General features: G+C 38.7%; 1 protein-coding gene across 1 annotated transcript; it reads right to left on the bottom strand.

Moving 5' to 3' along the window:
- Nucleotides 1-61,308: 61,308 nt before the first annotated feature.
- Nucleotides 61,309-259,451, bottom strand: CDH8 (cadherin 8; the record flags this gene model as incomplete). Its single annotated transcript, XM_081336154.1, has 11 exons — nt 259,185-259,451; nt 199,648-199,942; nt 175,074-175,193; nt 150,464-150,631; nt 140,406-140,593; nt 135,959-136,212; nt 123,751-123,887; nt 100,714-100,835; nt 87,089-87,206; nt 67,972-68,223; nt 61,309-61,802 (listed from the first exon to the last, which is right to left on the bottom strand). The coding sequence occupies exons 1-11, from the start codon at nt 259,434-259,436 to the stop codon at nt 61,309-61,311; spliced, it is 2,400 nt and encodes a 799-aa protein (XP_081192280.1). The 5' UTR covers nt 259,437-259,451.
- Nucleotides 259,452-288,358: the final 28,907 nt, after the last annotated feature.

Below are 288,358 nucleotides of genomic sequence, written 5' to 3'. Positions count from 1 at the left end.
CTTTCCATGACTCTTAGTTAATGTTCCAATCCAAAGGTAATCACTTTATTTATTTATTTATTTTGCTTTCTTTCAGCTAAAGTGTTTATTTTTTCCCAAATTGCCCTTTTGAATTTTTTTTTTTTGTGTGTGGGGTAGAGAATATACATTTGCGCTGATTTAAAGAAATAGTATTAAAAACCCTACTAGACAGTTGGCAGACAACTCTAAAAAACTGAATTTATACATGCACGCACACACACACACACACACACACACACACACACACACATATATATATATATATATATATATATATATATATATATATATATATATATATATATATATATACACATGAACAAATATGTACACCTTTCAGAAGCCTATAGCAATCACACTCAAAAGCCAAGGAGAACAGTGTTGAATTGAGGAATATTCACAAAATTCTCCTTAACCAATAAAAAAATGCTACTTTTTCTTAGCACCAGCCTGATAAAAAGGGTTTTCTGTTGGAAATTAGATAAGCTTATTTTGGGTCAAGCTTTGTAATACTATAGAATGTTTAAATCTGTGTACCTATTAAACTGCCAAGAGTTCTCTGAGGTCATATGGAAATCAATGAATACATAACTTTTCAAACTGCGGTTGATAGTCAAAACTTCATTCAAAGATTTTAAAAACCATTATGCACTTTTTAATATAGTTTATCCAATAAACTATATTACAGATAATGAATGCTTGGATTTACCCAGTACCCTACACACACACACACACACACACACACACACAGAGAGAGAGAGAGAGAGAGAGAGAGAGAGAGAGAGAGAGAGAGAGAGAGAGAGAGAGAGAGAGAGAGAGAGAGAGAGAGAGAGAGAGAGAGAGATAGGGAGAGAGAGAGAGAGACCCAAGAAATTAGCTTTTAGCCTTGCATTGGTATCATACATTCTGAATTGTGCTGTGAACCTTACTTTCTAGAATCAGAGCTGTTTAAGACATCAAGGGTGCTCGTTTCCTTTTGACTTTGTCTTGTATTGAAAATACAAATTGGCAGAGTAAGTTGCCAGCAAACAGAATAAATAACAGAGATAATTTTAGACTGTGCAGAATCACCTCCTGGAATTCATTTCTGCAACAAGCTATTGAATCAAGGAGTGCAGACAGATTTTAGAAACAGCTGGATAATTTCCAGCTCATTAACAATATTTGTGCCTCTGCAAAATGTAGGTTTAGCACAAATCTCGTGATTCAGTATGTTAAATATTTGTCTCCTGTTCTATCATATTGATTCCTTCACTGAGCTCATAACACATTTTACAAATGCCTGGGAACTTTTGACAACTTATGTGTGTATGTGGTAAAAAAACTTTTGTTATTATTTTGTACTTGTTTGGGTTCACTTCACACCCCAAGGTATATTTCAGAAATATATTATAATCAGGAGAAGAGACAGATTTCTTAATAGTTTTGCTGCAAGGGCATGCATCTCTCTGTGTATGCTTGTATGTATGAAGATGAAGCACAGACACCAAATTCTTGAGCAGTTGTGTTCTCATTTGTGCAAATTAAATCCTTTTCTTCCGTATTCCATATTTCCTGTTGGATCCATGTGTGACTGTTCATCAGAAAAAGACTACAAAATGGGCTCCAGCACCCACCAAGATGAGAAATAAAAAGGCTCCCTGGCATACACCATGAGGCAATTGGACAACAGAGTTTTACAACCAATGTACTGATTACTAAGATTTTAACGAGAGCGAGTTGTTGTAATGGTTGGCCAGAAACCAAAAGAATGTGAGTTCTAGTCCTGACTTAGACACAAAGTCAGTTGGATAACCTTGGGACAGTCCCTTTTTCTCAGCCCTAGGAAGGAGGAAATAGCAAAGTACTTCCATTAACTTAGCAAAAAAACTGGGGGGGGGGAGAAGTCCAGGAAGCAACAAAGATGATCAGGGGACTGGAGGCTAAAACATATAAAGAATGATTGGGTATGTCTAGTTTAATGAAAAGAAGGACTAGGGGTGACATGATAGCATTATTCCAATATCTCAGGGGTTGCCAGAAAAAAGAGGGAGTCAAGCTATTCTCCAAAGCACCTGAAAGCAGGAGAAGCAGCAATGGATGGAAACTAATCAAGGACACAATCAACCTAGACCTAGGAAGAAATTTCCTGACACTTAGAACAATTAATCAGTGGAACAACTTGCCTCAAGAAGTTGTGAATGCTCCAACACTGGAAGTTTTTAAGAAGAGATTAGATAACCATTTGTATGAAAAGGTATAGGGCAGAGATACCCAATCTTTTGGGCACCAGGGACCGGTTCTGTGGAGAGAGGTTTTTCCACAGACTGGAGAGTGTGTGGTTTTGTGTGCTGCCTGCATCTTGTGGATGGGTCTTTGCTTGTTTGTGCGACCTGGTTGCTGGCATGCCGCAACCTGGTACTGGTCCACAGACCAACGGTTGGGGACTCCTGGTATAGGGTTTCCTGCCTGAGCGGGGAGTTGGACTAGAAGACCTCCAAGGGCCCTTCCAACTCTGTAATTCTACTCTACTCTACTCTACTCTACTCTACTCTACTCTACTCTATTCTAAAGTCACTAGGCATTAACACTGATTCAAAGGCACACACAGCACATCATAGCACATTAGAATTATTCAGTCATAAGATTATGCAATCATAGCATTTCGGAAGAAAAATAGATGAGAGTCAAAGTACAAGTTCATTTTATTTAAAAGTAAAGACTTCAAGTCAAGCTCCAGTCCTCTCAACTCAGTTGACATGTCCCTTGTGGGCTTTTTAGCAGCCATAGAAAAGTGTTATCATTGGCACTGAAAGTGATGTGTAATGTGCAACTGCCTTCTTCCAGCATTATTTTATTTTATTTTGGGATTTTTTAAAATATAATGCAAGTTGACAGGTAGGCTCAGCTTGATAGCCTTTCACTAGTCCACCCTTAACTTTAAACTGGAGATTGGCTTAATTGAACATGACACTGCATAGATGTTTTTTCAACAAAATGATAGTTCCAATGTTTTATACATGTGACTTATTTGAAGTATTTTGCTTTTCCAGGTTGACTCACAATCTACTTAAAATGCAATAAGGTAGATAAAGAATCATTAAAGGATCCCTTTAGGCATTCCTCTAACTAGTTCTCCAAGCTATCATTATGTTTCTTTAAGTCACACAAGATTCCACAGGAAAACCTTAAAGTTCTAAATAGCTATTGGAGCAACTGCCTAAAGTCTTAGTGAAGTACACCTTCTAATAGCTATGGATTCTAGTTCTTCTTCTGTTCCCATGCTACTAGTCCCTGGGCAGCAAAGATGTTTCCATGAATTTTGCTGACTTGCACTTGCTGGGGACTAGGATGAGTGTCCAGTCATAAATCTATTGGTGCATAAATCTCCCCTCCCTCTTTCTAAAGACACAGAATGCTTTAAAAGAGAAACAAGGCTACCATGTTCTGTTTTTGGAAAGATGCTTCCATTAGTAATTTTATTGCAGGGATGTTTCACTGCTCAGCCATCCATTCTGAGAGTGAGGGCTTCAGTCCTCCGAAAGGCCTTAATAATATATGTAAGAGCATTTTACTTGTAATAGTCATATTATTGATTTAACACCATTAAGGTTTTACAGGATATATTTCTTTAAAATACATACACATTGCAAAGCTACTAATACTAATGTATAAACAGAGGCATAGAATCAAGATCATGTGAAGTATTAGTACTGCTTTATGAAACCCTAGTAAGACCACACCTGGAATACCTCAGCCAATTTTAGTCACCATATCAAAAAAAAAAGATGTTGAGAGTTTGGGAAAAATTCAGAGAAGAGCAAGTAAGATGATCAAAGACCTGGAGACTGAAATATATGAAGAACGGCTATGGGTTTGTCTAGTCTAAAGAAAAGAAGAAATAGGGGAGACATGATAGCAGTGTTCCAGTATCTGAGGGGCTGCCACAAAGAAGATGGGGTCATGTTGTTCTCCAAAGCACCAGAGGGCAGGACAAGAAACAATGGTTGGAAGCTGACCAAAGAGAGAAACAACCTGAAATTAAGGAGAAACTTCCTGAGAGTGAGGACAATTAACCAGTGGAACAGTTTACCCTCAGAAATCGTGGGTGCTCCATCACTGGAGATTTTTAAAAAGAGGGTCACTTGTCTGAGATGGTATAGGTCAGGGGTAGGCAACCTCGGCTCTTTTATGACTCATGGACTTCAACTCCCAGAATTCCTGAGTCAGCTATGCTGACTCAGGAATTCTGGGAGTTGAAGTCCATGAGTCATAAAAGAGCCAAGATTGCCTACCTCTGGTATAGGTTCTCCTGCTTGAGCAGGGGGTTGACTAGATGAACTCCAAGCTGCCTTCCAGCTCTGTTCTATTCTAATTGTTTCTCATTAACCATATATATAAAAGAAAAAAGTGTGCCAAGGAAGATGCTTAATATATTTTCAGTTGGTTTGGGTATTAACAGGTACCTAGGCAGGTGGTCCTGTACAAACGGAATTGAACCTAAAATTTATGTTGCAGAGACATTGGCCAAGTGAGTTTTGTGTCATTTTGTTATCTTTCTTCTCGTGGTTGTTAAGTGAATCACTGCAGTTGTTAAGTTAGTAACACGGTTGTTAAGTGAATCTGGCTTCCCCCTTGACTTTGCCTGTCAGAAGGATGTGAAAAAGTGACCGCATGACCCTGGGATACTGCAACCGCCACAGATGTGAGTCAGTTGCCAAGCATCTGAATTTGGATCACATGACCACACTGCAACAGTCGTTAAGTGTGAAAAACGATCATACATCACTGAATGAACTGCTGTAAGTCGAGGACCGACCTGTACATGGGACTGTATGTGCCTGAAACTTTGATGATAACGATCGTTGAATTTAATGCCTTGGGCAAAAAAAAAGTCTGTTATTAATTGAGACATTATGTAATAAATAGGAAATTCCCCAAAATGAAATCCCTCCGATGATATTTTAGTACTTAGGGGAAAAAAATAGGTGAGCAGGCTGGGTGTTTACTTATTAATACACTTTAACCAAGAAGATGTTGGGTTTTTTGGTTTTTGTTTTGTTTTGTGTTTGAAAAATTGTGGCAGGTGCTGGGTTTCTGCAAAGTAGCATGAAAAATCAGTAAAACCATAGATCTAAAAATAAGCCTCAGGGCAAGGTCTGGAAGAGGAAAATAAACTTTGCTAAAAGCGCATTTAGATCCATTTATGAAATGCTAGAGAGATGTCCCCTTATCTTTTTCTCTTTCACCTTTCATCTTTTATTCACCAATAGACAAATCTGCAGTTGGCTTTGGAATTTCACTCCCAGACAGTCTGATTTAAAACATAACTTGATTTTGTTCTGAAAGAAAAGTTACATAATTTTCTAAGGCATTTTTAATCTGCTCTAAGAGTATCATACTCCAATAAAATATTTTAGTATTATTTTACTTATTATTATTTAATATTATGTATTGGTATACATAGGGTTAATTTGTACATAAAAATCTGCATAAAAATAATTTAAATACAAAAGTATAGAATACTCTCATTATTTATAAGTTAACGTGGGAAGTTTCTAATGGGTTGTTCCTCTAGAACAGGGATCTTCAAACTTGGCCCTTTTATGACTTGTGGACGTCAACTCCCAGAATTCCTCAGCCAGGCACGCTGGCTGAGGAATTCTGGGAGTTGACGTCCACAAGTCATAAAAGGGCCAGGTTTGAAGACCCCAGCTCTAGAACAACTTTACATTTTAAAAAAAAACACCATTTTTCTCTCAATTATTTACAAATATATTTATGGACTGAGATGGAAAGAAGCTCTTCCTATTCAAAATTTCAAACCTAGCTAAAGACTAGGAATATTGAATTTGCCAATAAACCAGGCAGATGGTTGGCAAACAAGTTGCAAAGTGAAAAAGAAGAGAAAAGAAAGTAATATTAAAATTACAAGAAGGAAATGCTGTAAGAAGAGATAATGTAAATAGTGAAAAGTGTTTTATCAGTATTATGCATCAGTATTATATTACTTTATATAAAGGTCATTTTTTTTTGAAAAAGCGATGAATATATATAGATATCATATATAGTGGTGGGATTAAAATACCTGAACTTCTGGTTCTCTGCATGGATGCCAGCCTGGGCCTCCAAGGCCTAGAATGGACTTCCGGAAGTGACATCCATGCTCTCCCTGTGGGCAGTCCTAAGCCTGGGAGGCCTCCTCCAGGCCTTTGAGGCCTGGAACGGACTTCCAGAAGTGACATTAATGTACTTTTGGCGGGCCGTTCTAGAACGGACTTTCAGAAGCAAAATGGGTTCAGCCGGTTCTCCAAACTCAACAAAATTTAGCGACTGGTTCTACTGAACCAGTGCGAACAGGCTGAATCCCACCACTGATCATATATATGTAATTTATTGAAGATCACACAGAATTAGAGACATTTTTTTTCAATGGATTTATAGCAATAAGTCAAGTTCATGAAATTAAGGGCCTTTTCTGATGATTTGCTCTTAGTTTTAAAAGATCCAATAGACAGAATAGAACTTGGCATGTTCTCATGTTTCAAGACTAATACTAAGAAGACAATATTAACAAAAATATGAAATTATAAGATCAAATGGAACTGACAGAGAAAGCTGGTTTGAAGATGGAGGAAAAAAATATAATGCTTGGGTGTTGTTGTGACAAATATAAATTGTAAGCTACTTCAAAATAATCATTAATGAAAGCTTCTCCACCCCTCACTCTGCCCATCTTACAAATCCAAAACAATTACAGCTGAAATTGCAAACTTTCAAAGAGAAGGATAAATCCTTTCTCCTGCCTTGCTACTTTTATATAACATGACTAGACTGTGTAACCCAGAAGCACAGAGCATCCTCCCCCATAAGTACCAATCTACAAATTGGAGCTTCCCCATAATGCACATTCTAGCCCATTAAAGATGAAATGGTGCACTATATTGTCTGAATGATAGAATATGCCATCTAGCATCCATTAGCACATTAATACTACATGAAGCCATTATGCTGTTTCCACCTCACTCTTAACATAATGGGTGATAATATGGGGGAAAGAAATTCAATAGTTTGGATCTCCAAAGGTGGGGAGAAGATTTTGCATATCTCTGAATGTTTTCTACTGTGATAGAACTGGATCATTCCTAGTGTTGTAGCATGTAGAATACAGTAAGAGGAAAGAATGATTCTTTCTATGGACATTAAGAGTCCATGTGGAAGCCTTGATTCAAGCATGATGTCAAGGTTCTGACTAACAATCCAAACAAGTAAGCACCGACAAACAATCCAATGCCTTTATGCAAAACTTTACTGAGTATATCATTTTGGCATGATTGAAAGCAAAACCAGATCTGGTTATTTCCTGTGCAAGCCACTATAATTAAAACACACAATTCTCCCTCCCCCTATTAGTGCATGTCACATTGTCCAATCAAGTGTCAAAGGTTTGTTATGAGAAAGCGTCTTTGTGGGTTGGTAAACACCTGCTGAAATGTCCTTGGTTCACACAATCAGATTTCTTGTTGTCTGGAGCCTGCGTTCCATTTCCCCCCTCATCTTCCCCCTAGTGCCTTGGCAAGCTAAGTAGTAGTAAGGATGGCACAAAGCACTTCAAGCTTGACACATGGCTTATTCTGTGTGCTTTGTACTTCTGAAATTCACTGAGTAGCTATTATATTCCTAAACCTTATAAATCAGAAGTTTCCAACAACAGTAATGTACAATAGATCCAATCTTTTAAACCTGTGGGCATATCTTGACCACAGCCTTCTAATTCAAGGGGGTGAATTACCAATTCCTCCAGAGAAAATGAAGAGTTTGCATTATTATGTTTGGTTGCACAGTTAGTCAGATGTCTAGACTGGATTTCACTTTTTTGTCCACCTATTGAGTCCTTCCCAGGGACCTGAGATAGGCAGATTTTTTAAAAATAGTATTAAAGCTATTATTGCAGGATGTAAGCTGTTCCAAATGAAGCTGCTTCTTACAATTGACTGGCAGTGATTTGCCACTGCTGATGATATTCAAGTTGTGCTCCAGATGTTTTGGGACTACATCCAATACATCTATTAATATCAATACTCACTTTGCTTTCTTTTACCTCCATTAATAACAGATCATTATTTCTAGGTTTTCAGTCTTTGTATATTTTCATTGGGTATTTTCTGGTAGTCCTGCAAGTGCTGTCCCTAGTTGCTCAGCCACCAGGAATCATCTGATTGCTTTAACTCATTTGTCCAGGATGAGGTCCATATTGACCCAGGTGATGGCCAATAATGCATTGGGGTTCTGTAAATTAAATCTCACCATATTATTTATGGGAGAGATCTTCATTTCACTGCTCAGGTGAGACATGTCCAGGATGGTTAAATGTTTGAGCATAGCTTTCATCTTCCTCAGAGTACACAGCCCTCACAACCACATCAAGGTAGTGCCACAATTAGATTCACAGTCTAAAACTAGTGGAAACTTAATTTACCTCTTAACCAAGGACCTAAGAAAGATTAAGGAAGCATACGTATTCAAGATGGACAGCGATTATTATTTATATGTTACTTTTATGTAAGGGTGTAGGTCTATACATATGTTGTACATAGTATGTTTAAATGTGTGTTATGTATGTGTACCCTTTGAGAACAAGCAAATAAATTTCATTTTTAATGTGTGCCGTTGTGCCCACGGTAAAAAAATGACAATAAAGGTTACCTATCTATCTATCTATCTATCTATCTATCTATCTATCTATCTATCTATCTATCTATCTATCTATCAAAAATAGTATCCTTTCTTAATTTAGAAGCTCTAGATCTTATCTAAAATATGTTTAGCATGACCAAGAGAAGTTGGGGGTGATGAGAAGACTTTTCTAGAATCTCTGGAAAGCCTCTTGTCCATCAGCACAGACTGTTCTGGCATCTGCTGGGGCTGGAGAAAAGCAGGTAACTTAAAAAAAGAAATTAATGGAAGCCCTGGATTGTTCATGACTATTTTTGAATTTGACCAATTGTTTCGAAAAGCTCCAGCTTGTTTCATCAATGACAGTTTCATTGAGAGTAAAGACTTAAAACAATCAGTTTCTCGGCACTGGCTTTGAGTGCTTAGTCGGATGAGCAAAGCTCAAGCAAGCAATAAATCAGCCTAACCCCCCCAGCTCCTAATGACCTAATTTGGCATGCCAGACAGAAGAAGAATTTATAAGGTCTGGGAACTCGTGTCTTCCCCCACCAATTTCTCCTACTTGGGTATTGCAAGCAGGAGAGTCTGGCCTGCCGGAGTAATTTTGCCTCTTCCCACCTGACTTTTTGCAGCAACATTTATTCCTAGTGGTGATATCTTTTTCATTTCTTTTTTTCCCCCATATTTATTTATTTATTTATTTTTGGGACTTATATGCCGCCCTATCTCAGGGGGGCTAACAACAATAAAAGACAATAATACAAATGTTAAAAAAAATTAAACTAAAGCCCCAGTGATAAAATATTAAAAACATTTTTAAAAATCCCTATTGTCAGTCCAGGTCAGCCTGATGGAAAAGAAATGCTTTAAGGCTGCGACAAAAGGACCAGAGATCCGGGGCCATCCAGAGCTCAAGGGGAAGTTGATTCCACAGGGCAGGCGCTCCCACAGAGAAGGCCCTCCCCCTGGGGGTCGCCGGCCGACATTGTCTGGCCGACGGCACCCTGAGGAGGCCCTCTCTGTGTGAGTGCACTGGGCGATGGGAAGTCGTCCCCGGTAGCAGACGGTCCTGCAAATATCCCGGGCCTAAGCCATGTAGGGCTTTAAAGGTAAGAACCAGCACCTTAAATCTCATCCAGAGGGCAACCAGTAACCAATGCAGCTCACGCAGGAGGGATGTAATATGGGAGTATTGGGATGCTCCCATCACTACTCGCGCAGCCGCATTCTGCACCAGCTGGAGCCTCTGGGTGGTCTTCAAGGGCAGCCCCATGTAGAGAGCATTGCAGTAATCTATACGGGAGGTAACGAGTGCGTGAGTGACTGTACATAGAGCATCTCGGTCCAGATAGGGGCGCAACTGGTGCACCAGGCGAACCTGGGCAAATGCCCCCCTGGCCACAACTCCTATATGCTCTTCAAAACTGAGTCGTGTATCCAGGAGGACGCCTAAGTTGCACGCCCTATCAATGGGAGGTAACACCTCTCCTCCCATATAATGTCCCTCACAGAGATAACTGATTATCATACCTTCCTGCTCCCAGGGGCAATCTTGTCCTTATTTTAACATTCAAAATTATAAATAAAAGCATTATTTATGTAGATTATAAATAATTTAAACAAATGTTTTTGTGTTTTTCCCCCCTACCAATTGCACATTTCAGCTCGTTCAAAGGGGACTTCATTGCTAGAGATAATGCCCGAGAGGTTGGAAGCCATTTCTTTAAATGATAATTTGGAAATCAGCTTACAGGTGGTCCTCAAGTCATGACGTCAATTGAGCCCATTACTTTTGTCGCTGAGCGAGGCAGTTAAGTAGGCTTTGGCCCATTTTATGATCTTTCTTGCCACCTTTGTTAAGTGAATCACTGCACATGTTAAATTAGTAGCATGGTTGTTAAATGAACCTGGCTTCCCCCTTGATTTAGCTCGTCAGAAGATCTCAAAAGGGGATCACGTGACCCCAGGGATACTGCAACTGTATGAGCCAGTTGGCAAACATCTGAATTTTGATCACGTGCTGCAATGGTCATGAGTGTGAAAAACTGACAAAGTGCCATTGTAACTTTGAATGGTAAGAAAAAAGAACTTTTTTTTCTTTTTTTTGGGGGGGGGAGAAAAGGATGGCAGAAAGATGGTCATGGCAATTAAGAATCTCACAGTTATGCCCATAGGATTTTATAAATTGCTACCTGTAACTTAAAAAATATAGGTGTAACATGCATGCAAGAAGAGCAAAGATTTCCCCAACCCCTAAATTTTATTGATTCAAATGATTGCCCAAAATAAAACCACTCAAACTGACTTGTCAATTTATTGACATATGAGCCGTGGTGGTGCAGTGGTTAAAATGCAGTATTGCAGGTTAATTCTGCTGACTGACAGCAGTTCAATCCTGTCTGGCTCGAAGTTGACTCAGCCTTCCATCCTTCCGAGGTTAGTAAAATGAGGAGCCAGATTTTTTTTTTGGGGGGGGGGCAATATGTTGACTCTGTAAATTGCTTAGAGAGGTCTGTAAGGCACTGTGAAGTGGTATATAAGTCTAAGTGCTATTGCTATTCTCTCTCTAAGATATTCAGTATGTGGGAAAGTTCCTATTTATATTATTTTGGTATTTTAAATATCAAGGAGAACATGGTTCTATATTTTTGCACATTGTTTATTGCAATAGTTATGAAATCATGGCAAAAACCTTTATGTTCCATGTGAGATATATATTTATGGAATAAATATATGTGTAACAAAATTGTTAGATTTATATCTTGTCTTTCATCCAAGAGTGGAAAACACTTTTTATGGGAACTCCTTCTAAGTGAGTCATGTCTATGAGTGGGTCAAAAGTCCATTGTTAAAGGTAGATTTGAACCTTTAATCTGTCTGGTCCTATTTTAAGAATTTACCTTTAAAATAGAATATTATGCCTCTCCCCCTCTCTCCCTCTCTCTATGTACAAGGTCATCCAATTCTATAATGAACTTCAAAAGTCTTGACATTATTCATTATCTTCTTTAATTTTTCATTTCAATTTTTTTCTGGGATGCATTGGAAATTCCAAACAGATTTGTTTTGTTTTATTGTTGTTGTTGTCTTCTTTTCCTCTAGAAGGGAGTGATGATCCTGAAGACTTTTTAAAAAACATCACAGGGTGAGTTCTAGGACAGTTCTCATCAACATCTGGTGTGAAAAGGCATGATCTTCTAAATGAGAATCTAGGTGCTGCAATAATTTGTAGCTGAGAAGCATTTGAAGGTGTACACTGATCACCACCGCTGTTCTGTTAGCAATGAATTTTCCAAATGCAGATTTTCCTCCAGTCCCAGGACTGTGAATCAGAGCCTACAACGATGTTGTATGGCTAGAAGCGATTTTGTTAATTGCAGAAAATATGTACGGAACATTTGCTGCAAGTGTTCTATCCACATATTTGTATGTACAGTTTTCAACAGCTGGAGTGCTAATTAAATCAGCAAGCATTTCTGTTCATGTCTGCAAGTCGTCACATTCTGTTCTGAATTGCTTAACCCGTGGAAAAATTCATTAGTAGGAAAAGGAATCTCTGTTACTGCATTTTTTTTTCATTATTTTTTTTTTTGAAAAGGCCAAATGAGGCCATCTGGAGAACCATGGAGGTCAAAGATATTTTGCCAGCCCTCTCAATTTGTCCCAATCTTCACATCATGTACAAACTAAAAATGTGCCATAAACAGCAGGTTCCACTTTTCCTTTGGTTTTTAAAAGTACAAATTGCTAAAATGACAGCTCTCAGCTGTTCTATGTGACATTTTTCCCAAGATTTTAAAGAGCTAATCTTTCCTTATTAAAAAAAAAAAAAAGCATTTTCCCCAAAGTGTGAAAATGAGAAAATAATTAACCTTAATAAGGTGTATAAGTTGTAATTAAGGATCAGAGAAAATTAACCTGGTTCACATTTTAATGCAAATTTTTCCTGCAGATCAAATGTTTAGTCAAATATATTAAGCAAACCATAAGACGATGTTAAAATACATATTTTTCCCTAAATTTCATAGCACAGTTTAGCAGTTTAATTAAAACATTTGAGAATGTGTAAAATAAGGAAATGTGTAGAAGAGACTGGACAGCCATTTGTCTGAAATGGTATAGACTCTCCTGCTTGAGCAGGGAGTTGGACTAGATGACCTCCAAGGTCCCTTGCAACTCTGCTATTCTATGCTTATGTTCTATAGTTATGTAAGGACATTCCATATGTCTCAAATAATTCTCAGATATTGATAACTTCTATTTTTAAAGCTATGTAAATTTGTTGCTGGCATCCCTTCTGTTGGTAATTATTTCCATAAATTAACTATTGAAATTATTAAATAACTTTAGGCCCAATATCCTAGCAAGATATTTCTTTCCAGGAAATATATAGAAGTATCTTAAAAAGCAAAGCTTGAATGACTTGCTCCACAGTGAAACTGAATGCCAAAGTTCAAAAACAAGTTTGTAAAATTCCCATTTTCCACTGGGGTTCAAAATAGTCTTAGAAATGCAGTTAGGACTGGAGGTAGAACTTCACAACATGTTGCATTCACTAACTTTCTTTTAAAATTGATTTTTAAAAAGTCTGGATAGGCAGGAAGCAGGCACCAAGACAACTGGGTGTCAATTCTAAGGCTTATGCTATGACAATGTTTATGTAACACCAACCATAAAGTCCAAGGACAAGCTCTTTTTTTCAATCACTTGAACAGTTTTCTTCCCCCCCCCAAGGAATCTTGGAAACGCATCATTTATGACTTTGTCAATGAAGAGGAAGGTACTGCTCTATTAGTTCACATGTTACTTCCTTACTCTTCAACATTATGAAATCCTCAGAGCACAGCAACTGTTTGGGGTTTAATGCATGCTCTGAAATTTGTGTACTTAGAAAATCCATAATCAGGAAGACCACAGGCACTTTATTCTTGATGATGAATATGTCCAGCTACAGATGGACTATCAAGGTGGGCTTTTTTTCCCCCTTCTGTTTTAAATGGCGCTTTTAATGCCCCAAGAAATATGTACTTTACCACCCCTGCAAAGAACAACTTGGTAAATAATTAATTAGAAACGTGCCAGGGAATGTTTGCCTGTTCAGACGGACATAAGTCATTGTTGTAATCAATTGCAAAGTTGCCTTCCATCCCCTTTCCACTTTCCTGTCCCCCTCCCCTACCTCACTCAAACTCAGCAGCCTATCCAGAAGATAAGCAGTTTTCTTAGACCAGAAGTGGACAACTAACAGGAACATGATAACAGGTTTTTAATTCCTTCAATCTCCCTAAACGTTATTCATATTGCATTAGGATTTTCCCCAGGAAAAAAAAGGAAGTGCTGAAAAGCAATTGCTTTCAAAAGTATGTACATAAGAGATTGTATGATGTGTTTAACACTTATTTAGATTTTATATGATTGACATGCTGGCTTTGACACGGATGTAATAAAATCTGATCATTTATGAAAGGACAGGGCTCTATATTAAGTGATTAAATAATCAATGTATAGAAACTAGCTATTCATTAGAACAGTACATTTAGAAAATTTGATTTAAAAAGGAGATTCAATTGGCTATTAAAAATTGAACTGAATTGCCACATCACCTTGATGAGATGAATCAAAGATTTTGACATCAATTCAGTGATTCAATGTATCTGTCATGGTTCCGACGAATAAGACAAATCAAAAAAATTGCAGGCATATTATTTATCTAAAAAGTCTTAGTAATGAAATGAAACATCGGCACTCATGGAGGGATGCCAGAATCTGAAATCTCCTCCCCCCCAAACCCATCATAACACACACACAATCCCCACCCTTATCTACATGTCATAAATCACATTATCCAATTAGTTTTGAGGGACGCGGTGGCTCAGTGGGTTAGGACGCTGAGCTTGTCGATCAGAAGGTCGGCAGTTTGGCGGGTCGAATCCCGAGTGCCGCGTAGCAGAGTGAGCGCCTGTTACTCGTCCCAGCTTCTGCCAACCTAGCAGTTCGAAAGCACATAAAAATGCAAGTAGAAAAATAGGGTCCACTACGGTGGGAAGGTAACAGCGTTCCGTGCGCCTCTGGCGTCTAGTCATGCCGGCCACATGACCACGGAGACGTCCTCGGACAAGCGCTGGCTCTTCGGCTTTGAAACGGAGATGAGCACCGGCCCCTAGAGTCGGAAACGACTAGCACGCATGTGCCGGGGAACCTTTACCTTTTTTAATTAGTTTTACATTTGAGGTTTCACTTCCCATTCTGTAGGTGGCTTTTTGCAATTTTATCACAACTTCCGGGTGATTCCTCCATCCCAAATGAAGCAATTAAAATAACAGGCTGTCTCTTATATTGTCAGTGCAAAACATGTCAATGTTTGCAGCATTGACAGTATCTTTGGGTACTTTCAAACTGATGATCCAGCATGACTTGAATTGATAGTTCAATTCCAATTGGTTTGACTTGTCAAATTGAATTAGCAATTGAAATCAAACGCAAATCAAATTTGAAATTCAAAATGGACCTTTGGTGGTTTCTACTCTCCTACTATTTAGGGAGCTACTTGCATACAGGCTTGTGGAAATCAAACTAGACAAGAATGCTTCTAGTAATAATATAAAGAGAAATGATAGGATATCATGGTGCATCTGTAGATAGATAGAGTATCATAAGTAAAATGGTATTAAAGAAACTAAGAAGAAGCCCTGTCTCATTGTAATTTATTGAGGCTCTTATTTCATTTCTTTTCTGAAAAAAAAAAAAAAATACTCTAAATATATTCCTTTACAGAAAAAAATAAAATGTCTCACATAGGAAGGGAAGTCTGCCTGCATTTAAAGCCCCAAGACTTCAAGGAGCTCATCTGGCTGTATCTTACAGACACATTAAAGGAATTTGTCAAGAAACACAACATTGTGGTTTCCTTTGCATATCTGGCTCATTATATGTGTGTGTTAGGGAGGTTCTTCTATCAGTTGTATGTGGTTAAACAACATATTAATAAAGAATATGTCATCTATCTATCTATCTATCTATCTATCTATCTATCTATCTATCTATCTATCTATCTATCTATCTATCTATCTATCTATCTATCTATCTATCTATCTATTTATCTATCTATCTACCTACCTACCTACCTACCTACCTATCATCTAGCTATCATCATCTATCATTTCTCTATTACTCATCCATCTATTAATCTTCTCTCATATCTTTCTCTATATCTTTCTGTTTGTCTATCTCTACTTTAATTATTTCTTTTTAAGTGGAAATGTTTTTGCTGGTATCTTACCCTGAGCAACTAAAACCTGCTGTGGTCTTTGTTGAATCAGTGCTTCATAAAATAATATCTGGAGGGTTTGACAACATTGTTTTCAAACCTTGAGAGATCCTGTATAGCCAGATTTTATTTTGTTTTTCAGTGCTGGAGAATACGTTGCCTTCCAAAACTACAAACATCCATACAACTTGTAATTCAAGTTATAAGTAACGATGTGGTGTCAGACTCCCCGGACTCGGTGATAAATCTCTATCTGACAATTTTACAGAACTGAACTTGACCGCTAGGCTTGAACACTCTCAAACACACAATTTGGTGGCACTAGATAAGAATCTTTATTGTAAATTAGAACGAAGCCACAAGTTAGTTGTCCTGTGTCAGCATGAGGGTGCAGTTCTCTCTTATGTCTTTATGTCAGTTTAAACCTTTTGCTTCTTCTTCCCACCTTTCAACAGCTCTTTGCCCTCTGCTGCTTCATGGCTTTGAACCTGAATGGTTGTTAACATAACTGACATCTTTGTCTTAGAGAATCATTAGTTTCTGGGCTTACCTCTCAGAGTTGGCATGCAGGTGGGATACAAGGGATAATATGTATGATGGGGGAACATAACCAACTCATTTTAAACTAGCCACATTGACTTCAGCAAGTCTACTTTGTACTTGCCTTCCCACCATTTTTTGAGCTTGGCTACTAAATACACATATTTTGAGATTCCAACCTAAATAATGTAATCAGGTTCATATAAGATGCCCATCTCCAAAAAAAAAAAAAAGCCAAGGCTTAAGCTAACCAAACTCAGTTTATTAAATCTTGATACTAGATTATTTTTCTCGTACAACCCAACTTATAAGTGACTGGATCTAAATTCAGAGCAGAACAGCTGAACCCGAAATCTCTCAGGGCATTCAGAGATTCCTGATTAAGGCAGTATCTCAGGAATTTCAAAGAAAGAAAAGCAGCATTAAAACCTGTAATATTTTAAGGATCTAAACAGCCTTTTCATTATTATTGTCGGGAATTGGAACTCTTCTCAAACAAACACATTTGCGCTGAACTCCAGCTAGGCACAATGAGTATTGGATGTGTGGAGAAGCTGCTTATTATGTCACTAGTACACCAGCTTACTCTGTCTATTTAATGTTTTTATGGGGATTTGTATTTCTTCTGTCAGTTTTCCGCTAGTCTGACATTTTCAAGGAAATATCCTGCAACTAAACAGCTGTCTGCTTGAGCTTGTAAGTAATTGCGGAGGGAGGGGAAAAAAAGTCATTTATGGTTGTCTCTGTCATTTCTTGCTTTAATGAGAACTAAATTGATAGATTAAACAGATCAGCCCGGGAACTAGTTTGAAAGCTATCTCAGAATGCTGCAATGGCCACTACAGGTGGCTTTTGGGAGAGGATTAGCTAAAATCACTAAGTGATGGATCTATCTGTAGCTCTTGGCTATGGTGGTGAAGAACTGAGAATACACATTCAAAAGCACCATCATTTGTCTACTCAATGAAGGTGCAAGCAACTGATAATAGTCTTCTGCACTGTATGCTGCATTTAAACTTCCCAGGAGGTTCAATTAAATGTTGAAATTAAAAGTGCTGAGCTGGAAAGATTATTAGTTTGATCTAGGGAAGCATCCCCTCCAATCAGCATCTGATTTTCCTCCTTTATTCTCAGGGTGCTTAACAATGACACACTGGTAAGAGTATAGAGAAGAACAACAAGGAGGATTAGGGGGCTAGAGGCTAAAAGGTATGAAGAACAACTGTAAGAATTGGGTGTGTCTAGACTAGTGAAAAGAAGGATTAGGGATGACATGATCGTAGTATTCCAATATTCAAGGGGCTGCCACAAAGTAGAGGGGTCAACCTATTTGTCAAAGCACCAGAAGGCAAGACAAGAAACAGTGGATGGAAACTCATCAAGGAGAGGAGCAACCTATAGCTAAGGAGAAATTTTATAATGGTGAGAACAATTAACTAGTGGAACGAGTTGCCTTCAGAAGTTGTGGGTGCCCCATTGCTTGAGGCTTTTAAGAAGATTCTGGACAGCCACTTGTCTCAAATGGTATAGGGTCTCCTGTCCTTGCAGAGGTTTGGACTAGAAGACCTGCAAGGTCCCTTCCAACTCTGTTATTCTATGTTCTAATGTCTTTTGAAATACCTTGATGATACATTGAAGCATAGTATATTTTTAGATGTAGAAAACAATACTCATGCTAGACCTGTTTTCTCTCACCCACTGCCCTTGACTTTCTACACTTTCCAATCTGTAAAAGCCTTAATTGGAGGAGTTTCTTAATGATGTTTCCTTTTAATTGAAGTGTGAGAAATTATTGAGACTGGAGACTGTTGCAGACGTAATCATATATTGAAGTAAAAAGCATTCCTGCACACCAAGATGTTGGTGATCTCCTTACAAGTAAATCGTTGTAAAAACACCACCTAGGTTCAAGAAAGAAAAAAAAAATTCCTTTTAACTAATCATCAAAAGCCAATTATCTTTTATCGAATACAATGAAATCTGCTAGGAAAAATATAGAATTTTCCTGCAAAGCATGTGCATGGTGGATTTTTCCCCTCCTAAGTCAGCCAAATGGGAGCTTTTGTTTAAATAAGACAATGACCTGCCAAGTTAGAACAATGCATAAAACTGGGCATACCATCTGCATGTTCTATCCTTGATTAAATAACCAGCAATTCTCTCCAAACTTCACATGCAAAAGGCAACGGATGAGGTCACAAGTCAAAGGCCAAACAGAAATGGGAAGATACCCACCAGGGTGCCATAAAATCTTGTTAATAATAATAATAATAATAATAATAATAATAATAATAATAATAATAATAATAATAATAATAATAATAATAATAATGATGATGTTGGAAGGGACCTTGGAGGTCATCTAGTCCAACCCCCTGCTAAGGCAGGAAACCCTATACCATTTCAGACAAATGGCTGTCCAGTCTCTTCTTAAAAACTTCCAGTGTTGGAGCATTCACCACTTCTGGAGGCAGGTTGTTCTCACTGTCAGGAAGTTTCTCCTTAGTTCTAGGTTGCTTCTCTCCTTGACTAGTTTCCATCCATTGTTTCTTGTCCTGCCCTCAGATGCTTTGGAGAATAGCTTGACTCCCTCTTCTTTGTGGCAGCCCCTGAGATATTGGAACACTGCTATCATGTCACCCCTCACTCTTCTCTTCGTTAAACTACACATACCCAATTCCAGCAACCGTTCCCTATATGTTTTAGTCTCCAGTCCCCTAATCATCTTTGTTGCTCTTCTCTGTACCCTTTCTAGAGTCTCAACATCTTTTTTACATCGTGGTGACCAAAACTGCATGCAATATTCCAAGTGTGGCCTTACCAAGGTATTATCCCTGTTTCCTTTACATATTCAAACTTGAGTTGCATATATATTATATTGTAGCAGCTTTTCAGAAAGAAAGAAAGAAACTCTGATGATTGGTTATCTGGTGGTACGGTGATTAGAATGCAGTATTTCAGGCTAACTCTGCCCATAGCCTAGAGTTCGATTGTGACCAGGCTCAAGGTTAACTCAGCCTCATATCCTTCCAAGTTCAGTAAAATGAGGACCCAGATTGTTGGGGGCAGTATGCTGACTCTGTAAACTACTTAAAGAGGTCTGTATAGCACTATGAAGCGCTATATGTCTACACATTATCGTTATTTATCTATAAAAATGGAGCTCCCCCTTCAATCATTACTGATAGTTCAACAGCTCAGAAAGCCATGAATATTCCCCACTTTGTGCATTGCACTGTTTTAGGTTCATCATACTTTTAAAAACATAATAGGAATGATTCAATTCCTATTGAAGCATTATCTATACCTACATAGTATTTATGAGTATACACACGGTGTGACTATCTAAGAGATCACAGAAAGACTAAGTCTGTGAATTGAAAATAATGACACAAACACCAAGCACATCTGAAGTGGATCCTCCTCTTGGAAAGTGAAAGTATCATATGCTTGAGTATTAATTAACATGAGAAAATAAACAAATGGCTGTAAATTGCTTTTCTGAACAGCACCAAAGGCAATTTGTAATTTCTAAATACAAATTTAGAACCATCATTCTTTTTTTTTTTTTTTTGCTCTAGGTGCTTATTTAAAGTTTTGCTTAAGAAGAAGAAGCTTACAACCACATTTACATCTTGGCAGGACAGAATGAAATTTGCAAAGTTGTTCCCAGAAGAAGGCAATGAGGAACACTTCCGTACTATTGACAAGAAGAAGGGGGGAAAAATGCACGGTTGTGTTTGTGTAGTTACCAGGAGCTGAGCTTACCTTGAAGGTATTTTTACTCCTCTAATGAAGCTTAGTAAAAATGGTTTGTAGGTACAACAAACAAGGGAGGGTTTTTTTCTTTTTTCTTTTCTTTTTTTTTTAAAAAAAACCACTTTGCGAGACATCTTTTTTTAAAAAAAAATGGGATTTGAGTTTTCTGTGTATGATTCTGCAGAGAAGATAATTTTTTTTACGAAAATGGGATGCATCACAGGGATGCCTGTAAGAAAGAAATCTGTACTTTTTTGAGAAAGACAGATGCTCAGGGAACTATATATGTAGAGAGAAACTGTTCAAACCTGTCTTTGTTTGCTTTCTGCTCCTTAGACATCTAACTCAAAGGGCCAATCTTTGATGGCACGGATGAGTAGCACTTTCCTGGGGGGTGGGGGGGAAGGAGAGAGAAAAATATATAGTGTAGAGGCACGATATACCAAGTATAAAATGCTGCAGGGGAAATCTTTACACTCGGAGTTATTTAAATAATGAATACCCTTGTCATCATATTCCCTCTTGGGTTTCTGATTTTGTTTTCAACAGTGGGTGTCCAATATATACATGCTTGCAAAAGAACCACTGATTTTTTCCCCCTAAAGATTCCCCTAAATGAAGGACAGAGCAGGCAATTCATAACTACTCTTGTCACTTCCTCTCTCTACTTCCTAATATAGTCTTTTAAATGAGATTTTGGAGAGGAATAACACCTGTCTAGGGACCTCCTACCCCTTTGACTTTTGAAGTTGGTCAGAATCTGTGGGTGCAGTCGGTTTTACCTTTAGACTGTTTTGGGTCAAAGCACCACTTTGCACTGATGGAGCTGAAGTTCTCAGAAGATTCTCAGAATCCTTCGGATGCTGATGCTTTCCCTGATGTAAGGTTCTGTGAAATTTAATAAATGTAGATGAGAAATGCACAACTTTCACGTGTATGCTGTGTCTGACCCCCCCCCACTCCTCTATAGCTCTCAAACCCTTTGGAAACTGAGCGGAGGATTTTTAGTGACAAACTGTCGAGAAACCATAGTACATATCCCTGCCCACACTTGAATATCCATAAAACACCCTCAAAGTCTTGCCCACCCAAAAAAAAGAGAAAAAAATGCTTGCAGAAGTTTCCATTATCATCTTTCAGCAGATCTCAAGCATCATTTTTTTTGGCTTGGTTGTCAATTTTGGCCATCAGAAAATGAGTGAGACTGACTGGGCTGCCTTTAAAGGAAAAGCATCTGAAGAAGATGTCAGATGATTATTTATTTATGTATTTATTAAACATTTATATAGCCACCCTTCTCACCAAAAGTGACTCTGGGCTGCTCACAACGGTCAGATAATACACAACAATAAAAACGTCAAATATATATACAAATATATACAAATAAATTATTATTATTATTATTATTATTATTATTATTATTATTATTATTATTATTATTATTATTATTATTATTATTATTAATAATAATAATAATAATAATAATAAAAAATCCATATTAATAAATTTCATACGAGTGAAAGATACAATCCCGAAAGAGGGAAATAAAAACGGCTATCTCAGCAATGGAGCCTTTTAAGCAAGTCTCCTAGTTGCACAGTGCAAGTGTAACATGTGCTGTTCTAGGAGTGTGTATAACTGAACCCATTGCTGCATTCTGTACCAATTGTAGCTTCAGTGTATTCTTCAAGGATGGCCCTTTGTAGAGTGCACTGCATAGTCCAATCTGGAGGTGACCAGAGAATAAAAGCAGGGCTTGCTGATCCCAAAACCTCCAAAACTGCAGCACAAGACAAAGCTTTGCAAAGGTCCTCCTAGTCATGACTGCCACCTGCTCCTTGACAGGAGTTGTGAGTCTAGGAGGACCTCCAGATTGCAACGCCACATCTATTTGGGCTTGTGCAACTCTGTACTCCTCCAACCCAAAGCCACTCAGTATTGCCAGCATTCAGATGGATCCTGTTTTTTTTTCCCCATCCAGACCCTCACAGTTTCCAGACACCAGGATAAGATATCCATAGCATCACTTAAATTGCCAGGGGTGGAAATATATAATTGGGTATCATCATCAGCACACTAATGATACCTCATCCCATGGTGATGGGTGATTCAACCAGTGGCCTCATGTCCTACCAATGAGGACAATTAACCAGTGGAACAGCTTGCTGTGAGAAGTTGTAGGTGCTTCATCACTAGAGTTTTTTAAGAAGAGACTGGACAGTCACTTGTCTGAAATGGTATAAGGTCTCCTGCTTGAGCAAGATCCAAGGTCCCTCCCAGCTCTATTCTGATTGATTGAGTGAGTGATGTTAAAAAGGATTTTAATCAATAGTCCAGCATCCAATGTGGGGGATGGAGGTCATATCCACCAATGCATCCAGTATTTCTCTTTACAGCCATCTGACTTTATCAAAAAGCTTTCCTATAGAGAATACCCTGTCATGTACTATAATGTAAATAACAGAGAGATGGCACAGGTTTTCATTTTTCTGAATATACTGAGTTGTCAGGTATGCTGAATACACAGCAAACAACCTATCTGAAGTCAGAATTAAGTTGGTTGATATTCATTTATGACTGCATGATGCAATTACTGGGAATATCTACAGTGCAAGATGGCCTAGCAAAGACTGTTTGTCATCAGATTTGACTGAAAAACAGATCAGATAATGTATTTTCCCTTAGCTCTCTGAGGGATTCTCACAGCTCTGTCTTCAGCCTGAAAAGCCTGACACCATCAAGTTTTGTTTTTATAGAGAATGTCAATCATCCACATTTCAGCAATCTTTTTACTTCCCCCTTTTTTTTCCTCACTAAGAGTTGATGTTTCTTAAAGTTGACTTTGATATCAAGAGGGAAAACAGTAATTTAAACAATCCATTTCTTACAAAAGAGGAAATTTTTTTTATACACACGCATATGTGTTTTACAAGCTATTTTAATATACATTAGTCAAGTGATGTTTCAAAAGGGGAAATGGAAAAAGTTTGTGAAGTGTTACTGCATGCCTTTCATGATAAATTTCACAGTATTTAATATATCTAATCTACAGTATTGCTATGACACTCATCTGTGGGAAAAGAAGAGACAAAGTGTGGGGGTGGAGCCAAGACAGGAATTAGCCTGGAATCATTAAGTTCCCACAAGTCCAGCCTCTCCCCCTGAATTCTATTAATGCTGAACAGTGATTGACTAGTTTCTTGTGTATAGGCATAAGCAATAAATCAGCTTAATTGCAATTTAATGAACAGTTTTGATTCTTTGCACCTGACATGCCCTATAGAGCATTCTCCCCCTGCCAAAAAAAAAAAAGAGGTTAGCTCTGTCCCTACTATATTTCTGGATGTCACGAGTGGAATCACAGAGAACCAGAATTATACTTAGATAGATCCGTTATTCTCTTCATCTGGTTTTCCATTTTTTATTTATAATATTAATAATATTAATATTATTAATAATAATAATAATAATAATAATAATAATAATAATAATAATAATAATAATAATAATAATAATAATAATAATAATAATAATAATAATAATTTAATTTTTATACCGCCCTTCTCCCGAAGGACTCAGGGCGGTGTACAGGGCAATACAATAAAATACAATATATAAAAAATATTAAATACTACAGCCCAATTCAATAAGTTAATACAATAGCGTTAAAATACCCCTAAACCCATCAGACCAGGCCGGCTTGTTCAAATAAATATGTTTTTAGGTCACGTCGGAAGGAGCGAAGGTCGGGAGCCATCCGGAGCTCCACCGGTAAACGGTTCCAAAGGTCTGGCGCGCCCACAGAGAACGCCCATGTTTATTAGTAAAGTAATAATTGATTCCTATGTTAATGTATTTATATGTAGCTGTAGCTTTTTAATTGTATGTCACCCAGACTCATAGAATTAAAGATGGACAGCCGTATAATATGGTCAATAATGATATCATCATCTGCTAAAAGAAAACATGACCAGAAAGAGCCATTATCTTAGTGCTCTGTGAATGGCCAATCTAGGACTTATAGAGAGTCAACTAGGGGATGCCTAGCTGTCAGAAGTGAGCAGAATTGCTCAATAAGACTGGATCCTTCCTTCCTTCCTTCTTCCTTCCTTCCTCCCTCCCTCCCTCCCTTCCTTCCTTCCTTCCTTCCCAATCTCATCTTTCTTTCTTTCTTTCTTTCTTTCTTTCTTTCTTTCTTTCTTTCTTTCTTTCTTTCTTTCTTTCTTTCTTTCTTTCTTTCCCTTTCTCTCTCTCTCTCTCTCTCTCTCTCTCTCTCTCTCTCTCTCTCTCTCTCTCTCTCTCTCTCTCTCTTTCTTCACTCACTCACTTACTCACTCACTCAGTCACTCACTGACCTTCTGAGTTTTCCTTTTTATCATTTTTGTACATGTACTTAAAGCTATTTAGGGTCAGGTTTCAACAAGAATGGTTTAAGCTGCTTTGGAGCTAAGGAAAATAGACTTTAGGTCCATATGTAGTTCAGGGGCTAGGTATTGGGAGATAAAGCTCAGAGTGGGAAGCCAAAAGAACCTCAAAATAAGACAGTTATAAATCAGTTGCATATTATTGCCAAGAAAGCAAGAATCAACATGAACTCAGAGGAGTCTTTCCTCCACCACCACCCCTTACCTAATCTGGCATTACCGTGTTTTAAGAAACAGGGTTAGAGTATTAAAGACTGAGTCATTAGGAGCTCTTGATTATTGTACTTTGTACTTAAAGCCAGCTTAATAGAGCAGCGGTTGAATGATTAAATATAATGATTGATGTTTGTCATTGTTTGTCTTTTGTCACACTTAGATGTGCAGATGCATTATATCTTAATACCTGATAAATGACTAGCTGCCTTTAATTGTTTATGGAAATAATTAAGGTGTTTCAAGAACAAAAGTGGTATTTATGTTTAAGCTTCTTATTGCTTAAACTACCCCTTTCAGTTGAAAACTTCCTTGCAATTAAATGGCAGAGAAAGACAGGGGGAGGTGGGTTTGTTTGCTTATTTATTTATTTATTATTTATTTCAAACTGATATAGCAGCTTGAATCTTATTTCATTCTGTGCTGTTTCATTGTTTGAGCTTCTAAAGAACAAATTACCAACCAGGATCCTAAATCTGAATCGGATGTCAGGCTCATTCCATCTTTGCCAAAGAAAATTATCAACAGAAAGTAATCCCTCAAGAAGCATTGTGGAATAATGATTTTTTTGGCATAATGCTTAAATCCTATTTCCTTCCCTCCTCCAGGGATCTTAAAAATGATACAGAGAGTCCATCTTCTCAATTCTATAACAATTAAATAGGAAAAAGGAATGGAAATGTGACGAAAAATCATACATTGGGCTTCGTGACTAAATTGGAATAAGAAGCTGAGTCTCCTGTATCCTCCATGGGCACTAAAGCTCTTACATTTTGTGACTAGTCGCATAAAGTTGGAAAATAAATTCTATGAAGGATTCCAAAACTTCTCTTGAAAGGATTGAGGTTTACGAGACTGAAAGCCTAATAGTAGGATGGGATCCCAAAGGTGCATTTTTCAATGCAACTGGACTTTCTTGTGTTTCTTTTGAAGATATTTCACTTCTCATCCAAGAAGCTTCTTCAGCTCTGACTGGATGGTGGGGAGTGGAAGTTCATCTAGTCAGAGCTGAAGAAGCTTCTTGGATGAGAAGTGAAACGTCTTCAAAAGAAACACAAGAAAGTCCAGTTGCCTCTTGAAAAAAGCACCTTTGGGAGAACCATACCTGGACAACTGAGAATCTCCATAGACAGTAGGATGGGATGTTTTCTAGAGCCGAGATGTTCATATTTGCAGGACCGTCTGCTGCCAGGAATGACTGCCCATCGCCCTGTGTGCTCACACAGGGAGGGCCTCCTCAGGGTGCCGTCGGCCAGACAATGTCAACTGGTGACCCCCAGGGGGAGGGCCTTCTCTGTGGGGGCACCTGCCCTTTGGAATCAACTCCCCTTGGAGCTCCAGATGGCCCCGGATCTCTGTTCCTTTCGTCGCGAGCTTAAAACATGGCTTTTTCAACGGACCGACCTGGACTGATGGAAGGGAGGTTTTCTTAATTTTGTTTTATTGTGTTTTTAATTGGACTATTTATGGGATAATTTGATTTAATACCTTTTAATGTTTGTATGTTTAATTAATGTTTAATGTTCTGCCAACCTAGCACATCTGCCAACCTAGCAGTTCGAAAGCACGCAAAAATGCAAGTAGAAAAATAGGGACCACTACGGTGGGAAGGTAACAGCGTTCTGTGAGCCTTTGGCGTCTAGTCATGCTGGCCACATGAACACAGAGACGTCCTCGGACAAGCGCCGGCTCTTCGGCTTTGAAACGGAGATGAGCACCGGCCCCTAGAGTCGGAAATGACTAGCACGCAAGGGCGGGGGAATCTTTACCTTTACCTAATGTTTGTATTTTGTGTTTTTATCGTTGTTAACCGCCCTGAGTCCTTTGGGAGATAGGGCGGCATACAAATCCCATAAAAATAAAAAAAATAAAAATAAATATCAGAGGAACATATAACTCGAATACAAGTTGTCCATCATTCCACCAGTCAGCCTCCTCCCTGATCTTTTAGACTTCAGATCAATCCCAAGGGAAAATATTATGGGATATCTCATAATCAGGAAAGAAGAGAAGCCAGGAAAGCTGGAGTAGGATGGGGAAAATATGTGAAATTGTACTATCCATAGTACATGACAGACATAAAATCAGCTCAAAAACGCACCATAACAAACTCTTAAGGAATGAGGTAGAGACACTGAAAGCCACTGGGAAATTGGAGCACAGATTTTGCCACAGTTTTATTTTCTGCATACGGCATCAGGGTGTCGTATAACAAATAATGAATGGAGGTGGGAGAATTCTCCAAGTGACTGAGCCAGCTGCAGAAACTCTGATAAGGACAGTCAGGCTCTCACAGGGAAAGTCTGCAGGGACAGCCAAATGTGTGATTAGTCCTTCAGTTCCCACTGCAAAGAAGCCACCACTTCCATTCCAGGAGAACCTAATGAAGTTTTATGATTATTACTTTTTTGCTTGACCTATCCTGGACAACTTGTGCTAACTCAGTCAGACCACCATAAATCACTGCAAGACTGCAGTTCTATCTATGTTGGTTCAGAAATAGGTTTCAAAGTGAAGGTGGCTTGCTTACAGGATTTCAGGAATGGGGAACATCTGACCCCCTTTGAAGGACATCAGAAGCAACCAGAAATGAGAAATTCACTTGTAAATGGCTGAACCATGGAGGCACAATTTCTCACTGATATTCAACAAGATACGAAACAAAATTGTACAATAGTAATTGAATAAATGGAGAACATATTAAACAAATAAAGCAAAACAATCTGACTGGAGACATATAATTTTCCTCCAGTTTCATGTTCAGTACACTACAAATATTGAATCCAGAAGATGTCAAATGCCAGGGTAATCAGGAGATCCAGGCAGTTCAGATGGGTATAAAGATTTATTGCAAGCTTGTATGAGAATATGAACTACTAACAGCCTAAGGAAATTGGAAGTAGATAAGAATACAAGGAATTCAAGGTTGTTTGGACTTAGTTCTCTTGTGGGTGCAAAGGGACTCATGTCTGTTGATGTGTTTGACCCTTTCCTTGGGCTCATCATGGTCATCTCTTATGGATGGATTATACACTCCCAGATCTCCCTCCATAGGTTTTCAATGTCAGCTTCTATCATCTCTCTCTCTCTCTCTCTCTCTCTCTCTCTCTCACCATCTCTCTATATCATCATCTCTTTCTTTTAGAGAACTCCTATTATCTATCTATCTATCTATCTATCTATCTATCTATCTATCTATCTATCTATCTATCTATCTATCATTTAACCATTTTTATATATCATCATCTCTTTTTTTAGAGAACTTTTATCTATCTATCTATCATCTATCTATCTATCTATCTACCTATCATCTAGCCATCTCTATATATCATCATCTTTCTTTTAGAGAACTCCTATTATCTATCTGTCTGTCTGTCTATCTGTCATCTAACCATCTCTATATATCATCCTTTCTTTTAGAGAACTCCTATTATCCATCTAAAAATGCCTAAAACTGGATTACAAATATTGACAGTTAAATAGATTAGATTTATATTGACCCACATGTTCTTAATAGTGACATGCAAAAAAATAATGTAGTTAATACACAGCCAATTTGATTCTGCTAAGAAGTTGAAAAGTTAACATGAATTGGGCTTGCTTCATCCATCCATTCAATGATTACTTCCAAAACTAATGTTTCTTTTTTTTATAAGACCAATAATCTTGTGCTGCTTTGATATCACATTTTATCACAGAAGTTAGCTCTCATTTTAAATAATTTCTCATAGGCTGCTGTATTGGCTTCTGAGTCTAACAATGTTGATTAGCATCATAATTCCATCCATTGCTTCATCCACACCTCCTCCTTAATATATGTTTTTCCACTAGTGATCAATGATGAGTGTAAGCAGTAATTTTAGCAAACAAGATAGGGGTTTTTTATTGTAAGGATCTGACTTTGGCTCACTGTAATTAAGTTTATATCTGTTTGCTATATCTAAATAACTGATTGATCACATATCATGAACTCTCAACAAATATGTTTATAGATTTTCTCCATGACAATCTCTCTTTGTATTGGTTCTTCAGATCTTCCAGTGGTGCACCCATTACCATTATTACTGAATTTATCCACCTTGCTGCTGGTCAACCTCCTCTCTTTCCTTACACACACACACACACACACACACACACACACACACACACACACACACACAAACATTCTCTTCTAAGAGATACATTTTAGGAAGAAATAATAAAAGAGCCATGGTGGCACAGTGTTTAGAATGCAGTATTGCAGGCTAACTTTGCATTTCCATGCCAGGAGTTCAATCCTGACAAGCTCATGGTTGACTCAGCCTTCCATCCTTCTGAGGTTAGTAAAATGAAGACCCAGATTGTTGGGACAATGTGCTGGGGTTTCTAAACCACTCAGATCAATCTAAAGCACTATGGAGTGGTATATAAGTGCTATTGCTATAGTAAATACTTTACTGTCTTTAAATGTTGCTAAAAGTTACTAAAGCACATTTAAAAAAATGCCTACTTTAGCCTGAACTGCAGAACAGGTTATAGGATAATGCAATTTTATGCAAGTCGAACGGAGGAAGCCAAGGCATTCATAATTCACTTGTGGATAAAATAGCAGTCTCTTATGGGGAACCGTTATTGCATCTAGAATGGATACTCCTTTTTGTATTCAAAAACAAAAGCAAAAATAGACAAATGGCAGTGCCGGTGAGTCAAGTGTAAAGTAATGATCCATAAGGATCAACTTGTCAAAAGAAAAGCTAATAGTAAGATCCAGTGTATAATGTTTGAGCTGCCTTACTGTCCCGCTGGGGATAATTAGTTCAGCAAGAGCAATAAACTACCACAAGACAACAGTGTCCTTCCTATCTTACCCTAATGGCAGTTTCTTGAGATCAGGATTTTTTTTCCTGTACCATCTGAAGAATAGGACAATTTAATGCTAGTAATAAATTAATCTAAAGACAGAAACAAATGCATCATGCTGGGGTATTTGATACCAGAAGCTTATTGATATCGATGCGCATAGGGATTCCCAAGTTTAAGCTGTCGGATCTCCCCTGGAATTCTATTTTTCTAATTTAAACCAATAAAAGGAAAACTGAAATACTGATTTTTTTTTCTTTATTTCCAAGTCATGAGCCTTGGTGGAGCAGTGGGCTAATGCCGCCTTAAGTAACACCAGCTGCCTGCAATTAGTGCAGGTTCGAGTCCCACCAGGCTCAAGGTTGACTCAGCCTTCCATCCTTCCGAGGTAGGTAAAATGAGGACCCAGATTGTTGGGGGTAGTAAGCTGACTTTGTAATAATGCCGCTTGGCAGGGGCCGAAAGCTCTAATAAGCAGGCATATACATAGAATGAAGGCTAATTGCTAAGCACATTGATTTGTGCTTTAAATTGTAAGCCGCCCTGAGTCTTCGGAGAAGGGCGGGATATAAATGGGATTAAAATAAAATTAAAAAAAAATAAATCTGTTTGCTACATTCAGAAGGTTCCACAGGCAGGCTTAGAAATAAATTTAGAATCAACTCCCTGAGTTGAAAGTGGCCGTTTAAGCCCTCAGATGCTCAGCATAAGTAGCCAAATGAAAACATTTCATACAGTTGGCTGACCAGCCTCAGTATGAATACATTTAAAGAAGGAAGCTCACTATACTTCTGAGTAATCCACCACTAAATTGCTGTTACTGTTAGGAAGTAATACCTGCATATAATAGGAGCCTACCTTCCTATAACTTAAATATATCCGTTGATTCTGAACACTCTGGAATTCAATAAACAGACAAACAAGCAAAAAAAAAAAACAGATCTTGCTCTCTTCTATGTGTCACACTTTGGGATATATGGAGAATGGCCAGTGGTTGCTAGGAGTCGGAAATGACTGGTGAGCAACTAATCAATGCTGTATCTCAAAGTTAGGAGCAGAGAGGTGTTTGAGACAGACAAATAATAATAAAAATAACCCTGCTCTGCTTTTACAGTTTGCATCTCACGTTAATGAAAAACAAAATCCCAATATTCAGTGAAAAGCAAAACTTTCCTTGTTCTGCCTTCTCACCTTCTGATGTGAACTCTGGTAAACAAACATGCTTCTCTTTGCAGCTCAACGCCTCGGCCACCTCTTTGAGCAGTCTATCAGCTGCTCCAAGCCTGATCATAAAGTGATATTCTTCCACCCACAGTCTGAGGAAAGGAGCGGGTTAGCCAGGAAAGTGAGAGAGAAACTGCCAATTTAAATGGTGGCTCTAGTTTTATTTTTTTTGTTTTTTGTTTTGTTTTTTTAAAGAGATTTTGACAAAAAGGAATAGAGCAGTGGGAGGAAGAGGTGATGAGAAAGTGAACCAGTGCAAAAATCTGGGCCAAAGAGAGAATTACATTTGGAATCATAATACATGTATAGAGAGCCATGAAATAAATTTACAGAAATAAGATGGTATCCGTTTGACTGTGAGTCAGTCTGGTGTGGTGGTTAAGGCATCAGGCAGGAAACCAGCAGACCGTGAGTTTTAATCCTATCTTAGGCATGAGGCCAACAGGGTGACCTTGGGCCAGTCACTCTCTGCTAGCCCTGGAAGATGGCAGTTCAAACTATTTCTGATAAAGCTACCAAGGGTCTAGCAAGAATAACAGAGTGGAAAGGGACCTTGGAGGTCTTATAGTTCAAACTCCTGCCCAAGCAGGAAACCCTATGCCATTTCAGACAAATGGCTGTCCAATCTCTTCTTAAAAATTTCCAGTGTTGGAGCATGCATAACTTCTGAAGGCAAGCCATTCCATTGATTAATTGTTCTGTCAGGAAATGTCTCCTTAGTTCTAGGTTGCTTCTCTCCTTGATTAGTTTCTTGTCCTGCCTTGGAGAATAGGTTGACCCCTTCTTCTTTGTGGCAGCCTCTTAGATATTGGAACACTGCTATCACATTATGTCCTAGTCCTTCTTTTCATTAAACTAGACATACCCAATTCCTTCAATCATTCTTTGTATGTTTTAGTCCAGGCAGTTGCTAAGAGTTAACACTCTGTTTGCATTTCTGAGCATCCATCTAGGTGAAATCTCAAAGGAAGCAATTCATAGCTTCTATCTGCTGGTCTATAAAAAGCTGTTCCTAAAAGACTTTGCTTTTCAGTACAATTTAACTATGACTTAACACAGCCATTTTATCTTTTCCTTGTGTGGAAAACTAACAGAAACCACCTTGAAAATCTGCAGTATTCCCCTGAATTTTAGCTATGAAAACTTGGGGCTCCTCTGGGGTTTGCATAAATAGGGTTGTCTATCTGTGAAATAATTAGTGTTTTGTGACCCATGTTTAAGTTCTCTTGTAACTCCAGGATTCAATTGATTAGATGGAGGAAGGTTTGAAGGCATATGCATTTGATAATTGTTTCCCCTATGTGTATACATACAAGAAGGGCAGTTTGGGCTAGTGGTTAAGGTGCCATCCTAGAAACTGGGAGAGCATGGGATCTACCCTCATATTGGGGGACCTTGGAGACTTTGGGGCCAGTTCCTCTTTCTCAAGTCTAGGAAGAAGGCAATGAAAACCACTTCAGAAATTGTGTCACGAAAACCGCAGGGAGTAATTCAGGCAGTTTAATAGGAGTTAAAAATGAGAACCTAGATTATTGGGGGCAATATGCTGACATTGTAAACTACTCAGAGAGTGCTGTAAAGCCCTGTGGGGCAGTATATAAGTCTAAGTGGCATTTCTATTGCTATTATGAATCAGTGAATTGTGACGGAAACCAGGAGACCATGAGTTGTAGTCTTGCCTAGAAAGCTAGGCAACGGGGTGATCTTGGCTCAATCTCTCTCTCTCTCTCAGCCCTAGAAATGAGGAAGTGGCAAACCACTTCTGAAATCTTGCTAAGGAAGCTGAAAGGACTTGTTCAAGCAATCACAAGGAGTCAAAAATTCAAGCTGAGTTTGATTATACTGCAAAGGAGAGGTAGACATTTTAGTTGAGCAAAGAAGATGCTTTTCTTGAGGGCCCATTGGGTAGAAGGTCAGGATATGAATCCGCAATCAGATTTATAATCTGATGAAATATAGTTTACATAACATTTACCTGACCTTGCTGGATAAAGTTGTCTCAGATTGCAATTGGATTTCGATAAGGACTGGAAAACACATCTTGCAGGCCAATCAGAACTTCAAATGAGAAGTTTGTAAGGTATTGATAGCAAAGAAGCTCAGCCTGAAGAAAATTAAGACACATACCACAACCAAGAAAAAATAATAAAAAAGAGAAAAAATTTGGAAACTTGGGGATGTACCACTAACTCTAAATTACATCACCCCAGTTTGGTAGTCACTTGGCAGCAACTAATAATTGACGTGGTTTCAGTGGATCACAGAACAGCATCTTGGAGTTTCTTTGATTGTATACATTGCCCTCCCCGGAACATTACAGAGCTTCAAAATGAAACTGCAAAGAACCCCTTTAAAAAAAATGTATCAGAGTATAATATCAAAGCCAGGTGAAGAGGAACCTGAGATTTAAGATAAAGGCAAAGACAGCATTTTCCTTGTGATTCTACGTGGGCATTTCCCTCTGCATGATTAGAGAAAATGTGTTAGAGATAAGCAAGCAATGCATGCTTGCCAACAGTCCTTGAAACTCAACATCATTTCAAATGCTCACTTACTTGTGCAAAGGAACTGTGTTTTCAAATCAGAAGCCTATTTTATATTATGAAAGGATATAACTCTGTGAGACTATTAAAGGGCAGGGTCAGCCAATATTATCCTTATGGAAATGAAAGCTAAATCAACATGTCTATCAAACTGTTGGATGAGTTTACATTTTTGTTTTAATTGTGTTCACAGAATGCACTGAGCTACAAACTAATCAACTCATTAGTGTTAATGTAATAAATCATGGCTAAAATGAAAAAGCATTTCATGCAAGCACAGATTTTGCCTGTGAAAGGTGTTCCAAAAAGACATCTGAAGCGCTGGAGTAAGGCTTTATGATTTCCATCTGTTGAATGCAAAAAGTCCCAAGTATCTGTAAAGGTAAAGGTAAAGGTTCCCCCGCACATGCGTGCTAGTTGTTTCCAATTCTAAGGGCCGGTGCTCATCTCTGTTTCAAAGCCGAAGAGCCAGCGCTTCTCCGAGGACGTCTCTGTGGTCATGTGGCCGGCATGACTAGACGCCAAAGGCACACGGAACGCTATTACCTTCCCACCGTAGTGGTCCCTATTTTTCTACTTGCATTTTTATGTGCTTTCGAACTGCTAGGTTGGCAGAAGCTGGGACGAGTAACAGGCGCTCACTCTGTTACACGGCACTCAGGATTCGACCCGCCAAACTGCTGACCATCTGAACGACAAGCTCAGTGTCCTAACCCACTGAGCCACCGTGTCCCTTCAAGTATCTGTAGTATGGCTTAAAAAAAACCTTATGGTTAGCAATCTCACAAAGTTGCTGCATATCATTATAAACAAATGTGAAGCATTGCATAAGGCAGCTTCCTATATTCTTCTGTAGACCTAAATGGTTATAAAGACTGTCTTCACCATGAAGTTCATTCAGCATACTCAGCAGCTCTAATGAACTTACTGCAGCCAAAATTCAAAAGCCCCCTCCCATCCTTTCCAGCTTCCACTACTCCTACAACCAAGAACAGGATTACAATGAGGGAGTCTTGGCAAAGAATATGGATCATGATTATGGAAGTGATATCTCTCTCTTGAGTGGTAAATTCAAAACTTCATTAACTTTCAATGGTCCCTCAAAGTTCTCTTAAAACTATAAAGCTTAGCAGCAAATTATGATAGTGCTAATCAAATCAAGGCAATAATAAGGAGAACAACAATAATGTTGTCACTTTGGTCTAATCCAGCACCCCGTCCAACCTTTTGGACACCAAGGATGATTCCGTGGAGAGAGATTTTCCCATGGCCCGGAAGGGGCATGGTTTCATGTGCTGCCTGCATCCCATGGACGGGGCTTTGCTTCTTTGCATGGCCCAGTTTCTGGCATGCCATGGACTGGTGCCAGTCCACAGATCAGGGATTGGGGATCTCTGGTCTAATTGGTAATCTAATTTATTTATTAATCTAATTTATTTAACTATCAAAATATGGACATCCATCTCAGGAAAAGTGATTTGGAACAGTGTACAAGAATCAGATTAAAAACAAGACACCTGTAAAACACACCTGTAAAACACACATAAAAATACAAACATCGTATTACAAATTAAATACCATTAAAAGCAAACTACACAAATCCCAGGCAAAGAGGCAGTGATTTTTTCCATCTCTGTATTGCAGCTGTCTAAATATGTCCCTGATTCTCTGGGACCCCTCCAGGCCAGGTGACATAACTAGGTCTTAAGGGACTTCCAGATGCTACTGGATTATTTCTTATTAAAGAAAAAAAAAGATACTTTTGATTACTAGCTAAGAGAGTGGAAGAAAGCCAACACAACATAAGGACATATTTGAAATGCCACACTGGAATTTGCAAGCTATTGATTTGCTTTTTTTTTCTTTTTGCTCTGACCTCTCTCGATCTATGATTTTATCAGTTTGACCTGCTTTAAATTAATCTGGCAGGCTAGCAGAGGGGGAAAAAAGTGATGGAAAGTGGTAAGACTTTGCCCTCATAAATTTGAAATGAAGACCAGAGGCCACTTTGCTGAGTTGAGCCAATTGTGGAAATACTTGCGGGCAAGAATTGAAAGCTGGTATTCTTTATCCAAGGCAATGTCACAAAGCTTTTGAGTCTGATAAGGCTTCCCTAGACAACCAAACAGCTGGAGTAAAAGAAATATAGAGGGATGTAGAAAATAGGTGGACTGTAGTAAGGTAGGACTCAACCATGCTGTTTTTGTCAAGGAAACTGATGGGACGAAGTTTGAAATAAATCAGAAAAAAACTTATCTGTTCCTCAAGCATATCCGGAGGACAGATTTTGACAGATTTGAAGAATAACTAAGAATTTAAAATTGGCATGTCCAACCATGGTCCTCAGGCATATGTGACTCTGGACAGCTAGTAATGAGGCTCTATAAGATAATAAAAATATATTTAAAAATAAAGAAAGCTTGTCATTTATAAACAACTATATTAAATATTTTATATGAGGCCCAAGACAATTCCTCTTCACTAAATGTGGCCCAGGGCCAGACAACCATGACCTAGAAGTACCCTTGAGTTCAGGTAGATGTTGTTGCCTAAGTAAGGCCCAGATGAAACAAGAAACAATACTTACTATACTCTTTCTGTCCAGGAGAATCAACTATCTCCTTTGATTATTCCAGCTGTTCATTCCCTTTTTCTCCAAAGACGATTTTTCAGAACAAGGTATTGTGGGGCCAATAGGGTTGATCAAAGGTATTCAAGGCCTCTGGAGGAGATATTTTCAATTCAACAGAAAGAAATCTGAGATCTCAACAAATTCTGGGTTTTGTGAAGTTCAGAGGTTTTGTGCACAGTCATTTAGTAAGTCTGTCAAGAGACTTCTTGTTTGCAGAAACATATTCACACAAGAGTAACATTGTCCATATGACTAGAAACTCTGCAAAATATTTTCTTACAAATTTTTGATCTTGAGCCCTGGTCTCCTAATTGGTGAATTGATGTCTCTTACTTTTTAGATGTTGGCTATGTCCATTCAGCTGCTTCTGAAAGAGAACATTGGTCTATCTGTCTCATTTTTAGCTACATTTGCTTTCTGTAGCTTCCCATGTGAGATGGTATCATAGCTACACTTGTAGACCAGATGTTTACTTATTGTATAAAAGATCAACATTAAATTCCTCCTGCAGTAGACTACCTGTTGTTCCAAATCCTTATATTTGTTGTTCATGCTAATATTAATTTTAATATACAGAGAAATTATTGATGATACAAGTTCCTAAATAAATATATCAAGAGGTTAATTGGCAGGTTAACAATGTAAAAATGCTCTGATGATTTGCAGTTGGGAGAATTTAGGATACCCATCAAATCAGCAGTTCATTTCCATAAAAAGCAATTCATGAATTTTAGCGACTTTTTGTTAAATACTTTTTTTTTGTTCGTTGGAACAACAAGGACAACAACAAAGAACTAGATTGAACTGGGGGAAAAAACCAATATGAAATATGGGTTAGTTATATAAGGACATCTTTCAAAACTGTGCAATATAAGAACAGCATCTGTATACAATGATTTTAATCACAAGCAAAGCTGGGAAAGATTGAGGGCAAGAGAAGAAGGGGACGACAGAGAATGAGGAGGCTGGATGGAGTCACTGAAGCAGTAGGCGTGAGCCTAAATGGACTCCAGAAGATGCTAGAGGACAGGAAAGCCTGGAGGAACGTTGTCCATGGGGTCGCGATGGGTTGGACACAACTTCACAACTAACAACAACAAAATACGTCAGGACTTGAGTCACAAAAATGCAAATAATCTCTAGAGGTCAGCAAAGAAATACACAAAACTCTTCTTTGTTGGCATCTTAGTGGCCATGAAAATCACTTTCCTGTAATGATTAACATGCTGTACTAGAAGCCGCTGAGTTCTAGTCCTGCCCAGCTGAGTGACCTTGGAACAATCCCTCTCAGCCCTAGGAAGAAGCATGCCAGGACAAACCACTCTGAACATCTTGCGAAGAAAAAAAAATACCAACTCATATGAGGCAAGTTAAATGAATCTTACTTCTTTTCTTTTTCTTTGCTGTGTTCCAACTTTTTCTTTCTTTTCTATTTTTCTCTTTGTATTAGTTTCCATTTTTTCCCTCCCCCCACTGCAATTTCTGTTTATAAAACAGAAATCTAAGTCCAGGGCAGAAACATAATTTGAGAAGATGTCTCAGACTTGGCTCTCCCTGGTTTTCTTGCGGATAAAAGTAGGGAGAGGGAAGACTTGCAAGTTTCTGTTTCTGTAACTCTATAATAAAAGTAATTTTACTATTCGTAACTTTGTTTTCTTAGTCTAGTCTCCTTTGAAGAGCTGACAGATACCAAACAGGTGTAACAGTCTGTGAGAAAGGGGAGAGGAGGAGAAGGAGGAGGAGTCTAGACCAGGGGTAGGTAACCTGGTCTTTTATGACCCGTGGACTTCAACTCCCAGAATTCCTGAGCCAGCATGGCTCAGGCTGGCTCAGGAATTCTGGGAGTTGAAGTCCACGAGTCATAAAAGAGCCAAGGTTACCTACCCCTGGTCTAGACAATAATCAGATAAGAGGCAGCACTTGCAGGAGAAATTGGAAGTGACATTTTTTTCAGAAGAAATTCTACCTAGTTCCTTGGATTGTAAAGATGAAGAGGAGAATCAACAACTATGAATATCAAGTTTAAGTTTAAGTTTAAGTTTATTATATTTGTATACCGCCCTTCTCCCGAAGGACTCAGGGCGGTGAACAGGGCACATATAAAATACACGGTACAAAAGTTAAAAGAGAATTAAATAGAAGCCCAAGTTAAAACAATAAATAATAGTATAAAAAACCCGCAATAAAAACCCCAACACATCCCCCATCAGGCCAGGCCGGCTTGTTCAAATAAATAGGTCTTCAGATCGCGTCGGAAGGAGCGAAGGTCAGGCGCCGTCCGGAGCTCAACCGGCAGCTGATTCCATAAGTCCGGGGCGCCCACAGAGAAGGCTACCTCTGGTGTAAGTTTACAGTAACACTAACTCTGGTGTAAGTTTACAGTAACAGGGCCTTGTGAGTCTGAAAGTATTTATCTACCCCAAAGTCTCCTAATGAATGAACCAGGGTTTCCTGAATCTTTGTCCAATGACTATTATTACACCATAATGGCTCTTGTGTATTCATATAGTGTTCCTATCAGTATAGGTTATTAGTGTTGGGGGTTAACAGTTTCCTGTAAGGCCACTTCTCTGGATAAATTCAACATTGCTCCCTCTTATGGCTGTTATTAAGTCTACAAGACAATGCTATTGGGCCCTGGGTGTTTGCATTCACATCTCTTGATCTTCACAATTATTTCTTAATTGTCTTTGGCACCCTATGCAAGGTCTTAACATCCATCTTACATATTTCCATGGAACAAGTAGTCGTAATTATAGCTAGCGTGATTTATAATTCAGTGTGGAGTAGAAATATATACAAAATAACGATCATTTTCTGAGAGACCCTGAATTGTTTTTTATGTAATAAAAGAAGTTTTATAATGGAGAAACTGAGTGAACTATAGAGCCCCCTTCCATTTGCGATCTTTTAAAATCCAAATGAAACAATTAGCGGAGATAAAGATAATGTATTTGAACATTCATTAGAAGTGAAGCTAGCACAATGTGACTGCTTGGATTTTTGCTTTTTGTCTGGAGCTGCATAACCAATGAATCTTCTTTATAATAAGATTTTTTTTCCCCGTATAAGAATGTAACAAGAAAAAAAAATACAAGAGAATATAATAAATCCCCTGGAGATTTGCCAGATTATAGGTTATTATGGTCCTTTAATAGACTATTATAGGAGATAGGACTTCATTGCTTTTCTCAACACAAAGCAAGAAGTTATCCAGTTTCTATCCATCAGATAGCAAGACACATTCTCAACTGCTATCAAAGTTTCCTGTGATCTCATCCAGAATCACATCCACCTCAGCCCGACCCTCAGCCATGCTGCCACATAGGGGCACTAGAACAATGGCAAACCCCTACTGGCTAACCACCACAGCTGGGAATTAATGGGAATCCTCCCTTATAGCCAACAATCTGAAAGGAATTCAAAACATGCACTTCAGATGATCCAGCCTGTGGTCCAGTCCTGAGCAACCCACTCCTCTACCAAATGAAACAACACACAACATACAAAATTATCCCCAAACCACTGAACCAATGCTCCATGGTTCCCCAAATTTCATGACAAATGAAAGGATTGTATTTTAAGATTTGGCAGGTAGAATATGTATTGATTAATGGGAGACACAGAGGGAGAGAGATTCTTAGTGATGCCTCACCCAAGACCAGAGATGGGACAGTGAGATTCAATGAGTTCAATCTTTTATTTGCTTTCATCTAATGGACAGAATCTTGCCAGGCTAAAGTTATAATCTTCTAAATTAGTGGTACAATCTGAGAGATTTTAGAGTGTGGTTACCCGCAACCCCGACCCCCACCCCCACCCCAATCCAGCTCAGGACTGCACAATTGTTGGTCCAGGTCTTTTTCTGTGTTGTCAGAAACCTGTGCCACTGCTCCTGCAGGTGAACATTCCTTCATAGTGTACTGAGCATATTAAAATTGATATTGTCTGCTGGTTCTTCCCATATCTTTCTTTTTGCATCTTTATCCATCTAAACAGGCGGTGTCAGATTCATAGAATAGTATCTTTTGTTTTTCCACTCAATCAGACTCCTCTCTTTCAAAAATTGAGGAGAATCTGCTGGTTGGCGTAAGACTTTGGGCTACAGTACGTAGCATTCACTGTTCATCTTCTCTCTCTCTCTCTCTCTCTCTCTCTCTCTCTCTCTCTCTCTCTCTCTCTCTCTCTCTCTCTCTCTCTCTCTCTCTCTCTCTCTCTCTCTCTCTCTCTCTCTCTCTCTCTCTCTCTCTCTCTCTCTCTCTTTTCATCCTAAAAGCAGCCAGGTAGGCAAAAATAGCGTCCTATGAATGTTGATATTCCAAAAAATATGTCTGCATATTTTCAGCAAAGAGGAAAATAAAGCAGATTGGATTTTCACCAATCTGCATATTGCTAAACATGAGTAGGAAAACATCAATGTAGATATGCATAAATAGGAATAACAACCTCTGTATATAAATGCAGGAGGAAAAACAAGTTTATAAAGGAAAAAATGTATTTCTTATTCATTTCTGAGAAGTAAGACAGTAGTAATTGAGCAGCACATTTAAGTAGGAATGCTTTCAAGATAGCAATATGTATTATTTTGCTTAAGTTCAACATGTGGCAGCTCTATTTTTGAGAAGAATAGAGATTGCTTAGGTTAAAGAACAGAAGAGAATAACAGAGTTGGAAGGGACTGTGGAGGTCTTCTAGTCCATCTTCTTGTTCAAGCAAGAGACATTATACTGTTTATTTTATTTATTTATTTTTTAATTCCATTTATATCCCGCCCTTCTCCGAAGACTCAGGGCGGCTTACAGTCTAAGCACAAACCAATGTGCTTAGCAATAGCCTTCATTCTATGTATATGCCTGCTTATTAGGACTTTTGCCCCCCCCCAAGCGGCATTATTACAAAGTCAGCTTATTGCCCCCAACAATCTGGGTCCTCATTTTACCTACCTCGGAAGGATGGAAGGCTGAGTCAACCTTGAGCCTGGTGGGATGCGAACCTGCACTAATTGCAGGCAGCTGGTGTTACTTAAGGAGGCATTAACCCACTGCTCCACCAAGGCTTTCAGACAAATGGACTTCCAATCTCTTCTTATCAACCTCCCATGACGGAGCAGCTACACCTTCTGGAGGACAGCGATTCCACTGATTAATTGTTCTTGCAATCAGGAAATTTCTTGTTAGTTCTACATTGGATCTCTCTTTGATGAGTTTCAAAAGGTTACTTCTTGTCCTGCCTTCAGGAGCTTTGGAGAATAGGTTGACCCCCTCTTCTTTGTGGCAGTTCCCTCACATATTTTGCAAACTGGGTTACTAGATCTCTTCCCTCAAATCACTTCTCAATTTTCCATTGCTTCTGCCTTCCCTATGTAATTCTGGATGATCTTTAAACGTGAAGCAGACCTGGATGGGGAATACCAAGAAATTTCAGACCTGCAGGCCAGACTGATTTTAAAAAAAAGTTCCAAAAGACAGCATTAACAACGGCTATAGCTATGAAGTCATGAAGGTCCAGTCAAGGTCAGCCTTAGCTATTAAGCAGAAGTAGATTTTGCCTGCCAATTTTCCTGGACAAAAAGTTGAAAGAACAGCCACTTTTCACATATTCAGAGTACTTTTTCTTCATGATTTTCCATCAACATACGTAATAAGCAGCCCCCTAGGGACTCATTTTCATCTGCTCGTGACCAGTTGGGAAAATAATGTTTACTCCATTAAAACCAATACGCTTTACATTTATGCACCCGCTCACACCTGTGGTCCACGTTTGGTTGCAGACTAGAGCAAATACATTATTGGAGCAATTGTTCATCAAGAATATTCAGACTGGGGTAGTTTAAGAAATGATGGAAGGAGGGGATGGTGAAGCATACAGAATTATGCGTGACATGGAAAATGTGGACATGGACGATTGTTCTTTCTTTCTCCAAATAGCAGATTCCAGTAAAGGTAACTGGTCATAAAGAAGGAGATAAAAGGGAGGATTATGACAGAATACAAAATTTAATCTGTCTAGTTGATTAGGGCAATTCATGTTGGTTAAAACTATGTTGATAGAGACATGGAGATGATGGAGGTACACACACAAATACACACTCAGGATGAAGGAGAATATGGTTGTCAATAGCTGGATAACATGAGCAGGAGATGGCCATTATACCAATAGTATGCTTGAGAATGTCTCATAGGAAACTTGTTGACCTTGGGAGAATAGTACTCTGAATTCATTGTATCTTCAGTCTGATCTAACCTGGCTTATTGGTTTTATCAACTGAAGAGCTTTGGTCAGGCAGGGTGGTGGGTTAGATTTGCTTCCAGTGGAAGACAGTTGAGCTCTGTTCTAGTTCTTGATGACAAAAGCAAAGAGACTCTGCCCCATAACTTTATATACATAATTTTATCCTGCATAAAAACACCTCAGGATCACAAAGTGGATCCTGAAAACCTGAAGCCTTCCATTGCAGGCAATAAAAATGGCTCTCTCTCCTTTGTGTTTTTAAGAGCAACATTAAGTATAGGAAGGTGAGGTAGGGAAGGATATCTGAAACATGTAAAATACACATTGTGGTAACTTAATGATAATCAGCTCATGCTAAACATAGGAGGAAATGCTTGCAACTTAACATAAATCTGTTGCTGGAACAATTATAGAATGTGGGTGGATGCCTCAATAATAACTGCACAATCCTAATCAGATGGATATTCTTTGATTGGTGAAAATAGCTGTTCCCTTTAAGCTGTAATGGGGGAAAAAATGAAGAGGGAAGAGAGGAATGCAAAGTATACATTTCTATTTACATTTTACATGCGCAAAATCTTCAAGGAGAAGTTTATGCTATTCATTCTTTCAGATTGACAGCCAGATAATCTTCACACCATTTTTTGACATGTGATAATCTACAGAAATATTCTGATTTGTATTCTGTTGGCCATAACTCTATAAGCTTATACATCTCCGCTTGTATTATGGGGCATGAGATCAAGTTCTGAGCAACCAGGGCCAAGTATACCTATTAGCCAAGAGTTTGTTTGTTTTTAATGGTTAATAAAATCAGTCTTTCAACATAGAATTATATTGTGTATGTGGTATGCTAAAGTTTAGCAACAAGCATACAAGTACCCAATAGGCAACTTAACATAAATCTGTTGCTGGAACAATTATAGAATGTGGGTGGATGCCTCAATAATAACTGCACAATCCTAATCAGATGGATATTCTTTGATTGGTGAAAATAGCTGTTCCCTTTAAGCTGTAATGGGGGAAAAAATGAAGAGGGAAGAGAGGAATGCAAAGTATACATTTCTATTTACATTTTACATGCGCAAAATCTTCAAGGAGAAGTTTATGCTATTCATTCTTTCAGATTGACAGCCAGATAATCTTCACACCGTTTTTTGACATGTGATAATCTTCAGAAATATTCTGTTTTGTATTCTGTTAGCCATAACTCTATAAGCTTATACATCTCCGCTTGTATTATGGGGCATGAGATCAAGTTCTGAGCAACCAGGGCCAAGAGTTTGTTTGTTTTTAATGGTTAATAAAATCAGTCTTACAACATAGAATTATATTGTGTATGTGGTATGCTAAAGTTTAGCAACAAGCATACAAGTACCCAATAGGCATAGGGCGCACCAGAGGATAAATATTGTGTAAGTAGAGACATAGAGGTAGCAGCATTAAACCATTACCACCACTGTCAACAGATATGTTTATCCAAAATAAAATGTTGTATGCAAAATGAAAGGAAATTGCATTTTGCTTATATATATAATGTGCTGATGTATCACATCTTATGCACAGTTGGAAGATTTGTGCTGTGAATCCAAATGAATGTAACCAGTTGCTGGGTCAGGTATTTCTGTCCTTTAAATAGGAGCATTAATTATATCTTTTTACAGCTCATTGTTCTGTAAGTTGGCTTCATATATGCATGCACATGAAGCAATGATGTCAGATTAAAGAAGCATTTCTAGTAGCAGTTCCAGTAATAGTTAAAAGTGATAGAGACAGCCTGTTTGAAGAACACAAGCTGGAACACTATTTGTACTACTATTACTTCTGTTACTACTATTGCTGCTTTTCCATGTTGGCCTCCTATAGTACTAAAGAGGGGGAATCATAGTCTCTCTCTCTTTCAATCAATTTTATTTTAAGTGTTTCAGTAAAATTTGGCTACTTTTGCTATGAAATTCATATCCTTCATATTAAAAAGGTAAAGGTTCCCCCACACATGTGTGCTAGTCGTTTTCGACTCTAGGGGCCAGTGCTCATCTCTGTTGCAAAGCTGAAGAGCCAGCGCTTGTCCGAGGACGTCTCCGTGGTCATGTGGCTGGCATGACTGGACGCCAAAGGCGCACGGAACGCTGTTACCTTCCCACCGGAGTGGTCCCTATGTTTCTACTTGCATTTTTATGTGCTTTCGAACTGCTAGGTTGGCAGAAGCTGGAACGAGTAACAGGCGCTCGCTCTGTTACACGGCACTTGGGATTCGACCCACCAAACTGCTGACCATCTGATCGACAAGCTCAGCATCCTAACCCACTGAGCCACCACGTCCTTGCTTTAGTTAGGTTTAATTCTATTTTAGGGTGCATTATTTCTGCCTATTATTTTTTTTAGAGTATGACTAGAACATTACAGAAGACAAATACATGTACAACTTGATTTGGGGTAGAGTTGGGACAACTGGATAGAGCTGGGCATTTACTGGCTGGATGCCCTTCCTTGACAAAACGTGGAGTTCACAGCAGATATTTTTTCTCTGTGTCCTAAGCCACCATACCCCTCAAGTAAACATATACACACAATCCACATATTTATAAATATACAATAAATATACAATACTTCTATGGGGGAAGGCAGTGGCCTTATACCTGAAGGATGAAGACCATACAGGACAGCAAGAGTCACCCGCGTCTGTAGCATTCCTTAAGCTGGGCAGTGCTAAATGGGTGATGAGGACTTACTGTCCTCTTGGGCCTCATGTCATGACAAACAGAAATGTATAAAATCTTTGTCTAGTAACTGTCTTTTAATACTTTTTTATGTAGGGAGTTGAGGGAAAAGTTACCTGGGAGATTTTTTTTTGTACATCTCTTTGGCAATTTTGATGAGAGCAGGAGACTTGAAAGATAGCCAGCAGGGGCTGATAAACAGAGGAGGGAAATCTGTTCAGCTTATCCTCACTTTCTCACAATTTTACCAAAATTACACAAGGGCACAAAGACCCAAAGTCAAGTGGCACAGCTGATCACTTTGCTTCACAGATCAGTTTCCAAAGGGTAATTCAATGAATTCCTTTCAATCAAATCACTCCATGCTGTCACTGAGCAAGGATCTCAGTTTGATGATCTTGGACACCCCTTCCAACTTTGATTCTATTCCATATAGGCCAATTAGCCTCATGAATTTGATACAGTTAATGGGAAAATCTGCCTACATTCAATAATGTCCCTATTCGGTTATACTCTGAATTACAAGTTAGTGGCAAATTCTGTAAACATTCTGGGGGCTACAGTTAAAACTTTGGGAGGTTGAAAGGGCCCTAGGGACAAAGACAGGGCACCTATATCTTAAAGAATCTTGATTATAATCTGCCATCCTTTCCCCCTGCCTCTTCAATCAGGACAATAGCAATTCTAGGAAGAATAGATCTGGGATTTGTCACTTGCCTCCATACAGATGGAGATGACCCATCTATCATTCCTTTAGCTCTGTCAAAAGTGTAATTTCACTTAGTTCCTCCATTTCTTCCTAGGCTGACCCCCCTCTCTGTGAGGTTTCCAATTTCCACTTGTGGCTCTCCTTTTGTGACATCCCTGAAAATCTTTACCGAGATGCCTTGGCTGATGGCAAACCAATTACATTAAAAGCAATTTCCAGGTCATCTTTGCTATTTTCTTCTTAGCATGCCAGTGAAATGCATAGTTTAGGTCAGCCAAGAGCTCTTTGCTATTAAAGAAGTGTGTTCTTCCCATTACCAAGCTTCATGGTTTACACTAATGCTATTCTGAAAATTCTCAAATGTTCATCTCTCTCTCTCTCTCTCTCTCTCTCTCTCTCTCTCTCTCTCTCTCTCTCTCTCTCTCTCTCTCTCTCTCTCTCTCTCTCTCTCTCTCCCTTTCTCTCTCCCCCATTAATCTATCAAAAGACTCACAACCATGCAAATTTTGCTCAGGAAACAAACATCCTAATTGTCTGTTTTGTCCATAGCAGATCATTGCAGAAAGACTCTAAATATTGTTAATTCTGAAGAGAGAATGAGCTTTTGACCAGTTGTATTTTAGTACAGCTCTGGCAACACAGTGTAACATGCTGTCTGAAAGCATTGTGCTGAAAGTGTTTATTGGGCCCATCTTGATCTCTGGTGAGCTAACTTAATTACAAATCTGCCATGGAAACATCAGCATGGTTCCAAGTGATAGATAGCCATTGTTATCTCCTAAAACACCTCAAAGGAGGCAGATGGAGTATTTAGGTAAATGAACAGAGCAGATGCTGGCAGAAGATGGGTGGGCAGGAACAATGGCCATAAAGTGAGGTTTAAAGAACATTAGGCTTATTGTAAACTATATTTTTTTCATTCTGGGATCTGTTTATTTTATCTAATGGAACTCAGGAATATACCCCAATAGAAAATAAACTAACTCACTTTTTAATGGAGAACTAAAGGAATATTTTCTTAGGATAAATGCAATTCTTGGAAAATCATTGATCTCAGTGATTCATATTTCAAGATAATCCTGTTACGTGCAGGTGAGGGAGGAAGGAAGGAAGGAATTTTTATATATATACAAGGGAGTTTCTGGGTGCTGAAAATGAGATGCTAGAGGAAGCAGTGGCTACCAAGCGCTGATTTATGAAACAAAAACTAAGAATAGTTTCACATATTTTCACATTCAGTCTTGCATTTTGTGTCTTCCAGCCTACAAAACACAAACATAAAACCTACTTTACTTATTTTCCACATCAACAGAATTTTATCTGCAAGGAAGACTTACTTCTTAAAATGCAGTAGTTTCCTCTTTCATTTCTTTTAAATATGTGGGAGGTTATGATGCCATAAAGGCAACAATGCTTCACACATTCTATTATTGATGAAATAGGAGCCAGATATTAATTGACCTGAATGTTCTGTTTTAATTTAAAACACAATTGTCTTTGGTTGAATAGATAAAGATTCACATGCATATGGCACCAATCCTTAAAAAAGGCTATAATCTAGGCAGATAAAGTTCCTTGTAGAAAAGAATTAGTTTTCTTTTTAGCAATCACCTCTCTCTCTTTATTCCAAGGTCACACTAATGTTGAAAACAAGTTAAAACAAGGTCTGATGTAGTGCATTAAATAATCTAAAGAAATGACATTTCTTTTCAAATTACGGTATTACATTCGTACAGCTTCAGATTTTGCATCTCTCTAAATCTCTTGCCTCTTTTAAATGTTTGGTATCTTTGATACAAGGTCAGTTAAGAGGATGCTAGAATTATGTTTCAATGACCTCTCAAAACCAAGAAATGTTTATATATCCTAGGTAATTTATAATCAGATTGTCTAAAGATGATGAAGCGTGTGTGTAATCAGTTGGGTTTCCTTGTATGGAAATATTGTGTCTTGTCGAGAAATTCCTATTATCCATCTATCCGTCTGTCCATCTGTCTGTTTGTCTGTCTTTCTATCTTTCTATCTACTATATCTATCATTTCTCTCATCTCTCTATTTCTCTCATCTCTCTCTATTTATCTAATCTTCATGTATAATCTGCATACACACAAACACACAAACACAATCTGATGTAGATTATACATAAACTATCCTCTTCATAACTTTTTTCTTCCAATAAATGAAAGAAATTTATTTTTTTAAAAATATATATATAGCTTTTAAGAAGGATAAATCACATTGCCTACCAAATCTTCCTCTACACAAACTGATAGGAAATAGTAAAGTGAAACAAAGTTTTCTTCCCCTCCTATTTCTCTTTCTCTCCTGTTACTAGTAAGCATTTTTTAAAGGTTATTGTTGAATGATCCTTGAAGTGCCTGCTTGAAAGAGTAAGGGGTGCTTTGCTCTCTCTTTTTTTTAAAAGCGTTGATTTATCCTGTTGTTTAAGCCAGGGGTCCCCAACCCCCAGTTCATGGACTGGTACCGGGCCACGGCATGCCAGCAACTGGTCCGCACAAACAAGCAAAGCCCCATCCGCGAGATGCAGGCAGCACACAAAACACACACTCTCCAGTCTGTGGAAAAACCTCCCTCCACGGAACAGGTCGTGGTGCCCAACTTCTGGTTTAAACTATTATTAAGCTCATGTGATTCCACATTTTATTATACAAAGAAGGTTTGGAATCTCTTTGGTACTATTTATCAAACATAGTATACGTGGGGTTATCAATCGATTCATATACAGTATTGCCTGTTGGAATCAAGAAGCTTTTCTTGGCAAATTGGTTTGGCTTCGAGGTAGCTGTACAGAACGCTTTGAAACTACTTTAGGTGGGTGGCACAACCGGCAAACAAACAAATAAATCTCAAGTTGTCTGAAACCATGAACGGCTTCTACATGACTGATCAGGCTAATGCAACCCTAGAAGAATAATGACTGCTAATCTTACATTCACATGAGGCGTATAGAAAGATTTGTATTAAAATAATGCCACTCTTTTTTGTTAAAAAAACAAAAACAAAAAAAAAACCAAGCAAACATAGTTAGTCGTTTTTATTCTATTTCTGCATTGATTTATTTCCAGGTATTTTATTATCTAGACCCGTACCAATCGGGTTTCAGGCCCGGGTACAGCACGGAGACGGCATTGGTCGCGCTGGTGAATGATCTCTGGAGGGCTCGGGACAGGGGGCATTCCTCTGTCCTAGTCCTATTAGACCTCTCGGCGGCTTTCGATACCATCGACCATGGTATCTTGCTGCGGCGTCTCAGGGGATTGGGAGTGGGAGGCACAGTTTTACAGTGGTTCTCCTCCTATCTCTTGGGACGTTCGCAGTCGGTGTTGGCAGGGGGGCAGAGGTCGACCGCGAGGTCTCTCATTTGTGGAGTTCCTCAGGGGTCGGTCCTCTCGCCTCTCCTGTTCAACATCTACATGAAGCCGCTGGGTGAGATCATTCGTGGCTTTGGAGTTGGGTATCATCAGTACGCTGATGATACCCAACTTTTCTTTTCGACCCCAAACCACCCCAGTGATGCCCTCAACGTGATGTCCCGTTGCCTGGAGGCGGTTCGGGTCTGGATGGGGAGGAACAGACTCCAACTCAACCCCGACAAGACTGAGTGGCTTTGCATACCTTCGTCCCGGGTTTATTCGGACATTCCACCTCTAGTTATGGGGGGTGAACTATTACCCCCCGTAGATAGGGCTCGCAACTTGGGGGTCCTCCTAGATTCACGGCTCACTTTGGAAGACCATATAGGAGCCGTGACTAGGGGGGCCTTCGCACAGGTTCGCCTGGTGCGTCAGTTGCGGCCCTATCTTAGCCGGGACGATTTATGCACGGTCACTCATGCGCTCGTGTCCTCTCGTCTGGACTACTGCAACGCTCTCTACATGGGGCTGCCCTTGAGGACTACTCGGAAGCTCCAACTGGTACAGAATGCAGCCGCGAGAGTGGTGTTGGGAGCCTCCCGATACTCCCACGTTACGCCTCTGCTCCGTGAGCTGCATTGGTTGCCAGTTGTCTTCCGGGTGAGATTCAAGGTACTGGTAACGGTATTTATAGCACTCCATGGCATGGGGCCGGAGTACCTCAGGGAACATCTGCTGCCGGCATCAAGCTCCCTGCGCCCTGTGCGTTCCCACAGAGAGGGCCTCCTCAGGGTGCCACCGATCAGAGAATGCCGATTGGTGGCCCCCAGGGGGAGATCCTTCTCTGTGGGCGCTCCGGAGCTGTGGAATCAGCTACCGGTTGAGCTCCGGATGGCGCCCGATCTTCGCTCCTTTCGTCGCGATCTCAAGACATTTCTGTTTGTACAAGCCGGCCTAGCCTGAGGGGGAGTGTTGGGGTTATTTTATTTTTCGTTTTTTAACTTTTCTGGGGGTTTTTAGTGTTGTATTTATATTGTTTTTAACTAGGGCAATTTGTTTAATCTTATTTTAATGTTTGTATTCGCTATTTTATTCTGCCCTGTGAACCGCCCTGAGTCCTCAGGGAGAAGGGCGGTATATAAATGTTATTAAATTAAATTAAAATTAAATTTTCAGCCCACCCCTCAAACAGTTATCATTCTAGTGGCTGAAATAAAGTGACAGGTACAAGGAAAAATCTTAACATTAACATTTATGCTGAGCTTGTCGATCAGAAAGTCGGCAATTTGGCGGGTCAAATCCCGAGTGCTGCGTAACAGAGTGAGCGCCTTTACCTTTAATGCAATACAGAAAACATATTCTATATATCTTGTACCTGTTTTTTTTCCTTCCTTCCTTCCTTCCTTCCTTCCTTCCTTCCTTCCTTCCTTCCTTCCTTCCTTCCTTCCTTCCTTCCCTGCAATTCTCCTGAATGAAGTACAAATTCTTCTGCTTTCTGTCCCCCCCCTTTCCAGATTAGGAAGTTTGTTTTCCTTACTTTCAAAGAAAAATAAATGGAGATATTAAATTGGGGGAGGGGGAACAGGTATTGCTCAGCTATAAACTCTGGCTTGTGAAGCTAGATAAACACGACTAAGCCCAACCGAAAGAAATGTCTAATTGTGGTCCTTCCTTGTGGATGCAGCCTGAAATCTTCTGCGGAACTGATTTTATGAATTGATTTTTAAGGTGAACAATAGCTTTTAACCTTCAGTTAGCCATCATTCTGGGGGTGGAAATTAAAAAGTTTGTAATTGAATCGCATTCCTAGTTGGATTTGTTGGTCACTCCCCAAAGGCATTTCCTACAAATGGAACAAAACAATATCTTGAGGACCCCAAAGTCTTCAGGCATTTAGTGTGATGCTCTGCAATATTAATGAGCACGTTACCCAGCTATTGCCACACATCACATTTATTAAGGCAGTGAACATGCCTAATACTCCTTCCTCCTCCTATTTCTCTGCAACAACAACCCTGTGGGCTGGAGTGGACTGAAAGAAAAGGATTGATACAAAGTCACCCAGCCAGCTTTCATGCTTTAGGTGGGACTAAAACCCACCATCTCCTGATGATTAACTGACTTTCATGCCTAAGGCATGACTAGAACTCACAGTCTCCTTGTTTCTAGCTGGTGCATTAAACACTAGACCCAACTAGACCACAATGACTTAAGTTTGCCTTTATGAAGACATTCAGAAAATATCTTTGTTGCAGGGTGACAAAAAGAACAGCCAAAGTTTTTTTTTATAAATTTTCATAGTTAAACGTGTGATGGGTTTTGGAGTAGCATTAAACACAACACACACACACATACACACACACACATACACACATGGCATTGCAACCTCTTTCAGCATCCTATAATAGAACAGCTTCTCTCATTTTACAATGTGATTACAAACTCCATCATAGTGAATTATATGGTGGACTAAATTGGCTTCCACTTTCCACAAAGCCAGAATATTATCATTCACAAAAAGTGTACACATGTAGAAATAATGTACAGCACATCCAACTTATCAGTCATAACTATGGAAATCCATTCTGTAGTCTCTGGTGTTTCATCACTAGCAGGCTGGCTGCTCGTGACATCTGCTCTCATATGGAAATAAGCTCTTAATGTGGTGAATGGCTTCCTTTTCTTTTTCCAACCTTTGAAGGCATTCTCAACATTATGGACTGCTCTTCAAAAGAATGATGAATATTTCTTGGAAGACATTCATCTTTTTCAGGCTGCCGGAGTTCCTGGAAATGCTTCTTGGCAGGCTGTCTAAGCACCATATATAACTCTTGTGAAATTTATGCTAATCATTCTTATTTGTACCAAGAAATCCTGGCTATAATCCAACACAGTTATGGTTAATCCCCATTACCCATTAGTGGTTTCAATCCACTGCCTATCTGAGTTGTTACTCAGGAGAATATTGGAAATGCTGTAACTGCTACCCTCTTCCTAAAGATATCTCTCTTTTTCCTTCTCCTTTTACAGAGAAAGGAAGCGAGGGTGATATCTGGCAGGCAACAGATTCCTACAATGCTTTCCTATTCAATATAAAAATAAGTATAAAAATAACTTGTATTTTATGGCAATTTTAATGTGATTTTACACATTTATTTGTATGTTTATGATTTCACTTTAATTTTGTAAGTTGCCCAGAGTCACCTTGTGGCAAGCTGGGTGGCAGATTTTGTGAACGAACGAAGGAATGAATGATGAATCAATCAATCCAATCAATCAATCAATAATCAATCAATCAATTTGTTATTAATGTCAAACTGTTGGATCAGGATTCTGAAAACTTTGGTCACATGGTCAAAATGATGGAAATGAAGGGAAGGAAGACCAGTGCTTAAAAGGAAATGGAAACGCCGATAAGAAATTACCAGCAAGGCTAAAAAATAAAAATAAAAAAATAAAAAAAATGGGAGTGTGTGAAAATATTTTTATAACTGCAGAACTGGAGAACTGTAACTGTATCTTAAATAGTATGTCCATATTCCTGTTTACGTAACTGCAAAAACGTATATGGACTTGATTGAAATTGCATTCAGGGTTCTTCCAGCTTCCTGGGAGAGGCCCCCTTTGTCCAGTGCTGAATAAATGAGTTATCTAGAGAGAGAATATTGAGTCCGTCTCTTTCTTCGCACTGAGCCACGACGAGTTACCTGCTTGACAAAAACTTGCCTTTGCCCTTTTCTCCAACCGTCTCACAGCATCTTACAAACTTCATCCATTGTCAGTTTTGAAAGCGTTGGCATACAAAGGAAAAAGACTGTGGAGAAAAGGAGGGATAAAGATCACAATGAAGAAAAGTGGCCAAAAAAAGGTGGAAAATGGATACAAATTATGGGTCTTCCATCTTTTTCATTTTCTTGGTGCCACTTCTGCTCAGTAGATGACAGTCCCTGGACAATCTGAGCAAAATAGTTAATGATAGGTGAGAACTTGGACCAGTGATTTATTGTTAATAGCGTACTAGAAGTCAGGAGGGAAACAAAAAAACAACAACACATCCAGACAGACTGTCAAAGGCCACACCGTTGCTTAAGAAACTACCGTGTTTTCCCAAAAGTAAGACCCAACCCCCAAATAAGCCCTAATTTGATTTTTTTTTGGTGGGATGGGCCTAATAAGAGCCTTGGTGGAGCAGTGGGCTAATGCCTCCTTAAGTAACACCAGCTGCCTGCAATTAGTGCAGGTTCGAGTCCCACCAGGCTCAAGGTTGACTCAGCCTTCCATCCTTCCGAGGTAGGTAAAATGAGGACCCAGATTGTTGGGGGCAATTAAGCTGACTTTGTAATAATGCCGCTTGGGTGTGTGTGTGTGAAAGCCCTAATAAGCAGGCATATACATAGAATGAAGGCTACTGCTAAGCTTGTAAGCCGCCCTGAGTCTTCGGAGAAGGGCGGGATATAAATGGAATTAAAAATAAAATAAAAAAATAAAATAAATATAAGCCCTACCCCCAAAATAACCCCTCATTTTGGGGTGAGGCACACACCTAAAAATCAAGCTAGGAAGGGGGTGGGGGTGCGGTGCTGCCCCCATGCCTCGCACCCACTTATTCAGTGAGGCCTGTTTCTTGCCGGTCCACTTCTTCTGCAGCGTCCCAGGTCTGCATTTTCCAACCAGAGGCCTTTCTGGAAGGCCTCTGCAGCTGAGAATCGAGCTGGAGAATGAAGCTGCTCCTTTGGCCGCAGAAAAAGTAGGCCAGCTGTCGGGGCTGTCGGTGCCGGTGAGTGGAAAAGACACCTCCCTCCTCTAAAAGAAGACCTGGTCTTATTTTCGGGAAAACATGGGTGCATGGATGTAAATAGGTACTGAGCTTGAATTGACTGCATCTTCCGAGCTGTGTAAAGAACACTTTTCAGTCTCTGAATTGGAAAAAGAAAAATCTTTGTGGTTGGCTGTGAGTAGTTTTTTTAAAAAAAAATTTTAAATCCCATTTATATCCCACCCTTCTCCGAAGACTCAGGGTGGCTTACAATCTAAGAAGCACAAATCAATGTGCTTAGCAATAGCCTTCATTCTATGTATATGCCTGCTTATTAGGGCTTTCACCCCCCCCCCCAAGCGGCATTATTACAAAGTCAGCTTATTGCCCCCAACAATCTGGGTCCTCATTTTACCTACCTCGGAAGGATGGAAGGCTGAGTCAACCTTGAGCCTGGTGGGACTCGAACCTGCACTAATTGCAATAATAGACAATAATAATAATAATAATAATAATAATAATAATAATAATAATAATAATAATAATAATAATAATAATAGACAATAAAAATAACTCAATAAAGAAGCCACGCCGTTCCAACAACCTGGAGCCTGCAATGTGAAATTCCAAAGCTTTACAGTTTCTTTCTCCCCTCCCCTCCCATTCCTCTCCACCTCTCCTCTCCTCATTAGGAAAATACTAAGTGTTTAAGGGATAGATGAGGTCTAGAGGGGGAAAAAAGGGAAATAGTTGAGCATTTTCAAGGAATTTGAAATAGCATTCTCCATTAAACAATTCTGTAAATATTGATATATGGGCATCAGGGTTTTTTTGTTGTTGTTGTTGCTAAGGAGAAAGGAGAGGTGAGGGAGGAAAGGGGAGAAGAGGACCAAGAAATTTGGAATTTCACATGGCGTGCCTGGCTGAGGAATTCTGGGAGTTGAAGTCCACAAGTCACAAAAAGGCCAAGTTTGAAGACCCCTAATCTAAGTTGTAGGAATGATGTGGCTCCTTTATATAAAAAGAACGAGAACAACAAAAATGGCCCAGCTTAAATTATGATGGTATCTCTTTGTGAATCCTGAGGATTCCTGAGATTTTAACAATACTGAGATTTGAGAATGTCAAATGTTTCTTAGATCTCTCTCAAATATCCCAGAATGTCCAGACTTTCAAAAAAAAAATGCAGAGGTTTTGTGACCACTTATGAATTCTCTGGAGCATTTGGTGCTTCTGCATGGAAGATTAGCAAAGGTAATTTGGAGGATATTGTGCAAAGGTATCTAGCTCTGAAATGGTTACTGATCCTTGAAATGTGGAATAGCTAAATAATAAAAAAAAAGTATTCACTTTGAACCCTTTCCATTCCACAGCAGAATTTCTGTTGATTTCATCCACTAAACGCTGTTAGGTGAGACCGTTTTCACAGGCACCTTAACAATGTCCAAAGATAGAACTGTGATAAGTTCCCATCTTTCTTCAGATTCATTTTGTGCTTTAAAACTGCACAGACACATAATTTAAAGTAACACCCCATGATATAGCTTATGGGTCCCTTTTTGACTGATGCCAATGAGTTTTGTGACATGCTTTGATTCTCCTACAGAGGAGACAATAGCATTTTAGGAAAGTAAGGAAGGAGGGAATCTTATTACTGCTATGGTCTCTGTTGCAGTTTCAATCAAAAAAGGCAATTGTAAGGTCATATATTTGAGAGTTTCTCTGCAAAGAAACCCGATAGGCATTACATGAAGGAATGTAATCACATGGAGGTACTACTTGACTTAAATTTCTGGGCGACTTAGAAAGGTAATTTGATCCACATATTGGAGTACTTGTATTTTGGATTGGAACATTGACATAACCCCCAAATTTCATCTATAAAAGCACAGCATAACTAAGAGCGTGAGTGTGCGCGTGTGTGCATAAAAATTAAAATGCAAATCATAGTTCCATTAGTCAGCTGAAGCTCAAATTATCTCTGCATCACCCAGATTTTCCATTGGGCACAACTGTTTTATTCACTCATTAAAATATTTTATTCTTATTTACTATTAAATCCATCCTGTGTCTTTTAGCTTATTGAAGTACCCAACATGGCTTGCAATATTAAACCATTTATAGCCTGCCACCTGCCCTAAGAATCTCAGAGCCAATTACAAGCCATAAAATCCACAGGATAACATCCTGAAATGAAATAAAAAGAAACCATATTTCGGGACCCATGGTAGTAAAGAAGTAAAGTTTTTTTTAGAAAGGTAAAATAACAGGTGGCCAGGTTTATATTTGTTATGTCCAAATGCAAGAGAGGACAGTCTGAACATCCAGAGGATGAGATTCCAAAGAAATGAAAGGAAGTTTGACTATACATAGTAGGAGAGGACTTCTTCAATAACCAAGTCCTAAATATACAAGGATACAATGCAGTTCCTCTTGCTTTATGATCCTAAACATTATTCCACCCTACAGTCTTACTTCTACTACGTTCTGCCTTACTTTTAATTTTTCTTTGTTATCCATAGAAAGACCATTGCAATAGTCTACCTGGGAGATTACAAGAATAGTACTGTGTCCCAGCTTCCCCATACAGACAATCTCCTAGGTCAGCGGTTCCCAACATTTGTGGCTTGGTGGCCTGGCGTTGGGAGGAGATGGGAACTGGGCGATGTGAGTGGTGGGCTGGTGGCACGCCAGTTCAACTTGCTTGAGCAGTGAGTTGGTGTGTAGGTGCATGCAGCTCAACTTCTGCAAGTTGAGCTGTGCCCATGTGTGCATGGGCAACGGCCCACCGCTCACACAGGTTCAGCTGCATGCATGCAGCTTCAGCCCACCACTTGATGGTCCTGTGTGAATAAGCACAGCCTGGCAGTGGAATGCAGCTTGTCCTAGGTGATGGATAGTTGGACATTGAGCAATGGAGGCATTCAGGAATCATATTTGCTCTTTCAAGGATGTGAAACTCATCCATAGTTAAAACAAACCTATACTTTCTCTAAGCCAATTTACTAGCCATGCTTTGGAGGTAGCTTTATATTCATTTTGCATTTTTCAACTGTTCTTACTCATTTTCACAAAGTACAAAGATGTCACTTCCATTCTCTGTTGTTTTCCTGAGATAGGAGGTGACCAAGGTGGCTTCTGTATCTTTCATGGCAAAATTATTTCTCCAGTGGCCTGCCACCTCACAGGCCTATATTCAGTCTGTAGGGAAGAAACCAAGAAAATAGAACTCCTATCAGGCTTTCTTTACTTAGATAGGAAGTTACAGAGTCAAGGAAAGTTGAGTAACTGAAAAAAAACAAGCCAGTCAAAATGAATCTCTCCAGGATTCCTTGACAATTGATTAATTATCTTATTATTATAATTAACAATTAATGTTATTACTTGACATTGACAATAGTAAGGAATAAGTTCCAAATTATCACAACGCCCAAATACAGAAACAGAAGGAGATTTAAAAAAAAAAAACTTTCTCACAGAAAGGAAATTTCTATGAATTTTTCCAGATTAAATATTTGCATATAGTTTATGGAGAACTATATTAAAAACATGTGCCGTTGTTTATTTACTTTTTTGTGGCAGAGGGGAAATGGGATTAACAATCACTTGTGTGGCTTCATATGTTTTTGAGATCCCGATCTGCTGAGAGAAAAACATGAGTGAAGATCACTTGCAAGAGCTTCCAATATCCATACTCATATGACAATTATCGATATTAACACTAGATTCATTCTCCAGGTGCTATTTTTTTATGAAGTACAAATAATAATAATAATAATAATAATAATAATAATAATAATAATAATAATAATAATAATAATAATAATAATAATAATAATAATATCATCAAAGGAAGGATAGCAATAGCACTTAGACTTATATAACAATTCACAGTGGTGCTTTACAATACTCTCTGAGTGGTTCATAGAGTCACCACATTGCCACCAACAATTTGAGTCCTCGTTTTACCAACCTTGGAAGGATGGAACACTGAGTCAACCTTGAGCTGGTCAGGATTGAACTTGTGGCTGTGGGCAGAGTTAGTCTGAAGTACTGCATTCTAACCACTGGGCTCTTGAAGGATGGAAAGAAGGAAAGAAGGAAAAGAAAATTCTCTGAAGAAATGGGGTCTTTCAGAAAAAAGTAAATATTGGAATGAATTTGTTCATTGAGCATTGAATGCTAACTTTAAGGAGCAGTAGGAGAGAATGGGACTTGTGGAAAAAAAAAATATAAGGTCCAAGAAGAGGGCATAGCTGTGTGGTGGAATTTTCAAGATGAACACTTTATATTCCAACATTTTTGTTAGTTATCTAGGTGAGAGATTTTAACATAATGCCACCATATGAAACTCTCCACTCCATGAAATGATGACTGCTTGTTAAATAGCAAAACATTCTTCCTTGTTGAGATGGTTAATTTGACTAAACAGTTAAAAATGATCCTTATAGTCCACTTTTCAGTTTATTTATGTTCTTAGGAATGTGGGAGGGGAGTGTCATTTTTAAATAAATTTTAACATCACTGTTATTGTTCGTATCACATAGACATTTGCTCACTCACACTGATACTCTATAGCAATGTATTCTCATTTTAATACATAGAACAGAATGTTTTGAGAGGAATAATTCAACTTTATTTAGTGGCCTTCAAAGATATCAGAGAAATGAACCTTAAGGAAAACCTCCTTCCCACATTTACTTTGTGAGTAGTAATGCTTAGCAAATTACAGATCAGATTATTAGACACAGAAGGAATTTGTCTCTGGTGCAAAAGCTCTTGGTTTGGCATGATCTGTCTTTGTATTTTATGCATGTGTGTATGCTTGTGAACTGGACTTAGAAAAGGTAAGATAGAAAGAGTATTAATGCTTTTGAACTTTGGTGTTGAAGATGATTCCTGAGGTTAACATGGACACTGAAGAAAACAAACCAGTGAATCATTAAACAAGTCAACCCAGAGTTCTCACTCAAGGCACAGATGACCAGTCTCAAATTATCCTACTTCGGACACATTATGTGAAGTCCCAACTCTCTGAAGAAGGCTGTAATGCTGGGGAAAGTAGAAGGAAAGAGAATAAGAGGATGACCAGCTGGAGGTTGCATGGAGTCAGTTACAGTAGCGATGGGTTCACTGTTGGAAGACGAGAAAGACTAGGTTAGGGATAAATCGTCATGAAGAAAAACTATCTATGTGGTTGTTAAAAGTTGAAAATGACTTGATGGCACATAATCAAACAAAAAAACCAAGTGTGTGTGTGTGTGTGTGTGTGTGTGTGTGTGTGTGTAAATTGGGCCATTGTGTCAAATCATATTACCGTTTAATTGTTTTGGCATTGCATCAACATAGCAATTCTAGACATGGTGAATTTGGAACATGTACCAGTCTTCATAAAATCTAATTCATCTCTGCATCTTTTATTATTATGGTTGATCACACAGTCAATCAGCGGTTTAGACTGGGTTTGCCATTTGTCCACCTATTGAATCCTTCTCAAGGACTTGGGATAAGCAGATGCTGTTGTGTAATAATCTTAAAGGTATTGACACAAGATGTAAGGTATTCCAAGTAAAGCTGCCTTTTGCAATTGACTGCGATTTTGTCAATGCGGATGGTATTCAAATTCTCCCTTTGGTTTCTTTTGTCACAGTCATTCTACTTCTATTTGCAGGTCAGGATATTCATATATTGGCTGACATCCACATAATGTAACTGATGCCTTAAAAGACTTCAAAAGAAATTACAACTCTCTGCAAGATGCAGGTAACACCAAAAGAAACCGTGATCACAAAGAAGATATTTATAAAAATATATATATATTTCCACAAAGTAGGAAACAATACAGGTATTTTGCTTTGTTTTTCCCCTTTCTTTTTTTCTGAATACAATACATTGAGAATTTTTTTAAAAGAAAGCTTCCAAACAGAAATAGGGGAAAAAAGTAAAATGATTTTTATATACCATTTAATTTTATTATACAGACGCTACTTCTAAATGATAAGTTTCCATTACAAATTGAGGATGCTGTATATATATGTACACACTGGAACCTTTTCTAGCACAGCAGAAAAACCTTATGGTATTTTGTGTGGAATTTTTAAAATGTAGAAACTTTTGTTGTTGTTGTTGTTGTTCTTTTAATATTCACATGAACTGGTTTACTTCCAGCAGTTTGTGCTTGTACTGAACATAGTTAGTAGGTTAATGGCATAAATAGAAAAACATCCAAAGTTAATTTCCTCTAGGGACATTTTTTTCACTCGCTAGCACTCATTTTTTACTCCTCTACAGCTAACAATCCTTGTGGTTTGTTTGTTTTTTTTGAAAAAACATGTTTCAATTAACATTCACTATATATAGAAGAAACCATTCTAAAACTTTTATCAGTGGACTGAATACAATACTTTAGATGGTTCTTTTTTGTTTCCTTATACACTTCCAAAACCCAACCTTAATAAATAAAAGCAGTAATGGACATCAATAAAATATTTATTTCAAGGATTAAACAAATAAATGCATTCTTTAGCAATAAAACCAGCTTCAATTTCATATATGTGAGTCCATCCTCCTTCATTGATTCTTCTCCTTTTTTTTCCTTATGAAAGTCAAAGAAGAATCAATCCTTCTAGAAAATAATCCATATTGTCAGATTTGCTCCCCACAACTGTGGATTTTGAATCCTGTCCCTGGAATGGATTAAGAACATGTGAATATTTTAAGGCTTGACACAAATATTTAAAGATGTTATTGTTCGGTCTGTGGTGGGTTTTTTTTTGCAGCCAACAATTATCCTATGTACAACTTTGAGTCACTGCACAGTTGAGGCCAAGAGGGGTTTTTAATCAATCCTGTCTTTTAAGAAAAGAAAAGAAAAATCAGCATTGGAAAGACGACAGATATTGCTTTAAATTTTTATGTTTTGTTTTTCTTTGTCCCTTGTGGAATCTTGGTGGGCAGTGGGGAGATAAATCCTTTGTTCTTAATGGACTCTCAGAAGATAATCTTCTTTACCAAAAAAAAAGTCCTACAGAAGTCCATTAGGAAGGCAAAGACCTTCTCCATTGCATTACTGGTTCCCGTTGCCAAAGACGATCAAGCTCTAAACCCCATCTTCAGAGTGGTCATGTGAATATAGAATATCCAAAGACTTCTAGACACTCTACATACTTAACGCCACACTCCACGAGACTCAGACCTCCTAACATATATATTTTTTTGATTTATGTACTTTTTTTTTTGGTTCAACATTACGATGTAGTTGATTTTAAAAGATGACTGGTGCTAAAGTTGCCCCTAAACAAAAAGCCACATTAGTCATAATGAACTGTGGTGGCCCTAGAATATTACACGAGAGTTTTAAGTCAAGACTGGGGAAAAAAAGTGAGCATTTGTAATCCACTGTCAAGTTTCTTTGTCACTTTCCCCCACTGAATATAATTCCCCAAGTCTTTTAAAACGGGGTCCCCATTCACTGAGGTAGTCAAAATTCTGATCTGAGTCTGAAGTTGACGACTCTAAAGAACTTAAGGAACCAGCCACTGATCCTCTTCCCTCATAACCATATATCTGAATTGAGTCATACGGAGGAGCTGTGGGGTCATTATCAGCCTCGTGGAGTCTAACATTGATAAATTCATCAACATCAACCCCATTAGGGACTGGTGCCAGGCCCTGCCTGGGCATAAATTGAAGATCAGGTTTAATATCCTTACGGGGTAAAAATCCATTTATTCCGTCTGGGTTCTGCAGCGTCGCGATGTCGAACGCTTCGGTGTCTTCTTCACCACCACCTTCGTCATCGTATCGGATGATGTTTTCTCTCACGTCTTCATCATCTTTGATAATCAGAGGCTCATTCTTATGTCTCCGTAACGTTACAAAAAGCACCACAATGACTGCAAAGGAAATATCACAAAAAGGTGAGCCCGGATGACAGCTCCTAAATACAAGGTCTGGAATCATTAATAACAGAAGCGAGAAGAAATTAACACATCCCAAGCATAGAACTATCGACCCTCCATTTGAATCCATCAAGTGAAAATGAGCTTTTTCCGCTCTAAATAATTGTTTCCTCTGTAAATACCTCTTACTCCTTCCTCCTAACCTTTGGCTTCCTCTGGATCAGCCTACATTCTATATTCTGGAAAGGGCTGAAAGTTCTTCAGGATTCCTCTTTAACTTCTCTTCATTGGTTTATACGTGATCCTCTGGAATCTGATTACTCTACATCCTATATTCTGGAGAGGATGATAATTCTTCAGGTTTTCACTTCCCTTCATAGGATTTAGGTTTCTACTTGCACTTCTTTAAAACTTATTATAGCCCTTCAACCACAAATGCTGAAATCAGTGGCCCAATCTGAAGCTATTTTCTCTATTACACATAGAATTTGTGATACAATACTTACTAGAAATGTTAATATAGGTACAAGAACACCCAGAGGAATAAATCCCATACTCTTTACAAACTCCAAGAAATTGTAGCCCAACTCATAAGCTTTAACACGGGAAGGCAGCTATATCCATTTTATGTCATGATTCTATTCCACTGTTTCAAGAGTGGCCTTTGGCCATCACGAAGTTCTGATTTAATTATTATTAGTTCTAATTATTTTAATTATAGGTTCTAATTATTTCTATGCCACTTGGAGCTTTTGAGAGTTGGTGCTTAAAATACCTGGAGGACACTAACACTTTTTACCTGTGTTCTGTTAGAGTAGATTTATTTCCATCAGGATTTAATTCCAAGTTGAATTATTTGGAGCCAAGTGAGGATATTTCTTTTCCCTCAGAAAAAGTAAGAATTTTAGAATACCAAATGATTTTCTTTAAAATACATCTGCACACTCGAAGGGTGTTTATGTGTACTATGGAACCAACAGTTTCCCTTTTAAAAAAAAAATGATTGGAGAAAGATTTATGCTTGGATGAAATTTCTCAAAAACTTTATTCCCTCAAAAAGATAGTACTTGGCAACTGTGTTATCGATCTTTTGTTATCATCCCTTTTCTGATACCAATAAACTTAAAACAAAGAAGCAAAAAAGCACAACGAAACCCTCAAGGCAGTTTCTTTCTGTGGCCCGTGGCTTGACTATTAAGTATGAAAAGTCTGAAGAAGCTTCTTGGATGAGAAGTGAAATGTCTTCAAAGAAAAATAAGAAAGTCCAGTTGCCTCGTAAAAAAAGCATCTTTGGGATAATTATGACCTGGATGACTGAGAATCTCCATAGGCATTCTATTTATGAAAATTTTACTGAAATTCTCTTGTCCTTTGGAAAACAAAAACAAATTTCTTTCCTAAAATGCATGAGAACGACTGGATTAAAATACAGAGTATTTTCTTTTAGTTTGATATAATCTCATATATCATTATACCAGGGCAGTTTGGAAAAGAAAATTGAAAACTAGCGAAGATGTCTGCAGATGTTGACAAAATAAATTTCAGGTGTTTCTGCTTCATTTCATTTATTACTAAGAATGCTTTTTCAATATATTTCATTCATATTTTTATCCAAATTTATTTCTGAGCTTCTGTTGGTTCCTACAAGTCCTGCTCTGCAGAAGTCTACTTGAAATCTGAGAGCCAGGGAACTTATAAACTACAAGATGTGTGTTTTTATTTTTTAAAAAATCATATATGGAGGGTAAAGACCAAAGTTCACCTATCTGCTAAATGAATGAAAAAGACCAAAGTTCACCTATCTGCTAAATCATCTTTCCCCAACTTGGATTCTTTCCAGATGTATGAACACAGAGTTCTTAGCAATGGCCTCCTGCTGACTGGGGCATTCTAGGATTTTAACTTTATGGTATCGTTACTTTAGTTCTGTTTTTAAGCTTTATACCTACAGACTCAGATCTTCTTCTTCTTTACTTCATTTATACTGAAGATGTTTTGAAACTAGACAGAGACGAATATTTAAGCCCAGGAGTTTGTCTGATAAATATATTTTAATGGAATGTTGACTCATTTTCAAGAATCTTTCACTTGCTTTTTATGTGACTGTTTTATATCTTTGCATCTCTTGCATTGGGTTAAATTTGTATTAATGCTGTTAGGCATCTGGGTTGCCACTGATGGAAAAGTGGACATAATTGGAAGAAATTAAATGAATGAATGACTTGAATTGGCATATAAAAAACAGCAGGGGTTAGGTTGAATCAATCTATACTCAGATTTCTTTCCTAGATGTTCTTCCTGAGAAGTGCATTTTTTTATTCATGAGATTTGTATCTCTTTGATCCAGATAATCAAGGCAGCATACATTCCTTTTTTCTTCTTCTATCGTAATTAGCCTTTGGTATGGTAGGAATCTGAATATGATTTTGAGGAAATACTTTGAATCTCACATAAGTCTAACCACAGCATCCCTCTGCTTTCATTGAAAGAGATACATATTTCCTTCAGCTTGAGAGCTTGAAGGAAAGATGTGGGTGCTTTAAGAGTCTCACTTCAAGGATTCAGTTAATGAGTTCGGACACATTTTTTAAAGCTCACACAGAAACCTGAAAAAGATGTGCATGGTTTAGGGAACATAATAGAGATGTCTTTCTTCTAAATCATTTTTGAAGTGGGAACACCCAAAGAGAGGCCAGACCCAAGTCACCATATGAACTTTGTTTTTTGTCAAAATTTTTTCGGGGGTTAGGGAGGAGGGAGGGTACTTCTTTTGGTTGTTTGGACGAGGGGGGCAGTCCAACAACCTCTGTTCAGGCCAGTGCTGAGGCGGATCGCGGGGGGGAGGAGCGGGGGTCGGTTGCTTCTGGGGCTCCAGGGCCAGTCGTGGGATTACCTATTCCCACGACGTTAGGGAATGGCAGCAGGTGTAGGAACAGAGGGCCGTATCGATCTCTGGGAAGGTCTCTCCGCTGCTTACAAGCGGTGAGGCACTCCGACCCTCTGGCTCCGCCCCGAGGTCCTGGGAGTGAGGATGTGCAGCCTCCTGAGCTCCGGCTGGTGTACTTGAATGCCAGGTCTGTCGTTAATAAAGCTCCTCTCGTCCGTGACTTGGTCGAGGGTGAGCAGGCGGACCTGGCTTGCATTACGGAAACTTGGTTGGGCCCAGAGGGCGGTATTCCTCTGGTTGATCTTTGCCCACCAGGTTTCCGGGTGCTACACCGGCCTCGGGCTCAGGGTAGGGGTGGGGGAGTGGCTGTTGTTATGAGGGAGACCTTGTGTCCACGGGAGGCCACCGTTCCCCAGATAGTCGGGTGTGAGTCTCTCTTCTTGAGATGCGGCCCTGGTGCGCAGTTGGGCTTGCTGCTGGTGTACCTTTCGCCTAGTCACGCAGCAGCAGCCCTGCCTGAGCTTCTCGATGTCCTCTCTGGGCTGGTGATTGAGTTCCCGAAACTTATAGTTTTGGGGGACTTCAATCTACCATCTCTGGGAGGATCATCTGAGTTGGCTCGGGAGTTCATGGCTTCCATGACGGCCATGGACCTGACGCAAGTAATTTCGGGACCGACTCATGAGGGAGGCCACACCCTTGACCTAGTTTTCTTATCTGGACGGTGGTTAGATGATCTTGGTGGGGGCTCCCCAATTGTTATGCCCCTGTCATGGACCGATCATCATCTCCTGCGGCTGGTCTTCCGTTTTGCCACCCCCCGCCGTGGGTGTGTGGAACCTATCAAATGGTACCGCCCCAGGTGCTTAATGGATCCCCAGAGGTTCCAGGCGGCGCTGGGGTCCCCACCTGCCTCCCTTGCTCACAGCTCGGCAGACGCCTTAGTGGAAGCCTGGGAAAGGGCGGCCACTGAGGCTCTTGACCGAGTTGTACCCCTGCGGCCCCTGACCCGGTGCAGATCCCGTCGAGCCCCATGGTTCTCCATGGAGCTCCGGGAGATGAAGCGTCGGAGACGGGGCCTAGAGAGCGGTTGGAGATCCAGCCGATCCGAATCTGATCGATTGCGACTAAGAACCTACACTAGGTCTTATCTCGCTGCGATAAGGGAGGCGAGGTCTAACCACTTCGCCACCCTTATCGCGTCCACAGATAATCGCCCGGCCGCCCTGTTTAGGGTGACTCGCTCCCTCCTGAATCAGGAGGTGAGGGAGGATCCCTTGCAGGGTCGTGCCGAGGAGTTTAACCAGCATCTGTCGGACAAAATCGCTCGGATTCGGACCGGTCTGGACTCTGACTGGGCAGAGTCTGTCGAGCAGGACACGGGTGGTCTTGTCGATATCACCTGGGAGGAGTTTGATTCTGTGACTCCAGAGGAAGTGGACAGGATCATGGGGAGGCTGAGCACCACCACATGTTTATTGGACCCGTGCCCTTCCTGGCTGGTCTATGCAGCCCGGGAGAGGACACGCAGCTGGTTCCAGGCAGTTATATCGGCTTCTTTGAGTGAGGGTAGCTTCCCCGCCGTCTTGAAAGAGGCGGTGGTGAGGCCTCTCCTCAAGAAGCCTGCCTTGGACCCAGCTGTATTGAACAACTTTCGTCCTGTCTCCAACCTTCGCTTTCTTGCGAAGGTTGTTGAGAGTGTGGTGGCACATCAGCTCCCTCTGGTCCTGGATGAAGCGGATTATCTAGACCCGTACCAATCGGGTTTCAGGCCCGGGTACAGCACGGAGACGGCATTGGTCGCGCTGGTGAATGATCTCTGGAGGGCCCGGGACAGGGGGCATTCCTCTGTTCTGGTCCTATTAGACCTCTCAGCGGCTTTCGATACCATCGACCATGGTATCTTGCTGCGGCGTCTCGGGGGATTGGGAGTGGGAGGCACGGTTTTACAGTGGTTCTCCTCCTATCTCCAGGGACGCTCGCAGTCGGTGTTGGCAGGAGGGCAGAGGTCGACCGCGAGGTCTCTCATTTGTGGAGTTCCTCAGGGGTCGGTCCTCTCGCCTCTCCTGTTCAACATCTATATGAAACCGCTGGGTGAGATCATTCGTGGTTTTGGAGTTGGGTATCATCAGTATGCTGATGATACCCAGCTTTTCTTTTCGACCCCAAACCACCCCAGTGATGCCCTCACCGTGATGTCCCGTTGCCTGGAGGCGGTTCGGGTCTGGATGGGGAGGAACAGACTTCAACTCAACCCCGACAAGACCGAGTGGCTTTGCATACCTTCATCCCGGGTTTATTCGGACATTCCACCTCTTACTATGGGGGGCGAATTGTTACCCCCCGTAGATAGGGCTCGCAACTTGGGAGTCCTCCTAGATTCACGGCTCACCCTGGAAGACCACATAGGAGCTGTGACTAGGGGGGCTTTCGCCCAGGTTCGCCTGGTGCGCCAGTTGCGGCCCTATCTAAGCCGGGATGATCTATGCACAGTCACTCACGCGCTCGTGACCTCTCGACTAGACTACTGCAACGCTCTCTACATGGGGCTGCCCTTGAGGACCACCCGGAGGCTCCAACTGGCACAGAATGCAGCCGCGAGAGTTGTGTTGGGAGTTTCCCGATACTCCCATGTCACACCTCTGCTCCGTGAGCTGCATTGGTTGCCAGTTGTCTTCCGGGTGAGATTCAAGGTACTAGTCATGGTGTTTAAAGCCCTACATGGCAGGGGTCCGGAGTACCTCAGGGAACACCTGCTGCCGGCGTCAACTTCCCTCCGCCCTGTGCGTTCCCACAGAGAGGGCCTCCTCAGGGTGCCACCGGTCAGAGAATGTAGATTGGTGGCCCCCAGGGGGAGGTCTTTCTCTGTGGGCGCCCCGGAGCTATGGAACCAGTTACCGGTTGAGCTCCGGACGGCGCCCGATCTTCGCTCCTTTCGCCGCGATCTGAAAACATACCTGTTCGAACAAGCCGGCCTGGCCTGAGGGGGGATTGGTGGGGTTTTTACTATTATTTTATTGGGGTTTTATTAATGTATTTATTGTTTTTTATGGGCATGTATTTAATTACTTTTTAATTTTTGTAGCTTTGTGTTTTATTCTTGCCCTGTACACCGCCCTGAGTCCTTCGGGAGAAGGGCGGTATAGAAATATTAATAAAAAAAAAAAAAATAAATAAAAACTTCTATGGCCAAAAATGGATTTCAATGCAGATCCCCGTCATCCCAGTTGAACAACCTAATCACTGTGTCTTTCCCAGCAATATATTCATACGTACCTAAAAGCAAAATGATGCAGGCCAGAATTGCTATTAAAGCACCCATGCTGAGACCAATAGGAAGAACATAAGCTTCAGCATTGCAGGACTGGGCAATGCCATCATTGCTGCAGCCACAGACCTTAATGGTAAGAGTACTAGTGCTACTCATTGGAGGATTCCCACTGTCACTGATGATGATGGGTAAAAAATAGACTTCTTGTTTCTGCCGGCTGAATCCGTTGCGTTTGGTCAAAATGTTGAATGTGTTATCTGGAAGGCAGAAGTCAGAGAGAGAGAATAGAGTTTTCAGTTTTCCGAAAAGTATTAGTTTTGTGGTACCTTCCTGGTTTTGTTTCTCTGAACCATTCTGAATATTTATTATTAACAAAACGGCCAAAATGGTAGTGCTATAATACATGTTGCCTATTTCTTTTTTATGTTCATTTATCCAATATATGGTTTTACTTACCTTGCTTGATCTCCCTTCTCCTGGGAGACATTTGCATGTGTAAGAGTTAGTTCCCCCTTTAAAATCAAGTTCTTTATTCTTCGGGTAATGTAATGTAAGTTTTGGATGCTCTTTATTTATGCCATGATTTGATCATGGGTTACATTACTTGGGTAATGTAATGTAATCCTGAACCTCTAGCTTCAATTTATAGCTTCACAGTAGCAGCATGAAAATTCATTCATTCAAACTGCAGTCCGCTTTTCAACAAACTTTCAATAGGAGACATCTCTTAATTAATTGAAAAGTGAAATAATTAAACACCAGTATTCATGTTTATTATTTCTTTAAGTTCAGCGGTCCCCAACCTTTGTAGTTCGGCATCCTGATGGAGGGGGAGAGAGGTGGGCTGTATGAGTGGCAGGCCATCGTGCACGCTTGTAGCTCGACTTGCATGAGCAGCAGGCTGGCACGCATGCGTGCACAGCTCGACTTGCACAAATTCAGCTGCACACATGCGTGCACACATGCCGGCCCACCGCTCATGCAAGTCAAGTGTGTGCGTGCACACAGGCTCACTGCTTGTGGGGCCCGGTTGCGAATTGCCATGGCCCGGGAGTGGGTTGTAGCCCAGGGATTGGGGATCCCTGTTTTAGTCTATGGACAATATGTCTCATATAGGTCCTGGTGATGAGATAAACAGAGAAAAGGCACACAAGGAAGAAAGGCAAAAATTGACCATGGACCCAGAATATTCACTGCATTCCGATAGAGGAGAATATTTGTTGCTCAGAGCTGAAATGAGTGTTTCTTGGTGCTGTTTAAGCTTGGCTGTTTTCTTGCAGAAAACATTACCCAAACCAAGTAGCATCATCAATGATAGTGCCTAGATGGGTAATAAAACATCTACAAAAAAACCCAACCAAACTCAGAGAGCACCAAGGACCCCTTACCCATTGTATTCATTTGGATAAATGAGACAAGGCATCACCTTAGTACAACTCATTCTGTTTTCCCAAATGATATTACTTTTATTTTTCACAGCTGTGGCTTACTTGTCATCAATAAAGCAATGGTCATTTAACTCAGGGCTTTTCAACCTTTTCACCCACTGTACCACTTCTAGGATATGGCAACATTCGAGTACCACCAGCCGCTTAGCAAGGTGTCAAAAACTTAATGACCTCCCTCCCCCAAAAAAAGGGAAAAAAGTGATGAGGTACAGGTAGTCCTTGACTTACAACAGTTAGTGACTGTTCAAAGTTACAATGGCACTGAAAAAGTGCCCCCCCCAAGCCACAGCTGAGCAAGACACCTGCCTGCCCACCCGACGGTGTTCTTCCTCCTGTCTGAGATTTTCATTGTTGTGAGCATTTCTGTTGAGGATTGGCAGTGGGGAGTGGGGGGGAGTTTTGTTTTTATTCCCCCCCCATCTGCTGGGTAGTTGCAGCACATTTTGGTCACTTCACATGACCCTGGGACACTGTGACCATCATAAATGACACTGTGACATGGCCTGGGTCCGGGTTATTTGAGGGAACACCTGCTGCCGGCATCAAATGCCCTTCGCCCAGTGCGCTCCCACAGGGAGGGTCTGCTCAGGGTCCCACCGGTAAGAGATTGCCGGCGGGTGACACCCAGGGATAGGGCCTTCTCAGTGGGAGCGCCTGCCCTCTGGAACCAGCTGCCGGTGGAGCTGAGGACTGCCCCCGACCTCCGATCATTCCGCCGGGGCCTGAAGACCTGGCTCTTCGAGCTCTCGGGCCCAGGCTGAGGAGAAAATTATTTTAATTGGGTTTTTTTTAACTGTACAGGGTTGGTTTAATCTTTTTTAATTGTTTTTTTAACTTTTGTGTGGTTGATTTTTAACTCCCTGTAAACCGCCCTGAGTCCTCAGGGAAAGGGTGGTATATAAATGCAATAAAAATAAATAAATAAATAAATAAAATAAATATGAATCAGTTGCCAAGCATCTGAATGTAAATCACAAGACCCTGGAGATGCTGCAACATTCCAGCTGACCGGTGCCTCTTCTGGGCTCAGCAGAAGCACCAGGATCAGCGCTGAGGTCCAGCTGGAGCCTGGCGCTGATCCTGGAGCTTCCGCTGAGCCCTGACAGCCCTGAAGAAGCACTGATCCTGGTGCTTTTGCTGAGCCTTGACAGCCCTGGAGCTCCAGCCATCTCTCGCTCAGGCTTGTGCGGTGCTGCCACCAGTTCAGCTCATTCCCCTCCCCTGCTACCACTTCTCTGGGAAGTTGCGTACCACCTGCCAGTTGCCAAAGTACCACAAGTGGTACCCGTACCACTGGTTGAAAAGCCCTGATTTAACTTGTATATTTGTTGAATTTAGTCCTCTCATTTAACATGTAAAATATAGTCCATGCTCAGGTGAAGTAATTGGTGGCTTTATTTAGCAGCAGGTATTATGAGTATATTAAATCAAATAGCTAAGGATCCCTTAAGTAATTATTGAATTCATTTTACTCCTGAAAGCATGAGATTTTTCTATTACATTAGGGAATCCTACATTATTGGCAGGCAACAGCTTGCCCACTATTTCCCACCTATTAGCATCTCTGGGAGAGGCAGAAAACATTTCAAAAATGTAACATTATTTGATGTATTTCACATTAGCTCTTTATTGCTTTCGGTTGCAGAATCATAAATAGCACAATAATAAATGTTGGAATATTCCTATTCAGAGGTCCACAGGCTTCATTTTGGTTCCCTCCCCCCACTCAACACAATTTTTCATTTATTTTTTTTCCCCAGAATTTGCACGGACTGTCCAACTAAGTTTGTTTAGTAACTTTTTTCCCCCTCAATAGGCACTACAGGTTTTGTCTAGATTTTCTTTAATTTCAGGAAATCCCAAGCTATCCCCAAGTTTCTCCATTAAGCCATACACGTGGATAAAGCCATGTGGGTGATATTCTATTCTCTTTATTATCCAGCATCAATGGTTCTTAGGTTGTGGGTCAGTGGTCACCAAGTCTACCAGAGGTACAAGTAGTCCTCTATTTACAACCAGTTGTTTAGTGACTGCTTAAAGTTACAATGGCACTGAAAAGCTGACTTATGACTGGTTTTCACACTTATGACCATTGCAAGATCCAAGTGCCCACGTAATCAAAAGTTGAATGCTTGACAACTGGTTCATATTTATGATAGTTGCAGTGTCCTGGGCTCCAATGATCCATCTTTGGCAAATTTCTAACAAGTAAGTCAGTGGGGAAATCAGATTCATTTAACAACCTAACAACTGCACTGATTCACTTAACAACTGTGGCAAGAAAAATCATAAAATGAAGCAAAGCTCACACAAATGTCTCACTTAGCAACAGAAATGTTGGGCTCAATTGTGGCCATAAGTCAGGGACTAAAACCATTTGTTTAGTGACAGTTCAAAGTTACAACAGCATGGGAAAAGTAGGTTACATATCTGATCCTCATACTTTACAACCATCACAGCAACTTCACAGTCATGGGATCAAAGTTTGAGCACTTGGTAACTGGCAGATATTTATGATGGTTGCAGCATCCTGGAGTTATTACTTGATCAACATTTGTGATATTCTCAACCACCTTCTGGCAAGCGAAGTCAACCAGGGAAACCTTAGTTCGAAGTGCTTAATGAATTCTGATTCACTTAACAATTGTGGGAAAAGAGGTAGTAACATTGGATGTGACTCACTAACAACCATCTTGCTTAACAACAGAAATTCTGATCAAAGTTGTAGTCGAAAGTTGAGGACTGCCTGCATAAAAAGTCTTTGGGGTGGATTTCTCTCTTGCTGTCTCTCATCAGGCTTGTCAGATGTTATATATATATATTCCTATCCTGCTCCATGGAGTAGAGAGTTGGTCTCTGACAGAAGGCCACCTGAAGAGATTAGAAACATTTGAAAAGTGGATATACAGGCGGCTGTTACGTAGAAGCTGGGTTGACAAGATCAGAAATGAGGTGGTGATAAGCCGCCTGGGAAAGCCAAGGGAAATCATCAAAACAATTAAAAAATGAAAGTTAGAATATTTCGGACACGTGATGTGACATCCAGAAAAATACGGCATACTCCATTTAATCCTCCAGGGAAAGATTGAAGGCAAATGACGTCCAGGCAGAAGAAGAACATCATGACTTCAAAATCTAAGGGACTGGTTTGGACAAAACTCAACAGGACTTTTTCGTGTGGCTGCTGATAAAAACAGGATCACTAACGTCTGATAATGGATATGGCACAAGAAGAAGAAGAAGTCTCTCATCCAATCTCATAAGATTTAATATTCTTGCATGATACTAATAGATTCTGGTTGTTGTTTTTTTAAAAAAATAAGGACAACTATTTATTGGACACCATCTGGGTGGTTGTCACTTGTTTATTAGTCCCAACTGGCAATTTTCAGACTGGCAACTTTTGACCTTCTTAGTGACTTTCAAATCTTTTTAGAATTAATATAACAGTCTGTGTAAAGAAAAAAAATGTAACTACAATAATAGATCTGTCCCTCTTGCTTGCTTGCTTGCATGCCTTCTGCAGATTCAAATTCCTTTTGATTTTTTTTAGTAAAAAGAAAAACAGAAGAAAACAAATAATTGGCCAGATCTATAGCAGCTCATAGATTTCTGAAGATTAAAAAATAAAATAAAAATCTGGTGGATACCGAAACGGTTTGACATAAAGCAGACCCATTGCAATCTTAAACCCATTGAGACTTCTATGGAATCTTCTATTTGATGGTAATTTTTTTTTCAGGTTGAGTCCTTCAATTTTTTTTTATTATAGTCATACACCAGATCCACTCTCTCACTAATCTTGAATTCCATGAGATCTCAAGGCAAGCTAAACCATTAATTAAGCACAGAGAGTGGGTTGATATAACATTCTAAAATATGTTAAGTTGTAGTTCAAAGTATCATATAAAAATTGCCTGTGGTTGGGTTTTTAAATCCTTCTCTACCATATCTTTTGTGCAATATTCTCATGTTAATAAGCATATTAATAGAAGAGACTATTTATAGCTTAGGATTGAACTGTAGAGTCATTGGGACTCTTGGAGTTTGGTTATTTTCGTGAAAATATTTTATTACCTAACTATGTAATATCTTCAGCAAATAGTGAAGGTGCTTCTTCAGACTAAGCTGAGAGAGCACCAATTATTGATCTACACATGTTTTACTTGGTTATTTAAAATATAGATTTAGAAACAAATTTAAATTTCATTCATGAATGGAATATAAATAATGACAGAATTGGCAAAAAGTATTGAAGGGAGTAGACACTGACAGATTGATCCAGAAAGGCAACTGTTTCCAGTATTCAGTTCCTATGTTCTAGTTCTGAATCTACCTCTATGTTCAACAGAGATTGGAAATCCTTGGTGATTACAACAATGATTATTTTCGTCGGGGATAGTTTTATTTATTAAAACTGGACCAGTGCAAGTAGGTAAGAATTCAGAGGAGTTTAATGGTCAAAATTAAAAAAAAAATGTTTTCATAAAATAGATTTAAAACATCATCATGAAGAAAGACCAAATAAAAGGAGAAAGCAGAATTGACAGATTCATCTATCCTTTGCTTGACATGTTGCCTTGAGGGTGCTACCAAGGGATTTAGACACTTTTATTGAGTTTCTCCAACTTGAAATTTACAGGCCACCTGTCTTCCTGACTAGTAATAAAATCACTTTATCTGACTGACTTTCCCTTCCTGGCAAACACTTTAAAAATAGCACTTGAAAGCCGAGAAAACAGCAGGTGGCTTTTTGAATTGTAGACACCAAGGCTACTGCATGAATTAGCCTGGAAACAGGTGTTCAAGAGGATAGTGGGTGTCTTGATCTCCACTCATCTTCCCAATTAACCTCCTCATCCTTCATTATCTTGCTTTTCAGGTATTTTATTTACCCATGCCTTCCTTAACAAAGTGAAGTACTTTCCATGTGGAAATAAGTCAGCGATTATTACTGGTTCTATGTATTGCTATGTTCTTCAATAATAGTGGAGCCGACATTACTGGGAGGAGAGAAATACTTGTATCCTTACTTTTTTTCTTTTCTTTCTCTAGCATTCTGAAAAGGGGTTTTCTTTTCCCCTAGACCAAGAGCTACATCTGCCTTTAAGGGATATGGCAAAAGCCACACTGTAAAATAAAAATAAAAATAGATCGAGTCAGGACAAAAATGAAATTGGATTTAATCCCAATTGAATCAAACAATCAGATGCAAGTTAATACTATTTATTTCCCATGCACCCAATAATTTCTTCTCCAGGTACATTAAAAACTTATAATTTGGAAAGATAATTTGAAGGCCTTCGTAGCTTGGTATTGTATATATGAGTCTCCATTTGCAACACTTCATTTAGGGGCCATGCAAAGTTACAATGGCACTGGAAAAAGTGTCTCATGGCCATTTTTTACACTTATGACCATTGCAGAATCCCTGTGGTTATGTGGTCAAAATTCAGACGCTTGGCAAGTGGCTCGTATTTATGGTCGCAGTGCCCCGGGGTCATGTGATCCCTTTTTGTGACCTTCTGACAAGCAAAGTCAATGAGGGAGCCAGATTCACTTAACAACCATGTTACTAAATTAACAATGTCAGTGATTGTGGTAAGAACAGTTGTTAAATGAGACAAAACTCATTTAACAAATGCCTCACTTGGCAACAGAAATTTTGGGCTCAATTGTGATCGTAAGTCAAGGACTACCTGTATTTAGACTTGGATTTTGTAGTTTCAGGGAAATGTTTAAAGAAAGATAATGTGTTCACTGATGAAGGACTTCCAATATTCTCCTTTCTTCTGAGTTGGTTATACCATCCTTAGATATATGTAAAAAATATCTTTTCTTAGTTAAGTCTTCTAGAAAAGAAGCTGGAAGGGACGTTGGAGGTCTTCTAGTCCAGCCCCCGCTCAAGCCGTAGAACCTATACCATCTCAGACAAGTGACTTTCCAGTCTCTTCTTAAAAACCTCCAGTGATGGAGCACCCACTTCTGGTGGCAAGCTGTTCCACTGGTTAATTGTCCTCACTATTAGGAAGTTTCTCCTTAATTCCAGGTTGCTTCTGTTTAATGTAATGTAATGGACGAAGCAAAGTGGACAGAGCTAAATCATATTTTTGTGGAAATCAGGTCTTTTGGAGACAGATCATTATTCCTTCTTCAAAACTTGTTTATTTCAGAACTCCCATGGAAGGTCTGATTCTCCTGCCTCAACAAAAAACAACAACAAAAAAAACCCCACAAAAACCTTCTTACTTCTAATTTTCAGCAGTGTGAGAACTTGTCCAAAAGCTTATGAACCATCCATGATTGAGACTGGTGATTTTTTTCTTCTTCTTCAAAAACGATATTCACAAATCATGGAAATGATCTTTCATCTCTTTGTTAGGTGACCAGCCGTGAGATCTCTTGGTTATTGAGTAGCGTATAATTTTGAAAACAAACAAGTTGGTTTGTGTGGCATATGAAGGGAAGGAAGATTTTATATAGACTTGAGCCTCTATTAAAAAAAGAAAAGTACAAAAAAGTACCTTAACGTCAGGCTACATTTCTAGCTTGATTTAAAAAATGAGGAAGAGGACAAACAGCTACGTCTTAAATGTCTCTAAGCCAGGCTTTTATGAAAGCAGCTGATGTTCCTCTACTTCAGGAAACTTTCTTTAGTAAGTAGACATCTGTAAGTTTTCCTGCTATGCAACTTTCCAGCTAGCCAGCTCCTTCTCTCTTTTTCTTCTCTCCATTTTTTTTTAAAAAAATAACTGTTTAGAAATATCAAATCATTAACAGCATGAAAGACTGTATTATAAGTTATCTGTGCTGTGGATATGTTGCCTTTGAAGGGAAAGAAAAGAATTTTTAATTGGGAACTTTTACAGCTGGAGACTTGAGAAGCTTTGGTAAAAGCACATTTCTTTATGTTCAGATAAAAGTTAGCCAGCCTGAAATGAAAATTGTGATGTTCAGAGTCCTTCTGTGTACTTGGTGAGGAATTACAATATGCTATTACTAAAAGGGGCATTAAATGGGATTTGAAGCAGGAGGGGTTTTTTTTGGAATGCCATAGTAATAGACAGCAGATGAAATATCTTAGATCTTCAGATTAATTGGGGGCACATTTAACTATGCCGTACTGTTTCTCAATTTTATCATTCCATACATTTTTTTTCCTTGCCCCCCATCATTAAAGCTAAAGGATCCTGAGAGTTACAGCCTAGCATTTTCTCTAGGTTTTTCATAGGTTGTATTCCACCTTCTTAGATCATTGCCAGTTTTTTTCCAACAAAATTTGGAATTATTGGCAAGGCTTCAGCCTATACTATCCAGATTTAGCCACAAAGATAATGTAAGGCTTCTAAATCAAGATACGTTGACTGGCTGAAGCATTTCCTAAATAATGTGTAACTAGAGAATTGGTCAGGTAATAGAGGCAGCCAAATAGTTAACCAAGCCAAAAAGATTTCACCAGAAAGTATGAGAAAACACTAAGACAAAGTACAAACCAATTCAGATTCCAATAATAATAATAATAATAATAATAATAATAATAATAATAATAATAATAATAATAATAATAATAATAATAATAATAATAATACCAGGACTGTAGGGTAGAATTCAAGATATCTTGCTATTCTAACAACAGCATATGAATTTCATTTTCAGCACTTGCTTCCAGATAACATGCATATAACCCACAAAGTACACAATGACTCAAAAGTAAATTATAGCTCCAGGGGACTCTTTCTTGCAATCTCATAGTTAAACACCTTTGAGCCTTTTTACTGGATGTCTACCTGCCCTCACGTTTCTTTTTAGGAGTTTGGATATAGTTTCAAGGAATTTGAAGCAACTAACAGCAGAAGCAGAGAGGGGGGAAAAAACTTAGTTTGACCAAATAGCTTAGAAAGAATTACATGTTTTAAAGAATACAATGCAGCAGGTCACAGAAACCATGCACAATGCACTCTTTTTATGAGAAAGACTCTTTATATGAGCTTGACAATAAAGACAGAATTGTCCTATTTAGCCAGAAGGCTGATTAAAATAAATTATACTGCTTGTTGTTATCACTTTTATAGGCTGTTTTAAAGGGTAATGATATGGTAACCAAGCTCTATACAGGTAGACATATTCATTAATATAAAATGATATATTTTCAGTAAACATCAAAAAATTTACAATGTACATTCTGGGAAAATTAAATTGATGGCAGCCATAACAGTTTATATTAGAAATCTTATAGAACTACAACACAGGTGTAGAAACTGTTTTATAATTCCAGTTTAGTCATTTCGTTTTGCATCTTATAACATCATCTGCCACGTAGGAAACAAATATTACTACAAAGTATCCTGAACTCAGTCAAAGAATCACCTTGACCTGGTTCATTGGAACCATTTGATCTGAAATGATGATGACACTGATGATTTAATAGTAGAAACATTTAAGAATCTACAATTTCCACACAGAATTTTCTGTTGAGAAGCTGGATTCTGGAATTTGATCCTGACAGTCTCAAGGTTGACTCAGCCTTCTGTCCTTTTGGGGTTGGTAAAATTATGACCCAGATTGTTGGAGGCTGACATTGTTAACTGCCCAGAGAATGCTGTAAAATATCAGTCTAAGTCAGGGGTCTTCAAACTTGGCCCTTTTATGACTTGTGGACTTCAACTCCCAGAATTCCTCAGCCAGGCATGCCTGGCTGAGGAATTCTGGGCTTTGAAGTCCACAAGTCATAAAAAGGCCAAGTTTGAAGACCCCTGGTCTAAGTGCTATTGCTATTCTGATGGAGAATGTAATAGTTATGACCCAGATTGTTGGAGGCTGACATTGTTAACTGCCCAGAGAATGCTGTAAAATATCAGTCTAAGTCAGGGGTCTTCAAACTTGGCCCTTTTATGACTTGTGGACTTCAACTCCCAGAATTCCTCAGCCAGGCATGCCTGGCTGAGGAATTCTGGGCTTTGAAGTCCACAAGTCATAAAAAGGCCAAGTTTGAAGACCCCTGGTCTAAGTGCTATTGCTATTCTGATGGAGAATGTAATAGTTTCCTTTTTAACTTTATTTTTTGATGTTGGCATAGTTTGTGATCCATTCTGGGTTGGAGTTCATAATTTCAGCAGCTGTGTAAGTCTAAAATAATGTTGAAAGAAAAAAAAATCTTCATCAGGGTTCAGTCCAAGCCGGGAATAAACAAAATGGAGATGGCTTTAGAAAGAAGGTTGCAATTTATTGAAGAGGACAGCCAGACAGAAAGATGGCTTTGGGAAAAACTGACTACATGTAGTAGGGAGTGGGTTTTTATACGTTCTTGGGCTTTTGTTTGGAGTTGTTCCTGTGGCATGAACTTTGACCTGAGTCTGAGTGTGCCCTTCTGGTATTCTGATGGTGGTGGGTTAATTCTATTATGTTCCAAAGGTCGTATCCTGCTTCCCTGGGGTTGTGGCTGATGAGTGTTGGATTTTTTTGATGTGAGGGATTGTTGATTCTAGGGTTCTTTGTCTTTCTGATACTAGCTTCCTGGCTCCAATCTTTCTGACAAGATGATGATATCTGCATTTCTGCAGAGCTGGTTTCTGCTTGGGGGAGGGAGACTTGGGGCTATTAAGAAAAACTGGGCATGCTTTTTTGCCTTTTTAAGATCCTTTGGGGAAATATAATATTCAGCCTTTTAATATTTCCAAAAATATTTCTTTCTCTGGGGGGGGAGGGTGACTTCCCACAATAAGATAAAGTAAAATTAGCTTTCAGGGACAATTAGTCAATGTCTTAGCCACCTTGAATGCCAAACCTCAACATTCCTCCCTTAGAAATATTATTTTTAAAAAAGTGTTCTTCTTGTCTTGTAATAATTCAAAGTCCATACAATACTACAGTATTCAACAATATTGGAGTTATTTGTGTATGAAACAGCAGAAAGCCTACTATATACATATTACATTTATTGTTAAGTGGTAGCGTAAAGGAAAAAATAAGCTTGCCCCTTCAAATCTTAGACATCAAAACTTTTTTAAGAACTCATGGCTCATATTTTGGTATAGATAAATATATAATAGGCTAATGGACTTAGAATCATGTTCAAAGAACAAATAATAATATTCACATAAAAGGTGAAAACAGGTAGAGAAGAACAACAATGAGCTTTTGGCCTATCAAATGACACTGCTATTCTCCATAATGAAAAATGACATGGAGATAGTCAAATATTTTAAATCTTTGACACTGGATATCTGTTCCTAAACAGATAGAAAAGAATGACATGCTGTTTTTTCCCCCGTCCTTCCCTCTTTAATCATCACCTTTAGAAAATAATGAACTTTAAATAATTATGTGTTTAATTTCTAATTCTGTTCCTTTCAAAATGACTGAACTTTAGATTCATGTAGATAATTGTCTCTAAAGCAGGGGTGTCAAACTCAATTTCATTGAGGGCCGCAACAGCATTGCGGTTGCCCTCAAGGGGCCGGGTGGGCGTGGCCTACTGGGTGGGCATGGCTAGAGTGCGTATGGCCTACTGGCTGGGCGTAGCCAGCTCTACATCGTTCACATCAAGGGTGCCTATGGGGGCCTGGGCAAGAGTGGGACAGATCTGAGGGTCTCTGGCAGGAGGAGGGTCTCTGGGCCAGGGCCAAGGCAGTGGGGGCCGTTCCCTCACTGTTTCCAGGATGGCTTCACGGGCCACATGAAACCACTTCGCGGGCTGGATCTGGCCCCCGGGCCTTGTGTTTGACATGTGTGCTCTAAAGCATGCCAAAACTTTTCTCTGACATTTACTGCAAGAGAATAATATCCTTACAGGATCAGTTCTAGGCTGTATTCCTAGTACTTTTGATTTTTTTCTTTCTTCTGGCTTTGACTTTTTTCTAGGAAATTTCTCAAAAGTTAGGAACCGTAACCCCAACCTGTTCCTTCATTATTCTTTTTTCTTTCTTTCTAAATTTCTCGTTTCTTTTTAAAATATTTTATCTTATGCATAAATTTAATAAAGTACGTATATTTAGAAAAATCACAAAAACGTGTCTCACTTATTCTGGCCACGTCATTCAATGGGATACACTAGAGAAAGCAATTATGTTTGGAAGAGTTAGCGGTAAAAGGAAACCAGGCCATCAAAGAATATGGTAGCTGGACATGCAGGTTTCTTTCATGCTCCAAGTCCAGCAGGTATACAACTTGGGGCTCTAAGGCCAATCATGGTCTTCCCAAGCCTTAACCATGAACCCCTTCAAATGATTAAAGGTAAAGGTGAAGGTTCCCCCGCACATGAGTGCTAGTCGTTTCCGACTCTAGGGGCCGGTGCTCATCTCCGTTTCAAAGCTGAAGAGCCAGCGCTTGTCCAAGGACGTCTCTGTGGTCATGTGGCCGGCATGACTGGATGCCAAAGGTGCACAGAACGCTGTTACCTTCCCACCGTAGTGGTCCCTATTTCTCTATTTGAATTTTTACGTGCTTTCAAACTGCTAGGTTGGCAGAAGCTGGGACGAGTAACAGGCGCCCACTCTGTTACGCGGCACTCGGGATTCGACCCGCCAAACTGCCGACCTTCTGATTGACAAGCTCAGCGTCCTAACCCACTGAGCCACCGCGTCCCTCAAATGATTATGAAGTCATAATTTTTATTATGAACTTCATGGAAAGCAGTTAATATTTGCCCTGGTTTTCTAACACATGCTGTAATGTAGTCCATTTCACACAACCCAGAAGCCATCATCCAATGGCCATAAAATCGAAAAAAGGCTGTACGCTCCTATAAATGCTATTTTAATGGAACTCGATATAGTGTTCTCTAGAGGTTTTATATTTCAAAGCATGTTAACTTTTAGCAGCATAGCTGATGACAAAAGATCGCCCTCTTTAATAAAATACATGAAAGGGAGAAAGTTGCCTAGGCTATCCTTTGTCCCTTTCCTACATCAGAACCAAAATATTCCCTTTCTTTTTATTTACATTTCTCTAAGGAACTCAAGGAAAAACATAGATATTTCCCTTTATTTTATACTAAGAACACTGAAACTTTCAAATTGAAGGACCCAAGAGATAATAACAGATTCAAAGTCAATTACTAAGTTCCCTGATCAATTGGAAGTCTGAAGTAAGTTTTCCTAGACCAAGACTGATAATTGGAGCAGAAAAGAACCAACCATTTAAATTTGACACATTGCCAGGTATTGTCCACGGTAAATGCTGTTCAGTTGTTTCCAACCCTTTGTGATCCTAATCCACCCCCATAAATAAAAACAAAACAGTTTTATGACATGGTCTGCTGCTTTGATTTCTTGTAACTCATCAGAAGACACTAAAGCTTTGCAAAATTTCGTTTTGGCAGTTTGATTCAAAGAACATTCAACCGAATCTTCAAATGAAATTGACCTCCTGAACTGGATCAATAATTCAGATAAAATTATCAAATGAAGTAAAATTGAAAGCCTTTGAAATAGTTCAATCTATAGCAACAATTTTTATGAAAAGGTGATTAATTAAAGGAAATGACTATTACTCATGTTTTTTTTATAGAATCACATAATAGAGGTAGTATGTTAATAAATAATAAGTGTTTCTGATGATATAACAAATAGATATTCTGGATTTTTAGATGAAGTGATAGAAAGAGATAAGCATCCACATTATGGTTTTGGACACTGAGTTAAAACTACCTTATACTGAGAGGAAGAAAAACCTGATGTGTTTTGTTCATATGATGTAAATAGAAAATGGGCTAGAAATGATTAAGCTTTGTGAACTGAGGCAAGTAGAAGGAGAAAACAATGAATAAAATGGATGTATAGGATTAAAGAGATTACTGGAATGTCCTTATAAAAAGTACGAGTAACAATTAAATGTAGGTTAATCCTCAGTCCATAGGACCACTAGGAACTGGATTCGAAGGCATCAGAATAACTGGATCTTCTCATTTACTTGTACTTTTCATGCTGTAAGGTGAGAGCTATACTTAATGATTATGGAAAGGAGAAGGAAAATATCTAGAACCATAGAAATGAATTTTCCCTTCCCTGAAGAAAAGTTATTTCTGAGTTCAATACCGGAAAAGTGTGCTTGAAACAGAAAATTATTTCCAACTAAAGTCCTTAGTAAAGCTTGAATTTAGTATTCTTGAGACATTTGCATTTATTTAATTTGCCATTCAGATATTGAATAAAATCTGTCAAAGTCCACTCCACATAATGACCAGCTTCCTCGACAATTCTATCTTCAGGGCTGCAAGCATCCATCTCTTCATAAAAGCCAGGAGAAACGGATTAAATAATTCACCAAAGAACTTCACTGTGGAGGGGGATTTTTAATGGCTCATAGGTGACAAGGCAGGTGACCAATTTAAATGTCTTTAGATCACACGTTCCTCCTCTCAGGTTGGATAATAGTTATATCAAAAAAATGTTTGCCAGCTTTCCATGGCTTCAAATGAAGGCTTATCTACAGGAATATCCATTGATTTATCATCTACCGGACCCCAATGGTTAATAATAAAAAAGAAGAAGTACAGCAGATAGGTTGAGGAGAAATTAATTCATCTTCTCACCAGCAACCCACAGTTGGAGAATATTAAATACAGCAATACTCCAGAGGAAGAACAAATGATTGGCACATAGATACGAATGATATAAAACTGGCACATTTAATAGTTTTTTTTTCTTTCCCCCTCTCTCTTTCTCTGTGTAGCACATGCTTTTTCCAAGCAAAAGGTTCGTTTTCTTAGTAAAATCCTTCTTTTTTTAAAAAAAAAAAACAAATTCAAATGCATCTCATGTGTGTTGTCTTGTGAGTAAATATTTGCCTATGTTTTGCAACCACTATTACCTAATGCAATTTTTATTCCTAAAATGTATTCTTCTGTGTAATTGTGGTTTTTTTTTTTTAAAAAAAAATACATTCTTGACTAAATTTAGGGAATTATGTTGTGGAATATCAATGTGGTTGATGATGAAGGTAATATTTTTTTTTCCTATTGAAATTTAACATGAATTTATGCAGTTTACACCACTATTGCTAAAGTATATCCAGAGTGAGGCTTAAGATGTTTTTCAAGCCAAAATCCAAACATGCCCAAATGTTTCTGTACCAATAAAATATGAATGCTGAGAAAAATGAACATAAAATCCTGGAAAGCATAAGCTCCATTAAAATGTTCATGCTTAATACAACAAAAAATGAAATGAATAAACCATGCAAATATGGGCCACAATAATCTTGTGGTTACCAAAACAAAAAATAAAATAAAAATGAAGACAATCATGCAGAACACAGTGGGAGAATTGGGTGAACTCCAAGAACAAATAGTTTTCCAACAGGATGGGCACATCGTGAAGTGGGTCTTATTCCAATGAAAAACATGTTTTCCCCTATTTTACTTAGAGAAAAAAAATAAAGATATGGCCCAAATTCACCCAGCCAGCTTTCATGTCTAAGGCAAGACTAGATCTCACAGTCTCCTGGTTTCTAGGCTGGTGCCTTAATTACTTGACCAAAATGACTCTCAGGTAGACCAAACTGGTCATACAAATAACAGACAACAAAATAGATTAGTAAACAGTTTTCTACAAAGTGTTAGAAAGAATATATCAGAAATGTAGTTGTGGTTATGTGACAACCCCCCCACCCCCACCCCCAACAGTGCACTATGCCCTAAGATTAACTTGCTGGATTAAGTTCAGAACAGTTAAATTTTGAGCCTTTCTGGTGTTGGCATATTGATTATGAAACTTCTTTAGGCAAATCTACTTTCTAGAGAGCCTTTTTTGAAACAACCAGACACAAAGATAGCAAGGGGTATGGGGGGGAGGCAGTCAAATTATGAAAGCAGTACCACAGTAATATGATGCTGGTACTTTTTTTTTTAACTATGTGGATCACTTAAGCATGGGTAAAGGAGTGGATTTGTGTTGCAACAGCACAGTATTGCTTTTGTCAGTTTGATCCTGCCCTGTTTTCCAGATGAATGTTCTACAGCAAATAACTTTTATTTTTCAGACTGCCTTTTCAAATGAACTTAAGTTTGGCACTTTCAGAATGTTGTTCTGATTTGTTTTTACTTCATGGGTGATTGCTTTATTACCGTTTTATTTTTTGCAGCAGGCTTTTTTAAACTGTTCATTCAGGGTTTCTTTGAGCAGAACAGCAAAATCGCCATCATCATCAATCTTTTTAGGGTATTAAGAGCAGGAAAAGAAATGTTAATGGCTGTGCCTTTCACAATTGGAACAATATTACAAAGCAATGTAAGGAAGGCCTTTGTATGATCACTACACTTTAGCTCTGTAATTAACTGGACCCTTTATAAGATCTCGTATCACTAAACTTGAACAAATGGTTAGCTTGCTGTTGACTGTGCTCACCAATAACTTATTATTTACTTGAAGTGAAAAGATTCTATAATAAGTCAGCTATCAGGGTGCTGATTTAAGGAATAAGTCTGAATGTATGCATTTCAAAATCTATTAGATAGGAGATAATGATTACTTAAAAAATTGCAAACAAGTCTTGGCATTGCTTCCCCAGAAAAAAAGTTTACTTACTTAATGCAACGTCATCATGTCATACAAAAATAGCATCATATCTATTTGAGGATAAAGTGTTCCTATGCCATTCAGCAAGTGAATTTAAAGGGGCAGAAAGAAACTGATTGGAGTAGAGAGGTGAGGATTATTTAGCATGCCTAAGCTTTGAAAATGCAAAGCCATGTTGCTTTCACAGTTATGAGTTATTATTGCCATTTTAATGGCACTTTAAATAATTAAAGGGAGGAGGAGTCTGATCCATGTTTGATTCAAGAAAGTCGGAAGTAAAGCATGAATAAGAACAGCTGTCCTATCCCATTTTTTGCTAAGATCTTTGATGTCTCCAGATAATTGATTGTGTTACTGAGTTGGCCTTACCCTAAGTTTCTTCTAAAGTCTAAATGAAATCTATGGCCCCTCTAACATACAATTACTAGATGTAAGCCCATTTATTGGGAACATAAAAAACAAGATCTTTCTTTTACATGTAGCATTGATTCACAATCAGTGAAAATTTCTCTTATGTCTCTCATCAGTCTGGTTTTCTCCTGCATCAATATACTAAATTCTTTATTTTTTTTTCCTTTGTAGGTTGTTTCCTTAGTAGATCCTTTCTCAAACTGCACTAATTTGTTACTAAAGCATAGAATCTAAAATTATCCACAACACTCTAGATGTTCCCAAGTATTCCCAAGAATCCCCAGTGTTCTAAGGACTTCAAAAAGGATTGTTCTGCAGGCTAAAACTATGTTACTCTTTTTTCTAGTTCTATTAAATTGTGATTCCTAGCCAACAAAAGGCTAGGCTATTGATATAAACTTAAAGTCTCCACCGCCTCCTTTGACATGGTCATTAGTGTGTTCTGGGAGAACCACTGATTGTAAATAGCAGTTAAAAATTTGAACACATAACTACAGTTCTCATCCCTATCCCGAGCCTGTTGTTATAATTAACAGAGGACAAACCTGAGAATAAATGTATCATTATGGGACAGTCAAGCCACTAGACAGGTAAGCCACTGATAAACTGAGAGCAAACAGCACTCCTTACTAGCACTGATGATGTTACCTAGTTTGGGTAATGAAACGTCTGCAAGAAAACAAGCAAGCTCAGAGAGCACCAAGGGCCCCTCATGTCAACCCTGAGCTACAAATGTTCTCCTTTATTATTAGGGGATATTTTTAATGTCCTTTTAAATCTTGAATAAATTATAGTTTCAAAAAGGCTTTCCAGTTTTGTCTGCTCTGCAATTTTATCTGGCCATTTCCATTTTTCCCCCCAAACTATTCTGCAAATAGTGTTATTTCCAGAAGTATACAAAAAACGAATCTAAGAAAAAAGAATCTATCCAGAAACTTTATCTTAGCTCCTGTTTCATTTCTTTAAACATATGTAGTAATCTATTGAAGGTTAGAAGAGGCAAATAAATCAAAACAGGAGCTACAGAAAACTGCTGTGATTCTGAAATTGATGTTTATCGTTGTTAAGTCAGAATTCAGAAAGAGTGTACTGAAGGACAAAGAAAACCTACACAGCAGTAAAATGTACAACTGGAAATAATTTCACTCCTTGTTAAATGTAAAGTCAATATTGCTTTGTCTATGAAGAAATATACCACTAATGTATACAAATATTCACTGTTACATCAAAAAGAGCAACAATGTAACTATGATATAAAAATCTGCTGAAATATTTTGCTAATAATCATTGTGTCTATATTTGCAGTAATCCAATGAATTGTATTTATTTCTCTATATGTCTCTAATGTCTCTCTTTCTCACATTATCTATCCATCTATTTATCTATCTATCTATCTATCTATCTATCTATCATCTATCTATCTATCTATCTATCTATCTATCTATCTATCTATCTATCTATCTATCTATCTTTCTATCTATCTATCTTTCTGTCTGTCTGTCTGTCTGTCTGTCTGTCTGTCTGTCTGTCTGTCTATCTATCTTATATGGCACCAATACCAGATACCTTGAAAACAAACATTGACCATGTCATAAAAATTAAGGCAAATTCTCTGGTAAAAGAGAGAAGGACTTTAAGAACATTAGCAAAATGAAGCAATGAACACAGTAAAAAGTACAACTTCTAACTTTACCCCACATTATTATTAACAATATTATTAAAGACGGGGTATAAGTAAATATATTTACCTTCATTTTCCTTAATTGTAAAATTAGGGTTGTTGGCCATTTCAGATGGAAGGTTATAAACAAAATAGTGTCCATTTTTGGGGTCATCTTTGTCAATTACTCTCATGGTATGAATGACCTAAAACAGAAAAACAAACATGTTTACATAAATCGGAAATGTTCAATATAATACTGGCTAGAAACCAAAATTTGTGTGAGAGGAGATATTGGTTTTCATTGTAGAGTAAATAAGTAAACACAAGGATCCAGTGTTGCTCTATTCCATGGTGCAGTAAAGTAATACAAGACAGTTTATCACCTCTAATGTCAGAACTTTCTCTTATTAACATTCAAGGGTTATAACATTGTCCTAGGGATCAGGGGATTTTTTTTCCCTAAGAAAAATGTGTTAAATGTTAATATGGGAGGGTCACAATAGTTCTTTCAGGGATTAAAATGAAATTACTTTCAGGTGTTATTTTCCCAAGCTTTGGAGAATGACAGGGAAATAGTGACACTAATTGGTCTTGATTTCAGAGGAGAAAGATATGCAGATGCTTAATTATCCTATGGAATTAAATGGTTCTCAGTTTCACTGTTTGACTTCAAAGTAATTCCTTTAGATATAAATAGAACTTTTAAAAAGTGTTTTTAAAACTATACTTTGTTGTTAGTTGCAAAGTCGTGTCCGATCCATCACGACCCTATGGACAACGTTCATAAGACTATAAGACTATACTTAGGATGTATAATTTGAGCTATGTTACGTTGCATGTTAGAATACATTTAGTTAAATTTCCCCTAGCGCTCTCTTCCTGCTCAGAAACGAAGCACTTATCAAATTTTTGTCCATGCTAAATTAGTACTGAAAAGTGAGGAAGATACTCTTCCCACCAGTTATACCACTGTGAATATTTAAACTGCAGATTTTGTGTGTCTACAGAAACATCATAGATTAAGTTTCACTCTGGCAACACTTTAATCCCACTGTTTATAACACTTTGTATTGATCAGCAAAAACATAAAGAGCAAAGATGGTTGTGTGTTTTCCAGTATAGCTGAATTTCTCATGCTCACTTTGCAATAATGTACAATAATGTACGGAAATGGAAAATAAAACAAACAAAAATAGCACAACGTGAGTTGGCTACACCAGTAAGTGGAATTTTGCTAGTTAAGCATAACGTTACTTGATATGGGCCTATTCCAGAAATAGAAAAAAATGAAATTATATAACATAATTTCATTGTTTAAAACTTATTTTAGCTGTCTTTACACAACTGGTTTTTAAATTGAATTTTATATTGGTTTTATTTTGATTTCTTAGGAGACATATATGTCAAAATTTCACAAGATTACTAAATTGCAAGCTTTTATCATTCTTGTTTAAAGCCTTTTAATAATTTAGGTGAGAAAACCAAACACTGGTTGATTTCATTATTTTGGGGACATGTAAAGGCTTCTGTTTAATTATGGGGCATAGCACATGACATCAAGGAGGTTCACACTTGCATTAATACCCTAGATGCTGCATGACCAATATTTGGCTTATCTACAGGCCCTCAGATATCTTCTTAAAGAAAAAAAATTGGGAATCAGTACATTGTTACTGTAATGCTAATTTGACTCATGGGCCCATAAAATAATGAGAGAGAATTTTTTTAAAAAACAGAACAAAATTATTTTTAATAGCTTCATTAGAATGTAAAATAGAAATATATCCGAACCATCCTGGAATTGTTCTCAGATATAAATTTTGAAAGTGTGAGAAAATTGATTTCCCTCCAGATTGTCCACAACATGAACCTGAATATGTTTTCCCCCAACTTCAAGGAGATCTTATTTCTTTTTTTCAGTGTTCTCTAATGTTGTGAAGGACAGGAAAAAATTCATTTAGCTCTATATCAAGGTTGGTTTGAAATTTGTGTCACTGTGAGTTTATCTAGAGCAGACATGTCAAACACAAGGCCCAGGGGCCGGATCCGGCCCGCGAAGTGGTTTCATGTGGCCCACAAAGCCATCCTGAAAACAGTGAGGGAACGGCCCCCACTGCCTTGGCCCTGGCCCAGAGACCCTCCTCCTGCCAGAGACCCTCAGATCTGCCCCACTCCTGCCCAGGCCCCCATAGGCACCCTTGATGCGAACGATGTAGAGCTGGCCACGCCCACCCAGTAGGCCATACGCACTCTAGCCATACCCACCCAGTAGGCCACGCCCACCCTGGCCATACCTACCCAGCCCCTTGAGGGCAACCGCAATGCTGATGCAGCCCTCAATGAAATTGAGTTTGACACCCCTGATCTAGAGCCTGGACAGACTCACAATTCAACACATGATCTGCCTGTGGAATTCTTCAACCTGCCTTCTCTCCAACGTGCTTCTTCAAAAGGTAACTGGACTGCTTTTTCCTTGAAAAGGAAGAAGACTTTTTGTCGCTCATCCAGCAATATATAAGAAGCTTTGTCGGTTCTGGCAGGATGATGGGGCCAAGGAGGGATTAGTTCTGATTACTTCACAGCCGCCACCATCCTGTCAGAACCGATGAAGTTTCTTTGATGAGAAGCAAACCTTCTTCTTCCTCAAGGAAAACAAAACAAAACAAAACGGTCCAGTTGGCTTTTGAAAAGCACCTTGAAGACAGTTATGATCTGGATGACTGAGAATCTCCACAGACCTTCAACCTGCTTTTTTTTTCCATTTCCCACTCAGAATGATAGTGATGGATCTTTCTGTGAGACAAAGAGGATGAACTTGTGATTGCATTTGAGGGTTTATATTGAAGCTCTGAAGCCATGAGGTGGAACTCTTCTTTTCACCTTTGGGAGAGATTTTTGTTTTATCCTTTATCTCTGAGATACACCCATGGGCCAGAGCACTGCTGCCTTAATCTTTCTCAAATTAAAGCAGCAGAATGGATGGGTTTTTTTCCCTCCAAACCTGCCATCTAGCTCCCATGTGCACTTCTACTGAACTTGCGCCATAAGATACTCACCTTCATCTTCACTGTTGCTTTCATTAATCCATTTTATCCTCTATAAACACCCTCATATTCTCAGTATATAAGAACATATCACTCCACTGTTTCACATAACTAAATCAATAAATTCAGAGTGTGGGTTCCCATAGCACCTGTCACCTCACTTGGGTCTTCGTGCAAAGCATTACCATATGTAAAATCAGTAAACAACAGCAGCTGTTCGTATTTTGAACTTACAACTTCCTAATGATTTTTCATTGCCCAGTTCTCACTATGCTATCAAGTTCTCATTATTACAAGTTCCCTCTCACCTACCCCAGTATTGAGGGATTGCTTAATAACTGACCATAATTACAGTATAAAAATATACTCGCTTCTTAACCTTTGAAATCACAACATTAGAAATAGAAGGAGAGGTATTTTCTTGATAGATCTATTTTCCCCTGATTTTTTTCAATATTGCTTTTTGCTGTTTTAAACTGCCTCAAAGATCTGTAAAACTATGAAACTTTTTCGTGGCTTGAGAATTGTTCTAGCCATTCCCTATAAGGATGAAGTTGGTGAGAAGGGAAAACTCACATAATTTTATCCTAACAACATTCTGGTGAAAAGAGTTTAGGCTGAGAAAATGGGATGGCTGTCAACCAGCATTCTCTATGGCCAAATGTTGGTTTGAAGTTGGGTTTCCCTGATTCCAGCCTATCACTCTGTTTATAATAGCACATTCTAATGGCTGTATGAGCCTTGAAAAATTGCTTTGCTTTAATGAAGACATGAGCAAAATGTCTCTGGTGTTCCTTTACAAAGCCCTAAATTTTATCTCTTCTAATGAAGGAATCACATTGGCTGTGGATTGTTATTTGATCAAAATGCCTAGTGAGACTTCCGGTTTTGCATGGTAGCAACCAGTCACTAGGTTGTGGATTCTCTGCACCCCCGCGGCTAATTTTGCCCTGTCTGGGCATCCAAAATGCGTCTAACTTGCCCCAGAGAGGCGACAAAGAAAGAAGGGCGCTCCAGTGATTCTGGAACAGAGGCAGCCATTCCGTTCGACTTGAGGAAAGCCTTCTAACCCGACAGGAGAAAGGCTGGCCGTATTGCATCAACCACCCCAAGCTACTTGCAACTGAAGTCCAAAAGCACTAACCAGCACAGCTGTGAACAGTGTCCTTGAAACTGGGTGAGGAATTTGATCTTCTCTTTTGTATTCTACATTTAATTTCCTGGAAAAGATCCCCAAGAAGCAAAATACCTCTGAAAGGGAAGGAAGGGGATTTCCGCCCCACCCTTATACTAACAGAAACGGCGAATTAATCTTTTTATGGAGGATCAAAATATATGGAAGTGAAAAACAAATAGTTACTGACACCTAGTGGTGGATGAAGACTATGACAGCTATGACTTTAATATAAGACTTGGTAAAACTTGGGAAAAGCTAACCTGTGTTTGTTTTAACAACAAAGAACAGCTGTGACAAAAAAAAGAGAAGAATCTAGGCTGTAGACAAAGAGACAATTATAAATTTCAGGAAAAAAATCTTTTTTTTAACTATTTGGATTACAACTATCTATTTAATTTAGACTCTAAAGCTATTTGCAGAGAAAAGAAAGGAAGGGAAAATCTCAAATTCATGGCCATCATGGATCAGAGACATGTAGAAAGAACATACCAAGAAAACACAAATATTTCACAGGAGGAGATATATAGTATACTGCAACTAATTCAAACAACGACTTTAAACCACAAAGAAATCCAAAATAACTTTGAAAATATAAATCAATCTGTTTCTAAGTTAACTCTACAACAACAACAAAAATCCCACAAAACAACAACAGAGAAGGAGCAGATAAAACAGATAAATGGATATAGAATTGAGAATAGAGACTTAAAGATGGAACTTGACAAAACAAGGAAACATGATTTATTCCTAGTGGAAAAAAAATCACAAGAATTGGAAAAAAAACAATTTATCCCTTAAGACTACAAAATAAATCTGTGGACAAGAAAACAGATAGGATAAAATGGACTGTAGAGACGTCAGGAACATCAGAGAGAAAGGAATTGATAAGAGAAGCAGAGAGAAAGAAAAAGAAAATGATTTTCAACAAACATGGAAAGGCAGAAACCCCGTACAAAGACACTTCACCTGATTTACTTTTTATATCTACGGCAACATTTACGAACATATGGAAAAACTTTTTGATTCAGCAAAATACATTGATTAAGAAAGATACCGGGCAAAGAGAAAAGACTAAAGCATAAACCGAGAAAATAGATGATGGGATTTACCAGAGGGAATACTTAAGAAACATTTGCTTGAATACGGTTAAAGAAATAGAAAAGTTTTGGAATACCGTATATATGTCATTCTAAGAGGGATGAATTCCCTAAATAATATAGTATGTTTTTCCCCCCTTTTTTGTTCTCTTTCTTGATATGAGTAATATAAAAAAGTTGAAATGAGTTAGATAAAGGAAATGTTTCAGATACTTAAATGTGATTGAATTTTTTTAAAAAATTAATAGATAAAAAAGAATGTTTTGAATAGAGTTAAAGGACTAGATGACTAGACTTATTAAATGGAATGTTTAAAGATTAAACATATTTTAAGTATGGTTAAAAAGAATAAGAAATTTAGGAAATAAATATATATTAGCTTAGGAGGGATATGTATTTTAAGTAGTATGTTATTTTTTATGCTTCTTTACTCTTGCTCTCCTTTTTTCACTTTTTTTTCTATCAATTCCTTAAGAAATGTCAAAGTGTGAGATGGTTCATATGGAAAAACAGAGTTAATTTTTTAAATGTAATTAATTTTTGAGAAAAACTTAACCAGTGAGAATACCTAGAATTTGGTGGGAGAAATAAATTAAAATAAGGACTGTAACAGGATCTATGATAAGGCAACCAGAATGATTGGATAGAAAAGAAATATTATATTGATGAGACTATTATTTTCAGGAATATTGGGGAAAAATATATATTTAATTGTTATCTATCAAAACAATAAGAATTGTATTAACGCAATGTTTGCAAAAGAGGATATTTTGGGAAAAGAGGAAATCAGCTACAACCATTATGGATTATAGAAATCAATTGTCAATGATTGTTTTACAAACGTAATGCAGACAACACACTGTTCACCAATTATTGTGATTTATGTTTTTATTAAAAAAATCAATAAAATATATTACAAAAAAAAAAAAAATTCCCAGTGAGTGCACCAACAGTACTTGGCCAATTAAAGCCTACTTGCTTTTATTGTACAGATATATCCATATATAAAAGAAATAGGACAGATACTGTACTTAAATAAATGCAAGAATATCCACTCTATCCTTGGAAATCTTCTCTTCTCTTTTGCATAACATTTGAAAGAACAACTGGATGAACCTACAAAATGTCCTTCAAACATTTGATTTTCAAAATGCAGTTGAGATGCTCATCCACCCACATTCATATGAACATTACATCACTAAGTGTGGGCAAACACAGGTATCATAATGATGAAAAGATATGTAACAGAAAAAACAACACTGCAGTAGCATCTTTCCCAGTTCCAAGGCATAAATAAGCTCTAAGCTTTGAATGAGAAATTAAAACAAAAAACAAAAACATTTTCAAGTAGTCTGAAAAGAAAGTACAAGTACTCAAGCCTCTTTCATGGGGTGAGGTGAGGACAATTTCTTTTCAGAAATTTCAAGGCAAATTCCAGCACTGAATTAATTTCTGTACTGACAATGCCTTTTTCTTTGTAGTATATTTTCCCTCACACAGGGAAATACTAAAGCATATCTTAAATTTTAATGGAGTTAACCAGTATCACATTGAGAGTGATATTTTCATAAAAAACCAAAGCAAAACAAAACAACCCCTGTAGATAAATGTGCAACACAGCTTCTATTTTTGATTTTCAAAGAATAGGTTTACATTTTTTTTCTTTCTTTAATTTATAGAGGTTTATATGCTGCTCTGATCTATGTGTCCTAAGATGGTACTTACAGCATTTTTTTAAACAACAGTGTAATTGTCTAGTGGCAATATGGTAGGTAATCTTCTGCGTTTGAATTAGATTACCATCAGAATTTGGGCATTCCCACCATTAACCAGCATATAGTGGCATAATCTAGAAGAGGATAGATGAGAAGAATCAATGTTAAGCTTGGGAAACTTGGGAAGAGGGGATAAAATGGGTGGAAGAATTGTTGGGCAAAGTGAAGAAGCCAGCAATTGATTCAAGGTCAAATAACGCATAGCCTATTTTTGAAGACCTATACTTTAGTATAAAAGGGACGCGGTGGCTCAGTGGGTTAGGACGCTGAGCTTGTCGATCGGAAGGTCGGCAGTTTGGCGGGTCGAATCCCGAGTGCCGCGTAACAGAGTGAGCGCCTGTTACTCGTCCCAGCTTCTGCCAACCTAGCAGTTCGAAAGCACGTAAAAATGCAAGTAGAAAAATAGGGACCACTACGGTGGGAATGTAACAGCATTCCGTGCGCCTTTGGCGTCTAGTCATGCCGGCCACATGACCATGGAGACGTCCTCGGACAAGCATGGGCTCTTCAGCTTTGAAACGGAGATGAGCACCGGCCCCTAGAGTCGGAAACGACTAGCACGCATGTGCGGGGGAACCTTTACCTTTACCTTATACTTTAGTATAGAACTGAGGATTAAAGGCAAAATGAGGCCTCAGGATTTTTGATGTGTTGAAAGAATTTTTCTAGTCAAAATCTGATATGGCAACTAACAGAAAGGGACATTAAGAGGATCTGTAGTTGTCTTTCTGCCAAGACTTGCTACAACAGCAAGACGGGTGGTGTATAAATTTAATAAATAATAAATAAACCTGTACGGACCAGAATGAGCATGTGTAGAACCCATCTTCCTCTTTATTGTGAAATGAAAACATTTTATATCAAGCAGCTTCTTTCCCCTTTAAAGGAATGCTGCAATACATGCAATTTGACATCCTTTAAAAAAAGAATTTAATTGGGATAGAGTACAATGCCCCAGGAGATAAGAAACAATATTTTATACAAGCGAGCATTCTTCAATAAAGGATATTTTTCGCTCAATCCAATTTCTCGCCATATTCAGACGATGGGTATGATAACTCTTCTGTAGGAGTTTTCTTTCCAAACTGGTGACTAATTAAAATAATTAATATTAGACTGATGAGTAGAAACACGGAGGGGGTGGTGGTGTCTAAGTCAGCAAAGTTGTGTAAACAACACCCAATGCAATGCAATATGCTTTTTCAGCAGATTTTAAGTTTAGCAGTCTACTCTTACAGATTTGGAATAAAAGCATAAAGAATTTATCTTGCAACGTTGTATATCAACTGTTTTTAATGTATTTGTTCATATCACTGGCAGCCGTTGTTGCCAGTCTGTGTTATAGCAGGATCCAAAACAGAACACATGGGGAAACAAACTGCACCAGATAGTTTATTCTGTATATTTACAGACTGCAAATCAGGTTTTCTAAGAGGTTTAGATATAATCAGCTCCCTTGAGGTGATTCAAACTCAATTTAACTTAACTGTAAGTTAACCTGCAAATGTGTAAATGTATTTGGTGAGTGCATTTGTCCTTTATGTTAGATGACAGAGATTTAATTCAAAGAACCTGGGGAATTCAGATTTAGATTAAAGGAAAGCCTCCTGTAATTGAATAAGTATTTTTCCCCAAGGGTAATTTGTTATGTATATCTGCATATCAAATTGACATTTTTTTTATATAAAAGCCCTCAGAGACACATTCATCCTCCTGAAACACTCTTCTCATTCTGAATTATTCTTCACTATTGAATCTCAGATATGTATAGCTTGGGTTCATGATTCATGAGGCTGAAACGTAAATGGTCTCATCCTGGTTGCTAGATTATAGTAATTGTGACCCAATTCTTTTTTTTTCTCTCCCCACAATCCAAAAGAGCAGCAGGAAAAACTGCAAAAGAGGGCAGGGTTAATTATAGTGAAGAAGAGATAGGTTAGGAAGTTCAATATTTTTAGTTCTTTTGCATGGAAGTTGATTTTTTTAAAATACTGAATTTAGATAATTTCAACTGCATTTTAGGTTGCTGGTTAGAGTTTATCAGTGTTGTGGTTTTAATTCATTAAGACAGTTTTAGAAGGGATTCTTGCCTTGTAAAGCCAACATGGACGTTCTGAGATTTATTGAAATTGGCATGCATAATTAAATATTAAGTGGTTTACCGAGATATGTTCTATCCTAATATGTTGTGTGGTTTTCTTTTTAGTTTCCATCCACCTCCATCTGCTTTTTTCACCCATTCTTCTATGAGATTCACTTTTTTCTTTTTAGCCTAATGCAGTGCATCTCAAACCTGAATAGATTAACCCAAATTGGGTAAAAGTGTTTTTTCTTTGGGTATCAATAAACTTAACCCAAACCCAATCACAACACAGATGTTTAAATAAAAGTATTTTCTGATGTATGTAATGGATAATGAAGTAAAAGTTTTGGGAAGCCGTAGTATAGTATCTTATAGGGACGCGGTGGCTCAGTGGGTTAGGACGCTGAGCTTGTCGATCAGAAGGTCGGCAGTTTGGCGGGTCGAATCCCGAGTGCCGCGTAGCAGAGTGAGCGCCTGTTACTCGTCCCAGCTTCTGCTAACCTAGCAGTTCGAAAGAACGTAAAAATGCAAGTAGAAAAATAGGGACCACTACGGTGGGAAGGTAACAGCGTTCCGTGCGCCTTTGGCGTCTAGTCATGCTGGCCACATGACCACGGAGACGTCCTTGGATAAGCGCTGGCTCTTTGGCTTTGAAACGGAGATGAGCACTGGCCCCTAGAGTCGGAAACGACTAGCACGCATGTGCGGGGGAACCTTTACCTTTACCTTTTAGTATAGTATCTTACTGTAGTTATATACCTGCCCTTCGTTCAGCAACTTTCTATCCATTCTCTGCCTTCTTGTCTCAGCTATGTTTTCCTTTCCTTTCATCATGTCACATAAAATAGTACACTGAAATTAATAATAATAATAATAATAATAATAATAATAATAATAATAATAAGAAGAAGAAGAAGAAGAAGAAGAAGAAGAAGAAGAAGAAGAAGAAGAAGTAGTTGAAAGGGACCTGGGAGGTCATCTAGTCCAACCCCCTGCTCAGGCAGGAAACCCTATATCATTTCAGACAAATGGCCGTCCAGTATCTTCTCAAAAACCTCCAGTATTGGAGCATTCACCACTTCTGGAGGCAGGTTGTTCCACTGGTTAATTGTTCTAACTGTCAGGAAGTTTCTCCTTAGTTCTAGGTTGCTTCTCTCCTTGACTAGTTTCCATCCGTTGCTTCTTGTCCTGCTTTCAGGCGCTTTGGAGAATAGCTTGACTCCCTCTTCTTTGTGGCAGCCCCTGAGATATTGGAACACTGCTATCATGTCACCCCTATTGTTGTCTCCCACACCAGTTACATAAATTTTTCCATGTAGAATCATAAATTCTATTAGTTGCAGGCCTTCTTGAAGCCTGAATCATGGTAATCACATCTGATGAGTAGGTCTCCTTTATTAGGAGTATCCTTTCAACTGGCAAGCGGTTAACTGGAGCCACTGAGGCTCTGGATGTTGTAGAACCCCCCAGCTGAGGGAGATTCAGTCTTGGGGTATCCACTAAAGAGGAGAGATTGATAGACCTACAACGTCGGCATACCATGGCCATCGTGGCCAGTGGGGAGCAATGAGTATCACCTCTGCCCATTCCTGCAGTATTTCCCGGATAACTGCCTGGATCAGAGGGAGAGGAGGGAATGCATACAGGAGCTCTCTGGGCCATGGGCTGCAGAGGGCATCTACCCTTTCCACCCCTGGAGATCCATATATATATATACTCTTCTATTGGTAACATACATTGTTTGTCAACATCCTGCTATCGTTAGTTCTAACTCTTTAACTCTCAGAACCATCACAAATATTCCATCCTAAGGCAACTGAACAAGTATGTCCTTGGACAGAGTCTTTTAGCAATGTAACTGACAGAACATCACAATTTGTTGTAGGTTTCTGATCAGAAAGTATAATCGGGGGGGGGACAATGACTGGAAAGGGCCTGGCTGCTTGCTCTAATAGGGCAACTAACTGATTCTTCTCACACTATTTCTTCACATACTAAAGATAATTCTTTGAAAAATCCGCATTTTGGGACCACTAGAAAGCTCAAAGAATTTCAGAGTGAAATAAAAGATCAACCAATGATGATTTCTCCTAGATAATGCATGTTAAATAGGAATATTTTTTTTTAAAAAAGAAGTGTGCTAAATTATCCCAAAGGCATTTTTCAAAAAGCAACTGGGCTTTCTTGGTTTTTTTTCCTTGAAAACATTTTGCTTCTCATCCAAGAAGCTTCTTCAGTTCTGAAGACAAGATTGTCTCCAAGCCCGTGTTTGAGACCCAAGTGCTGCTGTGCGATGGGGTAAGCTCTCCTCATCTGCTCCAACTCCTACCAGCCTAGCAGTCTGAAAGCATGCAAGCGCAAGTAGATAAATAGGTACCACCTCCATGGGCAAAATTAAAAGGGTCATGGAAGGAGCCCCCAATCAGGCATTCCCTGGGTAATGGTGATGTCCCTGGCGAATCCTTTCAACCCGGAAGTACCTTGGTATTTCTGACATGAATGCGAGTGCGAGTTCTTGGATGAGAAGCGAAATGCTTTCAGGGGAAAAACCCCAAAAAGTCTGGTTGCCTTTAAAAAAAAATATTTGGGACCACCGTGACCTGGATGATTGAGAATTCCCATAGACAATTGTGCTAAATGTTAAATTCTAGTTGGAGGAAGTTTCTTGCTTTCTAAATACATGCAAGATAATTGGGAGGGGTAATCCCGTGTGTGTAAGCATTTTTTTTAAAAATAGGAAATAACATTTTTGTACGTTTCTAACTCAGTGTCAGGAGCAGTGTGAAATAGTAGTAAGGTTTCATTCCCTGCCTCCCTCATCTCAAAAAATAGTATATTACCATCAGATACTATGGACTATGCTGATCATGACCAACTTTGAATTAAAGTGAGGGAGGAATGGTAGAACTCAGGAGACTGAGGTTTATTTTTTTCCAGTCATATTTATATCAATATGGGGATTTCCATCAACACGTTACACCACCATGTTACAAATAATTACACAATAGAGGGCTTATTTAATAATCATCACAGGCTGAAGGATGCTGTCTCACACACTTACTACTAGAAGGAAGGAAGGAAGGAAGGAAGGAAGGAAGGAAGGAAGGAAGGAAGGAAGGAAGGAAGGAAGGAAGGAAGGAAGGAAGGAAGGAAGGAATGCAGGCAGGCACAGGGATAAAATCAAGTACCCCTTGTTATATAATTCAGACTACTGTGTAAGCCATATTTCACTACTCTTATTATTCAATGGAGTAGTTGTTTGTTTGTTTTAAATGCCTGGAAATTTAGACTATATTATCAAGCAAGCTGTTTTGGTAAATGGTGATTTTAATGTCAAACCCCACAAGGCATAAAATTAGTTGGATTAACAACTTAAGTGACATGCTGTCAGTTGCTGTTTATTTAAATTAAAATGTCACTGCTCAAAAATAAAGCAGGTATATAGAAAGCTGTGGATTTCTATCACCCATTCTATCACCCATTTTATAATCACAAGCTGCATTATAAAATTATTTGTCCTATAGATGTTACTTTCTAGAAGATAAGGATCTGCTTCATCATTCAACACACTCCAACATTCAACACACTCCAACCTGAATGATGGCCATTATAGACATTTGTTGAGACTTTGCATGGCCATCTGATCAACCAATTCATCTTGAAAGAACAATATTCTCCAACATGTAACACAACACTTATGCTGAACATGAACTTCCATAATTCCAAGGCAGTTACAAGCTGGGAAAACTGTTATATAGAGTTTATTTATTAATTTTATATCCTGGTTTTCCTCTAGGAGTATCAAGTGGCCTATAGAGCAATCACTTCTCCAAGTGTTTCACAAGTGTGGGGTGGGATAGAGAACTAAAGCCACCCTGTTCAGCTTTCCTGACTGAAGGATGAATCTTGGATCTCTCAGGTCCAAGATTATAACATTTTAAACACTATTCCATGTTGGCCCAAAGGTGCTTTTTTTCAAAAGTCAACTGGACTTTGCTTTTCCTTGAAGAAGTTTTGCTTCTTGTCCAAGAAGCTTCTACAGTTCTGAAGTTCTTTGGGACCTTTGGGACAACCATGACCTGGACGACTGAGAATCTCCATAGATATTCCACATTGGCTCTTTATACCAGAATTCCCCAGCCTTTCTGGCTTTGCAGACTGAGTGCGGGCGGGGAAGAAAGGGCATGGTTCTGCACGAGCAGTGGGCAAGTGCATGTACACAGCTCCATTTGCACAAGTGGCATACGTGCGTATCTGCCACTTGGGAGGATGCTCGTGCATGCATGTTTGCCTGCTGCTTTGGGTGGCCTGGTTTTGAACAGCTCATAACCCAACTAGTGGGCCATGGGGTTGGGGACCCCTGCTCTATACCACTGAGTGAGACAAATGGCCAGGACTTGCTGTTAGTAAATAGAGCACAACTTTGAACAGGGCCAGTTTCACATCAAATCAAATCAACAGACAGGCAAACAAGAGACTTGAGAGAGAGAGAGAGTGGGGGACTGCACAGGGTGGATAACCAAGACATATTTACTTTTCCAGTTTTTCCATTTTCGCATAAATAGGCTTCATTCCCGGATACAAGTTCAGGAGCGTTGTCATTTACATCAAGAACTTTGATAGCAACAGGCACTCGAGATATTTGACTGGGATTTCCTAAAAGAAGAAAAACACAGCAGAGGGGAAGATAAAAAGAAAAGAGAAAGGTAAGCACACTTCATACCATACTAATGACATCCAGGGCCCAAGGTATATATACATTTTTTTTATTATTTTGAAAGCTCAATCAATCTTTTCCAGTTCTTATAATTGGGCTGATTGATTCCAAATTGGAAGGGGAAAGAAATGAAAATAAAGCAAAGGGTAGTATTTAACAAAGAAGAGAAAGAGAGAGAGCAAATAAATTGCTACTGAAAACAGCTTTTGCTGGAGATTTAGGCTGATGAAGACCGTGAATTAAACTGGTAGATGCCTTCATTCAGATGAAGTTTGCATTGTTTTATTGATAAAGGGCCTTCTGCATGGGGGGGAAGAGAGGCTGTAAACAACCAAGATTTATTTTCATTCTTATCTTTCTCATTTTACTCTATTAGCCACCCTGACTGCACATCTATTATTTCATGTTAGTTAAAACAAAAAAGGAAAAGGAAAAAGAGGGAATAGGGAGAGAGAGAGAGAGAGAGAGAGAGAGAGAGAGAGAGAGAGAGAGAGAGAGAGAGAGAGAGAGAGAGAGAGAGAGAGAGAGAGAGAGAGAGAGAGAGAGGTTAAAAAAATCCAACAGAAGGGTTCTAAAATATGGAAAGCATAAATTATAGAAGTTGAGGAGAATCGTTAAAAAATAAAAGGACAAAGAATATTTTCTACTTATTCAAGGTAGTCGGAATATTCTCAGGTTGATATGGGCTTTTGAAGTGATGAAAATTATGCACAGAGGGGGCAAAAGTCTGACCCACATTTATAGCTACAATTTATCATACTTCTCTTAATTCATTGCCTGGTTCCTAAGCGTGTTTGCTTATAGATCTCTTGTTTTGTTTCATACAGGTAATTTTCAAAACAGAGACCTAATCAGTTTATTTTAGTTTATAACTGTTGCTTATAAGTTTTGGGCTCTTGTCCTTGAAATATCAGATTTTGAAGGTGACATTTTGCTGAAGATAAAACAGAATGATATACATTTGCTCCATATATTTGGCTGTAAGTTAATATTTTATTGTGAAATTCCATAAGAATAAACCAGCCAGCCTTTGTCAATATGTCAACTGCTTACTAGCTGCCAGAATTTACATAAAGAAGAACAGTGAGTATCACTTTGTCATTCACCAATGTAAGATATACATTGAACACGGAAAAAAGCAATGTAATTTCTTATCAGGGTGAGATTCAGTTACATGCAAGCTGAATATTCAGAACATCACAAATATGCACATACACAGAAAGACAGAAAGCATTGAATTTTCAATGTCAAGTGTCACATTTAAGCACTCAAGATTTCCTTTTATCTAAATTAACAGAACAATGGCAGTTCAAATTTTAGAGACGTTATACTGAAATGCAATTAATTAGATAAGCATCTGAAGAAATTATTTATGTCTCTTGTGGCTGATCCCAAATGTTTGTCTTTCATCTGAACCACAAACATGAAACCTACAGTTATTATTCTTAGAAACTGGAAAATCATTCATTAAACAATGTATATAATTTGCTAAACCTACTAGAGAAAACCTTATTGAGTATAGAAATTGTCACGAGGGACACAATGATTAGATGATTACTTAAGACACAGCTAAAAATTGTTTTTTATTGGTTTGCTCCTTTTGCTCATGAAGGTTTGGTTCATAGCTACCTGATATGTTTCATAGCATGGGAGGATTTAAATCTAAGTTTTGTTCATGAAATGAAATTTCATACTGGCTGTCTTCCCATGATGAGAAGTTGTAAGATGCTAACTAGAACTAGTCCTTTCATTGATAGCCTTTTGATTTGTTAATGTCACCCCTGATATAGATTCAGAGTTGAGTTGGTTGTCTTTTTGGTGTCAGCCAAATTTATTTTATTTTCTCAGACAGTTTAATCAATACATGAGCTAATTTTAAGCATGCATACTATTTAGAAATTTCTGAGCTACTCTAGTTCTTGCTTGCAAAGGTTGTATCATGAATTTTAATTAGGATATTTAATCGTGCACTTATATTAGAATCATTATAGATAGATAGCTAGATGACAGATAGATAGATAGATAGATAGATAGATAGATAGATAGATAGATAGATAGATAGATAGATAGATAGATAGATAGACAGACAGACAGACAGACAGACAGACAGACAGACAGACAGACAGATTATTGCATCATGAGCTACTCCTGGAAAATGAAAACCTGGTTTTGAAGGAAGGAATATAGATTTTAAACATCAATAAATAAAGAATGTAAAAGAAGAAAAAGACCATGATAGATTAGTCCTACCTAAGCCTCCTTAATGCTAAACTGTCTTCTTGTGTCAGATCTGTTAGAATTTTGCATTTTACAGCCTGTGAACAAATGTGATACAGTGAGTGGGACTATGAGGTGAAAATTTGGTGCTGTGTTGCTGGCTCCTAAGAGTGGGCAATCCCTTGTGCCTATTTCATTTGGGCCCATCCTTGACAAGCAACTTCCTTTCCACTGATTTACACAAGCCTGCAGGGGATACTCTTATCCCAAGAGACAGAACAACTCCCCTTTACATTGCTTGGAGAACAGTGGGGATTACTTTCTGTTATTGTTCTGTTCTGGAATTTTAAAGGCAAATGCTACTATGCCACATTAAAACAATCAAGGCAGGATGACATGGGCAAAACCTGCTTTTATTAAACTGAAAGTATTGAAAGCAAACACAATGTAATTACATCCACTTATTTGGCTTCGTATCATACTTCTCCCCCAACCCAAAGTCTGTAAAGCTAAAGCCTTTCACTTCTATATTCATGTGGCTCACACTGATTGTTATGTATTGGGCTTGTGGTTTCACACCACGTGCGTTGCTGGAGAGCTAACGGCTCCCCAGCAACCCAGACAGGCCGTCTCCGGTCCTGCAATTGGTCAGCCCAGGCGGCAAGCACAGGTTCAATCCTATTGGCTGCTTCCATACAGCTAGGCTATATATATTGTGGCCGGGTGCGGCTCAAGCTCAAGTACAGTTCCAGCGAGAATAAAGAATGGGTTTATCTATACTCAGCCTTGTGTCTTCGTTCCTGCTCACCAGAGCCCATGACTTAACACTGATCAAAATTGTATCTAGCTGTATCAAGATAACCTGTTTCCCAATCACTTGTTTTTTTTACTCCTTTTCTCCTCCTTCCTCTTGCTTCTCTCATTGTTATCTTTAATGTCCGACATAACACTGTACAATGTGGAGGGAAGAAGAAAGGGGAAAGCTTGCACACTCCCAGTTTTGAATGCCAGTTTGGTGTAGTGGTTAAAGCACCAGGCTAGAAATAGGAGACTATGAGATATAGTCCTGCCTTAGGCACAAAGCCAGCTGGGGGGCAATGGGCCAGTCACTTTCTCTGAGCCATAAGGTAAAGGTAAAGGTTCCCCCGCACATGGATGCTAGTCGTTTCCGACTCTAGGGGCCGGTGCTCATCTCCATTTCAAAGCCGAAGAGCCAGCGCTTGTCCGAGGATGTCTCCGTGGTCATGTGGCCGGCATGACTAGACGCCAAAGGCGCACGGAACGCTGTTACCTTCCCACTGTAGCGGTCCCTATTTTTCTACTTGCATTTTTACGTGCTTTCGAACTGCTAGGTTGGCAGAAGCTGGGACGAGTAACAGGCGCTCACTCTGCTACGCGGCACTCGGGATTCAACCCGCCAAACTGCCGACCTTCTGATCGACAAGCTCAGTGTCCTAACCCACTGAGCCACCGCATAATGGCAAAGCACTTCTGAAAAACCTGCTCAGAAAACTACATGGAGTTGTTCAGGAAGTTGCCAGCATTCAACACCAACTCAGGTCAACACCACTACACACAAAGAGAGGTAAATATGAGCAATTGAGGAAAGCAGCTTTTCACCATAAGTTCCACACCACCATCCACTATCACACACGCCCCTATAAAAGTGCTTGTACTGCAATCACACAATGCTGCTTTTGCCCTTTGAATAGAAGTTGCAATCTTGAGGACACCTCTGAAGTGGAACTGTACAAACTAGAACATGGGGTGGGGTTAAGACTGCTTGGCAATGTATCCTATATGGTATTTTAAGCAGTATCCTTGTTTGCCTGTTCATTTTTGTTCTCATTTTAAGGTAAAACAAAAGAAAACAGAAAACGGACAATGGCAAACAACTTCTGGAGTATTGTCACAAGTGGTCATGGTTGCTATTTTTGATTGTTTCAGGAGATACTTTTCATTATAATATGTGGTTGTGGCAGAGTTTACTAACAATGATAAACTGTCTTTAGGGGCAACATTATTTTCTTAAAAAAACATATAAATATAGATAAATCATAATATATGTTCATGCCTTAGGAAAAGCACTCTTCATTCAGAATTTCCTACATTTATTTGCTTCGGTGAACTTAACACCCCTATTATCCTTCTTCTCATTTATACAAGAAAACAACACAAGGCTAGATATACTGACAGGTTTTTATCCATCAAACTCTCTTTCTTAAGCCGTTTTAACAATGCACAGAACTGCACTTGTATAGAGTGAAAAACTTGTATATTTTTTACAAATGTCTTTTGCACGAGGGCAGCCGTATTTAATGCACCCCTGGGCTTTGGTAATGCAAACAGTGATGGGAAAAGCAAATGAGTGCAAAGAGTTGAAAATTACAGAGCTGAAAACTAAAAATCTAAAAATACTAAAAATATTAAAAACGAGTATTCTAGAGATTATGCACAAGGAATGAGGTAGAGGTCACAGTGAAATTGTCAAACAGAGGGAAAGAGCAAAGTCAGTCTCTCACTCCTACACATTCCGGGGTCCGCATAGATGTTTATAGATAGCTACATGTGAAATCAATCCTATGCATATTCACCAAAAACTCAGTGCCTAATTGCATTTGTGGCCAAATTGTAACCTATCCGAATACTGAAACTGTATTTAAAATGCACTAATACAGACATCATTTGGGACCAGAATAGGTGGAATTTAAAAGAATGGTTATTGCATTTCTGACATTTAACACCTACTTCATTTAATAAGCGCTCAGTGGGCATACTGCCTCCGGTGTAAATGATTTTGGATAGCTTTCAAAGGACAAGCAGCTGAAAATCTATAAACAGTGGCAGCCGAGCAATCTACAAGTCTGATTAGTGACTCTCCGAGTTTTTCTTCAATCACCTTCATGAGGTGACATATATCTGCCAAGGTCGTTTACCATGTGAGGGATCAATAGGTGGTCTGGAGATACACAGGCAAAGGTGAATTTTCATTCTTCATTTCCTGACTCACAAAGAATTTAAGATTTATAATCACATCAAAGCTGAGGCTTGATTAAAAAAAATCTGTCAGGTCCAGGCCGAAGATTTCCCCACCAGATATGAAGTCCAGAGCATGTAAGGCCTGCAAAGCAGTCATCCTTATGCAGCTTCCTGGAGACCCATCAAACCAAAGAAGCTGTTGCAAAGTTTAAGTAGTTCAGTCATGTGAAATGAGAGGCTTCTTAGTGTAGGTGATATTCCTGCTTTTATATATAAAAAATGCTAGATGACTGGAACTTTTCAATTCTCTGGGGAGTTAACATTCCTTAACTGATTTGCTTGTTAGCATACAGCATAGATAGAGAGCTATCAAACGGGCACGGTTATGATGCACAAGAGAAGTGGAGATTTATATCACAAAAATCTAGGAGGACAAACTCTTCTTTCTCTACTGAGGTAATGAAGAAACTCCTTGGATGAGAAGCGAAACATTTTCCAAAGAAAACAACAAAAAGTCCATTTGCCTTTTGAAAAAAGAAAAAAAAAACACTTTGGGACAATATTAGAAAGCAAAGCAGATTTTGACATGATCTAAAGATGTAAAAATGTTGGATTAAAAAATGCATTAAGGGTAAAAAAAATAATCCAAAATGTTAAATCCAAAACAAGGGTAAAGTGTTCCACAGACAAATTGATTGGAAAGTGAAGTACTACATCTGTTGAATGCATCCCTTTATTGGCTCTTCTGCATGGGCTTTAAGAAGTGCAGGAAGAAACCAGCCAAACCTGAACATTTTTATATCTATTGATCTCAAAAGAAGAAAGGAGGAGAAACACCTAATTCTGCCACTGAAATCAATGGCATTTAGATGGTCTCACAGTTAAAAAGATCATACAATATACAGCTTTGCTTCCCTGAAATTTTTATTTTCAAAAAATAATAATAATAATGGTTGCTTAATACACTACAAAAGGTCAGAAAGCATGAGAGTCATAGCTCAAACATATTGGCATTACCTCCTCTCCCTCACCCCCCTCAAATTTAGAAAATAGTGACAAGAAAATGAAGCACTTATTTCTTTTTAATCTAATGATTTAGTTTGAAGGTAATAAAAGAACAATTACTTTGATTTGGGAAAAAAAAATCTTTGCTTTAATCAGAAATAGCCATCACCCATGCCTATTACCTTAAATAACTGATGGATTTATAGCACAACCAGTTGTGTTTAGTAGATGTGTGTGTGTGTGTGTGTGTGTGTGTGTGTGTGTGTGTGTGTGTGTGTATATATATATATATATATATATATATATATATATATATATATATATATATATATATATATATATATATATATATATATATATATATATATATATATATATATATATATATATATCTATCTCACATATGCTCATCCATATTTTGATTGAAATGCTATATAACATTTTATTTATCTGAATTTTGATGCAATGGATTAAGTGATAACTTTGAATCTGGAAATTCAAATGTTAAACTACCTATTAAAGAATGTGATATAAATAGTTGATATTGTTTTTCAAGGGAAAAAAAGTAATAAACATGATAATGGTATTACAAAATACCTAATTTTTCTCCTCTTGTTATTCCATTGGTTTTCATCATTTAAAAAAAAAATCATTTATCATTAATCCAGTAAAAATACTCCTATCCTGCCCTCTCCCCTCCCTCTTCCCTTCCCTTTTTTAGAATCTAAAAATAATTTTCAACATTATATTTGGTTTTTGAATAACTCATGTGAGGTCCTTCTTGTTCTACATCGGTCACAATTTAGTCAACAAGTTACCAAACCTGTAACATTCCAATATCTCCTGGTGAGGCTATTAGTGTTGTGTGATTTATTAAAAACAATAATTATAGAAGGTACAAGAGGTGTGGAACTAAGACACAAAGTTTATAAATATGTTTTGGTATGCCATTTCTAATCTTGTAGAGAAAGGCAGAAATTGAAAAACAATTGGAGAAAAACATGACCAAACTTCATAACACTGCAATATGTATGAAATATACATATGTAAAAAAGATGTCGAGACTCTAGAAAGGGTACAGAGAAGAGCAACAAAGATGATTAGGGGGCTGGAGGCTAAAACATATAGGGAACGGTTGCTGGAATTGGGTATGTGTAGTTTAATGAAGAGAAGGGTGAGGGGTGACATGATAGCAGTGTTCCAATATCTCAGGGGCTGCCACAAAGAAGAGGGAGTCAAGCTATTCTCCAAAGCACCTGAAAGCAGGACAAGAAGCAACGGATGGAAACTAGTCAAGGAGAGAAGCGACCTAGAACTAAGGAGAAACTTCCTGACAGTTAGAACAATTAACCAGTGGAACAACCTGCCTCCAGAGGTGGTGAATGCTCCAACACTGGAGGTTTTTAAGAAGAGACTGGACAGCCATTTGCCTGAAATGGTTTAGGGTTTCCTGCCTGAGCAGGGGGTTGGACTAGATGACCTCCAAGGTCCCTTCCAACTTTATATTATTATTATTATTATTATTATTATTATTATTATTATTATTATTATTATTATTATTATTATTATTATTATTATTATTATTACTTCTGCTTTTTCGTTTTGATACGTTTTCACTTTTTTATCACATATTTAAATGTGTATTTATTACATGTGTGAGCATGAAGAGAGAAAGGAGAAATGACTGAAATAAATGTTGCATATCAATTACGGTATTATTATTCTTGATAAACCATCAAGAATAACTTTGGCGTGCTGACACAGAACACATTGGAACTTTCACTTTAGACAATACTGAAAGTAAAAGCAATTTTTGCCTGTTGCTCACAAAGAGACATTCATATATACTTCTGAAACATTACACAGCTTCATCCTTGAGATTCTTACTTTTTTTTTTTTTACAATACCCATTTAGTGAAGCTAATTGCCAATATCAACCCATGGACTCTTCCAATTTCTCCTGGAGTCATATTTGGTGCCCGGTGATAATTCCCATTTGTTTCTTTCTAGACTTTAAACAAAAGGTCACTTGAAGCCAACCACTTAATGAAATAGTATGAATATGCTGCAGCTACCAAAAAAGCCAATGCAGTCCTGGACTCCATTAACAAAGGGATAGAATCAAGTCACGAGAAGTAATATTACCATTTTAAATGCCTTGGGAAGACCACACTTGTAATATTAAATCCAATTTTGGTCAGCACAAAATATTTTTAAAAAATGTTGAGACTCTGGAAAGAGTGCAGAAAGAGTGACAAAGATGATTAGAAGGCTGAAGGCTAAAACATACAAAGAATAGTTGCAGAAATTGGGTATGTCTAATCTAGTTAAAAGAAGACGTAGGGGTGACATTATAGCAGTGTTCCAGTATTTGAGGGGCTGCCATAAAGAAGAGGGGGTCCACCTATTCTCCAAAGCACGAGAAGGCAAGGTAAGAAACAATGGATGGAAACTAATCAAGGAGAGAACCAACCTAGAACTAAGGGGGGGAAAATCTTAACAATGGGAACAATTAATGCATTGTTAATCCAGAATTAAACAGTGGAAGGCCTTGCCTTCAGAAGTTGTGGGTGCCCCATTGCTGGAGGTTTTTAAGAATGGATTGGACAATCATTTGTCTAAACTGGTATAGGGTCTTCTGCCTGAGCAGGGGATTGGACTAGAAAATCTCCAAGGTCCCTTACAACTTTGTTATTGTTTAAGTTCTGTATATTGTCATTTCTTGGGACTGACCAGAATGCTAAGCCAATTCCTCCATATGTCCTTTGTTGCCTATTTACTTCCTGAAATTGATGCCAAGAGGCAGTGGGAAACAGTTGGATTGATGAATTATTAACATTGTCTGCCATTAGCTGTTTGTACTTTTTTTATAGAGGGATCCCCTGAATATTCTGATTCTTTCCTTGTTATTGCCAAAGTGACTGTCTGCAATCACAGAAAATAATAAAACAGGAGGGGTTTTTCTTTTGGGTGCTGGGGTTCACTGAAATAAGACATTGGATTAGATTTTACAATTTGATTCCAGCATCCTACTTTCCGTTGTGATGAATTAGGGAAGTCCATAATTCAAAGGATAGGGGCAAATGTTTCCCCATCCTCTTTTCTCGACAGCTGGAAATACATTGTGGAGCTATTCAGCAGGCCAGTAGCTGATTTATAAAGAGTGCTGGATCAAAAATTTCTTCTGCATTGTTTTTAACAATTTTTTTCTTATATTATTTCCTATTTTTTTCCCCTGAAAGAGAAGAAAACTCTGTTCATATGGGTGTGGTGTTCTTGAAGTTATTTTATGGAGTAAGTTAAAAATGATAAAGAGGTATTTCATGGTACAATCTTTTCCCCACCTCCCTTTACTTCAATAAATTTTCAAAAAAGCTAGATTTTCACACACACACACACACACACACACACACACACACACACATATATATATATATATATATATATATATATATATATATATATATATATATATATATATATATATATATATATATATATATATATATATATATATATATATATATACATATACATATACATACACAAACACAAAACACACTCCCACCCAATCAGAACACACCTAATCTCCCACCCAATCAGAGCACACCTCCACCCACAGAACACACCCCCTCTGGCAGTTTAAAAAAGAGGAACAAACAGCCACTACCACATGCTTCTCCCAGAAGAAGGAAGCTGAAGCCACCAGCCTGTCAATTAAGGCACTAGGAACAGGTACTGAATGATATTGGAACATGTTCTAAAAACACACAACTTCAACTGCTCCAAGGTGAAGAGATATTTTAAACCATGCTAGCAATAATGCACTGGAAGTCCTCATTTAGTGATCTCAACTTAGTCATTAAGCAAAACATTGTTTTGCTGACTTTGTAATAATGCCGCTTGGGGGGGGGGGCGAAAGCCCAATAAGCAGGCATATACATAGAATGAAGGCTATTGCTAAGCACATTGATTTGTGCTTCTTAGATTGTAAGCCGCCCTGAGTCTTCGGAGAAGGGCGGGATATAAATGGGATAAAAAAAAAAGTGAAACTACAACTGTGTTTGTGATCTTACTTCAGCTTTCCTTTGATTTACAGACCAGTGAAGATCATAAATGAAACGATAGGTTGCAAAATTACTTTTTCCATCATGGTCACAACTGCAAATAGTCACTAAATGAGGCAGTTGCTAAAAGAGGGTTATAAAAAATCCATAAGCACGGGCTGGCCTACATGGCTTCTTTCAGCTCCATAATGGTATAATTTTAAGAGCATCCTTTGCATGGAAAGAAGTCTTTTGAGAAATTGAAGGGTTTTTTTTATGGAACAGTAACATGTTTTATGTCTCCTTCATGAATTTGACCCATTTAATTTTAAGGCCGATTAAACTTTTTTGTACTGGGCAAATGGCAGCTATCTACGGTATGCTATCCCTATCGTTTCTGCTTCAGGAAAACCATATATATATATAAGGCAGTGGGAAATATATATATATATATATATATATATATATATATATATATATATATATATATATATATATATATATATATATATATGTGTGTGTGTGTGTGTGTGTGTGTGTGTGTGTGTGTGTGTGTGTGTAAATTACTAACAAAGAATTAAGGGAGACTGAAATGCATTTCTAACTTATTAGTTTTCATCAGTCAGCTATACCCTTCTGAGATTCGAACCTGGGCTGATTGCACATTAGGCAGTTGTTTTTACCTCTTGAGCCACAGGATCTCTCTCGCTTTGTTAGCTTTAGAAGCAAGGGGAGATATGTGTCAAATACTTGTTAACTATTTAGATTACCTTGCTAGGCCCCAAACATGGGGCAAATCTTTATTTCCTGTTTTCAGCCTATCTTGAAGGCCATCGAACAGGCAGTAGTCACACCGGACAGCTCATATATTTGTGTAAATTACTAACAAAGAATTAAGGGAGACTGAAATGCATTTCTAACTTATTAGTTTTCATCAGTCAGCCATACCCTTCTGAGATTCGAACCTGGGCTGATTGCACACTAGGCAGTTGTTTTTACCTCTTGAGCCACAGGATCTCTCTCGCTTTGTTAGCTTTAGAAGCAAGGGGAGATATGTGTCAAATACTTGTTAACTATTTAGATTACCTTGATATATATATATATATATATATATATATATATATATATATATATATATATATATATGTGTGTGTGTGTGTGTGTGTGTGTGTGTGTGTGTGTGTGTGTAGGCCCCAAACATGGGGCAAATCTTTATTTCCTGTTTTCAGCCTTATCTCAAAGGCTATCGAACAGGCTGTAGTCACACCGGACAGTTCATATATTTGTGTAAATTACTCCCTTAATTCTTTGTTAGTAATTTACACACACACACACACACACACACACACACACACACACACACACACACACACACACACACATATATATATATATATATATATATATATATATATATATATATATATATATATATATATATATATATATATATATATATATATATATATATATATATATATATATATATATATATATATATATATATATATATATATTTCCCACTGCCTTTTCAGAGGGATTCTCTAATCTTGTTGACATGAATCACAGAATTCCAATTCTTTTTCAGTGGGTAGAAAAAAGTCATTTCTGGAGAAAGCATTTCACTTAATTGCCCAACATTGGAAAACTCTATCTCAGGATGTGTATGTATATCTATATTTTTATGTCTCTCTGGCCCTCAGAATAATAATAGTCATAAAAAGTAAGACAATATCATCATTTTAATATTTCTCTCTCTCTCTCTCTTTCCCTTTTTCCCCAATATCCCTGAGTCCTGCGTAGGCCCTATAGGAATGCATTGTTTAAAAAAAGTTATAGGAACTATAGAGCATGCTGTTTATTGAAGCATGCCAACTGCTTGCCTGGCTCCACAAAAGTGTGCATGTGAACCAGAATATATGAAAAACAATCTTCCATGTCTTCTGATACATGGATGACTTATGATCAGCCACTGCAATTATGACCATCATTCTTTAACAGGCAAGGAGTCCTATGATAGCTGATTTGTGAAAATCTTTATACCAAGTTTCAAATCTGTGGTTAGTGGCAATGCCAATGACCTGCTTGTTAGCAATGGCATCTGGCAGAGACTATAATGATGTCACATGTCAATCATGTCATCATATGTCATGAGCACTCAATGGAAATGAATAGCGCATTTTGTATCAGTTGTGTAACGGAGTAGATAACATTGGGTGATTCAGGAGATATCACTTATTCTTCCTGCCCTATTTCTTGAGAAACTCAAACTTGAGGGTTTTCTATGGATACCTGGGAATATATTTCACTTATTATTTAGTTTAGTTCTTGATGGTGGTAGTAGAGGTGAAGATGGATGATGATGGTGGTGATGGTGATGGTGATGATGATGATGGTGGTGGTGGTGGTGATGATGATGGTGATAATGATTATGTGAAATTTAGGCGCTCAACGCATAGCTTGGGAGAGATGTCAAGGCTTAATGCTGTTAAATGATAGTCTCTGAATAAAGTCAAACTAATTTCCATACCTTCCCTCCTCCCAAAAAATCTGGTTCATTTGATCAGTCAAACCATATCACCAAATCTTATCTTCACCTTCCTGATAGCCCACCTTGGGAATGGGAGAAGAAAACCTGGGGAAGGGGAAGTTAAGACCCATCTCTTCGTTAATACCACATGCATTTCATATTTATTTTTATTTATTTTTATTTTAATTCCATTTATATCCCGCCCTTCTCTGAAGACTCAGGGCGGCTTACAAGCTTAGCAGTAGCCTTCATTCTATGTATATGCCTGCTTATTAGGGCTTTCACACACACCCCCAAGCGGCATTATTACAAAGTCAGCTTATTGCCCCCAACAATCTGGGTCCTCATTTTACCTACCTCGGAAGGATGGAAGGCTGAGTCAACCTTGAGCCTGGTGGGATGCGAACCTGCACTAATTACAGGAAGCTGGTGTTACTTAAGGAGGCATTAGCCCACTGCTCCACCAAGGCTCTTCATAATCTGCTTCCTGAAATGATCCATTCCTTGCATTGGCCCAATGAGGTGATAAAAAACCGTGGGATCACATCACACAAAATGACATCAAAAACACATTTTAAAAAATAGGAAAGTTAAAAAAATGACCAAGTTTGGTAGATTGCTAAAATGTGACCCCTCGTATTTTCAGTGATTGACTAAGTCTGAGACAATACCAGACTGAGCTTATTTGAATAGAGTTAGACCTGATTTTTGTAAATGAATATGAAGTCCCCAAGCAAGATGGGGGAAACAAAAGAGCAAAACAAAAACACCCTTGAAACCGTACTTCTGCATTTTTATTAGGAAATGTACATAGATGTATTCATGAAGGCAATACGGAGCTGAGCTCAAAGAAAATTACATAATTTTACCAGGATAATTTATCTACGTGTATCAGTAAAATAATGAATTCCTTTAAGATGTATCTCAGCTCTACAATTTAAGTAGCTTTTAACTTAGATATATGAATGGTCCAGGTCAAACATATATTCTGTGAGTGTAATTATCATCATTTAAATTCTGCCTGCCTTTCTCAGTGTAGTTATCTGGTTGACACTGTTATAATCTATTCATGTGATTCTGAACAATATTAAATCCCCATTTGTATCTATTGTTGTTCCCATCAATTAATTAATCATGACTGAAGGTGAGGACACTACAGTAGTATTAGTGCCAAGTTGGAAAAGAATGGATGTAGAAAGGTTTTTGCCTTCGACTAAAAAGATTGAAATGGCATCTATACACTATAAGCAGGGAAGGAAGCATTTTAATTGTGATATGGGGATAACTGCATAGTACTATGTAAGCTTGAATAATCCAATCTTATGTTTTATGGAATCTCACTGTTCTCCATATATTACAGAGACCAAGCATAGTGAAGTGGATGTTATGGAAGTTAAAAATAAATTTAAATACTCACCACGTTTGTTATAACCTTAAAACAGCCATCAATAACAATATTAATTGTGCACTTAAAGCAGAATCATAAAACCCACTAATATGTTTTATTTGTCAAGCCTGAGGAAAAACAGGAGAAATTCAAACTGCTAATAACTGCCAAGTTTTGGTTGTTTTGTTAGGATTTTCCACAGCAATTACTGCATTTCAATCCAGAGAGAGAAGTGTAATAGAGTTCATTAAAATCAGTGGATCTGAAACCTATGTTTGGACTTGTTTGGAGTTTTGTATGTTCATAATACAGTCTGAGAGTAAATTTACAACAAAAGCCTGTTCACTGATGCTCACAAGTAAGTATTCTATTGAAAAAGCAACCAAGCAGCAAAGCATAATTTAACAAGTCCATGAAAGAGTATCTAAGTCCTTATAATGGTGAGGTGACAGTAAACTGAAGTCCAGTCCATGTCTATGGAGATTCTCAATCATCCAGGTCATGGTTGTCCTAAAGGGGCTTTTCAAAATGCAACTGGACTTTCTTAGGGTTTTTGTTTTTTTATCCCTTGAAAATATTTTGCTTCTCATCCAGGAGAACTGCAGAAGTTCTCCTGAAGAAGCTTCTTGGATGAAAAGCATTTTTTTTCAAGGAAAAAAGTCAAGTAAGTCCAGTTGCCTTTTGAAAAGCACCTTTGGAACAAGTCCAGTCCATGTTTGTAATGGTGAAAATAATGTAATAATTCCAAGGGTTCAGTCAAAAAGTGACATTGAACTTGAGGCTGAGATGAAGAAATGTGGTCGAACAAAGTCAAAACTGAGTTTTGGGCATATGAATAAAGACAGAATCTATAAAAGAAGTTTCTCATAGCCTGTTCACTCTAGAATGGCTTTTTAAACTCAAAGTAGATAGACCTATCCCAGTTACAATTCTGATTCTGAGAAAGGCCACGATTCCTTATGAACCTGGCCCTGCAATCTGGCATTTCCCTCTCCTGGTTTTCTGCCCTTTAACCAAGTTGCAGTGACATTCTTTTGGGATCACAAGTTAGGAGATTCCTTCAGGATTGAGAAGTGCAGGCTCTAAGACATGAAAGGGACTGACTTCTTTCTAGACTACATCCTATGAGACAGAATTACATGCTTCAGGCATAATTCAATTCACAGAATCCCCGTGTTCGTCTTCTGACAAGTCTTCTTCTTGGAGATGGTCCAGGGAGATCATGGCAAGAAAATGCCACTGAACTGGATGAGATCAATTTCCAGAGGAGCCTGTTGCACAATCTATTTTTCTGTCAAAAGCCTTAAAAGCCTGAAGTATAATCCCCTGGAAGCCACACAGTTGGCAGGCTTGAAAGTATTCTCACCTATTCTTTCTTCTTTCCCTTTGGATGTCTGTATCTTTCTTCCCCCAAGCTGCAGAGAAAGGATTGCTAGATCTTATGTGATATTTGAATTTTTCTTTTTCATCAGGCCTTTAAATTTAGACTGAGGGTGGAGGTATCTGGAGAAAATGACAAAAGCAGCATCTTGCTTTAAGCTTGGTCCTATTGGTGCTACTGTGATGTCATGCCTATAGGACACTTTTTATCATTTGGATGAAAGCCTCTGACCACACTGATGCAACATCAAAATGAAGCCTAAAGGTCGGTCCCTTCCTTGTACAGCCTTAATCCTGTTGCGTAACTGTATAAATAATGGGCCAACCTTTTTCTTTTGCATCTTTCTCACAAAATACAAGGAAAATAAATTGCGGGAAGCACCGTCGTATTTTCACAAGTTGGACACTCACCATCTCTGGTGTTATAAACATATTGATTTGGCTTTGAAACTTCCTGCAGTAAAATTGGCTTCTAGGATAAAGTTGACTTTCACTCAAGTTCTATATTACATGTTAGAGCACAAAAATAGCCAATCCATTTTGCAAAGTACTTGTTATCTGGATAAAGTATGAAACAACTACAAATCCTTTATGTTCAAATTTCTACATGATGTTTCTTACTTCTGAATCACACATTTACAGTTAGAGGAAACATTTCTAAAGACCAATCCCAGGAAACCAGTTTTACTTCTTTAATATGTACTCTAAGATTGGACTGTACATTCCTAGATTTGAAGAGCTGGCTTGGTCTGTTCTGATTCTGATTTACTCTATGTGTTAATTTAATATTGCTCCTGACTCACAAAGGACTTTCTATCACCAAGCATAAAGCAGCATTAAAAGGGAGAGAGAAGAAAATAAATCAATAATGGCATTAATCATTTCCAAGATTCCATTTTGATGAAACTGATTAGCTGCATTTTTCTATTAAATATCTATCTTGGAAGTGAAGTTAAAAGTCCGGTTATCAGTATGATTTTTGTTTTGTTTCTTATCACATAATGGTCAAATAAAGAGAAGAGAAGGAAAAAGGGAAAATTGTAATCCATAGTGTAACATATTGTACAAGGGTTCAACTGACTTTATATTTTATTGGCAAATTGCTTGGTTAAAAGCTACATATTAGAATGCACTTATTCACAAATCCTAAATCTGAAACCAATTGAATATCACATATTCAATCCTTTCATGCTTTTAGGGATTGTATCTCTCCTGTCTTTGTACATGTCTAGTATAAATAGCAAAATATTCCATATTCTGTTCACCATTTTCTAATGTGAAAGCTTTAGGAAATCTGCACTGAGAAGATTTGCTTTCATATCCATCCTAAGTCATCGACTCCATTGGGCAAACCTGGATCACTTACTCTCATTCAGGATGGATCTATTCCTTCTTCTTCATATGGCAATTAAAACCACTATGTTTGAAAGCTTTATCTCTCTTTAGAATGGAAAGCAATTGTATGAAATAATATAAGGTCTTCTGCTTGAGCTGGTTGGTCTAGAAGACCTCCAAGGTCCCTTCCAGCTTCTATTCTATTCTATTCTATTCTATTCTATTCTATTCTATTCTATTCTATTCTATTCTATTCTATTCTATTCTATTCTATTCTATTCTAATTTCCATAATTCTATTCTATTCTATTCTATTCTATTCTATTCTATTCTATTCTATTCTATTCTATTCTATTCTATTCTATTCTATTCTATTCTATTCTAATTCTAATTCTAATTCTAATTCTAATTCTAATTCATTCTACTCTATTGAGTTACAGGTATGGAATGGACCATCCTAGATTTTTCTCCCCTTTTACAGAAGTTATTAAAGCTAAGGATCCTCAGGAGAAAGTGAGTTGTTTTAGAGTGGGCTAATGCTAGTGAATAGGCAGACAATTCAAAAAGGAAGTTATCTGTTTGTAGTTTTCCTGAACCTTTTATATGTTTGAAAATAGGTTTGGATTTTAATAAGCAAAGTAAAAAATGGGAGAAGACAAAGGAGATGACCAGGCTGAGCCTTAGGCCGGAGTCAAATGCATCATCAGTCTGGAGTCCCTACACCCCTGAAAGAGACCAAAGTCCAGTCCCCCTTTAAATCCATTGACTCTTATCTGGCACCAATTTGCCTTGACCATTAGTAGATCAGATTCTTGTGTATAGGTTGCATGGGATAAACTCACAGTGCTTTCTGAATTCTATAGTAGCTCCTGGTTTCTTGCGCCTGACAAAAATGTATCTAAGCTTACTTTCAATAGCTAATCGTGACTTTAATTTCAGGCCCTCCATCTTAAGTAGTAAGTGTCTCTTTCAATAAAAGTTTCTTTGCAGCCTCCTTGCTAGAGAAAATTCATTCAGTAATGAAGTTGTCATCTTTTCAATAGCACATTTATTTTAATTTACGAAGGCCTTTAAAAGAAATACTTGATGTCTATTTTACTTTAATGAAACAGGAATTTTTTCCCCTCCTGCTTTGTGTTTTTTTGTTTTGTTAGCAACCCCTACTGTTGCTAATGTGCTTTTGCTTTATGTATCTGAGTGATTTTTGTTTTGAACCATTGGCTTTAATTATTAGTACCGCTGTTGTTTTATTTCACATTTGCAATAAGTAAATACTTATTTAAAAAAAAAAAAACAACAACCAGAAATACCAAGAAAAGATAAAGCTGCCTGGTCACATTGTTAGTTTATAGTTGTAATAACCTAAATACAGGTAGTCCTCAACTTATGACCACAACTGAGTCCAAAATTTATGTTGCTAAGTGAGAAATTTTTAAGTGAGTTTTGCCCCATTTTATGACTTCTCTTGCCACATTTGTTGAATGAATCACTAGTAACATGGTTGTTAAGTGAATCTGGATTTCCCATTGACATTGCTTGTCGGACGGTCACAAAAGGGGATTGCATGACTCTGGGACACTGCAACCATCATAAATGTGGGTCAGTTGTGAAGCATCAGAATGTAAATCAGGTGACTATGGGATGCTGTAATGGTCATAAGTGCCATTGTAACTCTGAACTGTTACTAAGTGAACTGATGTAAGCTGAAAATAGATTATTATTATTATTATTATTATTATTATTATTATTAATAATAATAATAATAATAATAATAATAATAATAATAATAATAATAATAATAATAATAATAATAATAATAATAATAATAATAATATTTATTAAATTTATATGCCGCCCTTCTCCCTAAGGACTCAAATAAATTGACTTTATTTGCACCAATATGGATTGTAGAGGTTGGGTATATTAGGAGGGGGGTAAAATTTGGGAGTGTAGAATTGTGATCCATTCACAGCTCAGTAGAACAAAATTTTGTTCCGTGCAGAAAAAAAATCAGGAAGGTGATGGCATCTCTTCAAACTGCTATTTCCCTAATGTTGAAAAGGTCTACACAGTTCATTTTTTCTTCTGTTCTGCAAAGGTCACCATTTTTCCAACTGAAAATAAACTTTCATGTTTTGCCTGTGCTGTTAAGATCCTTCTATGACCTCATTTGCCAGAAGCGTTTCTAAATGTTCTTCTCCCTGTGGGTTTGAATTCACAGTTTCTAGAAGACTATGATTTCTTGTGCCAAAAATCAGATGAATCTCCTTTGTGAAAAGGAGAGAATATGAAGTGTTTGCGGGATGTACTAGTAATATATATAATAGTGTGAGTTTTTAATTAGTTTTAATTGCTCTTATACAACCATAAAAAGAAAACAAAGCAAAAGATGTGAATCAAAACAAAACAAATTACAAAAAAAGTCAGAGCAAGCTGTATCCCTTATAAATCCTAAACCAAATATAAGAATGGAATGACAACTGCATATATATAAAAGATGCTATGACTCAATTTTAAATAAATTAAACCTTGACCATATTGTATAATCTTTCCTGACCTTAATAAAAAGACAGTTCAAAGTTTGGAAGCTGATACATTTCATCTACTTAACCTTTCTTACCTGGTGTACATGTAACTTTTACAGAACCACTTTTTGGCAACAATCCCAGCATGGTGAATCCAAAGTTCTTGATAAATGGGCATGTCCCAAATTTTTAAACAAAATTTTGATATTTAACTCTCTTCCAAGAACCTGAACTCACCATAGTAAGAGGCTACTAAGGGGCACAGTCAAAATGTATGCACTAATATATCTTTAGACTTTTTAGTTCGGCAATAAAAGGAAGTCCACAATCTATATTTTGCTATTTAAAATATCCATTAAGGAATCTGTATCCAACAGATATCAATTTATCTATCATCTATCTGCTTTCTCTCTCATCTGTATCTATCTATCTATCTATCTATCTATCTATCTATCTATCTATCTATCCATCAATCCATTGATTTTATGAAATAATCTTCTTTTGAGATCATAAGAGACATTGATTCTGTATATTGATTCATTGGACAATACTCATTTACATTTTCAATTCTTAATTTCTTTCACATTACTCATATTTTTTTAGTGAAGATCCTTTAATTCATAGAGATATCACACAACACTAGGAGACTTGCAATTTAAAAAACAGGAAAAATAAAATAGAAAAATAGATCATATGTGTCCAGAAAAAGACCAAACATAGCATATGTGTGTGTGTGTGTGTGTGTGTGTGTGTGTGTGTGTGTGTGCATGTTTGTGCATCTGCATCCCTAAATTACAATTTTTAAGAGATCCTCTTCCTCAACCTCGTATATTAAAAATGAAATCATGCCAGATGTCTCAAATGCACTCAAATTCATTATTAATAAGCTACAGACCATGCTGGACGATGACACTGCACTTTCTCAGGCATTGCATAGCAGATCCATACTAACATATAGTTCACTGCTCAACCTGAAGTAACCAACATGGGAGTCAGTTCTTGCAACAAACTAGATAACTACTCTGGTCTCACACCTATACTAAGATCACTATTTCAGGACCCATAAAACCCATACACAAGGTTAGAAACACCTTCACAAGCTCTTCCTCCAATGTGATATATGCCATTATCTCCTAGTAATGATCCTCTAAATTCTACAGAGTATAAACAGGAGAAACTTTGTATAAAAGAGTTAATAGACACAATCAGGACACACAAAAAGGACACCAAAACATTAGAGCACTTCAACTTCTCAGGACACAAAGTGATTTTAGGACTTTTAAAATACTTTTTACAACACTTTTACAACACCACCAAGAAAGAAATTATTGAACATCTAAAACTGGGCTGTCAAACTTGCAATGTCACATGACGTGTCGTAACATATCACAACTTTCCCCCCCCCCCCATTGCCAGCAATGGGGTGGGCACAGTTTCGGCATGATGCATCCAGCCCGCAGGCCAGCAGTTTGACACCCCTGATCTAAAGGTTTCAGGCAATCTCAGAAGGCCTTAACAAACACAATTGATTTGAATCCATTGTTAATTAATAAAGTATTCGTAATCTGTCTCACATGTAACCTTCATCTGCATAAGTAACCCTATCTTTCTTCCTTCCCTACCTTTTCTCTTCTTACCCCAATTTAAATCTTACCACTCTGTGAATCCGATAAGAAGACGTGGCCGATGCACGTTTATGCTTTCTGTAAAATGTGTTAGTCAGAAAAGGCATTTATTAGAATTCTGATATTTTTTTTTTGCCATCACAGACTAACATAACTTATCTTGTTTATAGTCTGATGCCACAGAACAGGAGATGTTTACTGGTGTTCTGGATATGAGCTGGTCTTGCAATAGGCTTGTTAACTGTATCTCAAAGATCACAATCTACTTTCTTTTCCAGAGCAGATCTGACTTGTGCCAGGGATTCACTATTTAGCATTTTTTTTAAAAAAAAAAACAAAACCAAACCAGATTCTTCTGGACTTGCATATTATAATTCTGCCAGAACACACTGTACATTCCTAACTGCAGCCTTATAAGGTTACATACAAATCTAAGTGTATACAAATGGGTCTTTTATGACACAAAGTGTATTTAAATGTTGCAAACCAGGGAACCAGTTTCAGGACTTCTTTCTGCCATGAAAACAAACCAAGCCAAAAATCTACCTTACATTATTTAATGGCCCAGAATTGTGTAACAAACATCAAGTCTATTTAGCTGGGATTAGGTCTGTTCAGTGCCTGTTGCCAGAAGTACTAATATTTACTGAGTTTTATTGTGTAAACTGGATATATTGTATTGTATCCATTAATGTATCAATCAGATTTCTTTCAATTATTTATTTGGTCAATTTTTATAGCTGCCCATCTCAGTCAAACATTCTGCGACAGTCACAATTCATTATGTATCTCCTACAACATCAGCCTGAATTATTTGTTATATATTTGGCCTGGAATTGTTTTAGCAGACCCACTGCCCTTCATTCCCTTAAATTAATTTTGTATCCGAACATGCATCTTTAAAATTCAATAAATACATTTTGAACAATTCAGTGAAGTTTTTGGTGCTCTCTGAGGTGGATTGGTTAGATGTTTTATCACCCAATTAGGTAATGTAATCAGACCCAGTGTGAGTGGGGATTTCCCATGTGCTTCACTAATATTGAAGGCAGTATTTTGGAACCAAATATATAAATTTCTAGACTCGAAGTACATAAACCTGGTGGAATTACTATAGAAATGCCTGCACTCCATTTCCAACACTCATTTGTGATTTTTAAAATTTATCCATTTACTTGGCAAAACCTTAAAAGAGAAGGCAGGAAACAGATAGCCAATGCTTTTTTTAGGAAAGTAAACTAAATAACTAACTAAGTAAGGGGATTTCTGGCAATGCTTTTTCAGGAGGCTATTAAATTTTGTATAATGTTTATATCCCAAGATTTGAAAGGAAAATGAGACTAGTCCAAGAATCTAGGTCTTATTTCAGAGAGAGAGAGAGAGAGAGAGAGAGAGAGAGAGAGAGAGAGAGAGAGAGAGAGAGAGAGAGAGAGAGAGAGAGAGAGAGAGAGAGAGATCTACATGCCATAAAAATGTCATCTCTCACATGCTGCTGCAGTGTATTCATTAAAAACATTACTTGGAGCTTTTCCCATGTTATTCCATTCCTGGCTGGCATAATTTTACTCTGGTGGCATATCTGATTAAAAACAATCACAATAAACAAGAATGCATGCAGATTACTCACCATAAACAATTATCCCTCCCCCCCCTTTCTCTTTCTTCCCACCCCGCTTTTCAGGAGACTAACTGATAAATTACAATTGCTGATATCTTTAGCTTATTCATTCCAAGAAAATAGGAAACACACAACAGAGCGGTCAAAGACCAAATAGGAAAAAAGGGAAAAAAAGGAAAAAAAAAGGAAAAAAAGGACAATTACTTACTTTCTTCCATTGCTACAATGGTTATATTATGCCACGTGCTCGTTTCTCTGTCCAACGGTGTGCCCAAGGTTATCTTCCCATCTTGGGTGTTAATGTTGAATTGTCTCTCAAGGTCAGTGTTCCGATCGATGGAAAACCTAGAGAATAAAGATCCTTATTAAATTATTTGCTTAAATACTTTTGCCTGCTCTGAATAGCACTGCTCTCATAAACTGACAAATCCATGTTTGGCTGAATAGCAGCTTTGTAGCCTCCATGGATTCACTGATCTCAATAATGGTATAATTCATAATGCCCAATAAATTAATTAATTAATGAAAGAAAGAAAGAAAGAAAGAAAGAAAGAAAGAAAGAAAGAAAGAGGATCAGGAAGCAGAATTATAGTCCACGGAGTAATTAGCTATATGCTCTCAGCCTGAAGGTTAGAAGCCGTCACTAAGATCAGTTGATAGCAGTCTTCTAAAAACTACTGCGAATCAAGAGTTAATTAGATGATCCATCACTTTTATTGGACAGCTCCTGTTGTATTTCATCACCACTGCTGATAATTCTGTCAATACAATAAGGGGGAAGGTTGTTTTGTACATGTCTCTGTGTTTTAAAAGATGCAGCAAGCACTCCAACAAAAACGGTTTCATGGTAATTAGGTAAATATGTCATCTCTTTATGCTGTAAACCAATTCTGAAGACAATAGCTTAAAAAAAAAACAGCGATACCTTTTCACGGGTAAAATATTTTTAAAAGCTGAAAAATGACCATTTTTTTGAACTGATTTCATTGGTGTCTTGCAAAACAACTTTGATCTGATAGCAGAGCAAATGAAGAAGGTACAGGTGCATTTTGCAGCCTAAACACAGAAAGCCAATTTGACAAAGCTAGAAATCTCAGTAGTAAATTGTTCAAATGGTGCATTAAACAAAATGGTGATTTAGAACTCCCTGCAAATTCTTCAAGAAAGCTTTTACGCCGGTCCATTTTCATGGAGTTGTTTTATTAATGCATTACTTGCAAAAGAAACCAAACTGGCAAATTAAACCTTTGGATTTCTGACAGGCTATGCAGAGAAGGCAAGAGAAAGCAAGAAGAAAAAATGATATAGTATAGCAACTACAGCTTTTATGGTTCCATTAAATCCTAAGGGAGAAATTAAATCCAGAAGCATATTTAGTATCATTCTAAAGTGTGACATCTCAAAACATCACACTAATTTTTTTGCATCTATCCAGTATTCTTCCTTACCATGCAACTATTAATTAGCATTAGTAATCTCATGCCATGACTCAGACTGTTGAGCACATGAGGGATCTTTGGACAAGTTTTTATCTTCAAATTTTGTTCTGACCTGATTTGGATCTCTCAAGAAAATGCATTGCATCACAACTTGGTTATATGGTCAAAATACATTTTGTCATACACAACTAAAAGGAAGAAAAGGAAAAGGAGCAGCAGCAATCATAAATGTATGCCCCAATAACTAAATACCACACAGAATAAAACCCGCAATTTATCCTTGTAAACATGGTAAACTGAGGGTATTAAACATGGAGCTTCAAAGCCATAAGAGCCAACAACAACAACAATAATAATAATAGCTAGACTACAAACTAATAAGCATTAATTACAATTTTAGTGCTTTTAAACCTTAGGTGATCTGACTGTAAAATGTAATTTGAGAAAGTGGTATTATTATTATTATTATTATTATTATTATTATTATTATTATTATTATTATTATTATTATTATTATTATTATTATTATTAAAATGGAGACAGACATGAAAAGTGTTGCAACCACAACCTGCCTCTTCTGGTACAGAAATATTCAATTGCTGGAGGTTTTTAAGAAAAGATTAGACAACCTTTGTCCAACATAGAATAAGGACTCCTGTCCTGGGCAAGGCGGGTGTTGGACTACAAGACCTCTAAGGTCCCTTTCATTCCTATGATTCTAAAGAAAACATATGGTCTAGTATTTGGATTAAATTTGTGAATTTATGAACCACCAGAAGCTCTTTCAAATTGCTGTGGGTGGACCCTTATGCAGAATACATTGTGTCAGCTGCAGCAGTGTTGTGCAAGGCAATAAGGCGAGGTAGACATGAAAGATGGAAGGTCCAGCCTTCCTTCTTGTACAGGTTGCTGTACAAATAGCAGCAATCTGTACAGAGATCAAATGCTGGCATGAGTCTTGGGTAAACTAGCCAACAGCTTCCCTAATAATTCAAGAGAGACATAACCAGGGCATGAACCAACTGCTTACCCATCTTGGTAGTTAAGAACTATGGTTCCTTTGAATATTCATGAAATGGAAATTAGCACTTTTCATTTTTCAATGGAACACTTTAAAAGAAACCTCTAGCTGAAGCCTTGAAGGAAGAGGAAAGAAAAGTAGAGGAAGGGAGATGACACAGCCAAGATGGACTACAATAATGTCTGTCTTCTGTTGGCTTTCATGTTCTATTTAGGGCCGTGGAGGCCCCTCCAATCAGAAATTCTGCTTAGACTTTGAAAAGAGATGCCTATGCTACATCATTCAGAGCGGGGACAAAAGAATAAATCTGAAAACCGTCAATATAGATGCAATAATTGAACTGGAAAGATGAAATCAAGGAGCCTGGCAGAAAAGTTTATAGAGAAAACAATAAGGGTCCTAAGAATAAACCAGAGGAATCCCCAGGGATAATGGAAAAGATTAGATGATTAAACCATTTCACAAAATCAGAAAGACCCAACGAAATAACAAGGCAGCTCCTGTGTCTTACCAACCCTGAGCCTATCCACATATAAGGAAATTGGCTTTGTCCTGAACTTCCTGTAGGGAGTGATCAATGAATGAAATTTTCAAACACTCATGAAACTGAGATTTGATTGTAAATATGCCAGTTAAATTGCAAGCTTTCTGAAGACAAAACAAAACAGGATTCTCTTGTGCTCACTTTTCAGTTCAGTTTAAGCCCCATCAGATACATTTTAGAATTATTAAATAATGCGTGTTTAGAAAGATCACAGGAACAAATGAATGCTAAATAGGCAATTCTTCCGTTAAAATGATGAACTCCAACTTACAGCTGGAACAAAAAGTCATATTTTAATCAATTTTATTTAGTAACATAAAGAAATGCGTCCCTGGACAGATTTCAAGCTATAACCCCTGAAGCTCTTTAAATAGAAACAAAACTGGAGATTTGTGAAGTTTTCTGCATTGATTTTCAACAAGCTCTTCATGAGATCAAAATGTATTAAAAAGTAAAATCCCCCACCACCAAAAAAAGTGTATAGGTTGCCAGAAAGAAAATGTTTCCTTCCTCTGACTTCAGACCAGTATATATCATATACAACAGATTTGGTAATTAGGGGAGGAAAGCTATGGCAAATCTAGACAGCACACTAAAAAGCAGAGACATCACTCTGCCAACAAAAGTGCGTATAGTCAAGGCTATGGTCTTCCCAGTTGCAATGTATGGCTGTGGAAGTTGGACCATAAAAAAGGCTGAGCGCCAAAGAATTGAGGCCTTTGAACTCTGGTGCTGGAAAAGACTCCTGCGAGTCCCTTGGACTGCAAGACAATCAAACCGGTCAGTCCTAGAGGAGATCAACCCTGACTGCTCTTTAGAAGGCCAGATCCTGAAGTTGAAACTCAAATACTTTGGCCACCTAATGAGAAGGAAGGACTCACTGGAGAAGAGCCTAATGCTGGGAAAGGTTGAGGGCAAGAGAAGAAGGGGACGACAGAGAATGAGGTGGCTGGATGGAGTCACTGAAGCAGTAGGCGTGAGCTTAAATGGACTCCAGAAGATGGTAGAGGACAGGAGGAACGTTGTCCATGGGGTCGTGATGGGTCGGACACGACTTCACAACTAACAACTATTCTTTTTAATGAGGATATTGTCAAACATCTAAGCAACGTATGAAGGGTTTTTTTAATCAAATGGAGGGAGAGGAATGGAAATAATAATTTAGTAATTAAAAACTTTTGAAATTGCTTCAATAATGTCACAGTTTATTGAGTAGTGGTGGCTGGATGTGAAAACTGAGTTTGCAGGAAGTGGGTGGTGAGACATATTTCTTCAGTTAATGGTTCAGACATATAGCACTAGCTGTATCACTTAGACTGATACACCACTTCACAGTGCTTTAAAGCACTGTTTATAGAGTCAGTATGTTTGCTACCAACAATCTGGGTCCTCCTTTTACCCACCTTGGAATGATGGATGGCTGACTCAACCTTCAGCCGGTGACACTCAAACTGCTGAACTGCTGGCAGCTGGCAGTCAGCAGAAGTAGCTGCAGTACTGCATGCTAAACACTGCACCACCTCGGTGCAAATATCGATTTGAATGTGACTCGCCTTTTTATTCATTTCCACCAAAATAGTGTCTTGTATTGAGGTAAATTAAAGTGTTACAACCAAATCTGAACCTTTCCAGCCTTTCAGCGTTCTCCTGCTGAGAAGTGAATCACCATGTTGATACTGTAAATCACTGTATCTCAGCAATGCCAGCCAGAGAGGAGGGCATTCTGCTAGGTATGACTGAGATAAACAGCTACAGTTCGGGAAGGCATAAAATATTTTATCTAGGATTTTAGACCCTGCTGTGTATTAAGAAAATGATTTACTTTTGCCGAAGATGAAATACCCTTCAGGACTCTATATAGGGGGGTTGTGTACATACACACACACAAATATATATTTTTTTTCCTTAAAAGAAAAAAAAAAGAATGCAGAAAGACAAGATCCAAGAACCATTAGTCACCAAAGTTTTGAACGAAACCAAGCACAAGTTTGGAAGTGTGGAGAATGTCCCCCTTTGAATTCCACAAAGAAGTGTGGGAAGGTATAATATTAAAACAACACGAAGAATATAATATTTCCAAAAATTAAACTGACTGACATGAATCCATGGCTTTAATGTGTGGATTAGTACTTGGTTCTTTTCCTTAGGTCTGAGATCCCCAACCTTTTGGGCACCGGGACCGGTTAGGTGGAGAGAGGTTTTTTCCGCAGACTGGAGGGCGCATGGTTTTGTGTGCTGCCTGCATCCCATGGATGGGGCTTTGCTTCTTTGTGTGGCCCGGTTACTGTCATGCCACAGACTGGTGCTGGTCCACGGATCAGGAGTCGGGGACCCCTGCTTTAGATGATGCCCTTTTCCAATTGTTCCCACCTCACTATACCATGCAGACCCTTGGTGGAGCAGTGGGCTAATGCCTCCTTAAGTGACACCAGCTGCCTGCAATTAGTGCAGGTTCGCATCCCACCAGGCTCAAGGTTGACTCAGCCTTCCATCCTTCCGAGGTAGGTAAAATGAGGACCCAGATTGTTGGGGGCAATTAAGCTGACTTTGTAATAATGCCGCTTGGGGTGTGTGTGAAAGCCCTAACAAGCAGGCATATACATAGAATGAAGGCTACTGCTAAGCTTGTAAGCCGCCCTGAGTCTTCGGAGAAGGGCGGGATATAAATGGAATTAAAAAAAAATCACCAGAGGTCTCCTCAGCTACAAATTACATTTTTAAATGGACCATAAATATTTGAGTTTAAATTGATTTTGAATAAAACCATGCCAACATGCCTACAGCTAAGATCCTTGGTGCTCTTGAGACTTGTTGATTTCTTGGGAGATGTTTCATTAGCCCAACTAGGTAACATCATCAGTGCTAGTGCAGCTAATGTAGGCCCAGAGAACACCAAGGACTCCTCATTTCAATCCTCAGCTGCAAATATTTTCCTTTACTGGTACATTTCAGTATTGTCAACTGCCAGGGAAATCAGGAGATCCAGGCAGTTCAAATGAGTATAAAGATTTATTGTAAGTTTAAGCTCTCTACAAGAATCTGAACTACTAATGGTCAAGGAGAAATAGTGGGAGTTAAGAATAGAAAGGAATTCAAGGCTGGCTGGACTTAGATCACTAAAAGACTCATGACTGATGACACATGTAACGTTTACCTTGGGTCATCTCCTACAAGTATTTAGCCAACTTTGAGATTCTAATATGTCCACTCTTTGGTTACCCAGGTTCTTTATAAGCAACAGGGCTGCATAGCAAGTTGGATCTTCTCTCCAAAAAATACTTCAGAGCATACAAAAGGATGAAAACATCCCAGCTGTATCTGTCCCCAGGATTATACGATTTGGACAATGAATCTCAAGCACCAAACTTCCATATAGTTCGCTTCATAAAAGGAAGCTGGAAATGACTAGATTATTTTGTTAAACTGACAACTAACTCCTGAGATATGTTTATTTTCATGAGATTTGAGCAAAGCATTTAGAGAGAACTGTCAAACAGAAAGTCACATGAAATAGACATATTGATGAATGAATTGAAGAAAGTAGAATTAAGACAAAAACAGAACCCACTTTGGATTTAGACTAAAAGCTGGAAACTGGGTAAACAACTGGACTTAACAGATGAAATTGTACCAATGTGTTGTGGGGATGAAGTTTGCTAATTAAAAAAAAATTGAAAAAGGTAATAAACTAGATAAGATGCTGGTTTAGTAACTGCAAAAAGAATAAGAGCAAATTATTATTATTATTATTATTATTATTATTATTATTATTATTATTATTATTATTATTATTATTCACAAAGTTAATCAGATGTTTAGATTCTTTGTTTATCCATCTCTCAAGTCTTTATTATGATGATGATGCACACAACAATGTGTAATTCTTAGACAAATTGTCTTGAAATAAACCTCTGCCTCCATTTCTCTGGAGCACTTATAATCTATCAATATCACTATTGGGATATAAAGTATAGTGAATAGCCATAAGGTTTTTCTTCAGTCCAGACTGTCCAGTTCAGCTTGTGTCCTGTTAATAATTCTAGCACCGTTTTATATTTTGCCAGATATTGACAACTTTGATGTTATTTCTGACATTCACTTTTGTCTTTAGCAATTTTCTCGCTCTTCATGTACTCAAAGACACATCTTTGCTAATCACATTTTTGACTTGTCCATGCTTGATATTACCCAACTATGAAATGTGCACATAATTGTAGGTTTTGTCCTGATGGCGCCTGGTGGTTTGGTTATTGGCATTTCAATTCTATTACTGTTTGTGATTTCACACCGCTTTGTTGCTACTGTAGCAAATTTCTCTAGGCCAAATTCTATTGCTGTATCTGTGCTGAAAATTCTCACAGTGCTTGTCAATGATTGGATTTTCAAGTTTAGATTTTCCAAAAAGCTTCAGATTATACATATAAAGCAAATGTGAGATTTTATTAGCATTTAACAAATTAACTTTTATTTTCTTCACAATCACTGAAAGTATAATCACAGCAAAAGCAATTAGAAATAATAAGGGTGGTAATGAGTCACCTGGTAGATGCCTCTCCTAATGTTGATAAGCCCATATTTTTCATTTCCAGCCAGCAATTCTGTCTTCCACTGCTTTTTATTGACACCAGTTGTTTCCAAAAAATTGATGGCTGAACTACGCGGAAATGAATCAAACACATTGGCACAATTGCCTCTAGTCTGATTGAAATAGCTGATTTTACTTAAATGGGATGATTTGTGCTTCATAGCATTCAATTTTCCAAGCTAATGCTGTTATTTGTTGATTTATGATTTATAAAGCTTCTTCAACTTTTTCTGTCGCTAAGCCAATATTTTGTTTTAATTAGGCTTGTCCTGAACCTATATTTTTTTGCTCTTTCACATTCCTTAAATTACTTGCATCTGACCTTTAATAATAATAATAATAATAATAATAATAATAATAATAATAATAATAATAATAATAATTATTATTATTATTATTATTATTATTATTATTATTATTATTATTATTATTATTATTATTATTATTATTATTATTATTATTATTATTATTATTATTATTTTGGTCTCCAGACTCATCTTTCACTTTGGTCTGAATATAATTTTCCTTTATTTTATTTTATTTCTTTTTTTAATTTCAATACCCACTATTGTTGTATTGCAGGCAAGCTGACTAGTCTGTTCAATAGATGTTACTCCTTGCAATTGTCTTATTAACATCCTGCATTAGAGATGCCAGGTTGTTTTGGGACACTACTTTCAATGCAGGCAGTCTTTATCTTTCTGTGAGTAGTTCTGCATACAACATATTTTTCTCTTTTAATTCTTTTTTGCCTGGAGATCAGTTCATAGTTTGTTTCAGTACGGGCCTGTACTGGTTCTGTTGTTATGACTTCTTCTATGTTATTATTTCTGTAGTTCACACCAGCTATTTCCTCTATATTTCCAACTGTTGTTCTTTCAACTGTTCTAATATTGTTTTGGATCTTGCATATTCATATTTTTTTTTTCTGAATCTCTTCCAGTTGTGCATCCCTGAATAATTTATTTCTGATAATCCTTTGATCTACTAATAATTGCTCAGTGATAGTTGATTTTGGATAGATTCAGATCATCATCATTCTTATTTCTATTTGGAATGGCAACAGACGTGTTTCAACGATGGGAAAGGTAATAAATCAATTTGTTAAATATTATTTTACATTATATATTAAGCAGTTACTGAATTAGGAACAGATGGAAGAATAACTAGCTATGGTTCAAGTTATAAATTTAAAAGAACAATAAGAGGAAGTTTGCAATACGTCAATTATTGAACCGGAAACATCTGTCTTTCAATCATCTCTGGCAACCATTTCTGATTTGTTTCAGCATGTTCTGCTAAGAAAAGCAAAAAAGGGAAAAAATAACCCATGTCTAGATTTGTGTACTAAAAAGGGCTATGAAAGTAAGATGACTTACAATAGGTTACATTGATAACTACATATTTTGGGATGCTCCAGGTAAAATTTATTTAGAAGCAAAGCTGCATACGGATATTGATTTTTTGGACAATAGGTTTCCCCTTTCTTGATCTTTTCCATTCATTCTCCTGATGTCAGTTTTCTAGCTCACTCATCTATCTGTGCTATCCATCTCTCATCATATCCCTTGATAGTACTTTTAAAATCATGAAGAGACATTGGTGATGATTTAACAATATTAATGAAGGCTATAGAGCAGCTAAATTATCCAGAAGAGAACTTGGCATGCTAAGAAAACAACATTATATCTAAAAAAACATTTGTCCTGAAGTGTATGGAATGCCAAATCTGCACTAAAAGTAAACAATCACAAGATTGTGCTCTGCTTAATAATATAGGAGTCTATAATAGCATAATGTACATGCTTCAAAAATTATTTGAAACACATGTTTTGGATCTTGCACAAGGACAATCTCTCTTGCCCCTAAAATATTCTGACTTTTCACAGGGTTCCAGGTGAGCCTGGGCCTGGGAAAGCCCTCACTGCTTTAAAGGAATCTATTAAATAAAATGAATTTGTAGGAGATTACCAGGAAGAGCCTGAAAAAGGGGGGGAGGGTCTCAAGATTGTCATCAATTTAGAGTCACTTTGCACCCACAAGAGAGCTAAGTTCAGCCCCAATTGGATTCCACTAGGAATTCTACCATCATTTTGCCCTGGCTGTTAGTAGTTCAGATTCTTATTTACAGATAGCTTGAAATAAACCTGTATTCACTTTGGACCCTGCCCTGTCTCCTGATCTTTTTTGTGCCTGACAGAACTGAACTTAAAGCATTGGCTTGCTCAAAGACCAGAGATCAGCAAACAGGAAAAAAAAACCCACCACCCTAAAGAAATGCAGGCTATAAGCATGATAAGCATTATAAAGGCTGAATCAGTATGCATATCAGACAGAATCCAGATGAGAAAGGGGAGACACACATGCAAGTTTTGCATATTTAATTAAAACATGTGAAATGCCATCATACATGGTGGATTTTGTGGGGCAGGAAATACTCACATGGCATAAATAGGGTTATTGGCACAGGAAGATATATATTTTCCAATAACCAGTCGGGAATTTCTGCCTCCAATTTTTTTCCTCTTGTGACTTAATAACTTGAAATTTCTTATCTGATTAACCACCAGCCTTGTATAATCCTATTGCACAGATGGCGGCTTCAAAGAATTTGGTGTAGGCCTGCACTCATAAGGCAAAGAAACATTTCCAAAGCAATTAAAAATGAAAAAGTGCCTAAAGGTGATGGATTTAAGAACTTTTCCTTGCAACATTTTCTGATCATCCTGAATGTTTATGCAGATTTTTTTTTTAAAAAAGCAGCATCTTGAAGACCAGCAAATTTGATCTGTGGCATATATTTTCTTAAGCCAAAAAAATCAGGTGCACTTGATAGCCATTATATATAGATTTCAGATAAGGAGGAAAAGGAGAGAGAGAGAAATGGAGTAGGTGGATCTTCAACACAGTGCCCATGGACATTAAACCATTTTACACACACACACACACACACACAGAGAGAGAGAGAGAGAGAGAGAGAGAGAGAGAGAGAGAGAGAGAGAGAGAGAGAGAGAGAGAGAGAGAGAGAGAGAGAGAGAGAGAGATATTTTTAATTATATTTAATATTCAAGCTAGTATACTGCAAAGCAAAACACCAGCCTCCAGAATCATTTTTATATCAAAGCGTACCCTTGGGTGTATTTGTTCTGTTAGACTTATTATTTCATGCAATCAAAAGTTTCTTGGCAGTTCACAGTATGACCAAAAGAACAATACAATAAAAGACCTACCAGATATCATTTAAATTATTTCTAAGGGGGGGAAAACAGCCCCTCTTAAGGCAAAACAAACAAATGGATTACAGTAGCTGCATTTTCCAACAGTAGTACAGTTAGGAAATAAAAACTGTAGGACTACACATTTCTATTTTATTTGTAAATGTGGCCACTAGCTGGATAGTGGGGGTGGGTAGGAGAATATAAGTACAAACAATGAGTATCCAGGGAGGCTATAAAATATGGAACAATCTTATTCTGGCAGAAATCTTTTATAGCAGGTTTTTTTTTAATTGTTTGTTCTTAAGTTTTATAGCATGCTCAGTAGTCCTAAAAAAGCTGGGTGTAGGAGGAGCGCAGAACCTGGGACTGGAGTTAAAAGAGGGAACAGCCTAGTATCCCTACATAGCCACAAGTGGACTATGTCAAGCCTCCCTTGAATCACATTGACTCTTATCTAACTTGAGGCCAGTGCTAACCCTTAATTGAGAAGATCCCTGCATAGACACAAGTAGCAATAAAGTTGGATTTTCACATGTGGACCTGGTCTTTCAAGCTTGACTCTGGGATCCTAATTATTTTTTAAAGTATATTATTCATCTTTCGTTTTATTCCAGAGCAAATCTTTGAAGACCATATCATTTGAAGCTTGCAAAATACATTTTATATATTTTTCCACTCCCTCAGCCCTCAAAAGGTCTGACACAACAGAGGGGATACTGTGAGAAATAGAGGCTTCACAAGAATATTTACTCATTCATTGGCTATTAATTGCCTTCATTTGTTCACTTGGCTCAAAATAAGGGAACTTAATGGTTTGATGGTAAGGAAATCCTCCACTGCCCACCAAAAAAAAAAGTATTTATTTTTCAGGAATTATTTCTCTTTTGTTTCTCCCTTCCTTCTTCGTTCCTTCATGGCATTCAGAATGACCAAGCTCAGAGACTGTGCAATGGTTGTCCATCAGATGAAATAAAACCATTCTTATCAATGTCATCTTAAATCCAGAATGAAATTCAGAAATGAAAATGCTGAACAGTGCATTTTTGTTAATCCCCTCCCCTCCCCCCCATAAATACAGTCTTAGGGTCACTTAAAAAAAAACAACAACCAAGAAATGTAAAATGATCTTTCTCTGGACCTGGAAAGATATCAGATGCCAATCAAGCATGGGTATGATAAGAATTCCATAATGCTACACTTATTATAAAATTAAAGAAATCAAAATAGTTTCGATCTAGTCTTATAAGAAGAGGAACACTGGATGTTTATTAGAAAATTTATGAACCATAATTCTGAGAGATTTTTTTTTTACAGCAGCCTTGACGCTTAACTGTCTGGTACAGTTAAACAAAATGGCGTAGTATGCAGAAGTTTACTAACCGAGGAAACAGTATTTCTAGGTCAAAATTCCTCTTACTTGAAAATCTAGAGAACTGTGGACTGAGTTGACTTGACTAGATGGAGAAATGATCTGACTAAATTTAATTCCTAAGTTCTCCACAGAGGGGGAAAAAAGCCAAACACAACTGGAGATTGGAGACGATCTCCCAGGTATAATACACATTAAGCCCTTTCTTCAGCAGGAAGAACTCTTTTAAAGCAGGAATACCTTATAGAGCTTGAAGATCCATCTGGATCGTGGGCGGTCACCTGACCAATCACGGAGTTAATAGCAGCATTTTCATGCACTTCCAGTAGATACGTTGGTGATGAAAAAATGGGGGGTTCATCAGCATCTTCCACTACAATTTTTAATGTTGCTGTATCTTTGAAGGGTCCCATGCTGATGAAACGTGGATCAATATAGGCATTAGCTGCTTCTATCTTCAGGGTATATGAATTTTTGGTCTCAAAATCCAAGGGCTGTTAAGAATGACAAACACAAAAGCTTTTCCTAGATGATCACAACAGCAAGAACAAGACAATGCAATGCTGACACATCTGGTTCCCCTCCTTTTCTTGACTTTTAATGCAATCCCTTTTCCCTTTCTTTTATCATGGCCGCAAACTTCATGAGTCTTTATTAATGTCTCATTTATTTGGTAAGCTTCAGTGAAACCCCACCAAATTGGAGATTTGCTGTCTCTGTTTAAAAGTACTTTTTTGTTGTTTTTTTTAAGAAAAACACATATAAAGGTTTTTCACTTGGCATTTTGCCATTTTCTTTCTTTCTTTCTTTTTTTCCTTTTCTTTTTGCTATGGAAAGATTTTTTATTGCTAATGACTTAGACTGAATATTAATCATTCAGCTAATTGTCATTCTGTTCGCTGTAGTTAAGGAGCAAAGAGAGAGAAATGAGCAAGTTTCATGTGGCATAAGAATTCTATTGTTTAAAGGAGTGTGTGGGGAAAAAACGGGCTGAAGATATTGTTCTTTGATTAAGATTGAACAAGTCAGAACAATTGAGATCTGGTTATATGGGGAGATGAACATTGCGGTATCAAAATTTATAAGAATAGTTGTGTATCATAACCATCAAGAGATTTTTTAAAAATATTTCTCTTGAAGCTTAACTTTCTGGTGCTGTTAAACAAAGCAGCATTGGAAGAATGGAAAAGTTTTCAAGGTGTGCAACAGATATTTAGCTTTGCTTGGGATTTAACACATTAGTATTAATAAAAATGGAAGCATTCATGTTTGAGAGGCAAGAACGAATAGTACATATAATGGGAAAGACCTCTGCTGATAATCCCTACAAGTAAAAACAACAACAAACCTAAGCTTAGAATTTTATCTTAATGGCATAAGTGAGTTTCAAAATTACATTTAAAGCCCACATTTAAACATATCCCATGTTCTTTTCTACTGGCTTAAGGAGATCTCACTATTGGTTTAATAAAACTTTATAGTTGGTCATTGATAGCACAGCTTGCAAGGAAATTCTGTGGCTGAAGCTCAAAGAATTAAGGTGAATATAATTTTAATTATTGAGAAACTGATGGGGTACAGCTTTAGAGGGTTAAGCAATGTATTGATCCTTTGTTTTCATAAAGGTTTAGGTCTTCTTATTAGAATCACAGGTTTTGGAGACTTACCTTGAAGAAAAGAGTTGTTAAGTGCCTAAGTGCACTGAAGATCTGAATAATTATGATATATTGTTGTTAGTAAGTTAAGTGATCCATAACCTGTCTCTTCACATTTGCTCCTGAAACACTAGAGTATAGGTCTGAACTCTTTAGTATTATGCTTAGTAACAAAGTCAGCCAGATGTTTAGATTGGATTTGGCATTTTTATCTACCTATCAACTTCCCAAGGACCTGGGATAGGAAGATGTTGTTTGAAGGGGCTAAAGTTATCGTTGTAGGATATAAGCTGTTCCAAATAAAGTTGCCTTTTGCAATTGATGGATGGTTAGTCAATGCCTATTATGATTATTATGATTATTGTTGTTATTATTATTATTATTATTATTATTATTATTATTATTATTATTATTATTATTATTTCTGAGGGAACACCTGCTGCCGGCATCAAGCTCCCTTCGTCCAGTGCGCTCCCACAGGGAGGGTCTTCTCAGGGTGCCACTGGTAAGAGATTGCCGGCGGACGACACCCAGGGATAGGGCCTTCTCAGTGGGCGCGCCTGCCCTCTGGAACCAGCTGCCCGTGGAGCTCAGGACTGCCCCCGACCTCCGTTCATTCCGCCGGGACCTGAAGACCTGGCTCTTCGAGCTCTCTGGCCCAGGCTGAAAATTTTAATTTTAATTTTAATTTTAATTTTACCTGGGGTTTTATTTGTTCAGGGACGGATATAATTTTTTAAAAATTGTTTTTAACTTTTGTATTTTTTGTTTTAATCACCCTGTAAACCACCCTGAGTCCTTCGGGAAAGGGCGGTATATAAATATAATAAAATAAATAAATAAATAAAATTATTATAGATAGTATTACGAGATGAGAGAGACAGCCCTCAAACAATGGCTGGATATAGCAGCTGATACGTAATTAAGTCAATTGTACATGCTATATGCAAAACGATCTTTGTATCAGGAGTGCCGAAAAGAAAAGGAAAGGAAAGGAAAAGGAAAAAAACAAAACATCAAATTCACAGCATCTCTATAGAGCAAGAGTGATTGGATATTCATATTCACAATTTGCCAATCATTTCAATAGGCCTTGGAGAGAAGCACTTCTGATTGGTTTTGCTCATAAATATTTGAAACATGCAGATAAGAAATAATAATAATAAGAGTTACAAGACACTTTTTTTAAAAAAAAGAGGCATCACCCATTTTATGACCACGCAAGATTAATATCTGCTGTAACTTCAAGAACATTGACATGTACGGATTCCCAACCCAACTCTTTGATGCCTCACAATGATTAACATTTCAAATCTACAGATTTGTCAAGCTTTAGAAAGATATAAAAATTTGCATCACAATGTCCCGTAGAAAGGAAGAAAGAAAAGGAGAAAAGAAACATAGAGAAGCTTAAATCTGCAATGCAAATATAAAGAGCACAAATAAAAATTCCAGAACTCTTTCAGAAAGTCTCGGAAAGCTTAAGTATATATTCATATTTTCATATCTTTTTTTAAAAAATCAGCACAGTTTTTGAATCTAGTTCCAATGTAACTTTGCCATTTTTGGTAAACACGACAAGCACTGCCTCTCTGCCAACTCAGAAATTACTATGCCTTTGTACTGATGAATAGGTTGCTGGAAATCAGCATATACACAATTTGCCAATCACACAACGGTATCATTTGAACCGTTGCAAATTCTGCGGTAATAAATCATACCAGTTCAAAGCGTTTGTCAGCTTAGTGCTTTAAATGCACAATGTTATTATTATTTAAAGTATATTTGAAATTAAAAACAATAACAGATATGCATCTATTATGTTGTGTGCTAGGTGAAAACTATGTGCTTGATTGAAACCGGGGTTCTTCTAATGAGTGCTGAACACAGTGGAAACTTAAAATCTCTAGAATAAATCACCCTTCCTGAATCTATATAAGAAGCAAATAGTAGTCTCTGATACAAAGTAGAGAAAGGCAGCATTTACTGGTGTTTAATTTTTGCCTGGGCAGAATGCTGCTGCAAGTAGGCTAAGTCACATTTTCAAATGGAGTTCTTTTGAGCGATTTTTTTTTAAAAAATCATTAAACATATCTTAGGCTTATCTTATGGCCTCCATCATGTATTTCCCACTTCGAAATGACAAAAGATGAAAATTCAGAAGTGGAATTGGAAAGGAGCACTATCTGGCAACCCACTGGTCCTCTGCATCAAAGAGGAACAAATCACAGTGATAATCATGATAATTTTGCACTCATGTCAAAAGCACCAAGGAGCTTCCGGGTTGAAAGGATTTGCCAATGACATCACCGTTGCCCTGGGGGCTCCTTTCTTGTCCCCAGCAGGAGCCGGAGAGAATTAGGAAAGAGTATATTGTTATTCAGACATTTTTTTAAAGGAACTTAACAGATTATTATAAAATTACACCCCCTTAGTCTGTGTGATATCAGGACTATGGTCTTGCATTGAAACTTGTTGGATGGACATTGGGAGCAAGAGAAGGACATAGGATACAGCGTACTGGAATTTACAAACACTGGATTTGGTGATGGCTTTCAAGAGAATTACTAAAATCTACATATTTGGGATATGGGATGCTTATGATTATTGCTTCTCTGTGCATCTCCAAGATTATTAGAGACCATATCCCTCAAGTAACAACTGATGGAAAAAAAACAAAAAGGGTAGATCTTCCATAAGTGGAACACAGCTCCTAGGAGCTACACCTGACACATTCATGTAGTTCTATTTTTTCCATTATTCTCTTCTGGGATGTATTTTTGACTTCTCAACTCAATTTACAGTGCATGGACTTCTTGGTGATCTCCCAAGAAATCTATTAAACAGATCCAATCCTGCTACTTAGTCTTTTTGGTACCAATTATGGTAGCTATGAAATCAAATATATTTCTTGAGCTGGTCCATACCTTCTCCAGTCCCCACCCAAAAGTGTGCACCTCTGCTTTGAGAACTGTTTTGGGCATTGCCAGAATCCAGAAACCCATATTTTCTCCAGTCTCCATGCCATTTACCTTTCTTAATCTAATAATTCCTTCCTGAGTCTGAGAGTCAGAGGTGATCTCAAAGATATCCATTCCATCTCCTTCAATAATGTCATAGGATGACTTTGCATTCTCACCAATGTCCAGGTCATTTGCTTTGACCCTTCCTATTGCTTCGCCGACAGCAATGTCTTCCAATACTGAGAAATGATACAAACCTGAGTGAAAGTGAGAGTAAGAGAGATGAAAAGAACAACAATATACCAACAACCTGAAGAACAGTAGAACTTATAACATCACCCATTTTCTTCCTGTTCTCTATTTCTTAAATGTGGCAGTTTAGGATGTTGTCGTCTTTTTTACAGCTTTCTTGGGCTATATGTCACATCATATACAGTGCACTTTGCAACAGGATGACAAATAACTAGGTCTGAGAATGATTCATTTTGTTAGCCCACTTATAACGGATACTGTGAATGCAAAACATTCAGCTATTTTCAGCAACAAAATGAAAAGGAAAAAAGAAAACATGCAACCTTCCAGATGTTTTGAAAACTCTACTTATTTATAGATCAGCTGCTAAGGATACAAAAGAAATCTAGCACATATTTCTTTTATTTTTAAATCTTATGGTGCACCAAAGTAAATTCCATTATGGCATGGATGACAGAAACATAGAGTTTGATGCTTTTAAACATGTTCAGTTAGAACAAAAAAAGAGAGGAGGAAATGTCAAAGCAGGTTTCAAAGAATAGTGTAAAACCAAGGTATAATTGGAAACAAAAATACTTTTAAAATGAAGTTAAGGCAAATCCTCATTAAAATATAGCATATTTAGTTGGGCATTTCCAGAATAATTCTCTGTTTTATGTTATTGATTTCAGAAATACATTCAGGTGACTCAAGGATAGAGTGTATTTAACATTCTAATGAAATAAGGGGAGGGAGATTGCAGAAGCTAGAAACATTTTGATATATAACGGCCCGGATCTATTACAGTCTTGATGTCAAACTCTGCAAGTGACTCACTAATTCTAATGTACCAGACAAGAGATTTTTCTACAGGACCACAGGAGCAGATGAAACTCCACCCTTGCTAAGAATCTTAACTCATAGCCTTTTCTGTATAACTGGAGAGCAAAACAACATATTAGTTTCACCCCTCCATGGTATCACAGGGGGGAAAAAACAGTGGGGAACTTATATATTGGTGTACTAATTGCTGCAAATTAATTAATGTTTAATTATGGAGCTGAGTAGAGAAAGCAAGTATTGCCAAGAAGATGAATAAGATCTGGAAGATTGTATCTCTTTGGAGACGTTTGGCAAGATATCAAAGGAAGAGTATAAATGTAAAATAAAACAATGAACTATTACATTAGCTGGAATTTGCTCCTTCCAACTGACTATTTTAATTAGAATGTATCCTTTGTTTACCCTCTTTATTTATTTTAGTCAGTCATTCATTCATTCAGCTTGTAGCTACCACATTGAATCAAGCATTTTGCACCAACAATAATATAATAAATCATTCATACTAAATGTAATAAAATCAATAATAATAAAGCCATCAGTCATTCATAGGTGCCATCTCAATTACCATAAGCTAAAAAGCTTCCCATTTTTAGCAACTTTCAGAAATATAATCACTAATAGGAGTTTAGGATTTATGAAATAACGTAGCATGCTGTTTATCATTACCAGTGTAAAATATCCATAATTGTTTCAAATTGTCTGAGATCATTCAAACATTAAAAAAGGGAGATTAAGAATCCTAAACTTTCAAAGAACATTAAACTGAGAATTGCAGAAGTTTCCTTTAAGACCCTTTTCATTAAACTAAGGCTGGTGGAACATTCTAATGGTTTCACCCATTCCTAATTCAAAACACAGGAAAATATTTCTTATTTGCTTAAACCGGTTTCCAACAGAGTATTTTACATCACCTATCAGTTTCTCATTACTTAGAGAAAAAAATGAAATTGTTCATTCTAATGACATCTCTGACTTTTAGTAATGATCTGGAAGCCGGGAAAGCATGGGTAATCTCTGCCTCATGCACATGTCTACAGATGGCCTAATTGTGCATGCTTCTTAGTAATTCACTTGTTTCAGCTCTGGGTAAGAGGTGAAATTATCTGTTTCAGGAACTACCTATCTCTGAAACCAATCAGATACAATTCATGCATACCCAATGAGTCAGACAGTCTTAAATAGAAACACCAGGCCCTCGCCTTCTCATTTTTTGGTTCCTTTCACAGGAAGAATTTGCTGGTGTCCTAACATAATTGTCATAACTATTTGCACAGATTATCATCCACAGTATGTCTCAGAACAGTTATAAATATATGTAGCCAAGAAGCCCTGTTTTGAGGACACACATTTAGTTTAAAAAATAATAATAATGTTGCTTGTTGGTGAAATGGCAAACTCCTAAAAAAAAGAGTCTTGTGTTATTGTTTTATTCTGTTGATGGAATTTAACCATCAAAAAGAGATTTACTGAAAGATTTTGATTTATCTCAGTTAGAACAGTGGTAGGCAACCTGATGCCTTCCAGCTGTTTTGGATTTTTTACCATTGGACTAGGGCTGATGAAGAATGGAAGTCATGATTTGGCACCAGAATTCCTAACCTTAAGAGATAGCAAATCCATTTCCTGGTTCAGGCTAGAGAGGGTTAGAAAATAATGATATAGGGGAATTTTCAGATTTGGAGGGAATAAAAAAACTCTACTATGGACCCAGAAAAGATGAATGAAAATTTCCTTTCCAGTGGGCTGTAGGTTAACTGATAATGAGGACATTTCTCTCCTGAAATGGTTGATGGACCTTCTTGCTGGACAAATACAAATACAAAGTATGGATCAGCCTTTAATCAAAGCTGGAAATGAAAGATTATTTGATAGTCATTGTTAAAAAATAGAGGATGGTGATACCCCAGTGTTTGTTGAACATAATCCAGACCCCCCAGAAAAATAAGGAAAAGTGAGGTAAAATTAAATTAAATGAAGTATAGACTGAGTGGTAAGGGACATCCTTGAAGGATGAAAAGAGTGTCATCCACTTTATCACTTTTCCTATTGATACTTGAATGCTTTTAAGATTGTTCACATCTACCATGACAAACATGTTGGAGATGGCTAAGCAGCTTAAAAGGTAAAGGTAAAGGTTCCCCCGCACATGCGTGCTAGTCGTTTCCAACTCTAGGGGGCGGTGCTCATCTCCGTTTCAAAGCCGAAGAGCCAACGCTTGTCTGAGGACGTCTCCGTGGTCATGTGGCCGGCATGACTAGACGCCAAAGGCGCATGGAACGCTGTTACCTTCCCACCGGAGTGGACCCTATTTTTCTACTTGCATTTTTATGTGCTTTCGAACTGCTAGGTTGACAGAAGCTGGGACGAGTAACAGGCACTCACTCTGTTATGCGGCACTCGGGATTCGATCTGCCAAACTGCTGACCTTCTGATCGACAAGCTTCCTAACCCACTGAGCCACAGCGTCTCTAAGCAGCTTAGTGGCAGCTATTTTATGAGACCAACCATGACATGTTTCCAACATTCCATCTCAACATTCAACATTGGCCCAACAAATTTGCTAACCTGAGCCACAGAGGATGACTCACCACTCTTTAGCACAGTCTTCTCCCAAGTGCATTACTCTGCAGGTATGTGACACTAAACTTCCAGAATTCACTTCTCCACATGATGGCATACCTGCCTAAAGAGTGTGGAAAAGGCTATACTGCACAGATGTACTTAATACAATAAAAATGTTATTTCTTGTAGCCCAAAACTCTAAACAGGGTGTTCCCCAAGGGTTAGATGGGGAAATGGAGTCCCAGTGAGAAGGCTGTGTATTTTGAAAGGTGCTACTTTTATTTCTTATGAATGTGCATTAATTTCTTTTCTCATTGTTGTTGTAAATTTGCCGCAGAGAGTCAGACAGCCTCATGAAGGTGATAAATAAATGTAATAAATGTATTTTATATCTTGCTCTATTACAGCATTACTGGCGAAAAAATTCAGACTTATCAGATTAATGTTGCAAGCTTTGTTTTGAGAAGGGCAAAGAGGTTAGCTGACATTAAACTGTGATTCAAACCAATATCTTGCCCGTCTCTAGGAAGAAAATGAGAAAATAGCTGCATACAACTTTTCTCTCTGCCAATATGAGCAGAAACAAATATAATATACTCTGCTTCATACATCTCCTTGAAAATCACCATTTGTGGTGATTCAAGAGCCTTCATGTAAAAATAAATATATAGATGAAAATAAAACCATACCCTGGAATTGTTCATTTGTAGCCTTAAGGTAGAATTGATTTCTTTGTTCCTTACATTCAGATTCTGTGCCCATTATATCTTCAGCTTATTGCCTAAAATAATGACTTATGAGCTACAAAAACAGAATGGCAGTTAATTATGTACTATATTCTTTCTTAGTGTTTCCGGGGTTGAAACATAGATAGGGATCTCACTGGCAACTATTAAAATTATTCATAACATATAAGCAAGAAATGGAATTATAATAAAAGGTTATCACAGATTTTTTTTTCAGATGGGTTCTATTGTTTAATCAGGCATTTCTTTAATATAATCAAAAATACATCCCACAACTCATACTCATTTTTTTTCACTTTTTAAAAAATTCCATAGTTTAAGGATATAATCAGTTGGATCAGAGATTCCATTTAAGATGCCAGTACCGGACACAGTTTATACTCTTAATCAAGATGATGCCATGGTCTGATATATAATTATAGATAAAATCTGAATAGAAAATGAGTCCAAAATTATCTTCTCTGAGGTTATTTCAAGAAGCAATTTTACAGAGGTCTGGAGGCTAAAAGATATGAAGAATGGTTGCAGAAATCGGGTCTGTCTAGTCTAGTGAAAAGAAGAATTAGGGGTGACATGATAGCAGTGTTCCACTATTTGCGGGACTGCCACAAAGAAGAGGGGGCCAACCTATTCTCCAAAGCATCAGAAGGCTAGACAAGAAACAATAGATGGAAACTATTCAAGGAGAGAAATAATCTAGAACTAGGGAGAAATTTCCTGACAGTGAGTACATCTAACAACAGCTTGCCTTCAGAAGTTGTGGGTGCTCTCTTCACTGGAGGCTTTTAAGAAAGGTCTGGATAGCCAATTAACTGGAATGGTATAAGATATCTTGCTTGAGCAGGGGATTGGACTAGAAGACCTCCGAGGTCCCTTCCAAATCTCTTATTCTGTTATTCTGTTAGAATTCCACCTGCCAGATAAATCCTATAAGACACTAAATAATCTACAGAACCAGTCTAATAACATCCACATGTACCGATCAAGACTTCCCCCAAAAAATAATTTAGCACATGGTATTGACCATGTTTTCACCAGTGACAGGTATATGAAAAACATTCCTCTTTATTTGATGTATGGGCCACAGGAAATATATCAGTAGACTTTTATATACGGAAAATCTATTTTCCCCCCTCTCACTAGGGATGTGAAAAACTCACTGTTTCTGGTACACCTGTTCGAGATGATTTGCTTTGAGAAAACTGGACCAGCAGATCCAGTTCATGGCCAGATCAGCCCAAGCTGCAAGTCAATCCCAAAACTGTGAGTTTTGCACAGAGTCATCCACACCTAGGGCTTTAGATTTTATAGGCTTCCCAAAGTGGTTGGTTATAGCTCGACACTCTACTTTATTATTTAACTGCACAATATTATTAATTGCATTAAGTTAGATCTGGTTCTGCACCAATGCACTTCAAAAATGCTGTACAGGTAGTCTTCAACTTACTACAGTTCACTTAATGATCACTTGAAGTTACAATGGCACTGAAAGTTTCACACTTACAACATCCCCATGGTTATATGCTCAAAATGTAGATGATTCATATTTATGATGGTTGCAGTCTCCTAGGGTCATGTGATCCCCTTTTGTGTACTTTGTGAGCAAAGTCAGTGTGGAAGCCAGATTCATTTAACAGCTATATGTTACCAATTTAACAACTGCAGTGATTCACTTAACAACTGTGGAAAGAAAAGTCATAAAGTTGGGCAAAACACACTGGACAAATGTCTCATTTAGCAACAGAATTTTCGGTTCAAATGTGATCATAAGTTGAGAACTACTTGTACTGACTTTTAAATTCCTTATTGCAGGAGTCAGTTTATATCTATGGGGCCTCAACATTAAATAAAATGTTAATCATAATAATGGCAAAATCTTGTGAAAATTAGGACCATGAAAAACTTCGATTTGAGAGTGGGTTTGAAGCAAAAGGAGAAAAACATTTCAAACTAAATTAAGGTGCCTTCAAAATTGTTCCTAAATATGTTAGTCTTTTCTAAATGGGAGTACATATCATTACTGAATTAAATTCCTAAATCAAACAGATTCTACCTGACAATTCAGATGGAAAATCTGAATTGACTTGACTTTTTTAAATCCGATCACAAAGTCAAAATGGATTTTAGATTATTTATACATCTGTAGTAATAATTTATCCTTTTTGGTGAGGTGGTAGTCTGTGTTGCTATTTTAAATAATCTAATTTTTAAAACCACTGAAACATTATGTGTACTATCTTGAAAAAAAAATGCAGATTCTGAAAGGGAATTAAACAGTTAATGATATAAGAAAAAACAATTTGAAAAGAGATGGCTATTTACATTGCTTAATACAGAACATAAAGCTGAAATATGGCTTACATACTATACATTTATATATATATATATATATATATATATATATATATATATATATATATATATATATATATATATATATATATATATATATATATATATATATATTCATACATTTCTTATATATATATATATATATATATATATATATATATATATATATATATTCATACATTTCTTATATATATATATATACACAAAGGCTGACACAGGAAATAAAGATTTGTCCCATGTTTGGGGCCTAATTTCTTAAAAGTTTTGCCCCAAAATCTGCTGTTCATGTGAAAACAAGTGCTATCTGTAATTATTGGGGTTTTTTTTACATTATTTGTTATAAGTGCCCCTAAAATTATTTTCAAGAGAACTCAGTAGTTGTGAAAGTTGACTGTTCTTATTTCAAAGGCTCAGGAGGGCTGTATTTATTTGAAATCTAGCCATAAATACACATGTATGTTCTGCTCAAAAACAATAAAGATGCATAACTCTCTCAATACTGTCTGAGTTCATTAAAATTTATTGTGAATATGCCAAGTGTTACGTCTTATGAATATTGATCACCTTCTTGTTCAATGTGGGTCTATTATAGCTATGAACATTGTGCTTTTTTGCTTGTTTATTTTTATTTTCCCAGAAAATAGGTGTAAGAATATTTGTGTTCCTATATATCTATTATATTTTTCCTCCAGGACTTCAAGGCAATATAAGTAGATATCACTAAGTACTAATTAGGCTACCTGCCAATCTCTGAATTGAACTTATTCAATAAATTCCATGACTGAGTGAGGATTCAAACCTGAATCTTGCCCTAGACCAAGACAATAACTACTATATTACTCTTATTTTCATGAAAAATCATAAAGGTTCTGTTGGCAAATATATAGAGTTGCTGCTGCTATTAATCTTTCCTGATGGCTAATATAGCTAGATTCAATTTCCTGTAAAATCAAACACAAAACTAGAGCTGTTTCAGACTGCACAAAGATTTCAAGCCAATGTGTTCTGAGTTAATTTTTATTCCATAAAATATCCAATTAGATTAAAACAATGAGCAGCAAATGGATTACAGCTATTGCAGTTAACTGATGGCAGCAAAACACTTCCTGAGGGAAACAGATTACAATTTATCACAATCTGAGGGTGACTTTTAATGTGGTTCAGTCTTGTTTTAAAAGGTTTGAGGGGCAATATACTGTAACATGACTGATTCAAGGCTCACTTCTCAACTAATATTATATATAGGATTGGCCTATCCAGCATAACTATTGAATGAAGAGCACTTTATAATTACTCTAGCTTTAGCTAATATATAACACATCATTTATGTGTAGTGGTTTATAATGAAATCTTTATTCTTTTCATTTTTAAGGGAAGAAATGAATATTAATTGCCTGAACAAGTAGGTATATTCCTATGTTTGTAGACTGGCTCTAATTCCTATTATCGATTCATTTTTTTTCTTGTTTATCTAATGTGATTCAACAACTGAGAGATATTGAAAGAATGTTATAAGTGATTCAACATTCAACTTTTTGATTTTAGCTATGACTGATTGCTCCTATAAGCTAAACAGAATTCTTTTAGATGGGGAGTCATACAAAAATATTGCAATATAAAACAGCAACCAATGTATAATTGTAACACAATAGGCAGCTACTGTACTGAAAAAAATGCAGTGGGCATGACTAAGTTTTAGGAGGTTGCCAGTTGTGCTTGCACACAGCATTTCACTTGCTTACTGGACCAGTGAATATTCTGGTTGTACACAATATATTGACTATAAACTAATCAAACAAAACTGCAAGTGTATCAAGATAGAGATGAAAATTAAGAATAGCACTATGTTTAATATGTGTGACTGTACCTGCTAGAGCATTCACTAACCTATCTAAGTGTATTGGGCAAATACAAAAACTGCCTCTTTTCCAATTGTTTTGTTTCCCATTCATAGACAAGTATCTACTTATAATAAATGAAGGGGAAAACCAGCTAACCCTTAAAGATGCTTATAAGAAAATTCCAGCAGAATGCAACTATGCCTAATAAAATCAACCGTTATTATAACTCTCAGGAAGCACCATAGAACAGATCAGCAAAGCATACCTATGTAGAAATGATAGCACCAAATATGGATTTTGAATTTAAGATCAGCAATTAACTAGATCTGGAATTGTTTTTCCAGTTCTTATCTCCAATTACGCATTGGTCAATTTCTTGCTTTTAACAACAACACTACACATTTTTTTTAAACTTGTCGCTCATTGACTAACATAAAGCTCATCTAACAGGGCTTTGAAAGCGCTGAAGATAACACAAAGCTAAGAAATAGATAAAGAAAAGGGGAAAGGGGAAACAGAGGGTATGGATATCAATATTATAAATAGATTTACATTTTTTCCCCCTTAGGATTTGTAGTGCTCAAGTTTTTGAACTTCTCATTAATTCAAGCCGTGACCCTAAAGCTGTGTGACATTACTCACTCCCAGTGCTGTTATATATGAACCTGGATATCAATATTTATTCTCTGTATGTCACACAGAAAGTGCCTGTTTGAAGTAGGCATCTCAATAGGATGACTTGTTGGAACAGGGTGACCTGACTTCAAATCAATACTCATCCACCCTTCTCCTTCACACAGGTCAAATTTAAATAGCTACAGGAATCAGTAAACCCATGGGCCTCCAGAGATTGCTTGCAACACCATATAAAACAAGTTCCTGTGTTTATAATAAGCATTTTAAGGGGACACTAAGTTTTTTTTAAAAAGGTCAAAAGACAAACAGTTTGAAGAACAATGAACAACAGATTGGATGTGTGATCAGTGCCAAGCAGACAATTCTCACTTTCTCCCAGCAGGGAAAAAAAAATAAAATGTTTTAAAGCTTCTTGCACGGAAGAAAAAGTTTTCAATAGGTTTTTACCGTTGTGTGATTTTCTTCTGCTTAACAACTGGACAAATCTCTCACCCAATTTTTTTGCCCATAGATTGGGAGGAGATGTTTTAAAGGGAACTTTTGCCTAGCTTTAAATATGAGGGTTGAAAGCAGCTAGCGTAGCTGAAAGCACAAAAGGAGAGGTGGAGAAGATTGAAATAAAAAGGATGCCTCAACAAGCACTCCACTATTCTACTGCTCTATTTTATGCAATTAGCAATCTTTATAAATTAAACATTATGGTTACTTATGGAGTAAATACAATGGTTGGGTTTCACATACCACTTTAAAGAACAGGCCCATCATTACAGATCATGGTGGTTAGATTCATACAATATGCCAAGGTAACACCACACAAGGCACTTAGTTCCTTCCAATGATATGTGTATTCAATTATTGTCTTTCTTGGCCTGTTGTCCAATTATTAGGAAGTGGATGCATCAGAAATATAACTTACTTTGTGCAAACTTTGGAGGATTGTCATTGACGTCAGTCAGCGTAATAGTCACTGTGGTGGTTCCAGAGAGTCCACCCATGTGTCCACCCATATCCTTTGCTTGGATGACCACGGTATATTCCTCTTTGGCTTCCCGGTCCATGTTTGAAAGAGCAGTTTTGATGATAGCTGGGAAAAGAAAAGAAAAGAAAAGAAAAGAAAAGAAAAGAAAAGAAAAGAAAAGAAAAATAAAGAAAAGAAAGAGAAAGAAAGAAAGAAAGAAAGAAAGAAAGAAAGAAAGAAAGAAAGAAAGAAAGAAAGAAAGAAAGAAAGAAATACCATCAGAAAGGGAAGTGAGAACTTCATGCAGTGTGACCAAGGCTGGATTTAATATTTGAGATGATCTTCTTGAAACTATCTTCGTTCAAAGGTAATATTTAAAATATAACAACACCAGAAAAAAACCATCTGGATCAGGCCACTGACTTAACTGGTGTAACATATTTAATATATATGATGAAATTTGGGATCTAGCTTGGGGAATCTCTCACCTCATTAATTGCCAGTTGATTTGGTTTATCTGAATGACTAAGCAGATATCTACTTCTTTCTGCACTGCCCCAGGGTTGTCCCTCCAGAAACCACATGCTCAATGGGAAATAATGACTATCCTATCCAGCATTGTGTCATTCTATGGGGAGGGTGTATCAAAGCTGTATTTCATCCACTGAAAAACCACCTGCATTGAGCAAGTTTACAAAAAGGAGAACTTCCACTCCACTCCCTGGAAAGTGGAGTTCAAGGCATGCTAATTATGATTCCAGAAGTACAAACCAGCATTAAAAATAACAGCCACTAACAGTGCAACCCTACCCAGATCATTCCATTTCAATTTTGAAACCATCTAAATTCACAATTAATTTGTAGTTTAACTTTACTTCTCTTCACGTTTGGCTCTCCTGCACAGCTGGATGAGCTATTTTGCTTCAGGCAGCCCCAGCCAGGAAGGGTGACGAAAAGAAGGAAAAAAATTAAGAGAGAACTAATGCCTTCAGAATATATTTATTTAGACCTATAGTTGAGCATGGGCAAACAGTTCCGTAAAAATAGGGAGCATACACACAAAAAGCTATCCTACATTTGATCTTTAATGATAAACTGTTTGTCTTCTAAGATGCTTGTTTTACATCCCATCTATGTTTAATTCAGTCAGATAATTGCTTCTGGCAGTCTTTGTCCCTCTTCACCTAAGGAAAGATATTTTGGATATCAAGGAACTATGAATATTGTTGCTGTCCTTATTACGAAGCCAATGTTTCTATTAGTGATTTCCATTAGGCTAGAAGAGCATTGCATTCCTAACAATACACAACCAAGGCATGGCCTACATAGTCCTGGATGGATGCCATACAGTGCAGAATGGCCAATACTATTTACTTTCAGCCTGGCCAGGAAAGGTTTTAATGGACAAATAGGTATCTTGAAGCATGAAAGAGGAGCATAAACCATGGGAATTTGGGTGGCTTAAATGGGTAAATTAGGTGACTTAACTCTAATTCTTAGCCTTGCCCTGCAAAAAATGAAAACAGAATGCCCCCACATAGAGACCCAAAAAACAGCCTGGAAACATTGACTTCTCCATTCATCTAGATAGAATGGGGCAATTCGCCCTGCCCAATTTGCCATGGCTATCTCACCACAGTCATCTTGCTGTGACAACTTACCATGGGACAATACACCATGACCAACTCACCACAGACAATTCCATGTGGGCTAACTCAACACAATAAGAGCCTTGGTGGAGCAGTGGGCTAATGCCTCCTTAAGTAACACCAGCTGCCTGCAATTAGTGCAGGTTCGCATCCCACCAGGCTCAAGGTTGACTCAGCCTTCCATCCTTCCGAGGTAGGTAAAATGAGGACCCAGATTGTTGGGGGCAATTAAGCTGACTTTGTAATAATGCCGCTTGGGGTGTATGTGAAAGCCCTAATAAGCAGGCATATACATAGAATGAAGGCTACTGCTAAGCTTGTAAGCCGCCCTGAGTCTTCGGAGAAGGGCGGGATATACCGTATATACTTGAGTATAAGCCGAATTTTTCAGCCCACTTTTTGGGCTGAAAAATCCACTTCGGCTTATACTCCAGTGAACAAAAAAAAAGAACTTCCACCCCCCAGTTTGGAGAGCTGCTGCTTTCATCAAACATGGACGAAGGCAGCAGCTCTCCAAACGGGCTGCGGCGGTTTGGAGAGCTGCGCGTGCAGCTCCGCCGCCACCTCTGCAAGCCTCCGCTGAGAGAATGGGGCGGTGGAAGCTTGCCACCCATTTTCTCGGCGAAGACTTCTTTCGGGGGATGCAGCCTCTGTCACCCCCTTCTCTCAGCTGCCCGGGCAGCTGAGAGAAAGAGGCGGCAGAAGCTGCATCCCCCGAAAGAAGTCTTCGCCGAGAAAATGGGCGCTGAGATTTTCTCGGCGAAGACTTCTTTCGGGGGATGCAGCCTCTGTCACCCCCTTCTCTCAGCTGGGCAGCTGAGAGAAAGGGGCGGCAGAAGCTTTCAGGGCTGGCAGAGGTGGCGGCAGTCCAGCGTTGTTTCTCCCCCTCGTGCGTGTGTGTGTGTGTGTGTGTGTGTCAGACCCGCAGGAATGGTTAGTAAAGGTGGCGGCAGTCTGGCATTTGTGTTTCTCTGTGTGTCAAGCCCCATGGGCTCGACACACAGGAAGGGGGGGAATGCCGGAATGCCGCTTCCCTACCAGCTATTCCCGTGGGTCTGACACACACACGCACGCACGAGGGGGAGAAACAACGCTGGACGGCCGCCACCTCTGCCAGCCCTGCAAGCCTCTGCCGTGGCAGAGGCTTGCAGGGCTGGCAGAGGTGGCGGCCGTCCAGCGTTGTTTCTCCCCCTCGTGCGTGTGTGTGTGTGTTTGTGTGTGTGTGTGTGTGTGTGTCAGACCCGCAGGAATGGCTAGTAAAGGTGGCGGCAGTCCGGCATTTGCGTTTCTCTGTGTGTCAAGCCCCGTGGGCTCGACACACAGGAAGGGGGGGAATGCCGGAATGCCGCTTCCCTACCAGCCATTCCCGTGGGTCTGACACACACACGCACGCACAAGGGGGAGAAACAACGCTGGACTGCCACCACCTCTGCCAGCCCTGCAAGCCTCTGCCGCGGCAGAGGCTTGCAGGGCTGGCAGAGGTGGCGGCAGTCCAGCGTTGTTTCTCCCCCTCGTGCGTGCGTGTGTGTGTGTGTCAGACCCGCAGGAATGGCTAGTAAAGGTGGCGGCAGTCCGGCATTTGCGTTTCTCTGTGTGTCAAGCCCCGTGGGCCCGACACACAGGAGGGGGGGGACGCCGCTTCCTTACCAGCCATTCCCGCGGGTCTGACACACGCACGCATGCATGAGGGGGGGAAACGCCGGACTGCCGCCACCTCTACCAGCCGTTCCCGCAGGTCTCTCTCTCTCTCTCTCTCTCTCTCTCTCTCTCTCTCTCACACACACACACACACACACGCACGCGCGCGCACGAGGAGGGAAACAACGCTTGACTGCCGCCTCCCTAGCAGACCTTCCCTGCGGGATGTGCTGCCAGGAAGCCTGGCAGCCTGATGAGCGGACCCTGCGAACCGCGGCCGAGCCAGCTCCGGGATGCTGCCAGAGTCAACAAGCGGCTCGTCGTGGCACAGAATATAGATATGTTGCTAAGAAGGGGCCAAGCTTATACTTATACTCGGCTTATACTCGAGTCAATAACTTTTTCCAGTTTTTTGGGGGTAAAATTAGGGGTCTCGGCTTATGCTCGAGTCGGCTTATACTCAAGTATATACGGTAAATGGAATTAAAATAAAAATAAAATAAAATAAATGTTATTTGTCACTGGGGCTTTTTGACATTATTTCCATTTTTGTCACTAGAAATGACAAAGAAACAGTGGAGGATGACATTTATTGAGTTGACTTGTCCCATGTGGAATTGTCCGTAGTGAGTTGTCCTGTGGCTAGTTGGCCATGGCAAGTCGTGCTGCTGTGAGTTGGCTGTGGTGAAAAAGCTGTGGTGGGTTGTCCGTAGTGAAATGGGAGTGGCAAGCTGGCCACACAAGATGGTGGTGGTGAGTTGGTTGTTGCGAGACCCCATCTGGATGCAGAATGGGAGCTGTGAGGGCTTTCTATCTGCTGCCACCAGGTTACTGTTTTTCACTTGCACATCCCATGCCCCATCTTCTTTTTCTGCCCAGTGTTCAACACTCTAGCCATGCTGAGCAACACCCTCAACTCCTGCAAAATATTGTTATGGATCAGAAAATGACTTGGAAGGCTTCATGTGGCCAACTGGCTGTGAGATCAGAATCAGACTTTACACAATGGCTTGGAAGGCTACTCTTGAGCAAACTGGGCAGAAGTGCCTGCCACTTTATGACATCATTTAAATTTCTCCAGAGCACACAACTCTGGTTTCGGGTCTGAAACTTAGAGAGGGAAAATCAGCAAACCTTCCATCACGTTTGCCCACAATCTCATGTTTTAAAATAATATTACAGATAATATAGACATTATAAAAGAAAATGTAAACCACACAAGTCAATCGCAGCAAGCTGAATTTATTCACACTTTCTCTGCATACTGAACATGCAGCCTATAATAATGGATTAGGAGCCCCCCAGGCAGCAGGGATAAAAATGATAATACTGTCAGCTTTGGTGGCAGAAACTATCCATTTCCGGCGAGGAAACTCAAATTTCTCTTCCTGCTTATTAAATAAGAGATTGGTGGTGTCCATTCTTAGAACATCTGGCAGTTTAATGGAAATACACGAAGATATTGTTTATGTATGTATCTATTTACATATTCTTAAAAATGTGCTAATTGCCTTCCTGGAAAGAAAAAAAAAGCAAATGCGTTGACGAGTCAGTTTAAAAAAAAAATATCAGTGACAAAAGCACAGTCTGCAAAACAAGACATTCACATGGGAAAGGACAGCTACAAGGAACGCAGATTAACCCAACAGGAGCGTGAAATGATTTTTAGAAGTAGAAATAACAGCATAACTTGCTTTTTCTTTTGCACCTTGACGATATTTATGTTGTGATTGACATGACTATCAAAGGATCCCTGTAGAATATAGAAGTTTTCTACTTTAGGGTAACAGCCCTTTGAGCCCTGAAGCACTCTCATCTATTTCCTTCCTAGGTACAGGAAGTCCCTGAGCTTACAACCACCACTGAGTTCAACATTTCTGCTGCTAAGTGAGACAGTCGTTAAGTGAGTTTTATCCCATTTTATGACCTTTCTTGTCACAGTGGCTAAGTGGATCACTGCAGCTGTGAAGTTAGGAACACAAGACAGTTGTTAACTGAATCTGGCTTCTCCATGGACTTTGCTTGTCATAAGGTTGCAAAAGGTGATCAGATGACCCCGGGACACTGCAACTGTCATAAATATGAGTTAGTTGACAAGTATCACATAACCATGGAGATGTCTATGGAGATTCTATGGAGACACAGGGCAGAAAACATCCTGCAACCAAGAAGGCTCCACACCCATTTGCACTACTCAGGTGACCCTGAGGACACAGGTAAACCTCCAAAGGGCTCCATTCTCTAAAAGAATGCAAATGACCAGCTGTCTGCGAGGAGTATAAATCCTTCCACTCCCCACCATTCCAGTTAAGAGCTGAAGAATCACCTTGGATGAGAAGTGAAATGTCTTCAAAGGAAAACAAGAAAGTCCAGTTTCCTCCTGAAAAAAGCACCTTTGGGATAACCATGGAGATGTAGCAATGGTTGTAATAGTGAAAAATGGTTACAACTCACTTTTTTTCAATGCTGTTGTAATTTCAAACAGTTACAAAAGGAACTACCTGTAATCTATTAGTTAACTGTGAAAAATGGGGGCAGGGGCAGTGGGGGTGGTCTAGATAAGCCACCATGTTTTCATTTTTGATAAGCAATTGGGGTCAGTGAGCAAACAATAATAAGGCAATAAAATTTAGTTTGAAGCTATGGTTTGTTTTTGAGGTACTGATTACAACTGTTGCTAAGCACATTGATTTGTGCTTTAAATTGTAAGCCGCCCTGAGTCTTCGGAGAAGGGCGGGATATAAATGGGATTAAAAAAAATGTGCCTTGGGGTAATATGTTAATAGGTACACATGGTTCATTTACAGTATTTTAGCTTATTCCTAGTTTTTAAATGTCCCTTGAGGTTGTAATCACTCCCCAGGCAAAGGAAGAGTCACTGAAATAGTACAGAAAGCAAATTACAAATTGACCAAATAACTCATAATTATTGTGTTGATCCATTAAACTGCCTGTGGTTTATTTGCCCAATTAAGATAAAAATAAATAATGTTGTAATGGGAGCCCTGGACATGAAATGTAGGGTTACATGCCACTCAGCCAAGATCTGCTCCATATCAGTTTTATGTTGTAGTTTAGTTGGACGTATTACCTGTCTTCATTAAAAAGAAAAAAAAGGAAAAAAGGAAAAACCACAAGCACTAATAATAATAATAATAAACCTTTATTGTCAAAGTACAACATGTGTACATTGAGATTAGCTGAGCCTCCCCCCGTGCTCTCTCCCCCCAACACACAGTGACAACAAACCCTCCTCCCAAGTCAATTCTGCATAAGATTATGTCCCATTTAAAAGCCTAACAGCCCACAGATAAAAGCTATTTTTCAGCCTGTTGGTACGGCTGGCTATATTCCTATATCTCCTACCGGATAGTAGGAGAGTAAAGAGATACCGTCCAGGGTGTGAGTCATCCCTGAGAATCTTCCTCACTCTTCCAAGGCAACGAGCCCTGGCGAGGTCATCCAGTGGTGTCAGGGAACAGCCCACAATGTCTTGTGCTGTGCTCACCACCCTCTGTAATACTTTCCTGTCCGCGGCTGTCAGACCAGCATACCAAACCACAATACCATACGAGAGGACGCTCTCTATAGTAGACCGGTAAAAGAGGGTCATTAGCCGTTGTTCTACCCTGTTCTTCCGCAAGACCCTAAGAAAGTGAAGCCTCTGTTGGGCCTTTCTAGCCACCTGGGTTGTGTTAACTTTCCAGGTTGTGCGTCTTGTTTTTTGCCTAATTTTCTTTGGTAAATCTACTTACACGTAAAACTTCCCAATACTGTACGTTATTCTTAACGGATGTCTTTTGTCCACATGGCTGTACAGGCAGTCCTTGACTTACAACAGTTCATTCAGTGACCATTCAAAGTTACAACAGCACTGAGAAAAGTCACTTAATGACTGTTCTTCACGCTTATGACGATGGCGGCATCCCTACGGTCATGTGAATGTAATTCAGACGCTTGGCAGCTGACTCACATTTATGACGGTTGCCATGTTCCGGGGTCACTTGATCCCCTTTTGCAAACTTCTGACAAACAAAGTCAAGGTGTAAGCCAGATTCATTTAACAAGCCTATTACTACCTGAACAACGGCAGTGATTCACTTAGCAATAGTGGCAAGAGAGGCAAAATTCACTTAACAAATGTCTCACCCAGCAACAAAAGTTTTGGGTTCAGTTGTGGTCGCAAGTCAAGGACTACCTATATTGCATATGTATTGCAAAATCTCAAGCACAGGGCAATTTAATAATAATAATAATAATAATAATAATAATAATAATAATAATAATAATAATAATAATAATAATAATAATAATAAGTTGGAAGGGACCTTGGAGGTCATCTAGTCCAACCCCCTGCTCAGGCAGGAAACCCTATACCATTTCAGGCAAATGGCTGTCCAGTCTCTTCTTAAAAACCTCCAGTGTTGGAGCATTCACCACCTCTGGAGGCAGGTTGTTTAATAAATAATTGTGTACCCCTCTGCAGAGAAGCTCCGGATCTGAGAATAAAATTAGCTTCTTTAAAAACACAGGCTAAACAACAATCTACTTTTTTTTTTTCATGAAGTTCCGCTTTTTAAAACTGTTTTGTTTCATGAGCTGACTTTCATGAATGGTTTTTAACATCAGGGAAGACGTATAAAATGTTGCATGCCCTTGAGTGTACAACACAAACTCCCACCTTGTGTTATGGAATTAACTTTTGTTTGTTATCGGCTTTTTTTAAAAAAAAAAAGCTCAGTTTTACCAATCCACTATTGTCAGCTATCTTTTACACTGCAGATGCTAATAGGTGAATGAATAATTAGGCAGCAGCTTCCCAGCTGGCATGAAGTTCCCCTTTGTCAAACCTATTTTTCTTTATCATAAAACTGTCACAGAGAAACCATTTCAGCATCAAATATCTGTTTAGAAAAGGGCAAAACACAATTGTCAGTACTGTGACAGATGCAGAAGATGGCCACAGGGAAACTGGGGGGGGAGGAAACAGCTTTAAAAAAAAAAAGAATGAGAATTGGAATTTGGAAAATGATTTCTGTTTTAAACTGCTTTCAGTTCAGCGGTTATTTGTACCTCTCTGATAACATCAGAGGCAAATGGAATTATATGGAAAATTCTGGATTATGCTTCACATCATTTACTGCCAGTTACAAGAAAAAGGGTAATGGAGCATAGAGACAAAAACAGAACACTGTACACTGTTAGCTGACTTTTAAAACAGGGTTTGTTTGGGTTTTTTTTCAAAACCTAAGAAGAAATATTGAGATAAGGCTAACTGGGAAGTTAGCAAAATCAACTATTTAAACTTCAATATTAAAGTGGTGAAGGGTTTGGTCTGCCCTAGAGATGTGCATTTTCATTTTAGAAATTAGAGTGTGCCCCACTTCAGGGGTGCCACATCTGTGCATTGTTTGTGGGCAAAACTGATGAAGATAAGCAAATGGTAAATCTCAAACAGGGAGCATGCAGTTTTCAGGGTAGGCCAAAATACTAACAAATTGCAAGGAGGATGAAAATTTTCTTTCTGCTTCCGTCTTGCTTCCTTTTTTTTTCACTCTGCAAACCCATACCGTATTTCAACCCCTAAGCAAAACAAGGCAAAAACCAGAAAACATTTTATTCATCGAAAAACATGTTACAACAGTATTCCTGCTTTCACTCATAAAGAATATATATATATATATATATATATATATATATATATATATATATATATATATATATATATATATATATATATATATATATATATATATATATATATATATATATATTATGTATATGTATATGTATATGTATATGTATATGTATATGTATATGTATATGTATATGTATATGTATATGTATATGTATATGTATATGTATATGTATAAAGGTAAAGGTTCCCCCGCACATGCATGCTAGTCGTTTCCGACTCTAGGGGCCGGTGCTCATCTCCGTTTCATAGCCGAAGAGCCAGCGTTTGTCCGAGGACGTCTCCGTGGTCATGTGGCCGGCATGACTAGACGCCAAAGGCGCACGGAACGCTGTTACCTTCCCACCGGAGCGGTCCCTATTTTTCTACTTGCATTTTTACGTGCTTTCGAACTGCTAGGTTGGCAGAAGCTGGGACGAGTAACAGGCGCTCACTCTGTTACGCGGCACTCGGGATTCGACCCGCCAAACTGCCGACCTTCTGATCGACAAGCTCAGCGTCCTAACCCACTGAGCCACCGCGTCCCTTTAATATGTATATGTATATGTATATGTATATATATATATGTAATTTTTTTTTTTTTTTTTTTTTTTTTTTAGATTGCTAACAAAGAATTAAGGGAGACTGATATGCATTTCAAACTTATTAGTTTTCATCAGTCAGCCATACCCTTCTGAGATTCGAACCTGGGCTGATTGCACATTAGGCAGTTGTTTTAGCCTCTAGGCCTACAAGCTCTATCTCACTTTGTTAGCTGAGAAGCAAGGGAGATATGTGTTAAATGCTTGTTAACTATTTAGATTACCTCACTAGGCCCCAAACATGGCAGTAGTCACAACAGTGACTGCTCATATTTGTGCAATTTTTTTTTAGATTGCTAACAAAGAATTAAAGGGAGACTGATATGTATTTCAAACTTATTGTTTGTTAAAAAAAAAATTACACAAATATGAGCTGGTAGGATGTCTTACCTGACTGCTCTTTAGAAGGCCAGATCCTGAAGCTAAAACTCAAATACTTTGGCCACCTAATGAGAAGGAAGGACTCACTGGAGAAAAGCCTAATGCTGGGAAAGATCGAGGGCAATAGAAGAAGGGGACGACAGAGAATGAGGTGGCTGGATGGAGTCACTGAAGCAGTAGGCGTGAGCTTAAATGGACTCCAGAAGATGGTAGAGGACAGGAAGGCCTGGAGGAATGTTGTCCATAGGGTCGCGATGGGTCGGACACGACTTCGCAGCTAACAACAAAAGGATGTCTTATCTTGTGCTCCCTTTATTTTTTTGAGCAGTATATATTCCTCAGTTCTTTTCTCATGGTAAAGAAATGGGTGACAAATGTTCTACCCCCAGCCTGTTTTCCTTTAGAGATCTCATTATGACACTGCCTTGACAGGTTCACAAACAAAAACGAAAAGTAAAATAAAAAGTGCAGTCCTCTGTGACAAAATTTCACCACCTCCTGCTCTAAGCCATGGATTCCCCTCCCACTCAGAAGATTAGGAATCTTTAAGGAACAGGAATGTATATCAAAAAAACAAAAACTAAACTAAACTAAATGGAAAGCCAGTCCAAAGGTTATACTGAATAGAAAAATGGTTGTTTTTACTATTGCTATCCCCCTGCTCAACAATGTTACCCCGAAATCCCAATTTTGCTCTGAATAAGTGATTGCAATGTAATTCTAATGAAGGTTTTAATAATAAGAAGATTTTCAAGAAGAGACTGAACAGCCATTTGTCTGGAATGGTATAGGGCCGTGTTGGTGAACCTATGGCACGTGTTGCACAGGTGGCACACAGAGCCTTCTCTGTTGGCATGAGCGCCGTCGCCCCAGTCATAAGCGTTCAGCTGGGTTTTATAAAACCTTTTCGCTTTACGCCTCTGCCACTGTGTGCAAAATAAATAAATAATAATTTAAAAAATGGCAATGTCCATTTTGCTCTATGGGTTCATGGTGACCTAACCCTAAACCTAAGTGGAATTTTCCTCCAATGGGATTTCCCCATGTATTTTACCAGGAAACATAGATAGACCAGGCTAGAAAAGTAAGTGCCCTCCTAACCATACCCCAAGCACTCCGAGTTTGTTGACAATGTCCATTTTGCTCTATGAGTTCATGGTGACCTAACCCTAACCCTAAGTGGAATTTTCCTCCAATGGGATTTCCCCATGTATTTTACCAGGAAACATAGATAGGGCAGGCTAGAAAAGTAAGTGCCCTCCTAACCATACCCAAGTATTCCAAGTTGGTTGGCGATGTTCATTTTGCTCTATGAGTTCATGGAGACCTAACCCTAACCCTAAGTCCCTGGTGGCGAACCTATGGGATGCGGGCCACAGGTGGCATGCAGTGCCCTCTCTGTGGGCACGCGCACCATCACCCCAGTCATAGGCCTTCAGCTGGGTTTTATAAAATATTTCTACTTTAGGCTTTTGCCGCCATGTGCAAAAAAAGAGGTTCAATCAATCAATTAATTTCAACTTCTCGTGGGGAAAAAAATCTCGCAAAGTTGGAATAATTGATTGAAGTTTTTACCACCGCAGCCACACCCACCCAATAGGCCATGCCCACCCAACAATCTGGGTCCTCATTTTACCAACCTCAAAAGGATGGAAGGCTGAGTCAACCTTGAGCCAGTCAGGATTGAACTCCTGGCAACGGGCAGAGCTAGCTTGCAACAGTGCATTCTAATCACCACGGTTCCTATTCTATGTTCTATGAATAAAAGCAAAAAAGAAAAAGAAACATTTTTTTCTGGTATACTTCTTCATCATCCACTATGTAAGTAAAACAATGGGGAAATAATCCCTCAGAATCAGTCCTCATTATTCCCAACATCCATTTCTCAAGTCAACATATCTCTGTTAATGGGCAAAGAGAAAATGACAATGGACTATAGAAAAGACTGTTCTAAGATGCATGCCAGGTAGGCGAAAGCCGCAGAGATTGAATAACAGTTTTAAGAGTCTATCAAATGCTATTCTCTTAAAACTTCAATGCCACCAGCTTGCTTTTATAAAGTCCTATCACAGTAATTTTTTTCCCCTCCAATGTGCTAACCATGCCATAACATTTGTTAAATTTGCAGAAATCTTTAAGGCATATTGCTAGAGCAACTTCCTTGAATTTTTAAGTCTGCAATCTTTGCAGCCATCGTATTACAAGACAAAGGGTGGCAAGTTCTAACTTTTATCTGAACCGTGTGTGGCAGCTGGGGCAAAAGCTGTGCAGGAAGATCAGATACTCATCTGACATGCACCATGCTCCCTTCAAAGAGTCATTTGCCCATTTAAAATGGTGAATTACATCTCTTTTTTTTTAAACTTGCTTGGGCGTGCTGCCTGTAATAGCAATAGCACTTAGACTTATATACCACTTCACTGTTCTTTACAGCCCTCTCTAAGCAGTTTACAGAGTCAGCATTTTGCCCCCCCCCCAACAATCTGGGTCTCATTTTACCACCCTCAAAAGGATGGAAGGCTGAGTCAACCTTGAGCCAATTGGGATCGAACTATGGGCAGTGAGCAGAGTCAGACTGCAAAACTGCATTCTAACCACTGTACCACCCATAGAGACATCTCAGAGCAGAGACGCCCAAGCCTTGCTTCATATGCTCCATGAAGTGCCTAGAACTCCATTTGCACCCCTCAGATTCTTAGTCTTCTTGAATCTTAGAGATTTTCCCATAGATTTTCTTTTTAATATATAAACCCAAAAATTAGCCCACTGTGTCTTACAGAGTAAACAATATGGCACCAGTCAACTCCAATGTACTCAGGCATATTTCTCTTGGTGTGCTCAATTTAACCATAAGATTTCAAAATAATAATAATAGCAGTAACAATAAAAATGGGGTAACAGGGGTCTATCCATTAAAAAAGAAAATACAAAGACAATGTGATGGAAGAAGTTTAAGAAGTGAAATGATTTATTATCCTAGACTCAAAAATTCCCAGGGATGGTGTCCATTGCCTTGAAATAAAAGGACTGCACCTTGGGAGAAAAACTATGAAAATCTAGACGAACAATTGAAATGCAAATATATTACACTAATATCAAAGACATGTATTGTCGAGACCATGGTTTTCCCAGCTGTAATGTAAAGCTGGACCATCAGAAAGCCCAAACAAAGAAAAAGTCATATGTTTGATTTGAGGCACTGGAGAAAATTGTAGAGAACACTTTGAATCACAAGGAAAACAAATAATTCAAGACTAGTTGAATAAAAAACCAAACTGTTCACTGTAGGCATAAATAATGAAGCTACAGCTTACATATATTACACATACAACGCAAAGCAAGTGTCACTGGAGAAGATTGTGATGCTTGCAGAAAATCAAAAGGTATCGAAAAGAAGGTCAACAGAAGACAAAGTGCATAGAGAAAGTCACTGAGGATACAAGCAAATTGCAATCTTGATTACTGAGCTGAGGGAGGGAGGGAGGGAGGGAGGGAGGGAGGGAGGGAGGGAAGGAAGGAAGGAAGGAAGGAAGGAAGGAAGGAAGGAAGGAAGGAAGGAAGGAAGGCTTGCAAAACTCAGAAAAAGCGATTACCAACTTGCAAAATGAAGGCAAAATGATATTCTTTGGGTCATGAAGACTCGGAAGGAATTGAATGATTAATCAACAACAAAAAAGAGCATAATATGGCGATACAATGGATAGCTGGGAACAAACTTTACCAAGGTGCTTTGTAATGAAGAAGAATCCTTTGTGAAACAGACTGTCTTTGACTCAAAAAGGTACTTCATGCTGCAGAGACAACAGGATTCTCTATTTCAAGGCAAGAAAATACAATTCTTCTTGATGAGCTCTTTGTGTCAGCTGGACTGGCAGTTCCCATAGATTCTGTGCAAGTGTTTACCTCCCTGCCAGACTACAAATGCATGAGAGCAAGCATCTAAATGCGTGAGAGCAGTGTTGATGTCTTCACATGTTCTCATTATTGTACTCATTGTATTTCTGGTACTGGACAAGTAACTTTCACAGCAGAAATTCTGCCCTGTTTATGTAGGTTCTCTATAAGATTTAGCACTTCGGTTATGCAGCCATCAAAATAAGGGAGCCACCAAAAAAGATCACCCCTCCTAACGTGCAAAGGCTAAACCCCAAAATTATCTCTTTATCTTAAATGAATAAAGTGAAAATGTCTGAAAACATTTTCCATTTCTTGTTAGAGTTATGGAGAATATCTCTAATGATGGCTTCTCTTTTCTGTGTTGGTGGCAACACAGAAAAGGAATGTAAGATAGTCTCTCAGATCATTTTCCTCTTTGTAAACTTTCAGACAATGGTAGAGACCGCCCGGCTTCTGAAGCCGAGACTAAAATTTTGAATGAAATCCACTCAGTCACTTTTCTAAACAGGTTTGCTATATATTGGATTAAAGGACCTAGATTTTTTTTCCTTCCTTTTAAAATAGCATTACTACACCGAAACTTTCAACTGTTAGATTAGTGCTTTAACATTTTAGGTTCACTCTGTTCACTGGGCTTCCTACAAGCCAAACAAGAAATCAAGCTGATGCTTTATTATCACTCAGTACATCTGGACTGAATCCAGTTACATAAGGAAAGAATCCTAGTGAGTTAAGCGCTAAGTGTTTCACTTTTAGTTAGGCACAAACAACTTTTTTTTGGCTTTAAGAAACAATTTTCCATGATGGTTTACATCAGACATGTTAAACTCGCGACGTCATGTGATGTCACAGGACATATCGGGGCTGTTTTGCCATTGCCGGCAATGGGGTGGGTGTGGCTTCTGGATGACGCGTCTGGCCTGCAGGCTGGCACTTTGACACCCCTGGTCTAAATGGTCTAATGGTTAAAACAGCAGGTTAGAAACTAGGATATGTTGAGCTCTTGTCCCACCTTAAATAGGGAAGTTGACTGGGTGATCTGGGCTAGTCACTTTCTCTTAGCCCAACTCAACTCACCGGATTGTTGTTATGGGGAAAATGTGAGGAGGAATATATGTTGCGTATGTTCTTCAGCTTCAGTTACTTGTGAAAATAATTAAGGTGAGATAGAAATAAAGGAATACAAATCTATCTAGCTTTTCTCCTTTCCCCACGTTTCTTTCCTCATTTTTCCCCCTCTATCAATGTTTTCTCCATTGTGAAGTCATAGAAAACCCCAAGTTATATATAGTGAGAGATGCCTTGATCCATTTCTAATGAACCAAAAAGCTTAGAATCTGTAAAGCTGTTCAGATGCCAAGTTTAGTAGCATCGGTAGCAATGAAATTCCCCCAGTTCAGGCTAGTTCAAAAGGTGGGTGATCTATGGCTATTTAGATGCTCACAAATAATACCCAGCATCCCCATGATCCATGATGAAGATGCTGGGAACTGTGGTTTTACCAGCACTGGATGATCACACCTTGTCAGTCATCAATGTGATTGGTAAACAACAATAGGATTACCATACATCCTTTCTTGTTTCCCTAATTATTTTGTTGTTGGCATTCTGATTAAAAAGAAGCCATCTATTTTTTTTTGGAACATGAAACCTCCTCACCTCCTCCTGATTTAAACAAATTAAACCTTTAAATAGAACCTAAGTGGTTGCTTTATCTAATTCTAGGACAGTACCTTTGACGCTTCCTTGTACACAGCTACAAACTGTCCCCTCACCTGCTCTCATTAACACTTTTCAAATATTTGAGCAGTGATTTTGTAACTATCATAATTATCTCCTTCCCAATATGCAGCAATTGTTATCCAACTAACATTGCACATCAGATTCCATCATCTCTCTCTCTTTCCCCTCTCTCTCGCTCATTTTAACGTGCAATTATTTTCTCCCAGTGAAGGAAAACTCCAGCGCTGTTACAATATTTCACCAAAGCAGAATGATAAAATTGCATACTGCAGTAGGAGAAAGAAAAGGTGGGGAGAGAACATGAAATGTGTCCAAGACTTTTGAAACAAACAGCAGGAGAGGCTGGAGATGAGCTACAAGAAAAAGTCGATAAATCATAGTTGGAGCCAAATTTTAAATTAGGTAGCCAATAGCTGATGTCTGAAGGAAGGTTTGGTTCCTGGAGTATCAAAAACCGAATATTTCCTCATAAGGAAATGCGATTGTATGAGAGTGCTTCCTTTTTCTTATTTTGATAGCTTTAGTCTCCTTGTAAGTCCAAATCAAGTGCAGTGTTCTGAAATGAGGGACATGAACTTTAGAAGAAGAGGGAAATGATTACATTTCATTCATTTTGAAAATAATATATATATATATAAAGGTAAACGTTCCCCCACACATGCATGCTAGTTGTTTCCGACTCTAGGGGCCAGTGCTCATCTCCGTTTCAAAGCTGAAGAGCTAGCGCTTGTCCGAGGACATCTCCATGGTCATGTGGCCGGCATGACTAGATGCCAAAGGTGCACGGAACGCTGTTACCTTCCCACCGTAGTGGACCCTATTTTTCTACTTGCATTTTTACGTGCTTTCGAACTGCTAGGTTGGCAGAAGCTGGGACGAGTAACAGGCGCTCACTCTGCTATGCAGCACTCGGGATTCAACCCGCCAAACTGCCTGGGGTAGGGAGATCGTGTTTATACTGTTGGTGTCTGCACTCCGCTCATGGAGCGAGTCACTGGTCTGTTTGTTTAGGCTGGCCATATTCCTTTGAGTTGTGCATCCGTTTTAGGAAGCTTGGTTTTCAAACCGCTCCTCTATCAACTGGCACATAGACCTCCCCCCTGCATACCAGGCACTAAGGAATTGGAAAGAGGAACGACATGCACAATATGGAGGCAAACAGCACAAGCACTTACAGAGCACCTCATTGTATCAAAATCAAGATTGCAGAAACATACAACCACCCTGCATTGTAGAACACAGGGAAGAAGAGAAACAAATATTTAGAACCTCTGGTATAAGAACACGGGCACTGACTAGAGCTATGGCTACAACACATGGAACTGTCAGCAATCCACTTTTGACAACAGACACCCAGAGACAACTACATCCCCCCAAAACGGATGCATGACAACTCAAAGGAATACGGCCGGCCTCAAAAAACAGACCAGTGATGCACTCCATGAGCGGAGTGCAGACACCAACAGTATAAACGCGATCTCCCCACCCCAGCGTTTCCATCCTGATGACGTTGGCAGTTAGCCAATGAAAGCTTGATCTTTTAGCAATAAAACTGTTTTAGTTTTTCTTATTCCATCCCAGTGTTCACTTAGTTTGTTAATTTTAATATGCCTGGGATTCACATTTTTAATCTTATCAAAGAATATATCTATATATCTATATCTATATCTATATCTATATCTATATCTATATCTATATCATCTATCTGATCTATATCTATATCTATATCTATATCTATATCTATATCTATATCTATATCTATATCTATCTATCTATCTATCTATCTATCTATCTATCTATCTATCTATCTATCTATCTATCTATCTATAATTATCTTTGTCAGATCTTATATCCTAAACCCGTGTATACACAAAAAAAACACCTCTTTTTTTTTACCAGTTCCAACTGTGCTAGGATTCTTTTGTAAGACACAAACTTGTTTGATTCTCTTGTGCGGGTCCTGCTGTACTAATCAAAGTCCATAGGACACACTTTTCTGAGAAAAGTTGTGCATTACTCTATTTCTCCTCACAGTGTCATATTTAGGGATAAAAATGTACCTCCAAGGCAGTGTATGTTCTTCCCCTTTCTTTGTCTATAGGTTCTGTTTGATTGTTAGATAAATAATATTTACATACAGTTAGGGGCATCCAAATTCAAAGTTAAAGAAAACACTGTTATTTTTTTGCAAGTCTGGAGGTTCACCTTTTTTAAGGTTTATAGGTTAACTCCAGTTTTATCTGGAAATGTCCACTCCTGAAAATTGGACAGCTTCAATCTAATGTGCTCTGTTTAATAAACAGTGTTCCTCATTATGTACCAGTTTTATGTTTGGATTGCTCTCATGGTATATGGTCTCAATTGCCCACCTGTGCAACTACACAGCACTTAATGGATTTGCTCAGATGTTACTAAGGGCATTGCTGGAAGTTAATAAGATTACAAAGATGACCTTATAAACATTTTTTGGGGGGTTAACCCAAATAAAATGTAACACAGTTACATCTCAGTTCGGTCTCTCAGGTCACACTAGCTGGTGCACAGATGTTAATAGGTTATATGTGGGAGGATGGAATCACTTTTCAATAGAGGGTTCATAGGCCCGTAAAGACATTTACATCAAACTTAGTTCAACTGATAGCATAAAGTCTGTTTCCAATTAATGTTCTCATAATGTTTCCTGAAGAGTGAACTGTTTGGTTTCATGACACCCACATTATTCATCCAAATTATGAGCTGGGTTTGCCTGACATAAGTTTCTCACAAGTTTCTATAATACACATTAAAGTCTTGGCCATATGGTTACTATCAAGCCAATTTAGATCTCCCTGATATGACTTCTGCTGTATTAGATGAAAAGCCAATAGAGTTTATCTCAGTTCTGATTGATCAGTTTTGATCAAGATAACAAACTGCATCTTTAGCTTCTCTAATAATCATTTACATAATTTACTAATAGAAAGGTTTGATTAAATCATGAAAAGAACTATTATCAATTAATTAATCTAACACCCTATTTTTTTAAAAAAAAAAAACCCCTAAGACAGTAGACATTACACAATTTTTCTATGGAATTTTGATCTGAAACCTATTACACTGAATAATTTCATATCAAATTGCTGACTCAGTTTAATAGGCTGAATGTAAGTAGATGTCTTCAGATCAAATCAGCAGTTTGCTGGGCTTTTGCACATTGCTGTGCAATTTAACCAGACCAAAATTATGATTCCATCTGAATTTACTCAACTATTCAAATCCATTTGATTTGTTAAATTGACAATTCAAGTTTGGAGTCACTGACAACTTGAATCAAATCTGTGTAAATCCGTATAAATATAAATTGGTATCTTTCTATCAATCTATCCTTCTACTGTGCAAACAACGTGAGCCACAGGCAAACATAGCTTTCACATATATTTTCCACTACTATGGTAGAAAATAAGAACAGGAACTCCTGTTCAAGGAGTTCCCCAAACTGTGTAAAATATTATAAATAGAGATACAAGTGAGACAAATTAGAAATGTTATTGGCTAGAAAAAACAAGTCAGAGAGAAAGCAATGTGATATGTAATTTTGAATATATATTAACATATTGTTTATTATAATTAACTATATCTATTATTGTTACCGGTAGTTAAATACATGTACCCAGACATTATGCTGTTTGCTAAATGTTGAAAATCTTATTTGGAAAAACCCCATCCCCAATCCCAACCCTGACTCTAACCCAAATCCCAACCCTAATCCTGACCCCACCTTATCCCTAACCCTATAAAAACTAATAAAATCAATCAATCTATCTATCTATCTATCTATCTATCTATCTATCTATCTATCTATCTATCTATCTATCTATCTATCTATCTATCTATAGATATCTATAGATATAGATATAGATAGATACGTAAAGAAATGCTATGAAAGACAACAGACACCTTAGCTACAAAACCATCCAACATGGATAAACTCCACAGCTAATTAAGTAGCAGACAACATTTGAGGAACACACCATTTTTAATCTAGTAACTAATAGCACTTTCAGGATCTAGCCCATCAATGGGTTTTAAGAAGCTTGTGGATAAAGCTGGTATTATAACCATTATAACCATGTGCTACAAGGAGATTAAGGAATTATTAGTTCTGGATCTGAACTAATATTCATTGGCAAATCTCTTTAGGAAATGAAATGGAAAGCTTTCATTTCTAGGAAATCTATCCTTCTACAGTGCAAACAACTTGAGCCACAGGTAAACGTAGCTTTCATTTTACATTGTTAGTTTCAGAATGAAAGTAAAAGCTCCTGGATGAGGCCTGATGCTTCAGCTAAGCATGCAGAAAACCCTAAATTCAGTGTCTGGCATATCCAGTTAAAAGGTTTACATTTAGCACATGATGAGCTATATTTGGCCTGAAACTCTAAAGAAATTTAGAAGATAGATCACAGTGAGATAAAGAGATGTATACAATTCATTTTCTTTTAAAAAATAGCTTATACTTTTAGTAAAGGATGGTTTATTCAATATGAATAAATTCTTAGCATTTAATTCATATTTTAATAGGCCAATTTCTAAGCTATTTTTTGTTAGTTTGTTTTAAACAAGAGAAATATGATGCTATAAATTGTTGTCATGTTTTCAGGTTTCAATCTGGAGGGTTCCCAATTTTGAAGTAGACCGCATGCTACATTCCATCACTATGGCTTAGACAGATATTTCATCAAAATAATGAGTCTGGTGTGAGACAGCTTCTTGGTGTCTGTATCCCATTTGATAATGAAGAAAATATTTCTAAGTAAATTTATTCCATTGCTTCTTAGGTACCCAATCCTCCTCCTCCTCCTCCTGCTCCTCCTTCTCCTTCTCCTTCTCCTCCCTAACCCTAATCCTAACCAGCTACCTGAGGAACCACATCTAGCAGAAAAGGGGAGATGCTTTATGTCAGGGGTGTCAAACTCAATTTCATTGAGGGCCGCATCAGCATTGCGGTTGCCCTCAGGGGGCCGGGTGGGTATGGCCAGGGTGGGCATGGCCTACTGGGTGGGCATGGCTAGAGTGCGTATGTCCTACTGGGTGGGCGTGGCCAGCTCTACATCGTTGGCATCAAGGGTGCCTATGGGGGCCTGGGCAGGAGTGGGACAGATCTGAGGGTCTCTGGCAGGAGGAGGGTCTCTGGGCCAGGGCCAAGGCAGCAGGGGCCGTTCCCTCACTGTTTCCAGGATGGCTTTGCGGGCCACATGAAACCACTTCACGGGCCGGATCTGGCCCCCGGGCCTTGTGTTTGACATGTCTGCTTTACGTAGAAATTCTGTTAGTCATTGTCTCTGGAGGAAAACAGACTCATCACAGCCTGTCTCCATATCAGTTTCATATTTTCTTCCATAAATGGTCACAGAGCAACCAATTTGTTATTTTGGGGTATATCGCTCCAATTATTTTGAGGAAATGTTTGGGAAGTACAAGGAGGAGGAAAGAACCATAATCTGATTAGGTCAGGGCTGTACAATCACAGGATCAAACAATCAGAACACATAATGTGAAGGATGGAGAGAGAGAAGAGGGGAGATCTGCAGGTCTCCTGACGGAGGCACAGAAGGAGAAAAGAAAAATAGACAAAGAAGCAGAGGAATGCATGTCTCTGGGGTCAGAGAAAAAGAACAAATAGCAAAAGAGATAAAGAAATGAAGGATGAAACAAATGCATGTCTCCAGAATGAAAACAAAAACCGCAGAATGAGGAAACAAGGATCCAATAGGCCATGGTTTTCTAGTATGTGTATGTGTATGGTGTAGAGATTAAGGCACCTGACTGGACTGTGAGTTCTAGACCCGTCTTGGCACAAATCCAGCTGGGTGACCTTGGAATTGAAGACACTAATATGGTAAATCTGCCACCCATCTGCACTTCTCAATGTCAGGAAGGAAAAAAAAGAATTTGTTTCCTTATCGTACCTTTCTTTGTGACTTAAGTACAGCTAGTTAGGATAGAGTTCGCGAGAGAGGTTTTTCTATAGTAAAAGAAAAGATAGTCATATATTCCTCTCAGCCACTAGTTAACTGTAAGAATATATACTCCTCTCATATGCTTTTCTTTGAAATTCTTCTCTCTGGAAAAAGAAAATAATAATAACAAATTCTCTTTCACTGATATGGATGAGAACTGCACAGCCTTAAAGAGAGACTTTCTGTTTGTAAACACCTACTTTGTCACTCAGATCTGCCCACCGTTGTTGGATATTCTCTGTATTTATTTCACCTCTGATGAACATGGATGTTATAAAATCTGCAAAACTACTTTCTCAGAGAGACAGTGAGAACATTTATATGTTTTATGCATGGAAGCCTCTGGAAAGTTTAAAATTCAGAGTGACACAAACTGCTGGAAACTCTACCCCCTTTGATCATTTAGTTCTGGTTTTCCAGCAACTGCATGTAAAACCTCCTAAAAACACTCACGATGCATATTATTTATTATCATACTTATTACTGAAAAGTGCTCACATTATCAAAAAAAGGTGCACTTTTTCAGCAAATTGCTTATCTTACTCACACACACAGATATATATAAATATAAATATACATATATATACATATACATATACATATACATATACATGTGTGTGTGTGTATGTATGTATGTATGTAGTATCTTGCATTAAAAATGAACAATTTGTTATTCAAGAAACACATATATCCAAGAAACGTATATTACAGTTGTCTTGTGGTGGGATGAACAGCAAAAAAGAATAATAATAAATCGCTAAACAAACCAAAAAATTTTCTTATACTAGCAGGAGACTGAATTTTATGTCACAAAATTGTCTTCCAAAGAAGACTGAAGTACCTTACATGTATTATGTTTTGATTAGTCAGATGTTCTAATTCAAGAATGTCATTCGTCAGGGAAGAAAATAGGCCTCATGTTTCTCTCGTTTCTTCCAATTTTAAATATCTGTGTATTCATCTGAAATTTGAAGAGGCCATTTGGAAGGAAGGAAGGAAGGAAGGAAGGAAGGAAGGAAGGAAGGAAGGAAGGAAGGAAGGAAGGAAGGAAGGAAGGAAGGAAGGAAGGAAGGAAGGAAGGAAGGAATTCCTAAGTATAAAATACTAAGAAATAAATAAAATATAGCAACACACATATACACACCCATACACACAAACGTGTAAGAGGCCAAGAAAGAATTATCCATGCCTGAACCATTTAAAAGAAGAACAGAAGGCATAAAATTTTATGGCAAGCTGAAAGGCCGTTTGAATCCAAAGAGTTCCACAATATTGTTTCCTGCAATGCAATTCCTGAATGGATGTATTAAAAAAAGCTGCATACCTGTATGTATGCAAAGAGAGATTAAGAGAGAAAACATCTTCATAGACATCTTGTGCATAAGAAACATCACAGCCTCTGCACATTTAACTCCCCCTGTGTATTTAAAACCTCCTCCCACTCAAATCCTCAAATCCAGAGAGAGGGGGGGGAGAAAACAATTCTGACTTAATTCCTTGAACTCTAAAGATAGATTGCAACATTACTTGCATCGTCTCTCAGGATGAAAATGGTAAACTTCAAATTTTCTTGTTGCGTATAGGGAAAAACTGTGCAAAGATAGGGGACTTTTATCTTAAAGAATCATCCCTTATCTATTCTCATTCTCAGCCAAATCTAGAATCTAAAAATATGAAACTGCATTTCCCCCCCCTCCCCATTTAGTTCATCGTACTATGGAATCTCCTACCTTCCCACTGCTTCCTGTTAGTTCTTCTTCTCCCTTTGATTTTAAAACCTTCAGGAAGAGTTTATAACTTTTTTCAAGACTTTGTTTGCTAAAAATGGCACATGAACCTACTTTGAACCATGTTATTTTGGTTCATCTAGCCTAGTATATATCCTAAGTGCTGAAGGCTACACAATGCTTCCTGGAGTCATGTGTGAACCCCCACAGATCTCCACAGTTGTTACCAAATTGTAAATATTAATGTGAGAGAAATACAAAGGAAGTCCTTAGCTCAAGAGTTCCAGAGTCTACTCTGACAGGCTCCCCAAGGCTAGGAGAAAAACGCATTTCATGATACCCCTTGAGAAGATTTAGAATGAGAATATTGATTTTTATTTATTTATTTTAATTCCATTTATATCCCGCCCTTCTCCGAAGACTCAGGGCGGCTTACAAGCTTAGCAGTAATATTGATTAATATTAATTAAAGCATTGGATTAAAACTGGGCATATTCAGATATTCAGCCACAAAACTGAGCCAAACTTTAAAACTGAACTATTGCAGAAAGTCCACAAATGGGGAAAAATCTTGAGGAAAATCTTAATGAATATCTTGCCTTAAGCTGTTTACTAGAATATAATTCAAACCAATTAATAAAAAAAGATAAATTTATCATTTCAAACCGGAGATGTCAGAGGTTAACAATGTAGTGTCTTCTTGGGTGCAAAACACATATTTTCTCAATACCTCATCTTGTCTACATCTGTGTGTAAGTTAGAAAACTGGTTTATTTTTATAATCACACGTGATAACATAAGAATGCCATAAAAATCAATAAAATAACAAATAACCTATCTCTGTCTATACAACTTTTTTCCCTCCATAAAAGTAACAGAACTTTTCTGCCTCCATAAAAGTAACACAACTTAGGTTTTATGATTGTGAAAAGAATTTGCATTCACAAACACTACCAAAATGATTTCCTGTTCTTCACAATGCAGACTATTTGACTACAATGAGCTGTTTACTTTTTTCCTCTCACCACCTTGGTTGCCTCAACAAAATTTATAAACATCTTTCTTTCATTTTAATGTTTCTATTTTGCCAGTCCGTTTGGATGGAAGGGTGAGATAATGAGTCACCTATTTATGCTCTACATATTGATTGATGTTAACAGCCACCCATTATGTTTAAATGCAGGACACAAAACAGCATTGGGGAAGCATTCCCCCCCATATCACATATGAAAGTCAGTTGACATTCTGAAACACTTACCTGTGTGTGGCTCAACTGAAAAATAAGGTTGTCCTTCCAAAATACTGTACACTAGCTTGGCACTGTTTCCATAAACAGGATCATCTGCATCAGTGGCTGTCACTTTAGTAACGTATGTACCTAAGGACAAAAAGAAACAATATTGGATTTTGTTCAAGGCTCTGATTTCATATGTCTCTCCCAAACATCAGTGTCATTGTAACTTTGACTGGTCACTAAACAAAAGACTGTAAGGTGAGGACTACCTGGAATCAGGAAAACAAAATAGAAAGGAGTGAACAGAATGAAATATCCATATTCAGAGACACTAAATCACCTGTAGAGATGATTACCAGCATCAAATTCCTGGGTGTGCAGTTAACAAGTAGGCTGGCTTGGTCACTCAACAGCGAGACATTGGTGAAGCAGGCACAGCAGCACCTGCATTTTCTGTGTCACATGAGAAAAGCACATCCTCCTTCCCTCATCCTTACCACTTTCTGTAGTGGGACAATCAAGAGCATCCTTTCATACAGCATCACAGTTTGTCTGGTTTGGAAGCATCCCTGCTTTGGACAGGAAGGCGGTGCAGAGAGTGGTGAGGATGGTCAAAAAGATCATTGGCAGTTCCCACCCTTCCAACCAGGACATAGCACAGAAGCGTTGCTTGAGCAGGGTCCGTAGGATTGTCTGGGACACGACACATCCTCTTCACGACCCGTTTTCCTTGTTACCTTCTGGGAGGAGGCTCAGAGGTATCCATAGCAGAACATCCAGATTCAGCCATAGTTTCATTCCATACAGTATAAACCTTGTGAACTCTCAAGCTTCCTCCTTCCTTTATACAGTCAAGATGGACATTGTTTCATATTTATTTGTTATGTATATGTAGGGGTGTGGGTCCATACATTATGTTGTATATAGTATGTTTTATGTATGTGTACACTTTGAGAGAAAGCAACTAATTTTCATTTTTAATATGTGCCAATGTGCCCATAGGGGAAAGAAATGACAATAAAGGTTATCTATCTATCTATCTATCTATCTATCTATCTATCTATCTATCTATCTATCTATCTATCTAAATCTCTCATTTCAAATGATGGAACAGTTGAATCTTTCAGCAAGACAGTGACCTGAAACATACTTCCAAACAAACCAAGAAACCAAGAAAGAATGAGAAAGACTTGGGAAGGGTTTCCAAAATTCCCCAGATTTGAATTTGAGTATCTCAAATATGCAAAGCCTGTAAGGATATGTAAGAATGTTTTCTAATCTGGAAGAGTGCTTCAGGGAAGAAGGGAGGGAGGTGGAATCCAAATTAATAGAAAAAAATATTTAATTTGGCTACAGGAAATGTTTCGAAGCCATCATTTCTGTCCAAGGAAGAATTGTAAGGAACTCCCAAATTGGTAAGGGAGAATCTAGTTTGTGGTTCTCTTTCATGTTGTCTTTGATAATGGAATTAACTAATGTTAGGTAAAATAAAGAAAAAAAATCATCAGCTCATCAAAGAAGAAACAGAAAAATCCACACAGGTAGCTCCCAAACCATTAGAAGCTCAAATATGAATATAATTTTTCCAGTAATTATACTAACAGAATAAAAAAGCAGGATGGCCATTTCCTGGAAGATATATATCCATTCTTAATATTGTACCAATATGGTTCTGTACAGGGTAAATATTGTATTAATCTTGTTTTAATGATGGTAGATTCGGTAGTAAAATGTTTATCCTTGTGCAATGATGCAAGCATTGATTGATTTAATTTTATTTATTAGGCTGCACACAATTATCCTGTTTTATTTCAAGGAGATCTTTTGCATCGAGGCAATAACACACACTAACTTGATGCTTCCATTAGATATGTCAAGACAGGCCCAATCTGCCTTGATCAAGGGGGTTCCCTTGCTTCACAAAAAGTGGCTTTTGCACATGTGGTGTGTGAGTCCAGAAACCAGATTGGACAGGCAAAGCAAAGCATAGTGTTCACTTTGCTCTGCCAATTAGAAGCAGCGTGTTGTGACACTTTGCAAAAGAGCTTAGAAGTCTGCTTTGATCAAAGTGAAGTGTCCCTTTGAGGCTTTCTGCAGCCCTAATATTTATGTACCATCCTTTGGTTTTGTGTTTTTTTTAAATCCACCGCACATATAACATTGAGGTGCTGTATCCTAAAATGTTAATTCAACAATATAAATAAAATATTTTAAAGCCACGCTCTCTTCCACAATCAAAAGGCTAATCTGAAAAATGCGTCAAAATTTTAAAAAGCAGACAGTAAGCTCCACGGAGCACACTGAACAGTTTGGGAATTAAAATGAGAGAGCCTGTTGCATCAGATCATCAAGCCATATAATACAAATAAAGTTCAAAAAAGTTATCTCCTGAAGATCTAAAGAAATAGACAGACTAAGCATCAACAAGGGCAGACTTAGAGCAGGAGAAATCTACATGGATCTGTACAAACCTAAGCAGATCCAAAAACAAGGTTGGTCAAAAAGCAGAACAAAATAAAATGACTAACACATCCAGGCTAGTAAGTTACCAAGGAAATACATCAGCTGGAATATCATGATTAAAATTTTGTCTCTCCTAAGTTCCATCTTACGATTGAAAATGACAGCATCTAAGATAAGGATTTTGGAACACTGGTAACTTTGTTTTGAGAAAAGCAGTCTCTGTTTTGGCTCTAATTCTGATGCAAGGAAGTGACCAAAAGCAATGATGACCATGATAAATTGATTGTTGACAATATTTCAAGATGGACCGCAAGCCATATAACAAAATACAACAAAAACTAAATTAAATGATTAAATTATGATCAAAGAAATGAAGATGTACTATAACATTAAATGAAGGAGAGCATCCCCAACAAACTGGACTGCAAGAAAGACTAAACGAGGAATGGAAAAGAAACATGGCGAGGAAAGTATCACCTGGTGAGTATATAAATAAAAAAGCAGGCCAAGCAGACCTAAGAACAGGAAAGGGGGAAAAAGGAGCTAATTCTGGTTGCACAAGACCAAGCCTTGAGAACAAATATGTAAAAAGCCAGAACAGCAACAGACAGAAAATGCCACCTCTGCAAAGAAGCTGAAGAAACAGTGGACCATATAGTTAGCTGCTATAAGATCACACCAACTAACTACAAACAATAGCATGACAAAGTAGCAACAATGGTGCATTGGAATCTGCAAGAAATACTGTTTGTTGGGGAACTACCAGCCAGACAAGGAGGAAGGATTAAACAGGGAAATAGCTTTGAGTCATTGCCCAGCTGCAAAAGGCTTAGAAGTGCCCTCCTCCTCTAAGTTCCATGGAACATTGTCTGTTTGTTTCCAAGACAAAGCAGTCTGGCCAGATTTTTGCACTATAGTATAATGCAATAAATTACTCAACTTCAACCCTTCACATGTCGATCTGGTTATTTGTGCCCAATATCATTTGCCTGCAAGCAAAAAACTGATGGGATCATTAAACAGAGAAAGTAATAGAAAATTAAGAAGCTTTGGGACTTTAGAACTCAAACAGATAAGTCCCTTGCACGTAATACCCCAGACTTAACACCTGTTGACAAGAAAGACAAAAAGGTTTGGATAGTGACAGGAGAACAGAAATGAAAGAACTAGAGAAAATTTCAAAATACAAAGACGTGCAATTAACAGTAGAACAACAGTAATAAAAGAAAGCAAAGGTAGTGCCAGTAGCCATAGGCAGCTTGAGTGCAGTTCCAAAACATCTGGAAAACCATTTGAACACTATGGACATTGACAAAATCAAGATCAGTCAATTACAAATTGCAGCTGTACTTGGGAATTGCTTACACCCCGCAACAATACCTTTAACACCATTAAATAACAATATCTGCCTATCGCAGGTCCTTGGAAAGGACCTAATAGGTGGATAAAAATACTAAATCCAGTCTAAACAACAGGTGTACTGTGTGACCAATCATGATCATAATAATAATTGGAAAAAGACAAGGTAGGTAGGTAGGTAGTAGGAAGGAAGGAAGGAAGGAAGGAAGGAAGGAAGGAAGGAAGGAAGGAAGGAAGGAAGGAAAGAAAGAAAGAAAGAAGGAAGGCTGGCTTTCTAGGTAAGGTTAACATTTATAAGTATACCAGAAAGCTCCCCTCAAAAGACAGTACTATATGCCAGATTCTTCAAAGCAGAGAACAATAGAATCTCCATCTCCTTAGCAACTCAGAAATCTGGAACTACAAAATCAGGCAAGAACTCTTGGCAGCTTGGATAGCATCTTCAGAGGGTGAAGATCATTACACTACAGATACAAGATGTCAATCAATTGGTTTTCGATCGTTGTCCAGATCACATTGTAAAATGACTGAGAAATTCAGCCAGTTGGAACTACTCCACTGATTTCTGCTGGCCTCCTTCTTGCTCCTTGACTTTTTCTGCAGTGAATCAAGTCCTATTAATTAATCATTTCTCCCCTGTTCAGTTTGAATCGATCTGTTTTAGTTGGACTGTTCTGGGAAAGGTCTGACAAGAACTATGTTTCCTGAGTACCCTAGTCCCAACCTTGTCATCAATTAAACCAAAATCCAAATCCTTGTATCGATATCAACTTCCAGAATTCTGTAACCAACATGACCACTGAAATCCAGATACGTGACGTACACTTAGGATGGCAAACTGTTGGTTTTCAACCCATGGTGTGTGAACCCTTGGCAGGGGGCACAATATTCTCACAGGGTGTCTGCGAAGGCTTGAAGAAATGTTATGATTTAAATTTTGAGTTAAGTCTTATGGATACGTGGTGAAGAAAAGGTTGAGAACCACCGAATTAAACTATAGTTTACGAATAACCAAAAGCATCATTTTTTTAATCTATTAATAAAAAAGGGCACAGAGACTCTTTTAACGAAACCTAGGCCTGTAGTGTTTTTCAACTATCAAAAATTATTCCTCATTTAACTTAAGAAATTTTGTACATTTGACTGAGAAGCCAACTGATCTGCACTTCTTGGAATAAGGGGCAGAATGGAATTCAGCCAAGATAGAATAGCTTTCAAAGACGTGTAATAATTTGCCGCAAGCTCAGCCAAAAAAAGAGAGATTTTTCTTCAGAAATTCTCAATTTAAAATGATGCATTTTAAACACATTGCAAGGTGAGACTGTATGCATTGCAAAAAGGCTGAGCCACAGAAGAAGGGGATAGTAAATATTTATGAATAAGCATAGGAATCATGAATATATGGCATAGGCTTGCAACACATTTTTTTTCCATTCGTAAAGTGGCTGATGCTCTATGTTTTCAGTGTAAAAAAATCAGGGGCAAATGCTATAATTTTATTTTAGAACAGTTACATTATTTGAAGTATCTTTTTAATACTTTGTAGAATGCAAAGCTACCTTATCAGAATTAAATGGACTTCCAAGCATTTGGGAAATAATCATATCAAAGGGGTACAAAACTCTAGATGAATAATAAGAGATTTCAAAGAACTTGGCAGTGGTTCAGCTGCTGTATAGAAAACCAATGGTTTGAAGGTGACATATTTTCTTTCTCTCATTTCCAGGTACAACAGCTTGAGGTAGCCACAGCCAGATTCTGAATATCATTTATTTTCTCTTCAATCACTTCACTCAGTTTCTTTTACTTTGCATTGTTAAGAGAGTCCCTTCTTTAAAAAAAAGAAAGAAAGGAAGAAAGAAAGAAAGAAAGAAAGAAAGAAAGAAAGAAAGAAAGAAAGAAGGAAGGAAGGAAGGAAGGAAGGAAGGAAGGAAGGAAGGAAGGAAGGAAGGAAGGAAGGAAAGAAGGAAGGAAGGAAGGAAGGAAGGAAGGAAGGAAGGAAGGAAAGAAAGAAAGAAAGAAAGAAAGAAAGAAAGAAAGAAAGAAAGAAAGAAAGAAAGAAAGAAAGAAAGAAAAGTTCTTTCTTTAGCTTTTTCAGGTCACTCTTGATTTTGATTGCAGAAAAAGCTAACCCAATCAAATCTGAGTCAATTCTCCCAGCTCTGTTAGCAAAATATCATTTACAAGATATCATTTACATCTATCTGTTAGAAAAGGAATGATGACATTGCTTAGCATGTAATAAAAACAACTATTAATAAGAAAGTTTGGTGGACAGAAGCTGATATGCATTCCTAGGCAAACAAACTTTGACACAAGTCCCAGCGCTTACATCTAAACAGACACGTTTAGCATCTCACTAAGACTTGGCTTCCCCACAGGGATTCAGCACCATTTCCTGGAATAAAATTTGGTTCTTTACTTCCAAGTCAGTCATTCCAGTTCCAGAATTGGTGCAATAAACCTGATTGCCACAGGAACTGCCTAACTGAAATCAAATAATAATAAAAAGCTTGTCTAAATCCCCTCGATGCTTCACAAAGTAGCTAGCCAGAAATTTCTGGATCCATAAAGTAGGAGAATATAAGTGATTTCAGAGTGCAATAGTGGGTTAGTGTAGGTAAGTGTGTGTGTGTGTGTGTGTGTGTGTGTGCGTGTGTGCGTGTGTGTGTGCGCACATCATTTATATATAACTGAGATATTTATTTTTTAATTGATATACTTTCCATACAATGTTATATTTTTAATATTATATTATCTTACATATTTTTAAGCAGATGCTGAAGATGTCTCACTCTACCCAGCATTTCCCTGTCTGAATCTCATGCCTGAAATTTTTCTCCTCTCTCATTTTTTTATGTTGAATGTAAATGTGTCATTTTTCATAGCCCATATTACTCTTCAGCAGCTAAAGGTTAAGGTTTCAGTTTATTTGTTCCATTCAAGCATCACTTACTTTTTATAAGCCTGCCCATCTCGTAAGCACACAGTCAGTCTGTGTTCAGCACAAATGCTTGCAATTGTGCTAAATCTAGAAGGCTGGAAGATTAAATATTCATTGCATGATTTCACACTGTTGGATAATGTTGAAACTCCTTACACAGTTTGGAACCAAATCTTTATGTGCTAAGACAGGGGTGTCAAACTCAATTTCATTGAGGGCCGCATCAGCATTGCAGTTGCCCTCAGGGGGCCGGGTGGGTGTGGCCAGGGTGGGCGTGGCCTACTGGGTGGGTGTGGCTAGAGTGTGTATGGCCTACTGGGTGGGCGTGGCCAGCTCTACATCGTTCGCATCAAGGGTGCCTATGGTGGCCCGGGCAGGAGTGGGACAGATCTGAGGGTCTCTGGTGGAAGGAGGGTCTCTGGGCCAGGGCCAAGGCAGTGGGGGCCGTTCCCTCACTGTTTCCAGGATGGCTTCGCGGGCCACATGAAACCACTTCGCGGGCCGGATCCGGCCCCCGGGCCTTGTGTTTGACATGTCTGTGCTAAGATATAAGGAAAAGAGTCACTTTCTTGTTTAAGCATGTAATCAGCTGAGTCCACCTCATGTCTCTCCACAGTTTGTGTTTTATTCACAGACTGTATTCACATGGAAATCTGTGGCTATAATTAAGACTTATTAAACTTTAATAAATCTCACACAATGGATTGCTTTTTCCACAATTGAACCTGGGATTTTTTTAGATTGGTTTGTATTGCAAGCACAATAATCTGTCTGTTGCATTAAAACACACTGGAGTAGACTAACACTAGCACTTTTGCCTCCCCACAAAGTCCCAAGCCATGTCATTGTTTAGTAATCTCTCCCCAACCAGAACTTCTCTTGAGACATCTTAGATTTCTTAGTGACAGCCATGTTGCCTAAAGTCCACAAATCTGGAAAGATCCCAGAGTGAGGATTGCAAGGAAGAAAGTGTTGAATGGCATGCATGCATATTGCATAAACCAAACTGAGAGCCTTTTTTCGGTCTGGTGGTTAAGACACCAGGCTAGAAAGCAGGAGACCATGAGTTCAGGTCCCGTCTTACACATGAAAGCCATTTGGATGACTTTGGGCTTCTTATTCTCCAACCCACTTCACGGGAAAGTGTGGGGGGAAATAGGAGGAGGAAAGTGTGTTGATATGTTTGCCACTTTGAGTTATTTGTAAAAATAATAAAAGTGTGATACCAATTAAAAAATTTAATTAAAATATGTGAATCCACACTTATATGTAAAACTGGAAGATCTGTTTCACCATCGTCCCCTTCTGTTACTCTTGCTAGGGGGCTATTTAATAGCATCTATAACAGGGGTCCCAACCCCTGGTCCGTGGACCAGTATGGGGTCACAGCATGCCAGCAACCATACAAAAGTATTTGTCAAGGCTTTTTGAATGAACCTTGCTAATTAACTCTTTCATTCCTGTTTTGGCCCGACTCAGGGCTTATCCACAGGACATAGTCAACTTATGACAGCTCATTATTTGTGCAAATTATTCAAATTGCTAATAAAGAATTTGGGAGGCTAAGATGATCATTTCGAACTCTTTATGTTCTCATCAGTTAGTCATACCCTTTATCTGAGATTCGAACCTGGGCTGATTATATATTAGGCAGTGTTTTAACTTCCTGAGCCACGGGTTCTTTCTCTCTTTTATTAGCTGGAAGGCAAGGCAAATGTATGTTTAAGTATTTGTCAAGGCTTTTTGAATGGACCTTGCTAATTAACTCTTTCATTCCTGTTTTGGCCCGACTCAGGGCTTATATATGTGTGTGTATATATATATATATATATATATATATATATATATATATATATATATATATATATATATATATATATATATATATATATATATATATATATATATATATATATATATATATATATATATATATATATATATATATGCATATGCACTATATATGTGTGCATATAATATATGTACTTTTACTTTTATTATAATTACTTATAACTTACATGCTTATAGTTTTATGTATGAGTATACCTTATAATTTTACTTATTGCTTATTATAATTGGTTATAATTTACTTATAAGTAATTCTAACATAAGCTATAATAGTTACTTATCTTTTTATTCAGGTAATTGAGCAAGAAAAAGAATTCATGAGTGGGTTTTAAATGTTAATTAAAAATAAAATAAAGCCCACCCATGAAATCTAGCCATTCAGTAGAGCCTTTATTCTTTATAGATATATTGCAAATGCTGGAATATGAAATGTTAGCTAATTTTCCAGATTTATTTACAACCCAATATCTCAACTTATTCCAAGTTATATATCATTGGATTACTGATTAAATGTTGCTCCTTATTTTCTTTTTTTTTTCTTTTAAGAATAGTGTATCAGAAGGAAGGGAAAAGGTAAGTGATTAAAAGGACACAAAAATAGCATGGAAGCACAAATTATCCTGAGTTCACACTTAAAGCAAAGTCCTCTAATCTGCCCTAGAGAGGAGATACACACCGCAATCAGGATTCTACAGCAAGCAGACCTGTAAATGTGCTTTATGACAGCTTCACTTAACTCTGCTTTTCCTAGTCTAGGTCAAGGATTCCATCAAAGCCTGTTACCAGCATCTCTGTTTAGATGACCCCAAAACAAGCACAATTTATACAGGGAATCTGCAATTTTGAGTTAATTGTATGAAAACTACCACGGACAGGTGTTGTTGACAAGACTGGAGAGAGGTGTTGGCTATTAAAAGAAAACGATGACAATAATACAATCAAATCAGTTGGTCCTGTTTCATCCAGAAGAATGAAAAGCTAAGACGTGTATGTGTGTCTGTCTGTGAGACAGTGTGCATGTATGTGTACTGTTTATTTGTTTAATTTGGGCTGTTTTCTGAGCTCAGGATTCTTCTGCTATTGTCACCACAAACCTATTCAAGTAAGACCTTCTGCAGTTGACACATCTCTATTTTAAAGGAAGTGGCTGTTATTATCTAAATTGCACTTGATCTTGCTTGTAAGAATATAAGATAATTTGTAAAAAATGAATGCAATAATATCTGAATTATTTTTTTTTCTTCCTTTCAGCCACGCAATTAATGCTCTTTTATTCAATATTAGCACATTTGGGATAAATATATACAGAACTTTTAGCACATTATTTTTAACAGCCTGCTGAATCTGTGCTAATCACACAGTAAGTGGAGACTTCAAAGAAGAAGAACATATATTAATTAATAACTTGTGATATCATCTAGTTGCTAACACCTTAATTCACCATTTTATTCTGTTTGTGTCATGCTGAGATTTTGCTCTGAAATCCTTTTTTTTTTAATTTCACACCAGGGACAGAGGGTTAATAGAAATCTCATCCATGTCATCCTGCATAGAATCACCAACTTATTCTGCTCTGCTTTATTCTCTGTTCATCCTCTGCTTCTCTTAAGTGCAAAATAATACATTTGCCCCCTAAAGCACAGCAAAATACCCATTGGAGAGAAGGCAAATTGATGGTGCTAAAAAAAGACAATTTAGGATTTTAAAGAACAGGCAAAATATCTAACCAACCACCACAAAAAAATAATAATCCAGCTAACATATAGTATTCATAATTGGGAATGTGTGCCAAAAACTACAGCTATTAGCTACTTCAATTGAGGAATGAATAAACCTTGGAATGAAAAAAAAAATGAAAGAAAGATAAAATCTTGCACTATTGCCCAGGATCTACTGCTAATTTTCATGATACTGGAAACTATTGACAAGACAGGGAGATATTGTTAGGGTGAAGGAGACAAAAAAAATATGAGAAAGAATTGAGCATCTGATGGAGCTAAGCGTATGCTTTCCTAATTCCTCAAAATGCCAGGAAAAAATAGAATAGCATTTAGACCTGCTTGCCATGGGAACTGAAATGTGTACATGGAAAGGGAAAAAAATCCTTTGAAAAATGTACACAGTCTGGAAGGACTCAGGAAAATATATGCACTGATTATTTTCACTTCTGCCTGAAAATCTTTTGACATTATTAGTGCATAAGCAAAAGGGAAGGGAGGGAGGGAGGGAAGTGTTTCCAATTATTATTTATGCCCATAAGTGCCTTCTTGAGAATCAACCTTTTTAAAGTAGAGAACACACCTGGAATTTTGGAAACATGTCATTCATAAAATATCTACATTGGAGAATGAACAAATTTACTTGAACATCCCTCTTTACACAAAGGCAAACTGAAGATAATGCTTTTGAGCACCTTCTTGAGCCTCCAAGAATTTCCCTATCATCACCACCTCACTTTAATTCCCCCTGTCCAACCCAGACATGTGGGAATATGTCAACCGTCATCTTTTATCCTAAGATTGTCTTTGAGACTTTTGTGTGCTGGTTTGCCAAATGTGATTTTGCTGTTTAAATTTACGCTTGTGTTGGTATGGGTAGAGAATATAGGCTTGTGTTGGTGTGGAAGAAGAAGAAGAAGAAGAAGAAGAAGAAGAAGAAGAAGAAGAAGAAGAAGAAGAAGAAGAAGAAGAAGAAGAAGAAGAAGAAGAAGAAGAAGAAGAAGAAGAAGAAGAAGAAGAAGGAGGAGGAGGAGGAGGAGGAGGAGGAGGAGGAGGAGGAGGAGGAGGAGGAGGAGGAGGAGGAGGAGGAGGAGGAGGAGAAGGAGAAGAAGGAGGAGGAGGAGGAGGAGGAGGAGGAGGAGGAGGAGGAGGAGGAGGAGTCTGGGACCCTAATAGATATCAAGGGTTATCCCTTTTGAGGTATAAGAAAGATTCTTATTGTGCTTAGACACATATTAGGTCTATATATTTCTCATCAAAACATATTAAAATATCTATGGAGATTGTCAGTCATCCAGGTCATGGTTGTTCCAAAGGTGCTTTTACAAGAGGCAACTAGACTTTCTCTGAAGAACTGAAGAAGCAAAAGTCTTCAAGGAAAAAACAAAGAAAGTACAGTTGCCTCTTTGGGAAAACCACATAAAAAAAGTAAAAAAGCTAAGAAGGAAACAAACAAACAGAAGAAGAAGAAAAACAGAACACACCACACCCTCTTCAATACTCCCAGATAAGCAGGGAGAAACACTAGATAAACAATCAATCAAAAAACAATATCCTGATCAAGGAACTACCAAGGAGACAACTACACCTCCATCAATATGGCAGGGCCACCTTCTGCATATAAACAAGGAGAAAATCCCATACTCACCATCAGTGCTGATCGTACCTAGTTGGGTAATGAAAGATCTATTAACTACTGAAATTTTGCAACTAATATTTTTCCCTGATACAGCAAGGATATTTTAAGAAACACCATACCTGTAGTATCCCTTTACAAAACTAGGTTTTTTTTTAAACTGGTAAAATAATAAATACCTTCTCCTTAAATCAACTGACTATAGGAAGAAGTGATAATGTTTATCTATAAAAGAGAACTAGAGAATATCTAATACCCATTTCCTGTTCTAGATCATGTAAGTTTTCCGTCCACAATAATATTTGCTTAGCTTCTCTCTCCTTTTTTATCATCTCATAGATAGCTGTTGTCATGGTAACTTAATTCCTTAGACTAATGTTGCTATAATCTTATAGAAACCTGTCTAAATTGTTGACATGCAAAAAAAAAAATGAAACAACTCAAAGGAATATTCTATTCACTTCTATTCCATTAAAATATATATATTTAATGCATGCAATGGTTTATCCTTTAGATCAGAAATCACCGCTCTATAGTCTCATAAAAACATCCTAGCTGATTTTATGTGGTCCTTTTTATCTTGCTTCAAAAATGTTCTCCAAGTAAGCAATTCACAGTTCTATCTAGACACTTTCATTGTGTGTGTGTGTGTGTGTGTGTGTGTGTGTTTCCCCTAGGAGCCTCTTGGGAAGGAAAGAGAGGGAGGTGAAAAAGGAGCTATCTCCAAAAGAACATCATGAAGAGTCAAAAGAGAGACAGAGAAAAATATTAGAGACAAATTCTGTGTGGGCTTAGTCATTCTGACTCTACCTTATCCTTACTTAAAAGAAGCAGAATAAAATACAGGTCATTCAGCTCAGTACAGTTAACACATACTTTTATAATAAAATAAAACAATAATGCACAGCTATATATCTTTTCCCCTTTCAAAAACAATAGAAAACTAAACAAGTATACAGTATATTTGTCTCTATGATTATGCTGTCTGCAGTTTGCTGTTGTTCTTCAGCTTTCTAGCTCTTTCACAAAGATCAAAACTGGTTGAGTATCAGAGCAGATTCGGAAACTTTTGCCAGGCTTACAATGGAAAGAAACCGGTTTGTCTTTTAGGAAATAGATGCAATCAAGTTATGAAACCCGCTGGTTTCTAAAGGCTGATTCTTGAAGAAAGCACCATTTGAGATCTACTTTAATGTCTTATCAGTATGCAAGGAGGACCACTACATGCTTGGATTGCAGGCAAAGACAATGGAAGCGAGACCAAATCACCACAGCTGGCTTATGCCATAATCTTTCTTATTATGGTTGGTTACACAGTCAGCCAGATGGTTAGACAGGATTTGGCATTTTATCAATCAAATCCCAAGAACCTTGGATATTCATTCTTATTCTTAGGCAAAGAAATAAGAGACAAATCCGTGCAATTCTAGAAAGTACAAAGGAAGCAGGAGAAGAATAAGCAATGTATTCAAACTGATTTCTAGAACGGGCAAAATTAGTCTGCCTTCTTCTGATTATTATTATTATTATTTAATATTGTGATTACAACAACTTGCTAAGATACAAAGGTACAAAAATCTGTTGGCCTGAGAGCTAAACAATCTGTGAGGAACAACATCTAATCTCCCCTAGTATTTCAGGGAAAAATCCCAGGAACTCTCTTTGGTGCATGCAGGTGTGAGACAAATCGCTACTTCTCAACATGACACAACAGTGCCACCTAAAGCATCTGGTAAATCAACCCCAAGCTGTCAGCCCTAAAGAAACCCGAGTTCATGTTTACTTCACCAGAACAGCTTCTCTCAGATGATCCTTGGCATTGCTGATGAAAACTCAGCAGCATCTTTATCATTCAATCAAAAGTGGTTAGAAAGGTGTATTGAACCAACAGTTCCATGACATCAGAGACAGAAGATTTTGCTGCACTGACAAAACAATTTGTTCAGTCCATCAAAGGGGCTGCTATTGTTGTTTCTGCATTCCACTGAACTGGGTGATCAGAGGCAGGAAGGTCTGTTTAACAGGAGGAGCAGACAATTTCTCTTCATCTCCTCTACAAACAAATGCTGAATATTGATAATAAGGAAAACATGATTGATCTGGGAACAGACTGTTCTTGAGGACATTTTCCTCCCATCAGGATTATGCAGATCTGATTTCCAGAATCAATTTCTCCAAACTAGAAGCAAGTTGAGGTGTCACAAACGTGGCATTCCGGATTACAATAGGCTTGTTTCAGAACCATGGAGTCAAAATTGAGCTATTTCTGGAGGATTTGCATTTGCAAACCAACAACCAAACCACCCAGAATGGCATGGTCCTGGAGGACATTCAACATGGTCTGGGAAAAACCAAAATTCTTGAATTCTGTGACATATTCCATTATTGGATCCATTAATTCTGCACTTCCCTACTGGTGATAAATTTGAAAAGGTTATACTTCAATAAAATGATATCATTTACAGCAAAGATAGTTGATCTAGTTCTTGCTTGTAGAAGTTGATCAGGTTGAGCCCAAAGGAGGGGTCAAATGCTTCATCAGACTTGAGTCCCTTCATGCCCATTGACTCTTATTTACTGCCAATTTGCTTTAACTGTTAGTAGTTCAGCTTTTTATAGAGAGCATAAGCTTGCAATAAACTTTTATATTCATTTGAGCTACCTAGACTTCTGATTTTCCTTTCCTTGACATTACTACTTACAATGTAACAAAGACATTAGATGATTCCATATCTTACAGTTGGATTTGCTTTGAATCTAAATGATTTTCATTGCTAGAAGTCAGTGGCTTTCATTCATGACAAAGGCAACAGGAAATTAAATAAGAGTCTGTGCAGTTTCCTTAGCTATTCAGTAACTTCATTTGCACTGCATACTTAACAATGATTAACCCATTTTGGGGAGAATTGGGCAATGACTGAGTTCATATAATAAAGTAGATGGAGGTGAAATTGATTAATTATTATGTGTCACACAAACCCGTCCACTAGACAATCATGGCTTACTTGAACACAAATTAGTCTGGCTCCAAGACATAGAAGTAACCATTGTTTCTCACTTGCAGATCCTGCCTGTGTGGTTTATGAAGTGCAGAAGAAGTCAACTTTGCCACTTTTGCTTGGCAAATTTGATTTGTTCTCTTATACAATGAAAACTGGATTGCTGTTTCTTCCTTGTGAATACCCAAGAAAAGAATCACACATACCCCTTCAACCCATTTTTGGAGCCCCCCCACAGTATTGCAAAAATCAATGAAATTATTTCCAACTACGTTGAATTTAGAAACACACATGCCCTTAAGTATATTTAATGATTTTTTTAAAGAGATATCATCCTGAAAAGCATGAGGTCCTAACATTAATACTTCTGTGTTGGAAGCACCAAAGTGCCTCTATGGTGAAAGGATTTGCCGGTGACATTATAAGTGCATGAGGGCTGCCCAGTTGGGGGCTCCATTTGAGGTACCCACAGAGGTGGTACCAATTTATCTACTTGCAGTCACCAGCTTTCGAACTGCTGGGACAGCAGAGCTGAAGCACGTGACGGGAGCTCACCTACCCCATGGCAGCAGCAAGTCTTGCCCAGATTCGCCTGGTACACCAGTTGCGCCCCTTTCTAGACCGAGATGCCCTACGTACAGTCACCCACGCACTCGTTACCTCCTGTATAGACTACTGTAATGCCCTCTACATGGGGCTGCCCTTGAAGACCACCCGGAGACTTCAGCTGGTGCGGAGTGCAGCTGCACGGGTAGTGATGGGAGCACCCCGATACTCCCATATTACACCCCTCCTGCGTGAGCTGCATTGGCTACCGGTTGCCCTCCGGGTGAGATTTAAGGTGCTGGTTCTTACCTTTAAAGCCCTACATGGCTTAGGCCTGGGATACTTGCAGGACCGTCTGCTGCCGGGAACAAATTCCCATCGCCCAGTATGCTCACACAGAGAAGGCCTCCTCAGGGTACCGTCGGCTAGACAATGTCGGCTTGCGACCCCCAGGGGAAGAGCCTTCTCTGTGGGAGCGCCAGCCCTGTGGAACCAGCTCCCCCCTGAGCTTCGGATGGCCCAAGATCTCCAGTCCTTTCGCCGCGGCCTCAAAACACTCCTTTTCCACCTGGCTGACCTGGACTGACAGGGATTTTAATTATATTTACAATTCTAACTCTATTCTTTATTTTATTTTAATTTATTTCAAATTTTTATTTTTAATTTACTGTACAGAGACCTTTAAGTTTTGTTGTTGTTAGCCGCCCTGAGTCCCTCGGGAGATAGGGCGGGATATAAATCCCATTAATAAAATAAATAAATAAATAAATAAATAAATAAGTCTGCCGATCATCAGCTCAGCCTCCTAACTCATGAGCCATTGTACTGCTTCGCTATGAAGTCCTATCTCTATCCATATATGTCACTGCTGTCCTAACCTTTGCACCCTACAGCTTTCCAAAAATTGTACTTGTGGCCCCTTAGGAAACAACTGTTGCCCATTTCTACCCTGAATAGTCCATGATGGAATCTTTGGAGGCCCTCAAACTATAAAGACACAATACAAGCCTTTTCATTTGTAGATAACAGTACAGTGTTATATGCAAGATAAAGAGTGAGAACATTAATCTTTCCAGCATCCCACAAATAAAAGGCTTCTTTTTCTCAAGTTCCCTGGGTTTTCTTTGCAGAGTGTTGGAGAGATTAATTCATTCACCCTTCTATCTTGCTTATAACTTTGTGTCGTTATCTAAAAATGAAATGGCTTGTACAACATCTTTGTTGCTTAAGGGCTTTGCTTCAGATACAGGTTTGCTAGGTCCAGGCATGCGGCATCATGCATCATGCAGCAATATTATTTTAAGGCATGAATGTTTCATGTGGGAAGGAAGGAAGGAAGGAAGGAAGGAAGGAAGGAAGGAAGGAAGGAAGGAAGGAAGGAAGGAAGGAAGGAAAGGAGGGAGGGAGAGAGGGAGAGAGGGAGGGAGGAAGGAAGGAAGGAAGGAAAGGAGAGAGGGAGAGAGGGAGGGAGGGAGAGAGAGAGGAAGGAAGGTAGGAAGAAAGGCAGGAAGGAATTTCTTGTATTTTCTTAGATTGCTCAAGTAATTCTTTCAAATTTCTTTTTTGTAGTATTTTTGAGCTGAGTTTCTGGTTGGAGGCAATAAAAGTAGTTTTCTGCTCTCATCCTTCCACATTCTAAGGCCCCCATTTTTTCAGATAAGAAAAAAGCCCCGGTAGAGGACTATTGTGCAACTCTTGGGATTTAATAAAAGCTCAGTAACTATAGCAGTCTGCAGTCCACAGAAGAAGGAACTGAACTCCTCTTTGCCAACTCATGACCAGGTAAATGGAAGGCCACCACTCTCCACCCACGAACATTTCTTAAAATGCTCTTTTCCTCTGGGAAGAACATTTGAAAGCAATTCTTGTTCATCGGCTTGAATGAGAACTGGTAGGAAAACTTCCCTTCCCTTTTGCTGTACAGTTTTTCAGACTTTAAACAAACCATCCATCTGTTCTGTTTTCTTGGGCCACACAGGCACTTCATTTTTTTTTGTTTGTTTCTGTGTGCTTTCATGTGGGAAGGAAGGAAGGAAGGGGGGAGGGAGGGAGGGAAGGTTTGTGACTACCTGGGCTAGTCCATGCCATTTTCTTGCAAGGTTTCTTGGAAGTGGCTTCCTCTTGATTTCTTCTTCCTAGGGCTGAGAGAGGGTGACTGGTCTAAGATCATCCAGTTGGTTTTCCTCCAGTTTCTAGCCTGGTGCCTTAACAGCTACCCTAAACTGGCTCCCAGTTGCTTTAGAGAACCTCCTAAAATGGAATGAAAGCAACGATTCCCTCCTGCTGGTTTTTTTTTCTTCCTCTCCAGCTTCTGATATTCAAAGCTCTGCGCCATGGATTTCCTTTAGCTATCATGGCTAATCCACCTTGGCTTCTATGATTTTGTCTTCTTTAGCATAATCTCTTAAAGCTATTAAATCCCCTATCCTGGAGCATTTCTTTTATCTCTTCCAAATCTGTCACCAAATTCACTAAACGACTTGGATGAAAGAGGAGTATTTTTCCCACTCTTCACTATAAATTATCTTCCCTTTTTCCTATTCTGTGAATCACTTTTATTTTCTTTTTTATTATACTGACACATATTTGCAAATAATTGAGGTGAAGGTAAAGGTTCCCCCGCACATGGATGCTAGTCGTTTCCGACTCTAGGGGCCGGTGCTCATCTCCGTTTCAAAGCCGAAGAGCCAGCGCTTGTCCGAGGACGTCTCCGTGGTCATGTGGCCGGCATGACTAGACACCAAAGGCACACAGAACGCTGTTACCTTCCCACCATTGTGGTCCCTATTTTTCTACTTGCATTTTTACGTGCTTTCGAACTGCTAGGTTGGCAGGAGCTGGGCCGAAATAACAGGCGCTCACTCTGCTACGCGGCACTCGGGATTCGACCCGCCAAACTGCCGACCTTCTTATCGACAAGCTCAGCATCCTAACCCACTGAGCCACCGCGTCCCTAATTATGAGCAGATAATCAATTGGGGGAGATGTATTTCTTTTATTCTTTAAAAATGTAATAATAATTGATAGTCTTACTTTTGTTTTTTAAGCATGTGCTTAAAGCTTTGACAATTAAATTAAAGTCAGGAATTTATCGAAACTGAAAAGCCTGTTATTAGAAGTATAATTATCCTAGAACAATCTAGGAAAAATAAAATCTCCCTCCTGGACTTTATTAGTCAAAGTTGTTGTTTGGGGATGAAGCTTGAAAAACACATTCTATATATATCTGCATCTGTATCTCTGTATAACAGAAGTGCTAATCTTGAACTTCAAAAGAGGAAACACACAAACAGATGCACACAATAAGTTACCTGTTTTTCAAATCTCAAAGCTATCTAGAGCACCACTGCATGTTTAATTCTGAATTTTCTGCATTTTATGATAGACTTTCATTTCAAACATAAGAACAAAATATGCACAGAAATAAAATTGAATAATCACATAGGTTCAGTTATGGCAGTAACTTGAAAATGTGTGTATAAAAACAACAACACCACAAAAATGCAAGAGTTAGAAAGTTACATGTAATCTACCTTGACATGAAATGTAAAAAAAAATGGAATACCTGGGACAAAAGATATGTTTCAGAAATGGGGTGATTTAATATAGGCAATTACTGTTGCATGCATTTACTTATTCTTCAGTGGATATGTTTTATTAGTATGTCGCTTGAGAGTGTGGTATTCATTGTGTGTCTAGAACTTGTAATATGTCTGGTAAATTCTAAGCAACTAATTTCCCATGTAGAATCCTCAACTTAAAACATTTTAAAAAAATATTTTCAAGATTCTCCTCATTTCACCTCCAGCCTTCAACTGCACTGAATTTTTCTCCCCTTACTTGAAAGTACTTACCATTGACTAAAAGCATGAAGAAAGCCAGCGGACGTGACAGCAACAGGAAAGCTATTAGAGTAGCAACAGACTAAACTTTTGAGCTTGAATTTTCTGCTACATCAAAGGTTAAAAGGCAGAATTAACTGTTTACACTGAACTGCCTTTACAGCCATTTGCAGTTGGAGTAATTCAGTGAGACATGCACACAATACTTAAGAACAAACATCTCAGATTGAGGGCTTGCAAAGGAAAGAGGCTACTCTGAGCTTCTGCTGTGCATTAGGTTGGGAAAAGGACACTTTGTAAATGTTTCTTGGGAAGATTTCTTTTTTAAAAAATATTTTATTCCTAGCCATAATGGCTATTAGGTTACCACCCGGATCAAAAGTGTCTTGCCTCTGAATTATCAGTTGCTGAGAAACAACGTTGAGAAACAGCTACTATGGGAACTGGACTGCTAAGCTAGAATGTCCCAAAGGTGCTTTTTCAAAAGGCAATTGGACTGGGTTTTTTTCCCCCTTGAGAAAGAAGAAGAATCTTCTGGATTATTCTGGATAGAGAGGACCATTGGTTTGAAAGAGAGATAAAGGAGGCCATTTAGCAGCTCTCTCTCAACAGAGGGGGAAGAATAAGACACTACCTATCTCCTGTCTACAATGCAGCTGTTCTGTACCAGCCTACTACCGGCCCTGCAGAAAAGGCAGGGACAACCCCTTTTACAAACGGCAAGAGGCTGGAACTAAGCCTGCCAAATTTATTAACATAAAACAGAGCAAAACAAGACACGAACCATGAAACAGGAGCTATTCAAATGGTTGCCTTCAGCAAACCAGCCCTCCCACACATTCCCCTTTTAAACAGTTCAGGGCGTGGCTTCTCTCTGCCTCCTTCCGAGGTGCCCCATTGCCTTCCTCTGTTTACTCCTGATTGACTGCCTCCTGCGTCGGGCGTCCTTGAACAGGGCCAGCTGTGGGTCATCTTCATCCATGCTGTCAGGCTCACACAGCTGGGTCTGCGTCGTAACCAGATGGGAGGGGCCTGGCTGAGGGCTCTGCGGAGCCTCAAGGCCATCATCAGCAAGCTCTCCAACACCCTCAGCAAGCTCTCCAACACCCCCCTCCTCCTCCTCTGAATCGTCCGACCCAACTGCCAAACCCACAGGCTGACCCTGAATCACAACAGCAGCCCTTGAAGCAGTTCCAAGAAGATTTTACCCACATTTGATTCAGATGACCCTGAGATCAAAGCTAAATGCCCAAGCAGCCTCAAGAGTTCTCAGGGCAAGTGCTAACAACCAGATGACTGCAAAGAAATACAATCTTCCACTCCCTCCCCCCCACCATCCTTTCAGAAGTAATCCTTCCATCGTACCCACCATTCCCCCGGAACCGAAGAAGTTTCTTGAATGAAGCTTCCTCAAAAGGGGAAAACACACACACACAAAACAGTCAAGTTGCCTTTTGAAAAAGCACTTGTGCGAGAGCTATGACCTGGATGAATGAGGAGTTCCACAGACTCTAAGACAGAACGGTCTGTGACTTGATTTGGAAGAGCTCTTAAGGACTGCAATAACTTTACTAGTGTTTGATGCAAGTGAAAATAGCTCTGTTATCCTAATAATATTTTATTTTTGCTAATTTCTTCCATTGAATGGGAGAAAATCTCCTTTAAGAATAAGGGGGGGGGGAAGCATTGAAATTTGTAGTAGTTAAGTTGGCTTCCTTACAGAATAAGTGCACGAGGGTTGACTGTGTGTCTTTTTTCACTCTTTTTTTTCATTTTGCACACACCCCTTCAAAAGCATTATTAGGTTCTGGCATGCATTTCAATAAAATTCCAAAGAAAGAAATCAGAAGGAAATCTATCTCATTGGGCAGTCAGAGTGAACTATGAATATATATATATATATAAAACACCACCAACTATTGTCTTTTCCATTATGTCATTTTATCAAGTACACTGAAAAGCATTGTAAAGAAATTCAAAAGAAAATATTCAAGCAGTCTGAACAAAATGTTTACAAAAATTTCTTTTTACCAGGGGGAAAAAAACCTCTTTTTTAAGAAAATTGTTTAGAAAACTCATACAGACTTCACTGTGACATTATAAAATGTTAGCAAAATAAATATGGGTTTCTTTTAGGCAGTAGGAAAAATTACTTCAAGCACCATTCATGGAAATGGTTAGATGGACTGATATTTTTTATTCAAGTAAAATTAATGGACTCAAATCTAATAGTGGTTTGGGCTTTCCCATCTATCCATTGAATCATTGCTTTTATAAGGGGAAAAAATCACACTGGCGTGTGCGTACACACACACACACACACACACAAACACACAAAACCCCAAAATTACACTGAGCTTGACTGCTATGAGAAGAAAGTAAGTCTCAAATAACCATTGTACTATGTCAGTGTTACCCATAACAAGCTATTCTGACATCAAAGTGACATCATCACAACTTCATTGCATCAATGGTTGCATCATTTCCATCACTGCAGAATCATGTACATGTCACCATTTGCCTTCGCCCCATCTGGGGAAGCTCATCTTACTATTTTACAAACATCTCAATCAAAAGATGAGGTGTTAACAATTCTATTCCAGCTCCATACAATAAGTCTCCAGATCATAGTCTCTGAAAGTCCAACTAGAAAAGGATAGAGAAATAGTTATGTATTCCATAGACTTCCTGCCAAGTCTTTTTTTTATTCTGCAAGCTTCAAGAAACATCTTATTCTTTTGCTGATAGAAATGTATAGTTTTATTCAATAAGCTTTTCATTTGATGAAGAACATCTTGCCTAGGAACCTATCTTTCATATGCTTAGCTTTGAATTGTAGCCATTATTAACATTCACCCAACACTCCATATTTTCTTTGTTCTTTTCTCTTTTTAGTGCCAAGAGTTTGCATTCTCTCGCCAACATGCTGGCAAAAACATATAAATGTCTAAGCCATAGGCCTTCGTTGCCCTGGGGTATAATTAAAGGAGCTTAACATATTAAGCACACATTTGAGTCATGGAGAACTCTTATGCCAATTTCGGCAGAAGCAGTTAAAAGGAGCAAAGGCATTCAAACCTCCAGAAGAGATGGAATTGACAAGCCAGCTCAATTTCAACTTTACAAATGCTTCTGGGCCCACTCCAGTTAGTACAGACAATAGCTTTTTAGAGTGGATTGTGCTGGCTGTCAAAAATTGAGCAACAATGGCCTCTTAAACTCAATGTGGATGGCTGTACTTCTGCTTTAAAACTGCAATAGGACAGTCTATTGTTTTTAGTTCCAAGACAGGACACAACACTGAGAATAAAGCATCCAGGCATTTTTCCAAGTAAACATTTATGAGCAGCTCGCCTTGACAGCTTTATAGAGATTGCTGAAAGTCACATTATTGGCTACCTTCAAATAAGGCAAGATCCCTCAAAATGCCTATGGGCACGAATACAGAGAGAAAGAGAGAAATTTGCAAAGCAAGGTGAGAAATGGTAAACAGGGCCTTACTAAACCTTCTTCAAGTCCTAGTTAGCCTGGCATATGGTGAGGAATGTGGGGAGATTTCATTTCTCATTTGAAGTGTCGCAATCTGTTATTGTTACATTATATAATTATATATCCTGTACTTTATTCTAATAATTCTGTGAAGTAATAGGCTATTAAAAAAATAGCCTGATTGCCCAGATCATGTCATTCATTACCTTCACAACAATGTGGGGGATTTGAAGCTGGTTCAGTCCACATTTATTATAATGCAAAAAAAAAGATCTATAAAATATGGCATACCACAGACTGTACGTGTGTAGTTTAATTCTCCCAAAAGCTCAAGGATGCATTTGAAACCATCACTTTTATCTTCCTGGAGGTAGATTAAACTGAAAGCTTAAGCTTATTGAATGCATTTTCAGACTAATTAGTGATCACTGTGAAGCAGTTTTTACTGATAGAAAAGCTGATGGGTCAGTTCATATTGGATATGCCACGTAGTTTAACATGTCCTTATCGGTAAATTTGAAGTGAGACTTGTGTTTACCTCTATTTTAAAAAAGCCAACTCTACATTTGCATCTAAAAGTGTAGATCATTATATCTATCAAACTTTCTAATTGTGTTAGTATGCCTTCCACTCCAGTTAGCAAGTGTCACTTTGTCCAACAATAGTGTTCTGTACCAGCCTGCTACCGGCCCTGCAGAAAAGGCAGGGACAACCCCTTTTACAAGAAGGCAAGAGGCTGGAACTAAGCCTGCCAAATTTATGGATACAAAAGCAAACAAGACACGAACCATGAAACAGGAGCTATTCAAGCGGTTGCCTTCAGCAAACCAGCCCTCCCACGCATTTCCCTTTTATACAGTTCAGGGCGTGGCTTCTCTCTGCCTCCTTCCGAGGTGCCCCATTGCCTTCCTCTGTTTACTCCTGATTGACTGCCTCCTGCGTCGGGCGTCCTTGAACAGGGCCAGCTGTGGGTCATCTTCATCCACGCTGTCAGGCTCACACAGCTGGGTCTGCGTCGTGACTGGGTGGGAGGGGCCTGGCTAAGGGCTCTCATCAGCAAGCTCTCCAACCCCCTCAGCAAGCTCTTCAACACCCCCCTCCTCCTCTGAGTCGTCAAACCCAACTGCCGAACCCTCAGGCTGACCCTGAATCACAACAAATAGCCTGTGCTACTAACCATAACTTTGTGCAAGACTTCTTACCGAACAACAAATTCCAGTATGCAAAGCTTCATTGCAAGTTGTTTTTTGTCCTCCAAAGTAGTCCCAAGACATTTCCCCTGTGTTTTCAGTCCTTATTTTGCTTTAATTTCTTTTAGTTCAAACAGCCAATTGAATAAAATCCAACAATGGACTTTTTGCTCTCAAATACATTTTTCATACAACCACAGAGAGCTAATTATATTTCAAAAGAAATATAGGAGATGTTAGCGCGTAACCATAGATCCTAAGTGCTGCACATGAACTAGGAAAAAAAGAAGTTCTCCAGATAGATAAATATTAACCTAATGCTAATGGTATCACAAAGATGTGCTGGAACAAATATTGATTAACAGCTTCAGCAACACTACTCTTACAACACCTGAACTGTAACACAAAACAACCTAATTGTTCACCAAACAATTCATCTTTCAGAGGGACTAAAATAATTGTTTGGGAAAAAAGCTTGCTCAAATACAAATCTGGAAATGCAAAAGCGAGGAGGAATAAAATGCTTTGTGAAGAAACGTGGAAATCTCTTTCTGCCATACATACCTACAAGAGACATTTCTGGAACAGTCGCATGATATGGGCCATCTACAAATTCTGGTGGGTTGTCATTGATATCTTGGACCTTAATAATGAATTCCGAAGGAGGCTCCAGAGGTTTGTTTGTATCCCTATCGACTGCTTGAGCAGTCAACGTGTACTCTGCTTTTTCTTCCCGGTCAAGTCTTTTCATGGCGTGGATGTCTCCTGTCTTGTCATTGATCACGAAGATAGTCCCAGCACCATCACCTGACAAGATGTACTTGATCTTGCTGCTTCCTGGATCCAAGTCCGTGTGTAGCTGAAATTATAAATAAGCAATTTGTTTGTTGCACTCATTCAGCTAGCCATCTTTCTCCCCTCCCCACTGCATATAAGATAAGATAAGATAGATATGTTTCAGGTCACTGTCTTGCTGAAAGATTCAACTGTTCCATCATTTGAAATGAGAGATTTAGATAGATAGATAGATAGATAGATAGATAGATAGATAGATAGATAGATAGATGGATGGATGGATGGATGGATGGATGGATGGATGGATGGATGGATGGATGGATGGATAGATAGATAGATAGATAGATAGATAGATAGATAGATAGATAGATAGATAGATAGATAGATAGATAGATAACTTTTATTGTCATTTCTTTCCCCATTGGCACATATTAAAAATGAAAATTGGTTGCTTTCTCTCAAAGTGTACACATACATAAAAGATATTATATACAGTATATGTATGGACCCACACCCCTACATATACATAACAAATAAATATTAAACACTGTCCATCTTGACTGTATAAAGGAAGGAGGAAGCTTGAGAGTTCACAAGGTTTATACTGTATGGAATGAAACTATGGCTGAATCTGGATGTTCTGCTATGGATACCTTAAGCCTCCTCCAAGAAGGTAACAAGGAAAACGGGTCGTGAAGAGGATGTGTAGTGTCCCAGACAATCCTACGGACCCTGCTCAAGCAACGCTTATGTGCTGTGTCCTGGATGGAAGGGTGGGAACTGCCAATGATCTTTTTGGCCATCCTCACCACTCTCTGCACCGCCTTCCTGTCTGAAGCAGTGATGCTTCCAAACCAGACTGTGATGCTGGTTTGGTATTTTCATCTCAGATCTCTTGAAAAGTCTTAAAATGCACAATTGACAAAATTTGCCTGCGTGCTGAAGGTAATCGTACATAGGTTTCTACAAAAGTGTAAATCACTCTGTTTAGTTCAACCAATTGTTCTATAAATGTCTTCTGTTAGTCCTTGGAAATAAGGAAAATTTCTAAGCACCTCTAATGGATCTATAAAACTATAAGAAAGTAGTTTTCCTTAATAACTTTGTTACTCAGACATTTACATGGCAAAGTTTTGAGTTTCAGTTTTTGTTGCTTTTGCTTTTTTGGTGGGGGGGCAACCAGGATTATATCTGAAGACATTCAGATTTGATCTTATTCGTTTTGCTTAATTTCCAGTCCCGGCAAAGGATTATTTAATCTAGTGATTGTATTTAGAATAACAAGGAAAGATAGAAGTATTATTTCTGATGAACTGCCAAACTGAAAATCAGCTAAGATAGGATTCTTTGTTAGTAGGCTGCTTGAATAATAAGTTACTCTCTGTTCTCTGGATATTATATATTTTCATTGAAATCATGATTAATCACTTTTCAAGTACTTTCCACAGCTTGAGGATTTACTCATCTCTGCAAATTGGTCTTTTGATTTCTAGCAGCACACAGCAGCTTATGTATTATTACATATGAGGACCATTATGCCATGTTTTCCCACCACTGACTCTCCTCTCATTCTCACAAGGATACACACACAAACAGAAATGCTAAATAAAGCTACCTCTTTTCATCAGCAATAAATGAAATCCGCTTCTATTTAATGATTCCAAAATACCGACAGCATTATAAATATATGGAGATATTAAAAATCTAGCTAGTCAGTCTGGATGAAATAGCTTTTCTTTCTTCATTGGAAAGCTATGTAGGCTATACAGATACAGGAGCTTCACACTGTTGACTGCTGGTTTAAGGTATTGCTAAATTCTTCAATGTATTTCATGATAATTCTAGAGAAGTTTATTAAATTTAAGCATGTTTATCTTGTTTACTCACAAATAGCCATCTGAAATGTGAGATATTAGATAACAGCAAAAAGAAAACCCAGCTTTTTTAAAAAAAATCACTTGCTGCTGGAGAGCTAAAGACAAGCTAATCTATTAATTCATTTCTTCCTTAATGTTAGTAATTCACTAAGACACTAATTATTTTCTCCTGTTAAAATCAATAATACAGGTGGCAAAGAAATTAAATGCATTATCAAGCTAGCTATTTGAAACTCTCATGTGATTTTTTTAAAAAACTAATAAATTATAATAAAAATTATAAAAACCCCTTTAAGAATGTTTCAAAATCTATGTCACTTTTCCCATTTTTTAAAGTAATTAAATGCACTAATTTTATCTCCTAGGATGTAATTTCTTAAGTATCATAAAATATGTATGAGGATGTAAAGTCATTGTTAGGATTCAAAATTCTTTTCTCAAGTCAAAGTTAAAGATAATTAGGTTCATAATTATGTGGGCCCACAATGAACAATAGACAAAGAACATAGGATGAGTTTCCACTTCTGCTACGGTGGAGATATATACTTTTTTAAAAAAAAAATGTATCTATTATTTGTATCTATAGCATTATCTTCGGGTCCTAGTCCATGTCTCCAACAAAAGAACTTAAGATTATTATATAGGGTGGGTTATGAATTAAATGCATTTCTTAAAAGTTTTTCCATAAATCTGCACGTTACCCTTTGAAGACTGATGTTGCATTCTCCAGTTGCCTATTTCAGATGATCAACCTTCATAATGCACATAGATATATCCAGTGGGGGGATTCAAATATGTGAACAACCAGTTCTCTGTGTGGATGCCGCTTCTGGCCCTGGGCGACAAAAAATTAGCTACTGGTTCTGCCAAAATGGTGCAAACTGGCTGAATCCCACCACTGGATATATCCATAAGAGTACAGGGAATCCTTCACTTACAATAATTCACATAATGACTGTCTGAAGTTACAATAACTGAAAAAAGTGACTTATGATCATTTTTCACACATATGACCATTACAGCATCCCCATGGTCATGTGATCAAAATTCAGATGCTTGGCAACTGACTCATATTTTGCAACCTTTTGACAAGCAAAGTCAAGGGAAAGCCAGATTCACTTAACAACCAAGCTACTAATTTAACAAGTGCAGTGATTCACAACAATTGTAGCAAGGAAGTTTGTAAAATGGGCCAAAACTCACTTAAATGTCTTACTTAGCAACAGAAATGTTGGGCTCAAATGTGGTTGTAAATCTAGAACTCTCTATCTATCTATCTATCTGTCTGTCTGTCTGTCTATCATCTATCTATCTATCTATCTATCTATCTATCTATCTATCTATCTATCTATCTATCTATCTATCTATCTAAACAGAGACATAGAATCAAGATCACACAAAGTATTAGTACTGCTTTATAAAACCCTAGTAAGACCACACCTTGAATACTGCAATTTTGGTCACCATATCACAAAAAAGATGTTGAGAGTTTGGAAAAAATTCAGAGAAGAGCAACAAAGATGATCAAAGGCCTGGAGACTAAAACATACGAAGAATGTCTACGGGACTTGGGTTTGGCTAGTCTAAAGAAAAGAAGAAATAGGGGAGACATGATAGCAGTGTTCCAGTATCTGAGGGACTGCCACAAGGCAGAGGGGGACAGGTTGTTCACCAGAGCACCAGAGGGAAGGACGAGAAACAATAGTTGGAAGCTGATCAAGGAGAGAAGCAATCTGGAATTAAGGAGAAACTTCTTGACAGAGGAACAACTTACCCCTAGAAATCATGGGCACTCCGTCACTGGAGATTTTAAGAAGAGACTAGACATTCACCTGTCTGAGACAGTATAGGTTCTCCTGCTTGAGCTGGGGGCTGGACTAGAAGACCTCCAAGGTCCCTTCCATCTCTATTCTATTCTATATACAGTATACCAAAGCTATCATCTTGAGTAGGCTCATAGCTACTCTACAAGCAATCACTTACTTGCTCATTATGCTCATGACTCATTTTTGGCTTGATATACCATTTACAAAACTGTGAATGTCTTGGGTGTATTGCAAACAGAACCATGATAGTTTGCTGCACTGCAGGCATCCATACAGTTGTAGGAGGTTTATTAAAAATGTTGCAAAAATGATGATTAAATAAAATCTTTGACTCAGTTACCATTTCAAAATGGTTTCAACTAATTCCCACCTTCTCTTTCCTATTTGATATCTTCCAAGGGAGATGGCAGGGATTAACTGCAGTTTTATTCCATTCAGATTGTGTTATATTACCAAAGACGGATTTAATGATGACACACTGAATAATCTCAGACACAGAAGTTCAATCACAGAAGAATATACAGTAGGTATACACCCTGATAGAGGTAAAGTTTTTTTTTAAGGGGTGGGTGGGAGAACAAAAGGACTTTTATGAATCTTTCTGAGCGAGAAAAGGTGTTACGACAGTCAATAATACAAATGCTCAATACTATTAAAATATGTATTATTTTTAAAGCTCCAGTAACTTCTCTAGAAATAAACAAATACAGACCACACTCATCCAATAGGAAACAAATTATGAACAATCTTACAAAACCAAATGTGGACACAAAAGAACACCAAACACCAAACATTTGAGAATTGGATAAATATTTCCAGATGAATATAGAAGAAGGTGTGATATCAGATCAAGTAGCTTTACAACATTCCCCTGTAAAACTTTCAACTCAAACTCAATTCAATTTATTTGTTTGCGGTCAAAGACCAAAGTACAAATACAACAAAAGAAAAACATGGAAAAAGTAACATCATAGACAATTGGACAGCAGACGCCTTGGCTGAGGGGAATTACAACATTCTCCTCTAATAGTTACAGCTCTTAAAAAATTTTTAGAGACCTGAGAAGTAATATATGAGGAGCCATCCCCTAAACAATATAAGACCAAATTACTAGCATTGGGACCAGTATGGTCTATTTTAAGGAGAGACAGTAATTTAGTTCTGCCTGCGTTATACATAGGGCAGTATAAAAAGACATGCTCCACAGTTTCAACCTCAGCCCTATCACAGGGGCATAATTGCTCGCTAATCAGGAGCCTCTTAAATCGCCCGTCGAGTAGTGCTGAGGGCAAGACATTGAAATGGGCTAGAGAGAAGACTCTCCTATACTTGGGGATAGTTAGAGTGTAGAAGTATGAAGCCATCCTCAGTCCATAATTATTAGATTGGCTGAAGATCAAAGGGGAGCAGGTTTCGTTAGCTCTGGCTCTTAAATATTGCAAATCTATGTCTACAAGCTATTCGACTATCCTAAATTGGGCATCCTTAAGGCCATAATCTCCCAAGGCATCACCCGAAAAACCTAGCAAGTGGAGTTTCTTCGTCAGCTCCCTCTCCCAAACTCAACCTCTAATGGCTTCATCAACATGTCCGTCTCATTTTCTTTTTCTGGCAATAATGTAAAAGTGGTTTGTCATTACCTTTTTCTGAAACATTTCCTTTAAAAATCTCACTCAGGAATTACCCAATCAAAGACTAAATGATATTCATCATGCTCAACTTTTCAAGATCAATCAAGGTTAGGAAGAAACTGATCCATTGTTTCTTTCTCTCCTGTCTCCTTCTCTGTTGATCTTTGCAAATTACCAAGCCTATTTGAATAATAATAAACCTAGGTTGTAAAGGTTTGAACTGGCTACTTGTGTTATATTATCACAATTTAGGTGCCATTCCAGGCTGGGACTATGATTCATGTATTTGTTACATGAATCACACATTACACTATGCTATCATGTGATCTACTGTATGTTTGTTTTGACATATTGAAATGTTTCGATCCACACTGTAAAATTAATCATTTAGTATAGCAATAGCACTTAGACTTATATACACAGTGCTTTACAGCCCTCTCTAAGCAGTTTACAGAGTCAGAATAATGTCCCCAACAATCTGGGTCCTCATTTTACTGACCTCGGAAGGATGGAAGGCTGAGTCAACCATTGAGCAGATCAGACTCGAATTGCCAAACTGCAGGCAGCCAGCAGTCAGCAGAAGTAGCCTGCAGTACTGCATTCTAACCACTGCACCACCACAGCTCTTAAGGTATATACCAGGGGTAGGCAATCTCGGCTCTTTTATGACTCATGGACTTCAACTCCCAGAATTCCTGCTGACTCAGGAATTCTGGGAGTTGAAGTCCATGAGTTATAAAAGAGCCGAGGTTGCCTACCCCTGGTATATACAGTAAATCTAAGCTGAGCAACCAATTCTACAAGTTGTAGGAAAGTAGCTTATTCTAGTTATCAATAAACAAATCATAGCTTTGTAGTACGTCTCTGAATGCTTGCTTCTCCAGAATATTTCAGAATATCCATCCAGGTTCCTTCCAGAAAGTGTTAAGTTTTTAAAGAACCAGTCGCTTGCTCAAGGAACAATAGATCATACTGAACTGGAACTTCAATGGGAGGAAAAATTTCCTCCCTTGATCATAAATGAATTCCTGTTTCTCTTGAATGCTTATGTTGGTAAATGTTCTTTTAAAGGATATGTCACTGATGAATGCATTTATCATTCTTTAGGTGCCAAAAGTCACCAGTGGTAGTATAATAAGGTTCTCCTTCTCACCTAATGGCTTTTCCTCTATTGAGTGGATACAGAAATCATAAAGGACAAATAAGAATAATAAAGATAGGGATAGGAGCACAGCATGAAGAGGATGTTGCATTATTTGAAGCAGTGGTGCGTATTAACATATTCTAAAGGTGTTGACATCTCTCACCACAGTATTGAGATTGTAAGCTAGGACTACCTAGCATCTAGACCAGGGGTGTCAAACTCGCAACATCACATGACGTGTCATGACGTATCACAATTTTTTGCCACTGCTGGCAATGGGGTGGGCGCGGTTTTGCTATGATGCATCCAGCCCATGGGCTGGCAGTTTGACACCTCTGATCTAGAAAAAATAAGAAATAGAGGAATCCAGGAATCAAAAGCAGAACATTGCTAGGATTGTTAAATTTGTCCTCTCTCCCAAATTTATTGCTGAATGAATCTATCAAAGTTTCTCAAAGCTTTCTGCAATAGCTATAGGAAATCTCTGATGGCTATAGCTGAATTTAGGATTCGTTTCTAAGTGCTTTTATTTGAGACTGCTGATTTAAACACACATTAAATAACATAATAGCTGTACCAGTTTTTGCTTTACTCACTATGTATTATTTTGTTAGGGTCACCATGTATTCTGGTTGCAACTGTAACTGACATATTAACAGGACTATCCAAATAGTTAAGGTATTTTGATATGAATTAATAAACAAATGGGATGTAAGCTTGGTCCAAGGCAAATTGTCCATCAGAAGAAAACAAATTGAAAATATAGTATACACACATAATTTGCCCCATTAAAAAAGGAATTTAAACTCCTAGTTCACTCATGCTTTAGTTTGCTTGTTGAAATAATGTATGGTGTGAGTTTAAATTTCATACTTTGCAAACTATGGATTAGTGCATTGTTTGAACCCAATCAATGATATTCAACAATTCAGTAACAGCCCAACCAGATGTTACATATTGTCTTGGCTCATCATGTTAATACAAATAAGTACTGGAGTTTGTAAACCTACAATCTGAATGTGTGCACTGAACAGAGGATTGAATTGGAGTTACACAGCTCCCTCTTGCTCTGTGTTGCTAGGACTGACCTAATTATACCCTAGGAGAAATTAGCATGAGCAACCTTTCAGAAGGATCCTTTATGTTACATGAATGCAACTGGAGAACAAGCTGTCCATTTGTAACCATATTTCTGTCTCCTAATCCATCTCTGAAAATGTTGATTCCTGTGGTTCTCTCATTTCTTTCAAAAAGGCCAAATGACTAACTGCAGTGGGCCTCATGAGTCAACCGTTCAACTTTTATTTTGAAAATCTCTGCACACTGTTGGACAATATGATGAAGCCTCCTCAATTAAAAAAGAAATTTACCCTCCTCCTAAACTGAATTTATTTCCCCCTTCTGTGTTAATGCTGAAATAATGAGGGTAAAACTGGAACAAATACGGTTACATTCTAGATCTAGAAGGTCTTCAAATTGCATGATGTGGTTTACGATTTCTATAAGCTCATGTAATATGTAAGCATGTCAGGCCAACATGGGATTAATTATAATCTGCATTTTTTCCCTTTTTGGTTTGGCTTGGTTAATTTTATTTTGTGGAGTGTTGGAGGGGGTAGTTTGATCTGCTTTGTCTTTGGTTTTTAGTCAGTTTTGCACTCTGTAGTTCTGCAATCCCATTTTGCAAAATAAAAATACACAAATAGGAATGTTCAGGTTTTGAGTTACAGCAATCAGTATCCTGCTTTATTCCTGAGAAAATCAAATAGACCAAATGAAAGAGGATAAATCCAGAAATCCTAGCTTAACTTGGGGGCCAAGCACAGAAGCAGAGTTATGAATTCAGATATCAGTGGTAGGATTCAGTACCTAGGACAGCAATTTTGCAATTTTGGTAAAGGAAGAAGTGATGGGTTACAATTGTTGAGCATCACCAATGAATGAAATTTCTCAGGGCAGATATGTTGGTTATGTCAACAACCTACAGTCTCCTAGGTTTAAGGCTGAGAAGCACAAGGTTAAATATGTGTTAAAACACTAACAAAAGAAAAAAAAGATGCCTTAAATAAACTACCATGTGTTTAAGGAGGTCCCATATTTTATGATGAGAGAGCAATCAACTCCATAAAGTATTCTAGCATCCAATAAAGATTTCCACCAAATCATGCCATGTCAAACTGCCAAATTTGAGCTGTAAAGCTTTTAAAGACTATCAGATTTTAAAGTTTGGTCCAGAGAAGTTGAGTATTTTGTTCTAAAAATGGTTTGAATGGCACATGCTCAAAGCTGTGAACAATACAATCACATCATCCACAAAATTTCTGACAAAATTACAAGGCTTCAATGTGGCTCCTGATTAGATCATGATCTCCTTAGGTGTAGTATCCCTATTTACATCCATCCCGCCCCCAGACTAGCATATGAAATAATAGATAAAAAATTAGAATACAGGACAGATGAGAACAACCTAACCAGAATTCAGATCATGAAGCTAGTTCAATGCTTCCAACATACCTTCTTCACATTCAAAAGAGAAACGTATGAGCAAATAAAAGGGACAACCACAGGATCCCCAATATCAGGAGTCATTGCAGAAACTGTCCTGTGTGAACTAGAACACTATGCATTTCAAAACTCCACACCTAAATTTGGACCACATGTTTGTCATCAGCCAAAGAAATGCACTGAAAGACTTTCATATGCTACTGAACTCCGTCTTCCCAGATATACAATTCACAATGGAGGAAGAAACAGCTAGACAATTACCATGTTTAGATGTGCTCATCAAGAGGCAGGAAGATGGAAGCCTAAAAACCCAGTTTGTCATAAGGCCACCAACACTCCACGCATTCTTAGTTTCAACAGTAACCATCCACCGTCACACAAAAAAGCTGTGTCGGAACACTATATGGCAGAGTGAAAACCGATTGTAGTACCCAGCAAGCTAAACAACTGGAGAAATGGTATCTACATGAACAACTCAAGCATAATCTCACAAAGTTGGAATTGATTGATTGAACTTTTTAGTCCCACCCAGTCTGCCATTACCACCGCAGCCACACCCACCCAATGGGCCATGTCCTCCCAACACCCGATGATACATAAGTGGGTTTTGGGTTGCAATTTGGGCACTTGGTCTCTAAAAGGTTCACCATCACTGCACTATACTATATGTCCACTCATGCTTCATTATGTGGAACTGTATTTTTGATGTTTTGTATTATTAAGTCTGTTGGAGAACAAGATCTAATGGAGTGCAGGATGGATAGCAGCAAATGCAGTTGTACTGTGTTCAATATTTAGTATACATAGGAAAGTATAAAGGAGAACATTAAGGATACCCAAGCAAATCTAATCTAAAGGAATAAATTCTATACAAAAACAATGTTAAAGATCAGTTATGATCAATACTTCAAAGGTCTACTAGCTCATATTCAATTTATAATATAATCTTAATAGCATAAACTATACAGCCAAGCATCTTATTACTGCCCCTTAGATAAACAAATCAAAACCCCGAAAGCAGCAATAATCCATTTTTACCAGTTTTTCAAGTGGTAATAAGCCAGGCTAAAGACAATGGTACCACTGATTGGTTCAAAATTGGGAAAGGAGTCCGGCAAGGCTGTATACTGTCGCCTTGCCTATTTAACTTATATGCAGAGCACATCATGAGAAAGGCAGGGCTAGATGAATCAAAAGTTGGAATTAAGATTGCCGGAAGAAATATCAACAACCTAAGATACGCAGATGATACCACTCTAATGACAGAAAGTGAAGAACTAAAGAGCCTCTTGTTGCGGGTGAAGAAGGAGAGTGCAAAACTTGGGTTGAAACTTAACATTAAGAAAACCAAGATCATGGCATCTGGCCCTCTCAATTCCTGGCAAATAGATGGGGAAGAAATGGAGGTAGTGACAGATTTTATTTTCCTGGGCTCCAAGATCACTGCAGATGGGGACTGTAGCCAAGAAATTAAAAGACACTTGCTCCTGGGGAGGAAAGCCATGGCAAATCTAGACAGCAGACTAATAAGCAGAGACATCACCCTGTCAACAAAAGTGCGTATAGTCAAGGCTATGGTCTTCCCAGTTGCAATGTATGGCAGTGAAAGTTGGACCATAAGAAAGGCTGAGCGCCAAAGAATTGAGGCCTTTGAACTATGGTGCTGGAGAAGACTCCTGCGAGTCCCTTGGACTGCAAGGCGATCAAACCGGTCAGTCCTAGAGGAGATCAATCCTGACTGATCTTTAGAAGGCCAGATCCTGAAGTTGAAACTCAAATACTTTGGCCACCTAATGAGAAGGAAGGACTCACTGGAGAAGAGCCTAATGCTGGGAAAGGTTGAGGGCAATAGAAGAAGGGGACGACAGAGAATGAGGTGGCTGGATGGAGTCACTGAAGCAGTAGGCGTGAGCTTAAATGGACTCCAGAAGATGGTAGAGGACAGGAAGGCTTGGAGGAATGTTGTCCATAGGGTCGCGATGGGTCGGACACGACTTCGCAGCTAACAGCAACAACAAAAGACAATGGTGGCTGCCAGTGTCTTGAGGTTTTATGACAATGCTCCTCTATTCATTAGTCCTTAATATGATAACCTTATAAACATTCACAAAATGGTTCCATGGCACACATAGACCAGAAAGAAAGATTCACATACATTAAAATTAGGAAAAAATAAAATAAATAAAATAAAATTATGATTGACACACAAAGGAGGGCACAGATCCATATAGGATATTTAGGAATTTTTAAAAAATATAGATATAGATCCAAAGATTATGGATGAGAATTGGCTGTAAGACTTAAATGGGTGCAAATCTTTCTTCCTGTTCACATCCTTGTATTCCAGTTACCTCCACTTTGTCCCAGGAGGTCTTATCTGGATTTCCTAAAACTGATTCACTTCACTTTGAGCTTGGTTGCTCATCTTGGCTTCAGACACAGAAAAACACTCCCATGGGATAGAAGAACATTCTTACCATTTCTTACACTCTATATACTGTAATTTGAGTCTTCTACCTAGTTTGGATTCCCAGGGAATTGAAAGGGAATTTGGAAAGAGTAATTTCCTTTTTATTTCATCTCTCACCTTTTATGAACTCTCAAGAGAGAAATCAGTTTTGAAAGTGCCAAGCGGAGACCTCAAATATTTGGTGAAATTTTCATTGGCACTTCTAAGCTACTCAAGTATAATATTCAAAGAAACCAATACTTATGCAATCCTTTTTTCACATTTTATGGGGGGAAAAATGAGCATGGGTAGGAAGTTCATACTTAGATTACCTCATTGTTATTAACTCACGCTAGATATTCTAGTAAAGCATTAAAACATTAAGGAAAAAAAGAACAGAACATTGTAGGATTCAAAAACATGCCATGAAGGGCATCACTCAAGGCATTGTAAGTCTCTTACAAGACTGGCAGGGCACATCAGGTTTTGAGCTAAAAACATGCAACCACGAGCTATTTAACATCCAGATGCCCCATTTACCGATTGCAGCTTATGACAGCTGGTTTTATAAACAACAAAGACAACGTTCTCAAAACATGTCCATCAAGAAATGGGAAGTTATGCTTGACTGAGATAACTTTATCTAAGCATGCCCTGAGAAATTTTTATTTGCTGAAAGCCTTTTTTTGCCGCCAGTGCAAACACAAGGCATATCTGACCAAATTTGACAACTGCAGAATGGTTCTTAAGCCAGGTTGTAGAGCCAGATGATGGACTGAGGGTAAACCAGGAGGAGGGGACAAGTGCCACAGAGGGTACCCCTTCCTATCTGTATCCATACAAGGATGACATTCTAAACTAGCAGTTACATAAAATTAAGGACAGGAAAAGAGAAGGTCCCAACATGTGGACAAATGTCCAAAGTGAGCCATTTGTGAACCCCAGAGGCTGCAATATTGCTTCTTCTTTCGTGCCATTAGAGAACAACAGAATGGACAGAAAGAAATTATAGAACTTTTAGAGGGAGGAATCTGGCAAACCCATTTTTCCCCATGTGCTAAGGGACAAAATCTTATCACAGCCATAGCAACTGTGCTTTCTCACTAAACAAAAGCTCCTACGCTACAGATATTTTAGCTGTTTTAACTTTATTTTAAGTTTCCTCTACAGAATAAACATTTATTACACCTTGGGCAAACAGACAACCAACAGGCCATTGTGAACACCCAAGATTAAGAGACTGCATCTAGCCCAAACTGAGCCATTGATCTGAAATGCTTCATGAAGATTAATAACCATAATTATTAACAATGATCAGGTTTCTATTTATTTGCTTCCTAGATTTATGCTTATCCTGCTTTGCTTCCCAGAACTTTTCTTCTTTCTTTCTTTTTTCCTCCCTTGTAACCATAACAACTTTATGAGCGAGGCTGGGCATAGACAGAATGGCTGGTCCACAAAACCTAATGAACTTCACAAATGATGTTGGATTTGAATCCAAACTCCCAAGCCCTAATCCAGTACATTAATTGTTATACCATAGGGTTCCCTTAATAATCATAATTGCTAAATTGGAAACCAATATTAATCACAGTATGTCATGTTTATTCCTATGGGGTGTGCATATGTTCTAAGATGGCGGCACCTGGAATGGCTGCGGCTGCATTGGCTCTTGAAGGCGAATAGTTTTGGGAGGGATAGTAAGGGCTATAGGCCACATGATCAGGAAGATTTTAATGTGTTTGAGCAACATGGTGGAACTAAGGTAACATATGACATACGGCCGACAATCTTTACTGGCCTGGCGAGTTTCTAGTTGTTTTGGAACTGTTGGTGAGACCGTTAAAAGTCGTTGGTGCTGTTTGAATTTGTTCTACCAGCAGCAAGATCTGACTGCTGGCCCAGTGATGGATTCTACTGCAAATCAGGGCTGTTTCCAGAGGAGGCAGAGGAGGAGAGGACCTGGAGCTTAGGGAGCGAAGGAACTGGATAAGGCTGTTGGCAGGCTCAGAGGAAGAGAGAGAGGCTTTTGGAGGAGTTGGTGGCGGTGGCAGCGTGCTCCAGGGGCGAAAAGAAGCAAGGCCTCTTTAAGGAAAAGGTGGAAGAGTCAGGATCAGAAAAAGGAAAGAAGGCGAGGTTGTCAGAATACAAGCGAATTTGAGGGCTAATCCACACAGAGCCCCATTTCCATCTGTCCTGTTTGCCATCATTCACTCCCTAGAGACTAAAATGGACAATGTGAAATTTGAGCGGGCCCCGAACAAGGAGTACCGGTATATATCGGAGGTGGTGACCCTTTGAGAGCTGTATGCAACGAAATTTCATTTTGATGTATGCCGATTGGTGTACATTCAAAGTGACAATAAAGTTATCATCATCATATTATGTATTCTTGTTAGATGTTTTTTTTCCAGAAGGCCAAGTAGGACCAGCTCTTCAATTGTGGAAGCCAGTAGTAAGGTTGTCTATGATTGGTGACGATGTGGATTGCACTGGACCTTGCTTTGTTTTCTTTTAATGGCAACTTTGATTTATTTTCTACCTTTATTAGTTTTACAATAACTGAAGGTGGTGAACATATCCAACACACCTTTTTCTCCTCAGCAACAACCCTCTTAGGTGAGTTGGGCTGAGAAGAAAGTGACTGCCCCAAAGCCAACCAGCCGGCTTTCATAGCTGAAGGCAGGATTTGAACTCACGGTCTCCTGCTTTCTAGCCTGGTGCCTTAACCACTGGGTTTTGCTTGTTTGCTGCCCAGAGTGTCTTAATATGATAGGCATCATGTAAATAGGACAAATAAATCAAAATACTAAAATTTCTGCCCAAGTGAAGGATAATGGACTTTTCTTAAGTATCAGCTTTAAAAATGTGAATGTAAGTTGACAAGGGATGGCATAACAGAATCCTGAAAATAGGATAAAGGTGTGCAAAATGAAGAGGCGGATATTGAAATTAGTACAGAGAAGTTATTATGCTTGCCTGTTATGTGGTTTTTGAAGCAAGAAGCCTTGGTGGCAATCATATACCTTTATTTTTTTTTATTTTAATTCCATTTATATCCCGCCCTTCTCCGAAGACTCAGGACGGCTTACAAGCTTAGCAGTAGCCTTCATTCTATGTATATGCCTGCTTATTAGGGCTTTCACACACACCCCAAGCGGCATTATTACAAAGTCAGCTTAATTGCCCCCAACAATCTGGGTCCTCATTTTACCTACCTCGGAAGGATGGAAGGCTGAGTCAACCTTGAGCCTGGTGGGATGCGAACCTGCACTAATTGCAGGCAGCTGGTGTTACTTAAGGAGGCATTAGCCCACTGCTCCACCAAGGCTCTATCACTCTTATCACTTGGAGACTGTCATATTGCAGCATATTGTATCTGAGGTTGATTTTGAATACCACTCGAAAATTCTGGGTGGTACTAAATATGTCAGCCAGATAAGCCAGTATATATTACGCTGCTTTGCTCTGGTGGCCATTATGTCTCTGAGTACAATTCAAAGAACTGGCTTTGATGTATAAATCCCGCCATGAAAATATGTGTCCCAGGATAATGTTGTAAGATCAAATCTGGGTCGGTCACCGGGACCAGAAACTTAGTCTTCCGAGCTTTCGGACTCATGCTAAAGCCCGTCTTCAGGGAACTTCTCTCTACTGGAATACGTCCTTTGGGCAGCTTTTGTTTTCTTTTGTGCATCTGAGGCTTATCTTACTATTTTTAAAATTTTGGGAGGGGGAGGTTTCTTATTTCATTCATATCATTTCATTAAATACTTCCCTCTTATTTGATTTAATTGTTGGTGTAGGATTATGTTTTTACTTTTACTTACGTAACTTGCCCAAAGTTGTGGGAATTCAGACAGCCAATCAATAAATCAATCAACTGATTTCGCAGATAGAATAGCCACGTCATTCTCTAATCTGTTCTTTCCCGCTATAGAACAATAGATCCAAAATATATGCTGCAGGGAACTAAGGAGGAGGCTGAAATCCTGTCTTGTTCTAAGCTGCTATGGCTTCAAGAAACTGATATTATCTAAGAGTCCTTCCAAATTGCTTCTCCTCACATGCTTGGTCTCTTGATTTAAAGCAGTTTGCTTAATATACGCACATGTGTACTTGCGCATGCATGCCCACACAAACAAGCTATTGGAAAGATAACTGCCTCCTTGAAAGATATCTCTCTCTCTCCAGTAAAGTATTGACCCCTTTTTAAATCAGTGATCAATTAAGTGGTCAATAGAGATGATTCTACAAAGCACCTCAGACAAGAATTTAACAAACATGCAGTGGTCTCAAATTACCAAAGTCACACTTGTGTCCTTGATAATCTCAACAGGAAAAAAAACAACAACAACAACAATATTCATCAAAACTAGATAAGGAAACCCCTAAAATAATCCTCTGAGACCAGCAGAAATCAAGTGGGAAACAATATGAACGATTCTAGCTACAAGTTGCCTAGCAAATTGGTCACAGTTGGCTACTAAGAATTCTTTATCCTCTGGGATATTAGATAGAAATGTGGCTTCATGAGTTGAGGGAAAAAAAAAACCTCTTCTGCATGAGAGTAAATAGATATAACAGCAATGGAAATAAAACTCTTCTGTTCAAATAGTATCGTATAACAGGATTTCAAACTTACGACAAGCTTATCCTTATCTTTCCTTCACTTGCACCCAAGTTATCGCTTGAACCTCTTTAAAAGGTAAAGGTAAAGGTTCCCCCGCACTTGCGTGCTAGTCGTTTCCGACTCTAGGGGCCGGTGCTCATCTCCGTTTCAAAGCCGAAGAGCCAGCGTTTGTCCGAGGACGTCTCCGTGGTCATGTGGCCGGCATGACTAGACGCCAAAGGCGCACGGAACGCTGTTACCTTCCCACCGTAGTGGTCCCTATTTTTCTACTTGCATTTTTACGTGCTTTCGAACTGCTAGGTGGGCAGAAGCTGGGACCGACAGAAACTATCTAGGAATAATTGTCTTTGGAAAATAATCATCAAATTAGCTATCTGTATGGAAAACAGCAAGATTGCAACATGCCAGAAGAGAGAGAGAGAGAGAGACAAAGAGAGAGAGAATGGGATGTGAATCACATATTTCTAGAAGTGGTCACTCTTATTTAGTTTTCTCAATAGTCCTGATGAGCCGTGTGGTTACAAAAAGCTGCATCTGTAAGAGAATAGTAGCATTCTGATTAGAAAAGAATATGCTGATAAGCCAAGAGAATAATATTTGATACAGTCACACCCAAAAGTTGCCCTAACGGACAAGGCAAATGCTACATCAATGTTGAATTCAGGTTGATCTATCGTATCAGCTTTGAAACTGTCTAAAAATGTGCAGTTGGGAATTTATTGGAAAATAGTAGCAAAGCACAGAGAATATTGTCAATTTTCTCTGACACATAGTAGCATGAACAAACAAAGCTTTTATTTTTATTTTCTCTCCCACATACTTGATATAAATACTACTTCATGGTCAACAGAAACCTAGTCTAATGAAACCCAAGTATTAAGAATAAAGAATCTTATATTATCACACCACCCCAAATCAAACAATAGCTTGACCAGCAAAGATATAGGATTAGTTATACAGTATATACACTCCTTTACTGTCCTTTATATATCAGCTAGCAGGGGGCTTTAACTCATTGATTAATCACACTCATGGAAGCTTAAATAACAAACTTACACTTCTGTTGTTCTTAGGTCACAAGGATAGCCCCAGGTGACAACACACTTTTTTCCAATATTTCCTGAGCAAATGAAGAGAGACTCCTTGTTCAGTTCACATTGCTCAAAAGATAAGGGTGTTTATACAAGGAGTGGAGACTGGTACAGCTGATTTTTAAGATGGTCTACCAATACTGGTGTCTCTCCAGGTCACCAAAAAGAAAAGATTAGTTTTAGGAAAGCGTTACTACAATGAATTTTATGCTAATTGTTGAAGAATTGGCTCTCTGCTCTCTAGATTTTTGTATCAACTCTCACTCTGATAGTCACCTTTTAATAGATATTTCATCATGCTTTGGACAATGGCAAGTTATTACAAAGTTCTTGAGAAGATGTTGCATGTAAGAAACTTCACATCAAATTTTCAGAATGCACATGTTCACATCTTAAGCATATCTAAAGCCATGCAGCAAAATGATACATCCACAACACAAAGAAGATACAGATAGCAATAAATATATATCAAAACATGCCAGTCCTGTTTAAATTTTTCTCCTGGACTAACCTCAAATGTTCACACTATACTTTCCAAATTCTGGTTTGACAAGATATGTATCTATGACAAAACTTTAGTGATCAGTAGATCCAAAAGTTGCTAAAATCAACAACAATCCTTATTCCCAGGCAACATTTTTTCTATCTAGAACAGAAATGTGAGTCCCTCCTGTAAAATAAGAATATGATGAGCCAGTTGGTTGAGTGTGGCAGAATGATTTGCTGTGCCCACGCAAGACATGACTCTTTGTTCTAGTCAGTGCATTGTTCCTCTATTTCTTAAGCCGTGAGACATTGTCTTGGATAGGATAATTTAATGCAGTCTAAAATTTGCAATGCATATTGGTTAACTTTATTTTACATACAAATCAAGTTGATACTTCTTAGTTCTTTACTGACTGGCCTTTCATTTCGGAGTCTGAAAAAAATATATCCTTAAATCATCAGTTAAAAAATAGCAAAGCTCCAGGAAATTGTGGGTCTGTTTTTCTTCCTTCTTTATCCAAGATGACACCTCTTTCTCAGTCCCTAAGACCGGAGTAACTCCTTAAGAAATCCAATAGATCACCTGGATAACTATTATTAATTATGCTTGGCTGTAATCAGTAAATTATATGCAAAAATCTGTTTCCAAAATTTTCTGATCTGATAATTTCCCCCCAAATTTTGGGGGGATGCTTTTTGATAGTTGATCAATGGATTATTTTGCACCATCTGCCAGCAAAATATTCTAGCACTTCCTAGGAAATCTGTCCATACTGTTTCCATAGATTTGAGAATGGATTTCAACTAGTTTCCCAGATCAAGTAAGGGCAAAAATTGACAACTTCTTCTATGGATTGTTGTCTTCTTAATTTAATGATAATTTACTCAAAGCATTAGATGCAAGTCTACTATGCCAATGGCAGAGAACTGAACCAGTTTATTATCTTTTCAATGAGATTATAAGAGCTCTCACTGTACTTGTATCCCACTTTCCATCCTTAATCCTTAATCTAATTTCCATACTACTATATGCTGATGACACTGTTATTCGCTGCTTCACAAGTGGGCTAAGACGAAGTGTTTATGTAGTGGCATCATTCTGCATGATCTAAATGCTAGAAATCAACTATTCAAAAACCAAGCTTGTGATATTCACAAGGCGATGTTTTAATCTGCCTTACACACGGAAAATTAACAACTCTGTTGATTGAGGTAAAGGCTTACAAATATATCAGCATTTATTTCCAATCTATCACCTCGAAGAGCATTCACTGGCAGTGCAAGACATCTTCCCCTTGATGAACATACCCGGGAAATATAACAATGTTCCTTCCACGGTTGAGTGTGTATCTTTCTGATGCTGAAACTCAAACAGTTAGTTGTATCTTCCTTACAGTGGAACTCTTAATCCATTTAATTGCAAAATATTTGAATTGGCACCAAGAGAGAACAGTGCGTTTGTCATCTAAGTGCTCAGCTGAGTCTTCAGAAAAGTGGCTAAAAGTTGTAGTATAGCCATTAACTGCAATTTACATACTATAAAATGTATATTTTACTGTGTTCTTCAAATGTTAAACAGTACTCAGCTCCCAAACTTCCCCGTTCCTTCTTTTAGTTTTTATTTGAGGGCATTTATTTATTTTATACTGCATTGAGATCTGCATATTTTCTCCCTATGTTATTTTAAGCAGCTGCCCTTCAGCTGCAATAAAATAGATCTCTCTTAACAGGCAGTTTAAGGGCAATTTCCAGTTTTTTCCCCTTAATTGCTATTCCTTCGTCATTTAATATGGTTGTTTCTATTATTTTAGTACATTATCTGTGTTACTTTATGCACAGACTTTGTGTTGATAGTGTATGCATCTGATTGCTGTAAAGATACTGATTAATAAATACAGTACAAACATCTAACTTTCATATAATTTAAGCAGAATTCTCCACGTGCTTATTAAATGTAGATTTTCCCGCCCAACCTTAACTTATCTTGATGTGATTACTTATTCTCACAGTCCAGTCAGCCTCTGAGTTATAGATGTGTTAGCCCTTATCACTGAAGCACAATGCCTATTTTTCAGGGGCGAGATATATTAGCAGGCAGATAACTTGATCTATGCGATGCTGAAGCACCATCTGAGATTGGATTTTAAAGATGTAGAATAAATGCTAGATGAATGCCAACAAGAGCTGCTTATCTCATTCATTTAAGGTCTTTAAAGCATTCAATAATATGGCTATTTTCTCAAAATCCATGAGTAGAATGTCAATTTTCTTGTTTACACCACAATAAATTTGAAAAGATGACTCCCCTCCAAATTGCCTGCAACAGACAAGACTTGATAAAAAAATGCCTCTATTTTGCATTATTTGTAACTAAAAGAACATTGGGGCAATCATCTAAACAAAAGAAATAATAACTTGTTTTTGATGTAGTCTAAAACTGTGCTGACAAGTATATAAGCCTTCAATCTTATTCTATACTTATTCGATAGGGGACATATCATGGAAACTCAGAAGATAATTTTTTGCCTACAAGCTCTTGCACCCCTAAAAGGGACCTTCATGAAAACAGCACTTTGTCTCAGGTGATACATAAAAATAAATGAGAATGGTGCATTTCCACTTTGTCTCATCTTTTTGTTGTTGTTAGCTGCGAAGTCGTGTCCAACCCATCGCGACCCTACGGACAACGTTCCTCCAGGCCTTCCTGCCCTCTACCATCTTCTGGAGTCCATTTAAGCTCATGCCTACTGCTTCAGTGACTCCATCATTCTTTCTGGCGCTACTAATACTAGCCCTCTGCTCTTCCCCAGTAGCATATTGGACGCCTTCCGACTGAGGGGCTCATCTTCCAGCATCATATCATTTTGCCTTTTGGTACTGTCCATAGGGTTTTCATGGCAAAGATACTGGAGTGGGTTGCCATTTCCTTCTCCAGTGGATCACGTTTTGTCAGAACTCTCGGCTATGACCTGTCCGTCTTGGGTGGCCCTGCACGGCATAGCTCATAGCTTCATTGAATTACGCAAGCCCCTTCGCCACGACAAGGCAGTAATCCATGGAGGGGTTGTCTCATCTAGATAGATAGATAGATAGATAGATAGATAGATAGATAGATACTGATTTTATTTCTTATCTAGTTCAATACACACAGAGAGACAGTATATATGCAGTATATATACAGTATGTTTGTGTGTGTGTGTTTCTAATACTTAGCATGAAATAAACTAGTATTATGCTTTGAAAGAGAGTCAGTTTGGCCTAGTAGTTAAGGCAGCAGCCTAGAAACCAGGAAACTAGTCCCACCTTAGATACAAAGCTAGCTAGGTAATCTTCGTCAGCCTCAGGAAGGAGGCTTCTGAAACCACTTCTGAAAACTCTTGCCAAGGAAACTGCAGGCACTTTTCTCTGAGAATTGGATTGACTGAACAGAAGGGGGGGAAAAGTGTCTTGAAAAGCCAACTTGTGCTTTGCTTTGACTGCTCAATGAAGCCGAGAGCTGTGTTTTGAAGTAGCAAACATCTATTACAGCAGAGCTTAGAGACGTTTCTAAAGATGAAACTGGTGTCCACTGCTGTGATTCTTGATCAATTTTATAAAGCTCAACGGCAGCCAATTCTACACATTCATCCCCACATTCAACAGGAGCTCCAGCCACACCCTCGCACCTCACTCTTCAATGCTGCATCCTTTTCTCCCATCCTCTAGTTAGCAGGAGGCATAGTTTATTGCTGAAAAGTATTGTACAAAAAATGCTTTTTGTACAACAGGAGACCGGGTTACAAACTGTGATGCTGTGCCCTAACGAAATGTAGGCAAGAAGGACATCATGTCACAACGTGTGTTGCAAGAGTGCAAGTGACAACCTCATTGTGCACATCAGAGCACCGCAAGTGCTCTGCCTTGGCTGCTAAGGTGGGAAAGTGGACGCATTTGAGTGGATGAGTAATCAGTCATGCATTAAAGTATTTTGGATAATTCCTTCCAAGAACACAAGCACCGCATGGATTCGTAAGCATGTCTTACTAGCCAAAAGTATGCAAGGAAAAGCTAATGCTATGAATGGGGAAATTAATAAATAAAGCAGGATTTCTCAGAATACGTTAGTTTACTGGAAATCTTCGTGCCTGCCTGCCAACTGGAGAGTCTTTGCTGATTTCGTGTTCCCTCACGTTATTGATAGGAATATATTTTCTGGGATGGCACCCAAATTATGGAATTCACCTTCTAGGCACACTACCATGATAGCTGCATTGCTACTCCCTGAGTATAGACTATTTCTTGTCTATTTCGACTTTTGATTGTTTTCCAGGATCATTATCTTCCCCCGTTCCTTCTCCTCCCTTTCTCTGTCATCCTCCTTTCTTTGTAAATTTATTTATTCTGGCAGAGTAGTTTTATTACGATATGTTGTTGTTTTTTTTAGCTTTGTAAAATCCTTATTCAGCTTCCTAATGTACGAAAGGTTCGTAAATTCTCAACACCTGGGAAAACGGAGTGAGGTTACATGGTGAGACCAGGATGTGCTAGAAAAGAGAAGCATCTTGTAAGGGAGATCCATACTTCTATTATTGTGTGAGACAATTTTACACTAGAATAGCAATAACACTTAGACTTATATACCACTTCACAGTGCTTTATAGCCCTTTCTAAGCGGTTTACAGTGTCAGCATCTTGCCCCTGACAATCTGGGTTCTCATTTTACCGACCTTGGAAGGATGGAAAGCTGAGTCAACCTTGAACAGGTGAGAATCGAACTGCCAAACTGCAGGCAGCTGGCAGTCAGCAGAAGTAGCCTGCAGTACTGCATTCTAACCACTGCACCACCACATGTCAAGGAAACACCTTCGTATGCTATTCAAGTACATATTACATATGTCAGGGGTCTTCAAACGTGGTCCATTTATGACTTGTGGACTTCAATTCAGGGAATTCCAAATTCTGGGAGTTGAAGTCCACAAGTCATACAAGGGCCAGGTTTGAAGACCCCTGACATATTGTATTCCAAGAAGTTTCTATCCTATCATTAAAAAGTATACAAGAAAAAGGTTTACTGCTGATGGAAATTTTAAAATGTAGAACATAAATAAATATAGAACTAAAATTACTAGGCGTCTTCGATATATGTTTATACAATCTCACAACCACTCTTGGCCACTTAACAGGCCAGGCAATTTATGTTCAGGTTCTTACATTAAACAACCAAACATACATCTGTTATATAGGACACCTGGCCACTAACTATTAAAATAAATATTTTATTCTGCCCTATTGTTCATACTGTTCTATTGTCAGCCGTGCAAACAAATTCTTTAAATTAAAGCAAAGAGTCCCCAAGATAAAACTCTAGCCTTCATTCTTGTATAATCAAAGGAAGATCTGTCTGTGTGGTTTAATTTAATAAATGAGGCATCATTTCTAGCACTAAGAATAATAAACTCTCATTTGAAGCAAGTATTTTCATAAATTCATGCTGTTAAAAACTGTTTTCTATCAGAAACAGCCCAGACTCCTATGGTTTTCATTCAGATTTCCAGTTCTAAACAGCAGGAGGGATTTTGCCCGTATGAAATACACTCTTATCATTAGAGAAATTTCTCCAGTACTACCACTAGCCACAGTCATAGGGGGAAAAAGAGGGAAAAGAATGTATTTATCTCTGGCTAAGTACAGAACAGCTATAAATTTCTGATTCCCTTCTATCCAATTTTTTTGCAGTCAAGTGTTTCACATTTTTATGCTACACAAGTTCCACATAATGAACACAGATGAATAATAAGCCACAAAGGCACCAAAGCCTCTGCCACAGTTGTGCATTCTTTGAAACAAAGCAGATTAGGTTAGCAACTTGAATCCAAGCAGTTGCACATTTACTGTGCACACAGTTAGAATTACTCACAAGTAAAGGTATAGAATTCAGATCCAGGACTGGAATTCAGGCACTTCATTCCCAGCAAGATTCAAGGAATATACATTTAGGTAATAGTCTATGGAGATTCTCTTGAGGGACGTGGTGGCTCAGTGGGTTAGGATACTGAGCTTGTCAATCAGAAGGTTGGCAGTTTGGCGGGTCGAATCCCAAGTGCCGTGTAACAGAGTGAGCGCCTATTACTCGTTCCAGCTTCTGCCAACCTAGCAGTTCGAAAGCACGTAAAAATGCAAGTAGAAAAATAGGGACTACTCCGGTGGGAAGGTAACAGCGTTCCGTGTGCCTTTGGCGTCTAGTCATGCCGGCCACATGACCACGGAGATGTCCTCGGACAAGCGCTGGCTCTTCGGCTTTGAAACAGAGATGAGCACCGGCCCCTAGAGTTGGAAACGACTAGCACGCATGTGCGGGGGAACCTTTACCTTTATGGAGATTCTCAGTCATCCAGGTCATGGTTTACCACAGTCCTTTCAGCAGTTCCAAGAAGGTCACACACCCATTTGCACTATTCAAGTAATCCTGAGGGCACAGAGAAACCTCCAAGTGGCCTCAATGACTCTCAGAGAGAGTACTAACAACCAGATAACTGCAAGGAGTATATATTTTTCCCATTCTCCATTCCATTCACAAAGAAGTTTTTTGATGAGAAGTGAAATGTCTTCAAGGGAAAAAAAAGAAGTCCAGCTCCCTCTTGAAAAAGCACCTATGAGATTTATATAGTAGCATCCCACGCCTGAATTTCTACAGCCATTAATTTTTTGAATGAATAAATTTGTTAGTTGAAATTGTCTGTGTCCCATTGAAGAAATCCATACATTTTAATAAGTCTTTATATTAAGACAGAAAAAGTGAGACGGGAATGAGGTTAGCTAGTATTTCTTAATAATAGGAATTGTTTGTTAGAGGAGGTTTTTTTAAAAGGATTAAATATTATCAATTAAATAGTTTTACTATTTCAGGGTAGCAGCAGAATGCAGAAATTCTTAGTCAACACAAACTACATAATGTTCCAGATCCAGGTAGCCACAAAGGCTAAAATACAGGTAGTTCTCAACTTACAATGGTTCATTTAGTGACTGGCTAAAGTTACAATGGCACTGATAAAAGTGACCGTTTTTCACACTTATAACCATTGAGACAGGCAGAGGCACTGACTTGATGTACACACAGACACACAGACAGACAGACAGACAGACACAGAGAGAGAGAGAGAGAGAGAGAGAGAGAGAGAGAGAGAGAGAGAGAGAGAGAGAGAGAGAGAGAGAGAAGAGAGAGAAAGAGAAAGAGAAAGAGAAAGAGAAAGAGAAAGAGAAAGAGAAAGAGAAAGAGAAAGAGAAAGAGAGACATACACACTTGAATTCTCTATCTGGCCAAAGTAGGTGATACCACTATATTCCACTCGCCTGCCCCTGGTTCCCCCTGAATAATTATGAAGAGCACTCAATCCATCTCATATTTCCACTTATTACATCTCCATTTAGTTGGAATTAATTGCAAGGAACTATGCATACGGCTGCATATGAAAGACTGCAGAAATGCAGAATGTGGTGGGGTGATTTTTCTTTTTACCTGGCTAAATGCCAGCAGCATATTTCTGTGTCAACACAGCTCCAAGTCATCATATCAAAAGGAGAGAGCCAATTCCCTAAACCCATAGAAATTGCTATCTGCAGCTGAAATCAAATAAGGGAATATCAAAATTAGAGAGCTTGAAATGCCATTTTCAAGACAAAGTAGCCTGTGTAGAAGAATAAATTATACATATGCCATCTGACAAAAATAGTCAAGTGGAAAACATCAAGCTGTCAGGAACTCAGAGTCTCCCTCAGTAATTCTCTCTTACACGGTCTCTGTGGCTATGTGTGTGTCAGTGAGTGCGTTTGCAGATAGACTCCTCTGCTTGTTCCTTAACCACATTTTAATCCTCCGGGTCTTTCTTAAAAGTGAGTGTGCAGGAATATCAAAGTAATGGAGTGTATAATAATGTGTTGGAATTGAGTCCGAGGAGTTCCAACTTCAAGTCTCGACTTGAAGACCTCATTACACTTCTTTGGCCCAGTTACCTCAGTCCAACTTATCTCACAGGTTACCGTGCCAGAAGGATAAAAAGATAGGAAGCCCATCTACATTATAGAGATAGCAATAGCATTTAGACTTATATGCTGCTTCATAGTGCTTTATAGCCATCTCTAAGCAGCTTAGAGAGTCAGCATATTGTCCCCAATAATCTGGGTCCTCATTTTACCATCCTTGGTAGTATGAAAGGGTGAGTCAACCTTGGATCGAACTGCTGGCAGTTGGCAGAATTAGCCTGTAATACTACCTTCTAACTACTGTGACAGCAGGGCTCTTAAGAGTAAACTCCAGGAAGAAAGAAAGGATATAAATATAACACAATAATAATAATAATAATAATAATAATAATAATAATAATAATAATAATAATAATAATAATAATAATAATAATAATGGTGAAAGATGTCAAAGTAACTGCTCACATGCACACATACACACATATGTGTACATACACAAACATATACATGAATACACACATATACATACATAAATATTACATATACACAAAAGTCTCTGGGATAACACCTGTAGTATCACATTCCCTATTTTTAGCACAAAATCATTCTTGAAAATGCTGTGAAACTGAAACACTACAAAGTGCTTTTTAACTGATGCAAGCAGTTAAAAACACCTTGTTCCTATTAATTAAAGTAGCTATTTCCCCCCCCCCAGGGGCAGCATGGTGGCTCAGAGCTCCGGTCCTCATCGCAGCTCCGGCCAACATGGCAGTTCGAAAGCATGCAAATGCGAGTAGATAAATAGGCACCACTTCAGGAGGAAGGTAATAGCATTCTGTGATGTCATGCTGGCCACATGACCATGGAAATCTCTTTGGGCAGTGCTTGCCCAATGGCCTTGAAACCAGAGATGAGCACCATGGAATAAAATCTGCAGGGACTACTTTACCTTTTACCTTTTCCCCTCCAAACTACTATGCGAGTCTACAAACTGATGGCACTGCTTGAAGACATTTTAATGAAGGTCAGCAGTTTGGCGGATCGAATCCCGAGTGCCGCGTAACAGAGTCATCGCCTGTTACTCGTCCCAGCTTCTGCCAACCTAGCAGTTCGAAAGCACGTAAAAATACAAGTAGAAAAATAGGGACCACAACGGTGGGAAGGTAACAGCGTTCCGTGCGCCTTTGGCGTCTAGTCATGCCAGCCACATGACCACGGAGATGTCCTTGGACAAACGCTGTCTCTTCGGCTTTGAAACGGAGATGAGCACCGGACCCTAGAGTTGGAAACGACTAGTACGCATGTGCGGGGGAACCTTTACCTTTACCTTTACCCTGTTTCAGTAAAAGTCCCTCCCAGACTTTTACTGAAACAATGTATTGAAGAATCAAGTTCCTAAGCAGGAAAATATCTGAGACGGTGGCTGCGGTTACACAAATCCAGCTAACTGTTTGTGGAAAAGTAAATCCCCTTGACGAAATGGATTAAAAGCATTAAAAGCAGGCTTTAAGGTAGGAATCTTCCAGTTTTTAGGTGAGTTTTGGAAGTTCAAGAGAAGTTCCAAAACTATTAGGCAGCATTTAATCAGGAAATGAATACAGAAACAACCCAATGTGTCCTTTAGCTGTGTTAGAAACCCAACTTGAAGAGCTGACAACCAGACAAAGTTGTACAGGCTGCTTCCTCTGACTTCCTATACTTCCATTAAAACCCAAGAGAAAACATCAGCAAGTAACATCTTGATGTGCTTTTCATTTTCCACTACTGTAGTGTTGGTGTTGTCACTACTAAGGGTAAAGTCCTGCTTTTAAGAAGTGATTGAGGAGTTTCTCCTTTCCCTGGATAAATTCTCCGTTCCATTTCTCTGCCTTTGGTGCAGAATTTTAAAAAGGCAAAACGGCATTTAGATGGGGAGATCCTCATTTCCACCCCACCCCTTTCCTGAGAAACCAGGGGTGAAAGGTTTACAATCAAGACCAGGGCTTTTCAACCTTTTCACCCATTGTACCACTTTTAGGATATGGCAACATCCGAGTACCACCAGTCGCCTAGCAAGGTGTCAAAAACTTGATGACCAAAAAAAAAAGAAAGAAAAAAGTGATGAAGTACAGGTAGTCCTCGACTTACAACAGTTCGCTTAGTGACTGTTCGAAGTTACAATGGCACTGAAAAAAGTGCCCCGACAAGCCACAGCCGAGCAAGACACTTGCCTGCCTGCCCGGCAGTGCTCTTCCTCCTGTCTGAGGTTTTCATTGTTGTGAGCATTTCTGTTGAGGATTGGCAGTGGGGGTGGGGTGGTGGGTGTTTGGTTTTTATTCCCCCCCCCAACTGCTGGGTGGTTGCAGCAGGCTTTGGTCACTTCACATGACCCTGGGACACTGTGACCATCATAAATATGAATCAGTTGCCAAGCATCTGAATGTAAATCACAAGACCCTGGAGATGCTGCAACATTCCAGCTGATTGGTGCTTTTTCTGGGCTCCAAAGAAGTGCTGATCCCTAACAGCCCTGCAGCTCCAGCCATCTCTCACTCAGGCTTATGTGGTGCTGCCACCGGTTCAGCTCATTCCCCTCCCCCGCTACCACTTTTCTAGGATGGTTGAAAAGCCCTGATCAAGACTATGCCAATTTAGCCCTTCAGGTGCTAATAAAATAACGCAGGACAAGAAGCCATCATAAGGAGACACTTTGCTTTCCTTTTAAAACAAGCACTTTGGGCTTCATCTCAAAGCGATGAGACCTGGTTCCTGACTAGCCACCATCCCCTTTTTTTTCTTACATCTTTTGCGCAACTCAGGTCCTAAGAAGACAAAGAGGAATTGTGCCTAACTTTCCACATGGCTGCATTACAGTTACGTTACAGCATAAAAGGTGACATATAGTAAATGCAGGTAGTCCTCAATTTACAACAGTTCCTTTAGTGGCTGTCCAAAGTGACAACATCACTGGAAAAAGTGACTTATGACCATTTTTCACACTTATGACCCTTTGCAGCATCCTCATGGTCATGTGATCAATGTTCAGATGCTTGGCAACTGACTTGAATTTATGACTGTGGTCATAAGGTCATGGGATTCCCCTTTTGTGACCTTCTGACAAGCAAAGAGAATGGGGAAGCCAGATTCATTTAACAACCGTGTCACTAACTTGACAACTGCCCTGATTTACTTAACAACTGTGGCGAGAAAAGTGATAAAAGGTACTAGTAATGGTGTTTAAGGCCCTACATGGCAGGGGTCCAGAGTACCTTAGGGAACACCTGCTGCCGGCATCAACTTCCCTTCGCCCTGTGCGTTCCCACAGAGAGGGCCTCCTCAGGGTGCCACCGGTCAGAGAATGTCGATTGGTGGCCCCCAGGGGGAGATCCTTCTCTGTGGGCGCCCTGGAACTATGGAATCAGTTACCGGTTGAGCTCCGGACGGCGCCCGATCTTCGCTCCTTTCGCCGCGATCTCAAAACATACTTGTTCGAACAAGCCGGCCTGGCCTGATGGGGGATTGGTGGGGTTTTTACTGTATTTTATTGGGGTTTTACTATGTATTAATTGTTTTTTAGTGGGCATGTATTTAATCATTTTTTTAACTTTTGTAATTCTGTGTTTTTTATTCTTGCCCTGTTCACCGCCCTGAGTCCTTCGGGAGAAGGGCGGTATAGAAATATTAATAAATTAAATTAAATTAAATTAAAATGGGGCAAAATTCACTTAACAAATGTGTTGCTTAGGCAAAGGAAATTTTGGGTTCAATTTTGGCTCAGAGTTGAGGACTACTTGTAAGTCTAAGAAGTTGTTCCTTAAATTCTTCATGAACTCGTGTCTTATCCTCAACTAACTGACAAACAAACAAACAAGTAGATCTATGTAAAGATGGATGCAACTGTTTAGAAATCACTATTTAATCATTTCACATTTGGAAGTTTAACAGGTGCCTTTCAAAAACTCCAAATATCCGTATAAACCCATTAACATTATTATTACAGCTAACACCATTCAGTATATGGGAAGAAGTATAATCACAATTGTGTTGACAATATATATTCACTGTTGTTGATAACGGTAATGATGTTTTAATGACTTGACATCAAGGATGAGGGAAAAAGAAATTTACAAAATGAATACATTAGAAGGAAGCATCCACAAAATGGGGACATTAGATAGTTATGGAGACAAAATATTGGAGAAAATTGCCTATAAACTGCATCAATTAGGAGAACAGCATACATACAAAAAAAAAGAAATATTAGGAGAAAAATATTCAGAAATATCCTAAGATTTTTCTTAGGTGGGAAATATTGTGCATTTAATCTTGGAAAAATAAGAGAAACAAGTTCTATTTATTAATCTGATCAAAAGATTTGATTTCTTTCTTCTCGTCAAGAACAAAGCCCTCAAAATGAGATTGGTAAAAATTAGCTATCCCAATTCTATTTAATCTAGTGAAGCCAAGATTATATTGATCAGAACCAACCGGTATCTAAGTAAAACAGAATGGAGAAGAAAAATAGTCAACTATGATTTTGTTTCTTCCTTCAACCTTCTCGGAGGTGTTTGAAGGATAGTTCAATATTGGAACTCCAGAGATTCATACTAAACTAAGCTGGTTGGCACTTTGGGGGAAAAAATGTTGACTCGCTAGGTTTTTCCAATGCATGGAAAGCAAATCACAGAAATTAGCTTTTGATAAGCAGACAAATCAACAGAAAGTTTTAGAAGAGAGTGAACTGGGAGATGCAAAAAAATGTAGCAGCCCAGAGATTTGAAAACCCTGACAACAATCAAGTACAGACCACAAAAATATAATTAAAGATTGTCTTTCTATAAAGAGATAGTTGGTTTACTCATGGCTCACTGTACAAAACGCAAGTGACTGACTTGTGTTTTCAAGGAGAGAAACAATCTAGAAATTTCCTGCCACATAGAACAATTAATCAGTGGAACGACTTGCCTCCAGAAGTTGTGAGTACTCCATCACTGGAGGCAATTAAGAAGAGACTGAACAGCTATTTGTCTGTCTCCTGCTTGACCAGGGGTTTGGACTAGAAAGCCTCTAAGTTCCCTTCTAATTCTGTTATTCTGTTATTCCGTTATCTCTTTCTTTGCTATACATGGCTTTATCCTTTACTATAATAAAGATTCTAATCTATCTCAATCAACTCTACTTTGAGGTCAAGTTTCGCCCAAAGCAAAGAAAATGCATTATGGTTTAGCCCAGTGCAGAAATTTCTTTACTGTTTTCTTTCAACAGTGGGACATTTTGTGTCACTGTTTTTGTTCTGTGTATTTTGGTTCTTTCTGGAGGAGAGATCCCTTAGTTCAAGGGTAGGCAACCTTGGCTCTTTTATGACTCATGGACTTCAACTCCCAGAATTCCTGAGCCAGCTGCTGGCTCAGGAATTCTGGGTGTTGAAGTCCACGAGTCATAAAAGAGCCAACGTTACCTATCCCTGCCTTAGTTCAATCTTTTTTTTAAGTGTATGCTCCATTTCACTATATACTGTAAGTAAAACAACCCACTAAGCAAGCAGTCCATCATTCTACAACAGATGTTTAGACATAGGTTTCTGAACTCCTGAGACGCTGGAGATTCTGTCTTTTGTTCCAAATCAAAATTCCTTTAGTCCCCCCACTCCCCGGATATAAATTAACCCAGGCTAGAAACCAGGACTCTGGTAATGGAACTAGTCTGGTTAGGAAAGCCAAACAACCAAATTCTTCAGTTGACACCAAATAACCATTCTAAATACTGTTTTTTAAAGAATGTTCATCATCTTCATCACCATCACCACCACCCCCATCATTTCTTAAACTTATACACTGCCCAACTCTCAGAGATGGTGATGGGCATGACTCGTCACAGTGTAAATAAACCCCATTTTGTAAAGCTGGTCAGAGTAGAATTTATCATCCAAAATCGGATTATTTATTTCATGCATTCAAGAGGTACTTCAGTAACCAGGAAGCAGGCATCTGATCACTTTTAGCAGTGAACAATGTAATTGTATAAATACTTGAAAAATAAATCCTATTGAGATCAATGGGGCTGACTTTCAAATATGACGAGTGCAGGATAACTGCCACATCTTTTTTGTTAAATTCCAGACTTTAATCAACTGGAGCTATAAAGTGAAACTGCAGAGATAACCATAATCTAAGTTAGTTTAATTTTCTAAACTACAATGATATCAAACTATAAAATATTACTCTCTTATAGCAGGGATTTAGTATTTAGGCAAGCATTAGACCCAATAAGTGTTCTTTATCCCAATAAATACTATTCATATCTGGTATTTGGCCATTATCATAATTGTATCTATGCAAAAAAGGACTTTCCTTTCTTTTTTTTTACTCTTTTTTGTAAAGAATGGAACATATCAAGTTTTTGACATCTATTGCAATTCATCCTAAGTATGTTTAACAGATTGCTTAAGTGGGTCTCTTCCACACACTGATATGATAGCTGTCTTCCAATACTTGAGGATCTGTCAGAAAAAATATTGGGTTGACTTATTGTCCAAATTACCTGAGAGCAGGACAAAATATAACAGGTGGAAGATCATTGAAGAGAAATCCAACCTAGAACCAAGGAGAAATTTCCTGACAATAAGAACAATTAATTGGTGGAACAGCTTGCTTCCAGATGTTGTGGGAGCTCCATTCTTAGGTTTCCAAATGACGGAACAGCCATTTGTCTGAAATTGTATGGCTCTCCTGCCATGGAGAAGGATTTGGACTAGAACCCCATTATTCTATATTCTACATTCTCAACCTATTTTCCAAAGCACCAGAAGGCAAGACAAGAAACAATGGATGGAAGCAAACCAAGGAGAGAAATAAACTAGAGCTAAAGAGAAATTCCCTGAACAATTAACCAGTGGAATGGCTTGCCTTTAGAAGTTGTGAGTGCTCCATCATTGGAGGCTTTTAAGAAGAAACTGGACACCCACTTGTCTGGAATGGTATAGGGTCTGAGCAAAGCCCCTTCCAACTCTGTTATTTTGTTGTCTTTCTTTGTCATTCATCGCTATATATAGCTTTATTCTTGAGTATAATAAAGATTCTAATCTATCTGAGTCAAACTCTGTTTTGAGGTCAAGGAACCTGTTTCAGATTGAAAGGAGAACTGTTCCTAATAAGGTTGGAAAGGTCCAAACAAACATTTCAGGTTTAGCACATTTGATGTACACTTATCCATTTGTGGCATTGTGTGATGGAACACAAGTGGCTAAACCCAGTATATGATATATCTGTCTATCTAGTATTATATAAATTCTTATTTCACTGATGTGCCAATGATATTTGTCATCTTTGGATACAGTGGAATGAAATAAAATTAGCACAGCTTTTGAAGTATATATGTCAGTTACCTACCCAGCCTGCCCCACTTCCTTCAAGGGTGAAATTGTGGTTTATTTTATTTTAAGTGGAGGGAAAAAATATATCTCACAGTTTCTGGGAGTTTTAATTCTTTTGAAAAAGAGAACACTGTGTGCACAGCTTATTTCTCTCTGAAACTAATAAAAAGAGACAGTTCCCTAAATAAAAATGGAGATGACAACCACAGCACAGTCCCCTGCTATGAAATGTCTGTTTAAATAAAGTACCATTTGTTGGTTTTATTATTATTTTTCTTTTCTTTTCAACCCAGGACTGATCTCCTTGTTTCATTAGATAGGAAAGGGAGTTTTAAAGGGGGAGGAGAGTTTGGGGGGGGGGCAGGGGTCATAGATAGAGGCAATCTGGAAAATATATTGAAGTCTCCAGACTGGAGGTGCAACTGATTCTCAAATGGATGTGCTAACTAGAATGGAGAACAAAAACTTCTAACGCACTGGGAGAAGTGCAACTGTCTCTGACACTCCCTGGTAGTTCTCATGGTTAATCTGGAGAGCAGGTTCCCCCTTTTTCTTGGAAGTCACATTTAATTCTTTTAAACATTCAACACAGTGAGCTGAGGAAGGTTCAGAATTAATGAGGGACGGCGACGAAGAAGATGATGGAAGATCTTGGTGGAAAGCCGAACTCTGTTTTATTTTATTTTTAACCTGGCAGTTACCTTGGTGATAATGAAACCCAGGGCATTGTTTTGCAAGTAGGAACATTTTATATTCAAGTGGCAAGATTTCTTTCTGATTTCTCCTCCACTTCCTTCCAATACTTTGGATAGGAGAGAAGCCTGGACTATCTGCTGAAGGTGGGGTGCATGCCCTCTTCTAATCTGGGGGAATCAGGTAAGATTTTCTAAAAGGCCTTGTTAAGTTTCCATTTTCAACAGGTTTTTTCCCCTCCCATTGATCTTTTTAAACTTCTGGTTTCAAGACCAGCCATTATCCAGAAAGAAGCAATAAGGGATGTTAGATACTTCTGTTAATTGCTCTTTCTTGGATGTGTAACTCTATAGCAGGTAAGTGAATCTCCGTTGTGAAAAAAAAGAAACAAAAATGAGAAGAGTCTTTGGAAGTAAGCAATGCTCTGCAGTGAGATGTGACTTCAGCAAATGTGTGGAAATCCTGGGCAATTTTTTTTCCCCTCCTGCCTTCCCACAAGTGCCTTGTTCTGATTTACATTCTTTGTGACATGTAGCAGATTTGGGCTTGCAAACAAGTATTTCTTCTCCTTATGTCTGCGCTGCCTGAGTCCTTCACTCCCATTCCACACTTGCAAAAGCCAGATTAGCTGGTGAGTGTGCATTTCAGAGGATCTCACCGCCTTCCCTGCCTCTCTGACAAGTTGACACCAAATGAAATGAATCTGCAAGGCTGTTGAACTTCAGCAGGGTGGCCGTGCTGATGGAAGACAGATATGATATTGTCTCTAAGATGCCTTTGGATTAGTCAGCCAATGAAGCTGAATAAATGTACAGACTTCCCTCTTTCCATCATTTTTTTAGGCTAGCCTTCCTTCCTGTTCTGAAACTAGTCTTTGTGCAGTTGACACAGGTTTATTATGGCTCCCCACATAGTCAGCCAGATCTTTATATTTTCCCATGATGTCATTGTTTGAAGGTGTTAAAAGTATCTTCACAGAATGTAAGCTGTTCCAACTAAAGCTGCCTTTTGCAATTGACTGATTTGGTCAATGTTGATAAGTGTGTGTTTGGGTTATATAATATCTGGGCTGAAAATATTTGGACAATTATTAGATAGTAGCAGAACGTTTGGGGTTTTTCTGTTTCTCTTTTGCTGCCATTCTCAGACATGTTTGTTGGGTTAAAAATGCAGCTTTCTTCCATCCTGCTGTTCTTTGACACATTCATTTACTACTCATTGGTAAATCCAATGTATCCTTTTTTTTCTCTCCTATCCTCGGAATTCATTACCCATCCCGAAACAACACCATTATGCACTGGTTGAATTCATACATCACCCTAAACCATGCTTGGTTTGAGAGTGTAATACTTTGCAGGCTCCCAACAAGGTTTACATCTTGACATGTTATGTTAGCTCAGCAAACTTTACCAAACAAACTGTGTTAAACAAATTGTGGATTAACATCTAACAATCTAGCTGGCATGTTGATTTAATGTTTTTCCACTGAAACTGGATTATAAAGTGAAAACCTTTGCTTTATCCCAAACTATCTGACTTTATGCAAGACTAGTGATCCTTTCTAGTAACCTATTTTACTCAAATCAGAATAATTAACTTTTTAATATCCTCCCCCTCCCAACAAGCTTTATTTAAAGTGCCCAGCATGGTTCATTACTAAACAACTAAACTGTACTTCAGTACTATACTTCTGAAATTATTCATAGATTCTTATTTTTATTTATTAATATAATGTTATCCAAAAACATTTCACATTATCCTTACAGAGAGGTATGTGAACTGTCCTTCCATGAGATCATCAGATGCCACTAATTGGCATGAAGGAAAATATAATAAAATATATTATCCCAAACCTACTTCCTTTCTCTCTCAATATTACATTCAGGATTAACAGCACTAACTCAGCAGTCGTAGTTTCAGAGTGAACAAATAGCTTCTTCACATAATGTATAATTAGCTAATGGACTTCATTACAGTGCAACAGAATGTTGTGATCCCTGCTAGCATAGATGGCTTTGAAAATGGATTTAGCATTAACTGGCTGCAACTGTTAAAAATAAAACACTCAAGGTTTATGGTAAGTGAACATTCACTTACCAAATATTGATAAGAAAGAACCAAGATCACTGTAGATGGGGACTGTAGCCAAGAAATTAAAAGACGCTTGCTCCTTGGGAGGAAAGCCATGGCAAATCTAGACAGCACACTAAAAAGCAGAGACATCACCCTGTCAACAAAAGTGTGTATAGTCAAGGCTATGGTCTTCCCAGTTGCAATGTATGGCTGTGAAAGTTGGACCATAAGAAAGGCTGAGCGCCAAAGAATTGAAGCCTTTGAACTACGGTGCTGGAGAAGACTCCTGCGAGTCCCTTGGACTGCAAGGCGATCAAACCGGTCAGTCCTAGAGGAGATCAACCCTGACTGCTCTTTAGAAGGCCAGATCCTGAAGCTGAAACTCAAATACTTTGGCCACCTAATGAGAAGGAAGGACTCACTGGAGAAGAGCCTAATGCTGGGAAAGGTTGAGGACAAGAGAAGAAAGGGACGACAGAGAGTGAGGTGGCTGGATGGAGTCACTGAAGCAGTAGGGGTGAGCCTAAATGGACTCCAGCAGATGGTAGAGGACAGGAAGGCCTGGAGGAACGTTGTCCCTGGGGTCGTGATGGGTCGGACATGACTTCACAACTAACAACAATCTGAAATAACTAATTGATAAAAGCATATATGCAGAGAAGATCCACTGAAAATGTCCACTCAGTGTTCAATCATCTTAAAAAGGTAAAGGTAAAGGTTCCCCCGCACATGCGTGCTAGTCGTTTCCGACTCTAGGGGCCGGTGCTCATCTCCGTTTCAAAGCCGAAGAGCCAGCGCTTGTCCGAGGACGTCTCCGTGGTCATGTGGCCGGCATGACTAGACGCCAAAGGCGCACGGAACGCTGTTACCTTCCCACCGTAGTGGTCCCTATTTTTCTACTTGCATTTTTACGTGCTTTCGAACTGCTAGGTTGGCAGAAGCTGGGACGAGTAACAGGCGCTGACTCTGTTATGCGGCACTCGGGATTCGACCCGCCAAACTGCCGACCTTCCGATCGACTTCCAATCATCTTAAAGACACCCAATTTAATGCATTGGTGGATTTAACTATTTGTTCTGAAGATTCAGTTCAGAGGAATCAAACTGATCAAATGGTCTTCAAGCTGAATTGTATTCTGCCTAAAACTGGTCAGATGCTGGTAGTCAGAAGAGAGAATGGCTTAATACATTCATAATCTGCCATAATGGAGTGAGATTGATTGTTGACTCAGAATAATGTGCAATCTACAGTAATTTTAAGGCAAGAAACTACAGTTTGAAATCATGAGTTGCTGAGAGCTTCCACATCTTTTTTTAAAGCAGTACTTGATGTTACTTGATAATTGCTTGAATTAAAATTCAGCGTCCTGTTTTGTTTTTGTGCTCTTGTGATTTATTTTGAGCAAAGGAAAACAAAAACAAAACAAAATTTAGACAATAAACAATAAATTCCTTTTCTTACCTTCAGACACTGATTTGGATAATGCAACAATTAGATACTGGCTTAACGTTAGGTTCAATTCATCCAAAACTGAGTTATACAAATGTTGTTTAAGGAATCTCCTCATAGATGTCATGATGCAAGATTCACCCTTTTATTTCTGCATTTCATATTTTATGCAAGTATGTAAATGGGGTGAGACATTTCAATTCCAACATCACAATCAACGTTTTGTCAGCCACAAACCCTGTGGATGCCTATGCATTGTTCTGTTTCAACAGAAAATACTTTGGGATGACTCCCTATGAACACAAAGTGCAAAATTGTATGGTGGTTTGTCCATAACTGTCTGATGTTATGTAACTTATAGTTACTCGATTCCAAATTAGTGTAACAATACTAATGTGTATAAATAATAACAATAACCTAAGCTAATTTGATTTGAAAAATAATTATTAATAGACCAACACTGGGCATTTTCAAAGGAATTGCATTGCCTTATTTTTACCCGTACAATCACACAATTTGCTTTCTTTTGAAGACTTTTAAAGCAATGCTTTTAAAATCAGCATTTTTTCCCCTCCTTCAAACAGGGAGGAGGAATGCTGAGTTCATTTTAACTCATTTTTTTTATGAAATAGAGTTTTTACTCTTTTGCAGTCAGCCAAGGTTTGATTTCCGCAGCTGAGCATCACTGACTGTTTCATATCTGAAGATTAAACAGTACAGCCTCTTCTGGACCATTAACTAGAAAGCGAGTGTGTTTGCAGACTGAAGTCATTATGTCTCTCTGGCAATGCTGTGCACTTGAGAAGATGCCACTATACTACAGGGGGGGGGGGGAAGAAAAGAAAGAAAATGGGGGAAATTGTTAAAATGAAGCACTGAGAGCAATCACGAAGGGATTTTTTCCCCCCTTCAGCGATTGTGTATGGAATTAAAGCCTTTCATAGTTATCCATGACTGAAACCTATTTGAATTCCAACAATGTGGTAAGCATAGCAGGTTCGGCTTTAGCCTGCTAAATGAAACCAAGCATTGCCATTTGCTAGGTTAGGTTTGTGGTGTAGGATGATGTGCAAACCCAGCACACCCTGGTTTAATCAGGACAATCTAACTATCAAACCATGGCGTATTAGAACCACTTCTACTTTTTTCCTCATTGCAAGGGTGAATTCCTTTTGAAGCATGGGAAAACAGAATGGCTGCATGGAGAGATGATGTTTATTGACATTGAAACATGTTTTGAAAGCCATTTTATTTCCTAAAATTCAATGATGAGAAGCATTAAACAAACACAGGAAGGGTTTTTTTTTCCTTCCCATTTTTTTTCTTCCCATTTACATGATGGTGGCCAACCGGTTACATTAGAAAGCTAACTGCTCTTTTGCTGTTGTTGTTTAACTGTTGTTCTTTCAGGCACATCATTTATGGTTTGGGAAGTGACAGAAGAGTTTATGGATGGGGAGATTGTCACAATCAACACAGTGGCAGCTGATAATAGATAGAACAATGATGTAATAAATGACCAGACTGAGCCCAAGGGAGGGGTCAAGCATATCATCAGTTTGAGGTCCCTTTGCCCACAAGAGACCTAAGTCCAGCCTTCCTGGAATTCCATTGACTTTTATCTATCACCAATTTGCCCTGAGCATTAGTAATTCAGATTCTTGTAGAGAGCTAGTATGGAATAAAGTTGTACTCATTTGAACAGCCCTGGTTCCTGATTTCTTGTGCTTGCAATTTTGTACACATCCAAAAAGGGTGGAGCTTGTAGGGTGATGCTCTGCCTGCCATCTTGCCAATTCTGACTCTTCTCCATGGTGGATGCTAACAATATGCCTTCAAGAATATTAGCCATCAGCATCCTAATATTCCATGAATCTGTCCTATCCCCTTTAAAACTAAAATTGTGACAGTCTCACAAATTCCACACTGTGGACTCTACACTGTGTAACCAAATCATTTATTTTATTAGTTTGTAATCATATTCAGGAGTCAATAGCCAATCATGAATTCTAACATTGTGAAACGTTAGCCATCTTTTCCAATTCTGCCAATGTTGACCTAGGTGGTCTTCTGAACAACATGGATCTTATTTTTCCATAAACATCTATAGGATTGTAATAAAACAGCTTATTTGACAGACAGAGTTAAATCTGATAAATTTAACAGGCTTTGTTCCCAAGGGAACAGACTGGAAGGAATCCTTAGCCTGCAGTTGTCAAAATTGTATTTCTGATTATATTCAAATGTTTTGCTTGGGATGTGATGGATTGCAAATAAATGTCTTTACATTATATTATAGGACTGTCACTAGTTTCATGACACAGGGAAGAGACATGAGGTCCAATGAGCAGAGAAAAAAAAATAAAAGTAATTTTAACTCCCGTGCAATTTGGCTCCAACTCAATGCTCCCAAAATAAATAATGGGATTAAGGTCTGAAATTCTATGCCCAGCTATTTTCTCCTGTAGCAATTGCCTTGATGAATGAATTTTACATTGTCTGCATTTTAAAGAGCTATGATTGTCCTATTCTTTCCCCCCTGCCCTTCCATCGTTCATGATGCCCTCACTGAAAATAACTATGGTCTAATGAGGAATTTAATTGAGGCTGCCTCTTTTTAATTATCAAATTTCAAACCGAAAGTCATTCTTAACTCTGGTGGGCAGGGGATTTATTTATTTATTTATAAATCAAACTGATAGGCCGCCCAATTCATAGTCACTCTGTGTGACATACAAGAGAAAATATCAGCCCACAGAATACAAGGGATAGAAGGAGATAAAATTGGAGTGGGGTGTGTGGAAGTCATACAAAACAAATTACAAGATTCCTACATCGTCACACATTTCCTAATCTGCCACCTGGGGGAAAAGCCAGATCTTTGGGCAGCAAAGTCTGTGACACTTGAGAGATACATTTCCAGAGCTAAGAAGGTGTGAAAAGAAAAAAAAGAAAGAAAGAAAGAAAAACCCTTAGAAGCGTTAAAAGACAAAGTGAGCGAGAGAGAAGAAAGAGAGGGATAAAAGCAGTCTTGTGGAAAATATCCTTTGGAAATTCAAAAGTACCTCGCTTCTGTAGGAGCTTTCCCCCCCCCCTCTGTTTTTAAGAATCAAAGAAAGCATGAAGCTAAATAATACCTTATGCGGCAGTCAGGCAAGACAGCTGGTCTGTCCTACAATGAAAATATATGGCAGAAGGAGAAGGGAAGAATCATATAGCCACAAACTTCCCGGGACACATGGAGGACTGCCTCTGCCTAAGGATAGCTGCCCATTCCACCAGACCAGATAGGGCAGGGGTGTCAAACTCAATTTCATTGAGGGCCGCATCAGCATACCCAGGTGGGTATGGGCAGGGTGGGCGTGGCCTACTGGGTGGGCGTGGCTAGAGTGCGTATGGTCAAGGGTGCCTATGGGGGCCTGGGCAGGGGTGGGATAGATCTGAGGTTCTCTGGCAAAAGGAGGGTCTCTGGGCCAGGGCCAAGGCAGTGGGGGTCGTTCCCTCATTGTTTCCAGGATGGCTTCGCGAGCCACATGAAACCATTTCATGGGCCGGATCCGGCCCCCGGGCCTTGTGTTTGACATGTCTGAGATAGAGCATCACTCTGCTTAAATGTTGCCATCTTGTGGGGCTTGGAAGTCCACCTTTTTTTGGGGGGAAGCCTCTGTCCTATGGAACACCCTTCTTCTTATATTCTGGCAAGCCCCTACTCTTTCAATCATCCAGAGGGTGACAATAATGCAAAGGGAGCAAGCTGTTAATGCCTTATTCCCTAGGGCAGGGGTAGACAACCTTGGCTCTTTTATGACTCGTGGACTTCAACTCCTAGAATTCCTGAGCCACTTATAGCTGGTTCAGGAATTCTGGGAGTTGAAGTCCACAAGTCATAAAAGAGCCAAGGTTGTCTACCCCTGCCCCAAGCAAACAAGAGAATGCATCCATTTCTTGGAGAGGGGTAAAATGGAAGCAAACCTCTAATCTCACTTATATCCGTGCTCTATGGTTCAGGAGCACCAAATATATATAGGACGTAGAAGGTAGAATAATAGGGTTGGAAGGCACCTTGGAGGTCTTCTAGTACAACCTCCTGTTCAAGCAGGAGACCCTATACCATTCTGGACAAATGGCTGTCCAGTCTCTTCTTGAAAATTTTTAGTGATGGAGTATCCACAGCTTTTGGAGGCAATCCACAATTGATTAATTGTTCTCACCATCAGGAAATTTATCCTTAGAACTAAGTCGGATCTCTCTTTAATCCTTCATCTGTTACTTCTTGCTTTGAAGAATAAGTCAATTTCTTCTTCTCTGTAACAGCCCTTCATATATTGGAAGAGTGCTATCATATCACCCCAAGTCCTGGTTTAGACATACCCAGTTCCCTCAATCGTTCACCATACGGTTTAGCCTCCAGACCCCTTAGCATCTTTTTTGCTTTTCTCTGCACACTCTTTCCAGAGTCTAAGCATCTTTTTTGCATCCTGCTGACCAGAAATGGACTCAGTATTCCAAATACCCACCACCAAATAAAGCTGGTACTAGGATCAGGCTGCCAATTAGAATGAAGGACACTTATTGAGAGTAAATACCAATGAATTGAACTTCATGGGAGATCTGTGAAAGGGGCCACTGTAAGGTGCCTTCCTAACCACTATGTTGTCAACTAGATCTTTGATCTTCACTAGGTTTTCAGTCTCACCTAATTAAACCACCAGGTTTAAGAATTGTTTTAATCAAATTTAAACAAACAGTAAGCTAGCAGGTTGCACACAGGTGTTCATGCAATGCACCATACCCTAAACCTTAAGTCAACAGAGTAGCTGTGTTCATATAAAATGCTTTGCTGAAAGAGACAAGTCAAGTTGTGGGTTAATGGGACAGTCTGTTTACACAAAATGCTGCAGTAACAGCTGGATTGTTCAACAGCATAATTGATCACATGACCCAGTTCATTTTATTTCAACGTGTTGTGCAATTTCAGCCATTTAATTGAAGGAATTTCCTTGGAAATCCCAAGGTCTTGCCTTGAAGACTGAGAAACCCTTGGAGAGTTATGCTATATTTGCTACTCAAAAGAGTGTTCTGGAATCTAATACATTTAAATGCTTGAGTCAACTGTGAGTTAGAAAAAAGCCAACTTAATAGATATAACACATTCTTACGGAAGTGGGAAATAATATATTGGCAGTTCTATTTCAGATCATTGCTGGGCTTTTTAAAAATTGTACTCAGTCAGTTTGGTTGGAAAACAAATGCCTTTGATTTTATCCTCTAAAGTTGCAGAAAACATTGAAATGTTAATTAAAGTAGGGATTCTTTTAATTATTCTGATTATTCAATGTCTGAGAAATATTGAAAATGTCCTGTTTTTCAATATGTACTACTCCCATTAACAGTTTATCGTATCCTTGGCTTATTAATGGAGCAATGGTGCCACAGTGGTTAGAATGCAGTATTGATTGTGCCTAATGCCAGGAGTTCAACCCTAAACAGCTCAACGTTGATTTAGCCAGCCTTCCTTCCTTCCTTCCTTCCTTCCTTCCTTCCTTCCTTCCTTCCTTCCTTAAATGGGGGCAACATGCTGACTCTGTAAACCACTTAGAGAATGCTGTAAAGCACTATGGGGCAATATATAAGTCTAAGTGCTAGTGCTATTATTTTTCTCCAAATTATTATTCCATTATACCGCATTAGATAGTCATTTTGATGAAAGACAACTGTATATGATTTTGGGAACTTAAATGTGTAGTAAGGAACAGGTACAGCGTGTACTGTAAAAACTTCTTAAGCAATCATGATTCAATTTTTCTAGAAATTCTATAAGAAAAGCATGAATTCAATTCTCAGACCCTATACTTGTAAACCTCAATGGCTTAAATTTGGTGCTATACAATCTGTGCTATTGAGCACGTATATAAGACCAGCTGGCAGAACCCTTGTACCCCAATGACACTCAAAAGAGCTGCAATGGTTGCTTAACACCTTTTCTTTGCAGATATTTCCAAAAACGGGTATGTTGTAGTATAGCAAAGCTTCAGGCATTTACCCTTGTCATCTTGATTTCCTACACCAATATGTTGCTGGAGGGTTTTAGGTCAGCGAGGGGGAAATGAAAAAAGAGAAAAAGAAAAAAAGGAGATTTTCCCCCCCTCTATAAATTTATTATTGCTTCCTGTGAAGGAAGGACAATGTTAAAAATAATGATGATGACAAGGAAGCAAATGTCTGAGATTAGAAATGGCAGCAGACTAGGATGGAAGAGTGTCAGTCTTTGCTATTGAATGCCTGCCATAGAAAGGCAGAAAGAAATGAACAGATGGAGAGTAAGTCAGAAAGTGGGTATAATGTAGCAACTGCTCATCTGCTTCATGTCATCCTGTAAGAAGAGGGGAGGGAAGAAATGGGGATTAAAAAGAAAGACAAGAAATCCTTCTCTTCTCTTTACAAGGAGAAAATGGGAAGGGAAATCCAAGAGGCCTCCTCTCCGCTCACCTCACCTCACCTCACCTGTCCTGACCTCCCTTTCCCCTTCCCTCCCCTCCCCTCCCCTTTCCTTTCCTTTTTCTTTTCCTTTCATTCCCAAATTATATTTGGGATCTATTAGTGGGCAAAGATGCTTCTTATGTTCTAGCTAGCACTACAATACTACAAGTAAATGGGATAATTTCACAGAGCCGTTTGAATCTTTCATTCAATCATACACAAAGAAAAAGACACACACACACACACACACACAAACAGGGGAGAGAGGGAGAGAGAGAGAGAGAGAGAGAGAGAGAGAGAGAGAGAGAGAGAGAGAGAGAGAGAGAGAGAGAGAGAGAGAGAGAAATACCTTTTCCTCCACCATCAATTTATTTGACCCCTTCTTGCAGTCTTTCTCACTTACATGTAATAAATGAGTGATTGACTTGTTAATTATTATTTTTTTTATTTTAATCCCATTTATATCCCGCCCTTCTCCGAAGACTCAGGGCAGCTTACAAGCTTAGCAGTAGACAGTTTGGACTCCACTATGTCCTTCTGGGTTATTCCTAATCTTTCATAATAGATGCTGTGGAGTGAAGAGTGTGGAATATATAGGCTGGCCTAGCAATGAGTTACATGAAAGCTCTCCATGACAAGGCAATGAAGTGAACAAACACAGTACAAACAACCTTTCCAGGTTAAGCGAAGTCAAAAATCCATCAAGTAGAGGTCACCCAGTGCCTTTCATGTTATTTAGTTGGTGATGTACATCCCTCTGAGAGTGACATTCACCTAACAAACTTATTTTGTTTTTTTGTATTTGGAACTAGAACTGGAGTCCTATCTTCAGGAACCATTTGTTACATAAAGCAATTGTATGTCTACAAATCTATATTTTAGAGCCCCTCAGCACACAGCAACATCTGCTAATATTGTCTTGACTTGGAAGTTAACAAAGGTCAAACCAAGTTAATACTTGGATAGGAGCCCAGGGCTGTAGGTTAGAAGAGAGAGCTCCAGAGATGACCTTGGAGAAACTAGAAGAAACAGTTTACAAAAATAAATAAATAAATAAAAGCATTCATTAAACCTTGGAAACAAAAAGTGTTGGAAAGCAAGCTAGGATTGCTTCTGCCCTAATTCACCATGGTATAGAACAGGGGTAGGCGACCTTGGCTCTTTTATGACTTGTAGCTGGCTCAGGAATTCTGGGAGCTGAAGTCCACGAGTCATAAAAGAGCCGAGGTTGCCTACCCCTGGTATAGAAGAACTCAGTCCAGCTTTCCAGATTCTGTTACTTTAGCCTACATCAATAAAGTAGACTTTCAATAAAGTTGAGCTTTCAGAGTGTACTAATGGCTTGGCTTGCCTCACAGAGTCGAGTGGCTGGGAGGTCCCAAAAAACTTCCCAGAAGAAGACAGTGGCAAACATGCTCTATGCCTTTTCCCAGAAAACTGCACAGATGTGCAAATGAAGTCATGAAGATATGCCCTCAAAATAAAACAGACATTAGCATTTTTATATTTTAAGGACTTCTCCCGTTTTCATTCAAGTGAAAGAAGAATCAGAAAACACTTTCCAAAAGTGAAGGAAGATTGTTCAAGCTGGAAAAACAATAGGTGCTGGAGAAGCATGCCATCCAAAGGGAATCAGCCTGTCACCAAGTTTGGTGGTTTTTCCTGAATTATTCAGTATGATTTTTTTTTTTAAAAAAAAAGGATAAAGAGATGTTTTTTGTCACTTTCAAACCTTCATTGTATTTACATCAGTCTGCCTTCGTCTCTCACCCAAAAATCCAGCAATTACAACTGTAAAAAGGTAAAGGTAAAGGTTCCCCCGCACGTGCGTCCTAGTCGTTTCCGACTCTAGGGGCCAGTGCTCATTTCCATTTCAAAGCCGAAGAGCCAGCGCTTGTCCGAGGACGTCTCCGTGGTCATGTGGCCGGCATGACTAGATGCCACAGGCACACGGAACGCTGTTACCTTCCCACCGTAGTGGTCCCTATTTTTCTACTTGCATTTTTATGTGCTTTCGAACTGCTAGGTTGGCAGAAGCTGGGACGAGTAACAGGCGCTCACTCTGTTACGCGGCACTCGGGATTTGACCCGCCAAACTGCCGACCTTCTGATCGACAAGCTCAGTGTCCTAACCCACTGAGCGTCCCTATATAAAACTGTAAAGCATACATTAAATCCCCATGGTTTCTGCCAAAAACAAAACAAAAAAAACAAAAAACCAGACTGCAGGTTGGTTCTTATGCCATTGACTGCTCCACCCGATTATGCCTTCTGTAATATTAACAAATGAGAAACTGCAGTGGCGTGCCTATAAATGTAATTTACCATGTGCAGTCATCTAACATCTTTTCTTTATTTCACTGGAGTCTCTCCGAATTCTGCTTTTGTCACCAATGGAGAGAGCGGTGACATTTGATGCACTGCTGATGACTTCTCACATCTGCTGCTGAGTTGTAAATGCATGCTGAGGAGACTCCAAATATAGACCAGTTCTACATCAAAGCACAGAGAGAAGAAGAGAGACAAGAGCTCTCTCTCTCTCTACCCAATCAGATCTGCAGGAAAAAGCAGCTGAGTATGTCACCAAACATAGCATTTGACAGAGGAATTAGGTTGCTGTTTCTGGCCCCATAAACTTTCTAAGTGAGGCAGACAGACAGACACACACACACACACAGAGAGAGAGAGAGAGAGAGAGAGTAATCTTAGTTTTTGCTTTCATATATCTTATGTATGGAAAACAACCTGAAACATGGATTGTAAAGATCCCTGAAAAGGCATCTTCCATTTAAAATGGCAACACAGGTGGTCCTCAACTTATAAAACAGTGAGGCCGTTCAAAGTTACAAAGGCACTGAAAAAAGTGACTTATGACCATTTTTCAGAGTCACAACCTTTGCAGCATCCCCAAGGTCATGGGATCAAAATTCAGATGTTGGGCAACTGGTTCATATTTATGACCACTGCAGTGTCCCGTAGTCCTGTGATCACTTTTTGTGATAAGCAAAGTCAATGGGGAAGCCAGACTCATTTAACAACTGGGTTAGTAACTTATCAACTGCAGGGATTCGCTGAATAACTGTGGCAAGAAAGGTCATAAAATGGGGCAAAACTCATTTAACAAATGTCTCACTTAACAACAGAAATTTTGGGCTCAGTTGTGGTCGTACGTTGAGGACTACTTGTACCATTGTTTTGTAATAGGTACTGGGATCCTGAACAAGTCTTTGCAGTAAATAAAGATTGATAAATCCAGTTGGATTAAATCCAAAGCATGCAGAAGGCAGCATGCTTGGCATGAAATCCCACAGAATGCAGTTCGGAAGTAAGCTTCAAGGCCTTTTGCATTCACAGTTATGAAGGCGATTCTTAACTAAATAAGCATTAGATTTATGGAAGTGTTTCTTTTTTAAAAAAAACTAAATGGGCATTCCATTTATGGAAGGGTTTACTTTTTTAAAAATCACCCCAATGTCTGAAAAAAAATGAGAAAACATCACTCTCTGTAGGCTTCACAATGAGGTAAACGGCAGTATTAAACAATCAACTCATGCTTGTCTTTCCTCTGACAAAAATCCACTACAAAGGGGGTCTAAAAGGGGGTTTTTGCAGAAAGTTGTATGTAAACAATAAAAGTTACACTGTGTAGAGAGAGTTTCCTCCTTTAAATTTCTGGGAGTCTACCTCTGTGAAGATCTGACCTGGAAAGTTAACACAACCCAGGGGGCTAGAAAGGCCCAACAGAGGCTTCACTTTCTTAGGGTCTTGCTGAAGAACAGGGTAGAACAACAGCTAATGACCCTCTTTTACCGGTCTACCATAGAGAGCGTCCTCTCGTATGGTATTGTGGTTTGGTATGCTGGACTGACAGCCGTGGATAGGAAAGTATTACAGAGGGTAGAGAGCACAGCACAAGACATTGTGGGCTGTCCCCTGACACCACTGGATGACCTCGCCAGGGCTCGTTGCCTTGGAAGAGTGAGGAAGATTCTCAGGGATGACTCACACCCTGGACGGTATCTCTTTACTCTCCTACCATCCGGTAGGAGATATAGGAATATAGCCAGCCGTACCAACAGGCTGAAAAATAGCTTTTATCCGTGGGCTGTTAGGCTTTTAAATGGGACATAATCTTATGCAGAATTGACTTGGGAGGCCGGTGTGTGGTGTAGTTGGTTCACATGGTGTGGTGGGATGGAGGGTTTGTTGTCACTGTGTGTTGGGGGGAGAGAGCACGGGGGGGGGAGGCTCAGCTAATCTCAATGTACACATGTTGTACTTTGACAATAAAGGTTTATTATTATTAAAAGGAGAGTTTACCTAAGGAGAAATTGCATTGAAAAATCCTGCCATCTTGGAAATGTAGGTGTCAAAGAACAAAAGCCAAGTGATTTGCATTAAAAAGACCAATTCTCCAAGGCTTCAGGCTGCTTTTCAGTGTTGCAGACAGAAAAACAAAATAAAACAAATCAAAACAAAACAAAAAAATCACCCTGGAGATTCTGGGAAGTGAAGGTGCATAATTGTGGTTGATTATACAAGAAGTCAGATCCAAACCTTCATGAGGTAAGCATTCCAAATCCACTTTCCAGAATAGTTTTCTCCTATCTCACATTTAAACATTTTTTTTCAGACATTCTAGCCACCTGCTTCCTTTTTAGGATCAGGTTTACTCGTTTGGAGGCATTTGGGCTAAAACAACAACGACAACAACCTGATCACGACATTCTCTTGAAGAGAAAGGTGGATACCTATTTGCGCTATTGGCTCTCTTCATTGCACAATCCTCGCAAGTTCAAGCACACTGTTTGCCTCTGCAGATCAGGGAATTAAAAGCTCCGATATGCACCACCAAGAAAGCAAATTTACATGCGTAAATAAATGTGAAGTATTTGGCAAAGTGAAAACAAACAAGAAAAGAGCCACAGAGCGGCTTTAGGTGCTCTGCCAGCTACACATTTGAGGGGTTGGGGCGGGGGGGGGGGCGTTGCAGTCCTAAAAAAAAAATCCATGCAGGCCTTGGCCTACTTTCAAAAACTATCTGCAAGAAGACAGTTTAGACTCCTGGCAGGCACAATACATCCATTTCTGTGGTGGAGGGAGGGAACAAGAGAGAGAGAGCGAAGAGGTGTCAGAAATAGGAATTTAAAGTACCTGAAGGGGAGAAAATGATTGTCCCTGCTTATTTTTAGCTTTAGCTTTTGGCTCTATGTAGAATAGAATAGAATAGAATAGAATAGAATAGAATAGAATAGAATAGAATAGAATAGAATAGAATAGAATAGAATAGAATAGAATAGAATAGAATAGAATAGAATAGAATAGAATAGAATAGAATAGAATAGAATAGAATAGAATAGAATAGAATAGAAGGGACCTTGGAGGTCTTCTAGTCCAGCCCCTTGCTCAAGCAGGAGAACTTATACCATCTCAGACAGGTGACTGACTATCTAGCCTTTTCTTAAAAATCTCCAGTGATGGAGCAACCACAATTTCTGAGGGTAAGCTGTTCCTCCCTGTCAGGAAGTTATTCTTTAATTCCAGGTTGCTTCTCTCTTTGTTTACAACCCTTGTTTCTCGTCCTTTCCTCTGGTGCTTTGGTGAACAACCTGGCCCCTTCTGCCTTGTGGCAGCCCCTCAGATACTGGAACACTACTACCATGTCTCACCTATTTCTTCTTTTCTTTAGACTAGCTAGACCCAAGTCCAGCAGCCGTTCTTCGTATGTTTTAGTCTCCAGGCCTTTGATCATCTTAGTTGCTCTTCTCTGATTTTTTTCCAAACTCTCAACATCTTTTTTGTGACAAGGTGACCAAAATTGGCTAACTCTACCTAACACTGCCATGCAGTCAGACTCGTCTGAGTCACAGGATGGTAACGAGAAAGGAGAGTAAGGGATCAAATGTGTACTATCGCATCACAATGCAAGTCTTTCCCCCCATGTACATGTCTGCCTTGTTGCCACATATGTAGAAAAGAGCAGAACTTGGGTCATGGTTCATCATCTCAAGGCTGGCCATTGTTGGTGTTTTTAGTGTTAGGGATAGGCAATTGCTTGCAGTCCCAAGCAAATGAGCACCTTGATAAAACAGCAACTGTGCTCTACAAAGAGTTTACAACAAACAAAGCAACCAATGTGTTTCTTACTGAAGACCGTCAACAAGATGATATCTCAGTAAATGGAGAGGGAAAACACTGCTTATTAATGTTCATGCACACTGAACCATAGTGTCTTGGGAAGTATGTACCGTATACATTTCACAAACAGAAAATCTTTCTTCTCCTGCAATCTGTCTGTCTGTCTGTCTGTCTGTCTGTCTGTCTGTCTGTCTGTCTGTCTGTCTATCTATCTATCTATCTATCTATCTATCTATCTATCTATCTATCTATCTATTTTTTTATTTGGGTATTTATTTGACTTGTTTGCCACCCATCACACCTAGAGTTGACTCTGGGTGCCTATACAAACATTACAAGCCAACAAAATATTGAAGCTATTATTATTGTTGTTGTTGTTGCTGCTGTTGTTATTGTTGATAACAATGATGATGATGATGATGATAATAATAATCTGTCATCCACCTCAAGCATGAGGCATCCCCATTGGGGCTCCCGGTCAACTGGCTGAGCCAGATTTTCAACCCCTTATGGAAGGTCTGGAGGGTATGTGCAGATCTCACCTAGGGGGCTACAAGGGGCAGGAGCCACAACAGAAATGGGTCTTCTTCTGGACCCCACAGCAGAAATGGGTCTTCTTCTGGATCCCATCATTCCTTGACTGATGGGGTCTGCACAATGCTCCTTCTGCCACCATAGGGGTGGGCCAGTCACATTGGATGGAAATGGTTTAATTTATGCTCTATGAGTGCCTGTCTTCAAGATAATGTCAGGGAAAGAAGGCAGAGTATATCAGGAATATTGACCTAGTCATTACAGGTATGTTTGTTTACTTATTTATATGACTTACTGTATATGAGACCCATTTTGCCTGGGGAGTGACTAAGTAGTCCTTGATTAACAGCTACTAATTTAATGATTGTTCAAAGTTACAAAGGTGCTGAATGAGTGGTATTTACAACTGGCCCTCAAAGATCTAACTGTCTCAGCAGCTATGCAATCATGTGTCAGCTTTCCCAAATAAAACAGTCATACAATTAGATGACCTAAAACTACTTTATCGTAAGGCTACATTAACAGAAACTTGCAACTATGAAAGTACTAACTTCTATAATCCATTTAAATGCTCTGCTGATTGACTAGGATGAGAATAAGCATTTATTTATTGCTGAATCTCAATCCACCTTTGACTACTTTAGCATGATGCTTTTTTTCCCCTCCCACTGTTATGTTACAGCACAAAACAGCAAAACCTGGGAATAATGTTAACTGCTACAACTGAGATTAGTTTATATGTGTATGAGTATGTTGTTGTTGTTGTAATGTTATGTTCCTGTATAGTATAGGTAGCTCTTAACTTACGAACCTAATTTGAAGTGGAAGTTCAAATGATTAAGTCATTAAGTGACACATATTCAATTTTATAACCTCCTTTTACCACAGTCATTAAGCAAATCTCCTTAATAACTATACTGCTTGGCAATAGAAGTTCCAGTCCCGATTGTGGTTATATCTCCAGGATTATCTGCAATTCAGAAAATCAGTCCAATGCGATTCAGATCAATTCAGGGTTTTGTTTTGGTTTTTTAAACTCTTTTATCATTTATTTACATCTATTGACTACCTAACTCCAGTGGACAAACCTAGAAAAAAAAGCTAAAAATATTAAATCATTCAGACAGCCCCAGCTAAAATGATCTAATAAAGATCAAAAAACATCACGTCAATCTGGCTTGGAAAGCTGATTTGATTGGGAGAATCGATGGAAACAGTGTTACGTTGAATCTCCATATTGCACTTTACACAGGTATATTTTTGAATAGGATGGTGGTGGGAGAAAAACAGAGAGTAATACGGAGGAAGAATTCTTCCTTAAGGTGAACAATAATGAGATTTTTCTTTTTTGCACCCATGTCAGAAGCACCGAGGCACTTCAGGGTGGAAAGGATTATCCAGTGACATCACCGTTACTTTGGGGATACCCAATTGTGGGCTCCTTTCATGTCCCTAAAAGGGGCGCGGTGGCTCAGTGGGTTAGGACGCTGAGCTTGTCGATCAGAAGGTCGGCAGTTTGGCAGGTCGAATCCCGAGTGCCGCGTAACAGAGTGAGCACTGTTACCCGTCCCAGCTTCTGCCAACCTAGCAGTTCGAAAGCACGTAAAAATGCAAGTAGAAAAATAGGAACCACTACGGTGGGAAGGTAACAGCGTCTTTGGCATCTAGTCATGCTGGCCACATGACCACGGAGACGTCCTCGGACAAGCGTTGTCTCTTCGGCTTTGAAACGGAGATGAGCACCGGCCCCTATAGTCGGAAACGACTAGCACACATGTGCGGGGGAACCTTTACCTTTACCTTTACTTTCATGTCCCTATTAGTAAGTAGACTGAAGGACAGAAACTCAACCCTGCCGACAGCATATATTGGGTCTCGAAAATGGGCCTGCTAATCTCCTGCCCAGTGTTTCAATCATTTGAGCCACCATGCTCCTACTAATGAGATTGCATAATGGCTATTGCCCCAAACAAACCAAAAATCTCACTGTACTTGCCAACTCTTTGCAAGCTCTGACTTAACAATTCTAAATTTCACAAGATTTCAGTGGTATTTTATTTTACTTCTTTCATTTTACTTACTATTTCACACAGTCCCTTGTGCCTGGACTCAAACATGAACAGGGCAGTGGTACTTACTGTTAATCTGACAAAAGGTATTTTCATAAAGAACCACAGGGATATTTTTTTTTCCTATTATCTGCTTATGGGTGCAATACAATGAAGGTTGATCTGTTAAGCTGATATAAGCTATTCAAAGAATAGTATCTATCTTTAGAATAACAAGAAAATGAGAATGTGGGAAATTAATAAATAAAAGTCAAAAACTTTCACTGTAGTACTTTGAGATTTCAAAGAGGTAGAAAAAATTTGATCATAAGGATAAATGATCCTATTTATAAAACAGATTGAAGGTTTTTCAGGGCTGAAAAATGTCAGAACAACTGTAAATAAATCTATTCTTTTCTTGCTATTTTGGCTTATTGATTACATAATCATTACAACTGGCACAATTCTGCTGGAAGCTTAGAACACACAAATTGGGAGCCTAGGTTTCTTTGGTGCTGATTTAAGCTACAGCCATAATATAAAAGTAGAAAATATTAAAACTGAATCAGTTCAAGAATTACACAAAGAACCTCATCCTTATTCAAACCATCTTAGTTTACAGTTCATTATGAACTTACTTCACTATTTAATTCAGTAAGTGAACAGGCAAAGAGTCCACTGTAAATTACTATTCCTAATGCTATATGTGACACACAGATCATTCACCAACATGTATGTGGATGGACCTTTACAAACCAATTTATAGTCTTCAAGCTGCACTTCTTCACGAGCATTATCATGAAACATGGAACAATTTTGCTACTTTTTTTGGATATTTTTTTTTAGTTGTGTGGCCAAAACTCCTAGAATTCTGTACAGATTTTCCAGCTAAATACAGGTCCTGCCCCCAGTGGTTTATACATCTAGATAGATGAAGTCCTTTGGCTGAAGACCAATTAATAATTAGAATGGGTCAACTAGAGATTCCATAAACAAGGGCCATGAAAAACTCCATTTGTATCAACATTCAATTTGGATAGAATTTTCATTCCATTTCCTGGGAAGTGAAGAGTTTATTGACATGCTCTGAACCAGTCATAATACTTTGAGCATGTGAAAGTGGAGGCAAATTCATCATGAGGCAGCCTGATCTCCTTTCCTTGCAAACAGCTGTACAGCACTTTGCAAAAGAGACAGGCGTTGTACTTGCATATCTGGATTTGGTCTCAGTTAAATGCCTCATCGTTTTTGCACATCTGATACCGTTTCTTTCTAAATGTGCTAGCTGTTTGTGTGCACACGCATAAATAGATGCATAGACATAGCAAATTTTGCATGATCAATGAAGGAAGAATATGCAGACAATGAGTACCAAAATTGTGAATTCAGGAACAGATCCAACATCTTCTTCCTTGGAATCAGGTTTTGCACTGTTCCATCTGTTCTACAGACTTCAGAAACTATAAAGTGGTCTCCGTGAAATAAAAGAAAAACAGCAACACGGAAGAGCAAGTGCTTTTTTAAAAAAAAATACTTCTAGAAAACGGGCATGCCTGTTGACATTATCTTGCCTCTTTCTTCCCCCATGTATTTACTAGTGCAACTGAATAATGATGGAGATTAAAGGAAGGCAGACTGCTTTAATGATGCTGTAACGCAGAGTGCTATGTCATTTAATCTAGTGGTGAAAGAAAGCGCCCAGAGACTTTTTTCAGTGCATCTCTTGCCTCAGTTGTAGCAGAAAAATTGGCACACATATGGTCTGTAAGACAGCACATCCTTCGAATAGCTCAGCGGTATGTAGAACGAATCGAGACAGGGGCCGCGATCTGTTTTAACTCCCAATTCATTTTGTTTTGTTTTTCAGTGTGTTTGATTGAAAATAACAATCATCTTCCCTAGTTTAAATCCAGTTGAGAACATGTACCTATAAAAAGCAGTTAAGTGTGTGTGCTTCAATAAATTCTATATCTAGAATAGATATAGAGGATCCATCATCGGCTTATAAGATTTGGCTAATATTTGAATGAACATAAAAGATGTAATGAAGGCTGTAGTCTTATTGCAGTTTAGGGATTTGAATAAGGAAATAATTATATTTCCAAATAAATTGGATTGTGTGTCTTCTTTGTCTTGATTTTGCTAAGTGTGTGACTGCCAGACTCTGCATCAACTTAAGATAGAAATGCATGATTTTGGGATAAATGAATTCACAGGGTTAGCTCAAGATATTTTGCTGCCTGAAGCAGAGACGTAAATGATCATCCCACCCAGCCAAATCGGGAAACCTAATACCCAGAGCCATAAAACTTTTTCATATACATGTACACAGTAAAGCCCTAAAGCATTCTATCTCCAGTAGTCACAATACAGCAGTAAAATGGTTCACAATTGTCTGTCTTCTCATGCTATCCAAATTCTGCTGTCTCACCTGGCCTAATTGTAGGTCCCACTTTGTTAACATGCACAATTAAGAAGCAGTTTGGGCCTGCAACAAACACATAATTCTAAACAAGATCAGGATTCAAGATTACTCAACATGCTCTTATTTTCCAATCTATGAAATTGCAAGCTATGAGAAGTTTTATATGATGTTATTACCGCATATCTCCTTCAATTTCCATCATTGTGTATTTTCAATGGTAGATTAAAAAGGTGAGATAAAACCAGGCAAATAATTTTATCTTAACTTTTACACACCACTCTAGAAGGTCGGCTGAAGGACAGTTGGACTCTACTGTGAATTGCTTTCAACACTAATATAAAATGTTCTGGATTAAACTCATTTTATTTTAATTGCATAGTTCATTGAAATTGTATTCCATCTGTTTCTTTGTCTCTCAGCAAAATTTGGTCTACAGGGTAAATTTCTCAGCACCACATTCAGGATTATCTCAGAATATCAACATCATCATAAAAGGAAGCTTGTAGCATATTTGTGTAGGCTAGTAGGGGAACGGAGAGCCTGAAATTCAGAATATTGTAAGAATCTAATCTTTGGTTTAGCAATCTATAGGAACCAGCCATTATATTTAGTCACAATATGATGTACATTCTTGGTCTTAGAATAATATTTGAAATACATCAATTAAGCTTTGCTATGCAAGGTTTTTGGATATGGTTTCAAGAGCCATTTTGATGCAGTGGTTAAGGCATCAGGATGGAAACTGGGAGACCTTGAGTTCTAATCCAGCCTTGACTTGAGCACAAAGCCATCTGGTTGACTTTGGTCCAGTCATTCTCTCTCAGTCCTAGGAAGGAGGCAATGGCAAACCTCTTCCGACAAACCTTGTTGCCAAGAAAATGGCAGGGACTTGTCCAGGCAATCTCTGAGAATCAGACACAAAACTGAATGGAACAAAACAAAACAAAATCCAAGCTTTAGAGTGTAAGTTGTGTGAACTCGTGCCTTTTTATGGAAAGAATGTTTGGTAGGCTACAAAACAAGCATTTAATAAATAAACCTCAATTGGCTTCTTGAATGGTCTATCTCTGGGGTTCCTAACCCCCAGTCCGTGGACCAGTACCAGGCCACAGCATGCCAGCAACCGATCCACAAACCGGTTGCCCCCATCCGCAAGATGCAGGCAGCACAGAAAACCACGCCTTGCTCATGATGACTATTTTTCATCTTACTCTTTCAGTTTAACCTTATGAAGAATGCAGTGTAAATGGATGAAAGATGAAAGGTGGGCTGGAAACTTTACAGTTTTTCTGGCATGCAATCCATGGGTTAATTCTTGTTTGATTGCCTAATGACTGGAACCAGTTGGGAATACCTTGTAGGTTCCATTCTTAACTCTTTTGTCCTATTTAATTTCAGATTTTCTTTTAGACTTTAGTCCTAAATCTAAACAGCAAAATTGCAAAGATTTAGGAGCAAGTTTGCTCTTAGGTAAATAAAGAATATATTCATCAAAAGGCCTGTTCTTCAATTATTGCCATGTACTTCACCATCAGATTCATCTCCTCAATAACTTTTTCTACTTCTTTTGGATTGACCTCCTGTGGTACACAGCGCTTTACAAATTGTGGATAGTGACTTTAAGCATCACGACAGAGGATCTAGGAGGACTCACCACAACCCACTCAGCATGGCCAACTCAACACAGCTATCCTGCTGCAAGACAACTCACCACAGCCAACTCATTGCAGGACAAGTCACCTGGGGACAATTAGTGCTGTATTACGGTAATCATTACATTTAACTGCTTTTATTACTGGTGACCATGTTTTCATCAAAATTATTATAATTCTTGTATTTCCAGATTGACTTTCTTTCTTTTATTACTATTGACAATGGTTCCATTGGAATTAATTTAACTTTTGAATTTGATGAATCGTCCTGCAGCGAGTTCTCCTGTGAGTTGGCTGCAATGAGTTGGCCATGGCTAGTAGTTCGTAGTAAGCTATCCTGTGGCAAGTTGGCCATGGAGAGTTGTCCCATTCCTCAAAACTAGACCTGACACCGGAATCCCAGGAATGTATAAATAGGCAACTCAGATTGTTATTTCAGGTAACAGCAGAATAATGCCAAGAATCTCCTTTTGGATTTTTTTTTCTTCATAATGATACTCAAGCAATCCTACTCAATAACACATTGCCATTTAATCAGGACTGCCCTTGTAACTAAAAAGGTAAAGATTCCCCCGCACATGCGTGCTAGTCGTTTCCAACTCTAGGGGCCGGTGCTCATTTCCATTTCAAAGCCGAAGAGCCAGCGCTTGTCCGAGGACGTCTCCATGGTCATGTGGCCGGCATGACTAGACACCAAAGGCACATGGAACGCTGTTACCTTCCCACCGTAGTGGTCCCTATTTTTCTACTTGCATTTTTACATGCTTTCGAACTGCTAGGTTGGCAGAAGCTGGGACAAGTAACATGTGCTCACTCTGTTACGCGGCACTCGGGATTTGACCCACCAAACTGCCGACCTTCTGATCGACAAGCTCAGCGTCCTAACCCACTCAGCCACTGTGTCCCTTGCCCTTGTAACTACATTGTAATAATTAGAATGAAACAGGAATTAGAAAGAGGATAATGTTGAACTAGTAAGAATTAAGTTTGATGTATGAAGATGCTGAACGTCTGGCATACTATTTGTGCTGCTTGGGCAATTTATGCTATGATTTCTAGTATGCTTGATAATAGAAGCGGTTTGTAGTTATTCCACATTGTGATTGACAATAAAATGAAGTCTTCTGCTTAGCCCTTAATTAATTTCTATTAGGGTGGTTTGCTTTTGGGGGGAGGGGGTGTCTCCTTTCGATTCCATGGGAACGTAATAGGTATCATTAACAATGAAAATACAATATCTTTATTTTACAGGCAGAAGGCACGTATGAAATAGCTGTTGCTCTGAAACACACTTATTTGCTTGAAAAGAAAGAGTGTGTGTGAGAAAGAGAGATACACAAAGAGAGGAAGATGAGAGACACATTTTGTTGCTATTTAAGACTGTCCCCCCAAAAAAAAATGCTTTTCTTACTCATTTTCTTTTCTCCTTGCCAGTCTGTTTGCTTCTTCATCTTTGACCTCTTCTTCACATCTTTAGCTCAAACCCTGGCACGTAATCAAACCTGCCTTTTAATTAAACCTCTTCTGTGTTTGTTTCAGTAGGTTACCTTGATTTTGGTCCCAAATGTTTTATTGTTGTTGTTGTTGTTTAACTGAGATTTGATCCTTCACTATCGGATTTGAAGTTAAATCAAAGAGATGCATCTCTCCCCCTCCAAATATTCATACACCCAGCTTGAAAATGTGTTCATGCAACCTGGAGAAAACCACTCCTGCTTTCATCCACCTTGTTATCTGTCCTACACACACACACACACACACACACACACACACACACACACACACACACATACAGAGTCACCTGAAGCAAGACATTTAATCTTATAGGCCTAACAAAGGTTTAATTTTATATGTGCTCCACTACGTATTACTCAAAGCAAACCAAAAATGTGAAGAAGTACCAAGATAAGTTGAGTAGACCCACTCAGTGGTCTCTTATTGGTCAATCTGAGAGAAAGTTCTGCCTGTCTTGTCTGCCAAACAATCCATATCAACCAAACCCAACCCCCAAATGCTCACATCATTTTCCTTGACTGTAATATGCTAACCACATAAAATCAATAATCATCCTTTTACAGAATCAGAGCTAACTACAGCCTTGTCCTTTGTAGCTCTTTCTAAAGGCAGAAAGCTAATTAGGGGGTCAGTTCCTTTTTCCAGTTGACTTGCAGCATGTCAAAACATTCACAGGACATAGAATTGCGAGGCTAGTTTGAGGGAAGAATTCAAAGAAATGAATAAGTGTTATCAGTCTCATTAGAGGAATATATATATATATATATATATATATATATATATATATATATATATATATATAGGGACGCGGTGGCTCAGTGGGTTAGGATGCTGAGCTTGTCGATCAGAAGGTCGGCAGTTTGGCGGGTCGAATCCCGAGTGCCGCGTAACAGAGTGAGCGCCTGTTACTCGTCCCAGCTTCTGCCAACCTAGCAGTTCGAAAGCACGTAAAAATGCAAGTAGAAAAATAGGGACCACTACGGTGGGAAGGTAACAGCGTTCCGTGCGCCTTTGGCGTCTAGTCATGCCGGCCACATGACCACGGAGACGTCCTCGGACAAGCGCTGGCTCTTCGGCTTTGAAACGGAGATGAGCACCGGCCCCTAGAGTCGGAAACGACTAGCACACATGTGCGGGGGAACCTTTACCTTTTACCTATATATATATATATATATATATATATATATATATATATATATATATATATATATATGTATATGTATATGTATATGTATATGTATATGTATATGTATATGTATATGTATATGTATATGTATATGTATATGTATATGTATATGTATATGTATATGTATATGTATATGTATATGTATATGTATATTGACTTACCCGTCCAACTAATATTGGTTCAGGTCCAGAAAATTCTTCTAACACAAACATTTGATTCCATACCCAGCCTCTCTTCCAACGGTTCAACACTCTTTGTTCTTCACTGAGTTCACTTAGTCCTCTACTGGATCTACTGGCTAGTGCTTGAGAATGATTCATTGGAGCCATGTATATAGATGGAAATGCAGTAATCCATAATATTACTAAGGGAGCCCATGTATCCATAAGCATTTCTGCTAGTCCTTCTGGCATTGTTCCACACACTAAGCAAATCAACCCTGAAGACGACACAATTATTCTGCTGCCTTCCAGATTATAGTCATCCGATTCATCATGCAGCAAGGAAGATTTACTTAGAGTTCCGTCATGTTTTTAGACCAATATAAACAGAAGTAGAGACTGCTTAGATGGTAGAAACACCCTCCACTGGAATTTACTATCTTCAAAGATGCCTAAAAAAAATTCAGAGAGAAATAATTGAAATTAGCAAAACAGTAAAATAATTGGGAATGTGTGATTTGGGGATGTTGTTTCCCCCTCCCCCCAAATCTGTAGATTCTAAGATTGCACATTTTGTTTTAACAATCCAGTTGAAACAATTCATTTCCAGGTATTTCAGGAAATAGCCATTCTGTCATTTCTTTGGATAGAAAACCTTCCCTTCCTTCCCATTCTTAACTGATCAATATGTGCTACCAATTTTTTTTAACCCTTTTAAATTTTTTAATCAATTCACATACCCCTCTGCTGGCATTTGCACAATCCACATATACAATTTGTTCAGTAGTGTTGAACATAAGTTTTGGATTGTAGCAATGATGTTGATTATGATCGTTATTTAAATTTTTCTTGTTGTTGTTTAATGCAACTAGCTACAAAATTTACTGGTCCTTGTAAACGATACTAATAGTGATGGTATTGATGACAATAATAATTTTAAGAAGGAAAATGTTCAAACTGGAGCATCCATCCATCCATCCATCCATCCATCCAATTTATCCAATCTATCCTGTAATCCTCAGTATCCATAAAAAAAATCTAAGGATAACATGCACAACAAAACTGTTTTGCAGTACCAGCTGATTTGGGGAACATCCTATCTCTGAGGAGGAGACTGCATGAAGTGAGAAGGTTTATCACTGTCTTTCCGTCTGTTAAAAATCCCTTTACATCGCTCTCTCATCCTCTGAGCTGCCCTTCTTCCAGTGTGAAAATTACCATTACAATTTTCTTGGTGACATTTTTACTTGGGGTTTAATTGAAGTGTAAAGACACATGAAAGATGAATTTGCTAAGAAGAGAGAGAACACTTTCAACACTATCAATCACTTTATAAGTGAGGTAAGAGAATGGCTCTACACATTCCACCATGGAATTATAATCGAAATGTTCTCCTTTGTTCTCTTCTAACTCCAACCCCCCCCCCCGCATAGTCAAATTAAGAATGATGAAAAGCTGACACAGAAACTTTATTTTTAACACTGCACGACAACTCTGGGTATTTCGGGGGACCTGACAAACGTCAGCACAAAACTTACTAGAAAACTGAAAATGTTGTGACTTAAATATAGCTGCCATGTTCAGGAGCGCAAGTGTAGTATTCTGGGGTTTTGTGTGTTGTTGTTTTTTTGTTAGCAGGATGAAGAGAGATAAAGGGAATTAGCTGACCAGAAGTGCTATTTTTGCAAACATGATGCTTATTCAGGTGCTTTTAAAGGCACACATGCATCCATATACACACAAACTGCACTTGACAGGAGTTGTAGGCTTATTTCTCTCTCAAATCAGAAATGTTCAATTAAGTTTCCATTGAGCCATCACTAATGCATCAAGATTCATTAGCCACAATTGAATCCAGTCCTGGAATAGCTCTGTAGTATTGCCAGACTCACAAAAAGCAGCATCAACCACAACAGAGAAAAGAAACAACAGCCATGATTTAAATGGATTTTACATTAAACCTAACTTGATTCTTGAGTTATTTTAGGCAAGCGTGAACCATAAAATGTATCAGTAGAGGGTTATCATCACCACATGACAGTGTCTGGATGGTAGCTTGTTTTGATGCCAAGGAACCCATTTGGCTGAAATGTTCTTGCTTCATTTATTTTATAAAGTCCATTTTTCCTACATTTCAGGCACACAGCAAACAGCCACATGCAAGTGGGAGTGATTTTTCTTCGGATAACAATAGTAAGGAGCTTCTGAAATGCAGTCCCTGTAGACAGAAGTAACAGTTTTTGTTTTTTTTGCTTTTTTCTGGTAGCAAAAGCAAGGGTCCCTAGCATGTGAAAATGGGTCTGTTATTAGAAATTATTAGGAACCTGAAATTAATTCAGCATATGCCAAGCAACCAATGTCAGGACTGCCTCCAAACAATCTCAAGGAAAGAAAATCCTTGACTCCATTGATTCAGAAAAAAGGTACTTTTACTAGGAAAGAACTGATTGCATCAAAAGCCAGACAAGGTCTGAAGCAAGTGTGCACAAAAAGACAAATTAAACATAACCCCAGAGCTCACCCCCCCCCAGTAGCCAGACAACCAGGGTCCAATTGTCAACCAGGAAGATGTTTTGGGAATGTCTCTGGTTCAGGTGCACCAGTCCGCTTTCATGTATGCCTTTGCCAGGATGTGTTGGCCTTGAAAATGGTAAACAGCCCAAGCTGGCCTTTCTAATCCAGGCCTCCCCATTACTTCTCATTGCACCCATTGAGTTCATATCCATTGTGCCCCACCTTGTTTCCATGGCAGCTGGCAGCTGGCAGCAAGCTTAAAGCCTATTCGAAAATATGCTTAAGATACAGAAGGATCTTGACAGACTTGAACATCAGGTGCTATCTAACAAAATGAAATTCAATGGTGAAAAAAGAAAAGTTCTACATTTAGGAAAGAAAAAACAAATGCACAGGTATAGCATAGGTTGTAGCTTGCTCAATAGTAGCAACTGTGAGAGGGATCTCGGCGTCCTAGTGGAGAATCACTTAAGTATGAGCGAGCCTTGTGCTGCAGCTGCCAAAAAAGCCAACACGGTGCTAGGCTGCATTAACAGAGAGATCACGTGACGTGTTAATACCACTTTACAATGCCTTGGTAAGGCCACACTTGGAATACTGCATCCAGTTTTACTCACCATGATCAAAAAAAGATGTTGAGACTCTAGAAAGAGTGCAGAGAAGAGCAACAAGGATGATTAGGGGACTGGAGGCTAAAACATATAAGGAACAGTTGCTGGAATTGGGTATGTCTAGTCTAATGAAGAGAAGGACAAGAGGGGACATGACAGCAGTGTTCCAATATCTCAGGGGCTGTCACAAAGAGGAGGGAGTCAAGCTATTCTCCAAAGCACCCAAAGGCAGGACAAGAAGCAATGGATGGAAACTAATCAAGGAGAGAAGCAACCTAGAACTAAGGAGAAATTTCCTGACAGTTAGAACAATTAACCAGTGGAACAACCTGCCTCTAGAAGTGGTGAATGCTCCAACACTGGAAGTTTTTAAGAAGAGACTAGACAAATAGTATAGGTTCTCCTGCTTCAGCAGGGGGCTGGACTAGAAGACCTCCAAGGATCCTATCCTATCCTATCCTATCCTATCCTATCCTATCCTATCCTATCCTATCCTATCCGAAGCAAAGATGACTAGGCTGACAGTTGACAGAGGTAAAGAAACATAACATCCAAATGGTTATAAAGTTCTGTTATAAAAGCCTCTTTGGTAAGTTCACATGAGAACAAAAGGCATTTATGGAAAAGGAGTATCCAATTTGTAGACCTAATATAATTAGTGGGAAGAACTATGGGAAGTCACTATCTATCCTACCTCTGCCAAGACCTCCACCTTAGATGATGTCCTACTCTGATCTCAGTAGGATCATCTCCAAAATTCCAGAATAAAGATTTTCCAGTCAGATGTCAACATTCAGAGATATATTCATTGACAGCATCTTATCTCTTCCATGCTCATACATAAGTCTCAGGTTATGAATACGTAAGTGATAGAGCAGAACATTTCTTATTTAGAAATAATCCCATAAAATCAAAGGGCTTTCAGGTAATCATATATAGGTTTGTGCTATAAGACCAAACCTTTTAGGTGGGAACTAAAAAGCTATTTCTGTATTCGGTTCTTTTAAGTAGTTGTTCTCTTTCAATCAATGAGATTTAAATCTACATAACATGCTTAGGGTATAAGCACAAGGATGAAATATGGCTAAGTGTATATATATATCATCTAATTGATTTTCCAGGTTAAGACAGTGCATATGATCATATAAAATGCACTTAAGTGCATTGATCTTTATGGTGTAATATACAAACAATGCAGTTTTGTACTTATGGGCCGTTGTAATAAGAAAAGTGATGCATTTAAAAATTCCATTATTAACTTCCTTTGGATTGTTTCAGAAACTCACTCCATAAAGGGAAGAACCGCAAAAAAAATATTAAAGAAAAATAAAGCAATTTTTAAGATGCGTAATGAACAACCCCTTTTAATAAATAGCTACAAAATCATTTTTAAGGCTGTCTCAAACTTCAAACTGCCTTTTTATCAAATAAGCATTCATCACATATTTGCACATTGATTTGCATTGTAATCCCCAGGGTTTTTACATCTTGGGAGTTGGAACCTGCTTACAAATAACACTTCCTTTAGGAGTAACCCGTTGCTAATTCTATTTCACATTCATTGCTGCCTTGTTGATCATTGTGATTACAAGTTATAGATAAGCCCTCTGACCTCAACAATTCATTAAGGTGCGTTCGATCGATTCCCAGACATTTGTTGTTACATTTCTAATGCTGCGGTATTGATTTTATTGAAATAAATTACATTGCCGAGGGTAAACAATTAAAAACTTTCTTTGATAGCTCTTTTTGTATGGAGCTAGAGCAGAAACTATGTTTGAGGAGACTATCGGTAAGGAGTGATCAGCCTTCAACTTGCCATCATTCAAGGTAGGTCAAGAGAAGGAACTATCATTCAAGGCAAATTCCTTTATTCTTACTCAAATTCAGTCCCTGATTTTCTATTTACCTTTGCTGAATAAAGAGTTGAGACTGTATCAAGCAGGAGTACCCAATCCCTGGTCCGTGGACTGATACCAGGCCTTGGCATGTCAGCAACTGGTCCGCACAAACAAGCAAAGCTCTATCTGTGGGATGCAGGCAGAACACAAAACCACGCACCCTCCATTTTTCCATGGAAAAACCTTTCTCCACAGAACCGGTTCCTGGTGCCCAAAAGGTTGGGGACCTCTGGGTTAAGAAACCAATTTTAGGAAGGGGGCACTGGAAAACCACATGCAAAAAACCTTACCAAGATAACTTCAGAAACTAATTCTGGCCTTTGCCTGGAGTCAAAATTTGACTTGAAGGCATGTGTGCACATTCGGGTGCACAGGCACATACAAACACAAACCTACACACACACACACACACACACATATACAAACACAAAACACCCACACTCACAATCTCTCTTGAATTTAGATTGATTTCCGGGAGTTAGAAAGCTAGATCCATGTACTTTTGTTGGCAATAACACAGTTTTAATTTATCATTACCTTTTTTTCCATGATATACGGGTAGTCCTCAACTTATAACAGTTCACTTAGTGACTGTTCAAAGTTACAACAGTGTTTAAAAAAAGGGACTTATGACCATTTTTCAGAGTTACAACCTTTGCAGCATCCCCATAGGATCAAAGTTCAGAAACTTAGCAACTGATTCATATTTATGATGGTTGCACTGTCCCAGGCTCATGTGCATACTTTTTGTGACCTTCTGCCGAAACAAACTCAATGGGAAAGCCAGAATCATTTAAGAATGTTATTACTAATTTCACAACTCCAGTGATTTTCTTAACAAGAAAGGCTGTAAAACACCGATCACTTAACAGGCTATCTCACTTAGCAACAGAAATTTTGGGCTCAATTGTGGTCATAAGGACTACCTATATTTCTAAATACCTTATGCCTATCCTGATATTCTGAGCCTTCCACATGCCTTAACATTGGTTAACACATGCTTCCACATGCTTTAACATTACAAAGAATTAAAATGTCCTCTACAGCATGGATGGTGAGATGTGACCCAACAGATATCACTGAAGAAAAAATTCATGCCAAGATTATACTTCCTAGGTATAATCAGTATTCCTTGCAGCTAGAGTGAATTCTCCTTAAGAATTTTAATTTGTATTAACCGTGCAAACTAAAATATAAAGTGCCCAAATTAAAATCAATGTGAAGCCTGAAACAAAGGGCGAAGGGAACATTTGCATGCCGTATCTTCACATTTTAGAAAGCAACATTCTCTTAAAAACCATTCTTAAAATAATAGCAACAATCTAGGAATGGAAAGAAATTTACATACTCTTCATTATAATATGAATCCATCTGTTTTACTTTCTGGAATTAATATCCAAACTGGGGTTTGAGTTCCCAAACTGAGTAATGCAATTCTCCAATGTAAAATGCATGTTGAATGCATGCCTTAAGAAATCTGAGTCCAAAATGGCCACAGTGGGGAAAATTGCTGATTCCCTCCCCCACAAAAAATATTGTGACTATTAGAAAAAATGTATATTGAAACAGTGTATTGTTTCTGCATGTAAGCTTGAAAATGCATGCAAATTTGCATTCATGTTTTTATAATAGCTGTGAACTGACACAGAATTACATATACCTGTATGTGTGTTTGGGCTAGAATACAATATAAATAGATAATATAAATAGCCATAAATTATTATAGTTAATTAATCTTCATATTAAATTGTTTATAAGCAATATCAGAGATTCCTTTAAATAGCTGGGTCCTTAACCTTGAGATCTTGAATATTAGTTGAGTAATGAATAATGTTCTGCCAACCTAGCAGTTCGAAAGGACATAAAAATGCAAATAGAAAAATAGGGACCACTACGGTGGGAAGGTAACAGCGTTCCTTGCGCCTTTGGCATCCAGTCATGCCGGCCACATGACCACAGAAACGTCCTCGGACAAGCGCTGGCTCTTCGGCTTTGAAACGGAGATGAGCACCGGCCCCTAGAGTCGGAAACGACTAGCATGCATGTGTGGGGGAACCTTTACCTTTACCTTTAATGAATAATGATGGTGTTGTCAGTGCTTCAGAAGCAAGTTTATTTGTTGTAAAGTACTTTATGAGGTATCTTCTAGAACAGGCAATGATTAATAGGTATTATAACTCTCCATGATCATTTGATTGTCTGTTATTATAATAGTTCATTACCCTTTATTTCCTTGTCAAAACATGGGAAGACAATGAGATACTCTTCCATAGCGGCATCATCTACCATATCTGTCACCTTTTGTGGAGAGAGGTATAAATTCATTTTTATATATGTTGCCGATGGTTGAACTAGAAGAGTCTTGTGGCTGCTTCCAATTCTACAATTTTGTGATTCTGTAATTCATTTAATTCTCTTTGGTGAATTATTAGAGAAAATCTTGCTGTTGTATTAATATAAATCGTGTCTGGAAACTCCAAGTGGTAGAATGAAGAGGAAAGACAACAATCTATGGCCATTCTCTTGTTTTTCCCTCCTTGGATTTTTCTAACATGAGGTTTGGACAACTCCTTAGGTAAAATTGGGCATAGTCCTAATTGTACTTGATTATCCTGGGAGGACCCTGTTATTTTCACTGTCGTCCTCTCTCACACACATAAGACAGTACAAAAATACTGACTCCCTTTGCTAATCATTCCTCACAATTCTGCTTATCTTCCGTTTCATATGGCTTTGCCTTTTCTTTGTCTGGAACTCTTTGAATATCTTCTGATACTGGCAAAGACACCAGTTATTTCAGGGAAATCAAACTGGATGCATAAATTGAGACCCAAATGTTCTTTCATTCACCAGTCTTCCCGCCCTCTGCTCCCAAAAGAGTATTTTAATTTTTTTTTAAAAAAACTGGCTCGCCCACAAGGAAAATCGTAACATTATTTTTTATTTTATTTTATGTGCAACAATGCCTGTGGTACTATTTGAACCCATAGACATTCTTACATATCTGCATATACAGGGAGTGGCTATAGGCCAGCATTTTCTTGGGAGATAAGGTAAACAGGCAGAGAAAATATCATCAAGGGAGATGGGGGTGTTTGGGAATAATATTACGAGTTTATCCTCTGGCAAATTGAGCTTTCTCTGGCTGGTCCTGTAGATTAGGGCAACCTTTATATGAATATTGAGTTCCTATCCATCCCCCATCTATTTTGTGGAAACACACATGCTCTGTTCTCCAAATTGCAAATGTGTCCATAAATCAAACTTTCCCTATTCTGATGTAAAGGAAAAGAAAAGAAAACCAATGGGCCGCCTTCTTCATTGGTTTAAAGGGCTTTTGGACACAAAAAAAAGCCCTCTGTTTAAAAGAATTTTCCTCCATGGAATTTACCCACTAATGAGGATGAGGATAATGAGGAAGCTAGTTTGGGCACATTGCAACAATTCAATCAGAGATTTATTTATTTTTTTAAGCCGGTATCTTCAAGTCAGTCAACACCGACTGACGGGTTAAAGAAGGGTTAAAGAAGAGTTGGTAGGTTTGTTTTGTGTGTGTGTGTGTGCATGTGTTTTGCCATTTGATCTGAAAGCAGCAAACTACACCTTTCAGGGTTGAGGAAACATGCAGATCGTCTCCTGTGTGAGAGACGGAGGATCTTCAGAAGTTAGCGTCTAAACAGCAAACAGGGAACACTCAGTGTTCCCTGCTAATGGCAAGACACTGTGCATTGCTCCTGAAATAAAGTCACAACGTCTCTCTTTTGCTATGAATTATCATACACAGGCACTGTGCAAAGCCTTACAAACACCCTTTTATTCTTTGCTTTTCTAATCCTTAAGAGAAAATTTGAGCCACAGCTTCCCTTCCCTTCCCTTCCCTTCCCTTCCTCTCCTCTCCTTTCTTTCCTTTCCTTTCTCCCTCCCTCCTTTTCTTGTTGCCCCCTCCCTCCCTCCCTCCCTCCCTCCCTTCCTTTTCAAGAATTTGGACCAGTCTTCTTTTTCCTAACAGTGCAGGCAGTATATACCGGAGCAGAAGAGATTAGAAACACACACTAAGGAGCGATGAAATGAATAGTTCTTGTTCATTGCAGCAATCCAGCATTAAGCCTGCTAATTTGATGTGTACACAAACGCAAAACTTTAAATGTTTTCAATAGTTTCCTTAATGGAACAACCGGAGTTGCTTTCTCTCGGTAATTACACTACTCACTTCTAGACTTTATTCAAACTATGCCCCCTGTTACCTGTGTTCATTGAAAGCATCTAAAAAGCTATGTTCCTCAATCTCTTCTCCTCCGGTTGTGTCAGGATTATACAGCTGGATGAGATTTGAGGGGGGAAAAATTGTCTCTTTTACCACCACCATTACCGTTTAGATTGTATACATTTATGTGCTAGAATACCAGCAACAATTGAAAATTTCTGGATTGTTGACAATTAAAGCAAAAAACCATCCCAGTCCACAAGACTTGGTTGTCTTTTCAAGTTGAAACATAATTGTTATAGGTAAGAATAATGCTAGATGAATGGATAGATGATGCATTAATTAATTTCACCTGACCAAGTTATTTGTTCAGTTAAAAAACTCACACATCTGAAAACCTCACCACACAGGAATCCCGACTATATGCTTTTAAACTGCTCCTTCTTTTTCCTGCTCTCTGCTTTTGAACTGATCCCTGATTTTTGTCCATGGCTGGAAGACCAAACACAATGGAGTAATCATTTACAGCAGGGGTCTTCAAACTTGGCCCTTTTATGACTTGTGGACTTCAACTTCCAGAATTCCTCAGCTAGGCACGCTGGCTGAGGAATTCTGGGAGTTGAAGTCCACAAGTCATAAAAGGGCCAAGTTTGAAGACCCATGATTTACAGTAAGAGCAAAGACACCCACAACCAAATGTATCATGATCAGATGACCCTTCTCCCCAAAAACATTTTCCCCAATTGTTAATTGTTTGGGGACTGCAAAAATAAGGGCAATATTGTTCTTGGTGCAAATCAGAGAAAGGAACCCTAAGTAAGAGATTATTGGCATGTTCCTAAATAAAAGTTTTTTTTTAAAAAAAATAACTTTGGTACACTTAAACATAACTATCTTTTAAGGGTGTTATACGGATGAACCACACTAAAAGAATTCTGTTTTGTGTTCTCGCTTTCTCCCTCCCTCTGTTTCCCTACTCAATTAACATACAAACACAACAAAACCTTTGATCTGAAAAAAAAGTTTTTTATTTCTTAAATAATGAAAAAAGGGGAAAAAAAAGAATACAACTTGTGAGACTTAAACTGCAATCCCAAACTTCCAACTTGCCATATATTGGGGAGGGAATGCAGTAAAGATTAACTAAATTTGCAAAGTTTTCCTTCCTTAGCGCTTTTTTTGCCACTTATGAGGAAGACAAATATGCATACAATTCATAAGTGGAAAAACCAGGTGGATAAGACAGAGCTGATAGTGTTTATAAAGGGAGGGGGTCCTGCTAGAGACCCCAGTGCTGGATGGAATTGTACTTTCCCCGAAGGATCAAGATTACAGCCCACAAGTTCTCCTAGACACAATACTGATGCTGGACAGTTACCTAACATCAGTTGCTAGGAAATCGGAGAAAAGTGGGTTAGTGATTCATGAACTGATAATGTTAAGATTGGATTGTTGTGATGTACCCTTTGTGAATCAGCCCTTGAAGATAGCCCAGAATGTGTGAGTGGTAAACCATGTCTTGCATAATTCCTATGCAGAAACTAGTTCCCTAGGTGCCAGTTATTGTCCAAGTCCAATGCAAGCTGCCCATAGTGATATATAAATCTCCAGATGGCTTTCATCCAAGTTATTTACAGGAATATGCACTCTCCTATAATTCCTCTCTATACCTACACCAGGGGTCTTCAAACTTGGCAACTCTAAGCTGAGGAATCCTGGGAACTGAAGTCCACAAGTCTTAAAGTTGCCAAGTTTGAAGACCCCTGACTTAGACTATCAGCGGCATGATCTGTTGCAAGTCTTCCCAATAACAAGTTTGACGCCTTTAGTTATGTCTTCTTTCTCCGAGGCAGGGACATTTTATGGAACAAATTGCCATTTGGTTTCAAGTTAATTATCTTCTTTGTTACAATTTAAGAAGAAACTAAAGTCTTACTTATTAGTGCAGGATTTTTAATGCTGTATTATTTTTAATGTTGAGTATTTATTATACGATATGTATGGTTTTGTTTTTTTCTTTTTAATAATGTTGCTAAATCTTTGCAAGCTTTTCCAGAATTGTTAAACAGGTAAAAGGCCTAACGTTTTTCTAAATAAAATATAAATAAGCATACATGTGTTTATAAAATTAAATGACTGGTCGCGGTGGCTCAGTGGGTTAGGACGCTGAGCTTGTCGATCAGAAGGTCGGCAGTTTGGCGGGTCGAATCCCGAGTGCCGCGTAGCAGAGTGAGCGCCTGTTACTCGTCCCAGCTTCTGCCAACCTAGCAGTTCGAAAGCACGTAAAAATGCAAGTAGAAAAATAGGGACCACTACGGTGGGAAGGTAACAGCGTTCCGTGCCCCTTTGGCGTCTAGTCATGCCGGCCACATGACCACGTCCTCGGACAAGCGCTGGCTCTTCGGCTTTGAAACGGAGATGAGCACCGGCCCCTAGAGTTGGAAACGACTAGCATGCATGTGCGGGGGAACCTTTACCTTTACCTTTTTAATCTACAAAGACAACAATGACATTCTGAGCAGACTTCAGCCACTTCACAACTCATCCAGACTGTTGAAAACAAATTGATAGGGCACTGATAGAGGAGAATATTTGTAGCTCAGAGTTGGTTCTCTCTAAGCTTGGTTGTTTTCTTGCAGATGTTTCGTTAGCCGAACCAGGTAGTATTATCAGTGCTGTTACAACCGATGTTACCTAGTTGGGTATCCCAAAGATGCTTTTTCATGAGGCAACTGGACTTTCTTGTTTTTCTTTGAAGATGTTTTGCTTCTCATCCAAGAAGCTTTATACTCCTTTCCATTCCCCACCATCCAGTCAGAGCTGAAGGGGCTTCTTGGATAAGGAGAAAAATGCCTTCAAAGAAAAACAAGAAAGTCCAGTTGCCTTGTGAAAAAGCATCTTTGGGATAACTATGACCTGGATGACTGAGAATCTCCCTAGAAATTTACATAGTTGGATAATGAAATGTTTGCAAGAAAGCAACCAAGCTTAGAGAGCACCAAGGACCCCTCAAACTGGACACCCATCTCCACTTTTTCTAACCCTGAAGTCTGCCAGCAACAGATGCTGCCTTCGCCAAGTTCAGTGAATATCAAAGTGATTTCATTTTTCTCAAAGATGTTCAGCATCTTTTTTATCAAAGCATGGACTTTTTAGTCATGCTGATCAGGATAACGTAAGGCTGGGAGGGACAGTGGGCAGCTCACTAGTTCAGAGGAAATCTGTGATGCACCAGAACTCAGCGCAGACAGGCATTTATGGCCTCAAGTGGCTTGATATATTCCGGGCTTTGACGCACACTTGGGACTTCAAATTCAGGGGCTGTCAAGCTCAAGTAAAGCACGGGTGCATGGCTGGGTGGTCTGCGTTCAGCTTGATAGGTTACAAGTTGCTGCTTGTTTTAGTTTTTTCTTTCCCAGCATTGTGTGTGGGGGGGAAAAAAACCCCTCCCAGCTCCTATTTTATTTCTCAGTTCTTTTACTTTCAAGTGTCCTTTGAAGAATATAATATGTATGAAGCCATCCACTACTTAAGAGAAAAATCTGTGGAAAGGATGTTTATGTGCATGCAAAGAATAAAGGCACAATATTTATGTAAACTATTCATTCCACCAAGTGTTATTTTTCCATCTCTGTCCTACTTACTGTGAAGAAGGAAGCCATTACCAAAGAAAATGGATAATCTCAAGTGCTTAAGGTCACAAAGGACAGACAAAAAAAAAAATTTATTTATCAAAAATATGCTACCGGAAGCAGTAATACTCTTATTTTTTAGCTATGTTTTTGTTTTGTTTTTTACATGCCCTTCAAAAGTTCACCTTTGAGAACAGTGTTTTCCATAGAGGAGGACTTATACTATTTTTTCAAACTTTTGGTGCTCACATGTCCCCATCTGTAACTATAATCTTGGAGAAACTGCACTTACATAAATATCCCACCATTGGGACATTGGCTTTTATAGAGAGACATTGATAAACTCACTAATAGGGTTTGTTTTTCCCCTCGTGCTGTTTGACCAATTAATCCCAAACTAAGATGAAATCCATACTTAACAGCCACTCATTCAGCAACTGTTTGAACTTACGACAGCACTGATCATCTTTCAACCAATCCTAGCTGTAGACATTACAGCATCCCTGAGGTCATGTGACCTCCATTTGCAATCCTCACTGCTGGCTTCACTACTGACAAGCAAAATCAATGGGGAAGACAGCAGAAGGTCGTAAACGGTGACTATGTGATGTCCCGCTTAATGACAGGGCAGGATTTGCTTAAATGACAATGGAAATATCAGACATATTGCCAATAAGCAGTGTATCACGTGTTGGTGAGCTTTAAAACCATGTTGCTTAGCAACAGAAATTCTGATCCCAATTATAATTATTATTAACCAAGGGCTACCTGTAATTAATAATTTATGGCGGAAGAAGGGAGTATATGCAAATCCCGGGTATATTCATGTTGAGAAAAATAGTAGAACACCGGGATAACATACTGTAAAAAAAAACAACTTAGCTTTCATCGACTAGCTGCCGACATCGTCAGAGTAGAATGCCGGAGGTTCAATCACTGCAAACAACAACAAAAAAGTCATAAAAACGTGCCAGCCACATGGATGCCTCCATTTAATGACTGTCATGACTTATGATGGAAATTCTGAGTTCCAATCGTATTATAAGTCAAGGACTGCCTCTGGTTATACTAAAGACTATGGATGTTATGTGCTCCTGGCTACTTTGCTGGCTTTTGAACCTCCAGCATTCCAGTCTGGAATTTTTCTCACTGAAGTTGTAATGGTCCACTTTCCAAAATAAAAGCAAAAAAAAATAAATGCCAGTTTGTATGTACTCCATCAACCACACATAATAATAATAATAATAATAATAATAATAATAATAATAATAATAATAATAATAATAATAATAATAATAATAATAATAAGAAGAAGAAGAAGAAGAAGAAGAAGAAGAAGAAGAAGAAGAAGAAGAAGTTGTTGGAAGGGACCTTGGAGGTCATCTAGTCCAACCCCCTGCTCAGGCAGGAAACCCTATACCATTTCAGGCAAATGGCTGTCCAGTCTCTTCTTAAAAAACTCCAGTGTTGGAGCATTCACCACCTCTGGAGGCAGGTTGTTCCACTGGTTAGTTGTTCTAACTGTCAGGAAGTTTCTCCTTAGTTCTAGGTTGCTTCTCTCCTTGACTAATTGTTGTTGTTTTTTTAAGAGGAGGAGGAGGTTTTGTTTTATTTATATAACTGGTGAAAAAATGAACTACACATTTTTATGTGTAACTGGCAAAAATATCCATTTAAAAGCTGTGGTGGCGCAGTGATTACAATGCAGTATTGCAGGCTAACTCTGCCAACTGACAGTTCAATCCTGACTGGCTCAAGGTTGACTCAGCCTTCCATCCTTCCGAGGTTGGTAAATGAGAACCCAGATTGTGGGGGGCCGGGGGGGGGCAAAATGCAGACTCTGTAAACTGCTTAGAGAGGGCTGTAAAGCACAGTGAAGTGGTATATAAGTCTAAGTGCTATTGCTATTCCAACCTGAATCACAAAAGTATGTATTAAAAACAGAAGGCGCCTGGTAGCAATCAATTTTATGCAGCGGGTTAGGACGCTGAGCTTGTCGATCAGATGGTCGGCAGTTTGGCGGGTCGAATCCCGAGTGCCGTGTAACAAAGTGAGCATCTGAGCCTTGTTCAGTACCATCAGATGCAGTATGCTATTAGAATCAGGGGCTTAAAAGAGAATCCTAAAGAAGATTTAAAGCAGCTGATCTCTGAGGCTTTGGAAGCGGTATTGGGCCAGCCAGCATCTGAAATTGAGGGAAGCATGGATAAAATTTTTCGTGTAAATTCATGGATTGCAAGACAGAGGAAGTTACCCAGAGATGTGGTGGTCTATTTTACAAAGAGAGTAATTAGAGATGAAGTCATTCAAGCTGCTTATGATACTAAATTGGTAGTTGCTGAGCAAGAAGTCCTGGTTTTAAAAGAGATTCCTCCAAAGATTTTAAGGAGAAGGAAGGATTTTGCATTTCTTGTACAGGAACTTACGAAATGTGATATCAAGTTTAGATGGGAGATTCCAGTCGGATTGGTGTTGATGCACGAAGGTAAAAGACATCGTCTGGTTACTGTGGCCCAGGCACATGATTTCTACAGCAATGTGCTAAAAGTAACTCCCCTACCACTTCTGGAAGCTGCAAAGGGATATGGTGAAGGAAAGCCTCGAGATGCTGCAGGTAGGCAGACAAAGGAGAATGGTGCTGGAGGGGATCAAGTTACAGTCTCATCGGCTGCTGCTGGAGAGCAGAGGATAACGCGTACCGCCCTAAGACGAGCGAGACGAGAGCAAGAGCAAGAGCAGCAGAAAGTTATGGAATCTCCAAAGCGTACTTACAGTGAAGCTGTGGGAGGGGCGTGGTCCAAAGAAGTTACAGGGGCCATTTCAGATGTGATCCAAAGGTTTTGGGGCGTCAAGATTGGTGACTAAATTTCTAATTTAGAATGTCAATGGATTAAATTCATTATAGAGGAGAAAGAAAGTTGTTCAATATCTAAAACAATTTAAGACTGATGTTATTTGTTTGCAAGAAACGCATATTAGGATTATGGACTAAAAGGATTTATTGAATTTAAGATGGGGTATGCAAGCTCCTAATCAACAACAAGTTGACTTTTCTCAACTTACTATATATAAAGGTTATCTAATTGGATTATAAATTTTTTTATTTTTTTTATTTTATTTTCATTGGAGATTGGAATGGTGTCTTAGACGTACAGATGGATATGGATGTTTATGATTGTTTTTTGTTTTTATACCTTGTACTTAGCTCTGGGAAGTCCGGGGGGGGGAGGGGGGAATGGGGGGAGGGATAGGGAGGGTTAGGTAGGGGTGGGGGGGAGGGGGGATTGTTAAAGATAAAATGTACTGTAAAACTTTTCAATTAAAAAAAAAACAAAGTGAGCATCTGTTACTCGTCCAAACCTCTGCCAACCTAGCAGTTCGAAAGCACGTAAAAATGCAAGTAGAAAAATAGGGACCACTACGGTGGGAAGGTAACAGCGTTCCATGCGCCTTTGGTGTCTAGTCATGCCGGCCACATGACCACGGAGACGTCCTCGGACAAGCGCTGGCTCTCCGGCTTTGAAACGGAGATGAGCACCGGCCCCTAGAGTTGGAAACGACTAGCACGCATGTGCGGGGGAACCTTTACCTTTACCTTTTATCCTATTAAACGATGTTTGCCATTTAAAAGATATAGACAACAACTATCACTGATAGGTCCATCTGCAGTGAAAGGTTTGAAAAAGCTTCCCCCCATGTCATCTCTGTTTTACTCAGATATCCACGGCTTTTAAAATAGGTGAATATGACATTTGGAGCAAGTGAAACAGTGCCTCTTGTGGAAAGTGCCACCTAAAACAACCGTTTCTGTTGTTCTGCAAGCTGTTTCTGGCATGCAAACCTTATGTGAGCTGCTGAAAGTAACTGTGAGTGTGTGTTTGTGTGTGTGTGTGCGCACATACACACACACACACAGAGTATCTTTTTAGCTTTTGAACAGGTGTATTTGTTCCAAATAATTGTGTTTTATTCTGTTTTCTATATTATGAGCTGACCAGAGTCATTCTGGAGTTCTGAGGCAACTAAATCGATAATTAAATTAAATTATTAAATTAAATTATTTTAATTTGGTTTTCAGCAAATTATGCCAGTTCAACCAGAAATGTAAGGCAAGCTGGGTTCTTTTGTCCCACAGTCAAAGGGTCCACATTCAGATTTGTTCACGAGCAAAAAATTGACACCCCGCCATCAGTAAACCTCAGCCAATTGCATGACTGTAATATCAAGTGACAAACTGTATGAATTTACAACTATACATCTAATGTGGGTGAACCTTACATTATATCAGGCCATAATGCTTTTAAATGCAGTCAGCTCATACATTCTGTCACCAATCAGTGGTGGGAGCATGTTCTTATATACATGGATAACTGTACATTTAAAGTAGGTCCCATGGTTATAACAACTCCATGGTTGCAACAAAATATAAATTTTTCGCACTGATATTTTATGTTCCAAATGGATGCATATAGTACACTCCATCAGCTTTCCTCATATTAGCATTTCCAAATCTGTTGGACCACAACTCCTACAATTTCTAACTAGAGTTGCTAATGCTAGTAAGAAAATATAGGCATTATATATAGACTACATCAAGACGAAAAAAAGCTTCACTTGAATAATGTCTGGAATGGACTGAATCCAGCTAAACTCTTTGTTTTCCCCTTCCCTTCTTTTCATTCCTTATCCAATTATTGCAGTCCTATTTGATGGCCATACACAGACCATCTTCATTCCCCATAAAGTAATGCAACAAGGTATCTAGCAATCTCTGTTCCCTCTCATCTACGTTTGACGTTATCAGAAGCCTACCGTTCCAAACAAGTGTGTCATTTTAAATGGAGAAAGCTAGAAAGTGGGCATGGTAAGCTCACTGAAAAAAAAATAAGAATCTTCCCCAGTCACCACGCTGTGCCTCTTTTCCATTGAACAGATACCCGTCACATTCTGCAAAACTAACATGAGTGAAACTGGGATTTTTATTTGCTGAAAAGTCCAAATGGATGGTGGTTGACAATTCAGCTCTCTTCAGGGCCAAGACACATTGCAGGTTATCCATAATAAAGTTTGTTCATCAGTTTATCACTGCATTACGCTGGTAAATAGTCTCAGCTTCCTTTAGGGTTGTTTCAGATTTTGCCATAGATCAAATGTCAAAGAAGAAACAAATGTCCAGGTTTGAAGACCTAACAGCCTTAAAACAGTTGCTTTAAAAAAATGCATTATACAGCTGAGATAGACAACTCTCCCATCTGACTGTGTTAAACACACAGATTGGAAACAGCTTTAAAAAAAACACACCTGAGACTAATATCGCAGGCGAGGCAAGCAGGCTAGTGTATAAATATATTAAGTTTTTGCATTGTTGCTTCAAGAAACAAAGACTGTGTTTGTGCTCAAAGATACATATCTCTGCAAAATCTATTATATATGGGATTCCAAAAAAAATCTATTCAGAGTTCGTTGAGGGGAAAAATGTCCTCCCCCACCAAGTTTCTGGATCTGACTGTGATCTCTGAAAAGATTTTCATCATAGATGGAAAACCTTTAACTGGTTTCTCCCTCTGACCCTCTTTAGTTGCCAGGCTGATCTCATTCTCTCTCTCTCTCTCTCTCTCTCTCTCTCTCTCTCTCTCTCTCTCTCTCTCTCTCTCTCTCTCTCTCTCTCTCTCTCACACACACACACACACACACACACACATATTTGTTTTTGTACGCCAAGACCTACATACATATACATATACATATACATATACATATACATATACATATACATATACATATACATATACATATACATATACATATACATATACATATACATATACATATACACATACACATACACATACACATACACATCTATCTATCTATCTATCTATCTATCTATCTATCTATCTATCTATCTATCTATCTATCTATCTATCTCTTCATCACAACTCTTGAGGTCTGATTCTACGGTTCTGCTGACCTTCCAGTCACATCCTAAATCTCAAATGTTCAGCATGGAAATGTAAAGAACAATGAACATTGGTTCCTGAGAAAGAAAACCTTTGAACAGAATGTGTTTTGTAAAACAAGTATGTCGTATGTGGCTTCTAAACCTTTACTGTACTTAATGCTGCCTGACAATATCAATGTCCTGCGTGCATTTGCTCTTCATATGACAGAAGTTGCAAAATGGCTAAAAAACAAAAACAAAACACTTTCCCTTTATAATCTGCTTCTAGGTAGGCATATGTATTATCTTTTGGTGGGAGTAACTCTTTAATATTCTTACTGCTGATATAACATAGAAATACTCACTCATCAATGGCAAAGACAAAGAAAGAGAATCCGATCAGCCCAGTTGAATTTGAACACCAGTTATTTCACAAGAATTAAATTTAAGCACTAGAAATTTAATTATTGGATTCCTGAACACAAGCAACAAACTCCAACACAATTTGAGTCAGAGTTTTTCTCTGATAAAATTCAAATGCCTACAATAAATCAATCTACAAAATAGTAACCAAAAATTCATGGTAAAGCAGCGGGAGAAGAACTGTAGAAATGAACTTTTAGATATCCATAGTTTAACAGATGTTATTCCATCTTCCAAACACCTTCATATCAAGCCTCATTCTCAAAATTTGCTCTGCTGTTTCTATTGGTATATAGAATTCATTACCATATAAAATTCTGATAATTTAACAGCTCAAAGGTTCAGTGACTCCCTTATATAGTTTACCAGTAAGTTTATTCAATTTCTAATAGGTCTAGAATGCTTACATTACAACATAAGAAATCAAATAAAAATCAAATCAAGAAAGTAGACTGCCAACATAACAGAAACTCTCAGTAGTAAAATGCAATATAAATTACTGATAGACAATAATAAAGCATGCAAATGTGTGTCTAAAATTCTACTGTCTGTAAAGCAAATGTATGCATTATTTTAAACACTGTATTCAAAGCAAAGTATTTAAAGAAGTTACAAGTATGTATATTTCTCTTATACAGGATTAGAAAGCTCTGGGGTCACTATTAAATTGGATTCTCCCTAAACACAAACTGTTATCACTCAGCTTTTACTGCTGGAATAGAATAGAATAGAATAGAATAGAATAGAAGAGAAGAGAAGAGAAGAGAAGAGAAGAGAAGAGAAGAGAAGAGAAGAGAAGAGAAGAGAAGAGAAGAGAAGAGAAGAGAAGAGATCTTCCTGAATTATTCAAGATCAAAGCAAAAACATAATTAGCATACGAGGAACACAAGTTATATTTCTTCGCATCCCATTCATTCATTCATGCTCTCTCTGTGCTTAAAAATCTGAGATATTAAATAGCAAGACTAGAACACTATTAGAGCCAGGCCATCTATTTGATGTAAATAAGTGAGTTCAATAACAAAAAAGAAAGGTAAGATCCGAGTCTCACAATCACCGTTTTGTAGGTAGCTGTCATTCCTTAAAGGTCAGCCTGAGTTTTGTTTCCTACTTCAGTGCTGGTATGTTGTAAAACAAAGCATTCATGTATCTACAGCATCAGCAACAGTTTTCAATCTCCTCAACTCCGTTGAAAGTATCCCCTTTTTTATGGATTTTCTTTCCCTTGTTGACTTTGTCTCTCGTCATGATAACATCTTGGTTGACCAAGACTGTATATTATTTCCCCCTTCAAATGTTAAATCTGTGTTACGCATGGCTGCACATCCTAGACTTGATCACAGATATAAAGAATTTCTCCTGTGATCAAAGACGTCCAACTGGAATACTCTGATGGGACAAATATAACTCTCAGAAATGTTTTGACTTTTTTTTTATGTTAAAGGTCTATTCTGAGAAAGGCACTAAATTGTGATTTTATCAACCAGGTGATAAAAATGCATGGATCTATTTACTTTGTTTTAGGAAAATGTATCAATAGCATCTAGACATAAATGTCAGTGTACGCATATGTGTTTGTACACATATATGGCTGGAATAATATCAAGCTCTATACATCTTTACATAGTTTCTCCAAATAAATAAAACTTGCAGAGAACAATTTCATAGAAACAGCCAATAATGCTGACAGTATTCTACCCACTGCAGTCACAAAATACAGTTGGGGCTATTTTATATGGATATAAGCCCAAAGCAAAACAAAAATAGATCTCGATTGGACTGGAGCTACATTGGCAACCTTTTAATAGCATCTAAAAGTGTAATTCAAATAATCTTGGACCACATCCTTTATAGGTTATCATGGCAGAGCTCCCTGCCAGGGTGTTAGGGAAAGATATATATATTTTTAATGGAAGCAGAAAAAAAAGTGGATTGTATGCAGACGGAGTGTGAACTGGAGAGATTTATTTAAACTGTTATTTGTCAAAAACTCTGACCTTTAATTTAAAAGGTGTATTTGCCTTCTAACATCTTTTGAGGAATCAACTGATTTCATTTAGTGGAAACAAAAAAAAATATAAGCACTATAAACACGCTGTTGATGACAGGCGACAGCTACTATTTATTTCCTACCTGAAACGGCCCCTCCCAGAGTTTTAACCAAGTATTTGTCTGATCATGGTTACATATGATATGATGCATCATATACTTTAAGCTTGTCAAAGGAAGGAGAGAGGATGACAATATGGCAAAAGAGCAGACAAGAATCAGCTGCATTTCACAAGGAAGGCTCTGTTTTCCGATATTGGGTCTTTACAGATGAAGATAGGTATGCAAAGATTAAACTACTTCATAGCTATCCTTTGTTTCCTCCACATGATTCCCCCCCACCTGCCACTTCTAGTTCTGTAAAACCAAAGTGGTCAGCAAAAAGCTTACACAACGGTTATGATAAGCATAGATTGATTTATGATTTATTTATTGATAGTGTTTTCATTTAGCGAATAATGAGTGATGCTTTAGTGCCATTGCAGCACAGCCCTACCACAATCTTCAGCTTTCATCCATTCTCACATTAGCTTTCCTAACCAACATCTGTAACTGATACTACTTTCAGTTGGATCATTCTGGCTTGGATACTTTAAGCAAACTTGCATTCCCAGTGTCCATATTGTTGTTGGTTTTAATTTGCAAAGAATCGTTGTGGAATTCTTTGCCTCTTCACAAAGCCTTACATAGGACAGTTCCAAGCAAGTCTACTTCCAAAGAAGTTGAAACAACGCCAAGGGAGACAGGCTTTCAGGAAGCCCAATCCATTTGTTAAAACTAGGAGCCTTAGTCCACCCCCAAGAAATTCATTTGGATTTTTTTTTTAAGGGTGAATGAACTTTAAAAGGTTTGGGCACAGCTCCATTCATTAACTCTCACACTGTTTCCTTGCAACTCAAGCGAACAACTGTTAGATTTCTGTTTATGCAAGCACAGTTAAGCTTTGTGACCACCAGCTATTAACTATTAGCAGCGATATCCCTGGGTATCAACAGTCAACTTCCAGTCTCTCTTGACCTCTTGACCCTTCCGAGGGCTCAATAGTTTTGAAGCTAACCATGCATCACGCACACTAGTCTAGCCAAGGGAAAGGGAATTTAAAAATGGGTTTAGACTGTTTGGTACCTGTTGGCATCCATGTTTCTTTTGGCTTTGGAATGGTTCCATCCTGTTCGCTCTTCAAGCTGTTCAAGTTAAGATAGAAGCTGTAAGCTTCAAATCACCATGGAATCTTCATTTACTAATGCTGTCAGTCCACAAGGTATTTTATTATTATTATTATTATTTTCCTAAATAGCTTTTTTAGTCTTTCACCATCATCACCCACAGGAAAGGGCAGGTCTGTAGGCATCCCCCCCCCCAGCCTCTGAACCTTCATCTGATTTGCTTTTTCCCCAGCTGAACAAAATGTTCTGCTATGGCTGGCTGTACTCTGCAGGGGAAGACTGACAGCTTGATGGGGATGTTACCTCCTGAAGCTGTGAGATTTAAGCAGAAATGCAAAAGAACATGTTATTCTTCCAAGCCCTGATCTTTCCTTGAATGAAATGCTGAAAGGTGGGGGGGGGAGACAGATTAAGAAGAGCTGCGTTTGAACGTCTGGTGAGCTTGCTCTATTGGCAAAGATGCCATTAATATGGGACCGGAGCTAAGGTGATTCCTGCAAGTTTCGTCTTGCATTAGCTGCTCCGCTTCTGAAGTAGGCAGCCTAGTGAATAAATAGAGGAGGAGAGAAACAACTTGTAGATAAGAAGACTGGGTTTTCTGCAGGGATGCTGCTCTATTGCATAACTCAAATGCTGCTTTGGGAAATCCGGAGGAGACTGGACAGCTAGTTCTGGTTCTCCTGGGCAAGAAGCAATGGATGGAAGCTCCTCGGAAGGAGATCCATCCTGGAAATAAGGAGGAATTTCCTGACAGTGAGAACTATTAAGCAAAGGAACAGAGTTGGGGTGGTTGGGGGGGGGGAGGCTCCATCGCAGGAGGTTTTCAAGAAAATATCGGAGAATAATTTGTTTGGAAACGGGATGAGGACTCCTGCGTTGGGCAGGGGCTGAACTAGAAGACTTCCAAGGTCTCTTGCAACCCTTCTGATTCTGGGATTCTTCCTCCAGAGTGGTCAGGGAGATGGTGCTATTTCGAAAAGGGAAAGGCTTCCTCTCCTTCCATCCATTGCACCTTTCTCCCTCCATCACGTATGGATCTGATGAATGGATGGCTTCTTCCTCCCCCCCTTTTTTTTCTTTTTCATTCTTCCCCCCCCTCTCTCTGTGTGTGTAAGGGGGGTTAATTTCAGGACTGGCAGCCAGGCAATATCTTTCAAGATTTGACTGTAAGCCTATCTTCCAGGTGGTGGAAAATGGGAAGTGGGGGGGAGAGGGAGAGAGAGAGAGAAGCTAGTGGTCCTCTAGAGCTCGAAATACCAAGAACCAGAGCCCCCACCTTCACTAAGTGCGCCTCCCACCGCCAAACTGGCACCTTCAGGTGTTTCACCCCCATCTTCTCCGAAACCCAGGGATCCCCAGGAACGGCAGAGCCAGGAAGAAGGAGGAAAAATAAAAAAATAATAATAATAATAAAAAAAATTCGTAGCTGAGCGATCAGAGTTAGATACACTTTCGCCTTCCAACCCGACGGAGCCCCCCCCCCGCATCCTTCACTCACCCACCCACCCCTTCCTCTTTCCCGGGTGTTAGTTCAGACGTGAGAACCTTCCTTTAGACCAGGGAGAGAACTGCCGCTGCTGATGGTGATGATGATGATGATGGTGATGGTAACACAATAATCATTCTCAAAAGCAGGACTTACGGGCTTGTTTCGCTTCGCTTCCCGGCTCGAAGGCGAGGAAAACCTCCAGCTAAGTCCCACTTCGGGGCGGAGGGAGGGAAAAGAAAGGACGGCGGCAGGCGGGGGGGGGGGTCGACCGGGGGGTTAGGAAAAAGACTTGTCGGCCGGCGTCGCCTTCCCCGCTCCTTCGGTCCAAGGGAGGCGCAGAGTGGCCAGTCCGGGTCGAGCTTCGCCCGAGCGCCGCCAGCCCCCTGCCTCTCGCTTCGCCCAAGTGTTGCTCTTCTCCCCTGGATGCCTCCCTCCTCCTTTGGGGGGGGGGCTCTGGCGCTCCCGCCTGACTTTCCGAGGCTCCCTCGCCGGGGGGGGGGGGTTGTAAGGCTGCCTCGGGCTCTCTCGGGAAGGGCGAAGGGCGGCGGAGTTGCGGCTTTAGCTCCCCTCTCCCCTCTCCGGGCTTTCTTCTTCCCCTCAGTGCAGCGGCTGCTTTGGCTGCCGGCGCGAGGCTTTCCGGCGGCGGCGGCGGGTGCAGCGGCAGCAGCAGCAGCAGCAAGCGCGGCTGCGAAAGCCCATCTCCGGCGACGCGGGCGGGCGGGCGGGAGATTCCGAAATAAATCCGCTCATTCAGACGCCGGCGGGCTCCGCGCGCGCGCACGCGCGCCCCCGCGCCGGCCCGACGCGCGCCCCCGACGCTCCTGCCTGCCGAAGGGGAAGCGCCAGGCGGGAAAGTGAGGGAGGGAGGGAGGGAGGGAGGGAGGGAGACACCGCCTCCTCCTCCTCCTCCTCCTCCTCCTCCTCCTCCTCTTCCTCCTCCTCCTCTTCCTCCTCCTCCTCCTCCTCCTCCTCCTCCTCCTCCCTTGACACTTCTGATTCGGCCGACTGGGGAGGCCGGTTTAAAAGGCTGCGGGAGAGAGAAAGTGGGGAGGGGGGAGCGGACGGGGGTGTGGGGGGGGCTTTCCCGCACCCCTTCCCGCACCCTTTCCTGCTTTTCCCTCGCCCGCTTCTCCGCTCAGTCTGGCAGCTTGCGCTCAACTTTCTAGTCCTCTTGGTGGCGGAGGGGTAAGGTTGGCTTGCGTTTCAAGACAGCGAGCCGCGCGCAACCCGGCTTGGCCAGAGTTTTCCTTCAGTGGCGAATTGCGCCGGCTGGAATGCCTCGTGGGGAATCCCCTTGGTATATAAATAAAATTATTATTATTATTATTATTATTCCTCGGGAAGGCCGTGGGGAAGGAGACGGGGAGGGGGGGAAAGGACCAGAAAAGAGAGAGAGAGGGAAGGAGTTGAGGCCAAGAGGAGGGTGCTTAGACGGGGGAGGAGAGCTTTCTTCTCTTGGTCGTGTGGATAGCTGGTTGTTGTTGTTGTTTTTCTCTTTCTCACCTGGGTTCATTTGCTTCTGAATTTTGGGGTCGGAGAAGACTCTGGAGAAGACTCGCACAGCCAAGGAAACAAACCGGGGAGTTCCCAACTGATTTTTCAAAAGGCAACTGGACTTTCTTTTCCCTTGAAGACTGTTCGCTTCTCACTCAAGAAGCTTCTTGGGGGAGAAACAACAGGTCTTCAAGGGGAAAAAAACCAAAGTCCAGCTGCCTTTTGAGCAAACACCTTGGGGACAACCGTGACCTGGATGAGTGAGAATCCCCATAGACTAATCCAGGGGTAGGCAACCTTGGCTCTTTGATGACTCATGGACTTCAACTCCCAGAATTCCTGAGCCAGCCCAGGAATTCTGGGAGTTGAAGTCCATGAGTCATCAAAGAGCCAAGGTTGCCTACCCCTGGACTAAGCAATGGATCATTGAACAAATCAATGTTCTCACCTGAGGCACAAATGGCCAGCTCAGACTGTCCTACCTTGGATCTCTGGAGAAGGCTCTAATGCTGGGCAAGAAGGAAGGAAATAGGACAATCAGTAGCAAGATGGATGGACTCTGGCTTCAGTGGTGATAGAGATTAGAGGCAGATCATCATGGATACACTTTGTCAAAGAGTCAACAAGAGCTGGATGGCTTGTAATCACCATCCTGTTGACTTCGTCTACAGGAAAAAGAGGAAGGGTGAAAGTTTTAGATAGGATTTTCAGAATGGGTGGGCAACATTCAGGTCTTGATGAAAATTCAGTTTCCAGGTCCCAGCAGGGCCATTTTTCTTTTTGTCATATCTGGCTATTTACTTTCAGTGAGTGCCAGTTTTTCAGGAGGGTTGTTTGGATAGAGATTTTCCCATAAAGGAGAGTATTTGTAGCTCAGGGTTGACATGAGGGCTCATTGGTGCTCTCTGAGCTTGGTTGTTTTCTTGCAGATGTTTCATTACCCAAACTGGGAAACATCATCAGTGCTCTGATGAGGTTTTCCCTTCTGCCTGTAAAGGCAACGATCAGCCAGCTTATATTGAGTATACATTTCCCTCAATGCCTCCCGTTCTTCCTCCTCCCCTTCATCATAACCATTTGCAAAAAGAGGTGGAGGAAAAAAAAGTGCACAAAAGTTCAAATAACCATACACCCATATGTGTATTATTCTTACTCATATGTTCATATGTTATTTCTGGATCAATGAATTTCACGAGTCCATCCAAGTACTAAGAAGGCTGATCCCACTTCCAATAACCAAGTTCTCTCACCTGCTGAGACATGAAGTAATACAATTCTGCTTCCAGTAAAGAAAAGAATATGAGTTCCTTGATCACAGAGATAAATCTCCTTGCTTTCTGGAATTATTATTTTTTTAAAAAAAAACTCACAGTGCGTTGTATAATATACATTGTCCTCCTTTAGTTTATTGTTACTCTCTTTTGAATATCTTCTAAGGTATAAAGAGAGAGATTAATTTCAGCCTAGCATCTTTTTTTGTCATTATTTCAAATGCCTCAGATACCACAAAGCTACCAAACACAATAGAACAAACAAAAGCATGAAATGCAGGGATTCCTTGGAACCCTTTTGTAACTATGTCAAGTGTTTTTTCTATTGTGGATTAGTTTTTTTTCCCCTCCATTACTACAAAAGGAATGGATATACCCTGGAATATTCAATATAGTAGTAGTACTCATGGACCAAGCTAAGATATATGATGTGATTTTGCCTCATTTTACCTTAGCATATTTATAAACTCAGACATTATAACTTGTAAATTAAGTTTTCTGGCCTCAAACTCAGTTCAAAAAAAATGTTTGCCTTGACTTTAAGGCTGCAGACAGCCGTTTGAAGAGTAACCATTGATGGAGCTGATATTCACGAATTTATCTAGTTCCTTCTTTAAAGCTTCCTAAATTCTGGTTGTCACACTATCTTGTGGCAACAAATTCCACAGAAACTTTGTCCTGTTTAAATGAGTCCATTGATGTATTCAATTTACACACATTCACAGATAATTTTCTGTCTACAGAAGTGCTTCCAAACCTCTGGGCCACAGCCCTGAGGTATTTGTGGGCCCTGAGGTATTTGTGATCAAGCCTCGGAAACGGACAGTGAACACAAACATCTTCACTTGTGCGGGCAACATGCACACCCCATTTCTGTGAGTGGTGTGTGTGTATGCTACTCACACAAATGGAGATGTCCGTGCACACGCGCTTGAAAGCCACTCACACAGAACCATCCCCCCCCCCACACACACACCGGTCCGCAGAGTTGTAAAAGTTTGGGATCTCTGCTCTACAGTACTAAATAAAATGATACATATCCATTGCTGAGTTAGCAGAAAGTTATACCAGCATAAAACTGATGGTTCTCATTGCCAATATCTGCTTGCTACTCTGGCAGTTTTCAGACACTTCCAATCACCTGACTTCCTCCATAGGTAATAGGATAGTGTGGAAAAATGGGAGGAAAAAAATTGGAGACTTGCCTCATCAGCACCCATCCTGTCATGATCCAAGAATCAGGTGATTACTCTGAATATGAAGAAGCTGTTCCAGCAGGACCTGTGAGATGTCAGCCTCAGGACACAAAGCCAAGAATTGACATGAGTCTGATCAATCACAGGTGGCACCTGAATAGTTGGCCCATTCAGATGAAGATGATGTACCGGTAAGTTCTCCCTGACCTGCCATTGGAGTGTAAAGAGGAAAACAGAGCAAAGATGTTCTATGAGGCACCTTGCCATACAAGGTTGCAAATCTTGATTAGTGACAGCTGGCTGCAGCCTGATTTAAGAGGCAGCCCTGACCCATGTTCTTTTGCTGGAACACTTGTCTGATCTCTGGCTATTGTGTGATGCTCATGTGTTCTATCCTTGGACTGGCTGACAAATCCAACTTGGCTATCTAACCTTCCTATTGGATTTGACTTCTCTTTTGGGTATTCCTATTGGAAGTGAAACAAGCTTCTGTCAGACTCTGTTTTGTTTATGTTACTTCTCTACTGTTGTCTCTTCAACTCTGTGTAAATTGCTAAGCTCCATATCAATCATATTTGAGTGTGTAATTTATTTATTTATTTATTTATTAATTTAATTTGTATACCGCCCTTCTCCCAAAGGACTCAGGGCGGTGAACAGGGCAATACATAAAAACAAGATACAAAAATTAAAAATTATTAAAAAGTAATTAAACAGTGCCCGTAATAAATTAATACAGATTAAAAATTAAAATCCATTTATAAAATCCAACTGAAACTTGATTGAAGATACATCCAAAATCTTTCTTCCGCAAGGACCAAGTGGGCTTTCCAAAAGATTCTCTGGAAGGGACATGAGTTTAGCTGAATTTTGGTTTCACTGCTAATCAGAGGCTCTCCAAAATTTGTGACCTGTACCTTTTCTAGTAACAGAAGAAGACAGGACTCAAATTTGCAATATTGCACATGCAAATCACTGGGGAGGGAGGGAGGGAGGGAGGAAGGAAGGGAAAAAAAACCCCTCAGTTGGAAGACGTTGAGCTTTTATGCTCAGCTCAAGAAGGCAGGGGGGGAAAAACACCCAAAAGCAAAATGGGAAAGGAAGAAAGTTGCAAAAAAACAACAACCCAGAAATATATGGAAAGTTTGTAGCAGAAAAAGTGGGCAAAAAAGTGGGCAAAAATGATGACAACAGATAAGGAAGTGAAGACAGAAGTGAAGGTAACCTATGAAGCAGAAAAGGTGGGAAGCCTGCCAAGAAGAGGCTGAAGGAGAAAGGGCAGG

The sequence above is a fragment of the Vipera berus genome, assembly GCF_964194415.1.
Source record: "Vipera berus genome assembly, chromosome: 10".
Classification (NCBI taxonomy): Eukaryota; Metazoa; Chordata; class Lepidosauria; order Squamata; family Viperidae; genus Vipera; species Vipera berus.
The sequence above is the reverse complement of the archived record's forward strand: the minus strand, read 5'-3'. Positions and strand labels throughout refer to the sequence as shown.